General features: G+C 38.2%; 5 protein-coding genes and 2 long non-coding RNA genes across 15 annotated transcripts; 5 read left to right on the top strand and 2 right to left on the bottom strand.

The window, feature by feature from the left end:
- Nucleotides 1–27551: 27551 nt before the first annotated feature.
- On the bottom strand, nucleotides 27552–41014 carry LOC141539194 (uncharacterized). Its single transcript, XM_074261574.1, has 4 exons — nucleotides 40867–41014; nucleotides 35456–35582; nucleotides 34589–34705; nucleotides 27552–29586 (listed from the first exon to the last, which is right to left on the bottom strand). The coding sequence occupies exons 2-4, from the start codon at nucleotides 35574–35576 to the stop codon at nucleotides 28391–28393; spliced, it is 1434 nt and encodes a 477-aa protein (XP_074117675.1). The 5' UTR covers nucleotides 35577–35582; nucleotides 40867–41014; the 3' UTR covers nucleotides 27552–28390.
- A 23-nt stretch (nucleotides 41015–41037) lies between these two features.
- On the top strand, nucleotides 41038–102353 carry LOC141539236 (uncharacterized). Its single transcript, XM_074261681.1, has 6 exons — nucleotides 41038–41420; nucleotides 49489–49563; nucleotides 50981–51107; nucleotides 51675–51770; nucleotides 52693–54862; nucleotides 101574–102353. The coding sequence occupies exons 2-6, from the start codon at nucleotides 49528–49530 to the stop codon at nucleotides 102181–102183; spliced, it is 3039 nt and encodes a 1012-aa protein (XP_074117782.1). The 5' UTR covers nucleotides 41038–41420; nucleotides 49489–49527; the 3' UTR covers nucleotides 102184–102353.
- On the top strand, nucleotides 66081–70824 carry RPL8 (ribosomal protein L8). The gene is made up of 6 exons (XM_074261588.1): nucleotides 66081–66129; nucleotides 66481–66628; nucleotides 67298–67439; nucleotides 68234–68452; nucleotides 69825–69940; nucleotides 70616–70824. Exons 2-6 carry the CDS (start codon nucleotides 66491–66493, stop codon nucleotides 70772–70774), a joined length of 774 nt encoding a protein of 257 aa, XP_074117689.1. The 5' UTR covers nucleotides 66081–66129; nucleotides 66481–66490; the 3' UTR covers nucleotides 70775–70824.
- On the top strand, nucleotides 74094–166728 carry LOC141539123 (uncharacterized). 9 transcript variants are annotated; one of them, XM_074261451.1, is made up of 5 exons: nucleotides 111851–112106; nucleotides 117327–117418; nucleotides 150123–150176; nucleotides 156794–156974; nucleotides 164393–166728. In XM_074261451.1, the coding sequence occupies exons 4-5, from the start codon at nucleotides 156842–156844 to the stop codon at nucleotides 166330–166332; spliced, it is 2073 nt and encodes a 690-aa protein (XP_074117552.1). In that variant the 5' UTR covers nucleotides 111851–112106; nucleotides 117327–117418; nucleotides 150123–150176; nucleotides 156794–156841; the 3' UTR covers nucleotides 166333–166728. The 9 variants fall into 9 exon arrangements, with proteins under 9 accessions (XP_074117578.1, XP_074117570.1, XP_074117561.1 ...); XM_074261469.1 differs by lacking the exons at nucleotides 111851–112106; nucleotides 117327–117418; nucleotides 150123–150176 and adding exons at nucleotides 74403–74457; nucleotides 84092–84217; XM_074261460.1 differs by lacking the exons at nucleotides 117327–117418; nucleotides 150123–150176 and adding an exon at nucleotides 111510–111573 and having other exon boundaries at nucleotides 111801–112106.
- Nucleotides 166729–171734: 5006 nt separating this feature from the next.
- On the top strand, nucleotides 171735–173560 carry LOC141539239 (uncharacterized). Its single transcript, XR_012481232.1, has 2 exons — nucleotides 171735–172021; nucleotides 173290–173560. It is a non-coding gene; the product is annotated as an uncharacterized LOC141539239 (long non-coding RNA).
- A 19738-nt stretch (nucleotides 173561–193298) lies between these two features.
- Nucleotides 193299–207917, top strand: LOC141552363 (uncharacterized). Its single transcript, XR_012485162.1, has 3 exons — nucleotides 193299–193391; nucleotides 198694–198803; nucleotides 204987–207917. It is a non-coding gene; the product is annotated as an uncharacterized LOC141552363 (long non-coding RNA).
- A 5203-nt stretch (nucleotides 207918–213120) lies between these two features.
- Nucleotides 213121–231432, bottom strand: LOC141539116 (uncharacterized). Its single transcript, XM_074261412.1, has 6 exons — nucleotides 231079–231432; nucleotides 230258–230417; nucleotides 224798–224889; nucleotides 224295–224421; nucleotides 223570–223683; nucleotides 213121–220100 (listed from the first exon to the last, which is right to left on the bottom strand). The coding sequence occupies exons 1-6, from the start codon at nucleotides 231223–231225 to the stop codon at nucleotides 217843–217845; spliced, it is 2898 nt and encodes a 965-aa protein (XP_074117513.1). The 5' UTR covers nucleotides 231226–231432; the 3' UTR covers nucleotides 213121–217842.
- Between the last annotated feature and the right edge of the window lie 434 nt (nucleotides 231433–231866).

Raw genomic sequence — 231866 nt, 5'->3', positions numbered from 1 at the left:
GACTCACAACCAGGAATCATCCTGGATTCCTCATTATTCCTAACCCTCTCACATCTATTCTTTTATCAAGATGTGTTGATTTCACCTTTACAACATCTCTCAAGTAGTCCCCCTTTCCTCTGACATGGCTACCTCATCGTCTCAGGCCTAGATTATTGCTATGGATGTGGATGGGTCTAACCTGCCTCAAGTCTCTCCAGAGATTTTTCTAAAGGTCTGATCATCATACACACCCTCAATAAATTCTAGTGGCTTCCTATTCTTCAAGGCAATACATACACAATATATAAAATATACAATGTTCTTTCTGCTTGGCAATCAAAGCACTTCATAATCTGGCCCCCTCTTACTTTTCCAGGCTTCTTACACCTTACTCCCTGACGTATACTCTTCAATCCGTGAGGGATAGAAAATCCTATCCAAAAATGACTACTCAGAGATCACTCATAAAAAAGAATTATTTATTAGAATCTCGAGAGGACCCCATCCTGGTATGTGAGCCAAATTCACAGCAGGAGAGAGTCACTCCCTTGAAGATGTTCACAGCTTTTATACATTTCAAACAAAGAACCTCCAAAATCCCACCCTCCATAGGTTGTGATTGGTCACACAATTCTGCACTCCCCTATTTTGGTCAGTGGAAGACACCCGACAAGGTGATTTACAGCCTCTTCGGCCATGTATATATTCCTAATCTCTATTTGGGCAATGGAATGTAGCCTAGGCCTTCACGTGACTGGGGCCTATAGGTCTGGTTTAGGTTAGCAAACAGTTTCTGATCAATATGTGCTTAATCTGTAAATTCTTCACCATATCTTACTCCACACAAATCCAATGACACTATCCTCTTGGCTGTTCCACAAATGAGACACTCCATCAATTGGATCCAAATATTTTCTCTGGCTATCTCCCTATGCTCTCTTCCCTCCTCTGCTCCAACTACTGATCTCCCTAACTAAAATCCTGCCTTCTTGGAAGCCTTCCTAAGGATTACCCTCTTTTCCTCTTTTGTTTCCTATTTATCCTGCACATAGTTTGCTTTGTACCTATTTATTTACAGGATGTCTCCCCTATTAGATTATAAACTCTTTGAGGGCAGGAACCTTTTGCTTCATTTTGTATCCTCAGTGCTTAATGCTGTGCTTGACATAGGTACTTAACAAATATTTGTTGAATCAGTGAATTGAAGTTTAGCTTATGATGTCTGCTGGACATCCAATTTGAGATGTCTGAAAGACAATTGGAGATACAGTGAGATTGTGTTGTGTCCTGCTTTCTAGAGTCCCCAAGTTGGGGAGACAAAAACGTACCATTGCTTTCTTCTTTTTTTTTTTTTTTCCCTGAGGCTGGGGTTAAGTGACTTGCCCAGGGTCACACAGCTAGGACTCCGGTCCTTCTGAATTTAGGGCTAGTGCTTTATCCACTGCGCCACCTAGCTGCCCCCTTACCATTGCTTTCTAAAGTCCCCATGCTGGGGTGATTAAAATATACCTTCCTAGTGGAGAAGTGATGAGGCGGGACTCCTGAGGATGGCAGAAAAATGGAGTCTGTTTATTCCAAGGAAAGTTTGACACTTGGTATCTCTCTGCTTCAATCACAACACGGGCTGTCACCACCCCTGACTTCTTAGGAAGGCTGAGCCCTTAGAGGAGATGGGACAGACATTGTCAGCATAAAGATAGTATTAAATACATGGGAGATGATGAGATAACCAATTGGAATGGTGTAAAGGGAAAAGAAAGCCCAGGACAGAACCTGGAGGGACACTTATGATAAAAGGATAGGACATGGAAGAGGATCCAGCAAAGGAGACTGAGACTGAATGATCACACAAATAGAAAAACCTGGAATGGCCTTAAAAACCTAGAGAAAACAAAGTATCAAGGAGATTACAGAGAGGTCAAGGAAAATGAGGATTGGGAAGCCTGATCATTGGTACTTTGGAGACAGCAGTTTGGGTGCAATAATAAAACCAGGAACGGGATCAAAAGGAATGAAGAAGACAGAGGAAGGAAAGAAAATGAATGACCTTTTAAGGAGTTCAGACACAAAGGGCTGAAAAGATGTTATAGGGATAAAAGAATTAAATGAAGGTTTGGGTTTTTTTGAGAATGGAGAAATCAGGATCATGTTTGTAAGCAGTAGGAAATGTAACCGTAAACAGATTAAAAATCAAGACATTTGCTTTCTCACTGGGTGGAGGAGACTTGGGAGCGAGAAAGGGAGAACAACAAGAAATTCAATGAAGTTTAAAGTCTTTTTAAAAAGTGTCGGACCAGGGATAACAGAAGCAGTCTGCGGAGGAGGTGGTCACGTGGTTGACGCAGACGCCAGAGGACGGCCGGCACCAGATACTGGGGTCTGGCCTTGCAAAGAATTCACAATGGCCACATTTTTCTTTTAACAAAAAGTAGGGTTATTTAGGGAAGAGTTTACAGACAAAATGAAGGGACGTAATAGATACCAAGAATGGAAAATATGAAACACAATAGGGAGAACATAGAAAGGGGTTTTAATAATTAATGATGGAAAGGGCAGGTTCTCCAGTGGCGCTTGCCATTTACCAATAGAAAGGAAACATGACGGGGGCACGCCCTTAGCCCGGCAGGTTAAATCCTGAAAGGGACTCGGCCCCCAAAGAGTTAGCTAGCTATAAGGAAGTGGGGGGTACTCAAGGCATGACCACGTGGCATGGGGGAGGGGCAGGGGACTGAGCCAAAGGAGGGCGGTCAGTATGGCATGGGGAAAACTTAAGCTCAGGGACAGGGGGTGGGCTTTAAGTAACCTGGCTTTCTCACTGGAGACCTCCCCAGAGGAGCTAAACTGGTCTCTATCAGTACCTTCTCCCAGCCTGTCTCAGGGATCACTTTTATCAATTTCTCTCTGCCCACCACATTCAGGACCTCATCCAGAAGGAAAGGGTTAGCCTGGGAGGAGTAAAGCCGCTTCTAGTAAGTGGGGGCGGGGGAGAAGGAGCAGGGGACAAAGGGGAGCTCTCTGAAGCAATTTCTGAAGCTCCTCCTGCCTTCAGGGCTGGTGCTCTGTCCGCCGCGCCCCCTAGCTGCTCCGCCCCCATTTTTTGCAAAATAAAGTAGCAGGTTTAGCGGAGAGTGGGGGCTGAGGGATCCTGGGGGAGGGGAGAGGCGCGGTGAGCAGCGGGCTCCCGCCCCCCCAAGGTACCAGCCTGGGGCCGCTACTGCTGCCCGTCGCATGGAGTACTACAGGAGGCGGGCCGAGCATTCTGAGTTCGCGGGCTCTCCTGAAGCCCCTTTCGCAGAGGAGGGCCTGCAGAGGAAGGCCTCTGGTCCGCGTCACAGGCCCATGTCAGGGCTGGGATCCCAGCCCGGGACTTCCCACCACGGCAATAATGCACGTTAGCAGACAGGGGCAGAGAAAAGACGCGGAGGTGGGGAGCGGGAGGAGAGCGAGGGGGGTGGGAGGGGTAACAGAGAGGCGGGCCGGAGCGCGCTTCCCCGCGGCCCAGAGAGGTCCCGAGACGCACTCCCGTCCGGGTGGGGCTGGATGGAACTTCCGGGGGGGCGCCCGCCTCGGGTTGGTCGGAGCAGCGTGCGTCGGGCCGCCCCAGCGTGGCCTGGGAGGGGGAGAGCGCTCCCGTCCGGGCCGAGAGTAGGCGGCGCCGCGGGGCGGGGCGGAGGCCGAAGAGGACCCTGGGGCTGGGGCTGCGGGTCGAGGGAGCACCCTGACCAAATACACGGACCGCAGCCCCTGCTCATTGCTGGCGACAGCGGGTGGCTCGTCTCCGGCCTTGGGCCTCGTCCGGGGCCGAAAAGTCCCAGCCTCCCGAGAGGTTCTCCAGGAGTGGCTGGGACGGGATGCGGCCGAGACCCGGCTCCTAGAAGGAGGCGGAGGAGGGGGCCTGGAGAAGGGAGGGAGGCCGGGCTAAGCGGCAGACCTGGCGCCCCTCCCCCACGGCTCCGCAGGAGCGGAAGCTGTGGAGGGGAGGGTTAGTCCCGCAGGCCTTTCTCCTGCATTTACCGGGCCTCTCCTGACTCGTCTGACCCACCTTTTAGTGGGCAGGAGCTGGATCTAGTCTGCCTGAGGAGGTGGAGCCGCCGCTGCCGGGACTGGGCAGACTGCCGGGTCTGTTCTCTCTCCCCTTCACCTGTCCCATTCCATGAGGGATGCTTTATCTGGGACTTCGGCTGGCAAAAAAAGCATATTCACAAAAAATACCTGTGAACCAGGCGTCTAAATATGAGTTCAGCCATCTATGTCCCACTGACGTAGGCACTCTCCCCGCTAACAATTCTCGGGCTCTCGGAGAACATGGCCCTTAAGGAACGATATAGCTACCGAAAAATTACCCCATTTCTGGAATGATCCTCTCCAAAGTCTCCCATTCCCCACATCGTTATAACCTATCACTGGGTCGCTTCCTTTAGAGAAACGATTCGCGCTTTCTCCTAAGACCCAGGATTGTCTTAGCTCCTGTCACAGTGGAGCGGGAGAATAAGAATGGTGAGGGCTATTAGTCCTATTTTATAATGAAAAACCGGCCTAGTGGCTTAACCAGTCATGCAACTAATCGTCGGAGCTAGGGTCGGAACACGGTTTCCTGATTCCAAGTACAACACATGCCTCTCTCCGGTTCCTGTTACCTCCGGTTGTTCCACAGTCCATCGTACTCCTTTCCTGTTTCTCTCATCTGTTCTGTGTTGCCCTCACTTTCCATTATTCACACAATATGGTCACTCGGACTCCTCGGCCCACCCTAATCCAGTTTCCCCAAGGACATCCAGTTCCACTATCTCATCGCTGTCTCCCCGATCCATGTCCACGTCGTTTTCTTCATTTCCATTAATTACCATTTTTCATTGTTCTCTGAATTTCCTTCTTTACCACTTTGATTTTCTATTCACTTTGCATTAGCTTTTCCTCCCTCTACATTACTATTCTCATTTCTGGAGTACTACTAGGGTGTGATAAAGATGAAGACCATTAAAGTTAGGAGATTGAGGAAATGTGTGGTCAGGATTTTTAAGGGTCATCAAAATGAATAGTGAAGTTCCACAAGAAAGGTGTCACTGAGAGGTTCCTTCTGGTTGTAAATCTGTGGTCCAGGCCCTCCATGCAGGTTGAATTGAACTGAATCCATACAATAAGCATTTATTAAATAAGCATAGGTGCAAAGCATGGTTCTCAGTGCTTGGAAATGCAAAGACAAAAGTGAAAACAGTCCCTGCTCTTAAGGTCCTTCTGTTGTATCCGGAAGATACAGTATATACATAGAAAAGTCAAAGAAAACATGCAAAGGAAATATGAACTATTTTGGGAATAGGGGACACTTAACTGAATGAATCAGATCAGCCTTCATTTAGGGGATCGAACTTGAGCTGAATCTTTAAGAAAGCCAGAAGTAGGAGTGAGTAGAAGTGAGAAAGGAATGCACGTCTGACATGAGAGACAAACCTGTACAGTCACAGAGGCTGTCCATAGAAAGTCATGTACAGGGACCAGCAGATAGGGCAGTCTGAGGAGGAATAATGTGAGACCAGACTGGAAACATTCATTAGAATGAGATTGTAAGAAGATTTAAATGCCAAATAGAGAAAGATGTATTTTATGCTACTCTATAGGGAGCCACTAAAATCTTTGATACAGGAAATAACTTGGAAAGCCCATAAATTAGGAATGCCTATTTGGAGGATGGATTAGAGAGAAGAGAGATAGGAGACGGGAGGAACAATTCCGAGGCCATTGCAATAGGTCAAGGTGAAAAGTGATGAGAATCTGAACCAAGGTTGCAATTTTGTGGGTGGGGAATAGGAGTTGGATGCAAAATATATTGTGAGATAGAATCAAGTCTTGGATGTTGAGATGGAGAGAAAGTCAAGCAGCAAGAACTATTTCCAGGTTGTAAACTAAAAAATGGTTATAGAGAAGTTAGAAAATAAGGAGAGGTTTGGGAGGAAAATAGTGAATTTTGGGCAAAATAATTTTGAGATACCTGTTGTTAATTGGAGATGAACAATAGAGCAGTCCTATGAGCCTTTGGCAAAGGATTAAGATTGTTGATAGACAAGGCCAACCTTAGGAAACCTTTGCTCTTCCAACCAAACTTTAAGATCTGGAGTTCTTTTGAGTTGCTACTTATTCTACTTAAAGAAGATTGGTGGCACAAAATCCTAGGGTGCTTAAGTAAACTTTAGCAGCAGTCTAGAGGCTTTGATTGCTTTTATGGACATATACAAAAATGTAGATGGAATGATGGAATATGTCAGTAGAATCTTTTAGCTGTTTATATAGCCCATGTCATAGCCAAATAACAATTCACATTTCTACAGTGCTTTAAGGTTTATGAAAACTTTCTCACAACAGCCTTGTGGGCATCATCTCTGTTTTACAGATGAGACAACTGAACTTCAGAGAGGAAGTACCCCACTCAAGGTCACACGATTAGCAAATATCAGTATCTCATCCCAGAGAATGTTGGTTCAAGGGTTTATTCTGGAATAAATATTCTGGAATGGAGATAGTTCAGTCTGCAGTGATGACCACAGGACTTTGCCCTTTTCTCTGTATTCATCAGCATTTTTGGATGACTTGTCTTTTTTGTCTTAAGAATCATCCTTATTTTAAAAATATATAGTTTTTCACTTTACAGGATGACAAGAAACTGGGATGAATATAGTTAGAACATAAGAAAAAAAAATCAATGGAATAGATTGGAAATAAGATGAACTATAGTGAGGGGAAACCATAGTGAAACTCCCTGCTTGGAGATTCAGAAGTTGAAGGATGTAAGTCACAGGATCTGGGCAACTGCCCTGGAGAGTAACACATACGAAAAAAGTCCAGGGAGTTTAGTTGACCCCTAAAAACCTCCTATGAATTGAATAAAAGTCAGTAAAAAACAGACAAGCAAGATAGCTTCAAAAATAACATGTTGAATTTATTACGTTTAAAAGGAAAAGGGAACAACATAACAGATTCACAGCTTAGCACACAGTCTTCTTTTTCTATTCTCTTTTTATATGAAAATGCTTCTTTTTTTGGTGCTGGTTTAAAATCGGAATTAAAAACATTTTCTTTAAAGAACTTATATGATAAAAAAAAAAAAGAGGTTATATCCGAGCTATGTGAGTCATAAAACTCACTGCTCCATGTTCAATTTGATATGACTCATTTCTGGAATAACATCAAAAGTGGAAAATTCTGTAGCACTTTAAGATTTGCAAGGCACTTTAGGCAGTTAGTAAGAATTTAAATATCTACTATGTGCCAGGCAGCAAGCTAAGTGCTGGGAATTCAAAGGAAGACAGTAGATAGTCTTGGCTCTCAGTAGCTCACAGTCTAATGGATTTCACATATCCTCATTTAAAAAAAATAAAAAATAAAAAACTGTGAAGTAGGTGCTATTATTATCCAAAGGAAAGAAGGTTAATAATAATACTTATTGATAAAAAACCTGAAGCAAGTTAAGATAAAGGTCATACAGTTAGTATCTGAAGTAGAATTCAAACTCAGATCTTCCTGCCTCTAAGTGCAGCATTCTATCCATTTGTGTTAGATTAAGTGATTTGCCCAGGGTCATATAGCTACAAATATCTTGAGTTGGGATATGAACTGAAGATGGAGTTTTCCTGACTCAATTCCAGTGTTCAAATGTGTCTAGAGGAAGGCAGCTAAGAGGTTAAAGTATCTGGAAACCATCTTACATAGCTTGTTCAAAACTGAAATTATGTACAGAAATAACTTCAGTTATCTTCATAATTTAGGATATCCAAAATCCCCCAGAAAAGATTTTTTTAAAAATAATCAAACCTATGAATTGATAATTACATTTGCATTCTAGATGTATTAACTGACCCACTCAGGCTCCCCAAAAGACCCAATCCCATACTTTGGTTGGCCCTCTCTCTTTCCAGTGTGGAGATCTTGGGTCCAGGCTGCAGAAATCTGCTTAGATTAGAATGCCAGCATGTCTCTGCAGTGCCTCAGACTAGGAGCTCACTGAGGGCCACAGCCAATGGCACGGTGATCATTGTTCTGTGTGGCACGTGTTTTCTGCAAGAAGAGACAAGAGCAGCATTCAAGACATGTCTGGGCTGGATATAGACACCATATCTTCCCCCCCCTCCCACCAATCCCATCTCTCTGAGCCTCAGAAACTATACTACAAAAACCTAACCTGTAGTATCAGCATGGCAAGTGTCAAACCAGATAATTGAGGAACTGGGGATTGGGCTGTGTGACACTCCACTAAGCCTGAAAGAAAGTATACAGCACCCAGATGAGGTCTCCCAAAAATCACGTAGGGCTGTTGTGCTATGAGAGGAAGCTGAGATGCTTTGAGATCCAATCCCCAAGGAAACCACCTTTAGAAGAAAGTGAGTCAGAGCCTCATAAAGTAATAGGAGAAAAAGTAAAAAGAAGTTGAAGTTACTAAAGAGCCCAGGAAGGAGATAATCCAATTCAACAGGGAAGTCATTAACAGAAGAAAGGTTTAATAAATGAGTTCAAGTATCTATGAGGAAAATGATCCAACACTTGAGGAGACAATATCCTGTGGAGGAAATAATGGAATCACAATACACTGTTCCTAAGTAGTACAAAAGAGAAATGAGAATTATGAGAGCAGAAATTACTCTGCAAAGCAAAAATAATAGGCAGAATAGGAAAACAGGAATCTGATAGAAAGTCTCACAAAAGAAATAAAAAAGAGAACAATATACTGGAATGCAAATATATAGAAGTAAAGGACAACTTAGAAGAGAAGCAAAAAAAATAGTATAACATTAAAGGAAAATATATTCACTTTGCAAGTAAAATGTACGGATCTCAAAGACAGGACCCTTAGAAATAAGCTAAGAATTATAGGTCATCCAGGATAGGATGGAAAATAAATAAATAAAACCTTAACACCATAATGATAGAAGGGAACTGATGGAGAACTACCTAGACCTTTTAAACATAGAAAATGAAAGACCAATCAAAAGAATTCATAAATTGTCTCAAAACAAAACTCAAGACTGCAAATTCTAAAGACATTAATTTTAACAATTCAATTCAGAAACAAATTCTTTTTTATTTTTTTTATTAATTTTATAATTATAACATTTTTTGACAGTACATATGCATAGGTAATTTTTTTTTTTTTTTTTTTTTTAGAATATTATCCCTTGTACTCCCTTCTGTTCCGAATTTTTCTCCTTCTTCCCTCCATCCCCTCCCCTAGATGGCAGGCATTCCCATACATATTAAATATCTTATAGTATATCCTGGGTACAATATATATGTGCAGAACCGAATTTTGTTGTTGTTGTTGCAAAGGAAGACTTGTATTCGGAAGGTAAAAATAATCTGGGAAGAAAAACAAAAACAAAAAAATGCTCACAGTTTACACTCATTTCCCAGTGTTCCTTTTCTGGGTGTAGCTGATTCTGTCCATCATTGATCAATCGGAATTGGATTAGCTCCAGAAACAAATTCTTTAAGCAATTACTAGGAAGATCTTCAATTGCAAAGGAAAGGATATTCAAATAAGACTATTCTGCTCTCACCAGAAAACATGAGGTAATAGAATGTGTTCCAAAGAGTAATGGAACATAATGCAGCCTAGACTTACCCTGCAAATCTGAGCTTAACCATAAATGAAAAAAGATAGATTTTCAATAATAAAAACATTTGAAACAGCCAAGGATTATCAACAGCAATGAAGTGTCAGCAGAGAAACAATAAGAGATTTCTTCCTAAATGTACATCTTAAGAGAGGGGTGAAAGCAGAAGTCTTATGGACATGATAGTAAAGAAGCTGGCTAAGGATGTTATGGACAGAATCTGGCAATGCTTTGCCTATAAGTGAATCCATGTCTTTTGTGGGACTATTTTACAACATGGAAATGTATGTGAAAGTGGGGAGAGTACAGAAGGATAGAAAGGAATGTATGAGTCTAGCAATGAAGGAAAGGTGACCCTTGTGGTCTCAGTAAGGAAAAAGCCCCCAGGGGAATTGGTAGGAAGGAAAGAAGTATTTAAAAATAGGAGAAAGGAAAGAAGGCTTGATTTGGTAGTAAATTAAAATTCCATTGTTGAATACTTCTATGAGTGAAAACAGATAGTCTGTAGAATTTTGCACTAAGAATGGCCTGGGAGATTTGGTGCTTGAAAAGTCAATTCATACTATTTTAGAGTGGAATGAGTTGGGGATTGGAACTCCTGGGGGAATAAGAAGGCATGGACCTACAAAGAAGAAAAAGATATTTTGACATAAATAAGGGGAAAATAATGAGGAAGAGTATTAAAGATGGGCTATATAATCAGGGATGTGATAGAAGAGGAGCCTTATCAAGGAAGAGCCTTATCACCTCTGATACCTGCAATAATCAACATTGTTTTTGGGAGTGAGAAACAGTGGGATAGGAGAATCCATGGTGCCAGATCTACACAGCAGTGGCATAAACTGCCTAGAGGGAAAACCCTAGTATGGATACCATGGAAATTTTAATTGCATGAGGAATACAGAGAATAGAGATTAGATAAATTTTAGAAGTCACGAATCAGAATGAGAGTAAAGGGCACATAATTTGCCGCTAATTTATGCACTTGTGGCCATTCACTCTTATATGTTAAGAGTTGGGTCTGCAGGACATGCACTGGTCTGAGAGGTGTTACATTTTCTCTCAGCGTGGGACTTTACCAGATTTCCATGACCGAAAAATGTCTGGGGTTTGTGGCTGCTCAGGCTGATGCCAGAATCAGTTTGTCTAGTCTAGTCTGCTCTGGTACATGTGAAAGCTAGCAGGAAGAGAGAGTGAAGCTGAATTAGTAAATAAAGAGAAGGAAGTCAGGACTGAGTGGAATTAGATGAGATTTCTTCAGCCTATTATGGTGAGCAGGCTAGAGATAATTTACTCCAATGCCTGATCTCTTGGTGCAATGGAGAATATAGTCCATAGTCTAGGCCCCTCACCACCTCATACCTGGATTATTCCAATAGCCTGTTGGTGGATCTGCCTGCTTCAAGTGTCTCTCTATTCCAAGCCATCTTTCATTCTGTCAATAAAGTGATTTTTCTAAGGCACAGGTCCAATCATATCCTGCAAGATTAAATATACAGTGCTCTGCTTGGCATTCAAAGTTCTTTCATAACTTAGTCCCCACTTAACCTTTCTAGGCGTCTTTCTCCCCACCATCTATTCTTCAGTCCAGTTATACTAGCCTCCTGACTGTTACATAACTAACACACCATCTCTTTGCTCTGAGCATTTTCTTTTTTTTTTTTCCTCTGACAAAAGATAGATTTATTTAGGGAAAGAGGTTACAGACAAAATGAAGACACGAGGAATGTTAAGCATGAAATAAGAGTTGAGAGAGCACGTAGTTAGAAAAGGAAAAAGACAAGTTTCCTAGGAGAACTCACAATTAACCAGAAGAAAAAAAAAATAGTCCTTGAGGTGGAAGAATGCCATTGTCTGGCAGGTTAGACTGACAGAGTTAGCAAGAATAAGGAGAAAGGCACCATTAAAGGGAAGGCATTAGGAGGGAGGGAAAAAGAACTTAGCCTGCTTTGGACAATTTCTCTGGTTGTCCTCCATGTCTGAAATGCTCAACTTCCCCATTGACTTTTCTGGCTTTTTTAAAGTCCCAAATAAAATCCTATATTTCACTGAAAGCTTTTCTTAATCCCTCTTAATTCTAGCGCCTTCCCTCTATTATTTCCTACTTATTTATATAACTTGCTTTATGCATATTTGTTTGCAGGTTGTCTCCCCCATTAAATTATTATTATAAAATTTTTTTTTTTTTTTTGGCCGAGGCAATTGGGGTTAAGTGACTTGCCCAGGATCACACAGTTAGGAAGTATTAAGTGTTTGAGACTAAATTTTAACTCAGGTCCTCCTGACTTCAGAATTGGTGCTCTATCCATCTAGCTGCCCCCTTCCCCTTTAAATTGTAAGCTTTTTGAAGATAGAGACTGTCTTTTGCTTTTCTTGTTGGGGGGGGGGCGGTAATCTTCACTTCTTAGCAGTGTTTGGCATATAATGGGCTCTTCATAAATGCTGTTTATCAATTTAAGTGAGATAATGTTTTAAGAGCTTAGTATATATATATATATATATATATATATATATATATATATGTATAAGATTCTATATAAATGCTTATTGTCTCCCTTCTGTCTTCCTTGGTGCTCTATCTTGAAAATAAAAATAAATACTTTATTATAAGTATTCTCCATTTTAATCCTAGTACCTAGTACCCAGTTTTGCTTCTAAATGTTTGGCAAAGTCTGTTCATATCAGAGCTCTCCATTTTTCCTTATTCCCAGGGAGTTCTTCTCAGTTTCTAACTCACTTTGTCCACTATACTTACCATTCCTCTCTCCACTTGGGTTCCCTGTTTCACTCTTCTTTTCTCAGATTTGATCTAATGGGGTGATAGTGGAAAGAAAACTTTACTTAGAGACCTAGGTTTGCATCAATCTCATCTCCAGAATTTACTTTCTGTATATGCTTAGGGCAAGTCACATTACATCTCTGAGGTAGTTTTCTTCATCTATAAAACGGGAATAATATTTTTAAAAATTGTTGTGAGGACAATAATATGTGATGATCAATTCTGATGGAGGTGGACCTCTTCAACAATGAGATGAATCAAATCAGTTCCAATAGAGCAGTAATGAATTGAACCAGCTACACCCAGCAAAAGAACTCTGGGAGATGACTATGAACCACTACATGGCATTCCCAATCCCTCTATTTTTGTCTACCTTCATTTTTTATTTCCTTTACAAGCTAATTGTACACTATTTTAAAGTCCAATTCTTTTTGTACAGCAAAATAACTGTTTGGACATGTATACATATATTGTATTTAACTTATATTTTAACATATTTAACATGTATTGGTCAACCTGCCATCTGGGGGAAGGGGAGGAAAAGGAGGGGAAAAGTTGGAACAAAAGGTTTTGCAATTGTCAGTGCTGAAAAATTACCCATGCATATATCTTGTAAATAAAAAGCTATTAAAAATTGTTGTGAGGAAAATTATGCAAAAACGAATTGTACTATTCATTTTAGCTTACATGTAATTCTTTACATATATTAAGTATCACATTTGAATCTCACAAGCCCCATCGATACCACATTTTCTTAAAAGGCATTTGTTTCATTTGGATTCTTCTGTTCCTTCTGTATTTCCTTTTTTTCTAGAATAAGGTATGAATGACAATTGAGTTTTTCATTTACTATTTCAGATTGTGAAGACAGAAGTGAAAAAAATCACCTCTAAAACAGGATATTTTTGAAGAAATGGAATTACAACACATGATATCAGAAAGACTTAAAGAGGATATTTCCCTGGAATCTGGATATGAAGAAGCATTTGAATATCAAAGCAAATTTGAGGGAGATGTGAAAAACTTCACAAGGGAAAAATTAAGGAAACCCTTTTGCAAGGAAAGAGAGTTCAGACCAATGACACTAATCCATAAGAAAACCATAGAGGATAGAGGCCAGGAAGGAAGTAATTTTGATAACAGTTTCAGTGTGAAATCAAATTCTGATAGACACTTGAAAGTTCCTACAGAAGAGTTACCTCATCTTTGTGATGTATGTAGCCAAAGCTTCAAAAAAAATTTCAGACTTAATTAGCCATCAGAGAAGATGAAGAAAAACTTTATAAATCTAATGATATGAAACAGTATTCAGGAAGAACTCTGCTCTTTATGGATATCAAAGAATTCACAGCGGACAGAAACCCTTTCTGTGTAAGGAATGTGGGAAAACCTTTAGTCAGAACTCTAACCTTATTGATCATCAGAGAACACACACTGGAGAAAAACCCTATGAATATAATAAGTTTGAGTTCAAATCTTATTAAGCATCAGAGAATTCATACTGGTGAAAAACCTTATGAATGCAATGAATGTGGGAAAGCCTTCAGTGAAAGTTCTAATCTTATTAAACACCAGAGAATTCACACTGTAGAAAAGCCCTATGAATGCAAAGATTGTGGGAAAGCTTTTAGTCAGACCTCACACCTTATCAGACACCAAAGAATTCATATTGAAGAACTGCCGTAGGAATGTAAGGAATGTTATAAATTCTTCTATGTATGTTCATCTTTTATTCAACATCAAAAAAATTCATTCTATACAGAAGCCCTATGAGTGTAATGAATGTGGGAAAACTTTCAACCAGAACTCTAACCTCATTAAGCACCAGAGAATTCATACTGGTGAGAGATGAATGTAATGAATGTGGGAAAACTTTTAGTGTCCATTCATCTTTTATTCTGCATCTTAAAATTCACACTGGTGAGAAACCCTATGAGTGTAATGAATGTGGAAAGACATTCAACCAGAATTCTAATCTTACTGAACATCAAAAAACTCACATTGCACAGAAACTCTTTCACTGTAATGTATGTGGAAAGGTCTTCAGTATAAATTCATTATTTCTTCAGCACCAGAGAATGTGTAATAAAGATCCTAATGAACAAAATGAATATGAAAAACCATTTGAGTGCAACAAATGTGGGAAAGCCTTCAGTCAAAGTGGAAACCTTATGAGACATCAGAGATTTCACATTGGTGAGAGGACTTTTGAGTGTAATGAATGTGGAAAAGCCTTCAGTCTGAGTTCTAACCTCATTAAACACCAGAACATTCACACTGGAGTAAAATGTGAATGTAATAAATGTGGAAAAATCTTTAATGAGAGCTCTAATCTCATTAAACATCAGAGAATTCAAAACTATGATTATAATTCTCACTGATTGCTCAAAACAATTCATCATAAAATTCATACTAGACAACATGAGTAGTAGTGACTATTTCCATTTAATATAGGACCCTTAAATATAATGAAATTGAGAAAGCCTTCTAAGCTCAACTTATTCATCTCTAAAGCAGCCTTATTAGAGATAAATCCTGTAGTAAAATTGCAAATTTGTGACTTTGTTTTGCTAATTCAGCTGACAAGGATATTTATTGACTTCTTGGTACCATTTGAACAGTTGAGGAATTCAAGGCAGGGATCTACTTTGTGGAGTGTGACCCCTGTGCCTCTTCCAGTGGACAGAAAGGGAGAGGAGGTTTTCTTCTCAGCATCCCTCCAGCAGTACCACCATTGCCTATGATCATGGTCTTGTAGTGGAGCTACTTGTCCAACCTAGTAGGAAACACCACCTTTATCAGAAAAGGGGAGTTCAGTTGAACATCCAAGAATGTAGAATCTTAATACTTCATTGCCTCTGATATCTGTCCTTTTCTAAGCTTACATCAGTCAGAAGGGAAGACAATAAAACAGACTCCTATCCTCTCAGAAATCTCCATAAACATCTCCCTGAACCTGTTCCCTTATTTGTAAAATAACATTTTGCCTACTAGTTGCTGTGAGCAAATCACTTAAATTCTTAAAATTTGCCCTAAAAAGGGCAAATCCTTAAAACACTATACAAATGTGAAATACTATGACTCCTAATATTATTAATAAATGACATAAGGGATTCAAAACATTTTGTTAACCCTAAAGTGCTATATACATGTTCTTAGTTGGACTGAAGCACTGGAACATATACCAATTCTAAAATTAGGGTTTTATTAAGTTTTAAAGGCTTAAAATTATGTATGGGTTCATATGCCTGTATCTTAGGCATTTCTTTTCATAGTTACGCTAAAGACAATATATGCATATATATATATATATATATTGTGTATATATACATATATATATATATATAAATATATACATATTTATATGCACACATATATAATATGTGTGAATATATTGTATATTCACACAGAGGAAAAGCTGATAATAATTCTCATTAATTGTGCAAAACATATGTCACTACAAAATTCATATATATTCACACTGGCTAATGGTATTTAACTATTTTAATAAAAATGTATATTTTCCTATAAAAGGGGGGGAAAGCATAATAATCTAAATATCAAGTCAGCCCTGTGTTTGGTTCATGCTAACTTTGTTATCTAGTTCCCTCCTGAGTATACCCCGATTATAGTAGTTTCCAGTGCTACACCTATTAACTTACTTGACACTGTATCTGAGTTATCCTGCCTCTGCCCTTTAAACTTCATTTGGCACAGTCCCTGATAGCTTCTGTTTCAACACACAAGTGCCATTCATCCTCTTTTTCTCTCCTCAAGGATGGGTAACCTATTTTTGTGTAATGGATCCCTTCTTAGAAGGTTTTTAAATGCATAAGATAAAATGCGTAGCATTACAAAGGAAACTAATTATGTTAAAATAACAAAATATTTTTTAAAACAATTTCACAGATCTCCCTATATCAAAGGAAGAAGTGTCATAAAGAAAGGATGAAATTTTCTTGAATCTATAATATGTAGTTATCCATTCTAAAATATTTACCACTACAAGAGAGAATATAGTCTACTCCTAGCTCTGTCATTAGCTAGGCTAGCTGTGGAACATGAGGCAATTCATTTCTTTATAGATTTCAGGTTCCTTAGCTATGAAATTAGAGAATTGGGCTCTATGATTACTAAGTTCCTTTATAGTTCCATGATCCTGTGAAAGATAAAAGGAGCAGATTGTACCTATCACTGCAACTTGTCCCTCAGTCAGAAGTGGAAATTTAAAAATGTTTACTTCACGCTATGCCTGCTACCTGCTTTTCTTGCACATCACCCACCTTCTGTCTATGGATTTTCCTTTCATTCATTTTCTCTTTCAAAATCTTCCTCATTTGTCTCAATTGGGTGCAATCCCTCTTTCCTCTGAACTTCTATAGGGCCTTTTGAAGCTATTCATTTAGAATATATTTTGAATGTATTGCCTTGTATCATTGTTTATCTTTATGAAAGCAGGAATAAGAACCTTGTTCCAGGTAGCCTAACAATAAAGTGGATGAATAAAGTCTTTAGATTCTCAAAAATCACTGAAACCCTAATGTAGAATGTCATAGAAAAACTAACAATCTTATGTCCAGAGAGGTCTGTAGTTTAAGTTTTCATTTGGACTGTTATTACTTGATTCTTACAGCAAAATGCTCAGATGTTTCCCTCTCAGGCTGATGTTCATACCTCTGCAGGGAGCTCTGTTTGCCCACCCTGTCTTGAGTTTGTCTCTCCAACATAACTCCTTTCTCCTGGGGACTCTCCTCAACAATTGACCTTAGGCTCATTACACTCTCCAAGTGATTTTCACCAGGCAGGAATCTTCTAATGCTGCTGGGTTACAAGCTGACTATGGCAGATTCAGAAGAGGAGGGAAGAGGATGAATAAAGGGCTGTCTTACATTCATCTTAAATTGGCTGATAAAAGGGGGAAATGATATATTTTGCCTCCAGTCATGCCATATTTGGTATATAGTAGCTTTGGAGCATTTATTGCTTGTAGCCTATAGTCTGAAGGATCACTTTATCTTTTAGAGTTTTCTACCTTAAAATAATAGAATAATATTCTAGATCAAGAAGTTCCAACCCAGTAGGAATTCTAAAATAGTTTCAGAATTCTAATTCATTGAAAAAACATTGATAAAAAATCTTGAATGAAGTTAAATACAACTTCAATTGTCATCCTGATGATTAGGAATTTGGTTCTGTTTCTAAGATTCCAAGAAAACCCAGTGCTTGAAATTAGTAAATGTGGAACAGGGAGCAGGCCAGTTCCAGGAGACACTACCTTGCCATTCATTTCAATAAACATTGCTTAAAACACAAAGAGTGCAAGAATGCAGGGAATAAGAACCCTTCTCTAGCTAGCACAACAATCAAGTGTATGAATAAACCTTTAGATTTTCAAAAGCTACTGACAGCAGGTTTTTAACATAGAAACCTCAGTGTAGGATGCCACAGAAAAGCTAACAATCTTATGTCCAATATCTGATTACTTCAGGGATTGTTCTATTTAGAAAAAGGAAAGCAAACCAGTATCACTAGATTAGTTTTGCAGAAAGCCAACAAGGGGAAATGACTCCAAATATGCCAAAGATGTTCCAGAGATGCTGTTATGTGGCCTAATGTTACTTTCCACAACTTATAAAGTTTGTAAAGTAGGAATGATGAGGAACTTTGTATAAGCACACTGATCTTGGTGATTAGTTATTATGTTATACTGTTTAGAAAATGTGCCTATACATTAAATAAAAAGTTTCATTTTGCATGTTATTGTACAGATGTATCATGGTGCATTAAACAGTGGTCAAATAGGATTCTGAGATCTTTTAAAACAAACTTGGACAGTAAAAAAAAAGTGGTTGCTTCAGAAAAATATTTGGGGTATGGGAGATGGGGAAGAGATAGTGTTAGGGTTAGTTATGGGTTAGTAAGAAGAATTACTTTAACTCAGAAGACAAATTTTAATATTCCCTTAAACATAACTGTTTATCTTGAGTATAAGATGTTGAGATGTTTCAGTTACATCTGACTTTGTGACCCCATTTGGAACTTTCTTGGCAAAGATACTACAGTGCTTTGACATTTTCTTCTCCAGCTCCCTTTACAGATGAGCAAACTTGAGGCACTTAATCCAACTGAGGCAGAATTAATTAACTTGCCTAGGATCACATAGCTACTCTGAGGCCAAATTTGAACTCACAAATATGAATCTTCTGACTTTAGACCCACTATTCTAGCCAATGCACAAGCTCTCTATCCTAAAGCTACAAATATATAACTGAGTAAAAAGGCATATATACATGTTTAAAGGCCAAGATACATTAAATGCATTAAAACATTTTCTCATCCATATTCCCTTACTTGCACAAGAGACAAAAGAACATTTTTCATTTAAACAAAATTCAACTAAAATAATGTTCAGGTTTTTATTGGAGGGTTCATTATGCCCATTCCTTTTTTTATTAACTAAAATGAAAAATGTATAAAATCAATCCCAACATTAAATTCAGGCAGGGAGCTACATAAAAAGGTTTCTTTTTTTAATCATAGCTTTTTATTTACAAGATATATGCATGGGTAATTATTTAGCATTGACAACTGCAAAACCTTTTGTTCCAACTTTTCCTTTCCTTCCCTCCACCCCCTCCCCCAGATGGCAGGTTAACCAATTACATGTTAAATATGTTAAAGTATAAGTTAAATACAATATATGTATACATGTCCATACAGTTATTTTGCTGTACAAAAAGAATCGGACTTTGAAATAGAGTACATTTAGCCTGTGAAAGAAATCCAAAATGCAGGTAGACAAAAATAGAGGGATTGTGAATTCTATGTAGTGATTCATAGTCATCTTCCAGAGTTCTTTCGCTGGGTGTAGCTGGTTTAGTTCATTACTGCTCTATTGGAACTGATTTGGTTCATCTCATTGTTGAGAGGGTCACGTCCATCAGAATTGATCATCATATAATATTGTTGTTGAAGTATATAATGATTCCCTGGTCCTGCTCATTTCACTCAGCATTAGTTCATGTAAGTCTCTCCAGGCCTTTCTGAAATCTTCCTACTGGTCATTTCTTACAGAACAATAATATTCCATAATATTCATTACCACAATTTATTCAGCCATTTTCCAATTGATGGGCATCCACTCAGTTTCCAGTTTCTGGCCACCACAAAGAGGGCTGCCACAAACATTCTTGCATATACAGGTCCCTTCCCCTTCTTTAAATCTCTTTGGGATATAAGACAAGTAGTAACACTGATGGATCAAAAGGTATGCACAGTTTGATAACTTTTTGAGCATAGTTCCAAATTGCTCTCTAGAATGACTGGATATATTCGCAATGTATCAGTGTCCCAGTTTTCCCACACCTCCTCCAACATTCCGCATTATCATTCTAGCCAATCTGACAGGTGTGTAGTGGTATCTCAGAGTTGTCTTAATTTGCATTTCAATGATTAATAATGACTTGGAGCATCTATAAAAGGGTTTCTTTATGGCTACTGCTGATAGTCTATAAAAAGAAAGTAAAGATAGATTGATAAAAGTCAAGATACCGCTTTAAGATCTTACTCTTAGAATAAGTCCTTAGTCATATGCTTCTTTATTGTATAAATAATACCCCAAAGGTCTAACTTCTTCATGAAGTCTTGCTTTTTAATTTGTGAATTCTGCTGCTTTGGCTTCACTTTCAAAGTGTCCAAATGACAAATCTGTTTATTACATCATATGGCCTTCATTTTTAAATGCCTTTCTGCAATACTAGCTATAATTACATTCTTCCTTTTGCAGACCTGCACCAAACAGTGCACTGGAAATGTATTGTCTCATGGTAAAATCTTTTATGGCAGGAATATAAATAAGTTCAAAGACACACTACCTTCTTACACTGGCTACCTTTTTGCACATTTTAAATTTTGTGTAATTAAAACTGTCTATTTTGTCTTAAAATAATCTCTATCTCAAATTGAGTTGTGAATCTTCCCTAATCCACAGTTGTGAGATAATTCAGCTTTCTGTTATTTTATTATGTAACTTAATTTAAAAATTATCCATTTGGAATTGTTTTTTTTTTTTCTCAATAGTATTTTATTTTTCCAATTACATGTAATGACAGTTTTGTAAGATTTCAGTTCCAAATTTTTTCTCCCTTCCTCCTTTATCTCCCCGCTTTCCAAGACAGCAAGCAATTTAACATAGGTTATACAAGTATAATCATTTAAAACATATTTCTTTATTAGTCATTTTATAAAAGAAAATCAAAACAAAAAGGGAAAGTTACAAAAAAGAAAAGCAAACAAAAAAAAAAAAGTGAAAATAGTGTGCTTCAATCCATATTCAATCTCAACAGTTCTTTCTCTGGATGTGGATGGCATTTTCTGTCCATCCATTCCATCCATTTGAAATTGTAATATATATAAAATTCTGCTCTAAACCTACCATATTGTTTTCTAGATTTCCCAGCAATTCTTTTTTAATAGATTCCCTTCCTCAAGTTTGTGTTCTTGTTTTTATCAAGGTAATAATATGTTCATTTGCTTCTAGATATTATTTTGTTAGTTGATGCTACAGGTTTACTTTTCTAAATAGTTTTTATAATAATTGCATTATATTTTGAGATCTGCTAAGGCTAGGTTCCCCTTTTTTTTTTTATTATTCTTCAATTTTCCAGGGAATAGGCATCATGATTGTGAACAGCAAGTAGGCCAATTTGTGCTATTTTGGTATTTTGAGAAGCTAAGTGATTTAGGGTTAAGTGACTTATCCAAGTTCACACAGCTAATAAGTGTTAAATGTCTGAATTCAGATTCAAATTCAGATCCTCTTGAGTCCAAGCCCAGTATTCTATCCACTGTACCATCTAGATGCTCCAAATAGGCCAATTTGGTTCAACCATGTAACCTCCTTCCTGAGAAAGCTCCAATAGTTTATTATTGCCACTTGGATCAAATATACCTCCTCCACCTATCAGCCTAATTGGCCTACTTGACTACCATACCTTTGTCCTGTCCATGCTTAAAATGCCTTCCGTCTTTACCTTACTCTTTATCTTAGAATTCTTAATGTTATGACTCAAGCTCAGGTGTCATATCCTCCCTGAAATCTTTCCTGATACTCCTAATTCTTTTATCTTGTATTTTCCAATATTGCCCTCATGGAAAGACAGACCATCCTATTGTTGGTCAGAATTAATTGTTAGAAAATTGTTCCTTTAATCAAGCTGTATTTGGCTTTATCACAACTTCTACTATTGCTACTAGTTCCAGGTTCTGGCACTTTCTTGCCAGAACAAAACTATCCCTATGTTAGTTGGTGAGATAAAATATGCAAAGAATTTTGTAAACCATGTAACACTAGAAAAGTATGAATCATTATAACTGTCACTATTCTCTTTTCTAATCCTACAAGAAGAGAATTGAGATGGAAAGTCTAAAGCTGGAGCTAGACAAGCTGAGGTCTAGCCCAGGCTTTCTCTAATTAGATGTTGGTCAGAAGAACCTGCAACCTCCGAGAACCTCAGTTATCATATCTGTAAAAGGCAGGCAATCATTCCTGCCCTGACTTCCCTAATTATGTTTTTGTAAAAATCTAAAGAGATTTTTTGTGAATGTGCTTTTTCAAAAATGTTAATTCTATAAATACAAGGCATTATTGATATATATTTTTAATTTTATTTTTTATTGTAGCTTTTTATATACAAAACATATGCATGGGTAATTTTTCAACATTGACCCTCGCAAAACCTTGTATTCCAACTTTTCCCCTCCTTCCTCCCACTCCCTCCCCCAGATGGCAGGTAGTCCCATACATGTTAAATATGTTAAAGTGTGGCATTATTAATATTAACCAAAATAATAATTTATCATTTAGCAATTAAAAATAAATAAAATTCTGCCCTTCTAAAAAGCAGAAATTCTTTGAGAGGTTTTTGTTCTTTGTATCCTTAGTGCCTAATGAAATGCCTTTCACATAGTAAGTGTAAAATAGTAGGTTTAAAAAAAGTTTTAAAAAATTATTATCTTTATTTCCAACTATATCCATTCATCCTTTGCACCAATACATATATATGTGTGTGTGTGTGTGTGTGTGAATTTAGTATTCTTGACCTCTTACCCATACAAATGAATTTTATTTAATTTAATTAAATATCACTTGGCAACTTGGTAGAAATTAAAATTTTTTTAATTTATCTAGTATTATTGTTTTTACAATATTGGTGTCATCCTGTCACACAATACAACCTCCCAGCTATTTAGGTGTTCCATTTTTTAATGAAAATGTTGTTTTGTAGTTGTATTGAACTTGTATACACATTGGTAGTTTAAGTTCCAGATATTTTCTCCATTTGGTAGCTATCTTAAGAAGAGTTTGTTTAATTTTTTCTCCCAAATTTTGGTAGTAATATACTCCCCTCCCCCCCAAAAAAAGTGAGGATGTATTGTGTATTGTGCTATTTTCTCTTTTTCTTGAAGATTGCCTCATTTTTTAATACTTTAAAATTTAGTAGTAAACCATAATTTGCATACAATATGTTAATTTACTATACTTTTTTGGAATTTGTGTCTTCTAATTTGTCAAAGACTTTTACTGAGTATATAATTTTATTATTAATGAACTCAATTGCTAAATCTGATAGCTTTCCCCAATCTTCATCCTTTTCCATCTCTCTATAGTTCTTGAATCAGCTAACCATACTTTCTTCCTAGTTTTCTCTTCTTTCTTGGTTTTTACAATATTGCTTTCTTTGTTCTTTTCCTACTGATCTGACCATTCCTGTTTGTTAGGTCATCATTCTGTATCATCTCCCTCCATATCTAGCTGGGTGTACTTCAAGCCTCTTTCCTGGATTCCCCTCTTCTTTTGCTCTTGGTGGCTCTATCAATATTCATAAATTTAATTGTCTTTTCTATGCAGACCACCCCCAAATTTATATATTTAATTTTACTCTCCTGAGGTTCATCTCACTACTTACTGAATATTTTGAAATGGATGTCCCAAATCACCTCAAACAGAGCCTGTCTAAAACAAATAATCCCCCTCTCCTTGACCAAGCTCTTTGATATTGTCAGTTGTGAGGACTTATGAAAAATTATATCAAAATTTGATTGCCTTAGAGAAATTCATCAATATTGCACATCAATTTCATGATGGCATTCTTACCTGGGTTCTGGTTAATGGGTAAGGCTTTCAAGCTTTCCCAGTCACCAGTGGAGTGAATCAAGGTTGGCTACTTGCTCCCATGCTTTTTAGCATAATTTTTCAGCCATGTTGTCAAATACCTACAATGTGGACAAATACAATATCAAGGTGAGGTATCACATTGATGATAAATTCAACTTGAAAAGGTGACAAGCCAAGACTAAAGTAGAGGAAGTATGGATGCATTATTTTTTGTTTGCAGATTATTATGCACTCGGTCTCTGAAGCTGAGATGCAACCAAATGTGGTACTTTTATTAGTTTTGGCATTAACAATTAATACAGGATACAATTAATTAATACAATTAATACTTGTGCTTACCAGTGCTCTGCCAGATAGTGGCATATGTGGAAGCATTGGTTACAACAAATGAAGAAGTTTTGAATGCTCTGGATAAGTTCACTTATCTTGGCAGTACACTTTCTAGATATGTACACATTGATAAGATTGACATACTCTTAGCTCAGTGTTTGGGAGGCTGCAAAGGGAAGCTCGAGAAAGAAGAGGTATTAAACTGACTACCAAACTGAAGGTCTACAAAACCACTGTGCTGACCTCATTGTTGTGTGCCTGGGAAACCTGGACAGTCTGACAGCGCCATGCCAGGAATCAGAATTGCTTCCAACTGAATTGTCTCAGGAAAATTCTGAAGATCACCTGGCAGGATAAGATACTGAGATCCTTTCTCAAACTAAATTGCTAAGCATTCCAACTCTACTTCAGAAAGTACAACTCCATATTGTTCAAATGTCAGGTATACACTTGTCAAAAGGGCTATTTTATGAACAATTCACACAAGGCAAGTGCTCACATGGTGGTCAAATAAACTGGTTGATCCTGCTATTTGGTTAATAAGAGAAGGATCTGAATTTTTTGGTTTTTTTTTTTCTCCTAAATGGCTAAGTTGACAAATAACTGTACTGGTGCTTGAACTGCTATTTGATGCCTTCTTTACTAAACAACAATAACAACAAAAACAAGCAATAAAAACCCAACCCTTAAAAAACACTGAATGTCAGAAAGTATGGGAAGGATAAATGGAATTCAAAAAAAAAAAAAAAAAGAGCCCAGCCCACCTCTTCCACAAAGATGCTATATAAATTTGCATAATGGCATTTGGTTTTTTTAATGGTAGGGACATGAGACCAAGCTTCTCTCCTCCTTAAGGAAGAGCCATCCTATTTTGTTGAATCCAAGCTTCTTTTTGGGTCTGGTGTCTGACACTCTTGCCCAACCAGACTTTTTTCCCCATTTTAAAAAAAAAGTTCATTTACTGTTATTTGAACAGAAGAAAGAGAAGAAATTGAGTTCAATATGAAGAATCCCAAGGGTGAAGTTAAACCATAGGTTACAGAATTTTAAAAGTGCATTTTGAACCTGCCCAGCTTTCCCAAGAGCATAGCATCAATCAGATGCCTAAGAGGTATGCATGAAAGATCTGTTCCCTTCTATCACCTGTCTAGTTTCTGTACCTAAGGAAATGATCAAAGCTTCAAAATCTTGTTTAACATTTTTATCCCACAAAGTCTCAAGAGTACTATAAGGCAAACCTCATGCAACTAAAATTAGGGTGCCTAGTCAGTGATTCCCATACATGGTTAGAAAGCAACAGCCATTGTTGGAATAAGCGGGAGCTACTGGGATACACGGGAGAGCAGTTGGAATACATGGGAGCCACCTAACAGTGGCTGCTGGAGATCCAACCCAGAATGATCTCCTCTTGTGAGAGGATGATACAAGGAGACTGAGAGGCACTTGCTGTTCTCTGAGCTCTCTGACTGAGAGGCCGTTGCCTTATCTGACCTCTCTCCTCTTCCCTCTGCCTCCAATTTATCTCATTCCCAGTCTACAACATCTGTGTCAGCAAAGGCTGTTCTGCAACTCCTTCAGATGCTATGATCCACAGCTGTGGATGCTCTCAGAGAATTGATCTGTCCCTTAACAAGCCATAGTCAGTAAGGACTGGGGTTCATGGGCATTTATCTGGAAGTGTCTTTCAAAGGCCTACAATGTTAATCTCAAGATTTTTGTTAAATGGTTTCCTAGTCTATTCTCTCAATGGGTTTATCTCAGTGAGTAGCATCTGAAAAGCCAGGAGAATATTTTCTGTGTTAAATTGAGCTGGGGGCAGCTGCTATTGACTTATTTTATGCAAATTAGGTGTGTTCCATTCAGTGTCTCCTGACAGGTAATCAATGGAGTTGAGGGAAAGGGGAAAGATGTCTCCACAAGTTAGGGATCCCTCTTAAACTTCAGACAGCCCAGACATTTAGCACTGTTTACCTGGCTGTGTATAATTAGAAAATTTATGTGTATAGAGAAGCTATTTCTGTGAAACTGTATATTTTGTAAATAATTATTTTGATACTTTGAAATTGAAAAAAGGGGGCAGCTAGGTGATACAGTGGATAGAGGACTGGCCCTGTAATCAGGAGGACATGAGTTCAAATCCAGTCTCAGATACTTGTCACTTACTACCTGTGAGACGCTGTGCACACTTAACCCCAATTGCCTCACCAAAATCTCTCCCCAAAACATCACCATCCTTCCAGCCCTATATTTTCAACTTTAGAGTTATACTTAACATCTCTCCCTTCCCCCACATAGGAAGAAAGAAAGGGAATAAGCATTTATGTAGCTTCTATGGGCAGCTAAGTTCAGTGAGTATATAGAGCTTAGAAGTAGGAAGACTCATCTTCATGAGTTCAAATCCAACCTCATATAATTACTGTTTGCCTCAGCTCCTCATCTGTGAAATAAGTGGGAGAAGGAAATGGCAAATCATTCCAGTGTCTTTAATAAGAAAATCCCAAAATGGGGTCACAGTTGGAAATGATTAAAATGATTCAACTATGTGTTAGACATTATGCTAAGCACTTTTACAAATATTATGTCATAACAAATTAGCTGCCTCTCACTGATTTTACCTCCACATTTTTTACATACCTTCCTTTTTCTCCACACACAAGTCACTTCCCTAGTTCACTCCTTCTTTACCCCCATTAGATTGTAAGCTCCTTAAAGGAGCTTTTCTTCAAATCCCCAGTGCTTAACATGGTGCCTGGCAAATAGTAGGCACTAAAAGTTTATTGGCCTTTATTGGACTACTGGAAGTTTTCTTAATTGATATCTCCACTTCAAGTATCAACTTTACAAAGCTTCCAATGTAAGATACATTTCTTATGAAGAATTCAAAGTATGGATGAATTTATAAGAACTTACATAAAATGAAATAAGGAGAAATCAACATATACCACAAAACAACTAAGCTGAATACTATGAAATTATGACCTGGCTTGGTATCAAAAGATAAAAAGACAAGAGTCCTCAGAGGGACTATGGATGTGGAAGAGTGTAATATATTTAACTCCTACATTGGTTAGTTTTACTGACCATATTAAAAATCAATTTAAGTTCTCCCCTATTAAACTGTGAACTTCATAAGAGGAGGAACTGTTTTTTGTCTCTTTTCATAACCCTAGTGTCTAGCACAGTGCCTGGCACACAGTAAGTACTTAATAAATGTTTATTGATTGAAATTCTTATAAGGAACAAATATAATCATAAACATAGAGTTGGAAGTAAAAAGCAATCAATAAATATGCCATAAAAAAAAAGAAAAAATTAGTTTTGGTAATGCATATTTTTATATAGTTTTTTTTTTTTTTTTTAAATTTATAGTTACTCCTAAAACACACTCCCTACTCAGAGCAACTCCAGTTGCTCCTAATTACCTCCAGGATCTAATATACGCCCATTTGTCATTTAAAGCCCCTCACAATTTAGTTCCCAGACTTATTCCAGCTTTATTATGAGCTACTCACTTTCATTTGCCTTACAGTCTAGTTGAACTGCCCTTCTGTTTCTTGGTGATGATAATGCATATATAGTTCATGTTTATTAGGAAAGGCAATATAGTATAATGAATAAAGTGCTAGACATGGTGTCAAGTAGACACTGATTCAAATTCTTTTACTGTTATGTAACCATAGGTAAGTTATTTCACTGAGTTTATTTATTTCCTCATTAGCAAAATGAGAACAGTAATACTTGTATTACACCATAAAATTATGAGGTTCAAATGAGATATTTATGATACACTTTACAAACTTTAAGTGCTATTATCTTCATTTCAAATTAGAAGCAGTATGGTATATGGATGAAGGGTTGGAGTTAGGAAAGCCTAGGTTCAATGCTGTCTCACAAATTATCAATTAAGTCATGTATAGATAATGAATTTCACTCTGATCAAATCACAGGTTCTTTTGATACAGCTACATGTCCTCACTATCATTTTTCTCTCAAATGAAACCTCTAGAATTCTTACTCAAGATTTCCTTACATTCAAGAAATTTGTTTTTTTCTCCAGCATGACTTTTATGATTTTAAATGAAGCTCATGGAGTAAAGGTTTCTCCTGGGGCCAGTCTTTCCCTAGAGTAAACTTTTAGATATGTACTAAGATCAAAGCTCTTCCTGATGTCTTCTGCACTATTCATTATATCCACAGGTTTTCTTTTCATTATGAATTATGTTCACTGTGTATTTTTTAAAAACCATATGCATACACAGGGGATTGTCACCAATATAACAATTCTGATGCCAAATGAGATTTCCATTCTGGCTAAAAGCTTTCCCACAATCATTACACTTAAAGGCCTTCTTACATTTGTTGCTTTCCTTGGAAATTTTTTTTTTTCCATTTTGCTTTCTAAACTGAATAAAGAATAAGCCTATCCTGAAGGTTTTCTCACATTTATGACATTTGTAAGGTGTCTTTCCATTATGGATTATTTGATGTTTATTAAAATTTTTTAAAAGTGCTGGCTGAAGTTTTTCAACATTCACTGTATGGTTTCTCACCAATGTGAATTTTATGATGCTGCATAAAAGATGAACGAGCACTGAAAGCTCTACCACATTTTTCACATTTGTAGGGCTTTTCCCCAGTATGAATTCTTTGATGTTTAGTAAGATTAGAGTTCTGGTTAAAGGTTTTTCCACATTTATTACATTCATAAGGTTTCTCTCCAGTGTGAATTCTCTGATGTTTAGTAAGATTGGAGTTCTGGTTGAAGGTTTTTCCACATTCATTACACTTATAGGGTTTTTCTCCAGTATGAATTGTACAATGTTGTATAAATGATGATCGGGTACTAAAGGCTCTAACACATTCACTACATTCATATGGTTTCTCTCCAGTATGAATTCTCTGATGGCTAATCAGATGTGAGCTCTGACTGAAGGTTTTCCCACACTCATTACATTCATAGGGTTTTTCTACTGTGTGAATCCTCTGGTGTTTAATAAGATTAGAGCTTTGATTAAAGGCTTTCCCACATTCATTACATTTATAGGGTTTTTCTCCTGTGTGAATTCTCTGGTGTTTAATGAGGTTAGAGCTCTGCCTGAAAGCTTTCCCACATTCCTTACAGACATAGGGTTTTTCTCCTGTGTGAATTCTCTGATGATCAATAAGGTTAGAACTCTGACTGAAAGTTTTCCCACATTTATCACACTCATAAGGTTTCTCTCCATTGTGAATTTTCTGGCGTTCAATAAAGGTTGAACTCTCTCTGAATGCTTTCCCACATATGTCAGATTTACATGATTCCTCAGTCATATTGATTTTTTGATATTTCATTAGGTTTGAATTCCGTTTGAAAGTTAAGTCACATGTAAATTGTTGATGAAGTCTTTCTCCTGTTGGAATGTTCTGGTGTCTAACAGGGTTTGAACTCAGGCTGAAGCTTCCCTGAAATTCATTACATTTTTGGTTTCTCTGACCCATAGAAGTTTTTTTGCAGATCTTATTTGGTCTGAAATCCTTCTCTTGGCAAAAGGATTTCTTCAGTATCCTAATGGTAAGATTTCCCCTATGTGTCTCTAACTCTTTTTCATAGTCCCAGGCTTCTCCAAAGTCAAATCCTTGTAAGACATTCCCCACAATTTTCTTGGACATTACTCCATGCAATTTCCTTTCTGTAGAAGGTTCCAATTTTTGAGGCAACTTCTCAGTGCTGGTTTCATGAACTGAAATAAATATAAAATTCAGAGTTACAGGCTGCTTTTTGGTTATCAAAATAAACTATTGGGGAATGTCTTTTGGGAAGACAATGAATCAGAATTACATAGAGAGTGTCAAATTTGTCTGTCAGTAAGTCAAAAAGCAAGAATCTTAAAAATTCTTTAATTCAGAGGTTAACCTAAGGTCTTTTGTTTTTTAAAAATATTTTAATAACTGTACTTAAAATATACAGTGGTACTATGATACTTATCATTAGTAGGTTCTCAAAGGCAGTGGCAAAAACATTGAGTACTGAAATAATTTTTATCATAAAGAATATGTATTGAATTACTTGTCATCTAGGGAAGGGTGTGGGGGGAAAGGGGGGAATTGGAACATAAGATTTTGCAAAGGTCATTGTTGAAAAATTATCCTTGATATCTTTTGAAAATAAAAAGCTTCAATTAAAAAAAAAAAAAGAATATGTCTCCAATTCTCAGTCTAACCATTCCTCCCCACCCAATTCTCCAAAGAAGGCAAGTGGGGCTTTCAGGTGCAGAGCTAGCCCAACCAGACTTCTTGACCCCACTCATTTTCTGAGAGGAACCACAACCTTTACAATTTTGTTTGGCATTTAATGCTCTTCAACATCTGCCCCATTCCTACCCTTATGGGTTTTTTTTTGCCTTTTTCTGGTGGTTTGCTATGCCTGGAATGTTCTCCCTACTCACTTCTGCCTTTTGGAATCTCTAGCTTCCTTCAAGATTCAACTCAAATGCCACTTCCTAAAGATCTTTTTCAGTCCCCTTCCTACCATTACCACCTCTCCTAAAGCTATCTTTTATCTACTGCTTATCTCGTACATATGTATTTATATAATAGTGAAGGAGAATAGTCCTTCTCTTTCTTCCTTACCTTCACTGTCTCTATAAATGTAAGTATCTTTACCCTAATATAATAATTAACTCCCTTTAAGTCTAGGGCAATATAATGGTTCCTCAGGTCCATGTGCTTTAGGATAATGGTCAGCCAATTTACAGCATACTAGTCAAACCCAAACAAAGCATAATTTTTACTTAAAATAGATTTAACTTATTTATTTTATTTTAAAATATAAAAATCATGCTTACCTTGCTAGCACAGGCCTTCAGGCCAGAGTTTACAACCTCTAGCTATAAGGACTTTAAATTATTTAAACAAAAAGTTAGTGATCCAGCCATTCTGGAGAGCAATTTGGAATTATGCCCAAAGGGCTATAAAACTTTGCCTATCCTTTGATCCAGCAGTGCCACTACTGAGTATGTTTGTAACAGCTCTTTCTGTGGTAGCAAAGAATTGGAAATAGAGTCCATATTCATCAAGTGGGAAATGGCTGAATAAGTTATGGTTTATGAATGTAATGGAATACCATTGTTCTACAAGAAAATGATCTCAAAAAAACTTGGACTTACAGGAATTGATACTGAGTGAAGTGAGCAGGAGAACATCATGTACAACAACAGCAACACTGTTCAATTATCAACTATGATAACTTAGCTCTTCTCAGCAATACAGTGATCCAAAACAATTCTAATAGATGGGATAGAAAATGCCATCTGCATTCAGAGAGAGAACTATAGAGACGGAATGTAAATTGAAGCATACTATTTTCTGTTTGCTTTTTTTTTCACATTTTTTTCTTCCTTTTGTTCTGATTTTTCTTTTATAACATGACTAATGGAAATATTTTAAAATGATTATACATGTTTAAACTAAATAAGACTGCTTGCTACCTTGGAAAGAAGGGAAGTAAGGGAGAGAGGGAGAAAAAAATTTGGAACTCAAATTCTTACAAAAATGAATGCTGAAAACTATCTTGACATATAATTGGAAAAAATAAAATACTATTGAAATCACAATCATTCAGAATGCCCAATTAGGAAAATTCCTAATATTTAGGCAAAGGTTGATATTCTGTCTTAAATTTCCATTTATCTTTAGCTAGCCTAACTTCTTTGGAGTGGGAGCAAAATTTAGGTTTCTAAAAATATTTAGATAAAAAAGCTATTAGAATATGTTACAGTGTTATTAATAGACAGGTACCAGGAGAGGAAGTTAGGTAAAAAGCAGAGCTCAGGTGTCTTTAATCTGAGTTTTAAGCTCAGAGATGCTTGTAGAACTGATGACCCTTCCCAATCTTTCAATTCTCTACTGGCTCTGACTCTTTCTCCTTTCACTTGTTATTCTTGTGCTAACACTTTAGTTCCTGAGGTGTCCAATTCTTTTTTTTCCCAATGCCAAATTAGTTCTGTGGTTTTATATACACACCCCACTAAGTGCGGCCCAGTCCCTCAACAGACTGCCTATCAAACCTAAAGAGACATGTGCTGACACTAGTCACATCTCAGACTGATTCAATTAAAATGTATTTTCACAGGATAAAGGTAGTAGGACTAAATGGGGTGGGGAGATTTAATGACCTTATCAATCAGCAATCAACTCTCATCCGGATATGTGGCTTCCTCCATCTGTGAACTCCTCAAGGATAGGAAGTTCTACCTTTGTATTAGTAGAATTTAACATAGCATGTCACATACAACAAGTATGTAATAAATGCTTATTGTTTAAGACACAAATTCCCGTCCAACCCTTTCATTTATAAAAGGAAAACATGAGTCCTGAAGAATTAAGAGATTTGTCTGAGGTCACAGAGCCAGCCAATGGCAGATCAGTGACTGAAATATAACTCTCCTGATAGTCAGTACAGAGTCATATCTATGAGAGTGTACTCCCTTTGCTTCTGTGTAGTTCAAGAGACTTTTCCCTCCATTAGCATGATGATATAGGGACCATCTATTCTCTAAGGGTGTTGTTAAGATCAAATAAAATGACATATGATGAAAGCACTTTGAGGATTGTAAAGGTTTCTCTGGGCCTCCACTCTTCATTTTTAAGATAAGAGTTCTGAAGCTTTAGGTGGCATGAGTTTCCTTGAAATTCTAGGTCAATGATTTTATGACCTTTGAATAACAACAGAAGGTATCATTCACTAACAATAAAAATAATAACAATTATTATGGCTAACAGTTATATAGCTTTTACTAAGTGCCAGGCATTGTGCTAAGCACTTTATCATTATCATCTCATTAATATTCAGAACAACCCTGGGAAGCAGGAGCTATTATCCTCATTTTATAGATGAGAAAACTGAGGCACACAGACTTTAAGTGACTTGTCCAGAGCCATACAAATAGTAACTGTCTGAGCCAGATTTGAACTCTGGCCTTCCTGAACTCAGGCCCAGAGCTAGATCCACCAAGCCACCCTGCTGCCTCATGAAAGGGCAGGAAATTAAAGACATCAGTTAGTGGCCTGCATATCACCAGTCATACTATTTTCCAGAGGACGAAAGAATTGCTGATGCCCAAGGGCAGTGGGAGAGGGGATGAGGGAGTGAAAAATGATCGGCTGGTATCAGGAATAAGATCAAGCAGCTCAAGCTCAGTTACCAGCAAACTTCTCAATCCTTTCTATAACCACTAAGCAAATTTTTATACTGGTTTGCTTTTTTTTTTTTTTTTTTAAAGTAACTGAGTTCTTCTTAGTTACTTATCTTTTATCCTAATGGGGTCTGTTCTTCCCAAAACCAGAAGGGAAGGAGGCTTTTGAGGACCTTAAAAAAGCAAGGGAAGGTATTAGTGATAAGAACCCATTTCCTCATCAGTAAATATGGTTCATAACATCATCTCAAGTTTTGGGAGCATTTTAAAGTTTACAAAGCACTGCCATCATTAGAATCCTATGAGAGAAGTGTATAATCTGAGGTATATACTTAGCAGATTTGTTTTGAGGACTAAATGAGTGTAAGGAATCCTAGTGAGTAAGGACTCTTAAATCTCAGCCATGTCTTTTGTGTAAGTTTTTGCTGAGAACCTGAGAATGTGTTTGTAGTTATCTGACAGAATGCTAGGGAAGCATAAGAAGAGCTGGTCACCCTTCTGGTACCTTCATTAATGAGTATCCTTTTTGGAAGGCCTGTGTTTACCTTGGAAACCCAGCCAATTCCTGGAGTAAACATAATCCTCCTAAAGAATGAACAAATATTCTCCTTGGTGAGCCTCTTATGATGGAGCATCCTGTATCTGGGAGGCAGCTATGTCTCAAGAGTCCTGTATCAAATGAGAATACGTAGCATAGTGCCTTCTTTGTTCTCAGCTTATAAAAACCTTTTAATGGAAAGGGACTTTGAGGATTTGGGCTAGGAAGTCTTGTACAAACTTGCCTACCAATGGCTCCCACTCAAGACTCTGAATAGCTATGACCATGAGTCCTCTCAGCCAAGGAATTCCGATGTTGGTGCTTCCTTGGTGTAGTGATGATGTACATTATTTGTTTGTTCTAGAGGCCACTGTGTTTATTGTATATTACTTTTGTCTATGAGTTTCTTATGTCTTATTTAAATCAAAGTTTTGAGCAATAATAAATTTGTACCACCCTCTTTAAGACTATGCCTGTTGAAATGCAAATTCTGAATCTAGATTAATCTTACTATGAGATGAGCTATTAAGTGCTTCATAAGCAGTCAAAAACTATAAAGTGGCAGCATTGTAATAACTTCCCAAGTATTTTAAGGATTCTATGTTTTCTGAGATGAAAATAACAATCAGCAGAGGTCACCTCTGTGATCCAGCTGACTTTCCTTGCATAGAGTAATCCACTCAAGGCAAGAATTATCCTTTATTTACTTTAAACACAACCCCTTGCATTTAAAACAGAGGATGAATTCTTATGTTCTTTATTCACAGAACAAAAATTTGATATTATAGGTAAATGATTCTTTTCCTCATCTTTTCAGCTTAACTTAAGCCATCATCTAAAGCTAAAATCTGTGCATTTTCTATGTTTATCATGGTTCTTCAGTGTTAACAAAGAAGGTCTCTATTCCTATCTGAGACTCAGCACTCTGGACTAGATGTTTTTCAGCTTAATAGCTCAGATGCTCTATAAACATATGTACAATTACTGAAGGAAGAATTTTCACTTACTTACCTGAGTAGTTTTCTCTAAAAATCTCTCTTCCGTTAGTTCCTTGCCTATCCAAGACCCATGGCTCTTCCCCTCGTTCCAGTAAGGAGATCACATCAGGTTTGGATACTGGAATTCCTACTTATAAGGAAAGGAATGAGACCTGGTAAACATCTTGGGAACAAAGAACTATGCTAAATCCAGTTATATTCCCTCAATCTATGAAGATTGATGAGAAAAATGCAATATCCAGAAAAGCCATGATAGGAAGGTCCTGAGAAAAATCTGGGCACCATTTCAAGGGTCTCAGGACTATTACTATAAATGACAGTGAAGAATCAGAAAGGTGATAACCTAAGCAGAAAGAACAATTAGTTTATTTCACACTAGAATGGTAGGGAACTCAATCTCTAGAGGTGTTAAATTACTAAAACTTAGGACTAGAACTAGCACTAATATGTAAAGGATATATTATTTCCCTCTATGTAAGAGAAATCAGCTTAACGATTAGAAATGGCCACTTGGCTCCCTTGACTTCATAAAGTAGTGAGTTCTGCATCACCAGAGCTCTTCATCTGGGAGGCTGGATGACTGCTTGTGGTGAGTTTGGAAAGGGTTGCTTTTTTAGCTATAAATTCAAATGGAATCTGAATTACTTCCAACTCTGGATTTTCTGATTCTGTGCCTGGGCACCAAGTTCAGGACTCAGGTAATTCACCATTTCCAGCTCTATACCAAGTATGGGGCTTATGAAGAAGTAGGAAATTTGGCTTTTCGGAATCCATCCATGAATGGGAATCTGATCCCTGAACCTGACTACATCCTTTAAAACACCATGAGTATTCTCAAAACCGAGAAGTTGAGATATGGGTACTGAGGGCAAGGTCTTACCTAGTGAGACTATATTCCCATAATTCTCCAGCATCACATCCCTGTAGAGACCCCTTTGGGCAGGACCCATACAGCTCCACTCCTCCTGGGTAAGGTACACTGCCACATCCTCAAATATCATGTCTACCTGAAACAACAAGTTACTAATGTAGTTCCAAGAACAGCCCCACTAATAGGATGAGGCAACAAGATCTGATGATCTGCCTGTATGTTTGCCACTATGGGCGCTTGTGAATATATGCATTTCAATTAACATATTTAGGAATGAATCAAATTATATGTGGGTATGTACACAGGAGTTGGGGAAGAGGCATGTACACTATGGCACTGTTTATGTAGGCTTTTTTTTTTTTTTTAAAGATTATACTATTTTAGAGGAATGAGTTTAAGACTATCTCCAATTCCACATTAGGGCTAACAATACACAGAGAAGAGCTCTCATATAGAGAAAAGTAATTTTCTAAAACTCTCTCAAAGATATAGATTGAGCTTGTCTCCTGAAACTCTATTTGTTGTGGAGTAAGAAGAGTGGACACAGGGGCAGCTAGGTGTCGCAGTGGACAGAGCACCAGCCCTGAAATCAGGAGGACCCGAGTTCAAATCTGGACTCAGACACTTAACACTTCCTAGCTGTGTGACCCTGGGCAAGTCACTTAACCCCAGCCTCAGAGGGGAAAAAAAAAAAAAAAAAAAAGAGCAGACACAGAGGGAGTGACCATTAGGTTTCAATCAATATGAAAGCCTTTATCCTGGTTCATTCAGCACCAACTATTGGTGGGAGTTAGGGGTGAGGAGGTAATTTGAGGAGGTATTCCTTTTGATAAAAAGTTCAAGGCCACATTAGGACAACTATGGAATCTCAGGAAGGACAGCTCACCTGGGACCTGAATGGTCAGAGTGTAGCTAAAATCACTAGTTCTCCTGATTCTCTTCAAAAGGATGTTTAGAATCTTGGGGAAAAGAAAGCTCTGGAGGAAGAGAATCAGATAATGTTAGGAACATAGGGAATAAAAACCACTGGGAGAAGAGATGTGAAACTAGTGCCTTAAATACAGACTATTACATGCTTTCAACCTACTGAAATCCATTTTGGAGGGGGGGGGTGAGAAATAACCTTTAGAAGCACTTCCAGATCTAAATCTCATGATCTTTTAAGATCTTTAAGCTTTCTCAAGCTAAATTGCCAAGTATTCAAACTCTATTGCTACCTCCCCTTGGCCTTTTGGCTAAGATTAAATGTAGCACTTAAACATTACTACTGAAAGCAAAATTCTGACGGGTTGGCCTTGTTTAAATGCTAAAAGTACACTTGAATAAAAGACTATTTTAGGAGAACTCTCAAAGCAAGCCCACACATGGAGGTCAAAAGCCTTACCAGGACACTCTCAAAATCTCTCTGAAGAATTTTGGAATTGATGGTATGATATAGGATATGCTAGCAAAGGCCCACCTAACATGGCACACCCACATCAAAAAAAGACACTGTGTATTATGAGCAAAGCAGAATTGTAGTACCTCAAAAGAAATGAGATGCCCACATTAGAGACATCTCTATCTCAACTGTGCATATGGGCTATTTGTACCAGACCTGTTGAAAGAGCTTTCCGAATTTATACTGGTCTAATCAACCATAGCTGGACACACAATATACCTCCACTCTAACACAGTAATGACACTTGGTCCTCTTCAAGAATAAAAGATAAGAACCAACCAACCATAATAAAGTGCCACATAAAGTCTGAAGGGGAAAAGTTGTTAAGGATTGGGGAGGTTTTGTGAGGCTTCATTCCTAATCCCTTTGATTCCAAATAAATTGGACTTCTCTTTGCCTTCCCATAGGCTGTAGCATATGCCTAGAATAATTTTCCTTCTCACTTCCCTCTTAGAAATCCTGTGTTTTTTTTTTTTTTTTTTTTTTTTTTTTCAGTTTAGCTCAAGAGCCACTTCCTATAAAGAGGTTTTCCAGCTCTCCCCAGCAGTTATTAACTTCTCACTCCCTCACCCATAACAACTGACTTTGTATTCACCTTAAACTCCTTGAGAGCAAGAGCTTTTTCACTTCTGCATCAGTATGGGCCACAGCACAAGGCAAATACTAAATGCTTGCTGATTATTGTTGGAAGAATTTCTCACACAATGAAAAGTCAATTAATATTTTTATGTGGCTTACTATGTGACAAATTCTGTGCAGGGGAACCAAAAAAAGCAGCAAGACAGTCCCTGCCCTCAAGAAGTTCACCATCTAAAAAGGAAAACAAGCAAAGAAACTATAAATTACAGTAAGATGGACTAAATAGGATATAATTAACAGATATGGAATGTCTTGTAATAGTAATATACAGTACCTGGTCCAGAGTAAGTATGAGAAAATTGGAAGAGGGCTAAATTATGAAAGATGTTGGATGTCAGAGGATTTTACACTTGATCCTGGAGGTTATAGGGAGACATTATAGTTTCAGTGAATGGTACAACTTTTCTCTTGAGAAAGATCATTTTGAAAATTTAGTGGAGGATGGACTAAGGTGAGGAAAGACTTGTGGAAGGAAGACAAAACATCAAGCTATTGCAATGGACCACAGTCAAGCTAATGAGGGTCTCTACCAGGATGATGGTAATGTCAGAGTAGAGAAGGGGGAATATTCAAAAAATGTTACAAAAATAAAATCCACAGGTCAAAGAACAGATTGTATAATAGGAGATTAGAGAAAATGAGGAGTTAAGGATGAGACCTAAATTGTGAGCGTGGATGACTGAGAGGATGGTGGTACCCTTAAAAGTTAAGGGAAAGTCTGGAAGAAGGGAGGATTTGGAAGGAAAGATAAATTCAGTTTTGGACATGTTGAATTTAAAATATCTATGACACATTCAGTTTGAGATGCCATAAACAATTGGAAATGATAGGAATGTATATCTATGGACTAGATGCTCAAAATACAAATACAAAAATAAACTAATTCATGATCTCAACGTGCTAATGGGACATAAAACACTACAAAAAGAAATAGAAGGTAATTTAGAAAAAGAAAGCAAGGAGGTATGGGAAAAAAAATTGGAACATGGAAGGAAGATAAAAGATTCAAGGGTAGGACGGAATACATTACAGGGTCAGGAAATAAATCCATGCACATGAAAACAGGAGATAGAATACAAGTCAAATTAACAAATATTTATTAAGTACCTACTATGTACCAGGTACTAAGTTAAGTGGTGAGGATACAAATACAATTTTTTTTTAAGTCCCTACCCTCAAGGAGCTTACAATCTAAAGCAAAAAAACAGTTCCTGCTCTCAAAGAGCTCACAGTATAAGTGAATGCAGTGATGAGGGAGAACCAATGTAGCTGATCTGTAGAATTATATGGAACAAAGAGAGGGGGAAACATTTGCTGGAGGCAGATTATGGGAGGTTTTTTATAATTTGTGGCAAGTTGAAGAATTTGTACTTTATCCTAAAGACAACACAAAATCACCAGAGCAAGGAAATCTTTAATAATTCACGCTTATTATAGTCACTCATTGAACATGAAGCATTTACTATAGAATAAAAAAAAAAAAAAAATCATTGAATTTTTGAGCAACTCTAATTGTTTTTCTCTTTCTCCCCTCTTTTGAAAAACAATTACCTTAAACACCAAATAAAATGAACAATTTATATAGTGTAGAACAAAAGATTGTTCCAGAAATTGGGAATCTCTATTATGTAGCTCTTGCTTTTATTTCTAAGGTCAAAAATAAATATATACTATACAGGTCGTTGAGAAGCCTAAAACTGCACTGAGATTTCTGGAACATCTTGTAATACAATATAAATATATGTTTACTACATTTACATAACTATCACCTCCCTACCATTTCCTGGGTTGGAATCTCCAATTAAATTTTAATCTACACACACACATACACACACACCAGGCCTATCTTGTAACATGATACATAATTATAATACATAATGCAATATATTATAAGGAAACATATTTACATAAAAATAAATTCAACATGTAACTTTCAAAGCTTGAACAGTTTTCATTTTAAGAAGTTTTTCGTTACAGTAAGTCCCAATTGGCCTCCTGGCAACCTCCATCTATTGCTTCCATGAGAACAAATCTAATACTGATGGGAGTGACTAAAGACCCAAGTCCTGGGTAGTTAGTTGAGCATGGAGAGAAGCATAAACAGAAGGGGAAATGTCCAAGCTACTCCCAGAAGGAAGCAGGATGGAGTACAGACAGGATTTTCTCTTAAAATAGACCTTTTTAAGTAGGCCTTTAGTTATATTTAAGTGGATTTTTATTTCAATAGACCCTCCTTGAATTCCTGGCATGATCAAAATCTCATAACCCCACAGTTAAGTACCAGCCAGAAGGTCAAGTTAGGATGTCAAATCAGTGTATTTTTCTCCCATTAAAAACCTACTTGTCCGCCGATTCTTCCATAAAATCCCATTTTGGAAATTAACTCAATGTCGGCAAAACAGAATCTTTGCCTCTTGATTTGCAGATGGTCTAAGCTGCTACATCGGCCAGAGATCTCAGTACATTTTCAGGGTCCGAACCCCAAAACTGGAAAACAGCTATTTAATGTCACCTCTCCCCTGCCTTGAGTGTTCTCTTTAGCATAAAGTGTTCTCTTACAGCTATACGAAGATTTCGAGAACACCCTGGTCTGGAATTTCTTCTCAACCCATGACCTGGAACCCCACTTCCCCTCTTAGCCCCTTGCACTCGTTGGTGCTGGGTTCTGCTAGAAGCCCTTCAGGAGCTTAGAGTCCAAGGGGCTTTTTCAGGGTCACAGTTCTCCCAAAGCTCTTTCCCTATAATAAGGGATAGCTTCTAGGGGAACGAGGCAGGGATCCTGAGGTCCCGTGACCGTAGAGTGCTATTACGCTCCCAGTCTCTCAATGATTCTAAAATCTCCCAGGTTTAGAGTCATACAAACATTGCTACTGTCACATAATCTGCTGCTCAGTGATAACCAAGTTTCAGAGACAATAGTGAACAGAACATTCCTTACTTCTAAATCGGGGCCATAAAATTAATATATCGGGGACAAGAAGAACCCGATTTCTCTAGTTTTTTCTAGAAATGTGTCTTCTTGCTCCTAGTTCTTTGCTAAATCCTTTTGGAACTCAGAAGGCTTCAACTGGCCTTACAATTACATTAAACCTTGCCCCTTGACTTGAAGATGGGTCCAAGGCAGAAAGTTCTTTTCAGACAGCGGTCTATGACCCCAGCCTCTTGGGGTCTTCTTCTAAACCTCAACAACTTCCTCCCCCCATAAGTGAACATATTTTCAGTTTCTAGGGTTGACAAAGCAAAGACATTACACAATTGCACCCCAATATCTGCAGGTCTCCAGGGGCAGGGGAAAGAAGGGGAAAAGGGAGCCCCCACAGGCTGAGCCCGACTCACTCACCCACAGCTCCCGAGCAGCCCCCACAATCCAAAGAAGAGGATAGGAAGGGCTGCCCCTTCCGGCATCCACCCAATCCAGGCAGGCCGAGGGAGCGCCCAGAGCGGACCACTCTAGGCTGCTTGGAGGCCTAGCGACCTCGGTGGTTTGCTCTTTTCACACCCTCCCCCCTCACCTCAGCATCCTCTCCCACCTCGAGCTTACGACTCGCGGCGCGCTTCTCCCTACAAACAGGTACACGGCGTGGGGAGGGGAGAGCGGGGAGGGAAGGCCTATACCACGTTTGGGTGGAAGCTCAGGGCGCCCGCAACTTAGCTAGTCGATCTGGAACCGTCAAATCCACGTGTTCCCGCTCCCGTTCCTGCTCCCTTCCCCCCCCCCCCCAGTCTCCAAAAATTGGACCGCACTTGTGGCTCGGCCACAAACTAGAATTCTCTCCTGGCCTTGGAGCCGTCCCCCCGGGCGTCGGGACTGGCCCTCCCGGAGAGCGGAAGCCTGAGGGCGGTACTTCCGGCCTTCGGGGTAGTTTGGAGGGTCCGGTATCCCCGGAGCCCACGGTGAGTGCGGTCCCTGAGGGAGGGAAGAGAGAAAGAGAAGGCCTTGGAGCGGGCCTGGGGCTGAGGGAAGAGGGAATGGAGAGAGCCCGGGGCCGGGGGGAACAGGGATCGGAGCGGGCCCGGGCCCGAGGGGAACAGGGAACGGAGCGGGCCCGGGCCTGGGGAGAACAGGGAACGGAGCGGGCCCGGGGCCGAGGGGAACAGGGAACGGAGAGAGCCCGGGGCCGGGGGGAACAGGCATCGGAGCGGGCCCGGGCCCGAGGGGAACAGGGAACGGAGCGGGCCCGGGCCTGGGGAGAACAGGGAACGGAGCGGGCCCGGGGCCGGGGGGAACAGGAACCTAAAAGTTGGAGAGTGGCTAACAAATTGTGTTCTGTAAATGTAATGGAATATTACTGTGTAGGACAAAAAAATAGAAGAATGCAGAAAAACAGAAGATGTAAGGTGATGCAAAGTGAAGAGACTGGAAATATATGCAAAAACTTCAACTTTGTAAGAGGAAAAAAACAACAAAGAAATTGAAACTGATTGTTGTGAAATAGGAGGACCAAGGTTGGTCCTTCAAAAGCATGTAAAAATGTACCTCCTTTCTTTGCAGAAACCACTGTTTATGGTGGACTTGGTTGATGTGTCAATTTTGTTGAACTTTTTTCTTTTATTTTTTGGAATGAAAATAGGGATATTTTGAAAAACAAAAGTGACATAAAAACTACATATATATATGCTTATATATGTGGGACTGAAAGCCAGATTGTAAGGAATTGAGAAATGAATGAGAAATGAGGAGATAAAGGCAATGAATGTGCAGTTTTTGTACATTCCAAAAGAGATCATAGTTTGAAGGGTTTGCAGTTTCATATTACATTTTTTAAAATTTATCCCTTGGGGGGAAAAAAAGTATTGCTGACTTTTCCCAATATTCCTTACAGCCTTTCCTTATAACAAAGAAAAACATTTAGAGAAAACTGACATAACTATTGTTATGATTTTTCTTTTTAAAGAATTCAGAGAAACATGGAAACATTTGTATGACTTGATCCAGAACAAACTAAGCAGAATCAAGAAAAAAAAAATAGAAACTGTAACAATGTAAATGAGGTTATGGGGGGATATTAAAAGAAAATAAAACAACATAATTTAAAAAGGAAGGAATGTGTTAGAGATGGAGTAATGAAATATATTTCCCTGGCTTATAGCAGAGAGGAAGGGGATTAACCTACTAAGGTTAGAATATTGCATATATGCAATATTATAGATGTTTTTGCTTAATTGTTTTGTCTTACAAAGAAGAGTTCAGTCTGGAGGGGGTGGAGAATTGAAATGACATTTAAAGATAAAAGACAAAAATAATAAATTGATTTTTTTTTTTTTTTTTAACCAGGAGAGACCTGGGCATATTTCTCAACAGCCAGAAAAGTACCAGTAGTAAATAGGGAGAGATTGAAGATTAAAGGGAGGAGGTAATAATTGAAAGAGCAAAATTCACATATTAGGATCCAGGTACAACTAAAGGATTTGCTATTGGCAAGCAAAAAGGACAAGTAGCAAAGGGGAAAAAAAGAATATTGAAGGATCTGAGGTGCTGAATTAAGATAAAAGGGTACTTATATTGGTATTTCTGTTTGGTTTTTTTTTTTTTTTTTTTTTTTTTTTTAGTAAAGTTAGGAATAAGAACCTTTCCTAAGAAAGAGGCTGAAAGAAGTGCCAGATATAAGAGAAGACAAAGTTCAGAACAGCTGTGAGTGGTGGTATGATTTGGAAGAATTAAAGATTACTGTGTACCTGAGAGGATTAAGATAATGTCTGTTTTGTGCACCCACTCAATAGATTCTGTGGCTTTTTCCACTGAGAACAGTCTGAGCAGGGAAAACCAAGGTAACCCATGGTATGGACAGCAGTAGGACAGTGGGGCAAGAGATTCAAGATTAGAGGGCTATATAAATGTGAATTGTTATTTTTTAGGTAGGTAATATAAGTATTATCTCCATTTCATAGAAAAGAAAAAAATGCTTGAGAGAGGTTTAAGGGTCTTTCTGTAGTCTATCTGCATGACTTCCTAATGTCTTTCATTATATGTTTTTCATTCTTATTCCAGAGTAATATTCCATTAACTTTGGGTATCAGCTTGAACCATTCCACCATCATTGGCCACCTAGTTTTTCAGTTGTTTGATATTAAAAATGCTAATTTTTAAAAATACAAAAAGGACTCTTCCCATTCTTTGCCCTCCACCTCTCCCCCTTCACCATCACATCATACATTTTTAAAGAGAGTAGATCAGTCTTTGATCAAAATAAGAAATTTTCTGAATGAAATGTGAAGAAACCCTTAGTTAACTTAATGGAGTTTAGAGTGTGGGCCACTGGCTGAAGATAGCTAAAAGGCATGGTATTTGGCTGCCTGAGAATCAGCCATATTCTTAGTATCCTTTGAAGATGAATGTAACAGCTATAGGAAAAGAAGGTAAGAAAAAAAAAAAAAACAAACAAACAATGGAGGAGAAACAGTTGTTGCAGATCCTCTTGACATTTTACCCTAAGCCTTTTCTGTATGGAAGGGGTGAAGGGTAAGGATTACAGCAGGAATTTAAAGCCAATGTGGAGACCTTGGGTCCAGCAGGGAGCAGGTCCAGCTGCAGGTTTGATTTTTGGTAACAAGGAACCAAAAATTAGTTGTCTGGAATGGAGATCTTGCTCAGAAGATGCCAGGCCTCAGCCTAGGCTCCTGATAGGTTTATGAATCGTAATGCCATTTGAGAGTATCCTTTGCCAAGATGTCAATTAAACCTGAAACTGAATCCAGTAGAGACTGTGGTAAGTTATCAGAACCAAGCACCTAACCTAGGACCAGGCTCAAGAAGTGCAGTGGAACAGTTTACCCAATAAACCTAGGTCTAACAAGGTTGAACATTTCCTTGGTTAAATGCATTCTCTTTGTCTCTTCACTGTGAATTCTGTTTGTCTACTCTTCCATCTTAAACTGTGTGTTTTTGTAGTCATGTGCCCTGTTCATTTATTTATGAGGGTTATGTTTTGTTCTTGCTATAGTTTTGACAAGTCAATAAATATTTGTGCTTTGAACCAATTGTGTCCTCTGAATGACTCAAAGTAAAGCAAATATTTCAATGGATGTGGGGAGTGGGATTGTGAGTTATAATTTTAGGAGTGTGGACTCATGGAAAACCTTGAACCTGTCATTAATCATTAATCTAAGGAGATGGAACTTACAAGTGCAAACTGGGGTAGCTTGATGGAATACTAAATATCCTTGAGATATAGTTCCAATAATAAGATCATTGGTCAAAGGGTATGAATAGCTTTTTAAATTCAAGTTCATATTGCTTTCCAATCGTATCAATTAAAAATTTAACCAAAAGTGTAATATGTCTGTTTTTCTACAGATCTCCCAACATGAGTTTTATCAATTTACTAAGTGTAAGATAGTTATTTCACAGTTCTAATTTAGATTCATTTAATAAAGAGTTTGGATTCATGACTTTGGTAATTTGTTTTTCCTTTTGAAAATTGCCATTTTATAACCTTTAATTTTTTTAAAGTGACTAAACATCACAAAGCTAGTGTCATGAAGAACCTTAAAGATACAATTGCCACAATGTGTGTAGGTTGTAATGAAGACCTACATTGACTTATATAGCAATGAGTGTAATAAGGAGAAAGCAGGTTTGGGTATTATTGCAGAAAGGTAATCAAGTAAGACCTAGTTATATTCAAGGGAAAGGAAAAATTCAAAGTAAAACTGTGAGCATAGTAGGATCTCTGTGTAACTGACTCCCAAGTTCTTTTTTCCTATGCCTCATCTTGCTTCTGACCTTCAACTCACATCTCTAACAACCCACATCAGACTTATAAAAATATCCCAATTCAAAAATGTTTTCTCCTTAAAACTATTGACATTATGTAATATCCTTGATTCCCATCTTCTAGATTATTTTCTCCTTAAAGATGAGAGATTCCTGAATGAGTTTATTCTTTTTTGATAATCTTTTTCTTAAAGAACAGGAGTGAGAAAGGTTACCAAGGAAGATAGACTAGAAAGAGGCCATAGATAGTTTCTTAATACCTGCATTAAAAAATAAGATGAACCAGTAAAGGTAGCAGAGGAGTGGTTAGAAGCAAGATAATCAGTGTACCTTATCTTTAAGGAGAGTGTTTAAAAAAAGTTTCCTGAAGAAAATTGTCAAACAATATAAAAAGCTGAGGAGGAGTAAAGATTGAGAACTGAAAAGGATGAGTAGACTTAACAGGGAGGAAAGACCAGACCTTTAAGAGAATAGTTTTAAGTAGAATGATAGGATTGGAATTCAGACTGTAGGTTGGCTGAGAAACAAGGAAGTATAGGGTGTAGTCAACTTCTATACATTTAAAAGTAGGAGAGATGGTAGCTTACTGTGAGAGGAGGGCCAAGGTAAAGTTTTTTTATTAGAGTAGAGAAGAAGCTTTTTAAACAATTGACACTGGCTGCTGTTTTCAAGAACTGGGATAGGAGAGGATTACTAGACCTGTAGAGAACTAAAGAATAGTAATCTTTATTGGTTTCTGATAGTGAGGAACTGAATGCATTTGTCATTAATCAACTAACAACTACCATTTGATACTTCAGTGTTGATGGAATAGATCCTGGCTTTTCAGAGGCTATATTTAGAGTACAAGCTGATAAGTTTCTTTTGAGACAGAAAGGCTTCAGGTATGAAGCTATAGGCTATAGCTGCTTATCTAATTGGACTGAGTACACTTCTGTTGGCCCTTATATTCCTAAACTGAACACTGATTTTAAAAATTAGTCTTGTTAGAAATTGTTAGTATATCAGCCATGCTATAATTATTAAAAAAAACAAAACAAAACAAAACAAAAAACCTTCCCAGCTCATTTCAAGGAAAAAGTAAATATAAGTGGAATGAATCACTTTTCTAGGCTTTTCACTTTAATTTGCAAATAACCCCTAATGAAATACCATTTTGGATATTCTGATTTTGATGTCATCTATACAGATTGCTTAAAAAAGTTCAGGCTGAAAGCTCAATGTGACAACCAAAAAAGCTAATAGTAATATTAGGCTGCATTAAGAGAAAAGATTGTGTCTAGAACATGGAAAGAGAGAGTCTGGCTATGTAGGAGCCTGGAGTATTGTTCTCAGTTCAGTTTAGGAAGAATATTGGCAATGTTTAGCGCATATTCAGGGGACCATGGTAAAGAGCCTTAATTTCTCATATATGAAAATTGACTGGAAAAACTGGGAATGTTTAGCCTGGAGAAGAAAAAACTTAAAATATCAGTTGTGTTCAAGCTTTCTCAAAGAGTACAGAACTGATAGCAATGAATTGAAATTGCTAATATGCAGATTTTTTCACTTGAACTTCTGACTAGAGTTATTCAGAAGTGGAGTGAACTGCTCAACAAATATGAGGTACTCCCTCATTAGGAGTCATAATGTGAAGACAAATTATAGCTTTTTATTGACAATATATGCATGGGAAGTTTTTCAACATTGTCCCTTGCAATCACTTCTGTTCCAACTTTTCCCTTCCCTCCCTCCACCCCCTCCCCTAGATGGCAGGTAATCTTATACATGTTAAACATGTTAAAGTATATCTTAAAAACAATATATGTGTACACATCCATACAGTTCTCTTGTTGCACAAGAAAAATCGGATTCAGAAAAGTAAAAATAACCTGGGAAGAAAAACAAAAAATGCAAGTAGTCCACATTCATTTCCCAATGTTCTTTCTCTGGGTGTGGGTGGTTCTGTCCATCATTGATCAATTGGAACTGAATTAAATCTTCTCTTTGTCAAAGATATCACTTCCATCAGAATTGATCCTCCTATAGTATTTTGTTGAAGTGTATAATGATTTGGTTCTGCTCATTTCATTTAGCATCAGTTCATGTAAATCTCTCCAACCTTCTCTGTATTCATCCTGCTGGTCATTTCTTACAGAACAACAATATTCCATAACATTCATATACCACAATTTACCCAAACATTCTCCAATTGATGGGTATCCATTCAATTTCCAGTTTCTAGACACTACAAAGAGGGCTACCACAAACATTTTGGCACATGTGGGTTCCCTTCTTTAAGATTTCTTTGGGATATGAGCCCAGTAGTAACACTGCTAGATCAAAGGGTATGCACAGTTTGATAACTTTTTGACCATAGTTCCAAACTGCTCTCCAGAATGGTTGGATGCATTTACAACTCCACCAACAATGCATTAGATCAGTCAGTTATTGAAGCTATTGGGGGATTTAGATTGAAGCAGGTACCCTCTAGAATATTTTTTAATTCTGAGGTTCTTTGATTCTGTGAGGTCCCTACTGCTCATCTTTATATGAAGCCATAGAAAAACAAAACACCAAACCCTTCTCTAGCACTTCATCCTGTCACAGCAAAGCAATCTCTGGTACAGTCAACCTTGCTGGAAAGACTTCAAGTAAATTGAATCAAAAAAACCTGTTTTCTGAGAAATGACCTCAAAAAATATGGAGATTCTCATTGCAAGTAGACCATGTACCTAATGATGAATTCTTTGACCCAGAAAATTAATGAAACAAACAAACAAACAAATACAAAATGGTCCTCAGTCCTGAGTAAACTTTGTTTACTTTTGTAGAAATGCTGTACAATAGCAGAAAGCTACCAGCTTGATTGTTGGTAAGATAAATATGACATCCTTATCTGTTAACCAATGAATATACAATCTGCTAATGAAACAGAATCATGTTAGGGGCAGCTAAATGGCATAGTGGATAGAGCACCAGCCCTGAAGTCAGGAGGACCAGAGTTTAATTATGACCTCATACACTTAATACTTCTAGCTGTGTGACCCCAGGCAAATCACTTAACCCCAACTGCCTCAAGGAAAGAAAAAAAATAGTTCTTTAGCCTAAATAAAATGACAAAAAGAAATTGTAGCTAGATGGAATGAAAACTCATAGGTTCTACCATATCTACTCCAAACCACTGATGTTTGGGCATCTTGAACAGTACAGACCTACAATACCTTCATTTTGCTTATATTTCTTCATTCTGAGATGCAGAAAATTCAATAGATTCCATCTTGAGTTAGAGTACCATTTGGCAGATCTCTTTATTTTATTTAATGTTTTATTGATTCCCTTTTGTTTTATTCTACCATTGTCATTTCCTAATATGCTTTCCCCTCTCCAACATCAAACTCTCCCTTTAATAAAGAAAAATTGTTAAATATTATCCACAGACAAAAAAGCATGTAAGTCAGCATATGCAACTTTCATCTCCCATAATCCTTCATCTTTACTGAGAGAGGAATTTGTTTCATCATCTGTTTGTCAAGACCAACAGGTTCTTTCAGGTATTATCTCAGATTTTTGAGTACTTCAATGATTCTGGTTAAACTCTATAACTGTGGGAGGAATATACATGTCAATAAGATCACAAAATATTTGGGAATATACATGTCAATAAGATCACAAAATATTTGGAGTACTGATGACTGATTAGTCATTCCATATTTAGTTATTAAAGAGTTTGAACCTTTTTCATATTTGGTGATTTAGCATTTGTGTTTCTTGTGAAAACTTCCTCTCATATTCTTTTAGCTACTGACCTACCATCCTCAATCCCATGATTTCTTGGAGAACTCAAAGATACAAGATTCTTTTTTTCCTTTAGATTGTTTTTGAGTAACAATTGGATTTCCTAAAATTTTAATTAATAACTTCAGATTCTACCCGGTAACAATGCAGACTGAATGTTTTTTCATCTTAATCCCTATGTGGTATTCTATGACATAATCTTGGGATAGAGCAACCCATGACTATTCACACATCTTGTCTAACATGCAAACAGATTATACTCATGGTTGTGGCTCTCCCTGTCTATTTGCACAATTTATAAACTTATAATGCTGTTGTCAGTACAAGGTCAGAAGGGAAATCTATCAGAAGGTCCCCGGATACTTCCAGAAAATGATTAAGGAAGCCGAAGGGGAAGTAGTTGGACAGTTTTCCGTAATCTAATCTCACGCATAGCTCCTTCCTTTTTCTTTAATTCTAACTGCTCCTCAGATTCCTGCCAATCTTTCTGAAAGGGTCCTGAGAGATCAGATGATGACAGCCGAGCCCCTACCAGTTGAGCAACAGGTGAGCCATCCTTCATGAGAATCACTTGCTGTTATGGTCATAGTGTGGTCTCAGCTTCTTTCCTTAATTTGGAATTGTACTGCTTTCACTACAGAGTTCTTAATCCCTCATCTAGGAGTTTGGGAATGAAGTATTTCATATACATGTTTTTTTTCTCTCATTAACACATGCACATATTCCAGACCAGCATCTCTAGTGACCTGCAAGTCACACTGAAATTCTAAATACATTGTGTCCAAAATTAAGCTCATCTTTCTCCATTTAAGCCTCCTTTTGAGTGAGGGTTCCTATTCTAGGATGGTTGCAGAGGGAATAAAGAGACACAGATGGATGTGAGAGATGAACAAAAATAGAATCAAAAGAATCTGATAACTGGGGTATGAAGGAAAATGAAGATTCAACACAATTCCAAATTTACAAGCAGAAGACTATAGTGGTGCCACAGATTTTATATATCTATATATCTATATCTATATATCTATATAGATATATAGATATATAGATATAGATATATAGATATATAGATATATGTATATATCTATATCTATATCTATATATATATATATATATAAAAACAAAAGATAAAGATTTAAATCACAGTATCCTAAATAATGAATGAGTCAAAAAAGATATCTTAGAAATAAACCTATTTCTGTCAGTGAAAACTGACAGAGTAGTCTTTCAGATCATATTAGTTTTCTATTGAAAACATTTAATCTCTTCTCCCCACCCCACCAACATGTATTATGCTTTTGCCTTCCCTAATTCTCCATCTTGATAAAGCGGGACTGGAAGCAAAAAGTTGTCTTTAGAGAAGTTATTGCCCCTCCCAATTGATCATATCAGTAGACTGATATGTTGTACTCAGATCCAGGTAAGGAAAAATTTGTATACTACCCAGAGTTGATCATTTTGTATTTCAGAGAGAAGGTAGCAATGTTTTAACAACAGTGAGAGAGGATTTCTCTTATAATCTCTTTAAAGTCACTCTAGAGAGATTTAGGAGGAGATAATTCAACCCCTTCCTTTTAAAAAAGAAGCTGAGACTTTAAAAGTAAATAAGATCACAAGGTTTCTTAGTGTAAGAGTTAGAACTTGAATCCAGATCTTTTTTCACCATAGCTTCTCTTCATTTCCCCAAACTGCATCCATTTTCACCCCAAGTCTCAACTAAGAAGAAGGTGAACACATACTTCTACGTCTTCATATGGACATACAAAACATGCACATAATTATTTAGGGCCATACTCATATGTAGATTTGAAAACATCTCAATCCAAAACCTCTGGATCTTCTGCTTCTGAAACACCTTCCCTTATCACAAACTACCCACTTTCTTTCTCACCTCCCCACCCCAAGCACAACACTGGAAGCTGTTCCTGTAGCTTGAATTTTTAGCAGGAATATGTTGTTTCAGGTTTCCATGATGTTTGAAGACATAGCAATATACCTCACTGAGGAGGAGTGGAGTCTTCTGCACCCTGCTCAGAAAGATCTCTATAAGAATGTGATGATGGAAAATTATGGAAATATAGTCTCCCTAGGTAAGACTCAACCCTGGAATTCATCTAGACTTTTGGCTTTATTTTTTGTTATCCAAAGTAGGATCTAAAGCCATCATTTGGATTTTACCTTAGAGTTCAGGAATTAAAGGTTCCTTATTGTCTCTGGATTCAAACACAAACTTATGACTGTTTTCTGTATAAAGATCCCAGACCTGGTCCTTGTAAAATTGGGTACAGGAAGCTTCCTTAATATTTCCTAAATCTACACTTTCCTTTTTCTTCAAATTCCTCTTTTGTTGCCTTAGCTCTATAAGTCTCCACCAACATCATGGTATTTTCTACTCTACTTGGAAATAGGATGCATGAGATAATTGTTCTCTATGCTCAGATCAAAGACCCCTTGCCCTTTACAGCTACCTCCCACACTAATCATCTCCCCCAAGGAAACAATTCTTAGGCTAGTCAGACCCAACGTGAATCTTCTAGTCTCATTTTTGCAAGGCATTGCCCATGTCCTTCTACCTCTTCCCAAAAGACCCAAGGTTTAGACATAAACTCAGTTCTGGGTCTAAAGACTGACAAGTCTTCTTTTCCTTTCCCATGAAGGATTTCTAGTATCCAAACCTGATGTGATCTCTCAATTAGAGCAAGGAAAAGAGCCGTGGGTCCTGGGGAGAAAAGTCCTGAGAGATGACTATTCAAGTAAGTAATTAAAAACCTTTCATTCAGTCCTTGAATATTCTTTTATTGAATATTTCCTATGTTTTTAGCATGGCACTAAGCATGATTTATTGGACCACAAATTTAAAGCTAATAGGAGCCTCAAAGATTATCTCCTCCAATCAACCACCCCCTCCCCCAGTCTTTGGCAAGGGTGCCTCAAAAGTCTTAGTGCAATTTTAATACTTTAGAAACAAATAATATGAATTTACAAATACATTTGAAAGGTTATTTAACAATTTTTAAGATATTGATATTTCTTTTTAAAATTAAATTGCCTTGTACTTTTTATTATTCTAATCAGTTTTTGAACTTTGTATAAATTTCTATCAACTGCTCCCTAGTAACTGAAAGGACTGCATTTGTGATCCTAGCTTTAGGCTTATTTAGAGAACAAGGCTTCGATGCATGCCTAATAGTTTTGACATGACTGTACTATTGATGTATGAGAACATTCATTTAACATTTTTAAGCAAATAATCTAAAATATCTTTTTCCTAAGGAAGAATATGTAGAAGGTATATCCTGTTTTTAATACCTTCCTCTCACTATCTGGTATAAATCACCTTTTACAAACTTCCTGAGAGGTCACCTTCCTTGTCCACTATCCTATTTATCTCCCCTAAGTAAACTATTCTCCCATTTCTTAATACATTGTCCTCATTGTCCTCAGCTTTACTTGGCTTTCTGCAGTCACACTATACCTCCCATTGCTTTTGTCTCCTGTTATCCTCCCTCTATGAGTATTCTTTGCCAAGACTATAAGGACAATATTGAAATTTATAACTGTCATGTTCTCTTAGAAGACGTTTATTTCATTTAGAATGTGGTTTTTCCTATATTATCAATTTCTATTCTCCCTAAATAAAGAACAGTTACCATCTGGATTTTGTTATTGTTTCAGGCTATGATACTAAGATTAAGAACAAGATATTTACTCCAAAGCAAGAAATGTTTGAGAAAATGAAAGCCCAAGGGACTTTATCAACAAAATTCAAAGTAATTCAAGGACCTCAGTTTGAAAAATGTGACAGATTGAAATGTCAGAGAAAACCTTTGGAAGAGAGATTAAAGAAATTGTCTTCCCAAGAGAAAGATTTTAGGTCAGGAATAATGATACCCAAGAGGATACCCACAAAAGAGGGAGGCCAAAAATGTAATGAATTTTGGGGAAATGTCAGTATTAACTCAACCTCTGTTAAACATCCAAGGGTTCCAACAATGGAAGGAGTCCATCAGTGTGATACATGTGGCCAAAACTTCAAAGAAAATGCAAGCCTAATTAGCCATGAGAAAGTTCATAAAGAAAAGAAACCTTATAAAGCCAAAGCATGTGGGAAAATGCTTAGGCAACATTCAATTCTTAGTGAATCTCAGAGTATGCAGATTAGTCAAAAATCATATAAAAGTAATGAATCTGCAAAAACCTCCAGCCAGAGCTTTAATGATATTAAACACCAGAGAATTCACACAGGAGAGAAACCCTATGAATGTAACGAATGTGGAAAAGCCTTCAGTGCCTTCTCATCTTATATTCAGCATGGTAAAATTCATACTGGAGAAAAAGCTTATGAGTGTAATGTATGTGGTAAAGCTTTTATTGCACTTTCATCTTTTATTCAACACCATAAAATTCACACAGGAGAAAAACCATATGAATGTAATGAATGTGGAAAATCCTTTAGCCAAAGTTCTAACCTTATCAAACACAGGAGAATCCATACTGGAGAGAAACCATATAAATGTGATGAATGTGGTAAAGCTTTCAGTGACCGCTCATCCTTTGTTCATCATCATAAAATTCACAATGGAGACAAACCTTATGGATGTAACAAATGTGGGAAAGCTTTTAGCAAAAACAGAACACTTATTCAGCACCAGAGAATTCATACTGGAGAGAAACCCTATGAGTGCAATGACTGCAGAAAAACTTTTAGCCGGAGCTCCAGCCTTATTCGGCATCATAAAACACATACTGGAGAGAAACCCTACAAATGTAAGGATTGTGGAAAAGCTTTCAGTGCTCATTCTTACTTTATTCAACATAGCAAAATTCATAGTGGGGAGAAATTTTATGAATGTAATGAATGTGGAAAAGCTTTCAGTATGCGTGCATCTTTTTTTCAGCATTGCAAAATTCATAGTGGAGAAAAACCCCATCAATGTAGTGAATGTGGAAAAACCTTCAGCCAGAGCTGTAACCTTATTGATCACCAGAGAATTCACACTGGAGAGAAGCCCTTTAAATGTAATGAGTGTGGAAAAGCTTTCAGTCAGCGATCTGGTCTTATTCGACACCATAAGATACACACTGGAGAAAAACATTATGAGTGTAATGAATGTGGGAAATCCTTCAGTCAGAGTTTTAATCTTATTAAGCATCAGAGAATTCACACAGGAGAGAAACCCTATGAATGCAACGATTGTGGCAAAGCCTTCAGTGACCGCTCATCTTTTATTCAACATCATAAAATTCATACTGGAGAGAAACCTTTTGAATGTAATATATGTGGTAAAACCTTCCGTCAGAGCTCACAACTTATTCATCATCAGAAAATTCACACTGGAGAAAAACCGTATGAATGTAGTGAATGTGGGAAAGCTTTTATTTTAAGCTCTAACCTTATTCAACATCAAAGAGTTCATACTGGTGAGAAGCCCTATGAGTGTAGTGAATGTAGAAAAGCCTTTAGTCAACATTCTAATCTAATTCAACATCAAAAAATTCACAATGGAGACAAATCCTATCAATGCAGTGAATGTGGAAAATCCTTTATTTTAAGTTCTAACCTTATTCAACATCAAAGAGTTCATACTGGAGAAAAACCTTTTGATTGTAATAAATGTGGGAGAGGCTTTAGTCAACGATCACAGCTTATTCAACATCAGAGAATGCACACTGGAGAGAAACCCTATGAATGTAATGAGTGTGGGAAATCTTTCAATGTACAATTATCCCTTATTCAACATAAAAGAATTCACACCGGAGAAAAACCCTATGAATGCAATGTATGTGGTAAAGCCTTCCGTCAGAGCTCTCACCTTATTAATCATCAAAGAATTCACACTAGAGAGACTCTGTGATAACTGTCACTACCTGATTTCTGCTGTGAAATTCAGCTCTGAGAGGTTTATTAATATCTCAAAAATTTATTCTTCTAATTTTGGAATACCACCATTGGTTGGTGAAAGGATGCTGCCATCATGTGACCTGAATGTCCAGACATGTACCTTCTCTGGGATTCAAAAGATATAATTCTGCTATAACCTTCTCATGTTTAACTATGAATTTCCAAAACTTTTACATAAATATATGAAAGATTATATAAAATAAACAATAAAACAGTTAAGCTTAAGTAATTTTAAGTAATCACACTAATTAAAGAAAGTAATTTAGAGTAAAATGTTATAGTAAATAAACTGATAACATTTAGTTGATTTTCATTCAGGACTCAACTAATATTTATATGTGTTGACTTTCTGATATATGCTTGGTACTGTGGAGAATAGAAAAACAATTCAGAATACCTGCTTTCACAAAGTTTACAATCCAGTAAGGAAGCTACAACATACATCTAAAATTAGCTATAATGCAACATAAATGAGAAAGTATGATTAGAGAGGTACAAGTTCTATGAGCCTTCAGAAGAAGGAAAGGTCACATCTAGATGGAAAGGTGACAAATGGTTTTATTAGAGATTGATCTTGATCCATCTGTCAGGGACCAAAGTGTAGAATTTTAATAGGAAAAATTGAAGGAGGAGAGAGGAATGACTGAGAAGCTGTTTTATACAGAATAGCATAAAAGAAATAATTCTCTAAGCTGAACAAAATATCCAAGTTTTGACAGAATAGGAGGACTTTTGAAGTCAATTTTACCTGAAGTTCCAGAGCTATTCCTAAGCTCCCTCACTCTATCCCAGGAATATTTTGACACTTTGTAAAATGATTTTGAGTGAGTTATGAAAGAATGGTTTATGCAACTGTTTCGACAAGTATACATATATTGTACTTAATTTATACTTTAACATATTTAACGTATTGGTCAACCTGCCATGGGGGGGGGAGGGAAAGGAGGGGAAAAACTGGAACAAAAAGTTTGGCAATTGCCAATGCTGTAAAATTACCCATGTATATATTTGGTAAATAAAAACTATAATTAAATTTTTTTAAATTAATAATAATGACACAAATAAAATAAATAAAAAAGAATGGTTTGTGCCTAACATTAACTTTGGATTCAGTTGAGAAGAAAATATATGGATAAAGGAGCAAGGAAAAGCCCTGTATCACAGGTTTTTCCCTTCTTTTAAAAACTTAATAAAAAACTATTTTCTTTTCTACTTAAAATTATTTAAGTGTAGCTGTTTCTTAAAGTTACATTTCATGAATGAGAAAATTTATGGACATCACTATTTCAGGCAATTGTTCATGCAATAGTATGGTGCCACCTAGATTACAGGAGACTCAAGTGATGAAACTAAAGTAATAAAAAGAGTCTTCATTAATTTTCTTTCTTCTTTTTTTCCCCCTGAGGCAATTGGGGTTAAGTGACTTGCCCTGGGTCACAGGAAGTATTAAGTATCTGAGGCCAGAATTGTCTTCATTAATTTTCTATCCAAAGTCCTCATCTCCTGAGCTTCCTTTAGTTGGTATCAAAGCTCCAATAGGTTTGCCCTCAATTCCGACACCCAGATACTTGAAGAACAAGAAAATGAAGCACAGTATCTCTGTTACTGTCTCAGCAACCACCTACTCAATCAACACTTTCAGTTCTCTTCATAAGGCAGAAAAAATAGAAAGAAGTGTAGTCATTTCCTGACACTGAGAATATAGAGACAACCTTCCATGGCAAGGTGTTCAATGTTTGGGTTTGGGGATTTTCTCCCATATCCCATCCCCCAATTGTTTATTTGCTCCTTCCTGCTTATTTGCTAGTTGTCCTATAATTTGTGTCTGTCCCAGAGTCAGTATGCATTGCCCTGTATTTCAGATCCTGCTAATTTGATTTCTGTAGATGAAATTCCTGTTGTTACTAATTGGTTTTTATGAATTTCATATAAAGCATCCTAAGTCAAAAAATAATTTTGCTGGCAAAGACAGTGCAGAACAGTAGGAAAAATGCTGGATTTGAAAGCAAAAGCATAGGATTTTGGTTTGAATCCTAGCTCTACAACTTACTGTGTGATTTTCATACAGGCCAAACTTGTTTAGGCTTTAGTTTTCTCCTCTGTAAGTTTATGGAATTTTAATAGATGATTCTAAGAACCATTCCAACTCTAAATTCATGATCTGAGGTCCAACTACATTAGGTTCTCCCTCTATTTATTCTTTTCCTTGGGATAAGGTAGGAGGAAAGGCATGGAAGAAACTTAGAATCATCAGTTCTGGGTAATATGGGAAGAGGATGAGGTTTAGGAGCACAGGGAGCAAATTTTAGGGTATTTGACTTATAGGGCAGGTTATAGGATCAAATGTGTTCATTGTTATAGGAAAAGCATCTACATCAGTGCTGTTATAGATATTGAAAAGTGAAAGATTACAAAGCTAAAAACTTGGTTTCTGAATTGTTAATTAAAGTAACTGACATTAACTGCTTGCCTTTGGTGTCTTATTTTCATATTTTACCCATGAAATAGACTCAGACTTACTTTATTGTGACCAAAAGTGAAACCCTCTTTTCTTTGAAGTTGCATGATTCACACAATCTGAGTTGGGAAGGATTCCAGAAGTTATCTAGTCCAACCAGTACTTGAACAAAAATCCCCTCCATATTGTCCTAAGGAATGATCATCCAGCTTCTGTTTGGAGAAATTCGGTGATTCAATGATAGGTAACACACTTATCTAGCTATTGTGCTGATCTCAGTATTGAAATCTTGATAGTTTGCCAGTAACATACCAGGAAACATAATTACTTCCATTTAAATTGCCTTAATACAGTGATCCACAACTACTCTGAAGGCTTTATGATAAAAAATGCTATCCATACCCAGAGAAAGAACTGATGATTGTGTCTTAATACATCACATGAAGCATATCCTTTTTTATTAACTTTATTTTTCTTGAGTTTTTCTTTGGTAGGGGAAGATAACCAACCAAACTACAAAAATACACAACCACTTCTCCTGAGTGATCATATCTAACACAGTAGCTTCACTGCTAGGACACCTGTAAAGTTCTGAACGCCTCTCAGTTGTAATCCTTCCCGGGGAGGAGGTTTCTTTTCTCTGAATCTTTTTCTCTGTCCTCTTCACTTATGAATCCACGGGCCATCTTCTTCTTGATCCAATCCAGAACTGACTTTCCAGACTCTAACTTCTTCTTTTATCCTCCCAGAGAATGGGCGTGGAATAACTCAGGGGCTTGTGGGAGAAATACTTCAACCAATGAACTTGCTCCTCTTAAACATGTAAGCTCCTCCCCAGAAGTTCAAAGGGGTAAAACTCCCCTTAAAGTCCTGAACTAGAGAATTGTTAAGTACTGATTTAGCACTTAGTAAGAACCTAATATCTCATTATCTCATTAGCACTTAGTAAGAACCTAACAGACACCTTTACTATTTTTATCCCAAAACAGAAAAATTAGTGGAGGAAAAAAAATTAAGCTACAAACCAATGACAAAGTTCTACAATGTAAAAGACCTGAGATCCGGTTTCTTCAAAAGCTCAAGTTGAAGGTTTAGTCAATGTAAGAATACCAGTAGAAAAGTTGAATTGGACATCAATTTAGCATATGAGGCATTTAGATCATTATCATTATTATTATTCAATATTTGAGCAAATTTTGGTATATGTGTGTAGTAGAATATTATGCTGTAATACATGACAAATTGGATGTTTTCAATGTTTTCAATGAAACTTAAGTAGACTTATATGAACTGATAGATATGAACTAATAGAACAGAACCAGAAGAATAATTTATACAATAACATCATAAAGACAAATATCTTCAAAATATTTAAGAATTCTGATCAATGTAGTGACATGATTCCAGAGGACCCATGATGAAATATATTTTTTTAATAGATGAAATAATTTAAGATGCCGATTAAAACATCTATTTTTTGGTTATGACCAAGGTAGAATTTTGTTTTGCCTTATTATGCATATTTGTTATAAGGATTTTTTTCTCAGTGCAGAGAGGAGGGGGAAATTGTTTATTGAAAAAAGCTAAATTAAATTTTAGAATAAGAATACTGCCATTTAGATTTAGTTGGGATTGTTTAGTATAAAATGCTATAGTAAGGACTTACCAGAACAATGCTTAAGACTAAGTCTCCAAAGAACTATTCAGGATTAGGAATATGGAAAAATATGCTCCCCAAACCCAAAACAAAAGGAAACAAATGTGCCAAAATGTTTGTGGCAGCCCTGTTTGTAGTGGCTAGAAACTGGAAAATGAATGGATGGCCATCAATTGGAGAATGGTTGGGTAAATTATGGTATATGAAGGTTATGGAATATTATTTCTCTGTAAGAAATGACCAGCAGGATGAATACAGAGAGGCTTGGAGAGAACTGATGCTGAGTGAAATGAGCAGAACTAGGAGATTATTATACACTTCAACAACAATACTGTTTGAGAATGTATTCTGATGGAAGTATATATCTTCAACATAGAGAAGATCTAATCCAGTTCCAATTAATCAATGGACAGAATCAGCTACACCCAGAGAAGGAACACTGGGAAATGAATGTAAACTGTTTGCATTTTTGGTTTTTCTTCCCAGGTTATTTTTAACCTTCCGAATCCAATTCTTCCTTTGCAACAACAACAACAACAAAATTTGGTTCTGCACACATATATTGTATCTAGGATATACTATAACATATTTAATATGTATGGGAATGCCTGCCATTTAGGGAAGGGGGTGAGGGAGTGGAGGGAAGGAGGGGAAAATTCGGAACAGAAGGGAGTACAAGGGATAATGTTGTAAAAAATTACCTATGCATATGTACTGTCAAAAAATGTTATAATTATAAAAAATTTTTAAAAAAGAATAGAGGGTTAGGCAAAAGTTAGCATAAAAAACTAAATTAACATTCTGACAAGTGAAAACTTGAAAAAATTAAAAAGAGACAAGTGTTTATATTATGAAAAATAACACAGGAGTGATAAAAAACCAAAACAAAAACAAACAAACAAAAAAAAAAACTACTGTGACCAAAAGGGAGAAAAATCTTGAAATGAAAGTTAATTAGGAGATTATTTTATAAGGAAAAAAAGAAAAGTAATGATTATTTTCCTATGGCCTTCAAACCTGAAATGGAAAAGGTAAATCAGATAAAAATTCCTTGATGGAGTGAAACAAGGTTGCCCACTATCACCATTACTATTCAATATTGTATTAGAAATGCTAGCCTCAGCAATGAGTAGAGAAAGAGATTAAAGGATTAAGAGTAGGTAATGAGGAAATCAAACTGTCACTCTTTGCAGATGATATGATGGTATACTTAGAAAACCCCAGAGATTCAAATAAAAAGTTATTAGAAATAATTCACAACTTTAGCAAAGTTGTTGGGTACAAAATAAATCCATACAAATCCTCAGCATTTTTATACATCACCAACAAAATGCAACAGCAAGAGATACAAAACAAATTCCAAACATTCCAAACAAATGTCGAGAGTATAAAATAAATATTTGGGAATCCATCTACCAAAGAAAAGTCAGGAATTATATGAGCAAAATTACAAAACACTTGCCACAAAAATAAAGTCAGATTTAAATAATTGGAAAGACATCCAGTGCTCATGGATAGGCCGAGCGAATATAATAAAGATGACAATACTCCCCAAACTTATCTATTTATTTTGTGCTATACCAATTAGACTCCCAAGAAACTATTTTAATGACCTAGAAAAAATAACAACAAAATTCATATGGAAGAACAAAAAGTCGAGAATTTCAAGGGAATTAATGAAAAAAAAGTCAGATGAAGGTGGTCTAGATGTACCTGATCTAAAGCTATATTATATAGCAGCAGTCACCAAAACCATTTGGTATTGGCTAAGAAACAGACCAGTTGATCAGTGGAACAGATTAGGTACAAAGGACAAAAAAGGGTACAACTATAGCAATCTAGTGTTTGACAAACCCAAAGATACCAACATTTGGGATAAAAATTCATTATTTGAAAAAAAACTGTTGGGAAAATTGGAAATTAGTATGGCAGAAATTAGATATGGATTCACACTTAACACCATATACCAAGATAAGATCAAAATGGGTCCATGATTTAGGCATAAAGAATGAGATCATAAATAGATTAGAGGAACAGAGGATAGTTTACCTCTCAGACCTGTGGAGGAGGAAGGAATTTATGACTAGAGGAGAACTAGAGATCATTATTGATCACAAAATAGAAGATTTTGATTACATCAAACTAAAAAGTTTCTGTACAAGCAAAATTAATGCAAACAAGATTAGAAGGGAAGTAACAAATTGGGAAAATATTTTTACAGTTAAAGGTTCTGATAAAGGTCTCATTTCCAAAATATATAGAGAACTGACCCTAATTTATAAGAAATCAAACCATTCTCCAATTGATAAATGGTCAAAGGATATGAACAGACAATTCTCAGTTGATGAAATTGAAACTATATCCACTCATATGAAAGAGTGTTCCAAATCACTACTGATCAGAGAAATGCAAATTAAGACAATTCTGAGATATCACTACACACCTGTCAGATTGGCTAAGATGACAGGAACAAATAATGATGAATGTCAGAGGGGATGTGGGAAAACCATGACACTAATACATTGTTGGTGGAGTTGTGAAAGAATCCAACCATTCTGGAGAGCAATTTGGAACTATGCCCAAAAAGTTATCAAACTATGCATACCCTTTGATCCAGCAGTGCTAGTACTGGGCTTATATCCCAAGGAAATACTAAAGAAGGGAAAGGGACCTGTATGTGCCAAAATGTTTGTGGCAGCTCTTTTTGTTGTAGCTAGAAACTGGAAGATGAGTGGATGTCCATCAATTGGAGAATGGTTGGGTAAATTATGGTATATGAAGGTTATGGAATATTATTGTTTTGTAAGAAATGACCAGCAGGATGAATTCAGAAAGGTTTGGAGAGATTTACAGGAACTGATGCTGAGTGAAATGAGCAGAACCAGAAGATCATTATACACTTCAACAACAATATTGTATGAAGATGTATTCTGATGGAAGTGGATATCTTCAACATAAAGAAGATCCAACTCACTTCCAGTTCATCAATGATGGACAGAAACAACTACACCCAGAGAAGGAACACTGGGAATTGAATGTAAACTGTTAGCACTACTGTCTATCTATCCAGGTTACTTATACTTTTGGAATCCAACGTGCAACAAGAAAATTGGATTTACACACATATATTGTATCTAGGTTATACTGTAACACATGTAAAATGTATGGGATTGCCTGTCATCTAAGGGAGGGAGTAGGGGAAGGGAGGGGAAAATTTGGAAAAATGAATACAAGGGATAATGTTATGAAAAAAAATTACTCATGCATATATACTGTCAAAAATTATAATTATAAAAATTAATAAAAAATAAATAATGGCATAACTAAAATTAAAAAAAAAAAACCCAGAACAAAAAAAAAAAAAATAAAAGAATATAAGGACTTCCAGTTTTTGGATCTAGTTTATTCTATTCTTCTTAACAGATTCTACATTCTATTCAAAAGGCATCAATTAAACATTTACTGTGTATAAGGTACTCTGCCAGATTCTGTCTCTGCAAAAATAAAACACAAAAGAAAGTCTGGAATCCATCCAAACTAGAGTACTAGTTATTCCCTGTCCTAATACTCCATTTCCCACCTCTGTGTCCTGATGTAAGCCATTCCAGCAATGCATTCTTCCTTCATTTCTACCTCTCAGAAACCTCACCTTCCTTCAAGCTTCCATTCAGGTACCATCTATTTCATGAAGTCTTCCTTAGTCACCAAGGCAATTATGTTCTTCTGCCTCCTCAACTTTCCTTATGGTACACTTCACAGATCTCTTTCAATTTCAGGATAAAAGTGACTATCTCGTGTATTGGTGTCAAACTTTAAAAAAATCAGGCATCACTAAACTATACATAAGGATCTCCTTGGGCCACATATTGACTTAGTTTTAATATGCAATATTATATGTTTTATTAATTTTGTTAAATATTTCCCCATTATATTTTAACCTGGTTTGGGCTGTACTCACAAATGTAGTGAGCAACATGTGGCCCATAGGCTACAGGTTTGATATCCCTGAATTAATCCAACCCATATCTAAAAAAGAATCCTTTTTACAAAATACCCATGTGGTCAGCCAACCTTTGTTTGAAAAGTACAGCATAGAGGAGTCCATCACTTCCAACAGTATCTCATTCTCCCTTGAGATAGCTCTAAATGGTACAAAGTTTTTTTCTGACATGAAACCTAATTTAGTCTCTTCACAAATTCAGCTCATTCATTCTGTCCTTGCCCTCTGGGTCAAAAGAATAAATCTAATTCCTTCTCCACAAAACAGCCTTTCACATAATTGAGGATAGCTACTACATCCAATTACCTTCAATTAATTTGCATACAGCATAAATTTAAAGCCTTTACCATCCTACTCTTCAACACTTGCTAAATGATTTTCATTCCTAAAAATGTGGCAAGAAGAACTTATACTTCAGATATGGTCTGATTAGGACAGAATATAGTGAAACTATCATTTCCCTATTCCTAGATAACTGTATTTTCTTTAATGTTGCCTAATATCACATCATCTCTTTTGGTTTACTTTTATCATTTGCACTGCATTTATTGTCCAATTAAACCCCAAGACTTTTTTCAGCTAAATTATTCTGCAACCATAATTCCACCATATTTTATGGGATTAAAAAAACAGTATAAGACTTTATTTATCATTCCTGTTAAAATTTATCTTGTTAAATTTGATCCAATAATCAGGACTAATCTTTTGATTTTTACTCTACTATCCAATGTGTTTTCTATCCCTTCTAGTTTTCTGTCATCTATAAATTTTATAAGCATGCTATTTGTACCTTTATCCAAGTCCCTGACAAATATGTTAAACAACAAAGGTCCAAGTAGCTCTGGTTTAGATCACCGCTCTTGACTTGGGATCCATGGATCTGTATACATATTTTTTGGGGGAGGAGAGGTAGAGGGGAAAAGAAAGAGTTCTTGAACTTGGATAGAAAAAAAAAACAAAACAATCATATATATGTATTTAAATTAACCTGTATCTGAAAATTTGTGTTTCCTTAAATAATGAAACATTATTCTGAGGCATGTAAAGGCTTCATAGACTTCCAAAGGGGTTCATGACACAAAAATGGTTAGGAATATCTGATCTAGATAGAACAAAATGATTAACAATCCAATATTGTTGAAATCCAATATAAATGAAGAGCTAGTTAAACAGCAAAAAACTGCTTTCAATGGGTTCCAATCACCAAGCTAAGATGAACTTTATCCCAAAGTACTAAAAGAAATAGAAGATTCTTGTGCTGGGCTATAGTCAGTGACCTCTGAAAAATCTTGTAGAATGGGAAATAAGCTGAAAAAACTGAAGAAAGATAAATGCCGTCCCAATTTTCAAAAAAGGAAAGAATAATATCTACAAATTATAGACCAATGAACCTGATTTCTATTTCAGAAAAAAATTAGAACATATTAGAGGAATGGTTTGTGGATGTTTAGTAGAAGGCATAAACAATAAAAGCCAATTTGGCTTCATTAACAATTCATTCCAGATAAAATGAGATTATCTGGAAACTGAACTACAGAGAATGCTAAAGACATAGTCAAATGCTTAGTTGAGAATTTCTCAAGCCGAGTGGATAAAAGATAAATGATAGTCTAGTAAGGAGGATTTGGAATAAAATGAAAGCATCACTAAAGGTAGTCTCTTGTGCATCTGGGATCTGACCTTTGCCCTGTGCTTTAGGTGCTTTATTTATTTACTTTTTAACATTTCTATCAATGACTTGGAGGGAAATATAGAGAAGATGGCGCAATTAACGACTTGGGGGGGATGACACAAAACTTGGAAAGATAATTAATATGTAATATAGAATCCAGATCTAAATAAATCAACAAGCCAGAAAAATGGGCTGAAAAGAACATTTTTGAGGACAAATGCTACATTCTACACATAAGTTTTTGGTTTCTTTGTTTTGCTATGAAATCAACCTTTCCAAGTTTAGGATTAGGGGGTGGGAAGTGACTCAGCCAGAGCCGACTGCAGTCACGAGTCAGAATGGCATCGGAGGCCCACACGTTTATGCTGTCCTCTGCAGTTAATCGAGCCAGTTTTGCCACCTGCGCGGTTCAGGTCACAGCTGGGCTAATGTGTCCATTTTTTAAAAAAGAAAAACGGACTAAAACCCCCGAAGAGGGCATCCATGGAGGTGAGAGAGGATCGCAGTAGGAACTGCACTGATTTAAGTCTAACACCGCTCTTCCTGATGCCCGTCCCTTCGTCCATCTGGATCACAAACAAGCTGTTTCCATCCTTCGGGTCCCTTACACCGCGGCTCCAGGCCCGCAACTGCAAAGGCCGGACCACCACGCCCCCTCGAAGAGCCCGGGAGGGGGGCAGGGACAAGGCCGCCGCCGGCTCTCCGGGACTCCCTCCGCTCATGGGCCGCGCAGAGGCTGGGGTGGAAAAGAACGGAGCCGGCGCCGGGCAGTGCACTAGAACTGGCCCTGCCTCTGCTACGGAAGCCGGCCCGAAGCACCAGCCCGTCCTCCCGCTCCCGAGGAGCCGCCCGGTGGAGCCTGGGATGCTCTCAGCGGAGCAGAGGACCCGGCTGGCATCTCGCTGGTCCTGTCCCCAAGGGGGCAATGGCTCTAGGACTGCGGCTGGCGGCCACGCTGGGGATCTGTCCACCTCGGAGGCAGCTGGCCCTGGACACGCTTCCCTCCCGACATCGCCCCAGGGCTTTAACAGGCCCCAGACGGACAAAAGCCCACGACCAAAACAGACCTGCCAGGACGGGCAGCAAAAAGTCCTAGCAACCGCTTAGAGTCGGGACAGCCGCCCCACTAAGGACAGCAGAGTGTGCGCATGCGTCATGGTCGAGGATTGGGAGTGGTGTGAAGAGCGCCGAAGCGCCCCCGAGGCGTAGTGAGGAAAGCAGGGGTTTCATGGACTACATTTCCCAAGATGCACCAAGAAGGGAATTTGAAGTTGCGGAAGGACTACAGGTACCATAATGCAAGACGCTTAAAACTACATCCTGTGAGTGGACAGCGGCGCCTCTTTCCGGTGACTGACCTCGCCCCGGAAGATATATCACTGTAGGAAGGCAGACTTCCTCTTTCTAGCAAGTCCTGGGCCAGGTAAGACCTACTCCTGTGTTTCTCTGTGAGCTTCGGCAATCCGTGCCCAATCGGTCCCTTCAGAGCGCCATCCGCCCTTGAACAGCGACCCCACAATTGCGGGGACTCCCTGTTTTTATTCTTCCTTGAGGCGCCGCTTCCCGAGGCCCTAGGAGGTGACGGCGCCGAGTTGGATCAGGCGCCCCCCACCTTTTCTTCCGCCAGACTGGCATGGCGGCGTCCTTCCATGGAGTAGCCGAGGCCGGCGTGCGGTGCCGCGCAGCCAGGCTCAGCGCGCCCGTCCTGGGGACCCGCGGGAGCGGCGACGCGCGGGCGCCGCTTCCTCACTGCCCTTTCTCCCTCCCTTCGCAGGCCTAGCGATATGGGCCGGGTGATCCGTGGTCAGAGGAAGGGCGCGGGCTCTGTCTTCCGCGCCCACGTGAAGCACCGAAAGGGAGCCGCCAAGCTCCGGGCTGTCGACTTCGCCGAGAGGCATGGCTACATTAAGGGTATCGTGAAGGTGAGGCTGGGGCTGGGCTGGCCGGGGGGTTTACAGAAGAAATCAAAACCGGTCCTTGCTCTTCTGGTGGGGAGTCAGTGTGCAATCACTACAGTCCTCCATTAGTAGTTTCAAGTGAGGCACTAGCACATGGGAGCCGGGGCGGCCGGGAAAGAAGAGGAGAAAGCCGGCGTGAGAAAGGTCCCAAACGAGATCAGTGAAAGCCGTGGAGCGCCGGCCGGAGGCGTTTGGGACGTTGAGTTAGACTAACAGTTACAAGTGTTAGGATCGGAAAGTAGGAGGGGACCAGGAATTCCAGGAAGGAATTTCAATTCAATTGTCTTCCAGTAAGAATTTTTCTTGGCTTTATTTGGGACAGTACGTGTTTGGATCGTTACAGCCTTATTTGTTTTTACTTGCCATCTCTTATCCCTGCATGTGCCATCTTCTGGAATATACCCGCTTTTTTTTTTTTTTAAAGCAATTACTGGTTTTGCATTTCTCTATATCCCCACCACTAAATAGTCCTTATCTGACTTAACTTTCCTAACCAGATTTAGTGTTTTTTTCTCTAAATCATAACGCCTTCCTAGTGTGAACAGCGAACTCCTAAACAGTGCCAGAGTAAGTCCTGATCACTAACAGATGGCCTCACAGGGCAGGATTTAGTAAATTCTTATGTTGCTTCAGGACATAATCCATGACCCAGGCCGAGGAGCTCCTCTTGCAAAAGTAGCCTTCCGGGATCCTTACCGATTTAAAAAGAGGACAGAATTGTTCATTGCTGCTGAAGGCATCCATACTGGCCAGTTTGTGTACTGTGGTAAGAAAGGTAAGATGCAGTTTTGTTACAGTAATAATAAATATATATGTATATATATCATACTAAATAGTAGCTAACATTTATATATTGCTGTATGTATGTTCATATGAGCCTCGCTAGGATATGATTCAAAGATAATACATGTCCACTAAATGGAAGGCAATTCACGTGGTGACTTATTTGACACATACTACTTATTGAATGTAGAGTTTTAAGCTAGGTTTTCCTAATTCCTACCTCCTATTCTTGTTGCCACTCTACCACTTTTGCAGTTATGTATCCCAGTAGTTGGGGGGAAAGGGGGAGTTCTCCCTACTAAGTTCTTTGGAAGGAAGCTGAGCTATGATACTAATTGTATTCCCCACTAGTATTCCTTAACTAGGCATTACTTGAGAAGGCCTTTATCAAACTACTATAGTTATATCATTGGGGTTCTTAAAGGTTCTAGATTAAGGGAATTCAGTAGATTTTTGCTGATGGGCTTCTCCTGACGTATTCCTTAATTTCTAGGTAAAAGTGATTTATTGGGGGAAGCTAGTGGTGTAGTAGAGCGTAAGCCCTGAAGTCAGGAGGACCTGAGTTCAAATCTGGCCTCACTTACACAACCTAACTGACCCTGGGCTAGTCACTTAACCCCATTGCCTCAGCAAAAAAAAAATTTTAAAAAGTGATTTATCATAGGCATTTGTATATGTTTCCCCTATGAAATTGTAAAGTCTTGTAGAACAACCTGTTGTATATATTTTTAAAATCCATAACAACAGATACTTTTTTGACTTGAATGTTGATTTATTTGTCTTTAGCTCAGCTCAACATTGGCAATGTCCTCCCAGTTGGCACTATGCCTGAAGGGACTATAGTGTGCTGTCTTGAAGAAAAGCCTGGGGACCGGGGCAAGCTTGCCCGGGCATCTGGAAACTATGCTACAGTAATCTCCCACAATCCTGAAACCAAGAAAACTAGGGTGAAGCTACCTTCAGGCTCTAAGAAAGTGATCTCCTCTGCAAACAGAGCTGTGGTTGGTAAGTGACTATGAGCAAAGGCACTTAAGTTGATTTGCCATGGAGCCAGTAAAGAAACTCCAAATGTAAGAATTGTAGAATCACTATCCCCTTAAAATGAGCAGACTTATTTTAGTTTTTACTAAATGAACTTGCAGCTAATCATCCTTTCCCTTCCATTCAGTCATGTTTTAGAAGTATTTGGAAGTAGCTATAAAATTTGCAAAGCACTAAAGATACCAGTTACATGATTTTTGAGGTTGCTTTAATTTCCATTTTGCAGATAGGAGCTGGGCCAAGAGATTCTGTGCCTTGGCTGGATCACAAGACTGTATATAGGCAAGAATCACAGAGTATCTTAAAAGTTACCAAATTAGTAACTTATTTGCCAGTATAGCCTGGCATTTAAAAAAAAACTATCCTTTTTTTAAACCTATCTTCCTTAAAATTTAAAATTCATAGGTAGGCAATCTGTTGAACAAATTAAATGCATTAGGAGCTACGTTAGCCTTTGTTTTAGTATTTCCCCAATTTTAGTTTATTTGATGGAATAAGGAGGAAAGATGTCGATGCTTAAAGAAAAGTGACCAAGCCCATGGTAGAATTTTTAAGAAATTTAAACTTCTTAATTTTGGGGGTAAAAGTAAATCATCCTTCAGTATGCTTCAGAATTGTGAATCAGTGCTATACAGATCTTAAAATGTCTCAAAGCTTAATTCCAAGTATGCACTAAGGTTTAGTGTTTTGTAAACAGGTATGTGTAATTGTCAGAAAGGTCTTTATTTTTAGCAGAAATAACTTATTCTACAGTTTAGTGAGTTGAGGTTCAGGCTCTTAACTTCTTAATTATACAGTGGTCAAACAAAGGCTAAAACTTGCCTGTTCTGATGAAGTGAAGCCGCTGCCTTAAGTGATGAGAAATTGAAACACATAGTTCTGGTATACAATTTGCAAGAATCCTGAAATTAGGCTAGTGATCCAAATGACTTTCTGGGGTCCCAAAGGTTATATTCCTATTCAGGTTAGTCAAAATACCTAAGAGTCTCCAGAGGAATAGAAGTTGCTTTTAGTCCCAAAAGAATTGTCAGGATAGCAAGAGGGTTTCTGGAATGGGGGGAGATGTCCCTTACTCTGGGAACATTATTTTAGCATGCTCCCTCTTCCTCTCCTCCTCCTCCCCCATGGGAACACAAAGAAAAAAACCTTAAACCAACCAAGATGTAAGAAAACAATCATAACTTCAAAATTGTTTATTTTCTGTTGGAAAGTCACTTAGAGAAAAAGAACTATTAAAAAAATGCAGTGTAAAGAAACCTGAAAGACACTGGTTATATGAAGAATGCAGAACAACCTGTATATATCATCTCCTTATTACTAAACATTTGTTTCATAGGTGTTGTTGCTGGAGGAGGTCGTATTGATAAGCCCATTCTTAAGGCAGGTCGTGCTTACCACAAATACAAGGCTAAGAGAAACTGCTGGCCTCGTGTCCGGGGTGTGGCCATGAATGTGAGTGTCTCTTGGGCTGTGGGGTGAAATTCTGAGTGTTTCATATATTACTTAATACTGGATGGGAATTTGTGGGCCTGCCTTGATGCTACTTCAGTATAGTTCTAGTCAGTATTTCAGGCTGCTAAGTCTTTCTGTCTGATTTCCTGGAGAAAGGAAAAGAGGGCATTACAGCGTTCAATGAGTCTTCTCTATATTGATTATTATAAATGCTACTAAACCATATTTTGAGACATGGGTCAGTTAGTTGGTTAGCCATTTACATTGTTGAAATTACCGGCTCTTCAGGAGCAAAGTAAGAATGAACTTGTTAGGGTGCTGGAACTACAGGATCAACTATAATTGTTAATTCTTTTTAAAAAATTTTTGGTTATTTCTGGTTTTGTTATTTTCAGATGCATTCCTTAACCCCTATACAAAAAGCCATCCCTTTATAACAAGGAATAAAAGAGGAGGAGAAGTTCAGTAAAAAGTAACCAATGTATTAGAATCTGACAGCACAAAGACATTCTTTTTCATATTGCTGTTGGGAGTGTGTGTGACAATGGATTGTCATTTACATTGAGAATAGGGGTAGGGTGAGGTTTTCCCTGATTTGAGTTAGCAGGGTTTAAAGGGAAGAAATTCTTGTTGCTTTTGCATGCCTGGTGATATGAGAATCCTCTCTCCCTATAGCCTGTGGAACATCCCTTCGGTGGAGGTAATCACCAGCATATTGGAAAACCATCCACCATTCGAAGAGATGCCCCAGCAGGGCGAAAGGTCGGTCTCATTGCTGCCAGGCGTACTGGTCGACTCCGGGGTACCAAGACTGTACAGGAGAAGGAGAACTAAGATACAAAATCCTGACAATAAAAATTATTTTGGAAATTGTATAAATAGAATTATATTTATATCTTTGAGTGGTTGCTTTAGAATTTGGAACCTCACAGCAATGCTTATGGGACTAGTAATATTAATTGCTATTTGTATAGGGGTTTCATACTGAAGGAAAAACCCAGGACCTCTTGACTTTGAGACTAGTCATTTATTACCCAAGCAGTAAATAATTTGAAATGTATTTCCTTCTTTCCTCTTTCCCCATATGCATACTAAAAGACATTTAGAAAAATTAGCTAAATATGAAATATTAAGCTAGTCAATAATTCAGTTGGTGATAGAGCAACAGTATAAGACAAGGTACCAACTAGGATGCTACTATAAATGAGTGGTAATGAATGTCTGAGCTCTGGTGGTGACTGGGGTTAGAAATGAAAGATTAGTAGCTAGCTAGATATGAAGAGTTGGAAGACAGGAAGTTCAAAAGATGAGACTTCAGGGGAAAACATGATAAATTCTACTTAGGACATATAAAATGTAGGTCAGACTTTAGGTCACCAAGTAAGAGTAACAAACTTGGGAGTGGGGGGCAGGGTATGTGAAGGAAGGGTAGTGGTTAAACAAAACAGAATAATGGGGATCCAGATTGCTTCAAAAAAGCTGACTACAACCCATTTTGCCATCATATCTATGGGCTAGCTTCTTGATACAGTAGATCCAGCAGGACATGAGGATTCAAAAGAATACTGTTAATGACTTTTAGCAATCTACAGGTTATAAGGTAGTAACTAGGAAAACAGTGGTGAGGATAGTGTTAGGCATGCAACCCGAGACTACTACCTGAGTTTGAATGCTGTCCTATCAAGACTGAAAATATTGCCAAAACTCAGGTTATGCAACCACTGCTAACTCTAAAGTATCGAAGAGCTCACACAGGTCATCACAACTATAATTAGTGTCAACTGCAGTTTGAAGAAGAACTTCTCCATTGGAGAAGACCCATGGCAGGGCAGACAGACCGCCTCTAGAAGAGCTGATTTTAGTGTGGCCAAATCTTCACACAAAACAACAGGTAAGCAATGAGCTGGTAACTGACAATGAGAGGTAACTAACAATTTTGATTATGGGTTTCTTGACCAGAACGTAGGTCTGCAGGAACTTAAGACACCATTGTCAAACAATTCTGGGATTTTTCTGTGGCCTGAAGGTGAGCAGAAAGGATTGTTATAACAAGCACAGCATAGCTTTCCTTTTGAGCCTTAGTTCTGGAAAAGATATCTCCCAACAGTAAAAGAAGTCTTGGTAGAGGGATCCTGACAGTTTCAGGTTCTGCCTCTTTCCTCAGTTGTAAAATGAGATATAGAAAATGGCAAACTACTCCAGCATTTGAAAATCCGAATAGGGTTTGGAAGAGTCTGACTTGGCTGAAAAGCCAGGCATCCAAAAGTACAGGTAGGTGGCTCAGTTGATAGTCTTGGGCATGGAGTCAGGAAGGCCTTGAGTTGAAATTTGGTCTCAAAAATTTTAACTTTTATGACCCCTATTCAAGTCACAGCATCTTATTAGTTTCCTCAATTTCCTCAATCCCCCAAAATGGGGATCACAGCACTAACCTTCCAGGACTTCTAGTGGTCAAATTAGACATTTGTAAAACTTAAGTACTATAGTTGGGTTCTTCCAGGACTTCTAGTGGTCAAATTAGACATTTGTAAAACTTAAGTACTATAGTTGGGCCAGTGTAGGTTCTATGTTAAGTGCTTTCTCTCTTCCAAAGAAGGCAAGAAAAATGAAAACCAGAGACTAAGAGCTTCCCTGTGAGTAAGTGCAATCTACTTATTCACCAAAATTCTAAAACTATCTCCCCCTTTTCCCCTACCTCCCTGTAGGACCCACAATATCTTAGTTGTGTTTCATATACTTTTACTCAAGTTAATCCTATTTCTACTAAGGATGATGTTAGGTTAGCAACACACAAAGCTAAGGGATGAAGTGGGAGGATGGTTTTTTAAACTTTATTTTCAAAATACATGCAAAAATTTCAACATTTCCCAATATAGGTTAAATATGTGCAATTCTAAATTCCACATTTATCTTGCTACACAAAAATCAACTCAAAAAGGAAAAAATGAGGGAACAGCAAACAAAAGGTGAAAATAGTTCATTATCCACATTCAGTCCCTATAGTCCTTTGGATGCAGATGGCTCTCTATCAAAAGTCTATTAGAATTTCCCGGAATCATGTCACTGTTGACTACAGTGAAATTAACAGTTGATCATCACATACTTAGCATCAGTTCAGAGGCTGTCCAGATCCTCTGAAACCATCCTGCTGATCGTTTGTTATAGAACAAGCATTCCATAACAGCCATTCCTCAACTAATGGACATCCTGTTTCCAGCTCCTTGTCTGAATTGGGAATGTTAAAAAGGAAAAGGGGGTGATTGTATTTTAATTGTAATCTGCTGTGTTCAAGGATTTGCAAATTAGATACATAACAGTTGCCCTTGGGTAGATGAGTAGGGATGACTAGGAAAGGCCCTGAAGGTGGTGGAAATGAGTGTGCTTCCTGTACGTGAGGACATCCCGCACTGAGGATCTGGCCGGATGTCAAAAGTCCGGACAGCAGTAATTGTCAGCCTCTAAATCCCGGCTGGGTCTTTTCACAGGATCGCTATAAAGCGCACGGCTCGGTTTCCAGCTAAATCCACCCGGACTGGATACTTAACTCCACATTCTCCCCCAAACCGCTTCCAACGATATTTTCAGGATAAAGCACTGGCCTGGCCCCAGGCGTCTCCATTAACCTCCCAACTCTCGTTTTAGAGCCTGAGAGGGCCTGTCATCCGACTTATCGATTGTACCGAGAAACACCGAGGAGAGGCGCCCTTAACAAACTACGGAACAAATTGTGTCCCGGCCGATAGCGCCCGGGGAGGGGAGTGGGCGTGGCCGCCACGTCCTACGTCTTGAGTAAAGAGGGTTAGAAGCGGGAGGGTAAGAAGGCTTGTTGGAGACTATCTGTGGTCAGCCGTGTCAGTGGGGGGCGGAAGTGAGAAGCGCGGTAACACTATGGCCCGGTCTGTGGCCGCGCAACAAAACTACTATGCCGGCTGTGTCAGTGGAGAGCGGCAGACAGGAAGGCAGGGCTGGGGTGCGGGTGCGAAGGAGCTAGAAAGCCGGGAGCGCGGACACTGTGTGACGGGGAACAAGGCGGAAGCGCAGCAGCCACGTGGGGGGGGGCAGGGAGAAGACTCGGGGAGACCATGTCTACTGGGGGCAGATGAGGGGGAAAGACAGGTCGCAACCGCCATCTTTGTGGAGGGAACCGTAGTAAGGGCGGGGATGAAAGTCGCTGGGATGGCCTCGTTACTTTCGGACCCCGCCCGGATATGCCAGGGTCCGAGGTCTCCCGAGTCCCCTCTCTCCTGTCCCTAGCAACGTTGACGACGTTACCATCCTCACAGCCTTGGATGGGAGAGGGAGTATCCCCCCTCCCCAGCCGACCCTTTTTTGCCCACTAGAGTTCGAACCCGCTATCCACCGAGTCGCGGGGACCTCCAGCCGTCCTAGAGCGACCCCACCGAGGTCCCCTGTCACCCGTGGGGCGGGTCGGGGGTCGGGACGCGTCTCTTCCGGGTGGGCGGTTGCGGAGGCCCGCGGTCTCCGTGTGGGGGTGTCTTTTCCTTTCCCTGCGGTGGGTGAGTCCGGGCCCGAGGGAGGCGGGTGAGGGGTGGAGGCTGCGTGACCATCCCGGGATGCCCCTCCCCAGACACCTCCCTTGCTTCTCCTGGTTCCGGGGGTTATCATTCCTCCCCCACCGTCCCCTTGATTTCACGTCTCCCAGATGCCTCCTTAGTCAGCCCCCGACAGCCTTGGTCACTTGAGCTTCCTTGTGGTCTTTTGCCCCCGATACCCCATAGTAAATCTGGGGGGTTGGGTAGCGGTGCCCCCCTCTCTACTACGGCCAGGCGCTGAATCACAGTAGTAGAGCCCTAGCAGAAATGAGTCGTATGTCCGGAAAGACTTGGTGGGGCAGTATGGTGGGGTTAGGGAGGCCTCCGGCTTTTGTGTGCCCCACACCCCTGCGCAGTCTTCTTGCTAGTTTAGGAACCCCGTCTCAGTATAACGTTTTTAAATGGAACGAAATGCTAAGTTTCAGTTAGAGGTTTTGTTTTTTGTTCCAACTTTATAGACTCCTGGAAATTTACCCAAAAGTTTCCTTAGGAGTCGATGGAACCCCAGGTCAAAACCCCCTACTACTATAGAGAGAAAAGCACCGCGTTTGAAATCCAGCGAAACCTGGGTATTAATTCCATCGTTGACTTTGGTCAGCTTTCTGGTCTGTGCTCATCTGCAAAATGAGGACGGAACTTTATTTTGGGAAAGTCTGAGATAAGTATCTAAGTAGATGGCATATAGCAGTTTTTAACATTTGAAGCCATATTAAGTCGTTGAACTTCCACTAGATTGTGTGCTCCACACTTTTTCATAGACCAAGCGGGCAAGTTGGCTGTTTTAGGGAATTCAGGGCAGATGTAGGGTTGCTCCAAACCAATTACATGACCCTCTTGTCCAGAGTCATTTGGCTAGTGGGAGGTCCAGATTCCCCAGTCCATTACTGCCCTCTGGTCCAAGGGTTCTTTGTGTGTGTGTGCCCTTTGGATAGTCTGTTGAAATCAATGGACTGGCACCTCAGAATGTTTTAAATGCCAAAATAAAACAAAAGATTATAAAGGAAAACATTTATGTTGAAATGAAGCTTGAAATATGTTAAGGACACCTTGAAATCTATCCACAGACCCCTTCAAGCCTGTGAACCCCAGATTAAGAACCCTGGCCTACACCAAAACTTAAACTGCATCTCCACCCCACAGTAGAGTCACATAACTGAATTTGGGGCTAGGAAAAGTCTGGTAATAGTAAAAGGTTTCTGAATGCAGTGACCAGATTCAAAATTAAACCCATAATGAATAAAAGACATTTTTGGCCATATTTGCCTGTGGTATCAAGGGACATCCCTGCAAGCTATGTAAGCACATGCACAAAACACTGCCAGAAACACTTTGACTCAGATTCAAGACAGATTGAGGTAAAATTTTTTTTAAGGAGAAAAGAGGTCACAAGGGGAAAGAGTTTTAAGCCCTAGACTAGATCTTGAGTTCTAATCCAAATACCTTGCTTTCCACATAAGGAAATGGTCACTCAGAAAGTTTAAGGTATTAAACATGTATAAGTAGTGGCAGAGATGGGATTTAAACTTTGGCCCTGATACTAAATCCAATCACCCCCTAGATACCACCACCACAGCATACCCCTAGACATTATGGGGTAAAGTGTAAATCTGCCTAAAATTCCTTAAAGGCCTATTATATGCATGTTGTCTTGTTGGGAATTGGGAGTTTTGAAGGAAGAAAACCCAACCCAATTCCTTTCTCAAAGACAAATACAAATAAAGTAAGGACAAAAGAAAATTGAGGAAGGAGGCAGTAAGGTGTAATGAAAACACTTTGTAAAACTTTAAATTGTATAAATGAATTATTATGAAAGCTGCCTGGAACTTTACCTAGATTTAAATTTAAGAATAGACAGAATATACATAGGGAAAAAAAAGTAGGGCATTTCAGAGAAGAAAGCAAAGTTTGAGAAAGTAGGAGTAACATATTTGGGGAAGAGCTAGAAAGATATTCAGGAGTTTGATCTGAACATGGAATCACACAAAAAAATAGGTCACATTTATATAGCACTTTTACATTTACAATAGTTTCTTCAACCTTTTATTATCCCTTCACCGTAAGGAAGGCATTTCTCTTACTCTTTGCCTATTGATTTCCTATTTCACTACCCGCAAACACTAATACAAATCTTCCCAAATTGACTATATTAACACTCATATCCGATGAATTCGGCTGCCTCTGTCTAACTTCCAAGTTAAAACACAAAATTGACTTTAATTCCATCTATAACCTGGTCTCCTGCCTTTCCAGTTTTCCTACACATCACTCCTCTGCTTGCCCCTCCACGCCCCCATCCAGTCACTGTGACTTCCTTGCTGTTACTTACTTGACCTTCCAATTCATTGCCTTTTCACTGGGTGTCCCCAATGTTTGAAACTCTCTTCCTTTTTGCCGCTACCCCTGGATTCTCTCAGGCAACACTAAAAGTTTTATGTTCTGTAAGAAGCTTTTCCTAACTTCATTCATAAAAGCATCTCCAGTTTTCCTTGAATATATCTTGTTTGTACATAGACATAGCTAAGTGGGCTTCTGCCCTTAGACACTTAGATATGTAGCCCTAGGCAAATCATTAACCTCTCCTGCTTCAGTTTCTTTAACTGTAAAATAGGGATAATAGTTCCTGCCATCCATGATACTTGTGAGGATCAAATAAACATGATAGTACATTGATAGAGTAGGTGCTTACTAAGAGCTTTGAGTCTTTTCAAGCCTCCCAGACCTCTTCCACCATTTCAGCTGAGTATGTCACCTCTTAATTCCCTAAGAAACACAACATTTTTCATTAATTTCCTCCTCTCCCTTCATAGATACCCAATAATATAATTTCTTATTCTTTTCCTTTTAGTCTTTGATGAGGCAAACTTTCTGCTTTCCAAAACCAACTACATGTGCTTTTTTTAAAATTACATTTTTAAGTTCCAAATTGCCTTCCTCCTTTACCATCTCTAGACTATATATGTAATAATCTCATTCTTCATTATTTCTTGCAATTCTTTCCAGTTCATCATTTCTTTTGGTTCTTCTATTATTTGACTTCTCAGTTGTCTGAGAGTTAAAATTTGGTTTTAAAAATTCAGAACTTAAACACCAAATAGACTGAGCATTTCCATATAGAAAAAGGGAGAAGAAAAGAAATTGTGAATTTCTATTACATACAGCCTGCTTTTCCTGTTAAGCATATAATAAATTCACTGTTATTTTCAGGACTGTCCTGCTCATCTATGTTTCCTCCCAAACTTCTGTTTGCTTTGTACATTTTAAATGATTCAGTGACCCTTCTTCACCCTCCCCCTATTTTGATTGCTAGCCTCCTCCTTCCTCCAGCTTCCCAGTTGAAAACAAAGAAAAAACAAAATTATAATAAAAGTGTGACATGCAAAATAAATACAATAGCCTTGTCCTAAAATATATATTTAATCTAGCACTTTGAGACCATTACCTTTTTCAGTCAGGAAATGGACAATATATTAACAGTTTCTTAAAGTACAAGGTTTGGTCATTTCATTGTTCAAATTTCTTCCCAGTTTTCCCTGAAGCCATATATTTCATTATTTTTTACTTGTACTATTCCATCATATTCATTCCCCAATTGATAGACACCCTCTTAATTTATGGTAACGCATTTAAATGGTGCAGTTGATAGAGCACTGGGCTTTGCATCAAGAAGACCTGAGTTCAGATCTGGCCCCTTTGCCTGAGTTTTCTCATCTATTAAATGAAGGAAATGGGAGGAAAACTCCAGATGGGGTCACAAAATCAGATACAACTCTACAATAACATATAATACTTTGTTACACAAATAGATCTTCTGTGACTTTTTTATTCATAATGTTGGATAGTTTTACTGAGACAAAAAGGGTTAGTTTATTGACTTTTGGGATATAGTTCCAAATTGCTTTTAGAAAGACTGGATAAATCACAACTCTACCAACAGTATTTCCAATAAAATTCATCTTCCTGTTTTTGCCAATCTGATAAATGTGAGAAACTAGGAGGTTTTTTTTTTTATTATAGCTTTTTATTTACAAAACATGCATCGTTAATTTTTTTCAACATTGACCCTTGTACAACCTTCTGTTCTTAAATTTCTCCTTTTCCCCACCCCTTCCCCTAGATGGCAGGTAGTCCAATACATGAAACTTGGAGTTTTCATTTTTGCATCTTATTAATTTTTGGTGATTTGATGTTGAAATACATGGGAGCTATTGGAATACACAGGAGCCAGCTGACAGTGGCTTCTGGAGATCCACTCCAGACCTGCAGAATGGATCTCCTCTTGTGAGGGGATGATACAAGGAGACTGAGAGGCAGTTGCTGTTCTCTGGCCTCTTCAATGAGAGGCCTTTTCGTTGTCTCTCCTCTTTCCTCTTCCCTCTGCCTCCAATTTATCTCATTCCCAGTCTGCAACACCTGTGTCAGCAAAGGCTGCCTTACAACTCCTTCAGATGTTACAATTCACAGTTGTGGAGGCTCTTGGAGAATTGACCTGTCCCTTAACAATTCCCCATTTTTTGTTTTTTGCTATTTCCCCACACAGCATGTCTGCACACTGAAGAATACAAACAGCACTCTGGATGGTTGTAGCAGGTGTTGATCTTATCATGGAAGCAAACTTTCAAAAGGAGAAGAAGACTATGGTCAGATCAGGCATTTAAGTCTCTCATCAGTCTCCTGGCTCAGCACTTTGATGTGTTGGCCCATTTAATTACCCCAACTAAAAAAGTCTTACCTGGGCTCTTCTTCCTTTCCTTCCCGGCAGGTTACTGAAGGAACTCTGGAAGGGTCCTTCCCACAAACAGCTTGGGGAACGCTAGTGGTGGTTCTTGTAATTCTTATATTTCTTATACCCATGTTCAGGCACCATATAAGAGGAGAAAAATCAGACAATGCCTAGGCCTCTCAGTCATGGAGGTTAGAGAGCAGCAACTGCCTCACAATCTCTTGGTATCATCCTCTCACAAGAGGAGATCCATTCTGCAGGTCTGGGTTGGATCTTCAGCAGCCACTGGCTCCTGTGTCTTCCAACAGCTCCTGTGTATTCCAACAATTTGAAATATTGGTTTTATATGGGCACTATTTGTCATTAAAGAAAAGTCCATTATTCCTATACTGTTAAGCATTTTTAACAAGAATGGAATGTATTTTATAAAAAAAAAATTTTTGGCAATGTAATGTAATTTTCTTTCTAACATGATATTATTGTTCAGAGTTTCATATTAAAGCAGCCTACTTACATTTATAATATAAATCCATTCTCATGATATGAAATTTTTTTAATATGTTGTAACTCATTTGCTAATATTTGATATTATAACATCAGTATTCATTAATGGAAGCTGGGGGACACAATGGATAGAATGCTGGGTCTAGAGTCAGGAAGACATCTTTAAGAGTTCAAATTTGACCTCTTAATTAGCTGTGTGACTTTAGGTAAGTCACTTAACTTTGTTTACCCCAATCCCTAGTCTGTCAAATGAGCTAGAGAGAAGGAAATAGCAAAACCATTCAAGTATTTTTGCCAAGAAAACCCTAAATGGGGTAACAAAGTGTCAGACAAGACAAACTACTGAACAATAGCATTTGCTAGGCATATTTAGCTTTCTTTCTCTGCTCTGTTACTAGTTTAGGTATCAAAATCATATTTGTATCACAGAAGGAATTAAATAGAGCCTTTTTAAAAAAACTTTTGGAAACAGTTTACATAATATGTTTTATTTTTCAGATATTTGACAATTTATAAACTGGTTTTGGTTTTGTTTTTTTTTTTGGATTTATATATGGTTTATTTAGTTTTTATGAAATCAAGTTATTTAAATCAGTATTTTTATTTGTTAATCTGGGCATTTTAATTTGGCAAAATAATTTCTGATAATCTTTATTTCTCTTTGATTTGGTGTGAATTATCTTTATTTTTTATATCCCTGTTTTGGTTTTCTTCTTTTAAATCAGTTTAGCTAACTAGTTAGCTATTTTAGTTTTTTCCTTTTTTTAAAAAAACTTGTTTTTGGCGTTTATTGGGTAGTTTTAAAATTTTATTTTCAAGTTATTTCAATTATATTTTCATTAAGTCTCTTTACTAATGAAAATATTTAGTAATACTAATTTTCCCCTAAAGAATACTTTGGCCATATCCCTGTTATAACACATATTGCTGTGTTATCTCATCATTTTCTTTTTATTCTTTTTTCCCAGTTACATATAAATAATTTTAACATTAATAAAAAAAAAAAGTTCTATTTTTTCCCCTTCTTCCCATCTATTGAGAAGACAAGTGATTTAATATAGGCTATACATATGTAGTCATGCAGAACATTTACTAATGTTAGTTGTGTAGTAAAAGAAAAAACACATTTCTCCCCAATCATATAATTTTTAAAAGTATGCTTCAACCTGTATTCAGCTTCCATTAGTTCTTTGGAGTTAGAAAGCATTTTTAATCATGAATTCTTCAGAATTGTCTTAGCTCATTGTATTCCTGAAAATAGCTAAGTCATTCACAGATAATCATCATACAATATTGTTGTTAACGTGTACAATATTCTGATTCTGTTCCCTTCATTTTGCATTAGTCTTTATGTAAGTCTTTCTAGATTTTTTTTGAAAGCATCCTACACATCATTTCTTATAATACAATAGTATTCTATTATCTTCATATACCACAACTTGTTTAACCATTCTCCAATTGATGGGTATCCCCTCAATTTTTAGTTCTTTGCCACCACAAAAAGCTGCTATAATTATTTGTGTACATTTAGGTCCTTTTCCTTTTTTTTTTTTTTTTTTTTTTTTTAATCTCTTTAGAAGACAGACCTAGTAGTGCTATTATTGCTGGGTCAAAAGGCATGCACATAGTTTCAAATGAATTTCCAGAATGGTTGAATTAGTTCACAACTCTATTTTTCCACATCCCTCCAATATTTTTCATTTTCCTATTCTGTCATATTAGCCAATCTGATGGGTATGAGTTGTTTTCATTTGTATTTCTCTAGTCAGTAGCACATTTTCATGACTCTAGATAGCTTTGATTTCTTCTTCTAAAAACTTCCTGTTCATATCATTTGTCCATTTCTCAAGGAGAATGACTTGTAGTCTTATAAACTTGACTCAGTTCTACTCTGTAGGTTTGAGTCATGAACTTGCTGTAAAATTTCTCCCCCTAGTTTTCTGTTTTTCTTTTAATCATGGTTGTATTGGCTTTGTTTTTGCAAAAAAATTTTAATTTAATGTAATCAAAATTATCCATTTTTCATCCCACAATATTCTCTACGTTGTTTTGTCATAAATCCTTTTCTTAATCATAGATCTGACAGGTAAACTATTTTATATTTCCATTGTTTGCTTGTGGCATCACTTTTTATGTCTAAATCATGTGCCCATTTTGATTTCATCTTGGTATTTGTGAGATATTGGTCTATCCTTAGTTTCTGCCAAACTGCTTTTCAATTTTCTCAGCAGTTTTTGCCAAATAGAGAGTTCTTGTCCCAGAAGTTTGAATCCTTGTATTTATCAAACACTAGATTATCAAACTATGGTAATTTACTACTATGTATTGTGTACTTATTCATATCTAATTTGTAATTCTTCTTGTAAGATTTAGCCTAAGTCTAGAAGAGGTATACTGATATCCCCAATTATAATTTTATTATCTCTTTCCCCATGCAAATTGATTAATTTTCTTGATCCTGTCTACATATATACAAAGTATTGATACTAATTCATTTTCTATAATGCCTCTAAGCATAAATCATTTTCCCTGTTTCTCCCTTTTAATCATGCCTATTTTTACTATATTTTTGTTTGAGATCATGATGATTACCCTAAATTCTGTTCTGGCCCCTTATTTTAACTTTGTGGGTATCTATGTTTCAAGTGTATAGTGAAATATAAATTTTTCTCTAGCTTTAAAAGCTCTTTGCTAAGTGCCTTCAACCTAGAGTTCTACTTTCCTTAAAAATTATTCCCCTTCTTATACTTTACTGTCCAGCCAAACTAGCTTGTTCTCTGTTCTTTGCAAATAGCATTCTATTGCCTATCTCTGATTCTTTCTTCCTACTTTCTTTCCTACAGTAGTTTACCTTTTTTTTTTTTTTTTTTCTTCTTCCCTTGATTTTCTTCAGTTAATATCAAGACAGAATAAGACCAACCCTAGGCCCTCTTTTTGAGTATTTAACTCCCTATGTAACCTTTGAAAACATTAGGATTTCGGGGGCAGCTAGGTGGCGCAGTGAGTAGAGCTCCAACCCTGAAGTCAGAAGGACCTGAGTTCAAATTTGAATTCATACATTTAAGACTTCCTAGCTGTGTGACGCAGGGTAAATCACTTAATCCCAAATGCCTAAACAAAACCATTTAAAAAAATTAGGATTTCACTTGGGAATCCTGCTAGAATATAAAACTTCATTTTTACATTCCCTTCCAGTTGCTTTATTCCAGTTGCTATTATTGAGAAGTGGTGGTAGATCCCAAGTTCACCAGTATTTTCTGAGTATAGAGATCTGATCTCTTCAAGGCTGTCAGGGGCTGTTCAAGTCAGAGTTACAGACCTTCAGAGCCATTGATGGTTGTAGACGGTTGTAGACTGATTATGACTTCTCTGAGCTTTGCCACTTTGCTTTGGAACTTGCTTGTTTAAGCCCTTTTCTCCTTCATTTCTGGGGTATGTTGGATCTCTCATGGATTTCTTGTCTAAAGCTCCCTAAATCTTCCTCACCAGAATCCTCTGACTGGCCATCTCTTTAGCCTATATGTAGCCTTCTGGATGTGGCTCCATTAGCAACAGGCTGGATACAAGTATTTCTTTTTAAATTATCATTTGGATTTGTTCTCTTTTGTTTTATCCTTTTTGGATTACATGTGAGGAAATTTGGCTCTTCTGCTTCTTTTTATTCAGCCAACTTGATCAGAGATGTTTCTGTTTTCTTTGTCAACCCTTTATCCATATCTCTTAGCTTACTAATGGGAGGCTCTGTACTTCATCAACTTCTACCTCTTCCCTGAAATTTAGTTCTATAGCACCAAGTGCCAGTGTCTAGTAGGATATTTCAAACTGGATATCCTGGGGCCATAATGATTATACCTAGCATTTAAAAAAAATGCTTTAAGGTTTGTAAAGCACTTTACACATATAATGTCATCTTTTACAGATATCTCACACTAACTTATAAAACAAAATTCATGATCTTCTCTAAACATATCTGTCCCAGACTTCCCTAATTCTTTTAAAGATATCACCATTCATCTATCCTTTAATTTATTGTCCCCTATATCTGGAATGCCTTTCCTCTTTATATCTGCCTCATAGAATCCTCTCTCTTCCTCTAAGACTTAGCCCCTGTCTGCCATTTACTAGTACCTTTCCTCCTAACTACCTTGTATTTATTCTGCATACACATATTTATGTGTATATACATGTTTTCTCCCCTCAATATATAGGCTCCTTGAGGAGAGGGATTGTTTAATTTTTAAAAATTTTAACTCCTCAGAACTGAGCGAACTTCCGGGCACATAGTAGGGAAATAAAAAATACTAGTTAATTGGTTAATTCATAACTATCAATAGATGATCTGATAGTGTAAGTACTGTTATTTCCTTTTTACAGGTGCAGAGGTAAAGGGACTTGCCATGGTCACTCAGTAAATATCTGACAGTATTCAGACTGAGGTCTCCTGACTGCAAGTACATGTTTCTTTCACTATAGGGTATCAGGAAATAAGACTGGAAACAGGTAGGTTGGGGCCACATTTTGCACCTTTTTCATTGTTTCCCACTTATATGGAAAACCAAATCCTCTTAGAAGATACACCTCCCTTATTATTATAAAAGAAGTGGGAACCATCTTTACAGTGACCCAGGCTGACAACCTAGCAGTCTAGAGTCAGAAACTGGGTCAGAGACTGTTGAAACAACAATAGTTCCAGTGATATGGGTGCTATATTGGTACTAATGGGTTACTTTTTATGGGTACATTGGTTAAATTAAGAGACATTGCAAAGGTAGTGGCATCATTGACTCGAAAAGGAATGTCAAGGAGAGGAACTTTCTTCCTCTTCAGGGATTCCTGCTATCTTTTCTCCCTTACTCTGAACTCTTTTCTATACTGAGAAATAGGAAGGAGGAGCATAGATATGCTGCTTGATAACTTCAAAATTTAAAAGCATCTCTGCAGTATTCTAATTTCCATTATTAATGGTTTATTAATATTTCTTAAGCAAAGATCTAATTATGACAACTACTACTCAAAGCTATTAATGGCTCCACTGAAAGTGCAAATTCATTATCTAACATTGAAAGTCCTTATAGTTGAGCACCTGCCTTTCTAGACTTATTGAATAGCACTCTTCTTCATGCCATGCTTTGGCCAAATTGTACTTTGTTCCATGCCCCAAACATATCTTTACTTAAAAGCTGTTCTATATCTGATATGATCTGTCCTTTACCTGTCGCTAAGCTCAAATGTTTCTTCCTTAGAAATTTGCCTTCCCAGACCTCACAGAGGAATGTGCTTGTTACCATTCTTGGGCATATACCTTGTATGATTTTGTATTATAACTATCCCCCCACATCCTTTCTCACTATATACCCTTCATAGAGGGAAGGCCATTTTTGCACCCACCCCAATGTTCTGCCCATAATAAATATTTTATTAAATTTTCTAGACTCTCTTTGATATCATTTTGTTATTTGGACTTATACTATCTAGAGAATAAGTACCAAAAGTTTTGACTATCTACTGTAGACTTTTCCCCTCAAGTTTTTTGCAAAGATATCTTGTTCATCAATCATAGGATTGTAGATTTAAAACTAGACAAGACTTAAAAGATAATTTGTCCTAAATCTGTAGTTGAGAAAATTGGAACCCAGAGAGGTGGAGTTATTTGTTTCAGATCACACTGCCTACTCAATCATTCATACAAGTATTCTAAATGTCTTCTCTTTGTGCCAGACACTGTACTATGTAGGGGTGGGGGGTATGTGATATATCCATAGATTCTGGGGATGCAAAGACAAAAGCCAGAGAGTCCCTCGAGGAACTTTTATTCTATTGAGAAGAATATAGAACCTTTATTCAAAAGAAAATATAGTCTATAAATAAATAAGTGCAGAGTAGTTGGGAAGGGAAGTCACAACTAGAAGAATTAGGAAAAGCCTTTTGAAAGAAATGATACTTAATTTGAACATTGAAGGGAGCAGAAGAAGGTTTTAAGAAAGAGGGGTGAAAAGTGTGTTGCCGATATGATGAGCAAACTTTGTAAGGGCACAGAGGGAAGATTTTTTTATATAGGAAATAGTAAATTGGCCATTTGGCTGAAGCATGATGTGAAATAATTCTGGAAAGTAAGTTGGAGTCAGATTGCCAAGAGCTTTAAGTGTCAAAAAGGAATTTGTATTTTTCCTAGAAATAAAAGCGGCATCTTGAACAAGGTAATAGTGTGGTGAGATCTTTGCTTTGGGATCTTCCTCATATAAGCTACATAGCTAGAATATGAAGAGGTGCTCAGAGGCCAAATTGAGTGTTATCACATCACTTTTCTATCTCATGTCTCTTATTCTGGAATTTGTTCACATTGAGGAAGAATGGGAATGCAGTTAGAGTAGATTGAAGTTGATTTGGGGAGGACCTTGAATACCACATCAATTAGTATAACAATTCACACAGAGACTGTATTGTAGAAAATTGAAAGCCACTGAAGTTTTTAAGGAGGTGTCAAAATAAAGATGCTGTAATATGTTGGGATAGAATCACAAGGGACAAGAAATTGAGTTTCCTACATGACCAGAATTGATATTTTTCTCCCTATTCCATTGAAAGAGATTTCATAATTTTTTTCTAAAACATATCAACATTCTATATTAAATAAGATTCCTGAAATTGCTCAAGTAGTCTAAGTCCTATTAATATCTTGCTTGCTTCCTTTTAGAACATTTACAAAGTCAGCATATTCTCCACCCATGATGCTGATACTGAACTTGTTCTAAGTTCAGTTAGCAAATTCAATTGCCTTTTTCTGGCCTCACTCCATTGGACATCTCTGAAATATGTCATAGACACCCACTCCTCCCTTTGCTGCCATGATAACAGTGACGTTTTCTTCCCTGGTTTCTTCTTCCTTTGTGTACTTGACTGGTCCTCACTGAGAGTATTCCTTCAAGAACCTCACTTTCTTCATCAGTTCTTTGATGGAGATGATCATTATCTTTTAATGCCTTTTGTTTAATTTTTTTTTTGTTCAGGGCAGTGGAATTCAATGGTTATGGGGTCTTCTGGTTAGGAAATACTTTGTCAGAATATTATAGCAACCATTTTTCCATTTATAATTTTAAATAATTGCATGGGGCAATGAGGGGTTAAATGACTTGTCCAATGTCATATAAACTAGGAAGGCAGGATTTGTATTCAGGTCCTCTTGACATAAAGGTCAGCACCATTGTACCCCTGAATAATTTCAGTGATTCTTTTTTAGAAATCATCTGAAATTTAAATTTGTAGCCTCAAAACTATACCTGTCCAATAAACATTTCTAATTAGATGTTAATCTAATTGTACAATGCATGGTATATAGTGGGGGTTTAATAAATGTTTGTTTATTGATATAAAATATAATGGGAAGTTGTGTTTGTTAACTGACTTGAAATTGGCCTCAAAATGGGGCAGATTACTAATACATTGTTTGGTTTTTTAAAGATTCAGAAAGATGTTCACAGGCTAGAATAGAGGGCTAAAACTGACAAAATGAAATAAGGACAAAGAAAAATGAGAGGCTGTGTAACATGATAGAGACTCAGCCTTAGTCAAAAAAAACCTAGATTCATATTTTTCCTTTAATATATACTAGTTATGTGATTGACTCTAAGAAGGTCATTCACTTATCCTTTTAGTACAATCAGTCCAATTGATTTATTGATCTTTGTTGGTAAAAAGGTTTTTATTCCCTTTATCAACAAAATTACTGGTCTGGGGGGGGGGACAAAATATTTGTATATGTATGTTCATGCACACATGTAAACTTATATTCAAAATATCTATTGCATAAGTTTAAGTTGTACTTGTATTCTTGGTAGAAAACAGTTCATATCAAATACACCTGGGCCTTCTGGTGGTGTACAAGCTCAACAAGTCAGTTTTATGGTATGAAAGCCTCCAAAATGAACATGGTCTCAGACTACATTAGTAAAAGTATTATGTCCAGAGCAAGGGAAGGGGTGGATCCACTGTACTTAGCCCCAGAGAGACCTTTTCCAGAGTATTGAGCTCAATTAATAGTATCACATTTTAAAAGGGATGTTAATGGGTGAGTTCATAGGAGATAACTAAGATGATGAGAGTGTTTGAAGACCCTGCTGGTGAGAATTTTTTTAAAGCATCTTTCTCAATATTATTTAATTTTTTCAATACATGTTTTCCAAATACATAGTTTTCAACATTCTTTTTTTTAAAGCATCTGAGGCTGGATTTATTTATTTATTAAAGCTTTTTATTTTCAAAATACATGCATGGATAATTTTTCAACATTGACCCTTGTAAAACCTTGTGTTCCAATTTTTTCCTCAGCCCCCTCCCCTAGATGGCAAGTAAATATATGTTAAACATGGTTATATATCAACATTCATTTTTATAAGACTTTGTACTCTAAATTTTTCTCCTTCCCTTATCTCCCATCTCCCCAAATTAGCAAGCAATCTGATATAGGTTAAATATGTGCAATCCTTTTAAACATTTTCATATTTGTTGTGTTGTGCAAGAAAAATCAGACCAAAAGGAAAAACAAGAAAGAAAAAACAAACAAAAAAGGTGAAAATACTATGATTTGATCTACATTCAATCTCTCCATAGTTCTATTTCTTGATGCAGATGGCATTTTCCATCCCCAATCTATTGGAATTGTTTTGAATTGCCAAATTGTTAAGAAGAGCCAAGTCCATCACAGTTGATCATCCTGTAATCTTGTTATTACTATATACAGTGTTCTTCTGGTTCTTCTCACTTCACCCAGGATCCGTTCATGTAAGTCTTAACACGCTTTTCTAAAATCAGTCTGATCATCATTTTTATAGAACAGTAATATTCTGTTACATTTATATACCATAACTTATTCAGCCATTCTCCATGATGGACATCCACTCAGTGTCTAGGTCCTTGCTGCTACAAAAAGGACTGCCACAAACATTTTTGCACATGTGGATCTTCTCCCCTCTTTTATGATCTCTTTGGGATACAGACTCAGTAGTGACACTGCTGGATCAAAGAGTGTGTACAGTTTGATAGTCCTTTGGGCATAGTTTCCATATTATTCCATGTACACTTTTTAAAAAAAGAAGAGAGAAGATTTGTGGGGAAAGAGCTGTCTTAAGATTAAGATATGTAGTACACAATCATGTAGAAAAAGAATTACACTTATTTGGTATATTATTAGTCATTAGAATCTCCTCAAGTTGTTCCTCTGGTTCCTCTCCTGAAAAGTGATTTTTCCTTCCTTAGACTATCCTTAAATTTTTGCCTGGATTTCTCCTGTGCCTTTATCCTCTTGTTTCATACTACATGTGTATTTTATTTACATAAGTCACAGTATTCTTTTGTTTTGGAGGATTATAGAATTTTTAAACATTTTTAAAAATTTTAAGTTTCAGTTTTCTTTTCCTTCAGCTTCTCCCTTCATCCATTGAGAAAGTAGGCAATATGTCACAGCTTTCTTTTTTTTTATTTTATTTTTTAAAAGCTTTTTATTTTCCAAAACTTGTGCAGTTTTTCAACATTAGCCTTTGCAAAAACTTGTGTTCCAATTTCCTCCCCTTTCCCCCACACCCTCAACCTAGATAGCAATCCAATATATGTTAAACATGATAGAAATATGCATACATATTTATATAATTATTGTGCCACACAAGAAAAAAAAGAGAAACAAAATAAAATGCAAGCAAACAACAAAAAGAGTGAAAATCCTATGTTGATGTCACAACTTTCTTAAAGCAGGATTTATCTTTATAGAATCTCCTATTTCAAAGAGACCTCAGAGACCATCTTGTCCAACTTTTTCCAAAGCAGAAATCCAGTCATCCAATCTTTTTTTTTTTTTTTTTTTTTTGCTTTTATTTATTTATTTATTTTTATTATATATATATATATATTTTATAATATTATCCCTTGTATTCATTTTTCCAAATTACCCCCCCTCCCTCTATTCCCTCCCCCCGACGACAGGCAATACCATACATTTTACATGTGTTACAATATAGTCTAAGTACAATACATGTGTGTGAATATCATTTTCTTGTTGCACAATAAACATTAGAATCCGAAGGTACATGCAACCTGGGCAGACAGATATTAGTGCTAACAATTTACATTCCCCTCCCAGTGTTTCTTCTCTGGGTGTATCTACCTCTGTCCATCATTGATCAACTGGAAGTGAGTTGGATCTTCTTTATGTTGAAGATTTCCACTTCCATCAGAATACATCCTCATACAGTATTGTTGTTGAAGTATACAGTGATCTTCTGGTTCTGCTCATTTCACTCAGCATCAGTTGATTTAAGTCTCTCCAACCCTCTCTGTATTCCTCCTGCTGGTCATTTCTTACCGAGCAATAATATTCCATAACTTTCATATACCACAATTTACTCAACCATTCTCCAACTGATGGACATCCACTCATCTTCCAGTTTCTAGCTACAACAAAAAGAGCTGCCACAAACATTTTGGCACATATATGTCTCTTTCCGCTCTTTAGTATTTCTTTGGGATATAATCCCAGTAGTAGCGCCAGTCATCCAATCTTTGCTGGAATGCCTCTAATGAAATGAAATCTGAACAACCTCCTAAATAATTAACCCTTGCAGTTTTTGCATAGCTCTTATTGTTAGGAGGATTTTTTCTAAGATCAGAATCAAATGAGGATCATTTAAAAGAATCTGCCATATGTCTTCCTGAATACATGGAAACCTGGATCTTCCATTGATAAGGTTTCTCTTGGCTCCTTTTTCATATCTTCTGTCTTTTTTTTTCTTGAGAGCAGAACCAGGGAGTCTGATGGAGCTGAAACTGGAACCATGAGCTCTGCTTCCTTCTTGAAGCCAAATAGAAACAGAAATCCCCTGTTTTCTGCTTCAAACTTAACTTCTTTCCCCCTTGCTTCTTCATGTACCTAATGATCCTCAGGTTCCAGGACTATACATAGCAACAGGAGATTAAGATGACAATCCTTGGAGTAGTGTCGGAATCTCTACCATCTTTGCCTTATATCAAATCTTTGCCCCTTGGAATACAGCCTCAACATGGTCATCACAAGATTCTGTTCCCCTTCCAGAATTCCCAACAAGGTATTCTTCATCATTATAATCACTTATGCCTTAAGGCTCTAGACTGCCCTGAATCCATGCATTCATTCAAGAGGCAATTATTAAGGATTTTAGCATACTGTGTTCCATACTAGCCATTAGGAGAATAACAAAGATAATATATAATCCCTGTCTTCACAATGTAACCCAATAATTGTACTTCACAGTATTTTATAAGTATATTAGAGAAGTGCAAAACAAAAAAAATTAGTTACTGTCAGATGAAAGAAATCATCAATGAGAAGGAATGAAGGGAGGAGCTGTCAATGGTTGGGGGTAATGAGGGAAAGCATTCTGAATGGGGAAGCATTTGAGTTAAGATCTCTATGGAGGTAAGAAGATATAGGTAAGAAATATATAAATATAAATATCATATGTAATTATATATATAAACATTAATATTTAGAGGAAAAAATAGAGTATATATAGGAAAGAGTATGAGAAAAATGGTGAAGTTCAGTATTTATTTTGGAGACAGTTATCCAATTTAGCTGGAACCTATGAAGTATATAGAAAGGAGTAATATAAAATAAGGCTGAAAAGGTAAGATGGTACCAGATATTGAATGGCCTTCAACGGCAGGTGGAAGCCTTTGAACTTTATTTGGGAGGCACTTTATTTGGAAGCTTTTTGAGCAAAGTAGCAAAATTACTAGATATATAAGAGATTATTCTGGTGGCATGAGAGTGAAAAGATCTTTTAGGAAACTATTGAAATATTTTAGGCAGATAGTGCTGGTAGATCTAGAGTAGAAATGATGACAGATATGTTGTGGAGGTAGAATTGATTGAGACCTGATAGCCTACAGGATATGAGAGATGAGGAAGAGAAAGATTTTGAATGTGGAAGATGAGGTGAAATATGATATAAACAGTGAGAGCAGAATAAAGGGGTAATATAAATTCAATTTTGGAAGCATGTGGAGATGTACTATAGACATTTGGAAATGGGGATTCTGAGATCAAGGCTAAAGATACATTTTGGGAGTTAAACTTTGAGAGTCAATGGAATTACCAAAGGAGAGAATTTTGAGCAACATTCACCGTAAGATTACGTTATTAAAAAGGAAGGAGCTATGGTCAGACAGAAAGCTTTTAGAGAAATAGGGAAGAGAAAATAAGAAATAATGATTTCCCTGAAGTCAAGGGAAGTAAAAAGATCCAGAAGGAGGGGAATTTCAAGCAGTGTCAGAAGCTTTAGACTGGGGCAAAGAAGATGAAGCCTGAAAAGCATCCAGTGGATTTGAAACTGGATTGTAGATCAATTTGAAAAGAATTCAGCAGTGAAGGAAGATCTAAAAGGGTTAAAGGTTTTTCAGATTTCTTCTTAGGATGGAAAAGATGTATGCATATTTGTAGGTAGGTGAGTAGGAACTAGGAAAGGACAAGACTGAACAGATAGATTAGTTGGAGAAGATGACTTCTGGAGCAATGTCTTAGACTCGGGGAAAGGGAAAAGAATGAAGGGCCCAGGGAGAAGGTTTTAATTTTAGTTAGTAGTGAGGATATTTTTCTGTGGTTAGGCTCCGGTTTTATAAGCATTGGGCATGTAAGTTTTCAGAAAACGTTAGAAGTCCAGATCAGAGTTTTCAGACACACACACAAATGCTCAGAGCCTTTTTATCTTTTGAGCATGTCATTGTATTTTGGGTAACTCTAAATGTTAAGAAGTTTTTCTTTGCCTTTTTTTTTTTCCTTTTGGCATTTGAAGATTTTACATGTAGAATGAAGAAGTAATTTGAAACTGGGAAAAAAAATTTATAATTTTATTGACAAAAGAAAAAAAGACCATATGACCACATTATTACAAAGATTTTACATAAAACAATTTATTTGTCTTTGAAAACATTTATAAATGTCTGAATAGAAGAATCTTTCCAGAATATGATGAAAATATGTCTCTAAATCCATAACTCATATTATATGGCATGGAGAAAGACTAGAGGCATCCCCATTAAAAACCAATGTTAAACAGGATTGTCACTCTTCCTGTTTCTATTTAGCAAAGATTAAATACTAACAAGTATTCAATAATAAGTCATGAAAAAGAAATTGAATGTGTAACCATCAGCAGTGAAGATGTTATAGTATCTTTGCTTATAGATAACATGCCTTGAAAACTATAGACAACTCAATCAAAAAGTTTTGATTTTGGATATAAAATCCTCATTTGCCAGACTTCATTTCCATATACCAAGAACCAAGAGAAGCTGCTAGAGAAATTATCTTATAGAAATGACAATGGATCAAATGTTTGGGTATTTAACTCATCAAGATACACAAGACACCTTTACAAAGACAAAATGAGTTTGATAGATCAGGGAAGAACTGAAAGATAAAAGATGTACATCATCCAAACCTTACTTTGGACACCTACCGCTCAGGTATCCTTGCCATGTCACAAGTTTTTCTGTTCTTCAAATTGAATCTGCCTCTTTGTAATTTCCTCCCTCTGAGCATGAAAAAAAAATCTGTTAAGTTTTTGGCTAAAATATGTTTATAGTATTCCTTTGATCTGCCAATCTAGTAATACTCTTAAGAAGAGGACCTGTGCTTAGTCAAAAAGTATGACCTGCTTTTTGGTGAAATTATGTTACACTTTTGTGATCAGTGCTTGTTTTCTAATTGTTTGTTAATTATTTTTACAATAAGGAATTGCTTGAGCAGAAGCCATAAGCACTCACACAAATGCTCAATGATAGCTTCTAAAATTTTGCCAGAAATCAAATTCCAACTCACAGGACTATAGTTTGCAGGCTGCACTTCCATTTATTTAAAAATAAGGCCGATGATTGCCCTACTTCAGTTTTGTAGCGGTTCTCTCATTCTCTGAAATCTTTCAAAGGTCACTACAGTATCTTAGCAGTTATAACTTTTTTCAGTATATGGATTGCCACCTAGGCATTGTGAAGCAAGGTATTTAGACATTCTCTCATGTCTCCCTACTTCTCCTGAACATCAGCTATCTATTAGCAATTTTTATCCTTTTCAAACCAAAGATAATTGGTAACTAAGTGGTGAAGTAGTAAAGTGCTGGACTTGTAGTGAAAAAGGCCTGAATTCAAATCCTACCCTAAATACTTATTAGTCATATGGCTGGGCAAATCACCATTTGCCACCTTAACTTTTCAATAATATTGCTAAACAGAAGTAAGCCATTTTGACTAGTTCTGCTGCAAATTTATATTACATAACCTTAACTGGGCTCTCACTGCTTCTAGGAATTTCTAATATAACTCCCTTTTCAACTCACTATCTAACAAACTTTTTTATCCTTCCTTAAACATCTCCCATCCAAATAATATAATACCCTTACCTCATTTTACAGAAAAAATTGAGCCCACTCACTGTTTCTTTTCTTTTTTTTTTACCCTCATTCTTATCTATGCCCAGATGACTTCTGCTCTTCTCCTTTTACCCCGTCTCAATCCTCACTCTGTGGACTAACCCTCCTACCTGCTCAAGCCATCCCATCTCTTCTTGTTTCCTTTAGCAGATTGTCTCCTCTTCATCTTCACTCTATCACTTATTTTCAATCTCTATTGTCCTTTTCCCTACTACCTAAAAATCTAAATATGAAAAAATCCTAAATTGATCTTTACATCCCTGCTATCATCCTTTATCTCTTCTGCCTTTTGTGGTTTAAACTTCTTGAAAATGCCATCTACAATGAATGCTTCCACTTTCTCTCCTTTCACTTTCTTCAGTCTCTTACAGTGTAGCTTCTGATCTCATTATCCCACCAAACCTATTCTCTCCAAAATTATAAAGATCTCAGTTCAAATCCAATGGCCTTTTCTCATTCTTCATTCTCCTTCGCCTCTCTGAAGCCCTAATTGATCACTTTTTCTCTTGTTTTTTGGGATTCACCATTTCTTACTCTTCCGATTTTCCTCCTGTCAGCTTCTCAGTGGTCTTTGCTAGATTTTTCCTTCAGTAATCTTAGGTATCCTGTAGGGTTCTGTCCTGAGCCTTCTCATTTTATATTACTTAGTGAGCTCATTAACTTCCTTGGATTTTATTACCATCTTTATGCTGATGATTCTTCAATCTACTTTTTCTGCTCTGTCTTCTCTGCTAACTTTCAATTTGAGATATTCAACCATTTTTCAGATACCTCAAATTGGCTGTCCAGTAGATAGCTTAAACTCAATATGTCCAAAATGGAACTGTCTCCCCTCTCCCCAATCCTCTTCCCTACTTCTACCTTCCTTATTATTGTTGAGGGAAAAACCATCTTCCTAGTCCCTCAGGCTCACAAACCAGGAGTCATACTAAGGTTTTCACTATTTCTCAGTCCCTGAAGCCAACGTGCTGTTGGCAACTTTACCTTTGCACTGTCTCTTAATATCTGCCCCCTTCTCTCCTATGACATTGATGAGGTGTGAGAATTGAGGGTACGATATCCCATCTGGTCGATGTGGCAGATTCCTTGTGAAAGAATTCTCAAACCCAAGTTTGTGGCAAAAGGGGATTGAGTTACACTAAGAAGACAGCTTTCTTAGGGGGCAAAATCCTGTTAGGATAATTTTTCGAAATGTCTAGGCATACAGCCTAGATATATTGGAACTCCTTTGATCTTTGGCCCCGAGCTGGGGGGGGGGGGCGGCAATCTCCAGATGAATCTGAGAGACTAATTTTCAATTCAATTCAAAATTTAGATTATTTATCTTGGGAATTTCTTTTATGAACAAAAGGGTGTGCTCCCCCAGAGGTCGGGAGGATTTGAGACCCCAAATCAACTTTCCCCCAAAGATTCCTTTTGACCCTTCCCCCACAAATTAAAGGGGACACAATTTACATCAACATTGCCACCCCTCTAGTTCAGGCCCTCGTTACTTCACACTTGGATTATTACACTTGGATTATTTTTATTGTCCTTAACTTTTCTTGCATTCTAGTCTCATTCTGAGCATTAGCATTCCCAGCACTTTCTTACAGGATTATGCCAAGCAGTTGTCTTCATTTTCCGTTATCTTTCCATCTTCCATGTATGTCTGTTTTAACATCTAAATTGGTCTGTGAGTTCCCTTTGAATGCACATTACTCTCTTTAAATAATTCCCCATTTTTGTGTTCATCAGAATTTTTTCTCTGCAACTTTCAAATTTTCTTCTTGAGAGCTTCTTGTTCCTCTTAGCTTAACTTCCTGTCAATTTCTGTCAATAAGATACTATGCATCCTTTTTCTGAACCCTTTGAAATGCCCCCATAAAGGCTATATGTCACACCATTTTAAGCATTATTTTCTTTCCTGTAATGTGCTCTCCTGACAGTTACAATTACTAGTCTGTCCTAGACCCAACAGAGTACCTTTGACCACTGTCCTTTGCAGTGTGAACTCTACCTGGCTCGCCTCCTCTGAGGCCTTCAAAGGTCTCTGGCCACAATCTCTTGAATCTATAGCTTAATAACCGGTAGCACGCTCAAGAACAGCCACATGTAATCTTAAAAGCCTTTATTATACCTACTCACATAATGCCCTGACTTGATGCCCTGACTTGTTGGTTCCCAAGTGAACACCTGGTCTGAAGACCCATGTGTTCACTACCAAAATCCTTATCTCTTTTGGCTACCCATCTTGGCTTGGCCACCCAGGCTAGGGAGCCAGGGTGAAGAGCGCCAGGTTAAAGAGAGCAACTGCTGCCTGCAGTGGGTTTATAAAGGGCCTGTGAGGTCACACACACAGCCAATCAGCGAGAGAGTCACCCATTATGAAGCTATCTCAATGTGGACAGGATCCCACCTACAAGGCAGTCCTAATATCCACAGAAATTACTTCTGGGACTCAATCTCCCGATGCGCTGTGTCCCCCCATTTAAAGGGCCCTTACAATTCCCTTCTCTTGTTTTGCGGGAACCACACATCTCATCAAGCTAAACTTTCAGCACCAGCTGTAGTTCACTTGATCCATGAGATGATAGTGTTATGCCCAAGGAGGTACAAAGCAGCAGATCAGTAAACAGAAGTATGACAATGAGAACCAGGCTCAACAGTGGCCCAAGTGTTCAACCCATTCATCAAAGTCATACTCAAGATAATATGCCAAAGAGGTTGGATGCCAATGAGGTAGGATGTCAACACTGAGGTGGGAAGTCAACAAGGTAAAACATCACAATTCTAGTTAACAAATATCAGTGAGGTAGGTTGTCACAATTCTAGTTACATTTATCACAATTCTAGACCAATTCTAGTTTCTTACAATTCTCTGTTGCACTTTTCACAATCCTAGAACAATTCTAGCTTATCACAATTCTCTATTGCATTTTTCACAATCCTAGAGCAATTCTAGCTTATCACAATTCTCTATTGCACTTTTCACAATTCTAGAACAATTCTAGATTCACAGGTGCACATAAGCAAAGTCATGTCCAGTAACATTGTCTCAATAACAATGGCAGGTGGGTGTGTTGGTTTTTCACCCACTAATTTAAAAGCATAGTCCTTCAATAGAAAGCATAGGGCAAAGCCTCTTCCCAGGCCACCATATGGCAAGTAGCCACGGGGGAAGCAAGCAGGCCCATTGTCCATTTATAGTCTTTATATTGCATATCACCCAAGACAGTCCATTTCAGCTGCAACACTGGAACTGTGTCTCTCTGGTGTCACGGTCAGGAGGGACATTGCTGTCATCAGCGTCTGAAAGGCTGCGGACATCTGGCTGGTCCCTCTGGGCTGTTGTCTGGTGCTTCTCTTGGATCCCCAGGTCACAAATGTCTCTGGTGGGGATGAACTCCTCTGCTGCTGGATTTCCTAGGAAGGAATGTACCCGGGGCCCCAAACCCTGGTCCAACTTGGGCCTTTCCAAATGCCATCCAGGCCTTTCCACATCACAGTGGAAGGAAAGTTCTTGTCAAAAAGATGAACAAAAGTCAGTCTGTCACTTAGCTGCACTTTCTGTGTGTGCCCAAAGTGCATTGCTAAGGTAAAATGCAAAGAATTTAAAAATGTAAAATCAAAATAATTTAAAAGTGTAAAAACAAAATGGATTAAAAATGTAAAACAATGGGCCTGCTTGCTCCTCCCGTGGCTACTTGCCATATAGTGGCCTGGGAAGAGGCTTTGCCCTATGCTTTCTATTGAAGGACTATGCTTTTAAATTAGTGGGTGAAAAACCAATGCACCCACCTGCCATTGTTATTGAGACAATGTTACTGGACATGATTTTGCTTATGTGCACCTTTATCTGTGAAACTAGAATTGCTCTAGAATTGTGAAAAGTGCAATAGAGAATTGTGATAAGCTAGAATTGCTCTAGGATTGTGAAAAATGCAATAGAGAATTGTGATAAGCTAGAATTGTTCTAGGATTGTGAAAAGTGCAACAGAGAATTGTAAGAAACTAGAATTGGTCTAGAATTGTGATAAATGTAACTAGAATTGTGACAACCTACCTCACTGATATTTGTTAACTAGAATTGTGATGTTTTACCTTGTTGACTTCTCACCTCAGTGTTGACATCCTACCTCATTGGCATCCAACCTCTTTGGCATATTATCTCGAGTATGACTTTGATGAATGGGTTGAACACTTGGGCCACTGTTGAGCCTGGTTCTCATTGTCATACTTCTGTTTACTGATCTGCTGCTTTGTACCTCCTTGGGCATAACACTATCATCTCATGGATCAAGTGAACTACAGCTCGTGCTGAAAGTTTAGCTTGATGAGATGTGTGGTTCCCGCAAAACAAGAGAAGGGAATTGTAAGGGCCCTTTAAATGGGGGGACACAGCGCATCGGGAGATTGAGTCCCAGAAGTAATTTCTGTGGGTATTAGGACTGCCTTGTAGGTGGGATCCTGTCCACATTGAGATAGCTTCATAATGGGTGACTCTCTCGCTGATTGGCTGTGTGTGTGACCTCACAGGCCCTTTATAAACCCACTGCAGGCAGCAGTTGCTCTCTTTAACCTGGCGCTCTTCACCCTGGCTCCCTAGCCTGGGTGGCCAAGCCAAGATGGGTAGCCAAAAGAGATAAGGATTTTGGTAGTGAACACATGGGTCTTCAGACCAGGTGTTCACTTGGGAACCAACAAGTCAGGGCATCAAGTCAGGGCATTATGTGAGTAGGTATAATAAAGGCTTTTAAGATTACATGTGGCTGTTCTTGAGCGTGCTACCGGTTATTAAGTTATAGATTCAAGAGATTGTGGCCAGAGACCTTTGAAGGCCTCAGAGGAGGTGAGCCGGGTAGAGTTCACACTGCAAAGGACAGTGGTCAAAGGTACTCTGGTGGGTCTAGGACAGACTAGTAATTGTAACTGCCAGGAGAGCACTGTTACACTTTCCCATTTCTGTCCAGGGTATGACATCATTCCATTCACTCATATTCATAACCATAGTGTTAATGTCCTTGACCCCTCATTATCACTCATCTCACTTATCGTGTTAGTTGCCAAATTTTATCATTTCTAACTTCATTACTCTTCAAACGTACATCACACATACATTACCTTAGTCCAGGTTCTTGCCACCTTTCACTTGAGATATTACAAAAATCTTCTAATAGATTTTCCTTGTCATGCTTCTTCCTGTTCTACCAGTTTTCCACAAAACTGCTAAAGCACAGGTCTATTCTCTCCCTCCCTCAATTAAACTCCACATCTTTAGGATCAAATAGAAATCCTGTCTTGGACTTAGAAGGCCCTTCCTAACCTGGCCCCAGCCTGAGCATCAAGCTTTGTTACATAAGGCTCCTCCTTCCACATTCTTTGGTCCTGTCAGACTGGCTTTATAACTATTCATCACACAAAACGCTCCAGCTCCTAGTCTGTGCCTGTGCACAAACTCTCCCACACACATAGAATGCATTCCTTCCTTCCTTATTACCTTCTCTTCAAATCCTTTGTTTCCTTTGAAATTCAGCTCAAGGGCCACTTTTCATATGAAACCTTCCTGATCCTGACCCCAGCTGCTAGTGCCCAATCCTCAAAATTACATTGTATTTATTTTGTTTATATTTAGGATCATATAGACCAGTGAACCTGGCACTTTCCCCATTTTTATATGTAGAAACTGAAGCACAGAGAGGTTCAGTCCCATACCTGGTACCCATATCTAATAAGTATCTGAGACGGGATTTGAATGAGGTACAAGTTCAATGCCCTCTAGCCAGCACTCACATCTTGTAGCACTCTCTGATAGGGTAGAAGCTCCTCCAGAGCAGACACTGTATCCCTTTTGTCTTTGGAGGGCCCCACTAAGCAGAGTACTTAGGTAAGCACTTACTTAATAAATGCTTGCTGGTTAATTGATGTACACTATTTCTGCCCTCTTCAAATCTTAAAACTAGGGCAGAGGATAGAGAGGGTGTAAGCTTCTAGGTAAGAAGTGCCTCAGCTTAACCTGATGGTCTGAGCTTAAGCAGGAAGGTGCGGGGGGAGTTCTATATCCCAGTGGTTGTATGTCTTAAAGGAGGTGGCCTCTACCAGACTGTAAATTCCATGAGAAAGATGCTTTTTAAAATACTATGTAAATAAATAATCATTGTATCATGGAAGGCAGGTAATATATCTTAACTAAATATCTCTTCTCATTGTTGTTGTTAATAAGGTTTTATCTTTGACTGTTCAGACAGAAACTCTCCTTTTCATCCCCAGGCTCGCTTGGTTCTGAGAGTCATGTTTGCAGACATTCACCTTCTCAATGTCATTATACCATTTATCTCCCTTTCTCTCTCAATATCTCGTAAAAACCATTCCCACTGAAAGCTCATCTTTCCATCCTCAGCCGACTCCTATTTTTGTCTGTTTATCTTTAATATTCCTCTTTCAATTCAGTTCCATGCGTCTTCCTCTTCTCAACCTTTTCATCCTCCTTAATAAGCTCTCTCCATTTTCTGCATTGTTGCCTATTCTCTGTGCTCACCAACCTTGGCTTCCCGTTGGTGTCTTCCTTTCTCTCCTCCTCCTTCCCCTTCTTATCTTTTTTTATGGATTCCCTTTGTTATCTGTGTCCAACATTTCTTTTTATATAATCTTTTTCAGTCCCTTGGTACCCTCTACCCCATTTTCCTGAATTCCTGTCTGGACTCCCCTGGCCTGTGTGTCAGCTACCCCTCCCTCAGCTGTTTTCCCTGTTCTCTTTCATCCTCTTCCCCCAGACTGTGAGGATGATTTTGAGATCTGTCAGCACCATCTGCTCATGGGAGCAGTCTGCTTCTTTGGGAGTGTCCTGTTCTTGCCCTGGCACTTCCTCCAAGTACAAGAAACTGACATTTACATTTTGTGTCAATTGTTTCAGATTGTGAGCCAAGAACTGAAAACAAGGTGTTGACTCCAAAACAGGACATTTTTAAAGACATGCAATTAAAGGAAGTGAAATTTGAAAAACTCACAGGAGATGTCCCTCAGGGACCTGAGTTTGGAGAAGGCAGTGAATTTGAAGGCAGGCTAGAAAAACAGTTGAGAAATACTGAAATACTGGAGAAACCAAGTAAGACCTTTTCCCAAGAAAACAATTTTAGACAAGTAACAGTCATCCACAGAATTTCTGCTTTAGGAAGCAAAGCCCAAGAATATCATGAATTTGAGAAAAGCTTCAGTACTGATTCCAAACTTCTTCCACATCCAAGAATTCAAATAGGAGAAAAGTCTCATCAGGGTGATACACATGGCCAAAGCTTTGAACAGAATTCAGATTTAATTAAGCATCAGAAAATCCATGCATCAAAGAAACTTTTAAAAAGTAATGAATGTGGAAAGTCATTCAAAAAAAGCTCAGTTCTTGAATATCAAAAATCTAATGCTGTGTGGAAACCTTATGAATGTATGGAATGTGGGAAAACTTTTAGTCGGAGTGCAACTCTCCTGGAACATCACAGCATTCATACAGGAGAGAAGCCTTATGAGTGTAGTCAGTGTGGGAAAGCTTTCAGTCATAGCTCTACCCTGATTCAGCATCAGAGAATTCACACTGGAGAGAAACCTTATGAGTGTAATGAATGTGGAAAAGCTTTTAGTCGGAGTTCAAACCTTATTGAACATCATAAAACTCACACCAAAGAAAAACCTTATGAATGTATAGAATGTGGTAAAACCTTCAGCCGGAGCTCAAATCTTATAGATCATCAGAGAATTCACACTGGAGAGAAGCCACATGAATGTCATGATTGTGGGAAAGTTTTTAGTCATAGCTCAACATTAATTCAGCACCAGAGAATACACACTGGAGAGAAACCCTATAAATGTAATGAATGTGGGAAAGCTTTCAGCCGGAGCTCATCCCTTATTGAGCATCAGAGAATTCATACTGGAGAAAAACCTTATGTTTGTAATGCATGTGGGAAAGCCTTTAACCAGCGGTCAGGACTTCTTCAACATCAAAGAATTCATACAAAAAGTAACCCTGTGAAAGGAATGTGATAGAAAGTATTAGCCAGATTTGTAGTTTGTTGAATTAACGAGTTAACGCACATGAGGTCACAACTTCATCAAAATTGTAAGTCATTTGAAGACAGAATCTGTTTGTCTAAGGTATCTTGTCCATTTATAGAAGCACAAAGACCCTCAATAAATAGTTTTTGTTTGATAAATGGGATGAGTGTGTAAAGTTTTTACTTAGAATTTACCCTCTTTGTGTCTTCAAAGACATTTGTCAGAAATCTTCCCATAGAACTTAGTGCCTTACAATTTGAGGGGAGATGAGGGGAAAGAACATTATCAGCAGTATGGTCTTGAGAAAATAGTGACTAATTATTCCTAAAGACTTGGCTTCAGGATACTAAATTCTGGTCCCAAATCTGTAACCAATGTATGGCATTTTAAGCAACTTATTTTGATTTGCTTGGCCTGTTTGTGACACCATAAATTGTAATAATACTTATTTCATTCACCTTACAGGGTTTTGTTTTGAGAGGTTTTTTGTTTGTTTTAAGAGTATTTTAATGCTTAAAGGTTCTGTAATTTTTTTCAGCGTGTATCCTTCTTCACCAGAACAGATCACTGTTGCTCTACAATTGAGTAGATGATTTCTGAGACTCCTGCCCTGTGTCCCTTACCCTTTAGCAATTTGTTGAAAATGAGTCATTTCAATTTAATTTGGTCCTCAAACTAAAGACATGCAGTTTATTATGAGGACTATTCTCAAAGCCTTTTCCATTTGTTTGGCCCTATAAGAACTAAGGCTTCATCTGTTCTTCAGCCTTCATAAATGTTGGATTATTTCTTTCCTGTGAAGAGGAATCAAACTTAAATGGAGAAGAAAATGAGAAAAGATTAAAAAAATAAGAGTCAAAAACATCTTATATATTATTATGGGATTGAAGTGGGTCAGAAGAGTAAAAAGGAAAGCTTTTAGGAGAGAAGAAACATGAGAAATACTCAAAGGAATGTAAGCGGAAGTGAGAGGATAGCCAAAGTTTGAGAGTGAAACAGAATCAATATATGGCACCTGAAGCCAGCACAGAGTGTGGAACTTCTAGTACTATATTATAAATGTCATTGAATCATCCCAATAAAAATGGGGCCAGTCAGAATTGGGCATAATGATTGTGAAAAACAATCATTTTAAGGATTGTCCCCTCTCTGAAGCTATTCCTGAATCCAATATGAAAGTGACCTCCATAGATATTACTAGATGTTTGTTTTAATCTTTCCTTTATTTAGGTCACATTTTGTCATATTTATATACGTGCCATACACAGATACAAAAACGTGTGTGTGTGTGTGTGTGTGTGTGTGTGTGTGTGTGTGTGTGTATGTGTGGGTGTATCCATTAGATTGTAAGCCCCTTGAGGGCAGGTTATCAATGGAGATGAATAAATCATCTTTATATCTCCAGTTCTTAACCCAGTGCCAGTACAAAATTATGTATTAAATAAATGTTGATTGAATTGAATATTCTTTTCAAATATATAGCAGCTACATCAGGAAGGACTTCCATATGGAAACTTTCAGCTAATTAACCACTGAATAAGTTGATAGGCATTTATCTTTCAGTTTTTATTAGAGGCTTAATAATTTTTTCTGTCCCCCACCACTGTCCCATAACATTTAATGGGAGAAAATTATTTTAGATCTAGAAGAACCTTTGAGATAATTTATTTAGGCTAATCCCTTCATTTTTTTCAATAAGGAAGTGAAAGCATGTAAATGTAACAGTTTATTATGGTGAAAAGAATATTGGATTTGGAATCAGAGAACATGGATTTGAGTCCTTGTGCTACTACTTGCTACATATGTGATCTTGGATAGTTGCATTATTTCTGTGGGACTCCGTTTCCTCATCTGTAAAATGAGTATGAACTAGGCAATCTCTAAAGACTTTTCCAACTTTTACTTTATGATCCTAGATTAAGTAATTGGTTCAAGGTTAGGAAGATGATCAGAAGTCAGTTACAGAATCTCAATTATAATCCAGGGATCTTTGTCATTCCTTGACAGTGTTTTTACCAATAGGTTGGGAACAAATGTTCTGATTAAGTTAGCTAAATTAAATGTTCCAGAGCTGACACTCTGATTTATTTGGATGTATCGAAAGCCAGCATGCTTTGGAAAGAGAAATAGCCTTGAAGTCAAAGAAATGAAGATTTAAGTCCTGAGTTTAATTAATTAATGTAGCTTATTGATTAGCTACATTAATGCTATTTATGTAGTATTTCTCTGAACCTTCACTTCATCTCCAAAATGGTAATATTTGCATATGTACTACCTAAGGTTATGAGGGAAATACTTTGTAAAACTGAAATCCCAGTATAAGTATAAGCCCCCCCCCCCCTTTTTTTGAAAGGTGAACCAGAGTCAGGAGCTCAGAAACTGGGTATCCTGGGGTTTGGTGTCCAAAGATATTCATAGAGAAATACACAGACATGCTGAGCACTCACAGTTCATGCTCAGTGTAGGCCTATCTAATAACCTCATGGGATTTCTAGCAGTCATCATAGACAAAACAGAAACCAGTCCTTGAGCAGAACAGGAAAGATAAGGTAGGAATGGTTTGGGCATATACACATGGCCTTTAGGAAGTAGTTTCTGGAGCATGAAGAAAATAGTGCTCTGTCCCCAATACCAAGAAAAACACTGAAGAATTGGCTTAAAAGTTTAGTCATACCCCATAGGCCAAGGATCCTGTGTTTGACAGAAATACAATGGCTAGATCTTATAAAGTTGTAATTTAATAACAGCTGATAGTTAGCCCTTTATAGTTTGTAAAGCATTTTATACACATCTCCACATCTCTTTGTTAATAAATGCTCCAACCACATTTTAGTTCCTGAGCTCCAGCTCCTCATCACCAATCGCCTTTTGAACTGGATGTAGACATTTCAAACTCAACATGTTTAAAATAAAACTCATTTATCTTTCTCTGCAGACTGATTTTTCTTCCAGCTACCTTCTGTTGAGGACATCACCCTTATTCAATCTCCCAGGGTTGCAGTTTCATAATGATCCTTATTTTTTAACTCAACCTCATTCCACACCTTGAATCAGTTGCCAGATATTATTTCTACCTTCACAACATCTTGCATCCATCCTCTTCTCACTACTCATACAATTAAGGCTTTTATCAACTCTTTCCTGGACTACTGCAATGACCTGACTAATTGATAATTCTACATCATGTTCTCTAGTCCATCTTCCACATAGGTACTTAACATCTTTTGCCTCTTATTATAAATTATACATCAACAAATACATTTCAGTATACAAAGATAAACAGAGGGGTTATATGTAAAATTATGTCTTTTGCTAAAGCAATTGGGGTTAAGTAATTTGCCCAGAGTCACAGAGGTAGGTATTAAGGGTTTGAGGTCGAATTTGAACTTAGGTATTCCTAACTTCGGAGCTGGTATACTATCCACTGTGCCATTTAGCTGCCATATATATAAAATTAATTTCTGTTACATTTATTTTCTTCTCATGACATTTTTTCCTTCAATATTCACACTTAACATAGTAGTTCTGATGTTACCTTTCTTGTCTACATTTCCTTCATTTTGCTCTTTTAATTTTTAAAATGATTCATTGACCTTTTTTTAAAAAAATTTTTTTTATTACCCCATCTTTCTCCTGACTTCCCTTGTCACAGGAAGACAAATGAAAGCCATCCCTGGTAATAGATAAATATAATCACACAAAGTAAATATACACATCTGTCTATACATTGAGAAAATATGTCATTTAGGATTTCTATCTATTTAATTTTGGCATCTCTGTGCCAAGAAGTGGGAGACATAGTTCATTATCAGTTTTCTGAACCATATTTGATCATTGTGTTGGTCAAAGTTCTTAAGTATCAGTTTTTCTTTACAATATTGTAGCTATTATATAAATTGTTGGTTGGATTTTGCTCACTTCTCTATGTTAGCAGCTCATACAAAATCAACCCAACCTTCTTTGAAATAATTTTTTCATTATTTTTAAAGCAGAAAATACATTACATTCATATAGCTATTTTTAATAATTTAGCTATTCCCCATTTTGTACAAAGTTATTTACAACAACAAAATGTATGTTTATAAATAATTTTTGTCTAAGTATCCCTTTCCTTTCTTATTGGGTCAAATATGCAGAGTTTAGTGATTTTATGGTTGTAGTTCTAAACTACTTTCTAGAATATCAAAGTCATTTCCCTAAACCATATGTATGTAGGTAACTCCTCTATTCTCGTGGTTCTCTATTGATTCTCTAATCTAAAATAGAACTTCCTGTGTTTGATTTAAAACTTTTTACAACCTGGCACCATCCTGCTGTTCCTGCCTCCTTACACAATACTCCTCTTCCTGTATTCTATGACAGAGGTGCCAAACTCACAAGAAAACTATATTTTCATGAAGCATAAAGGAAATGGAAAATGTTTAACTAAATAAAAATATATCAATAGCATTAACTTGCAGCTTTGTACATAAACATATGGCCTGCAAGCATTCCTTTTCTATTTGAGAACCTTCTTGCTATTTCTTACATTTAGTACTTATTTTAGTACATTCTTACATTTAGCAACTTATCACCTTGTCTCCAGACCTTTATACCAGCTGTCCTCCATACCTGGAACACAGTCTTTCTACACTTCTGCCTCATAGAATCCATAACTTGTTTCAAGACTCACTTCAAATACTACCTTCTGCATTAAGCTCCTTGATCTATCCAATACCTTCCTTATACTATATTGTATTTATTTTGAATATACTTATGTATACACATATTGACTCCTCCATAGAATTCAAGCTCCTGGAAAGCAAGAACTTTTCCCCTTTGTCTTTGTAACCCTAGTGTAATCCCAATAGTAGATAATTATTAAATACTTCTTGATCATTTGATTGATTAGCCTTCCCATTCATAGGAGAAGATGAATGAGTATATGGCAATTTTAAAAAGTTAGAGAATCTTCAGAGGAGCATAACCAGGCTAGTAAAGGGCCTTATCATATATATGAGGCATGGGTGAATTTGAAGAAAAAAAGACTCAGAAGAGACATATTAAATATTTTCAAATATCTGAAGGGTTGTCCTACAGGAGAATGGTAAGACTTGTTTTCTTGGTGCCAGACAGAAGAACCAAGTAGAAGAATGAGTAGAAGTTGCAAAAAAGGGCAGATTTAAGTTTGAATATCTTAACAAATGATCTGTCTAAAAGTGGAAAGGGTTGCCTGAAGTGATGGATTCTTCCTCAGAGTCATCAAGCTGAAGCTAAGTAATCAATCCATCAAACAAAAATCACTTATTAAGCACTTACCACATGCTAGTCATTGTGTCAAAGATAAAGATTTTTTAAAAAAGTCTTTATCTTTAGAGAGCTAACATGCTAATTCAAGAGACATGTAAATAAGATAAATTAACTCTAGATAGAATGTAATCTTAGGAAGATGTTAGTAACTAAGAGGCCATCCTCTAGATGGTTAAAATGTGAGTTGAAATTAAAAAGGGGCCAGAAGAAATTTTAAGACGTTAAAAGAAGGAAAGCATTCTAAACAGAAGAGTACAAAGGCACTGAATAGCCACTTCTCAAGATTTTATAGTGCAGATTCTTTTTGAATATGGAATGGACTAGGTAGCCATTGACTGTTCTTTGACCTGGATTATACTTTCCATTATCTTTACTACATACTTCCTATCTAAGCCTATCTTTTCTCTAAGATTTCCTGTTTCTTTTGAGGACATTGCCATAGTTCTAGTCACCTCAGTTCACAACTTAATTTGTGTCTTCTCTCATTTACAATTCTATCTCTACAGTTTCTATCTTCTTTCTCTTCTCAGTTCACCTGGCCATTCTCACTGGCCATGTCCTCAAAATCTCTTGGACTATTACAATAACTTCTTAATCTTCCTTCTTCTAGCATCTCCTGCTCAATCCATTCTCCCTACAGGTGCCAAGACACAGGTCTGACCATATCACATCCCTGGTCGAAAATCTTCAACTAAAGTATCAACTCCCTCGGTTGGCATTTAATATCCTCCACAATTTGGCTCCTACCTGTCCAGACTTACTTTGTAATACTCCCTTTCATGTACTCTACATTCCAGCTAAATTGGCCAGCTCTTATCCTAAACTTCACATTCCATCTCCTTACTTTGCACAGGCTGCCTAGAATGTAACTCCCTTACCTCCTAAGGGAAGCTTTTTCCTAATCTAGTAATTAGTGTTTGTTTCTTCTCCCAAGTTTTCTTGTATATATGTATGGTGTCTCCCTTGAAGCTGCCTCAGGTTCAAGGCATAACTTTGGGTTAGCATCCATTAAAATATTCAGGAAGATGTGGTCTGATGTGACGGAAATCAATTTCTCCCTCAGAAATATTTCTCTCATTTCTTAATCTTTTATCAGAACATGAACTCTTCAGGGCAGATACTGGGTTTTTGCCTTTCTGTCTTTTCCCATTGCTTAGTACAAGGTCTGTAAATACATAGTAAATGTTTGGGAGACCAACCAGAGAATACATTAACTCAAAGCAAAAGGCATTACTTGAAAAGCAAAGTGGGTAACAAAGGGCTAAATGAAGCAAAAATGATCTTGACACCCATTTCCTTCCTATATTCAAGTATGGAAGGAGGGCATTGGTGCTGGTCTGAATTGCTATCTTGAAGTTATAGAAGGAAGAGATATGAGTCATTCCAGTGGGGTGTTTTAGGTAAGTGTTTACAGTAGCAGCAGAGGGTTCACCGAATTTCAGCTCCATTTTGGGCAATCTCATTTTGATTTTGTTGTTTTTGCTGCCCTTCTACCTTCCTCCCCCTATTGATACAAGGAGTTGGAAAACCAACTAATAAGCTGCTGCTCATATTTGCACGATTCTGCCTAGTTTAGTCCTCTTTCACTCTTGACCTGCCAGGATAGAGTACTGATCTACAGGTTTTGAGTGTCCCAAGATGCCTTCTTTGCTGGCTTCACAACCTTACTTCTTGTGTTAGGATTCAATTCACTGTATTTCAGGCTATGGCAGAGTGGGCAGCTCTTCCTTTTGCCTCTGTAACTCTATTTCTTTTTCTGTTGTCTTCTGTAGAATAGGTTGACTTGAAAAATAGTAGGTTCATCATTGGAAGTCTTCAAGCAGAGGTAGTATGACCATTTTTGAGTTCTTTCCAGAACCTAGCTGTCTTGGTTAACTGAATAGATGCAAACTAGCCTACTTAGCCCCCTGTATTTTGGTGGTTCCAGATTCCTGGATCTTTACATCTTTTTCAGCTTTCACCTGTGCCAACTCACCATCTGCCTTCCCAGCTCTCTATTCATATTCCCTCAGTCTCTTCTTTCATACTTTTGTACTTATCCCCACCTGGATTAGCATCCTAACCATCAGACCTAGACTCCTGTACTCTACACTTCCAGAATTTCTGTCATCAGACCCTGAGAAAGTTGATCTGATTATCTTTAGAATTCCTGCCTCAGAAGCCTAGACTTTTTGGTTAGGTACTATATGCCTCTTAAGTGGGCAGACTAGCATCTCATCTAACTATTCACCTAAGCTATCTCCACTTACTTGCTGACAAGGTAATTTTAGGCAAAGTAATAAAGTCAATAGTATTAATTCTGAAAAGTGTCAGCTAATTGCCCAATGGATTGCCCTGGGACTTTGCCGACCATAATTCCCTTCCTTGGACACTTTTATAAATGTATATAATATTATAGTGTAAGGTACTTAAGAGTAGACATTGTTCCCCACACTTATATCTCCAGTGCTTATGACAATCCTGACACACACTACTTATTCTTTTTCATCCAATCATCAATGTTGTAGAAGTTATTGCTCAGATATACATTGGACTAGTTGATCTCTGAGGATCCTTCCTTTAGAATCTGGTTCTGTAACTCTTAGCCTGACATTTAAGGACTTTCCCAGGAAGATCCCATCCTATCTTTCCAACCATATCTCATGACACTCCTTTGCAAACTCTTTGATTAAGCCATCCATCTTCTTGTCAGCATACTACAGACTCCAGCTTTGCAGTTTGATTCTATGCAAAATTATTTAAACTCTTGAGTACAAGTCATTATTCTTAAAAACCAACTGAACTGGGGCAGCTAGGTGGCGCAGTGGACAGAGCACCAGCCTTGAAGTCAGGAGGACCGGAGATCAAATCTGACCTCAGACACTTAACCCTTCCTAGCTGTGTGACCCTAGGCAAGTCACAACCTCAATTGCCTCAGCAGAAAAACAATAAACACAAATAAAAAACCAACTGAATCTTCTGAGGCTTATTATACATAGAATGGGATTCATTTGGCCCCATTGGCCAGCCTCTCTTCCCCAAACATTACTTCCCTCCTTACAATCTTTGGGCCAACAAACTAGCCTCTGGTGTTCCTCTCACACAAGATAAATCATCTCTTCCCAGAATGCATTTCTTTCCCTCTCTCAGAACCCCTGATTTCTATCTTCCCCAGCTGCTAGTCGCTCTCCACCAAAATCACGCTAGGGTTACTTTGGGTGTATTTTATATATACTTATGTGTCTCCCTTGCTGCGTCAGGCAGTCATTCAGTAAGCTTTATTAAGTACCTACTTGTATGACATGCACTCGGCTAACCTCTAGGAATACAAATTAAAGGAAAAAAAAAAAAAAAAAAAAAAAGCCCCTGCCCTGAAGGAGCTTATGGTCTGCTGGAGACAACTTCGCTTCCAAATACGGCTGTGAGACGGGAGACATGAGTAGGGAGGCCTTGTGATCTAAGCTCCCTTAGAACTTCGGGGGGGGGGGGGGGGCGTGCACAGTCCCTAGCAGAGGCCACAGTGCACAACACACTTGCCTTATGGACCAATTAAAATGTTTTCCCGGAAGCTTTCGGGTTCCGTTCCCTCCTGCTCTCACCAACTGATCACCCTGACACTTCTTCAGAAGCACCGTGACTCTCCGCCTCCTGAGCGGGATCCTCTCTCTTACATTTCGCGGCACTTACTCCCCGCCCCCTTCGATTCGGGGACCCCGGCCCAGCTGCTCCTGGAGCCCCGGCTGGCGCGGCCCCGGGCCTGGAGGCTTTCTCCCTCCTCAGCCGGCCCCGGTCCCTGATCTCGGATCTCTCGGAAATCCTCGCTCCCGCCCTCCCCTTGTCCCGCCCGCGCGGGGTACACAGTGTGCATGTTTTCCCCGTCCCCACCAGAGTCTGAGGTTGAGGAGGATTGTTTTCGCGCTCCCGGAGTTAGCGCAGAGCCTGCTCACGCAGGGGCGCGCGTCACTGGCTCACTGCCGCCGCGCTCGTGGGCAGCCCTCTCCGGGGTCTGTCACGCAGGACTGCCGCGGCGCCAGGCTCACTGACCGCCGGGAGCTCGCGCCGGGCCGGCCGGCCCGTCACCTCACCCGCGCACGTCGGGCGCTCAGAAAGGTCTCCCGGGGAAGGAAGGCGGCCTGCCCCCTTTGCGGTCCTTCTCACTAGCGGTCTCCTGGGCCCCCGCCGCGGGCCCTCAGCGGGTCTGGGGCTCCCGACCGGCCTCGGCCAGCAGACAGCGCGGGTCCTGCTCCTCACACTAGGTGTCGCTGCGACCCCCCCCAGAGAAGGCGTTAACATGGCATAACCGCACTCACCCCCTCTCTTCTCCTCCCTCCACACAGCCACGTGTCGAAGCAAGGGCCCGCCCACCACGCTCTGCGCAGGCCCGGCCAAGGACGGGCGGACGGACCACCGAGACTTGGAGTCCTCCCTACAGCCTATTGAGGCCCTAGGCGCATTCCGATCTAGGATTGGGCAGCACCCCCAAGGGGGGCGGGAATCTGGGGCGACACTTCCGGTCCGGGAGATCAGCCTCTCTCCGTGGGGGCGGTTCGGGGTCCAGTGGGGCCGGTCTGTGTCCACCGCCTCGGTCCCCGGCGCGGCCCCGGAGCGGAGGGTGAGTCCTGGCCGGCCCCAGACGTGGAGGGGTAAGAGGAAGAGTTCGGGAGGGTCCGGGTCCCCTCCCCTGCCTCCGTCCTCTCCAGTCCGCTTTTCCCCGCCGTCCCCCGATTTCCCTGCTGCTCCGGGTTCCCCCACCCCCTTTCGCCTCTGCAGGTTCCTTCCGCTCCCCGGGGGCTCCCCTTTCGTGTCCCCCCTTCTTTCTCCCGGCAGCCCTCTCCCTGGCCGCTGTCCCCTGTTCTCACCTTCATCGGTCTCCTCCCAGTCCAGAATGCCCCCTCCCCCTCACCCCCCCCCCCCCCGCTTCTGCCGGGGCTCTCCTCGTACTTCCTTAGGCCCCCCGTCTCTCCTCTCCCTGCCCGCGGCTTCCCCCCTCTTCCACCGGTCCTCCCCCTGTGTCCCGTCCCCTCTTCTCTCCTCCGCCAGCCCTTTCCCTGTCCAGAATCTCCCTCCCTCTGGTCCGTCCGGGCTCCCCTGCTCCCCGCCCCCATGAGCCCCCTCCCCTAGCCGCGGCCCCTCCTCATCCCGCCCGTCTCCTCCCCTGTCCTGGGCTCTCGGTTCTCTCCTCAGCCTGTGATTTCCCCGGTCCCTCGTCCTCGAAGTCTCCTCTCTTCTTGTGGGGTTTCCCTTCTTGCCCCCGCCCACCCCTCTCTACCGGCAGCCCCCCTCCCGAACTCACGGTCCTCGGGCTCCTTTCCTGGGAGGGTTCTCTCCTCGTTCCAGCTGGCCCCCTCCTTGTCCTAGGCTCCTCCCTTCTGTCCCCCACCGACTCTCTCTGCTCTCAGCCCCCACCTCTGCCCAGTGGGTCCTCTTCTTCCCCTTCCCCCACCCCCCGTGCATCGGCCCCTTTTGCTCCCCTCCCTGCCCAAGGTTCCCTCCAGCTCCTTCCCCGGTGGCCCTTCCCCCCATCGGGCACCTCTCCCCTCGGCCCCTCCCCTGCAGGGCCCCCCTTCAGTCTCTCATCTTTGCCTTTTTCCTCCTCTCTAGACCCCACTTCCCTCCGGTGCCCACAAGTTCCCTTTCCTTCAGAGGCTTTCCTCCCCCCGGCCCCCTTCTCTCCACTTTTTACTCCGCTCCTTTGTGGATTTCCTCCCTTTCCCATCTGACTTCTCCGTCCTGCCCCAGGCTTACTCCGCCTTCTGCACAGAGGTGGTCCTCCTTTACCCCTCCAAGTGTCCCTTTCTCTGAGGCAAGACAGTCCTCTCCAGTGAAAGATGTTCTTTCCTCAACTGTCCCCTTTTCTCCTTCCCTTCCCTTCCCTCCAATTCCTTTTCCCCCTTCACTGCACCAAGCATCCCCTCTCCGAGCCCCACCAACCTCCAAAGATTCATTCCCTTCCGAGTCCCTTCCTTGCCTCTTCTTTTGCCAGGTCAGCCATCCCCTCTCTCTGAGATCTGTCAGTTTCCTTCCCTCCACAATCTTTTCCCAATTAGCCTCCTCCATTGCACCGGCCTTCTCTTCCCCTGTAGTGATCTGGATCTCCTTTCCAGCACCCTTTTCTTCTCTGCCTCCTTGCTAATCCCCTCTACTTATTAGTCTTCTCCCATCACCTTTGCCAGCCCTCATCTCTGTATGGGATCCTTTGCCCTACAGTCCTCTTCTTTTCCCAGCTTCCAGAGCTTCTCCTCCTTCTACCAGTTCCCTTTCTTCCTCCTCCTCACCCCCGTCCCCTGCCCCCTTTGTCTCTTAGAATCTATCTAATTCTCTTTTGCACTATTTCCCCTCCTCTTCAGGTGTCCTCAACCTTTCCCTCCAGAGACTTCCTTCCATGAAGTTTTATCCCTCTATGTCATTCCTCTTCCATTCTTTCATCTTTCCATCCCTAAGTGTTTCTACAAGACAATCCTTAGAAGGGTGGGCTGGGGCTTGAAGGTTTAGGGTATTTTGGGCACTGCTCAAAGGGGTTTCAGAACAAGATAGACACACTCATGCATAGTTGGGTAGAGGATGGACACTTTAAGGCAGACCCACCTTGTATTCCCATAAACACAAACATACATTTGTTCCTGTCACAGACACATTTCCACACTGAACATCAGAGACAGAATCACTGCCCCAGGCACATTCAAACCTGTCCAGTCACAGCTGCACACCTTCCATATAAAGTTGCTCTATTCCGTAGCATTTAGATCACACTATTTTCCTGAGTGCCTTAGATGTTAGGCCTCATTTAAGAGCACCCAGAGGTACTTTAAATTTATGTTTTTGGGGTCAAACCTTTATAGTGGTTCTGTATAGATCTGCCTTGTGTTCAGTGTGTGAGTTAGTCTGTATTGGCTGAGCTGTGGTTTAGCAAGTGCTGTTTTTAGAGGCACAATGATGTTACTAGATGTTTGCTTAGCTGGATCTGTTTTCTCATAAAATGAAGGGTTTGTGCCAAATGATCTTCCAATTCCAATTCTTAACATTTTGCTTGATATTTGTGCAGGGAGGAAGGGCCCTGTGTTAGGTACTTGGCCAGAAAGAATTTGGACAGCAATTCTGTCCTCTTGGCACAGAACCTTGTGATTTAGTTTCCTTCTCCTGGTCTTGAGCTTCAGGTACCTTTGTGTTTGAGAAATATGATTGTGCGTATGTGGGAACCATCCAAGCTTCACATGAAATGATGGTGAAACAACTAAAGTAATTACCAGAACTTAAAATACAGGTTTTTCTATTAATGTTAACATCTCATGCATGTAAACTGTACTTTGTGCCTTTTCAACCATTTTCTATTGAGTTTTACAACAGATTTTTGAGGGAAGGGATGATTGGCCTGATTTAATAGAAGAAGAAACCAGAGAGAAAGTGTTGTGCTTAAGGTCTCATACATAGAAAGTTAGTGGCAGTCAGGAATAGAGCTCAGATTTCCTGATTCTTGGTGACTGACTCTTTCCACTTCCCTCTGTTATCTCTGTGGAAGGATTACCATAAGAGCTCAAGTCCATCAAATTTAGACTGAGGAGACAGAATTGCAATTAAATTCTTCCTTGGGCTCCATGTCACTTTTAAAAAACCATTTCTTCTCCTTCTGAAGTTGGAGGTGCTACTTTCTGAATCATTCCAGTAATAATCTGACTATGCAAAGGACTGCAGAATCTTTTTCAACTTCGAATCAGCCCATTAAAATCTGAAAGGTGAATTTGAAGGCAAACTTTAATTGATGATGAATTAAACTCCTGTTTTTGTTCTATTTGTCATCTGTGTCTATGTATTTATATTTTGTGTGTGTTTCTCCATATGTCAGATTCTCATTAATTAATCCATATCAAAATCTAATGAAGTGATTGATTTTCTCTCTCAGTGTCAATACAGATTTTAAAACAGCTATTCATGTTCCAAGGAATTTAGAAAACACATGAATGTTCTCCCTGTGCCCTATAAAGTTGCTCTGAAAAGATTGCAGATCCATTTTTGCTTCTCTTGATAAACAAGTCTGCAGAAAGTTCACTTTTCTTTGTTGATTTTAATCCTTTATTTACAATATTAAGTTGAATAGATACCAAGGATTTATTTCTGTATAAATTGAATGAGATAACCTTGAAGATGCTTCCCAACTTCATGAATTGTCTTTATTGCCTGGAAATGAAATTGGAGCTAAAAACCTTTTCTGTAGATGCTGATTGAGTTTTCTCTGTGTCCAGCATATACTAAGGTTTTGTGGGAAGGCAAAGAGGAATGACATGTGGGCCCTTCTTTGCTGGATTCTAGAGTGGAAGAATGGATTAGAGATCAGGATTTGGGGTGAATTTGAGGTGTCCTATAGACTTCAGTGGTTCCATGGTGTGCAGGTGCTCCTTTTATGGTTCAGATCCCAGCCTGTCCTGTGGCATGACTGAAGTCCTCTCTAGAACCAGTAACATGTGCTAAAGATTACTTTGTTGGAGTTTTTATATACTGTGTGGCTTTAAGCACCTTCCTTTTTTGAGCACATATTTTATGAGTGACACTTTTTTTGCCACTTCTCACAAGGACATCACCTTTGATAATATGCTACATTTCACCATATGTTCACCTTGTCCTTTGAGATCACCCCTAATTTTGGTTGTTCAGAGACTGTCATTCTATAATGTGCAGACTTATAGAGTCATTGAAAATTTTTAGGATGAGTATGTGATTTCACTATCTTCTAATAACAAAAACCCTTCTGTACATATAAAATGGCAGCTGCTTTGCAGTTCACAGGCTTAAAGAATTGTTTGGGGCACTGAAAGATTAATTAGCATGTGCAGGGTCATACAGGATTCATCAGAGGTAAGACTTGAACCCAAGTCTTCCGGACACTGTTCACTATGCCTCTCCAAAAGAATTTTTTAAAAATGTGGTTGTATGCCACAAAACTTCTTTGAGATCATTGAGTGCCATGTTGTTTCCCAAGTTTGTTGTGCATCTGAAGTATCTGCCCCATATATATGAACTCTCAGACTGATACAGTAGCCTGTTCAGGCATCTCCGCATGTCATAATCTACTCATATAAATTTTTCATCTATTTAATTTTCTCTAACTAGATTGTTCAGCTGCTCTTTTCTCAGCTGCCATGAAGAGATTCAATAATCAAGTAGGGCTTATATAATTAGTGCAATGTCATTCTGTAAACAGGAAACTTTTGGAAAACCTCACCATGTACAAAGTTTTCCCATTCTAATTGAATCATGGCTTAGAATATTTCCATAACAACGGTGAATACCAGAGCACAATTGTATCCCTGTTTGTTGTTTTAATTGATAATGCTAATCAGAAGATCTTTGAGCAAGTTACTTCCTGTTGGACCTAACAAGTAATTATGTAATTTTAACACATCTATCGAAGATACCTTTTTGGAGTTATGGGTCTGGATTCTATTATAATGGAATAATAAACATGTATCTCAAAGTGCATGTAGTGTGCTCAGGGAGTTGTCACTTATAGACAGAGGTGAGCCTGGAGAGTCTTCTTGGAGAAGTCAAGCCTTGAAAAGAGACAAGGAATGAAGTTGTTATGTATGTTTCAGAGGGGCTGTATAAACCTTTTATATTTTTGTGATTGCTAAGAGGTTGCTGGATAAACTTAAGAATCAGAGCAGGATTTGCTGAAAGAGATGACACTTAACTATGTACCTTATGGGCAGTTAACAGCAGCTAATTGGCCTTCATGGACACATTCAGTGCTCATAGTGATGATGGAGGTGGATCCAGGGGCTATTCTTATGAGAACTGGGGAATCCCAGAGTGACAGAGGGGGCACCCTAAATCAGGACTGGTCTTCCACATATGCCTTTCTCTTTTCCCAGCTCTGGCTACTCACCAGGTTCTTCTCTGACTCCCTGAGGGGAACCCAGGAGACCAGGCAATGGCAGCAGAGCTCCTGTCAGTCGGGCCCCAGGTGAGCTGTTTTTCTGGAGACCCCAATCTACAGAACTTCTTCATTCTTTTTTTTTTTTTTTAATCTACCTTTTTCTTCTGCCATGTTTAAAAAAAAAAAGGAAGTAATTATTAAGTTTTAAGAGTAGTTAGATGGCATAGTCCTGGTGTGGGAGTCAAGAAGATGTGAATTTGAATTCTGCTTCAGTCACGTAAACTAGCTGTGTGACCTCGGGTAAATCACTTAACCAGTGTCTGCCTTGGTTTCTTCAAATTTAAAATGGAGATAATAATAGTACCTATATCCTAGGGCTGTTATCAGAGTGAAATGATATAATTATAAATCACTTTGTAAACCTTAAAAGTCATATATAAACATTAGCTGTTATTACGTTTCTTCCTGCTTTTAAGTTTACAATGTATTTCCCCCATAGCTATTTTGTAAACTAATGGTGGAATCTACATTTTTAACAGCATACTGAGGCACATAGTGATAGACTGACCTGCCACATAGCTTATAGCTTTTTTAATTGGGATTTGAATCTAGTTCTCCTGATTCCCAAGAAAAGGACCATAACTTTTCCACTACAATTTGCAATTTTAAAAGATATGCTTGGAGAATTAAAAACCAGCCGTGACTTCTTGACTGACCTACCTCAGGTTCATCTCAAATTAATTAATTTTGTACAGATTACCTGGCTATTCCAGGTCCATATTGGGAGGGAAATGGGGGGAAAGCATTTTGGAAGAAAAGATACAATATCTTTTGCACCACTGTGGTCCAAATTATAAGGATTATAGGGAATGATAGAGAAATGTTAACTTGCTAGGATAGTTTAATAATTTTTTGCATGTCCTTGACTGAATTGAGTAGAATTCTTTTAGAAATCTTTTTTTATTAACTTGATTTTATTATTTCTGTCTGCTTTTTTTTCCTGTGTAAATAAATACACTAGAAAAAATACATTTATGGTGTAGAGTGACTTCCTACTTATCCTTTAAAACCCAACTGAAATGTCATTTCTTCTAGGAAACCTTCCTTGTTTCCCCTAGTTGGTAATAATCTTCCCCTACAAACTTCACATAGTATTTACCATATAATACTATGTTTTATTGTTACCTGTGTTAGTAGCTTATCTTCGGAATAGATTGTAAACCCATCAAAGGGCAAGACCATATCTTATCTAAACTTTATTCTCAGTGCCTTGCACAGTTCTTTCTACTTAGGTACTTAATAAATGTTTATTGTCTGAATCAATGAATGAATGACTAGAGTGTGAGGTAAGAGGAGCTGGGAAGGCTGGAAACCATATTTACTAAATGTGGTAGTAGTAGAAACTCTTTTGTAGGTTTAGCAACATATTCATACATAGGGTACAATACTGAACTTTATTAGATTCAACTATATTGTATCAGTTCCTAAAAAAGAAATCCATCGATTCCTTAAGCAGCTCACTAAGCAAGTAGTATCATGATGAATTAGAAATCCCAGTACAGAGAAAGTTTGACCTCATGGGTATTACTTAGACTTGGCTGGATGAGACCCTTGACTAGAATATAAAAGATGTATCTTATTCAAATGAAATATGACAAATAAAAGGGAGGATGTATATTAAAATACCTTCATTCAAGCAAATTTAACCAATAAGCTTTTGGGGGAAGAGATGGGAGAGGGGCAGTTGAAATTAAGTGACTTGGCCAGGGTCATACAACTAGTATGTATTAAATATCTGACATCAGATTTGAACTTAGGTTCTACAGACTTCAGGGCCAACAGTTTCCAGATAAACTTTTAAGTGTCTACTCTGTGCTAGGCATCGGGGGACATTAAAAAAATGAGACAGTCAGGAACTAGAGTGGACCAGCATAGAGAACATTTACATAATGAGGCATGGAAACAGAAACAGGAGTCCAATTTTTCTGATTATATTACAAACCACCTGGACAGAAAGAGGAAATGGAGGAATTCAGAAAGTATCATAAACCTAGCCTAGGTGCATGCCCTAATAGGGGAAATTCAAATGATCAGGATATCTGATGAAGTTGTCTGAAGAAAGAATAGATTATAAGTTTTTGACTTGAAATTACTGATGGTATTTGTAAAACATAGGCATGACCATGCCATTATCTTACCAGAAATTTGTCAGTAGCTCCATATTATCTATAGGATAAAATATAAAACCTTTAGCCTGCTATATAAAGCTATCCACAGACTACTCCCTGCCTTCCTTTATTTCAGATTGCTTTTCTATATGTTATCTAGATCTTCACAGGAAGAAAATCTTTTTGTGATTCTGTGATTTATTCTTTCTCCTGCTCCCCACAAAACTTTCCAAACCACAACATATCCACTCTCAACTTATGAGGTGCTCATCCTATGAGCTAAGAATCTCACTTCATTCTTTACTGAGAAAATAGAAACCTCCCCTCCTTTTCCTCCTTTATATCAAAATCTCTGAATTGTTCTCACTGACCACTTGTTCCTCTAAGATATTTTCTTTTCTCTGAGTTTTCATGCTATTGTTCTTTTTTGCCTATCTGACTACTATTCATTCTGCTTTGCTATTTCAGTCCTTTCATATGTTTTTACCAAGGGTAGGATATTCCCCAAGGCTGTGTCCTGGGTCCCTTTTCTATTCCCTCTCTCTGTGCCCTTATGATCTCTCTGCAGGTGACTTTTAAGACTATAATATATATCTAATCTTAGTCTCTCCCCTGAGAACTGATTTTGCATTTCCTATTGCCCAGTATATATTTTAAATTAGGTAGTCCATAAGTATCCCAGCTATCATTTTCTTTCCTCTTCCAAGCTTCCATTTTTTTTTTTCTGAGAGACACCGCCAATCTTCCGTTGCCCAGTTTCACAGCTTTGACATTATTCTTGACTCCTCTTATGCTACATATTCAGCGAAATGGCCAACTTGCATTTCTACTTCTACTACATACATATCTCACATCTGTTTATGGCCACCATCCAAGTTTAAGTGTTTACCACCTCTCACCTGAACTATTGCAATAACCTCCCAATTGATGTCCTTGCCTTAAGCATTATCCCTCATCATGTACATAGCCATCAAAGTGATTTTCCTCAGACGCAGGTCTGACCATGTCATTGTTCTATTTAGTAAAATCCAATTGAAAAGCTTTAAAATCCTTCAAAACCTGACCCTAATCTACCATTCCAATCTTACATATTGTTTATATGATCCACACTTAATTTGTCAATAAGTGTTTAGTAACATACCAAATACTGTCCTGAGTGATTGGAGTTCAAATTCAAGGAGAAAGAAGGAAGGTTCCTGTCCTGAAGGAGGTGGGGAAGACAAAGGGTCTGTTGTAGAGAAAATCCGGAGACTCAGGATAACAGCCTGGAGGTGACTGGCCTGAACTTTCTTCATAAATTGGAGGTTCTGAGAGAGCCAGCCAATAAATAAAAGGGAGCTGCTTCTGATGGAGAAAATCCAGAGCTGCAGTGAGCATCTAAGGTGAAGAAGTTTCTGGGCCTTGTGGAGGGAATGAAGATGTGGCTAGCCTGAGTATCCTTAAATTAGAGATTCAGACTCTGTCCCATCGCTGCCTTTAGACTAGGCACTCTCGTCACTCTGCAGTTTGTTTCTTTCAAAACTGCTCAAGTACTATCTTTGACATGAAACCTTTCCTGATTGCTGCAACTTGAATCACTCTCTTCCCAGCCCCATCAGATTGACCTTGTATTAGTTGCATTTAGTTACATTGTCTCACTCTATGGAATGTAAGCCCAGTAGTTAACAGTAGCTAACAGTTTTCACTTCTGATTCATACATACTTCACTAAGATTGACCTCCCGGTCTTTGTTCAAATGTTTCCATACTATCTTCCTTAAGCTCTGCCACCTCTTAGAGTCCCTTAATTCTCTCAAAACACAGTTCAAATGTCATCTCCAAATGAAACCTGATTCTATCTTGGTTCCCACATAGTCATTAGGGCCTTCTTTAAATTACTTTTTAAATAGGCTGTATTTTCTTGTTTTGTCAACCTCCAGAAGAATGAAAATTTGTGGGCAGGAATAGTCTTGCTCTCCTATCACTATTGCTCAATAAATGTTTGTTGAAGTTAATTTAATTCAGAATGTAGAAAAATTTAATGGGAAATTTTATATGAAATGGATGGGGAGTTCCAGGAGAAATGACCTTTCCATCTTAGCCCAACTGATTGAGGGAAGCTGAGAATGGGCTGATATTGTACCCTAGATTTGGAGACAACAGATTTTAAAGAGTTCAGAAAAAGTATAAGGAGGATCCAGTGAACTAAAGTTCTATAGAGGAAGTCAGTCCTGGAGAGGGAAGAAGCACTCAAGCATAAAATCCTGAAAACACCCAAAGAAACAGTGCTGAAGAAGAGAAAGGGGGAAATTGTCTGGTGACTGAAGCAAATACACAGAGAATTTAACCATCCAATTTCATTTTTCTAAAAGATAGAGACAATCTTTCCATTGATACTACCCAAGTATGGGGCTGTCATTTTTTTTTTTTAACCACATGCTTGTTAACCCTAAAATAGTTAAAAAAAAGAACTAAAAAGTTCACCTGATACCCAAATGGATCCACATGTCCAGCAAGGTTAAGCAAAATTCGCAGCACAGTAGTACTAAACACCTCTGAGGCATTTCCGGGGAGGGGGGGAAGGGAACTCTCTCCCAGAGCTCTCTCTTAGCCCAGGCACAGGATTGCTGCATTCAACCAGTCTGGTTAAATAAATAAATAATGATAAATAAATTTCTTATCCAAGGGCAGACCCCCCCCACAGAGTGTTAACAATGAGTAAGAAGCTGAAGAGAACGATTGACATCTTCTATACAGAGAAAGAGCCGGTATCCAACCCAGAGGAAGCTAACAGCAGAGAGTCTCCAGATAACACCCTAAAGGAGAGTGATACCTGCCCTCTATCACATAACTCTCTCCTAGAAGAGACTATTAAAAAGTTAAGAGAGTTTGAAGAAAAATGGGGAAAGGAAAGAGAAGCTATGATAGAGAACAACAAAGTCCTGAAATTTGAGTTGAAAAAAATAAAGAATTCACAGGAGGTGAAGGAAAACAAAATTTGTGAATTAGAAAAGGTTAAAAAATCACAGGAAAGTAGGATTTCTGAATTGGAAAAGATAAAAAATTCCCAAGAAAGTAGGATTTATGATTTGGAAAAAGAAAATAACTCACTAAAAAAAAAAAAAAAAATTAGTGAAATAGAAAAAAATTCAACAGAGCAAAATAATTCATTTAAAAACTCAATTGGACATATACAAAAAGGTTAAGCAAAATTTCCATAAATTAAGAAGAGGTGATGAAAGAGGCCAACTCTTAGTGCTTTGTGTTAGTTAGGGAGGCAGTAAAAGGCACAATACATGCTGTCCAGTTAATTCAGGAATTTTTGGTACACCGCATTAGAAAGCAAGAAATATTCCTCATGTGTGCAACAAATCTTACTCTGGGGAGAAATTTTTTACAATGTTTCCTCTAAGAATCATTAAGTCATTGCGAAGAAAGCAGCTTGCCTGGCCATCAGTCACTTATCCAGATACTGATTTGTACATTTTTGTTTGTGTTAAACAAAATATCAAACCACTACATGTATAAAAGATGGAAACAGGAGCAGATCAGAGAAGGGAGGACAATAGGGTGGGGTGGACAACACGGAATCACAGAATTTCAAGGGTCAGAAAGGATGTTATCATCCATTTAGTCCAACCTGTATATCACTTTCCAGACAAATAGCAACAGGTCTCTGCTTGAATGCTATAAGGAAAGGGAATCTGCCACCACTTCTAAGGGTTACTGCTTCTCCTTTTGAATGATTCTAATTGTAAGGAAGTTTTTCTTGACAGAGTCCAAATTGACCTGTCTTTACAACTTTCACCCATCACTTCTGGCTTGACCATCCATGAACCATGAACAACAACTGGCTATACTTTTGAGTCTGGTTATCCAATCAGTACTGAATTCAGCTAATTGCATTCTAACTTAATTCATATCTTTCCATCTATTCCATAAAACTAATATGAGGTGATATAAAAATTTTTGGGAAAATCTAAGTATTTTTTTTCCCATTTACTCCACAGTAATAGCATGAGATATTATATTGACTCTGTTCTATAGGAGAGCCCTTAAAATACTTGAAGGCTGATTTCTTGTTCCTCTTTCTTTATGCTAAACACTTCCAATTCTTTTTAATTCATAGCCCCAAGAAATAAACCCAGTACTCCAGATTAGGTTTTATTCCCCTTAATTCTAGTGTCTTTGGTGACCATGTCAAGTTTATCCTTTATATATTTTATTTAAGTTACATATTTAAGATGCAGATTGTTTACATATTATCTCCCTCTTTAAACATAGAACTCCATAAAAGTGAGAATTGTCTTTTAGTTTTCCTTTGTATTCTTTATGCTTAGCACAGGTTCTCACAAATAGTAGAGCTTAATAAATGTTTCTTGAATGACTAAATATGCCTTCTTCTTGTACTTGTGAAGTTTATTTTTTTTTGTATGTGTGTGCCCAAGTATAGAACTTTACATTGCCTTTTTAAAAAATTTCATCTTATTAGATTCAGTCCCTTGCTCTGCCATCCTCTGTGTTAGTCATCCTTCCCATTTTTGTGTCATTTGCATATTTGGTAATCATACAATCTTGTCTTTATCCAAGCCATTGATAAAAATGTTAAAACAGCACAGAATCAAGCACAGATTCCTAAGGTACTTGACTCTATGTTAGCATTTAACTCTTAACAACTATGTTTTGAGTCTGGTCATTCAAGAGTTCTGATTCCATCTAACTGGATCCTCTTCTAATCCATTTCTCTCCATCTACTTCACAAGAATAATATGAGATATTACATTTTTACTAAAAATTTTGGTAAAATCTAGTTGTACTATATCCATAGCATTCCCTTCATCTCCAAGTTTAGCAATCTTCTTTAAAAAAAAAAAAAGGCAGTTATATTAGTCTACCATGTTCTGTTCTTGATAAAGCCACATTGGCTTTGTAATCACTGCTTCCTTTTCCAAATGTCCCCTAACATCTTCTTATAATCATGCATTCTAGAATTTTTCCATGAATCAAAGTCAAGCTCACTGGTCTGTAGTTTGCAGTTATTCTCTTTTTTTTTTTTTTTTTTTTTTTTTCATATTTGGAAATTGGAACATGTCTTTTCTGTTCTTGTGTATATCTCCTACTTTCTGTGATTTTTCAAAATCACAGTGGCTCACTAATCACATCTACCAGATGTAATTCATCTGGTCTAAGTAACTTGAATTCATTAAGAAAAAGGTAGAAGTCTTACCTGTTTTGAATGCCAATCCCCTATGAGTAATTTTTGTTCTATTGTTGGTAGTGCAAAGATCATTCTTTTTTTTTTTTTTTTTTTTTTGGTAGAGAAAACAGAAGCAAAATAAGCATTACTAGTTCTGCTTTCTCTCATTTGTCAATTATTATTGTCACATCTGCCCTGAATAAAGGTACTCTTCATTCTGGGTCTCTCCTTAGCTGTAATCTGATCTAATTTCTAGATTTTAGAATCTAGATTGGAAAAGATCTTGGAGTTTTAGTCAATTGTGATCTCAATGGAATGAAATGGAAGGGCATTTATTAAGCACTTATTAAGTGCCTCGTACTATGTTAAGTACTGGAATTCAATACAAGTTCATGTTCTAATTTGAATTCATAGTACATAAACGAGGGCTGGTATTCCTCTTCATTTCATAGCTGATGGAAAGGCCAGCAACTCTTTAGACTCTGGCAGGGAAAGTAGCAGGACACATGGCAAGACATGGAAGATCTTGGGAAGTAGTGGCAGCCGAGCCATGTCAAGTCATGAAGTCATTACCTGTTGTGTTCCAGCATTGTGCTAAGTACTGTGGATGACAACATAGACAATAAATAGTCCCTCATCCCAAAAAAACTCACAATCTAATAAGGGGAGATAACATGCAAACAACTGTGTAAAGCTATCTAAAAGATAAATTGGAGATAATCATGAGAAGGAAGGCACTAGTTTTATAGGGGATTGGGAAAGGCTTCTTGTAGATAGCGAGATTGTAGCGGGGATTTGAAGGAAGCTTTGGAGGCTGAGATGAAGGAGTGCATTTCAGGAATAGAGGTAAGCTAGTAAAATGCGTGGGAAAAGAGTTAATTGTTTTAAGAAATGGCAAGGAGACCAGCATTACTGTATCAGATCACAGCGTACTAGAATGGGGGGAAGAGCAGAGTAAGGTTAAGAAGGGTGGAAAAGTAGGAAGGGACCAGATTAGGAAGAGTTTTGAACACCCCCCCCAAAAAAAAAGAATTTTTTTATTTGCTCCTGGAGATGATAGGTAACCACTAGGATTTGTTGAAGAGTGGGTCGCATGTTTAGAATTATACTTTAATAAGATCATTTTGATAGATGAGTGATGATAGTCTGGATTCCTATTGAAATAGTCCAGGCATAGGGAGCATATGCAAGAGATGTTACCAAAGTAGAATTGATTGGAGTTGACAACAAATTGGATATAGGGGATGACTGATCAAGAAGTCCTATAGGCATTTTATTGTTGTTAAACAGTGATCAGCAGCCTCCTTGCAAAGATAAAGTAAAGTTTGTGGTGGGGGTGTGCAGCAGGATTGGCTTTCCCCATTTCAAGAATGTCAGCTTTTAGATAGGGAATAGAGATACCTGCCCTAAAGTCTATGGAATCTGAGCAGGATCCAGACCCCAGAAATATTAAATGACCCAGACTCAAGTTTTCTCTCTCACAAATAGTAACTCTTCCAGAAATCTCTTCTGAAAGAACATTTCCTTTTCTGTTTTTAGAGTAAGTCAGTGAGGAAACATTAGAGACCTGGAAGATTATAGAAGTACCTATAGGTACCAACTCTGTTTGTTCTTTCCCCTTTTGAAATAATTGAAGAGCAGTGTAAAAGAATGCTGGAGCTATGATCAGAGTCTCACTCTTTAAATCCAGCTCTGGTACTCAGCAGCTGTGCAACTTCATCTTGTAACCTCAGTTTCCTCATCTATAAAATGGGAATAATTTTTGTACATTATGGAGATGACGGTAAGGAAAGCACTTTTCAAACTTGTCCTCTAGAAATGTGAGTTACTCTTATTATCATCATCATCATTAGCACCATCATACTTTTGCCACCCTCAGCAAGGCTCTAAACATATTGTTCTTGTTACCTGTAAAAAACATGATAGAACCAATCACAAACTGTGTGATTGGCCCACCCAAACACATTTGCTAGATAAGTTGACAGTTGTGTTGTGTGACTCTATTTCAGCATTCATTCATCCTCTCTCCCCAGCTAGGATACTGTGAAAAATCTAAGGTATTAATGGTTCCTTCCAGCCTTGCTTCCCATGCCACCTCTTTTAGGGGAGTTTTCCTGATCTCTTAAGTTATTAATATTCTTCCCTCCATTCCTAAAAAGAAATTACTTTGTATGGATTTTGTATTTACTTTTGTGATCATGCTATTTTCCCCTTCCCTTCTTTTTCCCTACATCTACTAGGCAAATATAAAATCCTTGAGGCAGGGGTAGTTTTAACTTTCTCTTTGTAGCCCCAGTGTCTGACATGCTTAGGAATTGTTTGATACCTGAGATGGACCTTGATAGACCAAAAAGATTCACCCCACCCAGGTTGGAGGAGGGCAAGCAAAGCCTGAAGACCTGGAGGTCAGAAAGGGTGGGGACAAGTTTGGGGAATGATAAGTGGTCCTGTTTGACTGGAATGCAGAGTGTAAAGTGGAGAACTGTGAGATAAGGGCTGCTAGCAAGGCAGGTTGAAGCTAAGATTGCTGAGGCTCTGGAATGCTGAGGAATTTGGGGATTTAACTGTTTTTTTTTTTTTTTTTTTTTTTTTTTTTAACAGGAGAGGGATAAGATCAGAACTGTTCTTAGGAAGACATATCTGGCATCTGTGTTTAGGCTGGGTTAGGTAGGGCAGGAACATTAATTTGATAGCCATCCTCCTGGAGAGAGGTAATGAAGATCTGAACTAGGGTAATAGCAAAGTAATGAATAAATGGATGTGGAAGGGGCAAAACTGACCAGACTTGGCAAGGAATTGGATGTGGAGAGAGGTGATGTAATTGGCATGTCAGGAGGAAAAGCAAAGTATAGAAGGAAGATGTGTCTCATTTGGCCCAAAGTGCTAGTGAGATATAGATTGATGCCAGATTTAGGATAATATGATTTAGAGACAGAAGAGACCTTATGTATTCTCCAAGACAATCCTTCCCCCCAATCATTTTATAATTAAGAGACATGAGGACCATAGAGATCAGGATTTTTACTCCTAGTCACCCAGATAGTAATTGGCATTTGAATTTGTATCCAAGTCCTTACTCCAGATCAGATTCTTTCCTTTATGCAGTAATCCCTGTAAAGAGGTTAGAGGTAGATAGCACAAATGAGACCAGGGCCCAAAATACAGATTTAGATTCACCTACATAGAGATAATATTGAAGTCATGATAATGAATGAGAGCACAGAGAAAGAGAATACTGAGAAAGCAAAGCAGCCCTGAAGTCAGGAGGACGAGTTCAAATGTGGCCTCAGATACTTAATATTTGATGTGTGACCCTGAGCAAGTCATTTAACCCTAGTCGCCTCAGCAAAAAGAAAAAGAGAGAAAGCGCATCCTAGTTGAAGGAGAGGATGAATGAATACTGAAATCAAGTCACACAACACAACTGTTAACTGGTCTAGCAGGTGTGTTTGGGTGGGCCAATCACACAGTTTGTGATTGGCTCCATCATGTTTTTGTACAGGTAACAAGAGCAATATTTTTAGAGCCAGATATCTAGCTGAGGGCAGCAAAAGTATGATGGTACTAATGATGATGATGATAAGAGTAACTCACATTTCTAGGGGAAAAATTTGAAAAGTGCTTTCCTTACCGTCATCTCCATAATCATCTCTCTTTAGAACTATGGAAGAACTGAAAACAGAGCCAGAGTTTGATTTATTTGAAGCTATAATCCTAATCACAAGTTTTATTTGATTTCTTATGGGAGCCTACACCACTGGCACAGACATAAAATGGCATGTGGGCTAGTTACAATCTTCTGTGCCTCCCTGCCCCCACCCTGCCTCAGCCCACAAGAAGCACTGCTTGTTCTTTCCAGAGCTGGCAACCCACATCTAGTTGCCTCCCTGCTCAGGAGAGGGAGTAGCAGGCGTGGGTTCTCTTCCTCCCCAACTCTGAGTTCTCATTTTCCATTTCTTATTCTTCCCTAACCATCATCTTCCCCCAGGGTACCTGAAGGAAATAAATAAATTTTATTATGGCACCTTTGCCTTAGTAATACTGCCCCCAAATTATCTGGACAGAATGAATTTTAAAAATTATTATTTTAAACATTCTTTTATTTTTAAATTTTGAGTTCCAAATTCACTCCCTCTCTCTCCTCCCCAACCCACCAAAAAGGTAAGCAAAATTATATCAGTTATACTTGTGAATTCATATAAAACACATTTCCATATTAGCCATTTCTTACCTCCTCCCTACTTTCTCCCACCTCCCTCCCCATCCCCCCCTTTTCCCCTTCTCCCGATGTCTCCCCTCTCCCCCTTACATACATATACACACACACAAATCCATCAAGAAAGCAAGAAATTTAGACTTCAGTTTGTACTCAGAGTTTATCAGTACTCTATCTCGAGATAAATAACATTTTTTCATCACAAATCCTTTGGAATTATATTGGATCATGGTATTGATTAGAGTAGCTAAATCTTTCAGAGTTGTTCATCATTACAGTGTTGCTGTTACTTTGCACAATGATCTCCCAGTTGTTTTCATTTCACTTTGCATCAGTTTATTTAGATCTCGAAAGCCATGCTATTTTTAAAAAGTGAAACTACTCTCCTCATTTCTTACAGCTCAGTAGAACCTCATTATAATCATATGCCACAATTTATTCACCCATTTCCCAAATGATAAGCATGAAGGGTCAGTATTTTATATTTTCATTCCTGGGGACAAGCGTGTGCTATCCTTAAGGCTGAATTGTTATTACCACAAAAAGTGTTTTCTCTACAAAGGTTTTTAACCTGCCCCTCCCACCTTCAAATTCACTTAGCTTTAATTCTAGCCTTCTTATGGACTCTTCCCATAGTTTTGCACCAGTGTCCTTCTAATCATTGTTTCCCCAACTGAGCTGAGAAGCATATCTTCTCTTTGGGGTCTTGGTTGAAGACAGAACCTTAATTAAGTCACTTAGTTAGCAGCAAGTTATATCACACCAAAGATAAAAAGGGATTCCTTACCAGGATAGACCTTACTCTTGGAGCGGAAATAGTCTTTAGGGTCGATGCCAGAACTCAGTGAGCTCTGGACCTTGCTGAGCTAGTTTCCTCAGTAAAAACCATCCAAGCTTTTGACCTAACAGTTATTTAAGACCAATGCTGGAGGTTTATTTTGTCAGCATTTCTTATAGGCTACCAGAATACTTGACATTACAGGGTTACTCACTGTTATGCTTTCGGACATGTTGTCATTAACAAGATCTTAACTTGTCTTAATAAATTATGCAGATTGGTGTCTCCTTAGCATGTTACATAAGAAGACCGACTGTTCCACAGACCTCTATATAAAGTGATTTTTACATAATTTTCAAATTTGTCTGTGGATAAGGGGAAAGAAGAGAGGAAGGTAAACAAAGAAACAGGGTGTCTACAGAAGGAGGGGCCTCATGCACAGTTCCAGAACACATGGGGGCCTGACACAGACAGATAGGGAAGCATGGGAGATACAAAGGAAAGACAAATGAGGTACCAGACAGGCAAGTGGGAGTGGGATAGTGGGGAGGCTTAAGGAACAGGGCAAAAGTCTCTTCTCTGGGAGCAGTGGATGGTCTCTCAGAGTCCACTCAACTGCTTTCACTTAGAGGGGTTTGGGGCAGGAAAGGAAGAATAGGGTGGGGGAGGACAAGGGGCAGAAAGAGAGAGAGTACAGTACTGTGCAGTAAAATTAACATAAGTATTATTTTGGAATGTGGATTTCTTTCAGAATTCTTTATGTAAAGTCTGATTTTCATAATATGAATTTATATAAGGTAAGAACTATGTTTACAAATAAGCATGGTGACATATCTTTGTAAGGTTTTCCACTTATAGCTAAGCTTATATCTGTTGTGTGTAAACAGGTGTGTGCCTTTCCTTGAAGTCCTCCTTTTCCCACTAGGCCTGATTTGCTCTGAAGGTGATGGGGCACACAGCAGGGATCAAGATGGGGAAGGGGGAGAAGGCTGGGATGTCATAGTTCTAGATGAATCTAGATTCCCTTACTTGGATACTTTTTCAAAACTCTTATGAGTTGGTTCTTTCTCTTGTGATAGCAAAGATACAATACATGCTATGTTGTCAGGTCCATATACTTGAGGCTTTCCAGTTCTGTAAGATCTGCCAGTGCTGGTGTACCTTTGCATGACCTTTTAAAGTTCAGAGTTAGCTCCGTGGCACAATGTGGCTTTGGGAGAAGACTTTAGTCAAATCAGATCCCCTCTTCTTCATATAAAAGTATTTTAACTGCCCTTGATGGCAATTATATGATGTAGCCGATCAGATCCCCTCTTCTTCATATAAAAGTATTTTAACTGCCCTTGATGGCAATTATATGATGTAGCGGACCAAATGACCTTTGAAGGAGTTTGGGGATCTTGTGTAGAGGTTTAGCTAAGCCATTTGTCTATGTCTGCAGTTGTCTCTCCCTTTGTGCAGATAAACACTTCCCAAGTGTGGCATCCCATCCTCTCTATCAGCTCAAATGCCATTCTTTTAGGAATTTTTCTCTTCTGGGAGTTAGACCAGTAGTCTTCTCCTCTTGCCCCTACCCTACCCTCTTCCTTCTACATTTCTCCTGGAGCTGCTCTTCAGGGATGGGCAGTATTACCAGCATTCCTTCAGCTTGCCAGCATATTAACAACATTCATAGGGTAGCAGATTTCCATTTATTTCATTCTCTCATGTCTTTCTACAGAACTTGTTTCTCCTTTGGGGCATATAAAACAGATTTATTTCTGGGGACAAATTGCAGAGAAGCCAAAATCAGTCATAAAATCTTGAAGTTTGAAAGGTCAGAGTGAATAAGAACCTTTTCTACAGAATCCCCCATAGAAGTGATTTGCTCTTTTGCTGAAGACCTCTAAAAATAGAGATTCCACCTCCCTCCACCATGCTCAAGCTACCAGTTTTACTTTTGGATGACTTGAATTTTTAAAATAGTTTTTCCCTATATCAAGCTGAATTCCACCTCTATGTTGCCATTTTCCCCTTATTTTTATTTGATGTTTTTTCTCCAAATTGCAAATAAAAAGTTTTAAAGATTCATTTTTTAAAATGTTGTGTTCTAAATCTTCTCCTTCCCTCTCTCCCTTATCCCCTTGTTGAGAAAACAAGCAATTTGACATGTGTAGTCATTAGACTGCTATTTTACATTGTCCTAGTTCTACCCAGTCAGACCAGCCAGGAGTCTTAAGTCCTCATCTCTCACTTTGAGGTATTTGAAGAAAGCTATGATATTCTCCCTGAGACTTTTCTTTTTCAGGTTTTAACCCCCACTCATTAAAATCTCCATAGTTGATAGGGCTTTCAGAGGTCATTTGGCTTAAGCTATGCCTACACAAGAGATCTCCTTTTAGCATTTCTGCCTAGTGCTTAGCCTCTGCTCCAAGACTGCTAGTTCCTAAGGCAATCCTGTCCATTCTTTTCAATGCCCTATGCATTTTCCTATTAAGGACTAACAATCCTAGTGGTCTACATCCAGGCTTGATTGGCCCTGACATCCCTGTTACCAAGGTTCAGTCTTTCTGTACCTTGTTGCTGGAGGAATCCCATTCAAGCTGAAGCATGTATATGAGAATGCTTTGTAAATCTCTACAAATGTGCAGCAAGATTATTTATACTTTGTTCTGAATAGTGACATTGCTTCCTCTCTTTAGGACAATGCTTCCTGCCTTCAGGTGACAAGGAATTTACAATATTCCCATTGATAGCACACTCATAGATATGACTGAGGGTCACCCAGCCATGTTATTTCTTCAGACATTCTACTGCAGGACTTATGTTTTATTCTCTATTCTCTTCAGGTCTTCCTCTGTGTTCTGGGTTATAAGAAATCACTGTTTGTTTTTTCTTTATTGCTGTATTTTGTTTATAGCTGGGGACAGTTGAGTAGGATCTTTGTAGGTCAGGCAAGGCAGTTAGCTCATTTGGGGCTCTTCCATATAAAGTCACTCAACAAGAGGGAATATTTTCCATGTTTGCCCATCTCCTATTAGGTAGCATATTTTTATAGAAAATTCTCATAACTAAAAACACCGACCCTGTCTCCTGTTATTACTGTGACCTAGATACAGTCAAGTGCAGATCTGCCTAACATTTCCCCTGCCACCAGTTATTGGACTTGGTTCAGAAAGCAATGACAGTTTTCCTACCTGCCTGCTCTCACAGTCTTCTAATTGGTCTCTCTCCAATGCAATTCAATCTTACACAAAGCTGCTAACATGATTATCCCAGAGTACTGATCTGATCCTGTTATCCCCCTAGCCATTAAACTTCAATGCCTCCCTTTTGCCTGGAGGCCAGAGTAAAAGTTCCTGTTAGGCTATGAAAGCCTTGCAAGAACTTGGGGGCCAGCCTATGTTTCCAGCCTTTCCATTACCCATTATCACCCTTTCCATACAATTCTCACAATGACTCTCCAGCTGCCATCTCGGCCATTGCATGGAATATCTTCCCTCTTCACCTCAGCCACCACTCCTTGTTTCTTTTACAATTGCTCAAGTGGCACCTCTTCCTTGGAGTCTTTCCTTTTCTTCCCAGCTGATAGTGCCCTTCCTGCAAAAATTTATTAGAAATTTTTGGTATCTATTTTGTGTTTGCTTTTTCTTAAACATGTTGTTTCTATAAGCTTCTGTAAGAAAGACTGTTCCATTTTTGCCTTTGTATACCCACTACCCAGCACACTGTAGCAGATTAATAAATGCTTGTTGATTGATTGAAGGTAAGTAGACATCAGAAAGGTGCTGGCTTTCAATATTACTTGTCATTTTCCAACCGCTCCAGTTCAGCAGGGGGCCCATTTCATTTTAGGATTATCATTAGGACCTAGATACTACCCTTGTCATGTGCCTTTGGGATTTGCAAATCTCTTTCATTGTCAGCACTCCTGCTATGAAGCTTATAAACTGGTCAAATAAGGGGCCATTTAAGATAATAGCTGTTCCTCCTCATCTAGCCTGCTCTGTCACTGGTGAATAGTTAATTTGGTTAGATCCTGAGTAGTCAGATAGGCAGATGGATTGACGACCAGGTACAAAGGCTGAGAAGCCTGGTAGAAAAAGCATCAACATACTCTGTTCCTCTATCTCCTGCTGCTGCTTGTCTTGGTGAAACCAGCCAGGCTTAAATCCTTTACACAATGTGAAGGTTGTGCCAGAGGAATTCAGAGAGCCCTTCTAGCTTTAACAGTCAGCAAGTCTCTGAAGGGTGCAAGGTAAGATACCTAGGCTACTATACTTGGAACCAGGAATATCTAGGCTTCAGCATATGCAGCTATCTGACCCAGGACTAGTCACTTCATATCTCAGAACCTTGGTTTTTCATCTGTAAAATGGGGATAATACTCATAATACCTATTTATAGTTATTGTGAGGATCAAGTGAAGTTATCTGGGATGTAAAGCAGACTTTAAACATTTTGAAAAGGTCCAATGGTAACCTAAGTAAGAATTACTGGGGTGTAGTGAAGGAGTATGAACCAGGTAGGCCACAGGTTTGCAACATTCCTGAATAAGACTGTTAGATAAAAATAACTGGGAAATGTAGAACAAAACCAATAAAAATGTAGTGAAACACAGGCAATGCTAATAAAGGGTTTTAAAAAGCAATATGGGCTGCAAGAAACCTGTAGACACGTCAGTAGCCTCCATTTTTTTTTTTTTTTTTTTTAGTTGTGACTGGTTTTTTTTTTTTTTAATTTTTTTAATAATAGCTTTTAAATTTTTCAAATACATGCCAAGATAGTTTTCAACTAGTTTGCAAAACCTTGTGTTCCAAATTTTTTTCTCTTCCTCCCTTGGACAGTGAGCAATACAATATAAGTTAAACATATGCACTTCTAAACACATTTTCATATTCATCATGCTGTGCAAGAAAATCCAGATCTAAAGAGAAATGAGAAAGAAAAAACCAAGCAAATAAACAACAGCAGCAAAAGGTGAAAACACTATACTTTGATCCACATTTAGTTTTTATAGTTTTCTCTCTGGATGCGGATGGCTCTTTCCATCACAAGTCTGTCAGAATTGCTTTGAATCACCTCATTGTTGAAAAGAGCCAAGTCCATCACAGTTGATCATCACATAATCTCCTTGCTGTGTATAATGTTCTCCTGATTCTGCTCATTTCAGTCAGCATTAGTTCATCTATGTCTTTCCAGGATTTTCTAAAATCAGCCTCTTCATCATTTTTTGTAGAACAATAAATATTCCATAACATCCATATGCCACAGCTTATTCAACCATTCCCCAATTGATGGACATCCACTCAGTTTCCAGGTTCTTGCCTCTACAAAAAGAGTTGTGTTGTGTTCTTTCCCCTTTTTTATGATCTCTTTGGAAATACAGACCCAGTAGTGGCACAGTTGGATCAAAGGGTAGGCACAGTTTGATAGCCTTTTGGGGATGTTCCAAATTGCTTTCCAGAATGATTGGAACAGTTCACAAATCCATCAATAATGCATTAGTGTTCAAATTTTCCCACATTCCCTCCATATTTATCATTATCTCTTCCTGTCATCTTAGACAATCTGAAAAGTAAGAAATGATTCCTCAGAATTGTCTTAATTTGCATTTCTTTAATCAATAGTGATTTATAGCATTTTTTAATGAGTAGAAATGGTTTTAATTTCTTCATCTGAAAGTTGTTCACATCCTTTTACACCATTTATCAATTGGGGAATGACATATTCTTATAAATTTGAGTCTTATAAATTCTCTCTCTAGTTTAAAAATGAGGCCTTTATCAGAAACACTGAATTTAAATATTTTTTTTTCCAGCTTTGTGCTTCCCTTCTAATCTTGGTTGCATTGGTTTTGTTTGTACAAAAACTTTTAAACTTAATATAATCAAAATTATCTCTTTTACATTTCATAATCTTCTCTAGTTCTTTTTACTGGCCTCCATTTCTATTTGATTTTGACCCCACTAGGAAACAGAGAGAGAGAGTCTCAGCACTAGAAAAACCTGAGTATGAGATCCAATCTTGCAGCTGGGTGACGCTGAGCAGGGTCCTTAACTTCTCAGTATTGTAGGCAGTATCTTAGACTGAATAGCAGTTGTGTTGCAGAGAGGTGCTGATCTGCACTAGTACAGGAAGTTTCCTCATCTGGGAGTTCCCTACACTAGTGGAATCACAGTCCAAATCCCAAATAACCAGCACCCCTGCTGTAGCCTGACACATACTTATATTTGTTTTTCGTGCTTACATTTAAACATACTAATGGGAGCAACTCACATTTTTATAATACTTTATATTTATTAACTCATTAGATCTTAACAGTATCTCAGGAAAATGGTCCTTGGAAAGATTACTATTCCTATTTTACAAATGATGGAGAAGTTAAGTGATTTGGCCATAGTCACATGACTAATAAGTGTCTGGGCTGGGCCTCAAAGCTATTTTTGCATGTAAGCTATAGTAAATGCATAATAAATGTTCATTAATTGATTGATGCTGGCCTTTATACTGATTTGTCTGATTTTACTATCTGTTTTCCATGGGATTTACTTCCTTGTTTAATTCTTCTACCTTACGCTGACCATCTTTCACTATAGTCCTGTAATTGCAGCCTGGAGAGGAACAGCTTTGAGTAGAGACTTAATTCAAATCTGTAATCTGTCACCAGAGTTTTATTATGGCTAATTGTAGAGGAGAGAGAGAGAGAGAGAGAGAGAGGAGAGAGAGAGAGAGAGAGAGAGAGAGAGAGAGAGAGAGAGAGAGAGAGAGAGAGAGAGAGAGAGAGAGAGAGAGAGAGAGAGAGAGAGAAAGAGAGAAAACACACACTTCTATTTGTGCCACAAGAGAGAGGAAAAAGATCATTAGAATCAAGGAAGCCTTTATAGAGGAAGTGGTACCTTATGAAAATCCCTAAGGAGTGGTTGGATTTCAGTAGTAGAGAATAGGGGAGAGTACATAGCAGGTGTAGGCAACTGAGTAAGAAAGATTAGAACTATTGAATGTAAAATATTAGCACTACTGTCTATCTACCCAGGTTACTTATACCTTCGGAATCCAATACTTAACGTGTGACAAGAAAATTGGATTTACACACATATATTGTATCTAGGTTATACTGTAACATATGTAAAATGTATGGGATTTCCTATCATCTAGGGGAAGGAGTAGAGGGAGGGAGGGGAAAATTTGGAAAAATGAATACAGGGGATAATGTTATAAAAAATTACTCATGCATATAAACTGTCAAAAAATTTATAATTATAAAATTAATTAAAAAAAAAGAAAGAGAACTTCTGTGGAAAACAGTGCAGAGTTTACTTTAACTGGGGCTTAAAGTTATGTGCAGAGGTGTGAGACTGCTAGAAGGTTGTACAAATTGTAAAGGTTTTTGAGTACTGCGCTGAGGATTTTGAACTTCATTGAAGGTTTTTATGTGATATAATCAACTCTGACCTAGGAGAATTATGATGTCACCTGTTGGGAACTTCTTTCCTGCCCTCAAGAAGACCTTGATTCTTCTTGCCCAAGGTTCACCTTTTTCTTATGTCTTTGATCCCATTCTTTCCTAGAAGTTTGTCTCTTCAATCGTCCTCTCCTTTCATAGTCTTTGATCTCTTACAAACTACTAATTCCTTTTCTTCTGCCCATAAATAAGTCCAAATTTCTACCATATTTGATTCTATTTTCCATTAAGCTTTCATCTTATACCCCTCTTTTCTTTCATGACCAAACTCCTAGAAAAAGCTGACTCTGCTTGTTGACTCTCCTTCCTGTATTCCCACTCAACTTTTTGTAATGTAGTTTTTTTAACTCTACTCCACAGAAACTGCTCTCTCTGCAGTTGCCAATGATTTCAATTGCTAAGGCCAGTCAGTGACTTCTTCTTAGTCTTTGTCCTTCTAGTCCTCTTTGTAGCTCCTTACACTGGTGACTGCCTTTTTTTCCTAAATATTTTCTCCTCCTTGGGTTTTCAGGATACCACTCACTCTTGGTTCTCCCCATACCTTTCTGATAGCTTTTTCTTGGTCCTTTGGCTAGGTCATCATCCATAATTATAGCTCATATCCAAATTATCTGCAAATTCTTATCAATTCTACCTCCATCAAATCTCCTTTGTTAGTCCCTTTCTTTCTACTCATATAACCACTCTCTGGCTCAGCAGCTTCCTAATTGGACTCTGCCATCCGTACAGCTCCCCAAAAAACTCTTTCTAAAGCACAGGTCTGGTCATTCTACTCTTAGTAAGTCTTAGCTCTCTACTGCCTCAGAAATGGAATTCACCAAACATTTCTTATAAAATACACATTTCTCAGCTTGACAGTTAAAGCCCTTTACAGTTTGGCTCCATTATCTTTTTTTTCAGGCTCATTTCCCATCATTCTCCTTCATGCTCTTTCTGCAGCAGCCAAATTTGCTGTTCTCCAAACTCAGCATTCCATCTGCTGCCTCACTCCTTCTGCACATGCCCCTTCCGGACTTTGTTCAAGATTTAGCCCTTGTGCCACTTCTCATGGCAAGGCTTTCCTCATCCCCCCTAGCCATTCGGGCTCTCTGCTTATCTATCCCTTGATATGTTGTATCACCCCACTCCCAGTAGAATGTAAGCTCCTTGAGGTCAGACTCATTTTAATTTTGCTTTATATCCTTTGTGCCTTGCACATAGTAGATATTTAATAAATGCCCGTTAGTTTGGATTGATGACCAGTGTAAAGGGTGGCTGGTTGGTATGGAATCTAAAGGCAAGAGCTAGCTACAAGGCTGTTACAACATCCAGGTCAGATGTAATGAGAAATTGGTAAACTAGGGTCATGGTTATGGGGAGAGAAAGGAGGGAAGCAAGGTGATATGATTTCAAATTTTAATCCTCAGGAACTGGGAATGTGGTGTTGCCTATTAGAGAGACAGGGAAATTAGGTGGAGACATGCTTGTGGTGAGGAATCAGCAACATCTGAGTAAAGATTTCCACCAAGCAATGAGTAATTGGGATCTGGATCTAATTCTAATCACAGCAATGCCACGTATTTGCATATTCATACTTAATGCTTGTTAAAAGTACTGTGACTCACTTATACCCACCTTGTCTCCCCTGTATGATGCCCATCTCCATGAAAAACATGATGCTCAGAAATGTTCAGCATCTTAACCAGCACCCTCCTTGACAGAAGGGAGGGCTGCTCACAGATGGAATTGCCTAGATTGTCAGATTTCTAAATGTATTGATTGGTTTTACTGATTTTTAAAATATTCTTTATATTTTTCTTCCCTCCTTAAAAAAAAATCTTATTACATGAGATAGCCCCTTGGAAATGGGGATGAGGAAGAATATGCTGGTTGGGGAGGAGTATAGATTTAGATGATGTAAAAATGAAAGCTAGCAAAAAAAACCAAACCAAACCAAACCAAAAAAACAATTGTTTTAATGTCTTGTCCAGTACAACAGATGAGGGTGGTGGAACTTGGACTCTAAGTTCAGAGTGTTTTTCTCCATCTGTGCCAATTTGGGAATCATCTGCATAGAGGGATTAGGTACCATGGCAGTGAAGGAAGGTTGAAGACAGAGTTAGGCTTGAAGAACACCCACATTTCAGGGACCAGAGGAGAAAGATGAGTCACAAAAGAAGCAAATGGCCAGGCAGGAGGAGAGCTTGGAGAGAGCTGTGTTAAAGGAAGAAGCCAAGGGAGAAGAGCGTGGAGAAGCAAAGGAATGCTCATCTACGGGCAACGCGTTAGCATGGTAACTACAGGAATCCAGGGGAGCTTCCCACCAGAGGTGAGTCGCTAAAAAGCCCAGTGAGTAATTAGTGAGTGCTTTGTACTGGCATGCCGAAGCAAGGGTTTGCTGGAGTTGGTGAAGGGAAGAGAGAAGAGCTACTATTGCTTCTCCAGTGTTGACCAGCTGCATCCCTGCTGCCTTTGGGAAGAAGGGTCTTGGCAGCAGAAAGGAGCTGACTGAAGTCCGTGTGTGTGAGGAGACACATAGCTGTGACTAGGTGAACAGGCTGGGTCTGAGGGCTTCCTTTTTTGTGGGGGAGCAAGTGAGGGAAGCTAAGGATTTGAGGACAGCCCCCGCCAGGTGTCTAGGTCTGTCCCCTGCATAGGATCTCTTGGTTCATACTGGGCTTAGTATCTGTTCCAGAATAGGGTTCTTTGTGTCAGAAGGGGAAGTCTTGCGATGAAGCTTAGGCTGTACATCTGCAAAAATGAGCTGAGGCTCCAGCCTGTCCAACCTTCACAAGTATGTTTGAGAAATCAGACATTGCATTGAGCTCTGCAGTGGTCACAGAGGAGAACTGAAAAGGGACTGTTAGATTTGACTGGAAAGAAGTGAGCACAGAATGTTGAGTTCAGTTTAGCTCACATCTGGAAACTGATGTCCAAGTGAGCAATGGAAAATGGAGGCAGTTGCCTTGCTAGAAGGTTAGCAGTGAAAGAAGGCATAGCAAGGAAGCAGGATGGGACAGGTTTGAATGAGAAGGAGCCAGTGTAGAGGAAAAGGAATTGGGAGGCAGGACTGAAGGAATAGTCTTTTGGGAGGAGAAGGAAGATTATCTCATCACCTGAGGCAAGGGGAGTGCAGATCTAGAATTTAAGTCTGATGGTCTCAATTAATAAAATAGGAGACGAGGTGACTTTCTTGGGTAGAATGTAGAGAAATGAAGACAGTTTTCTTGAGAAGGATCTTAGAATTATAGATTGAGAGTCAAAAGGAACCTTAGAGATCACCAAGTCTCACCCTCCTAACTTGATAGATGGGGAAACCGAGGAACCTCTGTTCCTCAGTTGAAATGACTTGTCCAATATCACAAAGCTAGGAAATAACTTTGAAGCTAGATCTCAGTTGCTCTGAGCCCATACCCTTCTCCAGTGGTAGTGAGGTCAGGCAGCAGGTTGATTAGGTAGCACAATATGTAACATTCTTGGTGGCTTATGAGGGGATTGTAGATATTGGAGATTATAAACTTGGCTAGCCAGCTGTGCTAAAGGGGATGAGGGGGAAGAAGAGGGGAGGGATGTTAGAGGGAGGGGAGATCTTTGGTTAGTAGCTCTTTAAATCCCTGACTGTGACTACTGGATTTGTAGGGGAAGTGAATAGGTCTGAAATTGGGCTGGTGGATTAAGAGAATGAGAAGGGTCCAGGGAGCATAAGGCACAATGAGAGTAGAGGTGAGGTTCAAAAGGAATGAAAGAAAGAAATATAACTTTTTTGTGGGATACTATGATGGATGTGATGGTACTTGTAGGAGGTCTGACTGACCCTGGGGAGCCCTGGTTCGAGGATCACAGACCTTGGCCTGAGGGAACTCTCTTCTACCTTCATGAGATAACTAGAAGAGCTTCCTTTTCTGTAGATGTGAAAAATGTGAGATGTTTTCATGACAAAACTGTCAGATATTGCTCTGAGATGGCATAAATACTGTCATCCTCATTTTGCAAGAGGAACCTCAGGCTTAGAAATACTAAATGAGTGATTTAAATCTTAGTGACAAACTGAAGCCATTGTTCTTGATTGGCTGGCCTGTTTGCAGATTGATTGGTAAGGACCCTTTCATTTCCATTTTTAAAGAGTCAACTTACCTGTTTCAATGAAAAAAAGGAAAGTTCAGTTGACAGATTTTTTTTCCTTTTAACATTGTATTCTTTTAGTGATGGCTTTAATGATGGCTGATTAGATGGAATGTACAAATGTTTTTTATTTAAAATATAGTCAATAGTTCACATTAGCATAATTTTTTTAATTTAAAAAAATTTAATCCTATTTCTTAATGAACAAAATTTAGATTTTTTTTTCCCTCTTCCCAGTGGAAAAAAGGAAAAAGAAACCAAAAACCCTTGTGATCAACATGCATATTTAAACAAAACTTCCATCTTGGTCATGTCCAGTCTGCATCGTAAATCTATTAACCTCTATCAGGAGCAGGGAACATGTTTCATCCTGGGTCCTCTGAAATCATAACAGAACTGAATATTAATGTGTATAATACCAGGTGACTGCTGTCTGACTTTAAAGCTTTTCTGATGAGAGTACACTAGATTTGGAGTCAGAGGACTTGGGTTTAGATTCTGGCTCTGCTATTTTAACCATTATGTGGCACTGGCCATGTCAGTTCCTTCTGTGGGTTTAGTTTCCTTGTCTTTAAAACAAAAAGGTTAGTTAGGATGAGTCCCTTGAGTTGTTGGCCAAAGATCAATAGAGGAGACTATTTTACTGAGGGAGGGGTCAATTTACAGGCAATTCTTAAGTGCCCACAATGTGCCAGGCACTCTTCTAGGCACTAGTAATGTCTTCTCTGTGAGTCTTTAGGCTTTCTTGTCACTTTCTTCATTATAGCCCCGAGACAGGTAGTACACAGGTTACCCAGATGTTACTGTACAAGAGACCGAGGCTCATTCTAGAAGTGAAATGATTTGTGATTTATCCAATCATATAGTGAGTAAGTGGCAGTGTCTGTATTCTTATCCCTCTGTGACTTCATTAGAGTTGGCAAAAACAGCCTATCTGGGTTTTCTGCATTTCCCCATTACACAATACAATATGTTAAAATGTCCACTCAGCAGCAGAAAGCAGCTTTCTATCATTACTCCCTGGTGAGTTCTCCAAGTGGGTAGTCCAGGGTGTCCACCAGAGATCAGGCAAGTGTGGCTACCTGTCTTTTCTCCACCTTCTGTCCTTTTTAAAGACTGTCAGACTAAGAGATGGAATTGGTAATTGTGCCAGGGAAATGAATCCCAAGCTGGGTTGGCATCAGTTGAAGAGATTTAGCTGTAGGCAGCTGGGATTAGATTTGTCCTTCTTAGCCCCTGGGAGCAAAACTAGAACCAATGGTGAGAAATTAGGTGAGAGGCAGATTTTAGCCTCTTATGAAGAGAAATTTCCCGGTGGTCAGTGCTATCTTAAAATGGAATGAGCCAATTCAAAAAGTAGTGAGCTCCCCATCACCAGAGCTCTGCAAGTAGAGTTTGCACAAACTTTATCATAGAAAGGACTATTGACCATAGAAAGAATTCAATGATCTCTTAAGTCCCTAATAGTGGTAAAATCCTGGGATTCTTGCAAGTCTTAAGTGCCTCTTGCCTTTCTACCTGCTTTTCTCACTCACTTCAAAGGAAAAAAAAAGGAGAGAGTGAGCTTTCTTTTAATGGGGAAGTAGGTTTTGTTTTAGTTTATTTTGTTTATTGAACTTTCCTTATTTTTTTTTTTTTCAAGTTTAACTTTGTCAGGATTTGAAGGTCCTTATCCATATCAAGAGCCTCAGAGTAGAAAATTGTTTGGACCTGAAGTCAGGAGCCTAAAGGCCAAGTTCTGATATTCTGTGCTTGGGGTTGGTAGGTGCCAGTCCTTAGTCAGCCTGAGAAGACAGCGGCATCCTGATCACTGTCCTTTACCTTCAGTGCTCAGACTTTCTTTCTTTTTTTTAATTAAAGCTTTTTATTTACAAAACATATGCATGGGTAATTTTCCAACACTGACCCTTGCAAAGCCTTCTGTTCCCAATTATGTCCTCCTTCCCCCACCCTCTCCCCTAGATGGTAAGTAGTTTAATATATGTTAAATCATACACACACACACATATACACACATACATATTTGTACAGTTATTTTGTTTCACAAGAAAAATTGGATCTAAAAAGAAAAGAAAAAACTTGAGAAGGAAAACAAAAATGCTAACAGAAAGAATGAAAATGCTTTGTTGTGTTCCACCCAGTTCACATAGTCTTCTCTCTGGGTGTAGATGCTCTCTTCATTATTGAACAATTGGAACTGATCTGAATCAACTCATTTTTGAAGCGAGCCACGTCCATCAGAATTGATCATTGTTTAGTCTTATTGTTGCTGTTTATAATGATCTCCCAGTTCTGCACATCTCACTTCGCATCAGTTCATGTAAGTCTCTCCAGGCTTTTCGGAAATCAACCTGCTAGTTGTTTCTTACAGAACAATAATATTCCATATTTCATATTCACATACCACAATTTATTCAGCTATTCTCCAATTGATGGGCATCCATTCAATTTCCAATTTCTTGTCACTATAAAAAGGGCTGCCACAAACATTTTTAGTACTTAAACTTTCTGGGCTCAGGGTCCTGGTTGTACTTTAAACCTGAAGAGAATATGGAAAGCAAGTGGAACTTATTCCTAAATGCTAAATCTGTACTTTCAGGGAAGACTCCTCTCCTAAATAAGTTTGTAACAGAAAATCTTTAGTCTTTTGGATAAAATTATCCATATGTGAGGGAACCAGTCTCCTGCAGTGGGAAGCCTCTAGCCCCCAAACAGTTTGTTAATGTCCAGCTAGAACAGGGTACAAGGTCATTACCAGTCACTCACTTTTTTTTCTAGTTCACTCTAGAGATAAGCTTTTATTATTTGATAAAGTACTGTCTAATAAGCAGCATAGTACAATGGAAAGAACATTGCACTAGGGGACTAGAAGTCAGCGTGTCTGAGTTTGAAGTCTGCCTCTGAATAAAGAATCCCTATACTTCAGCTGCAGCAGCAACTGACAGTTCAATCGAATCTTAAGTTCCTTGATTCTGTGTATTCTTGATTCTGTGTAACCTCAACATTTAGCCTAGTGCCTAAGCCTCTACTCTTAGCATCCTTTAGCAGTCTTATCACCATCAATCAGTGTCTTCATTTATCCACGAGCTCTGTGTAGACTCTGACCTGGAAAAGGTTTCTAGTCTGAGATGACATGCATTAGAGGTTGGGCCAGGTAAGCATATGGACACCAGAATACAGTCCAAACAAAAGCAGAAGTTCATGATAGAGTCCAGTATGGTTAATGGGTAAGAGGTAAATGTCAGGAGAGGAGCTGGACAACCTGCCCTTTGTCACTTTGTTATAGGATCATAGCTGAATGAATTTAGAACTGGAAGGGCCCCTAGCAGCCTTCTAATCCAACTTTACAGATAAGAAAACTGAAGCCTAGAAACGTTGAGCATTTTGCCTATGATCTCATGGATTGTGAAAACAGAGTCAGGATTCAAATCCAGATCTTCTAAGTCGCTATCCAGCATCTTTCCACAGTCCCCCTTATAGTTTAGACATGCCATTGTAATTAAATAATAAATGACCCTTTTTAATAATTAACAAAAGGAGATTTACTAAACTAGAGCAAGGGGAAGATAAACCTAATAAGGGCATTCACGGATTCATATGAGTGCATCTGAATGCCTCTGCATTGTCCCTTCCAGGACCCAGCTAGAGCTTTTCATGGATTTTGTACTCAGGACTAGAAAACCACATCAAGAGCCTGAGCCTCTGAGCCAGTTAATTAAATCTTGGGCTTTCACTGCCTTTTAAGGAAAAACTAGTCTAACCTGCATGAGGCCAGATATTAGATTATTACTTCCACTACAAATACTGAACAGAGGAGTTTGAACATTATACAGTAGTCAGTGAAGTACAATGGAAGAGTTTTGGCAGGAGTCCCTCCTAGAGAGTATAAACTCCTTGAGGTCAGGGACCACATTGACTTTTGTGTCTCTGGCTCCTAGCCTAGTGCCTTTGTACTGTTTAATGTAAATATGTAATATTTATTGATTGCGGTTGTTAATTATCAATATAACCAAACCTATGTGCAAAGGAGATTATTCTTACAGCTCATAGCAGATGAAATAGAGAGTGTGGGCAAGCAGATCTGTTAAGAGATTCTGGGAAAACACAATTCCTAAGGCTGAGAGAGCACCATGGGCCAGGCTTGGGACATCAGCCAGAAAGACTTCCTATAGTACATATGGAGCAGCTAGGCCTGTGCTAGGGAAGAAGAAAGGAAAGGACTGGTTAATCCTGTAACTGGAACTCTGCTGAATCCCTGAGCCCTTGCCTTTGTAGTCTGGCTTAGAACTGCTTAGCAGTGAGCTTGGGAAGGATCTAAGTTGTTATAGAAATGGTTATTTGACGTTGGGAGTTCCCATGTACTGGATAGAGTTTATCACTTTGCTCAGTGCAGCATCTTAGGATCAATTAGCTATTGACCACCCAACATACAGCTACATTGCCCCAGGATTAGTAGCCTGTGTCCTAGAAAGCATGACTTCCTTCACCTTCAGCACTTGTTCTGTGGAAATTTAAGGGTCCATAACTCTTCAGCACCCATTATATCAGGATTTGGCAAAGGATAAACAGAAGTTTATTTTATTAACCAATTACCACGCCTTTTCCACCATATTTGGAATTCAAATTTTTCTTTTCATGTTCCAGAATTTCTTTAGTGATAATGGAGTAAAGTAAAGGAGTGTAATGACTGCATCCTCTGATTAGAAGATCTAAGTTTGAATTCTATTACTATGTAACTCAGGACAAGTGAACTTCATGCCTGTTTCTGTGTAAAACTGGTATAGCAATATTTGTACCATTTTATAGGATGACCATACAATAGATTTAAAATTTTAAAACCCGTAGATGTAAATTACTATTATTCATTGACTTTAAAGTGTCCAATCATTTTTCCCATTAGGCTTGCTTCTGCATTAGATTAGCTCACATATTTTTAGTGGAGTGCTTCTAAAATATCTGCTTTGTTAATTAAATTATTCAGACTAATTTTTAATTAACATATTGACTGCATAGTATTTTAATATACTTGAAAACAGTGTCCTCTTAATCACTTCTTTTACTATAATTTAATTATCTTCCCTGAAATATAATTTACATTGTTAATTTGTTTGTCAATTCTTTTCTGCATAGACTTGCAGGGAGAAGTTAAATCCAGCATGATCCCTCTCCAAATTCCAAATTATTGGAGTCCTTACTATCTTTAAAGGATGCATTACTTCATATTCATCACACATAAAAATCTTAAGAATGTGGCCGATGAAAATAAAGATGTTTTTAAAAGTAGCAATAAAATTAAGAAAAAAAGAATGTAGCTGATTTCAGAAGCTCTCAAAAGAAAACTGTTTTTAAATATATCTGAGATTAATGTGTTAATCATAGCAACACAAAAAATGATTTTTGTTTGACACACAATGGTCTAAAAGTATATAGGAAAACCATACATATCAGCATCACTAAATAAAGGAAGTCTTTGCATTTGAATCTCTGATGCTCTCTTTCCAAGCTTTCAAATTTTATGCAGCAGAGAACAGATGAGTTGCTCAGTCTTGTATTGCCAATTTTCTGGAAAAGAAATTTGCTTTTAGAAAGGAACAGGTTGATCTGTGCTGAAAGAGAAAACAGATACAGCAGAGGAAATAAACTGAAGTGCTAAATGAACAAATTGAGGAACACATGATTGACTGAAAATCTTGTTAAGCAAATGTTCAGATACCACACAATTCATTATTTAATAGAAATTTGGGCTATTGTGAAGAGGTAGGTTAGGAGACTGGATAAGGGAGGCTGTGGTTATGAGAAAAGAGAATGGGACAAAAGGGGGTAGTCCAGGAAAGAAGCACTAACAGGAACAGCCAACAGGAGAGGGGATAAAGCCAGAGGAACAGAGTTAAAATTGTGGTAAGTATAAATTAAGGTCAGGGCAATTAGAGACTACATTGTAGATAGATACATAGATATGGGCAATGAGAGACTTTATAGACATAGAGACAAACATATAGACATATGTGTGACTATATATGTAAATACACATTTGCGATTTCATCTTAATTTAATTTAAAACAGCTACTTTAGGTTATTAGGTGCCTATTAGATGCTGAGGCTCCAATGATGAAAAATCATAGTTTCTGTTCTCTGGATTATCCAACAGCTTTGCAGAGCAGGGCTGGGGAACTATGATATGAATATAAGTTAATTTGAGGGAACTAGGAACTGAGGAGAATTAGGCAAAAAGATTTTTAAAAGTTTAAAGAGAAAAAAGATACCTTTACCTGGAGTTGGGAAGGATGGGATAAGAATTTTTAAAAAGGCTTTATAGTTATGCTACCATTGTCTTGAAGGATGGAATAAATGGGGTCTTCCAGGAGATACCAAGTACGAGAATAGAAGTGAATATGAATATCAAATTTGCTAGGCCAGACACAATATCCAGTTCAAGCATTTATTGAGTACCTACTAAGTGCAAGATATTGTGATATTTAAAGAATGAATAATGTACAGTTTCTGTCCTCTTGGAGAAAGAAGGAAGATGTCTACAAATAATTATGAAATATAATAAGAGTGGACAAGGTTTGTTTCTTTTTGTCTCTATATCTACGTTACTTGGCACATTGTAAATAGGAAAAAGAGAGTAGGTATTTACATAGCACTTACCACATCCAGATACTCATACTAAATGCTTTACAAATATTAACTTATTTGATCCTCACAATAACCTTGGGAGGCAGGTGCTATTATTATCCCCATTTTACAGTTGATGAAACTAAGATAGATAAAAATTAAGTGACTTGCCCAGCATCACACAATAAGTATCTGATTCTAGATTTGAACTTATCTTCCTGTCATCAGGCTGGGAGCCCTTTTCATAGAACCACCTAACTGCCTAGGTGCTTGCTTGATAGGTGACTCCCTTCTCTTTCTTTGACGATGTCAGTGACATCAATAAAAATTGAGGTTACAAAAAAGAGAAGGGTCTTAGATTTTGAGGAGAAATCTAATCAAGTCAGTTTTGAACACAGAGTTTGAGACAATTGGATATTTATGCTTAGTCGTCCAGGAAGCAACTGAAGATGTGAAGTTTGAAGGTTGAGAAATCATCCACACACAGATCAATATAAAGTATCGTATAATATATGGGATAACTATAGGTTCTTGTATACAGATAAAAGATGGTCCCAGATAGAGGCTAGAAGGACACCCTCATGTGGGCAGTTGGGGATGGAGAGGAAGAGGAATCGGCTAACAAGACAAAGAGTTACCTGAGTTGGAGGAAAAGAACCAGGAGAATGTCATAGTACAGAATCCAGAGGACTAACAAGAAGCAGGGATTGGTTTGCAAAATCAAAATGAACTTTAAAAGGGGGGGGGGAAAGATTCAGTGTGACCTTTGGTGACCTTTGAGAGAGAGTGATCCAGGTTGCCGGGAGTTGAGTGAGTAGGTGAAGACAGAGTGGAAACAGCTAAAAGAGATAGCTTTGTAGAAATCTGGCAATTAAAGGAGAGATAGGGACAGTCTATAAATGGGTTAGAAAGGTCATGGGAAAGTTTCATTTAAAACTAAGGAGATTTGAAGATATTAGAGAATGGGGATAACTGCTAGAGCAAGACCCTAGAGGGGAAGGGGCAGAAGTGTAAGCTTCTATTGTACAATGGTCTTAAGGTTTTCCAGTTTGTATTGTACTAGCAAGGAGTCCTAGAACGCATTGGCATAAGGAGGAAGATGAAGTGGAAAGGGGAAAGGATGGGGCAGAGATAGAAACTTTGGGCAAGAATGCACTGTATAAAAGTAATTTATTGTTGTTTGTTAGCCTTGTTGGAGATGGAGTTTTCTGCTATGAATATGGGAAATAGAGATGAGGTTTCATTTGGAGGAATATAGAAAAGGTGTGGAATGTTCCCTGTAGGGAATTTTTTAGAGTGGAATAAAAGGATTGCTCAGCAGTTTATGTTAAGTAATCCTCAAATCCTTAGTTTAGAGATAAATTTTTTCTCATTTCAATAAAAGCCTCATAAAATTTAAATATGCTTAGATTTAGAAAATCTAACAACATTTAGATTCCATAGAGGATTGATCCATTATGAAGTAAAATTGGAGAATTGCATCTCCGAGCCTTTTTTTTGTTGTTGCTCTAAAAAGGTTTCTTTTGTTAGCATGCTTTATTTTTTTCCTGAGCCAGATTAATTCATTTGCAGACCACTATTAATCATTGAGACCTTGACATTCTCACAAGGGTATAACTAGATCTACTGCCATCCCACTCTCTTCCTCTTCCTTCCACTGATTTCTGACCATTAAAACTTGCTTCCCCAGATGTCACAACACGATAGACTCCTCTGTCTTATTTTGGGCCTGGCTCTACTACCAGAGGTCTTGGATCAAAGCAGCCTTATAAATATTCTCTTCATTCCAGCAGGGTAGTTGATCTGACCCAGAACAGGCAACGGATTTAGCCCCACTGTGCTCCATCTCTGCTCTGAGAGGCTCCAGAACTGAGCTTTGTTCCTTGTTATTATTAGAGTGGATGAACTTTCCTAGGCATTCCAGAGGGTCCTGGACCAGACCTCTGAACCAGGGCCACTCTGTGACTTCAAAAGAAACTTTCTTTCTTCCTTTTTTCCATTCATCCCATTAGTTATCAGAAACTTAATTGCCACAAATGGAGGTGATTGGTCATATGTCCTGCTTCTAATAATTTTGGCTATGGATTGTTGCTGTGCATCCTGTTCTGCAACACCACTTATGGTTCACACTTACATAGTACTTTAAGATTTACTTCCTACTTTCTTCCTAATAGTCCTATGAGTATATGCATTTATAAATGTATATATAAATATGCTTAGATTTAGAGTGGAATAAAAAGATTGCTCAGCAGCTTATATTAAATAATCCTCAAATCATTTTTTTTTTAAAGATGAAGACATTGCTGTGGAAAGTGCAATTATTTGCTTAAAAGATCCCACTGGTAGTAAGTATCCAAGCTATATCTTAAGCCAGCATCACACCTACCTCCACTTTTCCTTCTACTGTTCCATAATGCCTCTTCAAAGGCTTTTGCCTAATTCTTTTTCTGAGACTCTTAGATCATGGCCGTAAACCCTTACCTTCTTGGCTTTCCATGGTGTTGGCCATGCCAATTACTATTCCTAAATCATTCCATCCATCTGCTTTCTCAGTTTCTGCTTCTGGCTGTAGAGCATTTCTGGAGAATGTCCCAGAATTGTACAACCCAGAATATGACAAATCTGAGCCATCTAACCCCAGCTGGGCCCACATTGTTGCTTGGCAGCTTCTTTATTAATCTCTTGTTAACTGCCCGGCTCATTACTTACTGAAGTTGTTCCAGACCTTGTTTTTAAATACCCCACTTTCATCTTCCCCTCCAAAACTCTCAACAGATAACTTTGCCTTTTACTAAGAAAGATCATAAAAGGGCATCAGATATAAGCTTTCTCCACCTTAAAATCTCTTTCCTGGTGCCTTCTATCTTGTCATCCTTCCCCCTTATCTTAGAAAATTGGAGTCTTAGGGATATAAATAGGTTGGGGGACTAGAATGCAGGACTAGTTCTAGAGTGATCCACAAGAGTAGACTGAGCCCCATCCATGTGTTCACTCCATCTCAACCCTTCTCTGTTCTTCCAGGGATTTTGTTCCTATCCCTATTCTCCCCATCCTACTTGTAGGATCTGTGTTTTCTTCTGTTGTTCTTGTTAGCCTATTAAACAGGTCAGAATTTTCTCCACTTGAAAAAAATTGTGGTTTTATTAATTTGATTGCCTCTTCAAATTGCCATCTTATTTGCTTTGCTTTCGTTACTAGTTTTTAATAAAAATAATGATAATGCCAACAATTGATGTATCTAATACTTTAAAATTTGCAAATATTTGAGTGAGGTCAGCAAATTAAGTTACATGCTTTTGGTCACCCATCTCATTAGTATTAGAGGCAGGATTTGAGCCCTACTCAGCCCAATTCAAAGACTAGTATATTTATTCCGTGGAGACATCCTTGACAGCTCCCTCTTCCTTTTCCTGCCTTCTTCCTGGAGGCATTCTCTGAGCAAGAGTCCTTGACTCTCTCTGTTCATCTTTCTTGTCAGTCTGCTACAGAAAATTTCTTTTCTCAAAAGTTCAACCCTAAACTTTATGTAAATGACTAATCTATACCCTCAGCCCCCCAAACCAGATTGTTAACTTTTTGTGCATCATAGACCCCTTTGGGAGCCTAATGAAGCTTGAAAACTACTTCTCAGAATCATGTTTTGAAATAATTGAAGGAAATGCTAAATCTCAACTAGAAAATTATTTGTCTATCTAAATTCACAGACTCCCTGAAATCTATAAATAGGTCCCTTGAGAGGCCCATGCTAAGAAATACTGCACTAGATCTATATTTCTGATTGTCTTGTTGATGTCTCCATCTGGAAACCCTGCCTGTACCTAAAATTCAATGTGTCCAAACAAAAACTCATCAGTTGTACAGTTAACAAAACTCTTTGCATAAGTATTGTTACTTAATCATTTGCTGGAATCATCTTTTGTGCCCAAAATTATGTCATAAGCTTCTTAAGATATTAAAATTCTTTTGCATTCTGCAACTTCTACTTTTGTTTATTCCAAAAATAAAATAATTTAAAATTAAATCCAATTAATAAGTACATAATATGTGAATCAATGATAGTCTAGATTTAATATATGAGGTGAGATCATTTTAGGACCAAACTAAATATTATATATAAAATTTAATATTTCTAAATTTAGCAAACCATAAAGAGCACAGAATAATAAATATTCCTGAGATTTTAATCTTCTCTGAAAGTCTCCTCCCTTAGGTAATTTTTTTTTGATAGAGAAGCATTTTCTTTCTTTTTTTGTTTTGTATCTACCTTTTTACACAAATAGTAAGCATTTATTAAGTACCTTCATACTAATGAAGCTAAACACTGGGAATATAAAGAAAGGCAAAAGACAGGCTTTGCCCTTGAAGAGTCTAACTGGGTAAACAATATGCAAGCAACTATGTACAAACCAATAATGTAAGGATAAATTAAAGATAATCAACAGAGGGAAGGCAGTAGCATTAAGGGGGAGCAGGAAAAGCTTCTTATGAATGGGGTTTTAGCTAAGATTTGAAAGAAACCAGGTAGTGGAGATGAGAAAGAACAGGATTGTGATGGTCATGGAATATGTCACTGAATATTAATCACAGCACAGTTATTGAAAATGTCTGGAATCTTGCTTGAGGAACTATATAAGAAGGCCAGTTCATGGGATTATGGAGTATGTGGTAAAGAAGTAGAGTAAAATGTAAGTAGGAAAAGTAGGAAAGGGTCAAATTGTGAAGGGCTTTATTTTTCTTATTCAGCATTTTTATTCTCTAGTTTAAACACACAGTGAATAAAAGTCAATCATTAGACAAGACTGTCATTAATCACATACATTCTTGGAGTTTCTTCTTTCACAGATTATATGACCTTGCAAGTGTGAAGAGTTCCCAAAGAACTTGTCAGACAGTGAGAATTTACAAGATATTTTGTTTGTTCCCCAAATATAGATGATCATTATTATTTATCTTAAAGAAAAATATGCTCAATTAAATACTTAAGACCATTTTTAAAAATTCATAATGATAAAAGGATTACTCAAATTCAGAATTTGTGAAGGGGTTTAAAAACCAGAGTATTTTCTGTTTGATCTTGGAGGTGATAAAACCTCCATGATATGTTTAGAACTGTGCTTTAGGAAGCTCACTTTTATACCTAAGTGGATAAACTAGAATGAAGAGAGATTTGTGACTTATTGCAGTAGTCCAAGTGTGAGGTGATGAGGGCCTGCCTCAATTTGGTGGCAGTGTCAGAGAGAAGGGGATATGTATGTGAGTGTTACAAAAATAAATTCAATAAATCTTGGCACCAGATGGAGGGAGTGAGAAAGTAGTTGAGGATGACACTAAGGTTGAGAGCTTTAGTGACTAGGATTATGGTGCTGCCTTCAATAGTAATAGCAAGATTCAGAAGGAAAGGATCTTTGAGGATAATGAATGTGTTGTGTCTAAGATGTCTGCAGGACATCCAGTTAGATGATATGCAATAAGAGTTGGAAATGTGGGGCTTGGAGGTTATGGGAAGATTAGGACTAGATGATTAGATCTGAGAATTATCAGTATAAAGCTATTCATAGAGTTCATGGGAACTGATAAGTTCACCAAGTGAAAGAGTATATAGGGAGAAGGGAAGAGGACCCAGGACAGAGCCCTGGGGGAAACTCACCTTCACTGAGCATTACCTGGATAAAGATCTAGCAAAAAAGGCTTGAGATGGAAGTCAGACAGGTAGGAGGAGAACTAGGATAGGGTAGTGTCATGGAAACCTAGAAAGAAGATGATTACAAGGGGAAAAAATGTGATTAGCAGTGTCATAGGCTGCACAAAAAGGCAATTGAAGTCATTAAATATTTTAGAGAGAGCCGTTTCAGTTGAATGTTAGTCTGAATTCAAAAGGTAGGATTAAAAAGAGTAAGAGTGAGAGGAAAGTAAGTGGAGGCAGTTGTGGCACAGTGGGTAGAAAGCTGGGCCTGTTCAAATTCTGCTCTACTGACTTACTAGTTATATGACTCTGAGCAAGTCACTTGAATTACTGTCTGCCTCAGTTCCCCAAACTGTAAAATGAGAATAATCTATCAGGGTTGTTTGGGGATCAAATAAGTTAATATTTGTTAAAAAGCACTTAGCATAGTCCCTGGCACATAGTAGGTGCTATATAAATGCTTATTTCCTTTCCTCCCCTCCCCTACCTCCCTAGGAGGCGTTAATTATAGACACCATTCTCAAGAGAATAGCTGCCAGAGGGAGAAGCTGTGAAATGATAGCTAGCAGAGATGAACAGACCAAGTGAGGATTTTTAAAGGATGGGGGAAGACATAAGCATGTCTTTAGACTATAGAGAAGCAGCCAAACACAGAGAGATTGCAGATAAGCCAGAGGGCAGGGATGATGGCTGGGGCAATCTGCTGGAGAAGCTGGGATAAAATGGAATCACTTGTGCAGACAAAAGGGTTTGCTGTGGCAAGAAGAAGGGCTGCCTCAATGTGTGAGATAGAGGTGAAGTAGGAGACAGTGGTAGAAGGCATCTGAGTGATATGAGGTGAAAAGAGGAAGAGAAGAGGAAGCTCATGGCAACAGTTTTGTTCCCTCCTTTCCATTATCAGGGCATTTCTCCTGGTTTAGGCCCTCATAATTTTATGGACTAGCCCAGTGGTCCTCAAATTTTTTAAATAGGGAGCCAGTTCATTGTCCCTCAGACTGTTGGAGGGCTGGAATATAGTAAAAACAAAAACCCACATTCTCTCCTCCCCTCAACCCATTTGCCATAGCCCTGGGGGCTGCATAAATGTCCTCAGAGGGCCACATGTGGCCTAGTGGCCGAAGGTTGAGAACTCCTGGACTAATGTAATGGCCCCTGATGGGCATCCTAACTCAAGCCCAATCCACCCCCCATTTATCTTGCCTTGGCTTCCAAATGAATCTTTCTAATGCACAATTCTGAGCACATGTTTCTTCTAATGTGAAAACTTCAGCAAGTCCTCAGTCCCTAGCACATGAAGTCTAAACTCATTCTGATGTGCAAAGACTTTCATAGTCTTCTTTTAATCTCCTGGGCTGAACTTGGTCTTCCTTCCCTCTCCTCCTTCTCTCTTTTCCCTTCCTTCTTCCCTCCCTTCTTCCTTCCCCCTCCTCCCCTTCTTCCTTCTCCTTCCCCCCTGTCTCTTGTATCTCTGTCTCTTGTGTCTGTCTCTCTCTCTCTCTCTCTCTCTCTCTCTCTCTCTCTCTCTCTCTCTCTCTCTCTCTCTCTCTCTTTCTCTCTCTCTCTCTCTCTCTCTCTTCTCTCTCTCTCTCTCTCTCTCTCTCTCTCTCTCTCTCTCTCTCTCTCTCACTCTCTCTCTCTCTCTTTTCCCCACATACACACCCACGTGTTCTGTGCAGTTCTGCTTCCATACTTTTTTGTTCACTGTTTTTGCACAGGGGAGTGATGTAATCAGAGCTATGCTTTAGGAAGATTAATCTGAATTGGAAGGGAGACAGCAGAAGCAGAAAGACCAGTTAGGTAACTATTACAGTCGTCTGAGAAAGAACTAATGATACCTGAATTAAGGCAGTTGTATTGCATTGATAGACTAGATAACTGGGGGAAGCAGATGGGAGATGAGTCCCCAGTTTTTTAGCCTGGGTATCTTGGAAGTTAGCAGTGCTATGAAGAGAAATAATGCGGTCAAGCTACCATTCCTATAGTATTTAAAGGTTTGCAGAGCATTTTGAAAATATTTCATTGTATTCCTTACAACCTTAGAAAGTTGATGCTATTATTATCTCCATTTTATATTTGAGGAAACTGAGGCACAAATGGTTAAGCACCTTACTTAAGAATCTACCTGAGACCAGGTACATACATACATACAAAGCTACAAGGGATCTTGTGGCCATTTGACCCAACCACCTAATTTTACCATTAAGGAACTAATTTGTTCTGAGGAGATAAGTACTACTAATATACTCATTTTAGAGATGAGGAAACTTTGGCTCAGGTGGGTTGAATGACTTACCTGTGATCATATCACTAATAAGCACAAGAAGTGCCATTTGAACCCACTTTGATCCTCTTGCCATTGAACTCTCATATTGATCCAAATAACAGTTTTGAAAATTCTTCAGCTGACTAGATAATACAGTAGAACAGGTAACATAATAACTGAAGCAATGGAAATTGTTATGATTAACCAGAAACAAGAGGAGAGAAGAGGATCAAGGACAGAGTCTCGGAAAATAACTGCATTAGAGGGGTAGGAAATGGACCTAATAAAGGAAAATGGGGAACAAGCCATCAGAGAAGTATGAGGGCTCAGATATCAGTCTTCCAGAGTTGGGAGTGGGAATAACTAAGAATGTAACTTCCAGTGGGAATGAGGTTTACCAGTGTTAGGTACTTCTAAAACCTGAATTAGAATTGAGTCAGTACCTTTGGATTTGATAGTGCTGGAGGACATAGTCAACTTTTCAGAAAACAATTTCAGTGGAAGGGTGGAGGTGGAAACCAGATTGTAAAAGGTTCAGAAGGCAGTGGGTGGGAAGGCAGAGAGCCTGGATTTTTAGGTAGTTTGTCAACTAAGGAATAGTAGGATCAAGGAAGGCTGATTTTGGATTGGAGAAATGTCAGCATGTTTGTAGACAGAAGGGAAGGAAGAGAAGATATTGAAGAAGCATGAAAGGATGCTTTTGGACATACTTTAACCCTGTACCTTGAACACTATTCATCTCCCCACATCCTGCTATACCTTTCTAAAAACCAACAACTCTCCTCCCTGGACCTATTTTATCATAATCGGTCTTTCCTTCTGTGCACTGGGGCCAAAGCCAAGGATAAAATTCTAATCTCAGTGCTATATCCTGCCCTTTTTAGGCCTCACTCCTGCAGCCCTCTGGGAATAAAGGTCCTGTGTCCCCTTTACTGTGTCCTGGAGGATGGATCCTGTGCTATGTGCTGTAAGGTTGGGGTCTTCATCCTCACCTGTAATATTCCTGCTCTTTCTAGGTCCCAGACTCTGCACAGCAACAGAGAGCCCTCGCTGAAGAAACAAAGATGGAGATGGCATCCCTGGACACGGGGCTGGAGTCACCACCTGCTCTGCCCTGCAGCAGTGACTCCTCACTGGGGACCCAGGCTGGCTCTCTGAACTCTGAGTCCCTGCTTCCATTCCATGATCTCCAACCAGGTATTCAACTCCTCTGCCTCCCCACTCCCCCAGCCAGTGTGACCAAATGAGTTTCCATCTTCCATGTTTGTCTTTCTCCAGATTCTTAATTGTTAATGTTACTATTTTCAAGGACTCCCTGTATGTAAAAAATATGACTGGGATCTGCAGGACTATTTGCTTACTGAATGAAATCCCAGCTGTCCAGGACTGACTTCAGGGCCTTTCACCTACTTCTCCCCAACTCACTACTTACAATTCTGGTTTTCCTGAACCTGCCCATAAGACCAAGCTTCATTGGTTCCCCATGGCATCTAGGATAAAAGGCAAATTCTTGTTTTGACATCTGAAGCCTTTATGATCTGACTCCAACCTGTCTTTCTAGATTGATTTACCATTAATCTCTCCCCGGTCCTGTCTCCTAGTACTGGCACTCACTGTGCATTCCAGCCAAGCCCGCCTCCTTGCTTTCCCTTCCATGTCTTCATGACCCCCATCTCTCTCAGCCTTGCTGAGAAGACTTTCCCTCCTCCCTGCTGCTACTCAGAATTCCTTGCTCTTTGCCATGGCTTCATTCAGTTGTCACCTTTTACAACTCATCCTTCTTGATGCTTTCCCTAACCATTCAAAAATCACACTGTATATACTTTGAATGTCCTCTGTATTTATTTCCATGTACTCATTGCTTTTTCTCAGTAGAATGTTAGCTCCTTGAGGACAGGGATTGTTTCACTTTTTTTCTGTCTACTATCAGTGCCTGGCACATAGTGGGCACTTCACAAATGCTTTTGAGTTACCTATCTTGCTCTTTTCTGACTCCTGTACTTGCCTCTCCCTGGGCATTCTTGTTGCCATAGGCCTCCCTTTGCCAAATCACCAATTCACACCCCTCTCTTTCAGTGAATAAATGAAAAAGCATGTATTAAGTATTTACAATTTTCAAAGCATTGTGTTAAGCATCACAAATACAAAAAGAAAAACCAGACAGCTTGTTGTCAAGGAGCTCCCATTCTGATGGGAAAATACTTCAGCTGCATGTTAGCTGGGAAGACTCAGTAGTTCTTAGGGTGCTTTTCTTCAGTCTTCTCCAGAAGTTCTTTCCTCCAAGGAATATTGCCTGATTATTCCTCCCTAGCCCAAAATACTTAAATATTTCTATTGCTTTCTTTACTTTTTACTTTTATTTTTTTCTATTGCTCTCTTTAACAAACACATAATTCATTTGTACCATATTGATTTGATCACATCTCTTAAGTGTTTCTCAAATCTCCTGACAGACAGTTCTGTTAGAGAGAACTTCCAAAAAACTGAATTCAGCTTGGCCTCTTCAGCAAAAGATATTTGTGAAGCACCCGAGTAGAAATGAGTTATTTTCACAGCTGAGCCAGGTGGGCAGAAGAGGGGCAGGTCAAGGCAGGAAATAAATATACAGAATTTTCTATGCAATTGAAAGCAAGAGTAGGTGAGGTTTAAAAGGTACAACATAAAGAGAAAAGAATAAAGGGTCCTGCAGGTCAGAGATATAGATGGCCCCCACTCTGAGAAAGAGAAAGGAGAGTCACCAAATGAAATGAAGAAATAGAAAGAGAACCAGGAGGCACGAGCTTCTTGTAATCTGAGAACCTTAGAGTTACCAGGGTTCTCAGAGACCCTTACCTGAGGAGGAATATTACAACAACGTCTCTGTCAAAATAAGTCATCCAGCCATCCAGCTTCTGTTTAAAAATCCTCTTAGAGCATGTCTTGCCTCCCATGATACTTTATTACTTTTCTTATCTCATGGGATACCCCTTTATATTTTTCTATGACTCAATTGTTCCTTCATCTGAACCAATCTACCTCTCTCCACCTTCTGTCTCATTACTTGTTTTTCTACCTGGGTAGGACAAGTGTCATATCTTTTCCCCAGAACTGCCTTCACATACTTGAATACAACAAGTGAGATAACTGGAAAACATGCCATACAAGTATCTATTGAAGGGACTAAGAACTAGAAAAGACTTAAGAAAAACATGATATCATCTTCAGATAGTTGCAGAAAATGTGTAACAATGATTAGTTTTTTAATGATGTTTAACTCTTTTTCAGTGAACAAAAATCTATTTTTTCTTCTTCCTATCATTTCTCCCTCTTCCACCCCACTTTGGGAAAGAAAAGAAAAACAAAAGCAAAGTCCTTGTAACAAATATACATAATCAAGCATCGCAAATATGCCTAGTCAAGCAAAACAAACTCCACATTGATCATCTTCAATATACATATCTGCATCTTATATCCATCACATCTTTTAATGGGTAGTTCTACTTTTCTTGGCCCCAGAGGACAGGACTGGATGCAATAAGTAGAAGTAATAGAGATGTTGATTTCAGCTCAATTAAAGGAAAAACTTCTCAACAGCTAGAACCATGCATAAATGAACTAGGTTACTTAAAGAGGTGGTATGTCCTCTTTCAGAGGGAGGCTATTCATCAGAGGCAGAATTATAATTTGTGAATAGTATAGAAGGAATGCCTGGTCTAATAATGATTATACTAAATGGTTTCTGAGAACCCCTTTTACTCTTAAACTTTGGGTTTTTCATAATTGTAGATGATCAGTTGTTCACCAAAAATAAAATTCAAGAAGAGAGACAGTATTAACGCTGGCCTCAGCATACAAACATACAGAATAAAAGATAAACTAGAGTTGTTAGCACAAGATAATAAGTACTATCTTTTGAGGCTGAATTTGATATAATTCTTATTCGAATCTGGCAATAGATTTGTATCCATTAATTCTAAAGGAAATTATTAAATAAATTCTACTACTGAGTTGCATTGTATATCACAAAGATGTACTCATGGGAAGAAATTGTTGAACCATGGAACAGAAGCATGATGAATATTTGGGTGAGTATCAGTGGAGGGAGAAACAAACAATATGTGAAAGAGTAGCATATAGACATCCTGGCCACAAGAAGGGAATGAACAATGGATTCCTGAAATTATTTCACAAAGCTGCAGGGAGATGATAAAGTAATGGTGGGGGGACTTCAACTATCTAGGTACCTACTGAAATAGTGTTAAAAGAGTATCTATCTCTAAATTCTTAACTTTCTATAATGAGAATTTCATTCTTCAAAAGGTAGAAGAAATGATATGGGGAAGTGGACCTACTTCTGAGGAATAGAGAAAAAATGAGTTGCCAAAGTAGACATGATGGTGCCTTCTGGAGAAAGTGACCACTCCATCACAGATTTCATGATAGAGAGTTGGGGGAAGATGAGCGTAATCTATTCATACTTCAAGATTTGGCGGGAGGAGAGTAGATTTCAAAGATTCCCACCAGAATTCTACAAGGAGAGATGGCTTGAGAGAATGCCATGTTCTAAAGAAATAAATCCTGGGTACACAAGCTGTTCTACTGGGGGAAAAAGAAGCTTTCAAGTGAGACCTGTATGGATACACAGGGAACTTGTTGGCCAGCTTAATTTTTTTTTAAATTTACATAGGTTTCATGTGCATTCCACCAAGATGCCTCCTTGCTTTCCCTTCCATATCCTTGTGACCCCCATCTCTCAGCCTTGCTGAGAAAACTTTCCCTCCTCCCCTCTGCTGCTCAAAATTCCCATATAGAAAAATACCCATTTAAAAATTGGAATGAATAGCTGAGAATGAAAAGAGTAGCACAGTCCTGTTAAGAACTGTCAGGATGCTTAGAATAAATGGAAGTTGGCAAAGATTGCTAAAACCAACAAGCAGGACTCCTTTAGTCACATTGGGGGACAGATTAAGGGAAGGATTATATTACTTGGGGTAGATGATACAAAAAGAGGAAAAGGCAGAAAAGAAAAATACTCCTTTTCCCATTTTCTCTCTTAAAAAGTATAATCTTCAAATAGGATTAAAGGAGAGGAATTGTACTTGTAGTTTTATTCACATAGAGACTTCTGAGATGAGGAAGATCCTTCTACTGATTCAAGCTGGCCCCTTCTCTGCAACTCAGTGTTAGAAAGTTGTCTAAAACAGAGAAGCTCAATAACTTGCCCAAGTCATGCATTCAATATGCATAAAAGGTAGGTCTTGAACCCAGGCCTTCTTGACTCCAAGATAAACTCTCCACTAATATGCTGCCTAAAATAAAATTGGCTATCAAGGAACTGAAACCAAGGAGGTTCAGGTCCAGAAGCCCAGACAAATTATATTGAAGTCCTTGATTTGCTATGTGATTTCTAAGCATTTTCAATGATCTTTGAAAGGTCCTGGAGAGCCAGGCAAGGTTGTACATTCAGCCACTGAAGTAAAGGATCTCTTGAGCTAAGGAATTTTGAACTGCAATGAGCTAATCGAGTTGGCTATTCATACTAAGTTTGGTCATAATGGTGAGCCACTGAGATTATTTTTTCTTTTTAAAAAGATTCTTTATTAAAAGGGATGACTCTGGGAGAAACAAATGATGTAGGGGAAAATTTAGGCCTTGTAAAAACAAAAATATCAGTTAAAAGTTTTAAAGCAAAACAAAGGTGTTTATATTTTACACTTGAGACAACAATAAGCCTGTGGAGTTGATAGAGTGAGAGAATGATATGGTCAAATCTACACTTAGAAAAAATTAATTTGGGAGAAGCATGGAGGATAGACTGATATAGAGAGAGACAGAGAAAACAGTTATGAATTGTAATAATCTAAGCAAGAAATGAAGAGGATCTGGATGAAGGTGGTAAGTATATAAGGAAAGAGAAGGGGTTGGAGATATGGAGGAGGTAGAAATGGAAGATTCAGCAATTGATTGGTTATGTGGGATGAGAGAGTGAGAGAAATATAGGATCATGCTAAGATTACAAACTTAGAAGACTTGGAAGCAAGGTGTCTGACAGAAATAGATTTTGGAAGAGGGGACAGATGTGGGGGGTGGAATAATGATTTTGATTTTGGACATGTGGAGTTTGAAGTGTATCTGGAATGCTCAGTTTGAAATGTCTAATAGGCCATTGGTAATACAACACTGAAGTCCTGGAGAAAGACTAGAGCTATATATTTGAATATTGGAGTCAGCTGCAAAGAGATGATAGTTAAACCCATGAAAGAGAATGATGTTATGAAAAAGGAGTATATAGAGAAAAGATCTAGAACAGAAACTTGGAGAAGCAAAAGAGATTGAGAAGATGCAGTCAGACAGTGAGATGAGAACTAGGAGAGACTATCCCAAAACCCAGAAGGGAGAGATTACAAGTGATTTAGGAGCTCAACAGTGTCAAATGCAGAAAATAGATTGAGAAGGATGAGTGAGAAAGGAGAAAGTGCAGTTAGGGGAAGAATTTGTCCAGAGTAGGGACATAGAAGTACATGAAGAATGAAAGGAACTAGTGAAGGGAAGGACATGGCATGAGTGTGGGACATTGTAGAATTAGGGACATTGGCCATTTGGAAAAGGATAATATTTCTTCTATACTAAAATTCTACTCCAGTGCTTCACTTGCTATAGAGTGGACATGACCATTCTGAAGATGATGCTATTGGAAAGCAAGCCCTGCATGTACTTGCCTACCAAAGAGCAGAAGTTCTAAGGGCAACATGATATTGTGGTCAAAGTGCTAGAGTCAGAGTCAGGTAGAACTGGATTCAAATTCTGTATCCGACACTTCCTATCTATGTGATCCTAGGTTGCTAACAACCTATCTGAATCTCTGAATCTGAACATTTGTTAAGGGGAATAATAATTAAGTACCAAGTTATGAGGCAGCTAGGTGGTACAGTGGATGGAATGCTGAGTCTGAAATCAGGAAGATCTGAATTTAAATCCTGTCTCAGACACTTAGTAGCTATGTGATCCTGGCAAATCACTTAACCTCTCAGCTTCAATTTCTTCATCTGTAAAATATGTAATAGTACCCACCTCCCAGGGTTGTTGTGAGGATGATCAAATAGAATAATATTTGTAAAGCACTTTGCAAACCTTAAAGCACTATGTAAATGCTAGCCATTATTTTTAAAAGATAATGTATGAATTATATTTTGAAAGCTTAAGTACTATATAAATATCAGCTTTTATTATCATCATCATTATTATTAATAAAGGATTGAGTACAGGTCTATTGGTTGACTTTGCATCTGTTGTCTGAGGATCAGACCATCTAACTTCAGAGACACCTATCAAAAGTTGGTTACAGCAATTCATTAAATTGTCCCCAAGGTATACTGTCTCCTTTGGTGGTAGGAGTGTTCTCATTTGTGAGGGTAGAGATTCTTGAAGTAATGAAGTGTTAACAGTTCCATCTGTGCATATGGTTTGGTGGTTAAAAGTGTTTTATCTGTGTAATTACTTATCATTCTCATACTAGTTCCGTAAAATAGCAAGTCGTGAGAGATTTCCACTTTATCTGTGGGGAAATTGAGGATCAGAGTTTCAGTGATTTGCCCATGATCATATTGAAAGTTAATAAGATTTTAGCTATAATTGTAGACCCTAGGCTTTCTAACTTCAGAGATGACTCCTTTTCACTGAACATTCATGTACTCATGTAGAAGAATTAGCTGCTGTTAGATAATAGTCATGAAGATGTAAGAAAGTATGCATGATGAGTAAAAGAGTTTTGTAAAAGAGTTATTGATAAGGAAAAGTGGGCATAGGAAGCCTTTGATGATTTATTAATGAGAGCTGACATTATTTGAACCCACCTTCATGGGTCACTGGAATCTAATTAATCCTCCTTTATTAGTTCTTCTTATCAGGTTCCCTTTGCTTTCTCTGAGTACAACTCAGGCCTTTTATTCACTTCTCTCTACTTCCATCTTGTTCCCCACCTTTCCTCAGCCCCAAATGTTCAATAGCATGACCAGAATAGGTAGGACTATTCAGTTAAATCCATGAACCTGAAGTGATCCAGGTCTGCTCATTTCAGGGACTTCCTCCGGTAGCCCTTTTGGGCATAGAAGCCAAAGGCTATATGGTGAAGCTGAGCCAGAGTGGGCCAGGATAGGGGACAACGAAATTTGGGTCACTGAATAAGCATTTTAAAAAGTGTATTTAGAGAATTGAAGGGAGTTTCATCTTCTAGGTAACATTTCCAGTCTGTCACCTTTATTCTGATCTCTTATCATAGTCTCTGAAGCTCTTCCCACCTACATTTCAGTCACTTACTACTCCCATTGTCCTTACACTTCCAAGGAACTCATTTCCCCCATTTACACCTTTACACATTCATTATGGCTTTTCTTTTCATCTGACCTCCTCTATACTTCTCATGTTCTTCAGATCAGCCACCATTCCTATTCTGTGCATTCTCCTCTGGGGGTCTCTCCATCCTCTATGACCACTCCATTTCCCTCATTCTTCCCTAACCATGATGGTGGCATATTGACATATTGATGTCCCATAGGATTGTCCTTTCCTTCCCAACCAGTTTCTTTTCTTGCATAGTAAACAAGGGGTAATATTTTCATTTTCATTCATTTTTTCAGATTGTGACACCAACACTGATTTCAAGTTGTTGACAGTTAAAGAAGAAATTTTTGAAGAAGAGGACTCACAGGTGGTAATATTAGAAAGACTCATAGGGGATGTTCCCCAGGCACCTGAATTTGGAGAAGGGTGTGAACATGAGGAAGGGTTGGAACAACACTGGGGAATTCCAGAAGGAGATGGGCTAATCAAATCACTTTCCCAGGAGAGGAGTTTTAGACCAGTGACAGTGGTCCACAAGAGTTCTCCCAAGGAGATTAGCCCAGAATGTTATGAGTTTGGCAGAAGCTTTAGTCTGAATTCAGACCCTGTTATGTATCAAAGAATTTCATCAGAAGAGTGGTCTCATCAGCTTGATAATTGTGACCAAAGCTTTAAACAGAATTCTGATTTAATCAATTACCCAACCATCCATGTATCTGAAACATCCTGTCAATTTAATGAATATGGGAAAATCTTTAGTCAGAGCCCAACCCTTAATGAACATCTGGGAGTACAAACTGAGGAGAAACCCTATGAGTGCAATGAGTGTGGCAAGTCCTTCAGGGGAAGTTCAGATCTTATTCGACATCAAAGTGTTCATACTGGAGAGAAGCCCTACATATGTAATGAGTGTGGGAAAGCCTTCAGCCAGAATGCAATCCTCAAAAAACATCAGCGATCTCATGTCAGCGAGAAACCCTATGAATGTAACGAATGTGGGAAAACCTTCAGTGTGCGCTCCAACCTTACACGCCATCAAATAAATCACACTGGAGAGAAGCCCTACATATGTAATGAATGTGGGAAAGCTTTCAACCAGAACTCAAGCCTTAAGAAACATCAAAGAATTCACAACAGTGAGAAACCCTATATATGCAATGAATGTGGGAAGGCCTTTAGGCGGAGTTCAAATCTTATTCAGCATGAGAGAATTCATTCTGGAGAGAAGCCCTATGGATGTCACGAATGTGGGAAAGCCTTTAGACGAAGCTCAAACCTAATTAAACATCATCGTATTCACACAGGAGAGAAACCTTTTGAGTGCCATGAATGTGGCAAAGCTTTCAGCCAGAGTGCACACCTGAGAAAACACCAGAGAGTTCACACTGGAGAAAAACCCTATCAATGTAATGAATGTGGGAAACCCTTCAGTCGAATCTCCAATCTTATAAAACACCATAGAGTTCATACTGGAGAGAAACCCTATAAGTGTAATGATTGTGGGAAAGCTTTCAGTCAGAGTTCAAGCCTCATCCAGCATCGGAGGATTCATACTGGAGAAAAACCACATAAATGCAATGAGTGTGGCAAAGCCTTTAGTTATAGCTCAGTCCTGAGGAAACATCAGATAATCCACACTGGAGAGAAACCCTATGAATGTAATGTGTGTGGCAAAGCCTTTAGCCATAGCTCAGCTCTAATTCAGCATCAGGGAATCCATACTGGAGATAAACCCTATGAATGCAATGAATGTGGGAAAACCTTTGGTCGGAGCTCCAACCTCATTCTTCATCAGCGAGTTCATACGGGTGAGAAACCCTATGAATGTAATGAATGTGGTAAGACCTTCAGCCAGAGCTCAACTCTCATTCAGCATCAAAGGATTCATAATGGCTTAAAGCCCCATGAATGTAATGAATGTGGCAAAGCCTTCAATCGAAGCTCAAATCTCATCCACCATCAGAAGATCCACACTGGAGAGAAACCTTATACATGTACCGAATGTGGCAAAGCTTTCAGCCAAAGCTCACATCTTATTCAGCATCAGATTATCCATACTGGAGAGAGACCCTATAAATGTAACGAATGTGGGAAATCCTTCAGTCAGCGTTCAGTCTTGATCCAGCACCAGAGAATTCACACTGGAGTGAAACCTTATGAGTGCAGCGACTGTGGGAAAGCCTTCAGCCAGCGCTCAAAACTCCTTAAACACCAGATAATTCACACCAGGGTGTGATCTTTTGAGTGAAATGGGCATGTAAAATACTTAATAACCAAGGGATCCAGAGTGGTTCTCTTTTCTGACTTTCCTATCTTCTTCTCTGTCAGTGGCACCACCATTCTCCCCATCATCTAGACTCAAAACCCTGGAATTATTACCTTACCCCCCCCCTCCTTTATCCCTCTATACTACTTAGTCATTAAGTCCTGTTTATTCTTTCTTTGACGTGTCTCATGTCTGTACCTTTATTTCTCTTCCACCACCAACCAAGCCCTTCTCTGGTGTCCAGTATTACCTCTAATGTTTTTATGTTGTGAGCAGACAACCATGCTATGTGGGCAACAAGTGATGAAATGGAATATATAAAGAGCTTACTATTGTAATGAAATAAAACCTACCAAAATTTAATCTGACATATTTAATGATATACATTATTATTGTTATTATTATTATTATTCTGCATGGTAACTAGACAAGCATTTATACATGGATGTAATTAGTATTACTCTTACTCAACTAAACCAAGTTTTTACAGTTTTTCTCTTGTTTTGTTCATTCTTTCAGCCTTTTTTAAAACATCAAGTTTCCCTTATGACACATATTGCTTAATCATGATCTCTCACACATTAAAAGAAAAAATTCACTTTTCAATGCTGTTCACAGCCAGCAGGAAATCTCTTAACTCCCATCTCCTCAAGGCCTGGAATGATGACCTCTTGAGCTTGTCCATAGGCAGCACATTCAAATTCTCCCATCTTTCCATGGTCACATTATTTCCAAATGATAAATCATTTTAAAGCAGCGAGGCCCTGGAATGCCAAGTTATAGTTGGGAAACCTGGGTCTGGTGCCACTCTAGACACTCTTCTGCTTGCTTAACCACTAGGTAACCTTGTGAAGGTACTGGGCATAGTGACAATTATCTCTGTCCTTGAGATTCTGGGTATGAGGGAGGAGGAAGGTAGACCTGGGATCAAGGTAGAAGTTCTTTCTCGCACTCCCACCCTTGATAACTTCCAGGCTCTGTCAAGCCAGACCCTAAGTCATCCTGTGAGGCAAGTAGAGAGCAGGGTTCATCCCCTATGACATCATCCCTCCCCCCTTTTTCACCTATGACACCTTGATCAACCATAACTAGCAATTTTTTCACCTTAAATGGCAGCAAAGACCTCAGGTGGTGTCACACCAGAGCTAGAGGCTGCCTAACTATTTCCTTTCCCCCTCACCCAGGAATTGAGAGAAAGACTTGGAGGCCAAGTTACTGTAAATCAACCTTTGCCCGGGGTCATTAGAGCCCTGATGCTAAAAGTGCTTCAGGAGTTTCATTCATTCTCAATCCTAGTAGTTGATTCTTTAAAGAAGACAGAATTTGCATTATTTCACAACAGAGAGAATAAAGATGAGGATATTCCTGGGAAAGGAGCTCTGTGACATTCTCGCTCTTTGTGAAGGTGTGGACAAGAAGATGTAAAATCAGTGACCACGGGCAGTGGGATAAGATTTAACCGCAGCCAGTTTCTCAACTTTGGCCACAGTGTAAGAGAGGTGACCGCTTCCTCTCACGTGGTAGGAAAGGTATTGGTTTAGAAATGAGGAAATATCGAGAGTTACAAAAATTGCTGTTCTAATACTGAAGCCAAGTAGCAAGTAGCTACCTTGTGAGGTACTGAATTCCCTGTTGCTGGAGTTGTTGGGAGGGCCTGGACTCCTGTCCTGGGAGCTTGGGACCTTTGTCCTTGATTGGCTTTAGTTTCCTCACCCACGAAAATATGTTTGGACCAGTAGTGTCCAAGGTCTCATCCAGTTCTATGCAAATTACTGAGATGGGGAGGGGGGAGGGGAGGCAGAAAGAGCTCAAAGAATCAAGAGTACAACAAAACAGGAAGTGCTCCTAAAGAGCATCCAGTGAAAATACATCATTCCCACAGTCAAAAACTGAAGCCCTTCCTCCACCTCAAAGCACAAAAGTTGGTAAGTAGGAGAGCACAAAGTTAAACTCATCTTCTGACTAGCGAGAGGTTCAGGGCAGTTTTCATTGTACTGCATCAGACATTTAGTATAACCCCGTGTCCTCATGAGCAAAAGCTGCTTTCTTCATCCTTGTTCCAGCCATCACTCAATGATAAGTTTAGCCATCTGGGGCTAATATAAAGTATCAGATGAGGGTGGAGTCCTAAACTGCATATACATATATGAATATATATAATTATACACATGATTAGGCAACTATTTTATTGAATTAATAAGCCATTTGGCAAAGAAGTGTTTGCTGTTTATGGCTAGAGCTGCTATTTTGATGTTTAACCTTCCATCACTGGGATCCACTCTGACCTTATATAACATTACTTATTTCTGTCTATTTGATACAAAAAATAATTCACTTTGCTGTACTGATGTAAGAAATGGACATGTTTTACTTATTACCACAAATTCTCAGAGTTGGATCTTTTCAGAAGGGGACTCAGAGGTCCAAATAGCACCTTTAGCATGCTTCCATTTTTAGAAGACAGACGTAACATTGAAGAAATTCAGGTGTGTGTATTGGGGGCGGGGGGGGGGGGGGGAAGAAGGATAATAGACTTGTCAGGCTAAGAACAAACAGCATTTTCCCTTCACTTGGAATTAATTTTGAGTTTGGATCCCATAGAATACCAGTGCACTTAGGAAAAAGAGATTGCTTCAGAATATAGTAATATCAGTGAAATTTGACAATAATTTTGAATACTGACTAGTGCAGTGACAAATAGAATTGCAGTGATAAAAGCAGAGATTGCTTTTGACTTTTTCTATTTCCAATCAAGTGGAAAAAAATAGAATGGATTTTTCAAAATAGGATTACTCAATCTAAATTGGGGAGATATTAGATTCCCATGGGCTGACCCAGAGAGAGAGAGAAGAGAGAGAGTGTGAGGGTGAGAGTGTCAAAGGCTTCTAAAACTTAAGCATATATAGGAAGCTGCTCAGTTCATGGAAAGAATTGAAATATTTGAAGGGCTGACAAGTGGAAGGGGAATTAAATTTGTTCTCGGTTTTAGGCAGATTTCAGCTTAATTTACTGGGCAATACCTTTTCCAAATGAAAACTCTAGGAAAGTAAACTTCTGGGAGAATTGGGGCTGCTCACCAGATTTTTTTAGGCAGAGGCTAGTTGGATAACCCCTTAAGGATACTGTAGATTAGGAGAATACACAATTCTTAATCAGATATAGATTGGATTATAATACCTCTGAGGCCACTCAACTCTGATTCTAAAACTTCTAAAATGTTTCTTTTAATTCAAACTATGGTATCAGTGGAAATTCTGAAGTCTCTGAGAGGCTACTGGTTGGCTGATTTCAGAAGTTTCTTCTCTTATGGTCAGACCTGTGACTTCCAAAGCCTCACCTCTTAATGCCTGAAGGGCCTCCTCCTACAAGATGTGGTGAGGAATTAACGAATAAAATCCAGACACATGACTTCTGTAGTCATCAGTGATCACAAACTCCAGCACCGTGCTTCTTTCCTTTCAACTAACATTGATTACTATATACAAGTTACATAGGGCTCTGTACAAGCATCCTGCGTCCCCTAGGAGCTTACAAAATAATGGACAGGGGAACAGGAGAAGGGTTGGTATGATATATCTATATCTATCTATCTATCTATCTATCTATCTATAGATAGATAGATATATGATATGATATATGATATATATGATATATAGATATATGTATGTCTCATATAAGTTAAATGAATCCAGAACTGGCTAAACAGAACAGAAGAACAGAAGTGGTCACCGGCTCAATGTCAGCTCAAAGGAAGATCCTTAGGAGAATGTCTAAGGCATCTATTCTTGCCCCTCACTGCTAAACATTTTTGGCCATGACTCAGATAAACACATAGATATTCTTACTAAGTTTGCAGATGGTGACAAACTAAAAGGGGCAGCTAACTTGTCAGGATTTCCCGAAATTTCAGATTATAATGATGGGGCAAATCTAATAAGATTTATAAATAAATTTATAAATAAAATTTAATATAAACAAATATTGGAAAAATTAAATGACATAGGCATGAAGCATAACTAGACAGTACTTGGAAAGAGATCTTGGAACTTTAGGGTGACAGGGCTACCCCCATAATTAAAACCAGCAGTCTGAGGCTACATTCAAAGAGTAATGGCTTTCAGAAGTAGTGAGATGATAGTCTGCCATGTCTGGTCTACTGAGATGTTCTGGGGTCCACATTTTAGTGTATCATTCTATTAAAATAATTAGCTCATTTCAAGCCTAAAGGGCAATATAATGGCCATGAAATGAATGAATGAAAAGTTATTTAATAAGTGCTTAGTATTTACAAAAAGCATTGTGCTAAGCCCTGAGAATTCAAACCGAAAGAACTCTCAAGGAGTTTACCTTTCAATAGAGGAGATAACATATATTTAAAGGTTTTTAGCTGCAAGTTATATAGAAGGATCCTGTAGTCCTTAAATTGCAGCAGCAAAGTAATTTGTTAATGTATCATCTTTAAAGTCATTTTCCATACATAAAATCATGTTAATGAAAATGATTGGATAAAAATCCATCTGGTAGATAAAATCATTATCACAAACCAGTTGATAATGTCAAGGATTTTGTTGGCAAGAATTTCTCTTCAGTAATTTCAGCACCTACTGGGTCAGTTGCCAAGCCACTTCTCCAAGGGAGTTGCTTCCCAGGATGATGGCTACATGAACCATCTGGAAACAGAAGTCTGGAGAGTGGTTTTGGTCAAAAGTTCTGGGGTTTAACCTGCCCATTAGTAACAACTGGTCAGCAGTTGGTGGGGGTGATCATGTTGAAAATGGCCCCCCTTTTTACAGTGATATCCAGTTCCCCTCCATCTTCATCAATGACAGCTATGGGGGTAGAACTAGAAGCTGGACAAGTGGTTTGGAGAGCACTGCTATTCCCAAAGTTCTTCAGTTAGGTCCTGGCCTCTATCCATCTGAATCTAATGGAAAATAATGGTTATGATCTAACTTACTCGAATAAGCTGGTTCCTGGTTTAATGTTCCACTTTAGAGAGGATATTTTAGACAAAAATTATAAGTTTAGTCACAATCACTCTGGGCCCCCAGCTAGGAATATCCTTAACATCTTGGCAGAGTTTGAGCTATCTGTCTAACTTTACATTTCTATTTCTAAGTTAGCTCTAGTAATTGAAACAAAAATCAATTTATTAGGAACATTTGGATAAAAGAATGGTAGATTATATTATGGTATTAGGAGATAAGGAGGTTGTGAAAAGAGCTAATCTTTTCTCAGAACTTCCTTCAGCCTGGGTACTCTGCTCTGAGATACCTTTAGAGCCATATCTCACTTCCCTACCACAGTTCAATCCTACTTTTGCTTCTTAGGGGTGTGCTGCAATGCCATGTGTAGATAACTTCTTGGACATGGCTGTGTTTCCTCAGCCTGTCAAAACACAATTCTTGTGCAACATCATCCCATTTGAAGGACTTTTCACTTAAAACCCATAATTAAAACAGAGTGATTGGGTGCCTTATTATTTCATTTGAGTGGGATTGAGTAAATCAATCACCCCATTTTTATATTGCCAAGGAAATTAACAAATTGAAAAGTGTAGAAGATGAAGAGGTTGGTGAAAAGCATCCAAATTAATGTCATAGAAGAAATAATTACAGTATTGGGGATGTTTTACCTGGTAAAGAGAAATCTTGTGGAGGTAAGCAATAAGATTGTAAGACATGCTAGTTTTCTTCAAATACTTAAAGGGCTATGAAGGAACAGGGATTGATTATATCTCTTTTGATTATGTTGATTATACTGCTTGGTCTCAGATGAGAATGAGGACCAATGATGACAAATATAATAGTGGATTTCAGGAGAACTCTTGATCTGTCAGAGCGCCTCATGAAATTGAGGGAAATGTACTTTGGGTTCTTTTTTTTTAAACCAATTATTTATTATAAACCCACAAACATAATCTTGAACAGAATTTCACATTAGAGACATTTGTAAGGATGGATTTTCTTGGCACAGAGGATAGAGCATTAGCCCTGGGTAGAACACTCAGGAGGACTTGAATTCAAATGTGACTTCAGACACCTACTACCTGTATGACCCTGGACAAGGCATTTTACCCTGATTTCTCAAAAAAAAATGGATTTGCTCTGAGTAAAAATTCAATTTCCATAAAACTGTATATCTTACAATCTATTAATTCAGATAATGACTGTACCTGTGATTTCATCAGTGTAAGCATAAGGCTCAGTTTTTTAAACTGTGGTTCATGACCCCATGGGGAGGTCTCATAATTGAATGTGGGAGTTGCAAAATTATGATTTATTATAAGAAAATGTTGGCTTTGTATACCTTTTTAAAATACCTATATATCCAGGGTTATGTAAAAATTTCTCAGGTGAAAAAGGGTCATAAGCAAAAAAAGTCTAAGACATCCTGACTTCTGGATGAGAAAACTCCCTTTACTAATCCAGGTCAGCCCCTTCTTAGCAATTTATAGAGAAATGTATATGGAGGAATGAGAGATTAAATAACTTGAGCTGTTCCCTAGTTCTGGGAGTTCTGGGAGTGGGAATTATGGGTGTTGAACCCAGGCCTTCATTGGTTTGAAACTCACTCTTAAGGATCACCATGTTATACTTCCTTTCAAGGACATGCTCTTCATTGGGATGACATAGCAACTCCTGCTCAAGCCTTATGACTCCCCATGACTGGTGACTAGTAACTGAGCAGTGAGTGTCAAGGGTAGTGGAATCTCCCTCTTGCACATGTGGAAACAAATCTTGGTTCTTTTTGACCTCCTCACCAGTCTTTCTTCTCCATCTGACTTCCAGGAAGGAAGGGAAGAAGATATCTTTCTCCTTCCTGTAATGGCAATAAGCCAGGGGCAGTGGGAACATATGCTGGCTTAGGTGAATCTAAGATGCTGTCCGGCTTCTTCTGTCTTTCTGTTTGCTTTTCTGAGTGTAGGTCAGGAAATATCAACTTTGAGAAATGGGCATTTCCAGGGCCCAGCTGCCCAGTGTTGCTTCTTGAAGATGAGTAACACTGCCAAGAGGATTCTGAAACACCAAACAAAGCCAAGGGTTGACGGGCCAGGAGATCTGGACCTTTTGAGTTGCCCAGCAGATCTGCCAAAGTGGATGTGAAAGAGCTGTCCAGAAAACCCACGAGGAGCCATGAGCCTTACACTAATGGGGGAAGGGATGCTGTGTGTATTAATATACATCTTTTGATATTATTTAATTCTTTGGCATTTTTGGTGGGGAAGAAAATGAATCACTTTCTTATACCTAGAAAGCATATGATTTCTTTCCTATCTTCCTTGTCACAGATAGAGTAATACTAGCAACTGGTCCTAGAAATCAAATAGAGAAAACAAAATAGGGGTATGGAAATATTCTACAAGGGGGAGAAAAAGAGATGTATTTAAGCAGAGGTAAATTGCCTACCACAAATGAGCCTTACTGACAGGGAGGCCCCCAAAACCACAGAGCCCAGTATGTGGACATGGGAACATATGCTTACTGGATGAGCTTGTGTCCCTGGCTGTCTTCTGATTTCCTCTTTCCTTCACTAAGCCATTAATTTTTCTGAGGCAGCTTGGAAAATTGGGAAATAATTGGATTTTGGAGGAATTTCAAAATTCCAGAGGGGTTTTAAAAAATTGACTTAAAGGAAAAACTAGGTCAGGAGACAGATTAGAGCAATCTTTTTTTTTTTTTAATGGAAATGGTGACTTACTATTATGCCATTGGCAGAGCTGGTCAGCTTGTTTCTCATTCTCTGCTCTTCTAATGCTTCTAGTACCTTCTTGAGTTTTATTGAGGCTTAAAGACAATTTTCACGGCTTAAATATTCATTTTGGGGGATATCATTTCAGACATTGAAAGGACAAATGAAAGGCGGATGCAGGAATTATCCTTAGCCTCAGAAACACTCAAGAGAGATAATTGTGAATGGGGAGGAGTGAGTCAATCAAGTCTTGACCTACCTTTTTCTGGTTAGCAGAAAACAAAAGGACAAATTATTATCAGTGGAGCTAAAGGTGGGTTGGCTCAGTACTTTTTACTATCAAGGGAGAAAAGCCCTAATGGCAACAGAAGCAGAAGTAAAATTAAACCTCAATTTGTAAAGCTCTGAGTTTATAGTTAAAAGTTAATTTCATCTCCATGGATAGGAAAGTATTATGGAAAGAGATGTCAGAGTGAATGATGAGCTGTCCCCATAAGGGTAGTTAAATGGAAGGATAATGGGCAGTGTTACCTTAGAGATATGTAATCTCTTTCCAAGTTCCCAGTATTCCTAGAAAATGCTGTGTTGGCAATGTGAATGGCAAGCTTTGAAAGTGGAGCTACAAATAGAAGAGATACTTTTTGACTGCAAATGATAGGATACTAAAGGAAGAGAGCCAGGAACAGCTGGTTCCCTGGTTTGGTTAGAATTTGTGAATAAAAGAGAGCATTGTGAAGATTAAAATTGTTCCATGTACAATAAAAGAGTCTGAGGCAGACTGGACAAGTCACTTAACCCCAGCCTCAGGGAAAAAAAAATAGTATACTAGCGCCTTAAAGGATGAATTTAGTTTGTCTTTGCATCCCCAGTGCCTGACATAGTGCCCAGGGTCACACAGCCAGGAAGTATTAAGTTTATTAAGTGTCTGAGACCAGATTTGAACTCGGGTCCTCCTGAATTCAAGGCTGGTGCTCTATCCACTGCACCACCTAGCTGCCCCAGTGCTAGCATACTATTGGGAATTCTGTGGGTAGCACAGTGGTTAAGGTTCAGGGCTAGCAATCAGGATTGTCTGAACGTCCTGTCTCATCATTTACCAGCTGTATAAAGCTATGCAAGTCACAAAATCTCTCTTGGCCCCAGTTTCCACAACCATGTTCCACTTTGTTCCATTGTTGTTGTAAATATCAAATGAGAGAAATATGCAAAATAAATGTACTTTGCAAACTTAGCAAACTTTATTCTTTGTGACCCCATATGGGGTTTTCTTGGATGAGATACTGAAGTGATTTGCCATTCCCTTCTCTAGCTCATTTTACTGATGAGGAAACTGAACAAACAGGGCAAAGTGACTTGCCCAGGGTCACTCAAATAGTAAGTGTCTGAAACTGGATTTGAACTCAGGTCCATCCTGACTCTAGCCCCACTATTCTATCCATTGTGCCACTTAGCTAGAGATGTAAAATGAGGCAAAAGAAAGTCCTGACCCACAGGAGTTTATAATCTTTGGGGGTTATAGTAAGAGTTAAAAGGAGAGAAGAGTCACTTAAATTCAATAGGCATTTATTAAACACTTGCTCTGTGCAAAGCATCATGTGAGGTACTAGAGACAAAAGTGAAAAAACAAAAACCGTTTTTTGCCCTCAAGGATTTTACATCCACTCTTCTCCTTGTGATGACAGAGCTTTTGTATCCAGAGTAAGGGAAGCAATCTCTCCTCTAAGTCTTGACTCTGACAAACCCCACAGAATACCCCAAGATTGTGAGAGGACTTGGAATTAGAGGAAGTATAGAGTCAAGGAAGGAGATTCCAATTCAAGTGTATACTTGTGGTGTGACCATGAGGAAGTAACCTAACTTCTCAACTGTAAAATGGGGATTTGTAACAACAGCCTGAATGTCAAAAAGCTGTTGTGAGGAGCAGATAAGCAGGTTAATGGATGAAAAGTGTTTTAAGTTTGTATGTAATATATGTAAACTTTAAAGTGCCTTATGAGCATCAGTTATTATTATTAATTATAGTTATAATTATGTACTGATTGCCTCAGGCAGTGCCTGATAGTCTTGGTCAAACTGCACAGACACACCTACCTGCTTCTGCAAGAGCTGGGCTATTTGTTGTATTTCTGTCATTGCCACAGAAAGGGGCTCCAGAGACCACAGAGTTATAATAACAGTTAACTAAGAATCTGGAAAAGGTAGCCATGCTACAGAGGAATGCTTTGGACACTAAAGATTGAAAATTCCTGGTTAAGACAGCACTTAGTAGCAGCATTCTGGCCCCCAGACTTTTGCAGTGGAAAAGTTGGGGACTTCCTTGGTTTTCTGATTCAGTACAAATTATTTATGTAATTGGAGGACTGGTCAGTGATGGCCCAGGGACTGCTAGATAAGAGAAGGGCTTCCTCATCCAGTTGGAGATAGAATGGCCAAATGGATTGCAACTATTTGAACTTTGAAGAATTGGAAGAGCCACTATAGGTCAAGCAACTGTAACTGCCAAAACAGCTGATATTGTTAAGGAACCAATACCAAGAAGAGATTTGACCTAAACCAGCAGGGAATAAGCCCAGCAACCAAAATACTGTATCCTGTAAGCAAGGGAGCAATCGTGTCCATTGGCTATGTCATCCCTAAAAGTGAATTTGGGCAAGAATGATGATAGTAAACACTTTCTGCTTGAGCCTACTCTCTCCAGAGAAGAGAAGACTCTCAGTATCAAAGGTTTTTATGTTTCTGTTCTAACTATATCTCCTCAGTAAATATCCCCTTCTAAACACTAATAAATGTCAGTTGATCAAGTGACATTGAGCAGAAATCAACTACTGGGCAGCTGGGTGGCGTAGTAGATAGAGCACCAATCTTGGAATCAGGAACACCTGAAGTTCAAATAAGGCTTCAGACACTATTAATTGATCCTGGATAAATCATTTAACCTTCTTTGCCTCAGATTTCCATATTTATAGAAATGAGCAGGTCAAAGAAATAGAATTCCAGTATTCTTTCCAAAAACCCCATTGAGGACATGAAGAATAGGGCCACTAAAATGATTGAACAACAATAAAGATCAAAATGGGGAAATAATAATTGATTATTAGGGGAGCATCCTAGATGGGAGCTCATGTATGATAATACTAGAGAAACTTTCTAATCCCTCAGGGTTAAACTCTAAATTCTGTGGAAAACAGCTGCACTCTGAGAAACCGATCAGATCATCTAAATATGGGTTGGAAGTATGAACCCTTGAGCATAGATGTTATATTTATGAACTTTTATCCATGAATAGTCCCACAGATTGGGCAAAGGCCTTTGCACTGTCTTGCCTTTCAAGGCAAGCTGCCCACTAGAGTACTTCCTGCCTTATGGATACTTAATGAACAATGTTGGAGAGATTTCCCAGGGACCTCTGGGAAACTTTTGACATTCTCTTGAAGTAAATTGGTTAAGCAGAAAAACTTCTGGCTCCAACTAGGGAAAGAGTCCACTGTTAAAAATGTTATCCAGACTGAGTCAAGATTGACCATGGAATATCCAAACTCTGGTAAAGCAATATTTGGAAGGTTTAGTTACATCTATTTGAAATGAATTAGTCCAAGCCGCCAAAGCTACCAATTGTCTGCATTTATCTGGTGATATGTGTACTTTAGGTCCCATCTCTATTCATGGCCAGTCTTGTAATGGTCTAGCACTAGCCTCTCCCATTTCCTATGAAAAGGGAATACACAATAGAATCAAATCCAATTCAACTCAGAGGGCATACATACTATCTCGCTAACCTTTTCTATTAAGTCATTGATTTTCATCCAGACAGGAAGTCAACTATGAATCACCTGTCTGCTACCACAAGTTAGAAGCTATTCCTCTGATCACCTGACTTTCCCAGGCTAATGTTTACTTACTAGTCATCTCATAACCCATTTATTTCTGAGTCTAAGGATTGAACCACCAGTTGTGGGTCCCATCTATAGTGGATTTAGCAGCCTCTGAAAACTTTTTGACTTAATCCTAGCCAATGAAATGGTGAATGTCTTAGTGATCCTGTGCCATCTCAGTGTTTGCCATTAAGGTTTTTTGGACCTGTGGTTTAATTAATGTTGAGCAGTAATGTTAAACTTAAATAGAAATAGGACCACTAATCCACACATAAGGATTCATTTGAGCTACATATTGACTTAGTTTTTTTTTTTTTTTTTTTCTTTTTTTTTTTTTTTTATTTTAAATTTTTTATTTTATTTTATAATTATAACATTTTTTGATAGTACATATGCATGGGTAATTTTTTACAACATTATCCCTTGCACTTACTTCTATTCAGATTTTTTCCCTTCCTCCCCCAACCCCCTCCCCCAGATGGCAAGCAGTCTTATTATATATGTTAAATATATTACAGTATAATTTAGATACAATATATGTGTGTAGAACCGAATTTTTTGTTGCACAGGTAGAATTGGATTCAGAAGGTAAAAATAACAGTTTACATTCATTTCCCAGTGTTCCTTTTCTGGATGTAGCTGGTTCTGTCCATCATTAATCAATTGGAATTGGATTAGCTCTTCTCTATGTTGAAGAAATCCACTTCCATCAGCATACATCCTCGAACAGTATCATTGTTGAAGTGTATAATGATCTTCTGGTTCTGCTCGTTTCACTCAGCATCAGTTGATGTAAGTCTCTCCAAGCCTCTCTGTATTTCTCCTGTTGGTCATTTCTTATAGAACAATAATATTCCATAACATTCATATACCATAGTTTACCCAACCATTCTCCAATTGATGGACATCCATTCATCTTCCAGCTTCTAGCCACCATGAAAAGGGCTGCCACAAACATTTTGGCACATACAGGACCCTTTCCCTTCTCTAGTAGTTCCTTGGGGTATAAGCCCAGTAGTAGTATGGCTGGGTCAAAGGGTATGCACATTTTGATAACTTTTTGGGCATAATTCCAGATTGCTCTCCAGAATGGTTGGATTCTTTCACAACTCCACCAACAATGCATCAGTGTCCCAGTTTTCCCACAGCCCCTCCAACATTCATCGTTATTTGTTCCTGTCATCTTAGCCAATCTGACAGGTGTGTAATGATACCTCAGAGTTGTCTTAATTTGCATTTCTCTGATCAATAGTGATTTGGAACACTCTTTCATATGAGTGGAAATAGTTTTAATTTCATCATCTGAAAATTGTCTGTTCATATCCTTTGACCATTTATCAATTGGAGAATGGCTTGATTTCTTATAAATTAAAGTCAATTCTCTGTATATTTTGGAGATGAGGCCTTTATCAGAACCTTTAACTGTAAAAATTTTTTCCCAATTTGTTACTTCCCTTCTAATCTTGTTTGCATTAGTTTTGTTTGTGCAGAAACTTTTTAATTTGGTGTAATCAAAATGTTCTATTTTGTGATCAATAATGGTCTCTAGTTCTCCCTTGGACACAAACTCCTTCCTCCTCCACAAGTCTGAGAGGTAAACCATCCCCTGTTCCTCCAATTTATTTATGATTTCGTTCTTTATGCCTAAATCTTGGACCCATTTTGATCTAATCTTAGTATGTGGTGTTAAATGTGGGTCCATGCCTAGTTTCTGCCATACTAATTTCCAGTTTTCCCAGCAGTTTTTGTCAAATAATGAATTCTTATCCCAAAATTTTGGATCTTTGGGTTTGTCAAAGATTAGATTGCTATTTTTATTCACTATCTTGTCCTGGGAACCTAACCTATGCCACTGATCAACTAGTCTATTTCTTAGCCAATACCAAATGGTTTTGGTGACGGTTGCTTTATAATACAGCTTTAAATCAGGTACACTTAGACCACCTTCCTCTGACTTTTTTTTCATTAGTTCCCTTGCAATTCTCGACCTTTTATTCTTCCATATGAATTTTGTTGTTATTTTTTCTAGGTCATTAAAATAGTTTCTTGGGAGTCTGATTGGTATAGCACTAAATAAATAGATTAGTTTGGGGAGTATTGTCATCTTTATTATATTCGCTCGGCCTATCCAAGAACATTGAATGTCTTTCCAATTATTTAAATCTGACTTTATTTTTGTGGCAAGTGTTTTGTAATTTTGCTCATATAATTCCTGACTCTCCTTTGGTAGATATATTCCCAAATATTTGATACTATCGACTGTTATTTTGAATGGAATTTCTCTTTGTATCTCTTGCTGTTGGATTGTGTTGTTAATGTATAAAAATGCTGAGGATTTATGTGGATTTATTTTGTATCCTGCGACTTTGCTAAAATTCTGAATTATTTCTAATAGCTTTTTAGCAGAGTCTTTGGGGTTCTCTAAGTATACCATCATGTCATCTGCGAAAAGTGACAATTTGATTTCTTCATTTCCTACTCTAATTCCTTGGATCTCTTTCTCGGCTCTTATTGCCAAGGCTAGAGTTTCTAGTACTATATTGAATAGTAATGGTGATAGTGGGCAACCTTGTTTCACTCCTGATCTTACAGGGAAAGGTTCTAGTTTATCACCATTACATATGATGTTTACTGATGACTTAGTTTTAAAATATAATATTGTCTATGTTTTTAATGGTCTTGTTTAATTCATTAAATATTTCCCAATTACATTCTAATCTTCTTCAATGCATTGGGAGTGTTGCTGCATAAGGTCCACAGGACATGTTTAACATCTCTTATGTAGGGGATTCCTGATTTTGGGCAACTTTTCTATAATTTACAGTCTTAGAACTAGGGCACTAGTAAATTATGTGACTTCCTCTGTCTCCCAACCAGTATATTCCATTAGGCAGGACTTGAACCTAGGTCTTCCTAATTGCAAGGCTGCCTATCCACTATATAATGGAATGACATGCCTCTTATCCTATTGGTAGTTGCAGCAATGGACAGGTATTAACTCTAGTCTGAACCAATAACCCAAAGGACTAAGTCTTTATGGGTATGTGAGGAGAATACTGAGAAATTTAGTCTGAATAGGAGGAATTACCCATTCTTCCCTGTAGTCCTGGGGATGGGTGGACTTATAGAGAGAAATCCAGTTATTGTACGGGCTCTAGGAAGGCTATCACTTTCCACTTCCCACATTTCCAAACTGTATATTGTTCCCAGTCATAGTTTTCAGCCTGTTTCTCTTCAGAACCAAGATTACAAGGAACTACTTGTCATGGTCAAGGCCATTTGTCCCATAAATGTTTTTGATTTCACAATTATGTTAATCCTGAGCAGCTGGAACTACTCACTGACTGGGTCAGAGAGGGTGGACCTGTGAGAATGCATGGAGAACTTGAACAATGAATTTAGCCCTCCATCCCCCCATCAGAGTGCTGGAACCACTCATGAGAAAGAAAACTGAGTGTTGTAAATATCAACATCTAAAATCAGTATCCTCAACTCTTTTTTTTTTTTTTAATTATAGCTTTTTATTTACAAGATATATGTATGGGTAATTTTACAGCACTGACAATTGCCAAACCTTTTGTTCCAATTTTTCCCTTCCTTCCCCCAACCCCTTTCCCCAGATGGCAGGTTGACAAATACATGTTAAATATGTTAAAGTATAAATTAAAAACAATGTATGTATACATATCTAAACAATTATTTTGCTGTACAAAAAGAATAGGACTTTGAAATAGCGTACAATTAGCCTGTGAAGGAAATAAAAAATGCAGACGGACAAAAATAGAGGGATTGGGAATTCTATGTAGTGGTTCATAGTCATCTCCAGAGTTCTTTCGCTGGGTGTAGCTGGTTCAGTTTATTACTGCTCTATTGGAACTTATTTGATTCATCTCATTGTTGAAGATGGCCACGTCCATCAGAATTGATCATCATATAATATTGTTGTTGAAGTATACAGCAATCTCCTGGTCCTGCTCATTTCACTCAGCATCAGTTCATGTAAGTCTCTCCCACCCTCTCTGAAATCCTCCTGCTGGTCATTTCTTACAGAACAATAATGTTCCATAACATTCATATACCACAATTTATTCAGCCATTCTCCAATTGATGGGCATCCACTCAGTTTCTAGTCTCTGGCCACTACAAAGAGGGCTGCCACAAACATTCTTGCACATACAGGTCCCTTTCCCTTCTTTAAAATCTTTTTGGTAGTAGTAACACTGCTGAGTATCCTCAACTCTTAATACCTGATGTCATTGACTAGCATGGTAGTGATGGTGATAATCTATGTGGCTCAGTGGATAGAGGGCTAGACCTTGGGGTTAGGGAGACATAAAATTTGGCCTCAGATATTTAAAGAACTGTTTGACCTTGGACAAATCACATAACCTATATTGACTACAGTTTTCTCAATTGTAAAATGGAGATAATTATAGCACTGACTTTCCAGGGTTATTATAAGGATACAATCAGATAATATTAATAAAGTTCTTAGAACATAATAAGAGCTAGATAAATGCTAGCTATAATCATTGACTTTTCCTCCCAGAGGATTTTTTATCTTTTTTCCCCACTTAATAGTACGTTATTTTTTTCCAATTACATGTAAAAATACTTTTTAACATTGGGTTTTATAAGATTTAAGTTCTAATTTTTTTTCTCCCTCTCTCCTTCCTCTCTCTTTTTCCCAAGATGGCAAGCAATCTAATATAGGTTATACATATATAATCATATTAAACATATTTACACATTAATCATGTTGTGAAAGAGGAATCATAACAAAAGGGAAAAAAACCACAAAAAAAAAAGGTGAAAATGGTATCCTTTGATTTGCTTTCTAGTTCTTTCCCTGGATATAGATAGCATTTTCCATCATGAATCTTTTGGAATTGTAGCAGATCATTGTATTATTAAGAGCTAAGCCTCTCAAAGTTAAGTCTGTAAAGTTGATCATTGCACAATGTTACTCTTACAGTATACAATGTTCTGGTTCTTTTCACTTCACTTAGCATCAGTTATGATGATTATATTCACCATACTGATTTTCCAATGGAAAAAATCTGTTGGGCATTGAAAGGGGGGATATATGGAAGATGGCCACTGTGAGGCCAGTATAGTATATATGCATAATTCTGCCTTGCTATTTGGGCTATACAATATCCTAGCAATTTTTTAGAGGCTCATAAATCTGGTTTTTTCATAACTGGTTATTTATCTCACATAATACTTTCCTCTTTGCTTACTTCCCCAACTCGCATTGATATTGGCAGGTTAGGTCTTTGTAAAGGCAAAGGCATCCTAGAGTTCTTAGGGGTAATCTCCTAAGTGAGTATTCTTAACGTTGTAGCTCATGAGCCCACATCATGTGCTTCTTAATAACAATCAGCTTAGTAGACAGTTCTTAGCAAAGATATCTATTCAAATATGAATAGTAATTTATAAAACATTTCCTCCCAAAACCTGGGGTGCATACTCCCACAGATGCATAGAGTTCATTGGATAAAAAGTGGGCAGCAACAGTAAAATGATGGTAAAGCAAATATGTAGGGAACCCACATAGATAAGGCGTCCATGTCCTTTGTACAAAGTTCTCAGAGTTCTTTTTCAATGTGAATATCTCAGAAGTTGGCAAAGACTGGAATTATTATTTTGTGGTTTAACTGATTTTAAAAAATGATGGAGAAAATGTCAATAATGCAAAGTAAACTTAAAAGGATGGAGGGAGTGCATTTTGAGGGAACATGTGCTCAGTTAAACATTTATCAGCACATCTTTGAGTAGATTACATTCTACCTCAATGAAACACTTAATCATGCTCTCTATGCTCTCCACCCTCAAAGTCCCTCTTAGTAAGCGGGATGGATTTCCTCTGGGAACACTGGCTCTGAAGATCTTCTGAATCTGGATGGAAGTCAGCAAGTTGTAGAAGGATTCATTCTTTAGTAGGTATATGACCAGATGAACTAAGGTTCCTTCTTATTTATTTATTGTTTTATTTCTTTCTGGTTTTATTTATATACACATATATATATATATATACATTAATTTTTAAAAATTCTTATTTCTATATGAATCATTTTGGGAGATAAAAATCAGAACAAAAGGGAAAAAACTATGAGCGGGGGAAAAAAAACAGAAGAAAAAAGGGGAGGGGGAGGTGAACATAACATAGTTCTCTTTCTGGATGAAGATGGCATTTTCTATCCAAAGTTTATTGGAGTTGCCTTGGATCACTGAACTTCTGAGAAGACTCAAGTCTTTCATAGTTGATTGTTGCACAATCTTGCTATTATTATGTGCAATGTATTCCTGGTTCTGTTTGTTTTGCTCAGCAACAATTCGTGTAAATCCTATTAGGCCTTTCTAAAATCAGATTGCTCATCATTTTTTATAGAACAATAATATGTCATTACTTTCACATACCTTAACTTACTTAGCCAATCCCCAATTGATGAGCTTCTCATTTTCCATTTCTTTGCCACCACAAAAAGAGCTGCTACAAACGTTTTCTTGCACATGTGGGTCCTTCCCCCTCTTTTATGATTTCTTTGGGATACAGACTCAGTAGTGACAATGCTGGATCAAAGGGCATACCGTTTTATAGCCTGGCATAATTCCAAATGCTCTTCAGAATAGTTGGATCATTTCATAACTCCACCAACAATGCATTAGTGTACTAAGGTCCTTTCTATGTTTATAAATTTGTGATTATATGTTAATAGGCCATTATAAACTTTAATTCTTTGTAGTATTTGCACTTTTCCCCCTGCTACTATCTCTGTGGAAGTGGTAGCACAAGATTCAAGGGATTCCCCCTCCCAATTCATGAATTGCTTTGGCCAAAGAATTCATCACCAGGTAGCCTTCCTGGGTGTCACGAGCTTCTCCATGCTTAGCTAGGTGAGACCTTGGGAAGTAGACTGTCATTTAGACCAAATTTGAAGTCTTTTCAATATAATATAGCAGGTTTTATTTCTGTTATAACTGTTATTCAGTCAGGTGTAGCTCTTCATTATTCTCTGGAATTTTTTTGGCAAAGATGCTGGAGTGGTTTGGCATTTTTTTTTTCCTTTCAGTGGATTAAGAGAAACAGGTTAAATGACTTGCCCATGATCATACAGTTAGTAAGTGTCTGAGGACAGATTTGAACTCAAGTCTTCTTGTGCTCTGGACCAACTGCTTTACCCACTAAACCATCTAATCTTTGATTACTCAAGGTCAAATGCTACCACAATAAAGCATCATAAAAAGTCTTTGTAGAAGTACCTAAATCTAAAATTCAATTAAATGTAATGATTTAAAAATTTTTTTTATCAAAATATTTTAAAATTTTTATTATAGTTTTTTATTTACAAAACATATGCATGGATAAATTTTTCATCATTGACCCTTGCAAAACCTTCTGTTCCAAATTTTCCCTTCCTTCCCCCCACCCACTCCCCTAAATGGAAGATAGTCCAATACCTGTTAAATATGTTAAAATATATGTTAAATCCAATATACGTATTTCTTACTGCACAAGAAAAACCAGATTTAGAAAGAAAAAAAAAACTTGAGAAGGAAAACAAAATGCAAGCAAACAACAGAAAGAGTGAAAATGCTATGTTGTGGTCCACACTCAATTCACATAGTCCTCTCCCTGGGTGTAGATGGGTCTCTTCATTACTGAATAATTGGAACTGGTCTGAATCAACTCTTTGTTGAAGAGAGCCATGTCCATCAGAATTGATCATCTTATAGTCTTCTTGTTGCCGTTTATAATGATCTCCTGGTTCTGCACATTTCATTTAGCATCAGTTCATGCAAATCTCTCCCGGCTTTTCTGAAATCAACCTGCTCATCATTTCTTACAGAACAATAATATTCCATAGCATTCATATAACTTATTCAACCATTCTCTAATTGATGGGCATCCACACAGTTACCAGTTTCTTGCCTCTACAAACAGGGCTGCCATAAACATTTTTGCACATGTGGGTCCCTTTTCCTCCTTTAAGATCTCTCTGGGATGTAAGCCCAGTAGTAACACTGCTGGGTCAAAGGGTATGCACAGGTTCATAACTTTTTGAACATAGTTCCAAATCGCTCTCCAGAATGGTTGGATGCATTCACAATTCCACCAACAATGTATCAGTGTCTCAGTTTTCCCACATCCCCTCCAACATTCGTGATTATCTTTTCCTATCATTTTAGCCAATCTGAGAGGTGTATAGTGGTAGTTAAAGTTGTCTTAATTTGCATTTCTTTGATCAATAGTGATTTGGAGCAATATATCTAGAAATATTTATTTTTTAAAATTAAGTGCTGAGAACTGTGCCAGATTCAAAACAAAACAAAGACTAGTCTATGTCCCCAAGAAAATTAGTTTCTTTTGAAGGGAACAACATGACTCCAAATCAATACAAAATAATTTCGGAGGATGAGGAGATCACTAAAAGGAAGGCCTCCTGAAGAAGGAGAAAACTTCAGCCGAGCTTTACAGGGAGGTAGGGTTTTCAAGGAAGATGTGGACGGAGAACATTATAGGCCTCGGGACAACCTGAGCAAAGGGACGCAAGAGAGAGACAGAATGTCTGGGGTGGGGATTGGAAACTGTAGGATTACGAGAGAGGAGTGAAGTGTAATCAGGCGGAAAAGATAGGTTGGAGCCAGATTAAATGCCGGAGGAATCTAAAAATCTCACTACTGAGAAAGCGTTTCCGGAAGGGAAAATACTAAACACCTGGAGGGGAAGTTAAAGAGGAGGCTAGTGTCCCCGCACCTGAAAGAAAGAGAGCCTCTCTCTTCCCAGGGACCCTTTCAAGTGACCGACAATGTAAAGCTTCAGAAACACTTTAAATCTCTGAAATTCCGAGGGGGAGGGATCCTAAGAGGGCGGCGCGTGCCGAGACCGGATCTCCTAGGGGTGCAAACCAAACTACCATTTTAGCCAATCTGAGAGGTGTGTAGTGGTAGGTGTGTGACCCTGGGCAAATTGTAGGAAAGCTGGGACTAGGATGAGGCGGAACTGGGGCGGGGTGGAGAGGAGAGCAGTGGGATTGCACCTGAGACTGAGGAGCTGAGAGGTTTGGGGGCTGGGAACTGGAGGGCGGAGTTGGGGTTAGACTGAGGAAGGGAAATTGAATTGGGACAGAGCTGGGGGGTGAGATTGGGGGTGGGAGTAGGTTTTTACCAGGTGGGGAGTTGGTGCTGGAACTGAGACTGAGGGGTGGGGCTGAAGGAAGGTTTAGAGCTTTTAGCGCCTAGATTATGGTCCCAGTTTTGGCATCCAGTGACATTTGGGGCTTGAATGTGTGTCCAATCCTTCCTAAATTTCAGTTTTCTTTGTAGCCCCCCGGGAATCGGGGGTCTAGGTAAAATCCTGGAGAGCGAGGCTTGCAGGAATGACCTGTAAGCCTTCACAGTCACTCGAACTGTCGCTCCAGCTTGGGGAAGTTCTGGCCTTTAATCAACTTGGCAGTTTCCCAAACCAGTGTTGCCCTTGGAGCGGCCCCTCCTCAGAGAAGTGCTGCCCACCCCCAGGGACCCAAGTGCACATGGGGTCTCGGTTTGTTGGAGGATCTGTTCTCTCAATGCTGAGGCATTTATTCTTCTCCGGTACTTATTAGGTGCTTACTATGTGCCAGAGCTCTAGATACAACCTGAAAAAAAAAAGTCCCTGTCTTCAAGAAGTTTACAGTTTAATGGAGTAAGACTGCATATAAAAGGAAACTGAAAATAATGTGTGTATATTGGGATGAGGATGAGGCCAAAAAGAACAGGGAAAGGGGCAGCTAGTTGGTGTAGTAAATAGAGTGCCAGCCCTAAAGTCAGGAGGACCTGAGTTCAAATTTGACCTCAGACACTTATCACTTCCTGGCTGTGTGACCCTGGGCAAGTCACTTAACCCCAATTGCCTCAGCAAAAAAGCACAAACAAAAAAGAACGGGATAAAAGTGCCAGAGCATGTTCTGTGGAGTTGAGACCAAGATGAGCTGCAGATAGATATGGAAAATTACCGTAAAGTTCTGAGCCCTCAATCAATCAGCATATATTAACTGCCTACTAAGAATGAAAAAGGCAAAAGACAGTTCCTGTCTTCAAGGACGTTACACTCTAACGGGGGAAATAATATGCTGCAAATATACAAAGAAGTTATAAACAGAATAAGTAGGACATAAATAGGAATGGGAAGGTACTGGGATTTAGAAAAGCTTTCTGTGGGAGGTAGAATTTTAAATTAAAGTTTAAAGGAAGCCTGCGAGGTCGGTAGTTGGAATGGAGGAGGGGAATTATTGCAGATATGGAGTTCAGCCAATAAAATGTCTGGAGTCTGGAGCTAATGTCTTGTTCAGGGAATAACTAGGAAGCCAGTGTCATTGTTGCTGGTGTTGGGGAGTTAGGAAAGAGGCTGGCTTTGCGTGCAGAGAAGAACATTGTATATTTAATCCTGGAGCTGATAAGGTGCCTCCCTGGAGTTCATTGAGTAGGGAGAGACTTAGATCTAAACTTTAAGAAAACACTTTGGTGGCAAAATGGGAGGTGGATTGGAATGGGGAGAGATATGAGGCTGACAGTCTCCTGCAATAATCCAGGTGTAAAGTGAGCAGTAACAGTGTCAGGGGAGAGGCGGGGGCGTAGGAGAGATGCTGCAAAGGTGAAATTGACAAGTCTAGACAACAAATTGGGCAAAGAGGAGGGGCGGGGGCGGGGGCGGGAATGAAGAGAGGAGGATAAATTCGAGCCCGAAATTCCGGCCGATTGACAGATTTGTGTTGCCCTCTACAGTAGAAGAGGTGGGAGAGGCGCAGGGTTTGAGGCAGGCTTGGGGAGCAGTTTGTCGCTCCACCCTCCAGATTTCCAAACAGAAGGGGGAGGCACCTGACGGCGCTGGGAAGGTGGGGTATCCGAAAAGGAATCCGTCCGTTTGGTAGTGAGATTTCCGGTGATCCCCTTATCCTGAGGGATGAACGTTAGAACTGAAAATTAGCTGAGCTGCTGCTCTATCAACAAGCATTCATGAACTGCACAATCTATCAACAAGCATTTAAGCTCCTCACGCCACATTTATTAAGCGCATATTGTATACTGTGGGAATTAGAGGAAAAACAATCCCATCTCCCTCCTCTCTCCATTTCTCGGCTCTGAGTTTCCATATATTTATTTTGTCTGTACTCATTAGAATATAAGCGCCTTGAGGACACGGTTGTCCTGGTTTGGTATACAGCGCCTAGTAGGAGGATCTTAATGAATACATATTGGCTGAGCTATACCTCGGCGATCCGCGAGGGAAGTGAGACTAGCTGCTGCTGGGGGAGTGGAGCAAAGCCTATGAAAGAATTGTAGCCGAAGGTCGCTCGGGAGTCCAAAAAATCTGAGCCACTGAGTGCTCCTCGTAGCCTAGAGCGGCCGGAGAGAAACCTCGGATTTACTGGAGTGACTTCTGGGGGGAGCTGAGGTCCGGCAGCGCTTCCGTCCGAGGCTGGCTCCCTCCTTTTGTGAGGGCGGCCCGATTTGACCAGTCGATCCCGCGCCCTGGAGCTAAGGGTGAGTCCGGTGTGTACCGGATAGCTAGCGGCTATCATCATCGTCATCACCATAACTATTATTAATAGTATCCTAGAGGTAATAGGGAGCAATTGAAGGTTTTGAGTAAGAGAGTAGTGCTATATTCAAACTTGAGCTTTGGAAAGATCAGTTTACCAACATCTTGGAGGATGCATGAGGAGATCGAGGAGAGATTAGATTTGGGGAGACTACTTAGGTCTAAAATCCCGACAAGTGATGACCAGGGCAGGAACTTTGGCTGCAGTCATTTTAAGTAAAGAAAAAGGAACAATGTTTGAGTCCTTATGGAGGTAGTTGGCAAGACTTTACAACTGACTAATTGGGGGTGGGGAGGGAGTGTCTTGGAGATACTTCATTTACACAGTTAAATAATATAATTTGAGGAGTGAGAAGGCACTTTATAACTATGGAAACCAGGAACGGCTTCTAATAGGAAGAAGCACCTGAGATGAGCCTTGAAGGATGCTTAGGGTTCCAAGACACAGGACTAGTCAGTGAGCATCAATTTTTTTGCTGCCCTACAGGGCCATATTTTCCCCTGCCTCGTAGCTGCTTGCTGCAGCTGGATCTAAGGGAAGGTAAATTTTCCATCAGCCACCAGAGACAACGCTACTGTCATGATCTCAGAGCTATGACTTGTCTCAAAGAGCCAGACGCCACCTGACCCGAAGGAAATCAACTTTTCCCTCACATTTGTCATAATTGTTTTTTTCTCTGGTTTTAAAAAAAATGTTTATTAGTTTTCAACATTTACTTTTATATTTTGATTTCCACTTTTCTTGCTCCCTCCCTTCCCAGCAGGGCAGCCAGTCTAATATAGGTTATACATGGACAATCATATTAAACATATTTCTGCATTAGTCACAAAACCATCTGTTCTTAAGTAAATTAGCTCCCAGGTACTGCTTTCAGGTGGAATAAGTGCTAATGGAGGTAAGAAGAAAGGGGAAAGTCTGGGGGAGAGATTGGAGTTCAGTCATGTTTGACTCCTTGTGATCCCTTTTGGGGTTTTCTTGACAAAGATACAGGAATAGTTTGTTATTTTTTTCTCCAGCTCATTTTACAGATGAGGAAACTGAGGCAAATAGGGTTAAGTGACATGCCCAGCATGTCACAGCTAGTAAGTGTCTAAATCCAGATTAGAGCTCAAGAAATTGAATCCTCCTGACTCTAGGCCCTGCATTCTATCCACTTTGCCTCCTGACTGTCCCAGTTGATGAGCAGTGATAAGCAAAGGAAGAGGAAGAGAGAAAAGAGCATTAATAAAACACCAAAAATTATAGCAAAGAGAGCAAAAGCAAGTTCAGAAGGTGATCCAAGCAGATAATCTTGTTATTACAGTGTTAAATTTAATGCATTAAGGAAACAAACATATGAAAATTCACAATTTTATATATAAACTTTTCCTCTTTTTTGTATGTTGAAACATTAATTTTTGTTGATATTTATTAAGTCAATAATAAAAAAAATTATTTTTTAAAAAAAAAGTTCCAACACCTAAACTAAGATTTAATTTGGCTGTGCGCTTCTTGAGAACCTAAGGACCCCAAAAGAATTGCCTTGCCTTGTACCATTTGGAAATTTAACAGATAGTTGATACCCCTTAGGCAATAAAATGTATAGCAAGCAGCACAGGTCCCTCAGGTATTCAAATCACAGATCGGTCCTCAACATATATGTAGACCAACCTTTAAAGTAGCAGTTGGGAATTAAATAATTAAGCATTTATTAAGCAAGCATTTTATTAAGTGCTGAGAATACCTAGAAAGGTAGAGAGACACCTTGTGGTTCAGAGAGCTCACAGTCTACCAGAGGAGACAGTGCAAATAACTCTGTATAAATATGTTGTACATATAGGATAAATTGGAGATGGCAAAGCGAAGGTGCTGAAATTAAAGAATACAGGAAAGGTATTTTATAGGAGGAAAGCTTTTAGTTGAGACTTGAAGAAAGTCAGAAGTTGAAATAGGAATGGAGAGCCCTCCTTACCTCACCTGACTTATTACAATAATCTGCCTGCTAGTACTCTTGCCTCAAGTCTCTCTCCACTTGACCCATCCTACACTCAGCTATATCTACCTATGGATATGGTAGAATTTCATGGGATATGAGGAATATAAAGAATTCCAGGAAGACTTATATGATTTGATGCCAAATGAAATTAATTGGATCAGGAGAAAAATAGACATAAAGAACACAAGTATGCAAATAAAAGCACTTTAAGGCAGCTGAACTCATGAATTGCAGTGGCTAATATTGGCTCCAGAGAACAAACCATGAGTGAAATAATCTCTTAGGTGAGAAGTCCTGAATTTTTCCTTTGTTTACAAGGGAGGGTTTGATGAGGGTTTAGGTAGAAAGTAAATGATATAAAAAGTTTAAAAAAAGAGTTTTTTTTTTTTTTTAAAGAAAAAGATTAAACTTGTGATGTACAATTAAGAGAAAACTCTTTGCATCAATCTTTGGATCTGATTGTGTGATAATCTAGGTCCTTGGGTAAGGGTCTCTAAATAGTAGGGAGAACTGATCCAGCTTCCCAGCTGTGCAGGGCTAGGTTCAAGCAAAGCAATGAAATTTTCTCCCAATTCTCACAATTGAATAAAATTTTCTCATAAGATATAATTTGAACCAGACCCATAATTGAATAAGCTAGCTCCAGAATTGAATCACAAGATAGAGCCAGTGTGGTATTTAATTCCCCCTTCTGCTAATCCCCTCAATTCCTTAAGAAATCTGAGGCCATCTAGTCCAACATCCTCATTTTTTCTAGATAAAGAAATGAAAAATCACTCAGATGGGGTGACCTCAAGGTCACCCAGCTAATAAATAGGAGTGGGGGAATATTTGAATCTAAGTCCTCTGCCTTTCGAGGTTGTTGTCAGGTCCATTGCTCTTTAAACAGTACCATAAAACCTTCCATATTACAATTCTTTACAAATTGTTCTTGGGGAAAAGATGGAAGAGAGATGAGTTCACAACAGTATAAATTTCAAGCCAGATTTTTCATTATTAGCTTTTTTTTTTTTCCCCTGAGGCTAGGGTTAAGTGACTTGCCCAGGGTCACATCAGGAGGTGTTAAGTGTCTGAGACCACATTTGAACTCAGTCCTCCTGAATTCAGGGCTGGTGCTCTATCCACTGCGTCACCTAACTGCCCCTTCATTATTAGTTTGATGTCAAATTATAAGTTTCTTTGCATAAAGCAGTAGTAATTCCTTAAAACTCTGTCCTTCAGACTACATCTAGAATTCACTGTGTTCAATTCAGAGGATGTTTAGTCTAGAAAAGAAGACTTGGTGAGGATATATTAGCTTTCTTCTTATAAATCTCAGGAATCTTCATGTGGAAGAGGAATTATATTTGTTCTATTTGATCCCAGAAAGCAGGATTAGGAGTGATGAGTAGAAATTGCAGAGGCAGATTTAGATTTGTTGTCAGGAAGAACGTAAAATAATTTGATTTTTCTTAAATTCAGAATGAGTTGCTTCGAGAGGTAGTGGATTTCCTTCATTGGTGAGCTACAGGAAGAGGCTGAATAAAGACTTGTTGGTTATGATATAGTGGAAATTATACTTTTGTAACATCTCTGTTATATCCTCCCTTCTTTCCTTTTGTACTTTCATCTTCCTGGTCATGCTCACAGTTATGTTCTTAGTCTGAGGGTTTGTTATGATAGTTTTTAAAAATTGTACTATGTTATATTTCACAAATTATAAATACGATTAAAAAAAAAAAGGAACCTATGACAGGTAACTGGGAATGCCCTGGCATATGATTCTGGGTTGGCTGAAAACATGGTTGATTTTAGTTAGTATTTTCTTCCTTCAGTTTTACCTATTGTTCAGGTTTTTGCTGCTCCACTAAAGGAAACTCAAGAGACAACGGGATGGAAACCAAACTCCTATCATCTGAGCTTCAGGTGAGCTTTTCTTTCAGAGATCCTCTTTGGGTTTCTAATCTTAGTGTGACCTCAGAATCTTTTTCTTCAACATGAGCTTCTCTGACTGGAAACCCTTTTCCCTTCTTGGTAGAAATTTAAAAGCCCAATCCTAAGCAACAAAAAGTTGACTCAAAATGGGGCAAAGGGCTTCCATTTGGACAGTTCCCTGATGGGCAAGGGCAATGTTAGAGAGTTTGTGGGCTTAGGTCCTGTGGTTTTCCCTTAATGATTGTGCTCAAGATGGGGATTTCCAGATTTCCAGCTGCTTTTGATTCCATTTCAGGTTTAGAAGTATGCTCTTGTCATTTTGTTGAGGGTGGTAGCCCCTTGGTATTCTTTGTTTGATTTCCAACTCCATTTGGGACTTGGACCTTTGATACAAGATGTGGTCAAACTAGTTTGGGCTATCTGAGATGGCCAGGGTTTTACAGCCTCCATTCTAATTTGCTCAGATAGACCAAATGACATCAGGAAATTCCTTTTGGGGAAGAGACTTCTGTCTGTCCCCAAAAGATAACAAGAGAATCCTTATCTTAATTTACATCACTCTCAGGAACCTCCTTACATCACTGCATAAAAGAGAGAACGGGAATCTTCTCTTTGCAAATGGCCTTGTACCATGCAGCCATTTTGCCCACCGGCTCTCCGGTGTTTCCATTCTAATCAATAAAGACTATGTTTCTATACAGCTTTAAGTAGCAAATTCCTTTGCTGCCGAACCCGCCATTGGTTACTTTGGGAAGGAAGGAGAGAGAGAAAGGAACTGATCCATCTTTGTTTAGACCATAATTTACTACTCATCATTTATTACTCATCAATTTCATCTAGTACAATAATATTCCATTGCATTGATATACCACAATTTATTTAACTGGTTCTTCATGTATTGACCTTATTATATGTTGTTGCCAACATTCCTTCCCACTCTAAAATTCTATGATTCTATGGAAATAAATGACAGCTGAGTTATACCTCTGTTGTCTTTTAAATCTATATTGAATTTTAGGGGAAAGGTTTATTAGCTATTTTAGTTTCTTGAATAAGGGAATTACTTCACCTCCTTTGTAAGTCAGCCTCATAGTCTCCAGCCAGAAGTTCTTAAATATGAGTTTTAAATTGCTTTATTTCTGTCTCAATTACATCTTTTTGAATTTAGTTCATTCTTTGTATTGTTTTAAATTCCTTTCCATTTTCATCGTGCTATGGGTCACTACCTGAATCATTACCTGGGTCTACTTAAATGGGAATTTAATCCAATAAGACTTGAAGGTGAAACTAGCAGTTTTTCCCCTTGCCTACAAAAGAACTGTTGCTGTCCCTAAATTCCTAATTTTTTGCCAATTTGCCAGATATGTAGTGAGGATCAGGCAAGATCCTTTGGGATCTCTACCCAGATAGTTGTAGGGAGCAAGAAAGCAAGAAGGTAATATATAAACTGAATCCTGAAGGGAGAGAGATTTTGGGAGGCAAGGGGAAAAGAACAATTGGGATTGCTGTTTCAGGCTTGGGGCTGGCTCTGCCCAGAGGCAAGAGATGGGGTCTTGTGGGTGGGACCAATTTAGATGGATTACACTATGTGGTAAGGAAAATAATAACATCTAGTGAAACTGAAGAGAGAATTTGGGGACAGATTATGGAAGGTTTTTTTTTCCCCCTACACTTAATAGTATTTTATTTTTTCCAATTACACGTAAAGATAGTTTTCAACATTCATTTTTATAATATTTTGAGTTCCAATTTTTTCTCCTTCCCTTCATCCCTAAGACTACATTCTGCTATAGATTATACATGTACAGTCATGTTAAACATATTTTTACATTAGTCATGTTGTGAAAGCAGAATCAAAACAAAAGCAAAAAAACCACAAGAAAGAAAAAAGCTAAAAATAGTATATTTGGATCTGTATTCAGACTCCATAGCTCTTTCTCTAGATGTTGATGGCATTTTCCATCATGAGTCTTTTGCAAATTGTCTTTGATCACTGTTTTGCTAAGAGGAGTTAAGTTTATTATAAATGATAATCATACAGTGTTGATGCTATTAGTTCTAGTTCTGCTCATTTCACTTAGCAGTTCATGGAAGTCTTTCCAGGTTTTTGTGAAGAGTTTTCAAAAGTAGATAAAGGAGTTTATATTTTATCACAGGGAAGGGGAAGGCATTGGAATTGATTAAGTGCAATAGTTATGGAGTCAAATTTGCTCTTAAAGATCATGTTGATAGCAGAGTTGGATGGACTAGAAAGGGTTAAAATTTGAGATAAGAAGATCAATTAGGGAGACTATTAATAATAATATAAGCAAGTGATATTAAGAGCCTAAGCTACAATGGTAGGTGTATGAGTAGATAGAAGAGAAAGGAAGTCAGAGATGTGGCAAAATGTGGTAATAGATGGGTATATGAGATGAAAGCATTTTCCTTCTCAAATCTATTGGAATTGTCTTAGATCATTGCATTGCTGAGAAGAGCTAAGTCTATCATAGTTGATCATCACATAACCTTGCTGTTAGTGTGCACAATGTTCTTTTAGTTCTGCTCATTTCACTTAGTATCAGTTCATATACATCTTTCCAGGCTTTTCTGAAATCAGTGTGCTCCTCATTTGTTATAGATCAATAATATTCTATCACATTCATATACTACAACTTATTCCCCAACTGATGATTCCCCAATTTTCAATTCTTTGCCACTGCAAAAAGGGCTGATACAAACCCTTTTGTACAGGTGGGTCATTTCCCCTCTTTTATGATCTCTTTGGGATACAGACCCAGCAGTGGCACTGTTGAATCAAAGGATGTGCAGAGTTTTATAGCCTTTTGGACATAGTTCCAAATTGCTCTCCAGAACAGCTGGATCATTTCACAACTCCATCAACAATGCATTAATGTCCCCAATTTTCCTATATTCCCTACAACATTTATCATTATCTTCTCTTGTCATCTTAGCCAGTCTGAGAGGTGTAAAAGTGGTACTTCAGAGTTATCTTAATTTGCATTTCTTTAATCAATAGTGATTTTAGAGCATTTTCATGATGCCATAGGGGTTTAAAATGAAGAAAATAGGAGAAGAAACTTGTCTAAAAGCCTCAATTTCCTCAGGAAAGTAAGAGGTCAGATTTTTAGCTGAGAGAAGAGGAGAGGGGCTTGAGGAGGGAAGAGATTTCAAATAGCTTATGTGAAAAGTGAAATAGGAAATCCATTAGATTTCCTTGTTGCAATGACAGCCCAGTGAATTTAAAATGGACCCAGTCATTCCCAGTTATGTGACATCTTCCAAGTCCTTTCAATGGCCCATGAGTGTGGGCAGAGGAGATAAATGGTGGGAATAGCCCAAGTTGAGATTTGGCAAAAAAGATGGGCAGTGATAAGACAAAGGGTGAGAGATTTGAGAGCAGAGGATAGTGTAAAATTGACTAACTCTTAATCAATATAGTTGGCTAATTATAGAGTCAGGATTGGAAAGGGAGGAAAATAAAATCTGAGTAGAGCTAATGACCCAAGATTCTGTTAGAATCACTAAGTTTCTAAGGAGACACTGGAGATTTTAATAATGGTTAAGAATAGGTTTCATAGGAATGAGACATAGAGATAGATAGAACCATAGGAGGTAATGGTAAGATAGAGGAATTAGGAGGAGAATTGCCCACTTTGTGGAAACCTGGGCCTCCCTGAGTTCATTTAACTTTATTAGTCATAGATCAGGTTACTTTTGGATTTAAATTAGCTTTAAGTTTAAAAATACATTAGATTTTTAGAATCCTTATCCCTGTTTTTTGCTTCTCTCTTTTGGTGCCATTTTAAAATACTTCTCTCCCTACCATTTTGAAATTCTAAACTCCCCTTGAATCCTTGCTATCTGAAAATCCTCCAATGAGTTCTGGTGCTTTTAAGACTCCCCAACAATTATCAGCTGCCGAGTCTCTCAGATGAGAAGTGAATAAAGGAGCTTAGTGACCTTTATGTTCTGAGCTCAATTTCAACTCTTCTTCCTTAGGCTGTCTGACACTTTTGGTTTGCCAAATCTACAGTTTCAGTGCCACAAAAGCTCACAGAGTTTTTTCCAGATGTATTTGTGGATAAAACTAAACTTTTTTTTTAATTTTCAAAGACTTGTAAAAGGCTTCTTCTTTTTTTTTTTTTTTTTTTTGGGGGGGGGGAGGAAGCCCTGAACAGAGAGTTTGTTAGAAACTTTATGTGCTGTTTGGAGCTTTTCCACAATCTCTTGTCAGTTCTGATGAGGATAATAGAGATTTGTATCTTCTGAGTTTGGGACAGATATTCTTTGGGGTAATTCTTCCAAATTTTTGTAATCTAACTGCCATTTTGTCTGAGCTCCTTTTTATCCTATTCTTCATTTCTTTGGAGGACCTTCTGTTTTAGCCATAATTCCCTTTATTTGAATGTAAGTTATTTTTTGATCAGGATAAATAATACTGAGAAAAACTTTCTAACTCTTAGTGTATCCCAAAGTAGAAAAAGTGGTTGATTCCCCTTTGTTGGAGATCTCCAAGCCTAGGTCCCCAAGGCTGCCATTGATCCCAGGGCTGAGGATGTTAATTCTCCCTGGACCTACAGCAGTAACATGTTGTTTCAGGAATCAGTGGTGTTTGAGGACAGGGCTGTGTACCTCATTCAGGAGGAGTGGGAATGTCTGAACCCTGCTCAGAGGCTTCTCTACAGAGAAGTGATGCTGGAGAATTAAGAGAACATTATCTCACTAGGTAATTCCTCTCCCTGGAATTTAAGAACTCCCTGAGTGTATTAGCTGTCTGATTAATGAATAATAGTGGAGTCCAAAGGATTTGGGTGACTTAGGGCTTAGTCTTTAGGTATTAAGGATTCTTCATTTTATATTGGCACAGAAAAAGTATTTCTCCCCCCTGTTCCTTGACCATAGCCTATTTTATCCAGAGCTAGAAAAGGATTGCTTCCTTGACTTCTTTGTGAATCTGCAGATTTCCTATCCTCTAAATTCTCTCTTTGGTCCAGGACTGTCATCAAGATCCAATTTGGACATCCTCAGAGGTGAGAGTTTACACTTCTAATAAGTTGAAGATGTGACCTAATAGTTTCCAAGTCTAGGTCATCTTGACCTCCCTCATCCTATGGATAGTATGATCCTGGAATTCTTCCAATGGGCACATACGTTTTTCCAGGATTTGCTGTTGAAGTCACTCTAACAGTTCTTTTCTTCTCCCACCTGGTTTCTATAAGTCCAAGGGCTGGACCTAAGTTTGGGTTAACCAGGACAAACCACCAGGCCCTGTTTTCTTTGTCATAAGCAGGACTTCCTGTGGTCAAATCTGATGTGATTTTCTGGCTGGAGCAAGAAGAGCCCTGGGTTCTGGACATGCAAGGAGCCACCGGAGAGAGGCCTTGAGAGACAATTGCTCAGGTGAGTTAGTAACTGGAAAACCTCTCCTTCCCCTAATCTTGTGCATTATGTCATCATTTTACAGATGAGGAAACCAGAGCAAACAGGGCAAAGTGACTTGCCTAGGGTCACACAGCTAGGAAGTGTTTGAGTCTGGATTTGAATTCAGGAAGATAGGTCTTCCTTCCTCCAGGCTGGGCACTAATTTACCACACACTTATTCTGTATTCCTTAGTATAGTAGGTGGTTTTAGAGACACAAAGAATAAAAAACATAATCCTGGTCTTGGGGAGAGTTCATTTTTAGATTGAGTAAATGGAAACAGTTACTGATATCATATGGGAACAATGGCAGAGCAAGACACTAGCAGTACACAGAAGTGCCAAGGAGATGCAGGGCTACTCAGGGCAGGCTGATTGAGGGAGGTGACAAGTGAGTTTTGCTTTATCATTGGACATGAATTGACAGTAGAGGAGGAAGAATATTTTAGCTGGAAAGAACAAGAAAGATGAATGGTTTAGAAACAGGAAGGAGGAAGGTTGGGGTAGGGGAAAGAAATTGACTTAATTGAAGTAGAGTGTGCAAGGTGGGAAATAATCAGACATAAAATAATTACCAAACATTGAGGGAGGAACCTGAGGACTTAGATAGTCCAGGAGTTTAATTGGATAGTAAAATGCATCAGGAAATTCCCTTTGTAGCACTGGGAACTACAGCTATATTGGCTAAAACTGTGTTTTAATAATTAATAGCATAAAGTTTAGTTTAGTTGAGTTGTCAGTAAGCATATATTAAAACATCTACAATGTGCCAGGTACTGTCCTAAACAGTGGGGATATAGAAAAATAAAAGAGAATCTTACAATCTTAAGGCGGAGATAACAAACACATTGACACAAATGAGATTATTCTGACAGCTCTGATTAGTTCGTCTCATGCAGTGTTTTATGAAGGAAGGACTTGATTGTGTGTGATGCTGTGACAGGAACTACACAGAGTATTTTAAAACATCTGTGCCACTTGTAACTAGACTCATTGTTTGTCCAGCCCAGGATCCTGGCTTTTATAGTGGTCTCTAGAGTCAAGTTATGGATATCTTCTATTAATTGTCATCATCATCATTTTTTTTAATTTTTTATTTTATTTTATAATTATAACATTTTTTGACAGTACATATGCATGGGTAATTTTTTACAACATTATCCCTTGCACTTACTTCTATTCAGAGTTTTTCCCTTCCTCCCCCAACCCCCTCCCCCAGATGGCAAGCAGTCTTATACATGTTAAATATATTACAGTATAATTTAGATACAATATATGTGTGTAGAACCGAATTTTTTGTTGAACAGGAAGAATTGGATTCAGAAGGTAAAAATAACAGTTTACATTCATTTCCCAGTGTTCCTTTTCTGGATGTAGCTGGTTCTGTCCATCATTAATCAATTGGAATTGGATTAGTTCTTCTCTATGTTGAAGAAATCCACTTCCATCAGCATACATCCTCGTACAGTATCATTGTTGAAGTGTATAATGATCTTCTGGTTCTGCTCGTTTCACTCAGCATCAGTTGATGTAAGTCTCTCCAAGCCTCTCTGTATTTCTCCTGTTGGTCATTTCTTATAGAACAATAATATTCCATAACATTCATATACCATAGTTTACCCAACCATTCTCCAATTGATGGACATCCATTCATCTTCCAGCTTCTGGCCACTATGAAAAGGGCTGCCACAAACATTTTGGCACATACAGGACCCTTTCCCTTCTCTAGTAGTTCCTTGGGGTATAAGCCCAGTAGTAGTATGGCTGGGTCAAAGGGTATGCACATTTTGATAACTTTTTGGGCATAATTCCAGATTGCTCTCCAGAATGGCTGGATTCTTTCACAACTCCACCAACAATGCATCAGTGTCCCACAGCCCCTCCAACATTCATCGTTATTTGTTCCTGTCATCTTAGCCAATCTGACAGGTGTGTAATGATACCTCAGAGTTGTCTTAATTTGCATTTCTCTGATCAATAGTGATTTGGAACACTCTTTCATATGAGTGGAAATAGTTTTAAGTTCATCATCTGAAAATTGTCTGTTCATATCCTTTGACCATTTATCAATTGGAGAATGGCTTGATTTCTTATAAATTAAAGTCAATTCTCTGTATATTTTGGAGATGAGGCCTTTATCAGAACCTTTAACTGTAAAAATGTTTTCCCAATTTGTTACTTCCCTTCTAATCTTGTTTGCATTAGTTTTGTTTGTGCAGAAACTTTTTAATTTGGTGTAATCAAAATGTTCTATTTTGTGATCAATAATGGTCTCTAGTTCTCCCTTGGACACAAACTCCTTCCTCCTCCACAAGTCCGAGAGGTAAACCATCCCATGTTCCTCCAATTTATTTATGATTTCGTTCTTTATGCCTAAATCTTGGACCCATTTTGATCTTATCTTAGTATGTGGTGTTAAATGTGGGTCCATGCCTAGTTTCTGCCATACTAATTTCCAGTTTTCCCAGCAGTTTTTGTCAAATAATGAATTCTTATCCCAAAATTTGGGATCTTTGGCTTTGTCAAACACTAGATTGCTATTTTTATTCACTATCTTGCCCTGTGAACCCAACCTATGCCACTGATCAACTAGTCTATTTCTTAGCCAGTACCAAATGGTTTTGGTGACTGTTGCTTTATAATATAGCTTTAAATCAGGTACACTTAGACCACCTTCCTCTGACTTTTTTTTCATTAGTTCCCTTGCAATTCTCGACCTTTTATTCTTCCATATGAATTTTGTTGTTATTTTTTCTAGGTCATTAAAATAGTTTCTTGGGAATCTGATTGGCATAGCACTAAATAAATAGATTAGTTTGGGGAGTATTGTCATCTTTATTATATTCGCTGGGCCTATCCAAGAACATTGAATGTCTTTCCAATTATTTAAATCTGACTTTATTTTTGTGGCAAGTGTTTTGTAATTTTGCTCATATAATTCCTGACTCTCCTTTGGTAGATATATTCCCAAATATTTGATACTATCGACTGTTATTTTGAATGGAATTTCTCTTTGTATCTCTTGCTGTTGGATTGTGTTGGTAATGTATAAAAATCCTGAGGATTTATGTGGATTTATTTTGTATCCTGCGACTTTGCTAAAATTCTGAATTATTTCTAATAGCTTTTTAGCAGAGTCTTTGGGGTTCTCTAAGTATACCATCATGTCATCATCATCATCATCATTTTAAGTACATACGCCTATAACATTCTAAATCTGCCTATTAAATTACTCTTTAGGATTTTTTTTCTCTCTTTAGATTCTGATTACAGTAATGGTGATGAATCAGCTTAATAAACTCTGGGTGGTAGACTTTGGCCAATCAGATAGGGGCAAAAGGGTGTAGCTATGGAGATAGAATTCCCCATTTGGCTAAATTGAATGTCTGATTTTTACAAACACCTGAGACTGGAACATAAATGGTAAATATTGAGTAATATAACACAGAACCAATTAGTTTTTCAGCCCAATAATGCATTTTTAAAGAGTTCTCCTAGATTCATTAGACTTGGATTCTTACCATGTAGCTCTTACCCCAGTAGAATTTATATTCATAAGTTTTCAATGATCTTATTCTGTATTATAGATGCTTTTACTGGTTGACATAGAAATATAATTCACAGGTTTGTAATTTCCCAGCTTCCCTTTTGAATGGATCAAAGCACTGGCAATTCACTGGTCTTGCATATGATGATAATTTGTAAGGACTGATGGCATATTCTATATAGTTCTGATTCTATAGTTCCACCTTCAAAAACTTTCTGTTGCCTAATATTTGATTTACATTGAATTATCTAGTTCTGACGACATTAAATCTGGAACATGTTGTATATGTGTATTTGCCTTTAATTGAACTTAGAATCCTGAATTTTCTATTCCAAAAGTTTGTGAGTAGGAATCTTTCTGGTGATTCTCCCACAAAATAGCAAAGCAAATATACTTTTTCATTCCTGTCCTCTTTTCATCTCTGATCACATTTATTGCACTGTAACCACCAGGTGGCCCTATATATGCTCTTTGTCTTCTTAAAGGGCCTGTTAGGAGTTTTTTCAAGTATTTGCAAAGTATTCCTTGAATTCTTTTACTCAATTCATGTTTTGTTTACTCATGCCCTGGTGTATTCTGCAGCTTCCCCATTCTCCTTGCTTGGGCAGCCTTCCCAATTTAAAAAAGTTTGAATGGATGCTTTCTCCATTACTAATTAACCATATTTGGTTTCTGTTAAACATTTGCAATCTTTAGAATTTAATAATAACCACTAAATTTATGTTGCCATACAAGATTGCAGTTAGTTGCTTAAATAGTTCAAGGTGAATTTGTTTCAGTTGTATCCTTTTTCTCAGGCTTCTTGATTTTTACTAATTATGAACTTAGTTCTACTGATGTCTTTTTGATACAGACAGCCTTTTAAGGAGACATTCACATAAGTAATATATCTTCTATCTGCCAAGATTTGGTGTGTGATAGGTGCTTGCTATGCACAGCACTTACTGGTTTTTTTTTTCTCAGAGTAGGTGTTCATTCTATAAAGCATGAGGTTTCTGTGAAATCCTCTAGCTTCCCTCATTTCTTCTTCCCAAAGCATGCTGTCTTATAGCAGAATGTATATTTACTTAATTTGGAAAGTCATGATAAATTTTTTTGTAGAATTTCTCATTTACTTCAATGTCAGTAACTGATGTTGGTGCATTAAGTTGTAATTATTCTCATGATGGCAAATATAATGACCTATGAAATATTGTTTGTTATTGCTCATAGCATCATGATAAAACTTACTCTTCCATTTCCTTTATTTGCTTCTCCAAGGAGTCCACGTGAGCCATCCTTGCATCATTGCAACTTCTCTTTTTCTTTTGATTTATTTTATAGCAAGAAAGTCAAGATTAATGCAGTTCACCTCTCTAACAATATTCCCGTTCATTGGCCATTGGCCAAGAGTGTCACATTTAGAGAACTAACAGTCAAACCAACTGATTCTTAACATCCTTTCTCCTGATCATGCCAGCATCATTGAAGAAACAGAAACATGTTTTTCTTTGTTTCATGAATTTTTGTGGCCAGAAAAATTTATTAGCTGGGTAGCCAATTACTGGTGATGGATTTCTCCATAATTAATGAGATTACCCACAATTGGGAGGTGTGATATAGATGAAGAACTAAAAAAGGAAACTGAAAAATTGATAGGTAAGAAGAAAACAAAAAAAAGCAGTCCCAAAAATCCAGAGAGAAAATTGCAGGAAGAGAAAGTAGTCAGCAGGGTCAAATAATGTAGAAAGATCAAGAAAAGTAAGGCCTGAGAAAAGAAGGACATTCAATTGGCAATTAAGGGAACTTTTTAAAGCTATTTACACTGCTACTTCCCTGGTTCAAGACCTCTGTCTTGGACTATTTCAATATCCAATTTGGCCTCCTGCCTCATTTCTCCCAACTCTAACTTCCATACAGTTTTCAGAGTCTCTTTCCAGATACATAGGTCGTTATCCTCCTCTCTCCAAAGACTTCAATGGCTCTTTATTAGCTCTAGTATAAAACTTAAAATCTATGGGCATGGCTTCTTTCTGTGTTTATATGGTCTTCTTTATATTCTGTGGCAGAATCAGCAGTTCACAGGACAAACAGAAACAGGTGGTGGGTCAGATTTGGCCCTTGGGCCATAGTTTGCTGATCTCTGCTCTACAGACTAATCATACCAGTGCCTTTGCCTTCTTTATACACAGCCATAAGATGTGCTATTTCTATGTCTTCTCATTAGCTGTACCACATGGCTGAATGATTTCCCTTCTCTTTTCCAACTCTTAGAAATTATGACTTCTTTCCAGATCCAAGATCTTGCCTAGTCCCCTTTAGCTACTAGTATCTTTACCTCTAAAGTTACCTTCTATCTATTCAGTATGTATTTTGCATATGCCTATTTCTATGATGTATTATGCAGGTTGCATGGGGTGTCTGCCTATTTTTTATAGTATGAGTACTTTATATCACTTTCATCTATGTGTATGGATATCTGCTCACTCTCTGAGCTGGCATATTCTCAGCAACCTGTCATCACCTTGGCAGTTCAATGCTAATTTTCTTTGGGATATAGCCATTGCATTCTAGCAACTTTCTTTCTGCCAGAATAAACATCAGGTGAAATTTTATATTTTGTGCTTATTTTTTCAGATTGTGATAATGGAAATGAGGGCAAAGAATTAAATCCAAAGGAAGAAATTCCTGAAGAGGTGGAATCACAGTGGATATCAGATAAGAATCTCCCAGGATGTTTCCTGAGGCCCTGAGTTTAGTAAACCTGATGGGTGTGAAGGAAGTTTAGTGAGACAACTGAAAAAGACATAAAGGAAAATCTAAAGAATTTTCTTTCTCAGGAGAATGGTTTCAAGCCAGTGGTAATGAGAACACCCACTGAGGAAAAAAATCATGAATACACTGAATTTGGGAAAAATTTCAGCCTAAGTTTAAATCAGAGAATTCCTACAGAAGAGAAATCCTTTCAATGTGATACATATAGCCAGTGCTTTAAATGGAATTCACAGCTTAGCAACCATGAAACTACCAACTCATCTAAAATTACTTATGAGCATAATGAATCTGAGAAAGGCTTCAGTCAGAGCTCAATCCTTAATGAAAATCAAGCAGTTTTCATTGGAGGAAGGTCTTATGAATGTATCAATTATGGGAAAACCTCCTGTCACAATTCCAATCCCATTCAGTACCATATGATTCATGCTGAAGAAAAACTCTATAAGCAAATTGATTTCAGTCAGATCTCTAACCTTATTGGACATCAGAAAAACAATCAAAGAGAAAAGCCCTATGAATGTGAGGAAGGTGGGAAAGTCTTTAACCAAAATGCACATCTTAACCTACATCAGAGAATTCATAATGGAGAGAAGCCATATAAATGTAGTGAATTACAGTCTTATTCATTATCAACGAACACATAATGTAAAGAAACCTTTACCTGTAATGAATGTGGGAAAACTTTTAGTACAAGTCCTTCCCTTAGTCAACATCAAAGAATTCATAAAGGAGAGAAGCCTTATGCATGTAATAAATGTGGGAAAACCTTCAATCATGTCTCCTGCCTTATCTGCCATCAAATAACTCATACTGGAGAAAAACCCCATGAGTGCAATATACGTGGGAAAGCCTTTAGTGACTGTCCAGTCCTTATTCAACACTGAAGAGTTCATACTAGAGAAAAACCCTATGAGTGTAAGGAATGTGGGAAAACTTTCAGCCAGATGTCAGCGCTTATTAAACATCAGAAAACACACAGTGGTAAGAGATCATATTAATGCAATATTTAGGAGAAAAACCTTTAGTGATCATTCAGATTTATTAAACATGATAGAATTTATGTGAGAAAATCCCAGTGAATGTGACAAATGTAGGAAAAATTTTAGCTTTTATAATCTTATTCAACATCAAAGAATTCACACTGTAGAGACATTTAGGAATGTAATTTAGCTAGAGAGGGGAAGGGACATCATATTGGAATGAAATCCTGTAAAAAGTAATGAATGTAGCAAAGTTTTTAACCAGAAAGCACATATAACATATAACATCAAAGAATTCACGCTGGAGAGAAATTATATATATATACATATATATGTGATGAATATATGAAAGTTTTTGTCAGAGTTCTAATCTTATTTTTATCAAAGATATATAATAGTAACAAATCCGTTAATACAATGAATGTGGGAAAGTCTTTAGAGTACAGTCACACTTCATTCAGCATATGAAGATTCATCCTGGAGAGAAACCTTATGAATGTATGAAAATATTCAGGAGAAAAATACAGCTGTGTATCTCAAAAGTCATACTAGAGAGAAGCCCTACAAATTTAGTGAATGTGGAAAAGCCTTTAATCTTAGCTTCCCCCTCTTTCAACACCATAAGTTAACATCAAATAATAGCCTTGTCAATTCATCTATTGGCAAAATACCAACAAAGCCATTTGACTTTATCCCATAAATAAATGCAAACTCTTTCAAGTTGTGGTCACTTTCAAATTGTAGTTTTCTATATCTCAGTGCTATGTAAAAATTAGTTTTTAAATAAATGTTTTTGCCATGTTTGAAAAGAATGATAAATGTGGGAAAGGTTACTCTTAGAATTCCCCTGTTGCATCACTGGGGATCAGAAAGTCCAAAATGAAGAAAAGGCTCTAAAATAAAATAAATGAGATAGTAACATCTGAATTAAGATTATTCATTAGAGAATGGGGTGGATAAAGTGGAGAAATTCGACCTCTGGCAAATCTTATATGGTACATCTCAATCACAACAAGCAGTATATCTCATGTATCAAGAAAAATATATCCATAAAATTCTTAGAAAAAATCCATTTAAAGCAAGGGGGCTTAAGTTAGGGTTCATGGGAGACTCAGGATGTCTCTAAATTTGGATGAGAACCATTCTGGAGAGCAATCTGGAATTATGCCCAAAAAGTTATCAAACTGTGCATACCCTTTGATCCAGCAGTGCTACTCCTAGGCTTATATCCCAAGGAAATACTAAAGAAGGGAAAGGGACCCACATGTGCCAAAATGTTTGTGGCAGCCCTTTTTGTAGTGGCTAGAAACTGGAAGATGAATGGATGTCCATCAATTGGAGAATGGTTGGGTAAATTATGGTATATGAATGTTATGGAATATTTTTGTTCTGTAAGAAATGACCAGCAGAATGAATACAGAGAGGCTTGGAGAGACATCAACTGATGCTGAGTGAAATGAGCAGAACTAGGGGATCATTATACACTTCAACAATGATACTGTAGGAGGATGTATTCTGATAGAGAAGATCTAATCCAGTTCCAATTGATCAATGATGGACAAAATCAGCTACACCCAGAGAAGGAACACTGGGAATTGAATGTAAACTGTTTGCATTTTTTGTTTTTCTTCCCAGGTTATTTTTACCTTCTGAATCCAATTCTTCCTTTGCAACAACAACAGCAACAAAATTCGGTTCTGCACATATATATTGTATCTAGGATATACTATAATATATTTAATATGTATGGGAATGCCTGCCATATAGGGGAGGGGGTGGAGGGAAGGAGGGGAAAATTCGGAACAGAAGGGAGTACAAGGGATAATGTTGTAAAAAATTACCTATGCATATGTACTGTCAAAAAATGTTATAATTATAAAATTAATTTTAAAAATAAAAAAAAATAAACTTGGATGAGAAAAAAATTTGCATCATTATTTGTACTAACTGAAATTTAGTATATCTTTCATTTGTGAATTTTACAGAATTATTTTGAGAAGGCATCCATGGGATTTACCAGACTTCCAGATAGGTTTGTGACAAAAAAAAAAAAAAAAAAAAGCTAAGAACCTCTGATGATTTAGGACAAGGACAAAGAAAAAACTTCTGGATCTAGTTTTCTCATTTCTAAAACAAAGAAACTGAATTAGATAGCTTCCTATCTTTGATCCTATGCTCTTAGTATAGATTTATTGTTAATATTTAGCAATGGAATATGTACAGCAACTTATATTTATTTTGTTAATTACTTCTCTCATGATTGTGGCAAGATTTGGATCTTTAGTTATAGATTGCTTTCTGAGAAGATGCCAAAAGCTTTTAAGTCTATTAGAGTTTTGGTGTGAACCATAGATCTTCAAAACTTATTTTTAAGCCATTTAGAAGGGCATTTCCACACAATCTGTCTACATTTTTGATTTGGCCAGATGAAATCTTCTTTCTGAAAATCTTTAGACTCAAATTACAACTCATTCCTGCTTTTTGTTTGAGGCCATCTTAGCACCTCAGCTAAATTTTCTGATTCCTTAGTTGACTTTCTTTGTACCTCATGACCTGCTATTAGCTTTAGGAACTTAAATACTTATACTGATGATTTCTTTAACTTGGTCTCATTGCTCATTTCTTCCCAGATTGCACAACCTCCTATCTCAATCCCTATGATCTCTTATCTCTACTCTGCCTTGATTACCTTTGGTCAATTTACAGTGACCAAGACAATCTTATGTTTCACTTCTCCTAGTGCCTCACTCCTACTGGATCTCTTTTTTGCCTTTATCATGACTTTTCATTCAATCCCACCCCATCGAATCCCAAAGTTCATTGGCCATAAGTAAATAAATTTCTCTCTTTAGTCCCCAGTTTCCATTTTTACTTTCTTAATAAAAGTACTTCCTCTCCTTAACATAAGTATTTCCCAAAGGTATTTCCTTGCCCCCTTTTCTCTTGACTCTCATATGGCAGTCATTTGTTCCCACAGATACAACCTCTTTAAAGATTTATTCCACCTCTATGTCCATTTCCTGACTACTTTCCAAATTCTAGGCATACATCTTTAACGTATCATTGAAAATTCAATTCATTGAAGAACCATTTCTTCCCCTGAAAGATGATGCTCACTCTTGCTGGGTAGTTAATTCTTGGTTGTAACCCCAGTTCCTTTGCCTTCCAGAATATGGTATTCCCAGCACTCTGATCCTTTATTATAGAAGCTGCCAGATCCTGGGTAATCCTGACTGTTGTTCTTTGATACTTGAATTATTTTTGTCTGATAGCTTGCAATATTTTTTCCTTGAGATTACAGTTCTGGAGTTTTACAACAATGCTCCTGGGGGTTTTCCTTGTGGGATCTTTTCCCAAACAATTATTTTTCAATGACTAATTTAGCATATCAGGGCAGTTTTCCTTGATAGTCTCTTGAAGAATGGTACCCAGACCCTTTTTTGGTCATGGCCTTCAGGCAGACCAATAATTTTTAAAATGTCTCTTCTGGATCTTTTTTTCCATGTTGGTTGTTTTTCCAATGTGTATTTTACATTTTCTTCCATTTTTCATTCTTGTTTGATTCTTGATGTCTCATAGAGTCATTAGCTTCCATTTGCCCTGTTCTAGTTTTCTTAGTTTTAATGATTTTCTTCAGTTAACTTTTGCGTCTCTTTTTTTATTTGATTAATTCTACTTTTCAAGGTATTGTTTTCTTCAGTGGATTATTTATTTATTTAGTTAGTTATTGCATTTGGGCAATTGTATTTTTAAATGAAGTGCCTTTCTTTGCCAGGCTGTTGACTCTCTCTTACATATCTCTCATTTCTTTTCTCATTTTTTCTTCTAACTTATTTGCCTTTTAAAATCTTTAATGAGCACTTCCAAAAGCTTCTTTGAGTTTGAGACCAATTCATATCACTCTTTGAGATTTCTTCTGTGGACATTTTGTTCTCATCTGAATAGGTGTTTTGGTCTTCTCTGTCACCATAGTAGATTTCTGTGGTAAAGATCCTTTTCTGTTTCTTGCCTATTTTTTTCCTTTTCTTTTTGTATTTCTTCTTTTTTTACTTTTACAGTTGCGCTCTGCTCCTAGGTGAAAAACAGGTTTATTATATACTTCAGCCTAGGCCCAGAGTTCTTAATTAACTCTCATGTATGAACAAAGATTTATTAAAACTTATATAGTCTCCACTTACATCAGAGAAAGAAAAAAAATTCTGTATTTATAGCTTCTGGAAGGAGAAAGGAATTTGCAACTGCCAGAAAGAAAAAATAAAAATTTATTCCTTACAGATACACTTGTAAAATTTACACTTCAAAGATATTTTTAAGATTTATATGTCAAAGATATGTTGGTGGAATTTACATTTCAAAGATATTCAAAGAAGAAAAATTACATAAGATGTAATTTATCAAAAAACACTATGAAGTAGTCAGGGGAAATACTTTTGCCCAGTCCAGTTTAAAATAACTAGGAGTCTCAGCTAAATTAGCACATCCTAAGGAAAACTTCAGTCAGTTATGTGATTTTTCTCATGATTAAAGTAGTTATTCTTGACTCAAATAATAAAAGAAAAAAAGGAATCAAAAACTTTCCCAATAATTTGTTGAATTTGAGGCGAGGGTGAAAGAAAAGGATGAGGAAGAAATTAAAGATGATTACACAGGTTTGAGTTTGGGTGACTGGTGGTATCAACAGAAACAGGAAGTTGGGAAAAGAGTAGGCTTTGAGAGGAACGTGATAATTTCAGTTTTAATTCCTAGTTTATTAGATTGTGAACTCCATAAATGTAGGAAATGTGTCTTATTTAGTTTTGTTATCTTCTCAAGCATATAACAGTGTTGAATAATTGTTTGTTAGAATTTGAGGTGAAAGCCAGATATGAAGGCGGTGAAGCTTTGTAAACCAGTAGTGTCAAAATTAATAAGAATCCCTGCTATAGTTGAATATTGACTCCGGAAACCACATATTAACATTATTTGTGCTTTTCATTTTGTTAAATATTTCCCAATTACCTTTAAATAGGCATTCTGGCCCTGGGTTTGACACCTCTGCCCTCAGCAGTAGGGATTATGAGATTGGAGCAGGGGAGAGGAGGAGTTTGGAGGTAGAGTTACATTTGGTAGCCTTCTGTATTGTTATCATTCAAGTAAATTAATGTGGAGATAAGAGGATCCAAGGAAAATGTTTTGGGAATCACATTTAGGGAACAAAAGGAGTAAGAAGCCAGTGAATGAAGCAAAAGATGACTAAAAAGTTAGGAAGAGAGCCATGAGGAAGTAATGTCATAAAAGTCAAGAGAGGAGAGTGACAAAAAGGAAGGAGTAGTCAACATTATCAATGTTTAACATAAAGAAGAAAAGAATGGGGTGGGGGATGGAGTCCTTCTCCTGGACACTCTCCAAGGTTATTGATACCCTTTTTAAAATGTGATGCCTATAGCTACTCCAGATGTGATTCCTTCCAGGACAGAACAGTTAGAATGACTATACTACCTGAAGGGAAGAAATGTCCTCTCTACTACCAAATAATAACAAAATATTAACCATTAGTTACCATTTCCATTTTGTCACACTCCCAAATGAAGTATGTTATTGTTCTGCAAGATAGATAATTAGTAAACACTTTTTATCAATAATACGGTATAATATTAAAGTCTTCATACTATGCAAGAGAAAACACAGTACACAGAGCATGTACAATGTTTTAAAGGTGTGTTTAGTCTTGATTTAATCCTTCCTTCATGGGAGTGGAGAAGCAGAGTGATAATTGTGGTAGTTTTGAAAGAGGATAGTAATAAGACAAGCTTTCCCAGTCATTAAGTAGTCTAATATCTGTTTGATCAATAGGGTTGTAATTCGCTATACCTGTAAAGATCTATATTATTGAAATCTATTTTTGGATAGTGTTCTTTACCTACTTGTGTCTCAATGGAGAAAGCAATGTAAAAATTATTTCTCACACCAACCTGGATATTCTAGGATCTATGCAAAATAGGGGCAGGGACAGGACTTCTCAGAATTTCCTGGAAAGCTTTTCTTTGGTTCTTTTAATATTAATGGAGATGTCAGTATAACACTTGGACTGTCTCTTCTTTCTAATCTGCTTAAAGGCCACTGGATCCCTTCCAGCTGCATTACCATTGCTCATGGAAACTGTTCCATTTGGCTTTAATTCAGACATATAATGAATGGTTTCCTAGTTTTTGAAATGTAATGCCCAACATTTTTACAACCCTATTCTGTAACATTACCAAAGCCTTTAAGAAATAGATGCTAATTTCCGCTATCCCTAACTACTTTAGACTTCAGCTGGGAAGTTTTCATTTATGGGATCATGAAGCGATCAGTAGGAAGGTAACTATTTTGGATATATCACTGACCATAACAAGAATCTGTAAATGTTGATTCAGATTGTCCCTTGCTCATTTTTGGAGCCTGAGTATTCTCCCAAATGACACCATTTGGTTGGAATAATCCTCTAGGGCCCTTCGTATTTTCTACAATTTTGGAGTCAAAGAAAAGATCTCATTTTCTTCCCCTAAGGTCTTTATGTGAGTGGTGGAAGGACTATAAATTTTCCTTATCCTGACATCCTGTGCATATAGAGCTCTAGCTGATGTTTTTGTGATCAGTTTCTCTTCTATCCCTAAACTGAGAATTCAGTTTCAAATTAGGTTAATATAACCAAGAAGTTTTGACCATTTACCGAAGATTCCAGTTTCCTAATCCTTGAAATTGCAGGAATTGCAATTATGCAATACAATTAAGTTTGACATTGCAATAAAGCAATGTAATGAAGATGGAAATCGGAAAGAGTTCCTTATTGATTTTCTAACAATTAAGAATAATATGACAAAATCTAACACTCAAAAGATAATGAAAAAGAAAGGCCTTGCAAAGCTACAAAACTGACATTAGACTTTTCTCAGTTAAGTAAATTGAGCCTTGTTTGTATATGAAGTCAGAGCTAAGAAGAGCAGATGGGGAGAGAATGGGAATAATCTTAAAATAAAACATTAAAAATAGCTCCTCCTAATTGGGTAGCTGTCTCCAGAATTTATGCTCCAAATACCAGCTTTTGCTTTTTTTTTGCCTCATATTGGGAAGGCAAGATGAATCTTGGAACAAAAAACTAAAGAAAAAGGACACGGAGACCCTTAGTATTCCCATTCTTGGCAGTTCTAATAACTGTGGGCAAGCCTAACTAGAAACTTGCAAGTGAGAATAAAGCTCCTAGGGCTTTGAATGAAGCCAGATTAAGTTGGTTGGACTTTTGGACACCTTAAGTAAATGTCATTTAAGTGGATGCTCCTGTGCTTTAGGTATACTGATGCTGGAATCTGTTAATACCATGGCCATCCCAGTCTGAGTAACAGAGCAAAAACCATTGGAATGGTTGAAAAACCTCCTCCCCTTTTAAATAATCTTTTAAAAAACATTTAAATTGGAACAGCTTTTTCCTTGTTCTGCTTGGCCCTGAGGTGTAGGAATAGAAGGAATACATAGAAGCTACAGTGGGGGCATTGTTTCAATCTAAGGAAAAGTTTCCTAATGGAGTACCGGAGTCCCCAAATGAAATGAACTGCCTGAGAATATAGAGCTTTCCACCCCCTGAAGGATTCCAGTTCAAGAAGTTCTGAGAAGTTATAACTAGTAATTTTTGTGTCTGACATGAGATCAGTGACCTAGAAAATAAGATGGTGCAGAAACATCAAAGAATTCACTGGGAATGTGGCCACTGGCCAGCTATCTGGCAGTTTCCTATTTTAATCATTCTTACTAACCAATTGTTAAGTTCAGGTTTTTTTCCTACATTACTGAAGGATTGTGTTGCCAATGCCCTCAATTTTTGTGCTTGATTTTAGGGCTCTGCCTCTGAAAACTTTTGAACTCTTGAAATTATGAGTTTAACCAGTAAAGCAAATGCTTTAGTATGATGTTTTGTCAGGCTGAAACAAATGGACACCTTTTTGGAAATGTTTTTACATGCATAAAATAGACCATATAGGATAATAAATAAAACCAATTATACTGTCATCTAAAATTTTTTTACAAAACTCTGTAAGAACTCTCGCTTTAGAGCAATTTTCTAATGAAAGGATTTACCTAAGCTATATTGGGTATATTTTAAGGTATGCAAAATATAAAAATGGAACCTTCCAGAAATCATGAAATCCAACCCCATTCCTTTTGCAAATTAGAAAACTAAGGCTGGAGTAAATGACTTGCTGATTTAGCACCTCGTAAGAACCTAATATCTCATTATCTCAATAGCACTTAGTAAGAACCTAACACAAAGTCATGTAGATGACTCAGTGCTGTAGTGGAAAATGTACAGGATATAGAATCAGAAAGACCTGTATTCAAATCCTAATTATCAAAATCACAGTCTCCATAAACCTCAATATCCTCATATATAATGTCAGTGAGGTGCCAGTGAATAGAATGCTGGTCTGAGAGACCTGATTTCAAATCCAGCTTCAGATATTTACTAGTTATGTGACCCTGAGGAGGTCATTTAACCTGCCTGTCTTGGTTTCCTCCCCTATAAAATGGAGATAATAAAAGTACTTAACTTCCAGGGTTGTTGTGAAGATCAAATATTTGTGTAAAATGCTTTACAATCCTTAAAGTGCTATATAAATGCTATTTGAATATTGTTATTAATACTTAAAATACTTAGCTCACATGGTTGTTTTGAGAACTAATGGATTTGTCCTTTGTTCTTGGGCTTCCAAGACTTAGGGCATCAAAATCCCTGGAGTTTCTTTTAGATGCCCTAATCTCAGGATTAGGTAATCATTTATCACTTCCTTATTTTACAACTTGCTACTTCAGTTCTACCTTCTTTCATCTATCTTGGGCTGTAAGCTTTTTTTTCTTCCAAAAGTATGTGACAGTTATGTAGTAATTGTTATAGATTATGACCTATATAATGGATGCAAATTATTGTGCCTATAATGAATGAATAAAAGACAACTGCCTAAAGCCATTATGAGCTCTAGGACAAATACTTTAAGGATACAGTTGCAAGAAAATAGAATTGAAGGTAGATATGCCAAGAACTATTAAGGCCCTCAGAATATTGATACCTATAGCTTCAGAAGAAATGAAAATTACCTGTTGAACAGCTCCTTTATCAGCAAAATGGTGGCTTGCATTTATGTAGCCCTTTAAGGTCTGCAAAACACATTATATATATATCATCTTACTGGATGGTAACCCACAAAATTGAAGTACCACATAGGATTTAAGGCCACATATACCTGGGGAAGTAGTAGCAGAGAAGGAACCTAAATGGGGACTTCTAGACAGGAGTACTTTTAGCAGTGAGTGAAGAAAAGTAAAATCAGTGTGCTGGGGATGGGGGTAGAGAGAGAGGGCTGTCTCCACCATCAGTTTCAGGAGTATCATGCTAAATCACCAGAACCATACCCACATGGTAGGTTTGCATCCTGTTCAATGAGAAAAACTGTGGTGTTGGCCAGTCTTTGTTTCTCTATGTTTAAGGTACTAATGTATGTGTGCGTTTAATTTAATTTTCATAGTCCTTTGGGCTCATGAAGCACTTTGCTTATAACCATGCAATTTAAGTGACACCTATGTATCACATATGAATAAACAAATCAGAGGGTGAAGTGACTCTCCCTTATAGAGGTAAGAAGTGTGAGAGTCAAGCTTTGAATTTAAATCTACCAGTTCTAAGCCCAGTGCTCTTTCTACCATGTCATATTGCTGCATGGATGCTGCAGTCATTACAATTTCTTTCTTCCACTTGCTACTCAAAACATAGTGAACCAATTTCCAATATAAAAACTATGTGTTAATGCCAGTTTGTGCAACATGCTATCTTTGTGTTGAGTATATAGAAGTTCCCATGTCTCTTCCCACCTCCACATATGAAATGAGATTTTCTCATCTAACTTTTCAGATTACCCATAGAACCAACCAATATCAAAAAACAAATTTCCTTTATAATATCTGTACCAAGTGGCTATCCAGCTTTCATATGGAGAACCTATTATTTCTTGGGACAGAATTTTTTCTAATTGGAAGGAAATTACTCCTTGTGCTGACATCTGCTCTGTAACATCCAACTACTGATATTAGTTGGGCTTTCCAGGGCCAAGAATAATTTCTTTTACATAATAGCTCTTCAAATATTTTAAAACAGTGATATTTTCTTCTCATATCCTATATTTCCCCAGCCTAAACATTCTCTGTTCACAGGTGGAGGTTGTGTAGATGAAAGAAGGTTGGATCTAAAGAGCATAACTTGGGTTCAAATACCAGCCTTGTCCTGTGTGACCCTGAACGTATCATTTCCCATCTGCAGACCTATTTCTAGTTATATGAACTGTGGAGGGGGGGTGTTGAACTGTGTGACCTTAGATTTAGTTCTAAATCTAAGATTCCTTATTAGATAACATGGTTTCAAGTCACTGTGGCTATCCTCTTCTTAACATAATGCAATTTAAAAAATAGTTTAGGAACACTATATTCTAGGTGTTGTCTGATGATGAACAGAAAACAGAGGTGCCATCATTCTTTTTTCTGGCCATAATGCCAAATTAATATAGTTTAAGATTATATTTGCTTTTTCTGGCTACTGTAACACAATAGTGATTCATATTGAAAGGTCTTTCACTGCACCCAGGGCCATCTCTAGTCTTCCTGATCTACATCTGGTCACTGGATTCAGAGGAGGCACTGAGGCTGGTGACCTTGGACAGCTGTCCCTCACTCAAATCTAATTCACTTGCATGTCATGTTAATGATAATAAAGAACAAACATCAACAATGGCAGCAGCAACAGTGCAATAAGACACTCAAGTATTTTTCCATAAACTGCTGTTAAAGCCAGATTTCATTCACTCTGTGCTCATACAGTTGAATTTTTGAACCTATATGCGGGGTTTTTAATTAATCTCTATTTAATTTCATCTTTAGAGTTAACTCATAGTTTTGGCTATTGGGATCTTTCTGAATCCTGATTCTTTCACCCAATGTTACCTACAGATTTGATAAGTACATCAACTGCTATGATGTCTGGTAGAACTTGAATCTACATAAAACATTCTCATATTTTATGGAATTATTTAAGCAAACTGAACTAAACAAAAAAGAATTAAGTTGGTTTCAACAAATATTTGAGTGAAAGAAGTCCAGTACTTTTTCTTTAAAGATAAGTTCAATGGTAAAAGAAGGGGAAATTAGTTATAACAATGAATGGAATATAGATATTTGTATTAAAGAATGTCCCAAAAATTTGCTGTATTCTCTTTAAATACTATTTGTCTAAAGTTGCATATTTTTTTGATTTCCATAATTAGACTCTGTTTCTATAAGTGATAGATTAATTTATGGTTAAATCTGTGAGGCCTTTGAGCCAAAGGCCACTTTTTGAATCATAGGGAAGGCACATACCTTGGAATTCAGAATACATAATTTAGACACCCCATTGCCACCAGGTGGCAGTGTACACAAGTTCTATGATTAACTTATTGAAGGGTGTGAAAAAAAATTTGAGTGCTACAGTGCTACAATGCTAAATTTGTAGAAAAAGTCATGAAGTGAGTTTTTTCACAGTATTTTTCTCCACTGTAAGCTTTATAATGCAAAATTTTGTGTAAGTGCAAAGAAAATTTTCTCAAATTACATTCACAATGTGACTTCCTAGTGTGAATTTTGTGATGTTGAATTTAAAATGAGTGCATACTAAATATTTCTTCATGTGTGCTACATTCATAAAATTATTCTCTGTTGTGAATCTTTTCATGACTAATAAGAGTTATTCTCTGACTGAAAGTTTTTCCACATTCATCACATGTAAAGGGTCGCTCTCCACTGTGAATCCTCTGATGTCGAATAAGATGAGAGCTTTGCCGGAATGATTTCCCACATTCACTGCATTCATAGGGTTTTTCTCCAGTGTGAATTCTTTTGTGTTGGATAAGTGATAAGCGTGCACTGAAAGATTTATCACATTCATTACAAACATAAGGTTTCTCCCCAGTGTGAATTCTCTGGTGCTGAATAAACTGTGAGTGCTGACTAAAGGCTTTTCCACATTCATTACACTCATAAGGTTTCTCTCCTGTGTGTATTCTCTGGTGTTGAATAAGTGATGAGCGTACATTGAAGGCTTTCCCACAGTCATTACACTCATAGGGATTTTCGCCAGTGTGAATTCTCCTGTGTCGAATAAGGTGTGCACTTTGGCTGAAGGCTTTTCCACATTCATTACACTCATAAGGTTTCTCACCATTATGTGTCCTCTCATGTTTAATAAGGGTTGAAATCTGGCCAAAGGTTTTCCCACATTCATTACACTCATAAGGTTTCTCTCCAGTGTGACTTCTTTGATGTTGAATAAGGTGTGAACCCTGACTAAAAGCTTTCCCACATTTATTACATTCATAGGGTTTCTCTCCATTATGTACTCTCTGATGTTGAACAAGGGAAGAAAGCACACTGAATGCTTTATCACATTCATTACATTCATAGGGTTTCTCTCCATTATGTGTTCTCTGATGATGAATAAGATTAAAGCTCTGACTAAAGGCCTTGCCACATTCATTACACTCATAGGGTTTCTCTCCTGTGTGAATTCTCTGATGCTGAATAAGGTGACCTTTCTGGCTAAAGGTTTTTCCACATTCATTACATTCATATGGTTTCTCTCCAGTATGAATTCTTTGATGTTGAATAAGAGATAGACGTGCACTAAAGGATTTCCCACATTCACTACATACATATGGTTTCTCTCCAGTATGAACTCTCTTGTGTTGGATAACTTGTGAGAGTTGGCTGAAGGATTTCCCACATTCATTACACTCATAGGGCTTCTCTCCAGTGTGAATCCTTTGGTGCACAATCAGAGTTCGGTTTAAGCTGAATGTTTTTCCACATTCATTACACTCATATGGTTTCTCTCCAGTATGAATTCTTTGATGCTGAATAAGGGATAAACGTGCACTGAAGGCTTTCCCACAGTCATTACATTCATATGGTTTTTCTCCAGTGTGAATCCTCTGATGCTGAATAAGATGTGAGTGCCTACTGAAGGCTTTCTCACATTCTTTACATTGATAGGGTTTTTCTCCAGTATGAATCCTCTGATGATGAATAAGGTTAGAACTATGACTAAAGGCTTTCCCACACTGATGGCATTCATGAGGTTTCTTTCCAGTATGAATTTTACCATGTTGAATAAAGGATGATCTAGTACTGAAGGCCTTGCCACAGTCATTACACTTATAGGGTTTCTCTCCAGTATGAATTTTATGATGTTGAAAAAAGTATGAACGGGCACTAAAAGCTTTCCCACATTCATTACATTTGTAGGGTTTTTCACCAGTGTGAATCCTCTGATGCTTAGTAAGGATAGAATTACGACTAAAAGTTTTTCCGCATTCATCACATTCATAGGGTTTCTCTCTGGAATGAATTCTCTCATGCTGGATAAGTGTTCTGTTCTGGCTGAAAGCTTTTCCACATTCATTACACTCATAGGATTCCTCTGTGTTATGAAGTCGCTGATGTTCAATACTAATTGAATTCTGACTGGGCATTTTCCCATACATATTAAGTTCACAAGCTTTCTCTCTTGTATGGACACTCTGATGTTTAATAAGATCTGAATTCTTTTTGAAAGTTTGGCTACAAGTTGCACATTGATGTTTTTTTTCACCTCTGGGAACCATTTGATGTCTACCATGTTTTAAAGTCAGATGTGAGTACCTTCCATACTCATTACATTCCTGATCTCTTATTCTGGCAGATGTTTTCAAGATCACTGTCACTGGTTTGCAATTTCTGTCCAGAGAAAGGGATTTCCTTACAGCTCCCATAACAGGTTTTCCCCAATGCTTTTCTAATTGATTCTCTATTTTATAGGACTCTTCAAATTCAGGTCTCTTAAATCTTCCCAGTATTATTCCCTGTAAGTCCATTTTTTCAGGTATTTTATGCCTTGGAGATAATTCCTTTTTATTTTTGGTCTCACAATCTGAAACATTGAACACAAAACAAAAAAATAAATGTCATTAAAAAAAATTCTGGCTGAAGAAAAATGACTGGGGCAGGAAGATGAAAACCTTAATGAAATACTATCTCCTAGTATGGTGCTGACTGATTTTAATACTAGTCTTATAACCTGCAGAAAGAATGAGAAAAGGTAGCTTTTGGGGGGAGCACTTTCTAATGGGGCACAGAATAAGGAAAGCCTATACAGCAAAGGTGCAAGAGTGTTCAAGGAAACAAGCCAAGTGAAGAAGCAAGGAAATAACATGAGTTCTTGGGAGTATGGAAGTGATTATCATAAAAGTGATTAAGAAAGAATAAGAAATAAAGCAGCCTCACTATATACATCTTTCTTAAATATTCTGTAAACAAGAAATAACTTTTATGTGCAAGAAATGACCTATTATGTAATCATGGAAATATTTATTGAACAAATTATGTTATTAACATATAAGCAAGTCATTTAACTTATTTATATGTTACTTGAAACTTTGACAGCAAGTACTCAATAAATTATTTGTTTAACTGAAATAACCTAAAGTGTTAAAGAAAAAAAATGAGTTTAATACCTTTACTAAAGTTCTCTCCTAGTGTCACTATAATGGTGTAGAAGTGATTTCAATTTTTTCAAAGTGAGTACAGTACAAGTACAAGTTCTGTTAAGTCCTATCAAGCTAGAAATGCTTCTAAATGCCCTCAAAGAGTTCAGGTCACAAAATGAGGACAAACTGTTGAAAGAACTTATGGAAGTGATTATTGAGTTCTTGTTAGTAATCTTTGATGACCTAGAAAATGAGAGAGGTATTGCAGGAGTAGTACAAAAACATTTCCCCATTTTTTTTTTAAAGCAAAGGGAAAAGGCCAATATTTCAAATTTTACCCTTGTAAGCTTAGCACAAAATCCCATCAAATCCAGGAACTGGGGGGAGGAACATAGAAGAACTTATCTGAAAGAAGCATGAAAAAAAGCTGAATATCTACAGAGACAGAAACAGACTCAATATTATCATAGGATCATAACTTTAAAATCAGGCGAGACTGTCAAAACCATTTGGTTACACCCACATTTTAGTGATGGGGAAACAGATCTAGAGGGATTAAGTGATTTACCTAAGGTCATATAGGTTGAATGGGGCAAAACTGGGATTCAAATCCTTCAGAAGAGTAAAAGAAAGAAACTATAGATGATTTTCCATTTAGGGTTACTTAGATTTATTGATTTAGGGCAGAGAAGTCTGTTTTTCTTGCCTGTGTATCTAAGACACAAGAGAAAAACTCCCAAGAAGCATTAAAATGGATACCTACCTAGGTAATAAAGAGAATAGAAAGCTGCACCTGGAATCAGGAAAACCTGAATTTATACATGGCCCTAGACACTTACTAACTGTATAATACTGGGCAAATCTCTTAACTTCTGTCTGCCTCAGTTTTCTCATTTAAAAATGGGAATAACAATAGCACCTATATCACAGGGTTTTTGTCAGGATCAAATGAGGTAATATTTGTAAAGCATTCTGAAAAATTTTAAGTGTGATATAAATGCTATTATTGTTGTTATTATCATTACAGTGGCAAGAATAATACTATCAAAAGGAACTTTAAAAGTATTATGAAAGATTACTAAATTCAAGTCAAGAAACTGAAGACTATTGGAACACAGTATTTTCTCACTGTTATCCACTGAAAGCAAAGGATACAAAAGAGAAAAATAATCTGGAAAGTGAGCAGATATTTAAGAAGGGGATGAGCAACTCCTGCCTAGAGATAGAATACACTTTTCAAAGACTGATAAGAATGTATTTCCCCATAGTCTTGCAAATTGAATCAAAAGGGCTTTAAATTTTAAAAGGACAGAGAAGGGGAGAAGAGGGGGGAACCAGTGCTGGAACCAGAATGGGAAACATTTAACAAAATAAATAAAAATAATAAAACACAGATCATGTTAAAAATGTGATTTTTAAAAAAGGCAACATATAGGTAGAGGCCCCTGTTTCTATTTTCATTTGATTCCATTGATCTAGATAATATAGAAAAGATGCCCTTAAGTTCAGAGGATATGAAATGTAACAAAGGAGCCTAGTAGTAAAACCCCTGGTTTCATGATATCTATTCATACTTGCCTAACATCTTGGCAACAAGTGAAGGAAATAAGAGTGCTAATGCAAGAAGGGAAATTTAACACTAAGTATTATTGAAATTTAAGCCCAATTCTGGGGATGAGTATACTTTATTCGGGAGAAACAGGATAGATAAAAGGGAACTTGGAAATCAGGGAGCATTGTATATTAAGAAAGTACACTTGTGTGAAGAAATAAAGGGCCCAAAGGAAAAGAGTATTTGGGTAAAAATCAATGTAAGGAAAAAAGAAAACAATTTTGTCATTGGAGTATATTACAAAATACTGGGACAGAGGAAATAGATGATGATGATTTTGGAAAACAGGTCACAAGTCTGGCCCAGAAGTGTGATATAATAGTGATGAAGGACTTCATTTGCTTTCTGTCAAAATAGAGAGGCAGCTAATAACTTTTTTTACATGTTTTAATAATAAATCAATTTTTCAAAAGGTAGAGAAATCAACAAGGGGAAATTTTATTCCAAATAGCTAACATGCTATATGACAGAGTCAGAATAAAAAAAGATCTTGACAGGTTAAGAGCATTGGGTTGAATCTAAGAAGATGAAATTCAAGAGATTAATGTTATCTTATACTTGGGTAAAAAAAATCAATTACACTTGTACAAGATGGAAAAGACATAATTTGATTATAGCGATTCTAAAAAAAAAATCTGAGTAGTTTTAATGGATTTCAAGCTCAACGTGAGTTATCAGTATGATGTGGCAATCAAAAAAGCTAATGTAATTTTAGGTTGCATTAAGATGAACACAGCTATCAGGATGAGAAAGATGATAGCCCCACTGTACTCTGCATTGTCAGACTTCACCCTTGGCACTGTGTTCATTTTGAGAACCATAATTTAAGAAAGACATTGATAAGCTGAAGAGTATTCCTGAGGAAAGCAACCAGCATGGTAAAAGTCTTATGAGAAATGACTGAAGGAACATAGAGGCATTTAGTCAAGAAAACAGACTAAGAGGTACATGACAGCTATGGGATAAAAGCAAAAGATATCAATAAAAAAGACATGATTTTTTTTAAATAAAAAAGTCAAAGATGATCTTTGAGAGAAAAATATTAATAGACTTGGGTGGGAAGCCAGATTACAGGGTTTTTGCCAAATGGATGAGTGGTAAAGAGATGGAAGCAAAAGATAACTTCTTTGAGCTTTTTCACAATAACTAGAAAATGGGAGTAACTTAAGCAAGTAGCATGGTTTAAAGGTTTACTTATCATTGGATAGATAAGTTAGTTCAAACAACCATGTCTAGTATCCTGATGAGTACACAGGAAATGTTCAGTAATAGAAGAAAGGAAGTAGTGCTCATTTACTCACCTAAATAATCACTTTTCAGGATCTCTCTCCTTCCAGCTCCCTGTGAGTCCAGGACCCATGGCTCTTCCCCTTTTTCCAGCTGGGAAATCACATCAGGTTTAGATACTGAGAATCCTGTTTGTGAGGAAAAAAATAACTCCAGGTAGTATTTCACAGACAACCACCATTGTCCTAAACTCAGTCCCAACCCTTAGGGTCTGTATGGGGCAAATAAGAAGAAAAGATTGTCATAAGATAATTTAAAATTATACATTAATGTATAATTAATATTATACACACATGTCCCACAAGGCCATGATAAAAATAAAGGAGCCTTAGGACTGTAATCCCTTTGGGGAGGTGGGCCAGGGAGTTGGTGATCTGGGGACAAACAATCATAACCTCTATGTTCTTTCTACATTAGGAGGGTGAGAAACTTCCATTTCTAGGCCATGTCCAAACTGGACTCTTGGAAAAGAATTCTGGGACTAGGAGAAAACCCAGATGATAAGGAAAGAATAAACTTAGGGAGAAGTCAAGAGAACTAGTCATTTACTGCTCTGAACAGATAGACCTGTGGCTTGGCATTAGGAAACAGAAAGACACTGTATTTAAACCTGGATAGCTCCAGGAATCTCTGATTGCTGAACCTTAAGCCCAAATCCAAATACACCTTTTTATTCCTAGGCTATTTACAAAGCAAGAATCCAAGAAATTTAGATTTGTATCTCAGGGAGAAGCCTTACCCAATGAGACGAGATTTCCATAATTCTCCAGCATCACATCCCTATAGAGAACCCTCTGGGCAGGGCCAAGGCAGCCCCACTCCTCTTGGGTGAGGTACACAGCCACATCCTTGAACATCAGAGATGCCTGAAACAGCAGAGTTCAGAAGACTATTAGTGCTTGACTCTTAGGCAAAGGGAAAGCCAGTGTCTAAAAACCACTTACTGGGGAAAGGAGCAGGCTAGCATGAGATATGCAACAAAGAAAAAAGGTAAATATATCCACACAGAGAAAAGAGCCCAGACTACTAGGGAGTAGTATATAGAAAAGTCCTCATCCCAGAGCCACCTAGCAAAGAGAATGTAGTGAGTAGCTTCTCTATGCTCACCAGTGTGTCATCAATATCAGTAAACCATTTGGTAAGTGCATAGATGAAAAGGGGATGATGGACGTATGCAGATACTCCCTTCTAACACAAAGAAAGTACCAGAGCAGCAGGGGGATTTCAGGAAGCATAGCTCACCTGGAGTTTGGCCGGCAAAGCTTCTGCTACTATTGCCTGGTCTCCAAGGCTCCACTCAGGAAGACAGGTAGGAACAGGATGGTCAATGGCACCTGGGAGAAGAAAAAAGAATCATGAGAGGAGGAAGAGGGGAAGGTTCCAGTCTTTTTTGTCACTCCTACTATTTCACTTTCAGATTCCCCAATTGTCCTCTTACTGTCATTGCATGCCTGCTGTGTATCATAATCTTAACCCTTGCAACTGTGTGTGCAAGAAAGCTTCGTGATACCATGAAGATACTCGAAGTCAAGGTCTCTGAGAAAAGCTTTTGTTAAATGAAAATTGAGATGGATGAAAACACAGAGCCTTTGCTTATCATGCCCACTCTCTTTTTGAAAATCACCTCTAGGGAGTCTTACTCAACAAAGCTTCACCTCCCCTACTCCCTTACTTTTCTCCAGTTTCCCCCCAACAATCATGAAATCTACTGTTGATTATGTGAGCCACTAGTATCTGAATCCCACATACTCAGCTGTACATCTCATTTCTTCCCTTCTCTGTCCCCAGCAGTCCCTTCACCTAGGTCAAGCCTGTATCTGTGGCTTCTGAAGAAAGGCTCAGAAAAAGCCAGGACATTCTCAGAATCCTAGCAAAAGCTACTCAAGTTCTTGTGTGGCCTTTCCTAGAGACACCCCCTACTAACAGAGAATCATGTATAATCACAGGAAATCACAATTATAAGTCTCTTCTTGGGTGAAGAATTGAGGTCTATAGGAGAAGGCTGAAAACCCCAGAAGACAGAGTATGTGTGGAGAAGCTGGGACCCTTTTTCTACAGTCACACTATCCTGAGAATAGCCCATCACACTAAAGCAAAACACACAAATTTGCTTTGGTCCAAGGCTTTGTCTATGAAGCAAGAAGGGAGAATATATTCTGTTGTGATGATACCATGGAGAAAGGAAGCTACTCATCTCCACTTTGTACTCCTTCCTTTAGCATTTCTGGGACAACATTATGGTATACCTTGTTTTCTAAATGGCTTATATATCTATTTCCTATCTCCCCAACTTTCTTGTGAGAACCTAGAAAGAGACAATTTGTCCTATTTTCTCATGGTCCTCAAAACCTATAGTACATTCTGTTTTTATAATAGGCTCAGCAATACTTATCAAATGACCACTTTTAGGTAGATCTTTGGAATTTAGTAATTAAACATAGGAATGCTTCATGGCATACATTCAGCCATCCCAGAAATTCAAGAAGCTGGAAAAAGTAAAGTCTTCTTATGTACTTGGTTTGTAAAAAACCAAACAAAATCAAACCAACTTTTGCAGAGAAACCATGGATAGTTAATGCAATTCCTCCACAGCCTGTGCTTGAGGTATCTTGAATGCAAGATTTTTAGGAGACATGCACTCTAGGTAATATTGGGCTCTGAATCTATTCTCCACACCAATCATCCTTGACCAGAACAGAATGTCTCCTCATTTCTCTTCACACATGAAGTGTCTGTGAAGCCCCAAGACAGCTGACCTGAGAGTAGGTACTTGTGTTAAGTACTGGAATGATTAGACTTGTGCTTTTATGAAAGTCACTTTGGCAGCTGTGTGGAAGATGGATTAGAGAGGAAAAAAAGAGAGACCTATTAGGAAGCTGAACCAACAGCACTGGCCAAATGTATTGAACAGAGAAATTTTTTATTTATTAACTCAGAAGTCATATGGAAACAGTAGCCCAGGCTATAACTCTGAAGACTATCCTCCTTACCCCATGCCTGGAATGCTCTCTGCTCAATTCCACCTCTTTCCAGGTGGACAAACATGCCTGATTTATTTAGATCACTGTAAAGTAGGTTTAGCAGTGAGAGATGGAAGGCTGACAAGTTGGTAGGAGAGGAGAATTTTATTGCTCTGTATTATGGATGCAGAATAATTATGAGAGATAGTGAGGTCAAATGTGAACAAAACCGTGTGTGGCAGACTAGAGTGAAGGTGCACATCACCAGAGCTTGGAGGACAGGGAAGCCAGGACGTTCAGGGGATATCAACATGTGTCTTATAGTTCAGAAGCTGTAGATCAAAAGCTGATAAGGAGAAGAAGGAGGTGAAATAGGTATTCACTTCCACGAGAAAGGGGGCAGCATAGCCTGGGGGCCAGTAGATAACTGTGAATGGGTGCCTAGAGGGGGACGCAGATGGATGGAGCAAAGCACAAAGGAGGAAATGTTGCTGAGTGATGTTGGCAGAGGGAAAGAGTCAGTAAAGAAAAAAAGAGTTTGCATACTCCTCTTCTTGGCCTATGTGTCCAGGGACATGAGAAAAAGACATCCAGTACTGTAGAAGGTGGCCAGGGATGCAAGTCTTCTGGAAGAGAAGCCAGGTTCTGTGAGTGCAACAAGTTGGAGAAGCATGCCAGGAAAAGCTCTAAAATGAAGCAAAATGTATTCATGATAGAATAGGGGAAAGAAGAAGGTGAAAGGATGAATGAATGAATGAATGAATGAATGAATGAATGGAAAGGGAGCATAGAGTAGAACAGGGCCTCAGGAAGGATAGTGATGAAGAATATGAGCAGTAAGAGGAAAAAGGAATTTTCACCTAGGCAGCCTTTGACTCTAAATCAGATTAGGAGAAGAGGACAGGAAATATTCTACCTGCGGGATAAGGAAATACCATTTGACTTTTTAGGACCTTGACCTGGGACCCATTGGTGGCTAATCAATGAAAATCAGAATGATTTTGGTTAAAGACAATGTCTTTAAGAAAGAAATCTGTCCAGGAGACCCCAAGACCTCCTGGGAGGGTTCAGAGATCTAATAGGAAAAAAAAGCTTTTAAGAACATCTATAGGTAAGGGTGTACCTTATGTGGATAGAGAGAGAGAAAGGAAGGAAGGAAAGAGAGAAGGAGGGAGAGAGAAAGAGAGGAAGGAGAGGAGGAAAGGAAGAAAGGAAGGAAGTAAGCAGGAAGGAAGGAGTTTTCCAAATGACTAATTCCGGTTTGTGGACCAGTGCTATTAAATCCAACTAACTTGTATGTCATGACATCACCTCCCTCATGTCATGGTCCTCTTCAAGAATGAAGGACAAATAACAACAGTAATGATAAGAATATTAAAATCAAAAGACTTGGGTTTGAGTCCTAGGGTCAACATGTACCAAGGTTTCGGACCCTAATCAAGCTCCTTTACTACTCTAAGCTTTAGTTTCCACATTTGTAAACCAGGCCTCACAGAATTGTTTTGAGAAAAGTACTTTGAAAATATTAAACTGCTAGAGAAATGTGCAATGATTAATACAACCATAATTGAGCTCTTAAATAACCATAAGCTTTAATGTAATTAACTTTGAATACTTATTATCCTCTATGGGCTTGCAAAAATCACTTCTAGTACTTTTCATTTGTCTGTCAGAGTATCACGACAGAAAGGAAGCACCCAATAGCACATGAATCAAATATAAGAGTATTAAACAACCAAATGGGGTTATTGGACTGTGCATTCCATGACTGGGGAATAGCTAGTCAAATGGCAGCATACAAATGGAATGGATTATTACTGTGCCATAAGAAAAGATAAAAATGAAATTTGGGAAGACTTGCATGAAATGATAGATAGCAAAAATAAAGGTGAGCAGGTGATAGACACAGTTACTATAACTATGTAAATAAAGTCAACTTGATATGTCAACAAAACTCAGAACAAAACTGTTGGACAATAGCATTACTATTGCACATACTGTACTTCCCATAAGCTATAAACCAAGGCTACACACAGTTGCAATTACTCTTTTATGCTATTTTGCTGAATTCTTTTAAGGTATTATATGTTATGGAGGATTGAATAACAAATATACTGGAGTTTTGCATGATGTGTGAAAACAAAATTTAATAATTAAAAAAAGAAAAACAATACAAAGGAGTTATTCTATAATTACTGAATTACAGAATTTTTCTTTTAAGTGATGTTACTCATAGAATTGGCAAAGTTATTCTAAAGGGTGATAATAGACTTTTCACACCGGCTTGAATGGATCCAACAAGTACAAGAGTATCAAAAAAGAGTGATACATTTACTGACTAGAATTTGGAGAACAGAAGTACAGATAGTATGGAAGCTTATTTCTGAATGGACTTAAGTCATTCAAGATTACTTTTATTATTAGCCTATTCTGGCAGACATGGGGTGATATCAAAGAGATATTCAGGAGCTTAATAGGATAAACCTAGCTCTTGATAGCATTTGAACAAGGCTGGAACAAATAACAGCAGGGTTATCATAGGACCCATAGGTGAGAATAAGGAAAATAAACTGTAGTGTCTTTAACTGTCTTTGGATGATTTAATATTAATTACAATTTTATGAAATCAAATATTCTTGAAGGAGCATAAGAACTTAAAGGGAGAGAAATCGATTTTTCTATTGAATTCACTGGGTAACAGGAGATAATCTTGCTAGGGATAATGGGGTCAGACCATACCAAGTTATAAACACAACCATGCAGGCTGTCAGTAGAAGTCCTCTAAGAGTGATTTTCTGATATAAGAAGAATCTACAATGTAATTGTATAATTCGTGATCCTGAATTAAAGGACAAGTCTCTATCTACATCTACCTCCTTTTAGCATCTACTATTATGAGAACTCCTCTCTTTGCTTCCATATTCACTGACCTCAAATTCACTTAGAAGACCATCACTTAGATGCCTAAGATAGGTCAGGAACCAATCCCAATTTTACCATAAAACAGAACTATTTTCACCCTAACCCTTGTGAAGCTGTTCCTGCTGCTAAAATGTTATTCTTTTTTAGTTACTAAGAATCAGACTGTAACATTTGCAAAGAATGTTAGAGCTTTATGCTGCTAAAATGTTATTCCTATTTAATTACTAAGAATCAGACTGTAACATTTATAAAGAATGTTAGCGCTTTGTGCTGCTAAAATGTTATTCCTATTTAATTACTAAGAGTCTGACTGTAACATTTATAAAGAATGTTAGCGCTTTGTGCTGCTAAAATGTTATTCCTATTTAATTACTAAGAATCAGACTGTAACATTTATAAAGAATGTTAGCGCTTTGTGCTGCTAAAATGTTATTCCTATTTAATTACTAAGAGTCTGACTGTAACATTTGTAAAGAATGTTAGAGCTCATTTGCTTGAGTTCTTATTATTTCAGAGATGAAAAAAAAGGAGATCCACCCAGAGGGAAGCTATTTCTTGACTACTTCAGAGTTAGCGTCTATTGAGCCTTCCCTTAAAAGCTCTTGTGACTAGGAAGAATCCACTCTAATATCCACAGTGGTCATTACAGTCCTTTCCCCTCAGATGTGATCAGAAATGGAAACTTGCTCTAGCTGGGTTTACTCAATTTCTCTTCTGGACAAGCTTTAAGGCATAACATTTCTAGGATCAGGGGAAAGCCTAAATTCAGAGGGAAAATGAGGGTATGCTATCTCGAGTGCAGACCCCCCATAGAGAGTACCTTGGTGGGGATGGTCTTGGAGCGGGAGCCGAGTCTCCTGACACAGAGGTTTGGGTCGGGCGCTCAGGGAACAGCTGACTTGAGTTGGCGCAGTAGGTAACTTGGGTCCTGCTCCCAGTGCGGCCATCTCCATGTCCTTTGAGAGCGCAGCCTGGGACCACTGGGACACAGAAAGGGAGATTAGGGCAGTGTGGGAGCGTCAGGGCAGGGGTCGCTGGAGATCTGGCCAGGGAGGCGGGGGGAGGGAGGGCAACGTCGAATAATAAAAATAATAATAGCTAGGATTTTTGGTGTGCTTTTAAGGTTGCAAATATGATCTCACTTTATCCTAATTTAAGGTTTAGATATCGCTTACTGTGTGCCAGGCGCTGTGCTGAGCACTTTGCATATATTTTGATCTCTCGGAGACGGGAAATGTTATTTTTCCAGTTTGGCAATTATATTGGGAGTTCGACTTTTTAAAGGGCAGGTATTAGCCCCATTCTGCAGATGAGGGAACTGAGGTCCGGAGACGGGCTGACTCGGCCAAGATCACACATTGATCCTGAGTCGGGATTTGAACCCAGGTCTCCTCCGTCCAGTCTCTGGAGAACTGTTCTTGACATCCCCTTCTTCCTCCGGCCTCAGTTTCCTCCACTGTAAAAAGTGACAGGCGGGCGAAAGTCCCTCAGATGCACCCTCCCTCGCTAGACCGGGCACGAGCGGGACTCACCCTCCGCGCCGGGCCCCGACTACAGAGACAGAACCGGACCAGACCCGCAGCCCCCAAATCGCTTTCCCGCGGGGGGCCAGACAGCACGGACCGGAAGTATAGCCCTCACCTCCAGTGCCCAATCCGGCAGCGCCGCTCTAGGCTTTCGGGAGGACTCGCCGTCTCGGTAGCGGTCCGGCAGGAGGCCTCGACCTGGTCCGGCGACCGCACCGACTCTGGGACTGCGGAGGCCCGGGTCTGACGCCGCGGTCCGCATGAGAGTTGCGGGGATTCTCCGGGATGAGGGCCTGTTGGGCTGCGGGGACTGGATCTTACTCTGATGAGCAGCAGAGGCTGTTGCAGGGGCAGGGGGCGGGGCAGGGTCGCCACGAGGTCACTGCCTCGTGGCCCCGCCTCCAGACACCTCGCTGAGCAGGTTGACCTGTTCTGAGAGACACGGAGACCACAGAGAGACAGAGGAAGAGACACACACAGAGAAAGAGACAGAATTTTCCATTGTCAACGACCCCCCGGAAATTAATCTCCGACCTAATCTCCCTCCCAGCGTGTGAGCTCTATGAAGTACCCAAAATACATGCCAAGATAGTTTTCAACATTCACCCTTGCAGACCCTTGCATTCCAAATATTTCTCATTCTCCTTCCCTTAGACAGCAAGCTATTTGATATAGGTTAAATATGTGCAATTCTTCTAAACATTTCCACATTTCTCATGCTGCACAAGAAAAATCAGACAAAAGGGAAAAAAAATGAGAAAGAAAAAAACAAGCAAACAAAACAACAACAAAGGTCCTCATAATCTTCTCTGTGGATGCAGATGGCTCTCTCCATCACAGGACTATTAGAATTACCCTGAATCACCTCATTGTTGAAAAGAGCCACATCTATCACAGATGATC

Source organism: Sminthopsis crassicaudata, chromosome 1, assembly GCF_048593235.1.
Source record: "Sminthopsis crassicaudata isolate SCR6 chromosome 1, ASM4859323v1, whole genome shotgun sequence".
Classification (NCBI taxonomy): domain Eukaryota; kingdom Metazoa; phylum Chordata; class Mammalia; order Dasyuromorphia; family Dasyuridae; genus Sminthopsis; species Sminthopsis crassicaudata.
The sequence above is the reverse complement of the archived record's forward strand: the minus strand, read 5'-3'. Positions and strand labels throughout refer to the sequence as shown.

Excerpts from the sequence above, each read along its gene's own strand:
- RPL8 (XM_074261588.1), top strand. The coding sequence starts at position 66,491 with ATGGGCCGGGTGATCCGTGGTCAGAGGAAGGGCGCGGGCTCTGTCTTC. Across the intron at positions 67,440-68,233 it reads TGTGTACTGTGGTAAGAAAG|CTCAGCTCAACATTGGCAAT; the intron begins GTAAGATGCAGT and ends ATTTGTCTTTAG. Across the intron at positions 69,941-70,615 it reads TCCGGGGTGTGGCCATGAAT|CCTGTGGAACATCCCTTCGG; the intron begins GTGAGTGTCTCT and ends CTCTCCCTATAG.
- LOC141539194 (XM_074261574.1), bottom strand. The coding sequence starts at position 35,576 with ATGATATTTGAGGATGTGGCAGTGTACCTTACCCAGGAGGAGTGGAGC. Across the intron at positions 34,706-35,455 it reads TGGGAATATAGTCTCACTAG|TAGGAATTCCAGTATCCAAA; the intron begins GTAAGACCTTGC and ends TTTCCTTATAAG. Across the intron at positions 29,587-34,588 it reads TTTTAGAGAAAACTACTCAG|TTCATGAAACCAGCACTGAG; the intron begins GTAAGTAAGTGA and ends TATTTATTTCAG.
- LOC141539116 (XM_074261412.1), bottom strand. The coding sequence starts at position 231,225 with ATGCGGACCGCGGCGTCAGACCCGGGCCTCCGCAGTCCCAGAGTCGGT. Across the intron at positions 230,418-231,078 it reads TGCCGGATTGGGCACTGGAG|TGGTCCCAGGCTGCGCTCTC; the intron begins GTGAGGGCTATA and ends TCTGTGTCCCAG. Across the intron at positions 224,422-224,797 it reads CTTTGCCGGCCAAACTCCAG|GCATCTCTGATGTTCAAGGA; the intron begins GTGAGCTATGCT and ends CTGCTGTTTCAG.
- LOC141539236 (XM_074261681.1), top strand. The coding sequence starts at position 49,528 with ATGATGACAGCCGAGCCCCTACCAGTTGAGCAACAG. Across the intron at positions 49,564-50,980 it reads CCCTACCAGTTGAGCAACAG|GTTTCCATGATGTTTGAAGA; the intron begins GTGAGCCATCCT and ends ATGTTGTTTCAG. Across the intron at positions 51,108-51,674 it reads TGGAAATATAGTCTCCCTAG|GATTTCTAGTATCCAAACCT; the intron begins GTAAGACTCAAC and ends TTTCCCATGAAG.
- LOC141539123 (XM_074261425.1), top strand. The coding sequence starts at position 143,492 with ATGATCTCCCAGTTCTGCACATCTCACTTCGCATCAGTTCAT. Across the intron at positions 143,534-156,793 it reads CTCACTTCGCATCAGTTCAT|GTCCCAGACTCTGCACAGCA; the intron begins GTAAGTCTCTCC and ends TGCTCTTTCTAG. Across the intron at positions 156,975-164,392 it reads ATTCCATGATCTCCAACCAG|ATTGTGACACCAACACTGAT; the intron begins GTATTCAACTCC and ends TCATTTTTTCAG.